The sequence below is a fragment of the Phaenicophaeus curvirostris genome, chromosome 17 (genome assembly GCF_032191515.1).
Source record: "Phaenicophaeus curvirostris isolate KB17595 chromosome 17, BPBGC_Pcur_1.0, whole genome shotgun sequence".
Taxonomy (NCBI): Eukaryota; Metazoa; Chordata; class Aves; order Cuculiformes; family Cuculidae; genus Phaenicophaeus; species Phaenicophaeus curvirostris.
Genome location: NC_091408.1, coordinates 8,480,827 through 8,751,162, shown reverse-complemented (window position 1 = coordinate 8,751,162; position 270,336 = coordinate 8,480,827). Strand labels below are relative to the sequence as shown.

At 46.1% G+C, this 270,336-nt stretch overlaps 10 protein-coding genes across 19 annotated transcripts; 7 read left to right on the top strand and 3 right to left on the bottom strand.

Moving 5' to 3' along the window:
* Window positions 1-93,646: 93,646 nt before the first annotated feature.
* PI4KA (phosphatidylinositol 4-kinase alpha) lies at window positions 93,647-152,566 on the bottom strand. 2 transcript variants are annotated; one of them, XM_069870683.1, is made up of 55 exons: window positions 152,351-152,566; window positions 149,343-149,459; window positions 147,998-148,091; window positions 147,209-147,297; window positions 146,635-146,707; window positions 146,053-146,312; window positions 145,316-145,382; window positions 143,204-143,352; window positions 142,566-142,631; window positions 141,601-141,697; window positions 141,024-141,215; window positions 140,072-140,172; window positions 139,228-139,357; window positions 138,052-138,184; window positions 137,331-137,426; window positions 136,440-136,623; window positions 135,585-135,688; window positions 134,477-134,645; window positions 132,815-132,865; window positions 120,503-120,611; window positions 119,904-120,040; window positions 119,139-119,272; window positions 117,877-117,959; window positions 117,537-117,607; window positions 117,295-117,419; window positions 116,767-116,848; window positions 116,000-116,083; window positions 115,546-115,635; window positions 114,747-114,866; window positions 113,663-113,755; window positions 113,162-113,318; window positions 112,760-112,887; window positions 111,403-111,561; window positions 110,989-111,140; window positions 110,365-110,472; window positions 109,586-109,713; window positions 109,386-109,505; window positions 108,673-108,752; window positions 108,339-108,532; window positions 107,507-107,597; window positions 106,532-106,699; window positions 106,001-106,054; window positions 104,759-104,879; window positions 104,332-104,461; window positions 102,697-102,767; window positions 101,751-101,823; window positions 101,563-101,633; window positions 100,866-100,975; window positions 99,957-100,061; window positions 99,367-99,492; window positions 98,923-99,043; window positions 98,184-98,343; window positions 96,853-96,942; window positions 95,925-96,008; window positions 93,647-94,290 (listed from the first exon to the last, which is right to left on the bottom strand). In XM_069870683.1, exons 1-55 carry the CDS (start codon window positions 152,564-152,566, stop codon window positions 94,239-94,241), a joined length of 6,369 nt encoding a protein of 2,122 aa, XP_069726784.1. In that variant the 3' UTR covers window positions 93,647-94,238. The 2 variants fall into 2 exon arrangements, with proteins under 2 accessions (XP_069726784.1, XP_069726785.1); XM_069870684.1 differs by having other exon boundaries at window positions 138,052-138,181; window positions 152,351-152,465.
* Window positions 121,953-129,746, top strand: SERPIND1 (serpin family D member 1). 2 transcript variants are annotated; one of them, XM_069870688.1, is made up of 5 exons: window positions 121,953-122,077; window positions 123,296-124,167; window positions 127,817-128,090; window positions 128,879-129,023; window positions 129,407-129,746. In XM_069870688.1, exons 2-5 carry the CDS (start codon window positions 123,312-123,314, stop codon window positions 129,596-129,598), a joined length of 1,467 nt encoding a protein of 488 aa, XP_069726789.1. In that variant the 5' UTR covers window positions 121,953-122,077; window positions 123,296-123,311; the 3' UTR covers window positions 129,599-129,746. The 2 variants fall into 2 exon arrangements, with proteins under 2 accessions (XP_069726789.1, XP_069726788.1); XM_069870687.1 differs by lacking the exon at window positions 121,953-122,077 and adding an exon at window positions 122,505-122,595.
* A 249-nt stretch (window positions 152,567-152,815) lies between the features above and the next one.
* Window positions 152,816-169,206, top strand: SNAP29 (synaptosome associated protein 29). 2 transcript variants are annotated; one of them, XM_069871330.1, is made up of 5 exons: window positions 152,816-153,066; window positions 154,456-154,652; window positions 155,403-155,488; window positions 156,544-156,648; window positions 167,979-169,206. In XM_069871330.1, exons 1-5 carry the CDS (start codon window positions 152,875-152,877, stop codon window positions 168,023-168,025), a joined length of 627 nt encoding a protein of 208 aa, XP_069727431.1. In that variant the 5' UTR covers window positions 152,816-152,874; the 3' UTR covers window positions 168,026-169,206. The 2 variants fall into 2 exon arrangements, with proteins under 2 accessions (XP_069727431.1, XP_069727430.1); XM_069871329.1 differs by lacking the exon at window positions 167,979-169,206 and adding an exon at window positions 158,058-162,207 and having other exon boundaries at window positions 152,820-153,066.
* A 4,460-nt stretch (window positions 169,207-173,666) lies between these two features.
* Window positions 173,667-209,402, top strand: CLTCL1 (clathrin heavy chain like 1). Of its 3 annotated transcripts, XM_069871201.1 has the most exons (33): window positions 173,667-173,754; window positions 181,929-182,136; window positions 186,225-186,493; window positions 186,766-186,927; window positions 187,735-187,848; window positions 189,090-189,263; window positions 189,542-189,739; window positions 190,126-190,326; window positions 190,445-190,597; window positions 191,195-191,317; window positions 191,813-191,950; window positions 192,157-192,321; window positions 192,717-192,897; window positions 193,258-193,421; window positions 193,869-193,994; window positions 194,297-194,439; window positions 195,015-195,249; window positions 197,110-197,232; window positions 197,641-197,786; window positions 198,204-198,387; window positions 198,953-199,145; window positions 199,627-199,784; window positions 199,880-200,044; window positions 200,455-200,562; window positions 200,908-201,075; window positions 201,158-201,307; window positions 202,107-202,238; window positions 202,577-202,687; window positions 203,256-203,426; window positions 204,228-204,449; window positions 204,775-204,795; window positions 207,037-207,112; window positions 208,112-209,402. In XM_069871201.1, the coding sequence occupies exons 1-33, from the start codon at window positions 173,713-173,715 to the stop codon at window positions 208,225-208,227; spliced, it is 5,040 nt and encodes a 1,679-aa protein (XP_069727302.1). In that variant the 5' UTR covers window positions 173,667-173,712; the 3' UTR covers window positions 208,228-209,402. The 3 variants fall into 3 exon arrangements, with proteins under 3 accessions (XP_069727302.1, XP_069727303.1, XP_069727304.1); XM_069871202.1 differs by lacking the exon at window positions 204,775-204,795; XM_069871203.1 differs by lacking the exon at window positions 207,037-207,112.
* A 7,334-nt stretch (window positions 209,403-216,736) lies between these two features.
* SLC25A1 (solute carrier family 25 member 1) lies at window positions 216,737-231,191 on the top strand. The gene is made up of 9 exons (XM_069870872.1): window positions 216,737-216,858; window positions 227,185-227,292; window positions 227,422-227,521; window positions 227,737-227,875; window positions 228,671-228,755; window positions 228,864-228,968; window positions 229,373-229,488; window positions 229,743-229,816; window positions 229,908-231,191. Exons 1-9 carry the CDS (start codon window positions 216,768-216,770, stop codon window positions 230,020-230,022), a joined length of 933 nt encoding a protein of 310 aa, XP_069726973.1. The 5' UTR covers window positions 216,737-216,767; the 3' UTR covers window positions 230,023-231,191.
* Window positions 231,192-232,055: 864 nt separating this feature from the next.
* LOC138727962 (somatomedin-B and thrombospondin type-1 domain-containing protein-like) lies at window positions 232,056-236,619 on the top strand. 4 transcript variants are annotated; one of them, XM_069870866.1, is made up of 6 exons: window positions 232,056-232,514; window positions 233,152-233,334; window positions 233,433-233,523; window positions 234,184-234,314; window positions 235,953-236,073; window positions 236,165-236,619. In XM_069870866.1, the coding sequence occupies exons 1-6, from the start codon at window positions 232,097-232,099 to the stop codon at window positions 236,259-236,261; spliced, it is 1,041 nt and encodes a 346-aa protein (XP_069726967.1). In that variant the 5' UTR covers window positions 232,056-232,096; the 3' UTR covers window positions 236,262-236,619. The 4 variants fall into 4 exon arrangements, with proteins under 4 accessions (XP_069726967.1, XP_069726970.1, XP_069726971.1 ...); XM_069870869.1 differs by having other exon boundaries at window positions 234,141-234,314; XM_069870870.1 differs by having other exon boundaries at window positions 234,156-234,314; window positions 235,953-236,619.
* Window positions 236,620-236,627: 8 nt separating this feature from the next.
* LOC138727961 (tRNA (32-2'-O)-methyltransferase regulator THADA-like) lies at window positions 236,628-250,721 on the bottom strand. 2 transcript variants are annotated; one of them, XM_069870864.1, is made up of 31 exons: window positions 250,615-250,721; window positions 249,881-250,058; window positions 249,589-249,672; window positions 249,269-249,296; window positions 248,815-248,987; window positions 248,516-248,638; window positions 248,160-248,280; window positions 247,740-247,891; window positions 247,193-247,277; window positions 246,747-246,883; window positions 246,139-246,336; window positions 245,067-245,763; window positions 244,829-244,981; window positions 244,627-244,736; window positions 244,321-244,481; window positions 243,947-244,113; window positions 243,540-243,725; window positions 242,819-242,964; window positions 242,332-242,475; window positions 241,946-242,050; window positions 241,536-241,736; window positions 241,105-241,255; window positions 240,729-240,963; window positions 240,357-240,596; window positions 239,998-240,223; window positions 239,675-239,881; window positions 238,830-239,068; window positions 238,436-238,618; window positions 237,682-237,948; window positions 237,391-237,596; window positions 236,628-237,273 (listed from the first exon to the last, which is right to left on the bottom strand). In XM_069870864.1, the coding sequence occupies exons 1-31, from the start codon at window positions 250,716-250,718 to the stop codon at window positions 237,002-237,004; spliced, it is 5,679 nt and encodes a 1,892-aa protein (XP_069726965.1). In that variant the 5' UTR covers window positions 250,719-250,721; the 3' UTR covers window positions 236,628-237,001. The 2 variants fall into 2 exon arrangements, with proteins under 2 accessions (XP_069726965.1, XP_069726966.1); XM_069870865.1 differs by having other exon boundaries at window positions 248,815-248,963.
* A 5,414-nt stretch (window positions 250,722-256,135) lies between these two features.
* On the top strand, window positions 256,136-258,377 carry GSC2 (goosecoid homeobox 2). The gene is made up of 3 exons (XM_069871302.1): window positions 256,136-256,559; window positions 257,410-257,657; window positions 258,199-258,377. The coding sequence occupies exons 1-3, from the start codon at window positions 256,250-256,252 to the stop codon at window positions 258,301-258,303; spliced, it is 663 nt and encodes a 220-aa protein (XP_069727403.1). The 5' UTR covers window positions 256,136-256,249; the 3' UTR covers window positions 258,304-258,377.
* Window positions 258,378-259,574: 1,197 nt separating this feature from the next.
* ESS2 (ess-2 splicing factor homolog) lies at window positions 259,575-268,274 on the top strand. The gene is made up of 10 exons (XM_069870899.1): window positions 259,575-259,742; window positions 259,903-260,071; window positions 260,911-261,006; window positions 261,476-261,642; window positions 263,521-263,638; window positions 264,348-264,481; window positions 264,627-264,729; window positions 265,763-265,872; window positions 266,777-266,892; window positions 267,429-268,274. Exons 1-10 carry the CDS (start codon window positions 259,596-259,598, stop codon window positions 267,712-267,714), a joined length of 1,446 nt encoding a protein of 481 aa, XP_069727000.1. The 5' UTR covers window positions 259,575-259,595; the 3' UTR covers window positions 267,715-268,274.
* Window positions 268,275-268,755: 481 nt separating this feature from the next.
* On the bottom strand, window positions 268,756-270,102 carry TSSK2 (testis specific serine kinase 2). Its single transcript, XM_069870879.1, has one exon. The coding sequence runs from the start codon at window positions 270,100-270,102 to the stop codon at window positions 269,143-269,145; it is 960 nt and encodes a 319-aa protein (XP_069726980.1). The 3' UTR covers window positions 268,756-269,142.
* Window positions 270,103-270,336: the final 234 nt, after the last annotated feature.

The window sequence follows — 270,336 nt, the reverse complement described above, 5'->3', positions numbered from 1 at the left end:
CCCAGCTAACAGTGGCTTTTCTTTTCCTTTTTTTTATAATTTCTTCTGGAAGTTTTTGCTTCCTGGCACCAGTTTCTCTGTGGCATAAGTGGTTTCTAGCATAGTTAATGGATTGCATATTTTGTTTTACTTTCTTTTGCCATGGCCAGCTCCTTTTCATCTCATAAGATCCTGTGACAACTATACGAAACTCTTCATATAACAACTCGCAACTGAAACGCAGCTGCCCCTGCGGTGGAACACTGAAGTACATACGACTGAAGAGCAGTGCGCAGGATGTAAAGGATACCAGATATGTCTGGAATGCCTGGGAATTTGTGCATTCTTCCCTCTGCTTTCATTGCTGCCGTTTACTGAGAGGACTTCTTTTCTCCCAAACCCACACTTGCTTTCTCTCCATTACCCTTCTCCCTCATGAAGCGCAAAAGGACATCGGGTCAAACCTCTGAACGACAGGTCTGGGCTTTGCTTTTCTGCAGGAAATATAATCACATCAAAATTGGAACTTTTCTATGGGAACATAACTTACTGGGTTTTTTTAAGTGAAATTTTCTTTCAGCTGCTGTTTGGTCCCATTTGGACTCTGCTGAGCACATGCAGAACATACGTTTGTTTCATGAGAACACTGATGACTGATATGATATTAAGAAGTTAAAAGGGAAGGACAGCTTTATTAGAAGAGTAACTTCAGGTCAGTAAAAGCCACATGCCTTGTACCTCATTTGGCAAATTATTTCTAAAACATGCCTTCATCCCATTCTGTATTGAAAATGCTCTGCGAAGCACAGGAGGTTTTATCTGCAAGTAATGCTAACTCTCCAACAGCTCTACGAATGCCAAAGCTGTTACCAACCATTAATTCTGCGTGTCTCTCTGGGTTTTGTTTGTCTGGATGCACCACAAAGTTGCCAACGTTTAAACAAATTAATTTTGTGTTCACTTGAGCAAAGCCTGCTGTGTACCAGGTTTAGAGTGACCCGACTTCAATTCGTAGTAGCTAAAACTGTTAATTTGCCTTAGCAAATCACTGTTCTTTATCTTGTTCTGTTCTTGCACAGCAGGAGCCAACTCCTGCAGCCCCCTGGAAGCTGCACCTTGAGAATCCAGCTGAAGAGGTCCCTACAGGAGACAGTGGCTGCTCTCAGCAGAGCCATTAGGTCCCTCACACCTTCCATGGGGTGCATGTATAGTCTTCAGCTTCCAATCCAGGATTATGAGATCCTTTGTTGCAGGAAGCAAACAACCTAGAACACAAATAATGCAGTAGTTGCATTCGGGTGGGAGCCTAGCCCCTAGTCTGCAAATGTAATGCTGCTTTCATCCATCTCTGCACATCTCCCTTTGCCTCGGGTCATTGCGTGCTCCTGGTAACATTGCTCTGTCTCAGTCTTCATTTCATTAAGACTGCATTCTTCCAGCATCTGAAGCCAACACCCACCCTACCCATCATCTTCAAGTACCTGGATTACAAAACCTGGCACAGAGAGACAAAAGTACTCCAAAGTTTGTTATTTGGACCAAAAATTGCTTCCCTCTGCACTCCTCTGGGCACTGCTTTTGGCTCAATTCTGTAGTTTCTTCTCTCCTGCAGGTCACCACACCACATCTTCCTTCTTTCCCTTCCTGGTCTCCATAGCAGTGATTGGTTTGGGTTTTTCCCCTCTGTGACTTTGCTGTGTCTCAGTGATGAACACCCCTGGAAACTGCTGCGGAGCAAGGGCTGAGTCCATATGTTACAGCTCAGTAGCTGAGCCAGTTGTAAGAAAGCACGATCTCCCTGCAATTACAGTGCATCCATAGCTCCAATACTACTGAGTGCAAAACATTCATCATACTGTCTTCTGCTGTTCCAGGTGCTAAGAAGAGAGGCTGGTGTAGCTGGTATGGATCAGCCTAGGATGTGATGGATGGTCCTGCCTACTTCCTTTGTTTCCTTTCACCATTTTGCCCCTTACCTTAGTTTCTTGCCTAGTTACAGAGAGCACTGGGAGAGGAGAGATGTTGCGGGGTTCTCTCAGCAGGAGAGGGTAATTTATTTCATCATTTGGCTCTGAAGCAAAGGCCTGATTTTCCTTCTCTGTTCCTGTCTATCCTCTCCTTCTTGAACACAATAACTAGATTTTTAAAAAAGGACAGAATCCTGCACTCCGTGCCTCTGAACCCAGACTCAGCCACCATGTTAAAGCCACAGGTTCATTTACTTTTAGTTAGAGACTTTACATCTGATAAAAATCAAGAACTCTTCCAGAAGCCTGATTTGAAGCAAGCAGCAATCAAGGCTGGTAGAAACATCACCTTCTCTTGACTGGCAGAGGATGGAGGGGGCAGAGCAGACGCTAGCCCTGTAGGTTTTTGGCCGGCCTCCCTGCACAGCACACGTGAGCACTGCCTGGAGGTTTGGTGTGCACCTTCTGCCCAGCACGGGCACTGCAGGCTCCAAGGCAGGAACCTGGCCAGACTGCATAACCACATTCCCCAGCAGTGGCCACACAGGGAGCACTTTATGAGCACAAGGCAGGAATCGAGCTCCATACCTGGGCAGAAGCTGCTGCTCTGCAGCCCTGCAGATCTGCCTGCCTTTACAGTAACGGGCCTAGCCATTCAAACTCCATCTGGGACAGGCCAGACAGATCGGACCACAGGACAGCGGAGGGAGCAGTATCACCAGATGTCACTTACCAGCCTCTCAGGCATTGTAAAATGTGCAGATCTAAGCTCTGGTTTTCCAGACTTGTCAACAGAGGCTCTCACTACCCCCCTCGCCAGGCAGCAGCCTCCTGCCAAGTCCAGCTGGACCTCTTGCCACAAAAGCAGCCAAAGGCCAGCCAGTGAAGATTGCACAACCAGGCCTTGATCTGTATTTTCCACTGCTCAGCCACCAAATCCCTCCTTTTTCCAGCACAGCTGTTTTCCATCTCTGCTCAGGAAACATGCCCTGCTTTTGATTCCTGGGTCTTGCTTTATGAAGCAACCATGGGCAGGCTGTCTGGGTGGAACGGGTCACAGAGTGGCTGTGGGATAAATCTGGATTCTGAACGCCAACACAGAACAAAGGGGAGCTTTGCCAAGGCTCAGGTGAGCCTGGGGTCAGCACACAGACAGGCTAGTGACGCAAGCACGAACGCAGGGTTTTCTTTCTCTGGGCCATGATGTTTGAAATCCCCCCCTCCCTTTTCCTCTCCTGCCCACTTGCCACAGCTTTTTCCTGGTTAGATCCCCATTTCAGTAAAAGCAGCGGGTGCATGGTATCACTCTTCTGCTACATTGTGCTCATGCAACACTCCTAGACCCAGGCAGCTGTCTCTTCTTAAGCTACCAGCACTGTATGGCTCAGTTAATAAGCTGCCAGCTTGTCCCTTTCTAGGAGTTTTGGTCAACAGCATCACAACACGCAGCTGCGGATGGTAACTTGTAGCCCTGCCACTAAAGACAGGTAGCCCGCGGCACAAGCAGAGGATGGTGGGGTGGCAGACAACGGGTGGAGGCAGACTGGGATGTGGTCCCCTCAGGAACACTAGAAGACAGAAACACCCTGGCACTGCACTGCTTGGCTTTCTCCCCAAAACACTGGAAATCAGCCAGCTCCCTAGTCATATCAACCTGGAAATTAGCTAGCTTCCTCTAGGGTTAAGGCATTAATGTTAACGCCATCTATATTAACTAAAAATAATATGTGCACAAGAAGGTCTGAGTTACAGCTGTTACCGGAGTCTTACTGTAGATTTTCCGAGTCCTTTATGTGTGAAGTGTGGTCCTTCACAGCTAAGGCCTATAAAGTGTCCTTGAGGCTGGAATGGGTAGAAGGGGTAGTTATGATGATCAGCCTTGGAGCTCACAGAGATGCACTCCAGAGCAGGCTTTCAGATCCCCAGGGCAGGACAAATGGTGGAGGCGGCTGACCACTTTTGGTGTGGGTTTTTTTTTTCCAGAGGGTCAGAGCTAAAAACCAGCTGGGCACCATCATCAAACTGCCCGGCTGTGCATCTAGACAGAGGCAACTGACAGAGAAAGAGAAGGGAAGCAGAGTTCCGCCTCCTTTTCTTCTACAAATTTACAGTTGATCAGTTCCTGGCCACTCTTAACTGGTTTCAGAGTGTCCACACAAAGGACTTACTGCCACAGAGGAAGGATTCAAAAATCACTTAATTGAACAACTGCTGTCAGCACACCAGCCACAGCCTGCAGCAGCAGCTGACATGTGGGCAGCAACCAGGGAAGCTTCTGCTAAAGCTACTTCTTTGCGTTTAGTGGGAGCCTTTGTTTCAGGGCTAGGGGTGCAGGTGGGAATGGGAGGAGGGGAAGGGAAGCAAGCAGGCTGGGATGTCTCTAGCAGTGCAGTCCTGCCCGACGGACATATGCAGCCTGCTCTTCCAGTCTCAGCTCTCTTTGGAACAGAGCATGCCACTCACGTCAGATTGTGCAACAGTGATTTAGGATGTGTACAAACACTGGCAGGAGGGAGAGACGTCAGTCCTTGCTGTAAACTCTAACTTAGCCTGGCCTCACGCCACTGATCGCAGCGGTGAGGTGCATATATACCAGGCCTCATCACACACACAGTGCATTCCACCTTTCCTGACAAGGTCTGTCATGCTTCTCCTGTGCTTTACTCTATGTGTGTACACACAACACAATCTATAAGCACTTCATCATACCTCTTACTGTTGAAGGTGGTAAAGGTGAGAGGGATCTCCATTGTTTTAGAGAACATTTACCTCAATATCCTAAACTCCTTACAAAATGAATCTCTTTCAAATCTCCTGATCACTGTGAATACGTTCTACAGGGGCATATTAACTTCCCTTGATATTGCTGGATCGCCTCCCCACTCTGACTACACTTGCCCTGCACAGTACTGTTCTGCAAATAGTCCTAGTACATTAAACCTCTGACCACAATGTCCACATCAGTTCCTGGTCCACATCAAAACTGCACTACAAGTAAAAACAATTTTCAGATGGGTCACCCTTGCTGGCAGTGTGAGGTAACCCGACAGTGGCTCATGCATGGTCTGTGGGGCACATCCTCCCAGAAGCATGGCCCTCTCACACCCTAGGAACCAGTGAAGCAACATTCTTGAGTAACAAAGGGAAGCACGACACAGTGACATATAAAATGAACTTGTCAAACTTCTTCCACCTCCATACTCTTCTGCTGGGCCCTGATTTAACCTTACCTCCAGTGCCAGTACCTTGCTTTTACCTTCATCCCCATTTTGTTAAGTCGTTTTTACAGTTTCATTCTCTTCTGCATAAGGCATAGTTAAAAAAGCTTAGGGAAGAGACAGACTTGGTATGTTTTGATGCCAAAGGTAAGGTTTTTTAATTTTTCTTCCCTTGCATTTTTTTTTTCAGTCTAAACAAGAGACGACATACCTTTTGAAAAGCAGCTCTCCTGGGGTTGCTATTGCCCTGAAAACACACGCATCTGGAAATTCCAGTGTTAAAAAGAGCTGGAGAAGATCAGTCAGCAAATGTTTTTGCTATACGTGGGGAGCTAGAAGGCAGACTGGATTCCATGCTCAGCATCTTCAGTCTTCCCTAGGAATGACAACACAAAAAGTATCAGCACTAAAACATAAGAAGAAACTAAAAGACAAGGCTTCTTTCCCTTTAACAAGACCTCTTGAAATGCCTTCCTTGATATCTCAGTAGATTTGACTTCACTGAGGTGTTCAGAAAGGCGATGCTTTGACAGCATGATCTCAAATTATGCAGTATATCAGTATAGGTGAGAGACCTCTCAATAGTGCAAGAACGAAAGTGCCAGAAGCACAGAGCAAAGCTTCTCCAAGCCTTGAACAAACAGACCTAGTCCTAGAAGTGCCTGTATTGGCTGGCTCTATCCACCTCATTTACACTGGAGAAAGGGTAGAATTAAAGTGCATTTCTTTTATATGAAGCAAAGCCCAGCACTGTCTGCCACTGGAGAGCAGTAAGTTCTTCAGACAGCCTTGAGGTGCTTAAAGGGAGGACCAATGAACACATAAAAAAAATGCGAGAACAAACTGTGAAGCCTGTTGCAAAAGCCCTAGAGGTTTAAGCTATGCTGGTCTTCAAAGGAGGTCTATTCTGAGTGGAATTAGGGAACATCCCACCTACATCGTGACTGCCTGTGTCACCTAAACATGTTTTTAACCATGGAGTGGGAGGGGAAATTTCAGAAAGGGTCCTTTACAGCTGCAAATCTTTGATCATTCATTTTGCCTTTTGTTCCTTGGTACCTGCCACAGCCAATGCACTCCATCAGGCAGCCAAGGGGATGACTGTTTTAGAAGTGTGCATAGCAATAAGGAGAGTTAGTGAAGCTATGTCAGGTTGCTCTGGGCCTCATCCAGTTAAGTTCTGAAAATCTCCAAAGATGGAGCTTTCACACACTTGCAGGACTACTCATACCAGTGCTTAACCCACTCTCCCTGTGAAATCTTCCTCCGTATATCCAACTGGATAGGTAATTCACTAGGCTGAGAGGTTTGTCTAAAATGCTAGCATTGTGCTTTCCTCTATGACTTGATACATGGAGGCTCCAGGCTATCAGGAAAATCACACAGTGACAGCACTACAAAGGGAGGCTGCAATGTAATTACCTATGGGCACACAGGCTGGAGGGGCCCAGGGGGCTGAGGATGACAAAAGCCATGACAACTGTCCAGGCTTTGTCTTTGTTTCTCAAGGCCTGTGCCCGCTGTGCTGCCAGCCGTGCACATTAGGAGATGATCTGGGAAAGCTTTCCCTCTTAGAGGCATGACCTGTGCCCATCTTCACTGCGATGCAGCCAGCCAGCTCTCCTTCCTCTTCCTTAGCCTCATGAGCCTGGTTCTGCAGAGGAGTCGGCCCATGTAAGAGCTGCAGGGAGCACCCGCAACCCCGCCTGTTCAACTCTCCAGCTTGTTGAGCAGTAGCAATGTGGAACACCGAAGGCCAAAGTAGGGCACAGCTCCTGAGCAGAGCAAGAGCCAGCCTGAGGACATCCACAATGCTGAAGGCAACAGCAGCTCCTCTTCACCTCCTAGGCAAGCTGAGCCTCAGTGACTTCATGTGCTCTTGCAATTTAAGTTACAGGGAAACCCATATTTAGAAAGTGGCAATAGGAGGAATTCAGACAGTGCCACCATATCTGCACTCACTTTGCTTTAAACAGTACAGACCCTTCTTTCCTCTGACAAACGGGCGAAGGGAGAGGCCAGGGACTGGACATGCTTTCACTTTACTCTTCTGGCTTTGAAAGGCTCAGTTACAGCAGGGCTGAGAGCCAAATGCTCTGTCTTGAGCTGTTTCTTCTCCTCCCCCACTAAAGAATGATCTTTAAGCTCTGGACCCTCATCTCCACCCAAAATGACTGCCCTGATTTATTTTATGCTTTTTTGTTGTTTCCTTTTAAATCACTCCTAAGCTAAGGTTTTGTTTGCCAAGTTTTCAGCCTGGAGCAAATTTCTACAGTAAAATTATAACCTCCTCCCCATCCCCTTGGACAAAGAGGTGTTTTTCTGGATATGCTGCTGTCCCACCCATTACTCACCTTGCTGCAGGGAGGCAGGGGAGATGGCAAGCTTTTTAAATATCAGCATCTCAAAGTTCTGTGTCACAGGCATGGGCACACATCTGGTTAAACCATTTCCCTCATATCTTGGCTCAAAATCTTTGGCTGAGACATCTCATGGCAGTAGACGTGTCCAGGGAACTGAGAGGGAGGGAATACAGGAGACAAAGTGGTTAGATTTCTCAGAAAGGGAACGGTTGTGGGCTGGAATAGAAAGAAATGCCAGGACCAGAGTCTGCTCTCTCAGCATGACACAGGGTTTGTCTCTTTAGGGCAGCGTGATGCCAACCCCCCAAAGCACAGGCTGCAGAAAGTAGGAGACAGATGAGGTTGGTGCCTTCCAATGAAGGGACAAACGGTCTCAGAAGGTACTATAGCCTGGAGCCTCCGAGGGACTTGGACACTTCTCTTCCTCAGGGATTTTGGTTTCCCCACTTAGAACCCAGTGAAAGTCTGAAAACCCCTGCTCAGCTGCCAGTGAATTCCCAACACTAATTCGGAAGCCAGGAAGGTTCTGGAAAAGATGTTTCAAAGCGAGCAGCTTCATCTCCCCCACCGCCTGCTTTACCAGCGGGATCCAGTCCCTCATGCTTACTCAGAGCATGCCCAATAATGTTAGCTGTGGTCTGGGACAGAGTGTGGGAGGACACAAATAGGAAGGGAATAAGGCATATTTGGTGGGGAATTCCTTGCAGACATGTCAGATCATCACTGAAAGTCTTTCACTGGATTAGACATATTTCTTGTATGGGAATTGATTCTCGAATTACTCTGTGCTATGATCTTTTATTACTTTACCAACTTATTTCCCCTCCTCCCACAAGATCAGTTCAGAAGCACAGGTTGCCTCTCTCATTCCAGACAGCCTGCCTTTCCAACACTCCCTCTCATAAGGAATTGCTCCACATTAAGAGCCACCACAGTGTATAATGACACTTCTGCAGACTGTGACACTGGCAGCAAGTTATACGATTGCAAGGCTTTAAGTGGCTCAGCGCGCAGATATCCTGTCTGCTAGAAAGGCTGCAACTGGGAAGGAGAACAACCAGCACACATCACAACAAAAAGGCCAACTCGTGTTGAGCTGCTCTGCACAGAGGGGAGCTGGGCCCAGGACTAGCTCCGAACTTCTGAAGAGCAACGTAAAATGGTCCATCTCACACTCTGAGAACGTTCAAGGGTAAGAAAACCACAGGGCAGAATCTCTGTTGCTTGCCCTTGTGAACTAGATTCTGTGTGAGGGAAAACAAGGGAAGCCTCTTCCTACAGGGGAGCTCTCAGCTGCACGTTAACTCCTACGGTCCAGGGAGTCGCAGAAACCGAGGGCAAGCCACCCGTCTGCTTGCTCCAAGGCAGGTCAGCTCAGTCTGCCATCCTTGACTGCAACTTTTATACTGCATTTTAAGTATTTCCTTCCCAAACCCCACAGCCACCTTTGCACTTCACTCAAGGGCTTCATTAGCTTTACTGCTATAAAGACTTTTTCCTAATGTCTTGCTGCAGTTTAAAACCTTGACACTTTGGACTATATGCCCTGAATATGGAAAACACATTATACCCATTCTCCTTGTATTACTCGTATTGTCCCTCCAGCCCTTTACTGCTTCATGATGTTATCATCCTACTCCTTCATTCTTCTCATTTAAGAGCCTTGGGCTCTCCCAGCTCTCCCTTTCTGGGCCTCCAAGAGCCTCTTCTCATACCTTAAGGCAAATGCCAAGCTTGCTATCTCAGTGGCGAATGGCACAGCCCCACACTTTGGGGGCAGGGACTGCAGCATAGCCACATGCCAGATATTGTCTCAAATAATTGAGCTGGCTTAAAATATGTTCTTTCCAGTGGCCTAAACGCAGTCCTATGATTCACCCTCTTCCTTAAGCGTGATTATCAATGAGTCTGCATGCTTTGTTCCAGCATAGCCTGGCAAAAACAACTTTAAAAAAAAAACATATGGAGAGCTGTTTTTACCTGGGATATCTCCAGGGAAGTACAAGAATTTCAGAAGCTTGTTTCAGCTCTCAAGTCAGTTTATCACAACCATCCTGTAAGACGTATTCTGCAAGTGTAGTTACAGAACTACAGAACCACTGAAATTGGAGGCCTCTATGGAGACCACCCAGTCCAACCCCCTTGCTCAAGGCAGAGTCAACTATCACAGGTTGCCCAGGACATGTCCAAGTGGGTTTGGAATTATCCCTGAGGATGGAGGCTCCACAACCTCTCTGGGCAACACCTTCCTGTTTTCAAAAACTTACAGCAGAGATCAGTGAAAAGAATCTGGCTTCATCCTTTTCATTCCCTCCCATCAAGTATTTATACATATCAGCTGATCATATTCACTCCAAAAACTTGGTCTTCTCTCTCCTGCACATCTCTTCTTTTCCTGTTATTAGTTGCTTTGGTCAGTGAAGCAAATGCCAGTAGTCAGGAGCTGCCAAGGTGACACACACAGCTAACAATTGCTCAGGTGTACCCAAGGGTTTGTTTACCCCTGTTCTGACCATATCCACAAAACCAAACCTCGTGGTGCTTCACAGTGATGAAGAAACAAGGATGCAGGCAGCATAGGTATCAAAGCCAGCATCAGAAGATGGGAATGAAGTACAGCTCTACTCACCTTCTGCATCACAATCTTAACATTCATTAAGAAAAGTCCTCCTCCTCCTCCTCATGTCTACAAGCCTGCTGGCTTAGAAACACTTGAAAGCCTAGTTGTGAGGAATCTCGTGATGTTGCCTGAATCTGCAGGCAGCCTGAGATGCATGAAGAGCCGTCACTTATCTTAACATAAGATAACTAAGAACCACAGCTCTGGAAAGGGTAGGGAAGGATAAGAGAACAGTAGCCCAGTATCTTTCCAAAAACACTGGATTTCTTACCCAGCCTCCAAACTACCATCCCAGCTTTTCCAGGGAAGTGGTATGGTAGGATGGAGATAGAGAAGGGAACTCTGCTCCTCCCTTTGCTCTCAGCAGCATGCCAAGATCCCAAATTGCACTGATCTGACCTTGCCAGACTTTTCGAGGAAACGATTACCTGGGTTTCTGCCCGTGGGCTTTTAAATTCAAAGTCTCCAGCCCTTCAAAGACGTACTCGCTTACTTGGCTTACAGCTGCTCCTATCAGAACGATATGAATGAGGTACAGGGAAAGAAGGAAGGCTGGAACGTACAGACTCTTCAAAGGATTGTCAGAGAGGAGATGATGATCATAAACCTTCTCCATTAGGTGAAAAACTTTGCAAACCCTGGACACTTGTGGCCTTCCCCTTCTCTAAAGGCGTTTTTTTTCCTGAAATATTTGTCTTTCCTACACTTCCCCTGAGTAATGAACTAATCAAGTAGAATTCTTCTGGTATTAATCAGATGAGCAAGGGAGCACTTTATGGTGAATATTATCAACGGGGATGTCAGGAAGGCTTTGACAGGATTACCCTTGGAATTTGCCATTTATTAACCAGGCCATTAGCTAAAATGGTGCAGCTGGGGTGGGGCCTGGTGTTGCTCTGCACATGGGAGATGCCTTGTTTGAGGGTGGGGAAGCTGAGGGTGGTGGAGTCCTGTCTCCATCTGATTCCGAGATCTGGAGCAGCTGCCCTGGCAGCCCTGAGATATCTTTCCCCATCTGCGTGTCTGTCTTCACTTTCATCATCTCTTCCCATTATTGAGAAACCATCACAAATCAAACTGCAGACTGAACTAGGAGAGCTTGCACTGCCAAGCATAGGCTTGTGGTCCTGGCCAGGGAGGATGGGAACGAAAATGTTGTCACAGGCTGTTCGGCATGGGAGGCCGGGGGTGAATGCTCCAAGCCCTCAGCCCAGGCACCAGGAAGGAGAAACTACTTTTAAAGATAAAGGCACATTAGACTGGCAGAAGCAGCTGGGACACAAAGACAGATGCAAAAGGTTCAGTGAGGCAAATAAAACGAAACAAAACCAATTGCTTGCTTTCCTTAAAATGTAGTGCTGCTGTCTTCCCAGTAGAGACAGCTGGATAACCATGGCCAGGCCTTGGGAGAATACCATCAAACAATCAAAGCTGAAACAGTGGAGATTTAGACCAGACATTAGGAAGAAATTGATTGCTGTGAGGGTGGGGAGGCCCTGGCCCAGGTTGCCCAGAGAAGTTGCCCCCTCCCTGGAGGTGTTCAAGGCCAGATTGGATGGGGCTTTGAGCAGCCTAGTCCAGTGGAAGGTGTCCCCGACTATGGCAGAGGAGTTAGAACTGGATGCACTTTAGCGTCCCTTCCAACCCAAACCATTCAATGATTCTATGATTAATAATGAAATAAATGTAAAAATACAGCTGCAACATGCTTCCCCTCCAAGCAGGTGTCTATCCCCAGTTCCAGAGGCACGAGGCATCATTTGCTGTGCTCCAAACAACTTTACATGGGCTGTCACAGAGAGAACAGGGGCAGGTGGCACACAGGGCTCAAGAGCAGGGATTGCAGGGAGAGGACAACAGGCACTCCTCAGGACAGACATGAGTCTGCATCTGGGGAGTCTGAGGTTAATGCAGCCCCAATAGTGCCCAGGCTTGAAAGCTGCCTCTGAACAGCATCTCCTCCTAGCACTGCCAGACAAAACCTTGGCTGAATGGAACCAGCCCACCGGTGTGGCCCAGCAGGGCAACCTTCACATTCTTACAAACCCCAGAATCATGAAGTCATCGACTAAGAGCTTTCAGTAGCTCTCAGAATTTGTCATTGCAGAACCTGTCACTGCATTCAGACAGCCCACAGCATTGATTTGTCATGGGTGAGTCAGTGGAGTAACTGGACTCAGCATGGAGCAGAACTGGGCCCATGCAGAGCATTCAGACAGGGGATAAAAAACGTTGGTCTTCCAGACCACTGAATGTAGAAAGGCAAAAACTGGCACTCATTTCTCAGTCCTGTCCTGTCTGGTCAGATAAAGAATTAGCATTAGAATCCAAAACGCTGCAAAAACAAAAGCACATCCAACCCAGAGCCTCCTCTGCTTCCATACAGAGAACACATTTATGTAATTCCATTCACTCTCCCTCCAAATGTGGCACTTCGGAGTAGAAAGGCCTGCAAAAGGAGGCCCTCAAAATCTCAGTGAAATCTGTAGAATGGTTTTCATAGATCATAAACGAAGCTTTTGCATCAGCCCTTTGCCATTTATTCAGCAGGAATAGAATCAACTGAAAATTCAACAGCTAGTCCATAACTTCTCACATTGCCTATGGAAAAAAACATCAACTCACAACTCAAAGCCCAGGTGTGACATTCCTATTTCTCAACTTGTTCCAGCTATTGCTCTGATGAAGGAACATCCTAGAAAATGTATTTCTTCACCAGGTACTTTGCAGAAGTCTGGCTTCTGGACCCAAATCCCCTATACCAATGTCATCATCTTCACCTTAAGCGGATCCCTTAGCCTTCACTTAGAAAGAAGGCTACAGGTTCTCCTTGAAGCAGCTTGTTCCAAACAGGTCCACCCAAAAGATAAATGAAGAGCCAAAAAAATGTCAACATAAAATAGAGACTGAACCTAGCAAAACTGCTGCTGATATTCGGGAGCAGAAACCACACGCCTCTTGCCTGAACAATTTCCAAACCACATATGATATTTAATGTGGAAAAAGTCATAAATGTACAAAAGTTACTTCTAAAACCCAAAACACAGAGTTTCTTACTTATGGCTTTGATGAATGAAGTGTTCTGTACTCTGGCGTCACGCTTGGCACTCTACAGAACCTTTCTGCTAGGTGGAAAGTAACGGTACTGCGTGTCAGCTTGCCTGCTGCCTTTGCAGCAGGACGAAGAGCGCCCTTCAAGACCCTAACGCAGGCTATTTCTGGCCACTGCCCAGCAAGGTGAAGTGTGTTCGCCTTCCACCAGTGGTCTACCACAAGAAAGAGGTAAACAATACTAAAAGGACTTCAGACACTGCTGCCCATTATGTTCTTTTGTGCTCTCTGTTTTTACCTGTCTTTCTATTGCGCATTCTCTACATCCAATTCAGCAAGAGAGAATGTGTGAGTAAATCACGCACAAACCAGAAGCGCTCACATAAAGCAAAGCAGATTAAGATATTTCAAAAGAACACAGGAGTTCAGAAAATGACGCTCTGATTTCCTCTCTGTTGCTGTTGATTTGCAGACATTTTCCAAGTTCCAAACCTATATTTAAAATTCAGCTTTTAAAGTAAACAGTTTTCACTGGACACCAAGATTGCTTTCATGCCAAAACAGAAAACTTTGTCTGGCAGAGGCTTCATTTTCCAAGCAAGAAATCCAACAAAGCTTTAATACAACAGACATAGTTTGATAGTCTCAACTAGGACACTCACTTGGCACTGGCAGTAACCTGTCTTCCATCAACTGCATCCAAAAATGATGCTTGTCTAACTCGTTATTATGCAAAACATTAATGGGAGTATCTTCCCCTTTTGAAGTTCGCCGGAACTGGAAATGTAGGCTGAAAACACCTGGTACACAACGATGCAGAACATCGGAAAACCACCCTTCTGAGATGGAAGGGGAGAGAATAACATTGGAAAGCAGAGCTTCCCAGCCTTTTCTATACTGAGTCACAGCACCTACACACAGTGCTGGAGAATCCCTGTGGGAGCTACAGCCCACAAAAGCAAAGCTAGTAACTATTTTATATATATGTTTGAGCAGCTAGAAGAGGTCAGCCAGTCTCCAGCTGCTCTGCCAGCTCTTCAAAGTGGCCAGTCAGCAGCCCACAGGTCTGAAAACTACTCTTGGAGCTGTTTTCTTGTTCCCCACACCAGCAGATACTTTTCACATCATGTAATCCCAAACATTTCTACAAGGATCTTTCTCTTCCAGCACCAATGAGAGCTGAGGGGTCTTCACCTGGTGTGTAAGAGCACTACATTAATTCCTTCCCTTATGAAGACCTGTTGCCACTTAGAAAAAACAGTGATGGGCAGTGTAAAAGCTACTACAACCACACATCTACTTCTGTATGACACCGGATCCTCAGGACAAATAGTCTTACTCCTAACACTTGAAGATCCATAGTTTACCAAGGCCAAGGTCATCTGTTGAAAAAAATTCACAGCTGAAAGTACTACACCCCTGCACAATTTGTTTAAGCAGGCTTCTCAGCCCCTGCTCATCGAACAGGCGTGCCACCTACCAATGGATCTTTTTGAGCAGGTCCTGATGGTCATTTTCATCATTTCTAACCACCAGTGACTCAGTTTTCCTTTTTCCCTCCTGCACCTCTTCAGTGAATTAAACAGGTTGTCAACGGCTCAAGGTCAAGTCTGGCCCTTGTGCTCTGACAGCACACATTCATTCTGCTGTTCAAGCACTTCTTCTGGGACAGGTGCCCAGTCAGTGCTTTAAAAACCAGTGTTTACTATTCACAAGAGGAAGAATTTAGGGAAAAATGCCGTCATAACATCCATGATGGGGTTCTTTATTACTCTTGTTACAGCTGTGCAATTCTGGCACGCCAGCTTTCTACAACGTGCCTCTTCTAGGGTCCAATCAGCTCTGGACTGAGGTTTTCTGTGCACCTGGAGTGAACGTTGCGTCAGGTCTAGTAGCATCTCAAGCTGTGGCAGTGTTCTTCCCTAGGACACTGGGAAGCAGTGATTAACAGGCTCCTTTAAGCCAAGTAGGAAGCAGTTTGTCAGAGGAAATATACTCTTTAACAGAACCACTGTAGCTTACCTGGTGTTTCCTTAGGCTGGAACTGGATCAAACCCAAAATTAATCCCAAATCCTTTATGTCTCATCAGACACCTAATTCCTGAACGGGAACAGCTGAGCATTCCCCCTAACAGCTCAGGAGTTCTCTCTCTCTCTCTCTCTTTCACCAACAGTATATTTTACTATTTGACTTCTAATAAGTTCTCCCCCCAAGAGAAGCAGCTCTAATGTCATATTAGTGCTGGTGCAGCCAGGTCAGAGTCTGAATTACCTTTCCTGCTTTTCCCATCCTTTTCCCAAAAGGCCAAGGCACTTTCCTCTGCTTTTTCTCAGCTATCATACATGTTTTCCTTGCACTCATTCAAAATTCACCACCACAACAATCCAACATGCCACCACTGTCTGTGTCACAGCCACCATCCACCTATAAGCAGTCGTTCCCAGAGCTGCAATGGAAACACAAGCACTGCTGAAGCGAGTTTTCCAGGCAACTCCTGGCTTCTCACTCACAGCCTGGGAGTACAGCACCTGAACCTGCTGTCACAATGTCCTGTTCCCACCTCATTAAGAGCAGAAGATAAATTCCAATCCCTCATTCCTCAGCATGGAGCATAGAAGTATCCTGAATCAATCAGTTTTTAAAAACATGCTCGTTCCTTTTGGAGACTATCTCCAAACTTGATTTAAAAAAGGTTAAGAATGAAGAATACAGGGGTACATTACTCAAATGGATGATGATCCTTAGCACTGTAATTCTGCATCCCTTCTCACCTAAATTTACTCAGCTTCAGCTTTTAACCACTGAATACTAACACAGTGGTTTGCCCTGGTTGGACAACTCCATTATCGAAGCTGTACTCTGTAAACAAGTACACAGAGATTACAATAAGAGCCTTCTTGTCAGTAAATTAAACACATTGTTAAATGGGGTGCTAACATGGATTCTGAGATATCAAATGCAGAACTCTCCAGCTCAAAACAGACAGACCAAGGGACAACAAGTGTTGAAACAGCTTTCAGTTAATGGAAATGCTGGAATCATTTCCAGCAGTATCGGTGACAGCATAGCCATGTTATAACGCAATACAGAGACACTTGGGAACCGCAGACTCCTCTAAAGGGAACAGTTCTTAGACCAGGCTTGAAGCTCCATAGTCAGAAGACACAAAAGTTTGTCCGGCTGCCACACAGACTTTGTTTGGGGACTAAGTACGCCTGAGTATCTTGTTAACATGCCCTAGAATCTTGAAAGCTGACCCTTTGCAGTAAGAAGTGTGACAAAGAAACAGCTCTTGAATGCGGACAAAAAAAAAAAGGCTGTATGCCCTAAGCGCGCCGCCCCATAAAGGTGCCTTCTGAAGGAACAAAGCTGCTCGTACACAGGTGCCTGCTGCAACCACTGCTCCCAGGGTCAGGGTTAGGGAACGGGCAGCACCTGACTCTGAAGCAGAGAGGCTGCTCTGCTCAGCCTCTCGATTGCACAACAGTTCCTGAAAATCCCTTAGTTCCAGGAGAGCTGCCCGGCTTCCCCTGAGCCCCTGCCTCCGAGCAGCATTCACAACACTGGCGGCCTGTGTATTTCAGGAATGTGAAAAACTGGCACAGTGAGGTCTATGATTCAGCCAAGATGATGTGTTGGGACATGACTGAAGTTAATTAAAAGAAGCTTAAGACAGACAGACAAAAAAAAAAAAACCCAACAACAAAAAAAAAGAGTTTGCAAGACTTCTTAAAGAGCCAATTAATTATTATTTGTGGCTGCACACGCCAGCTGGGCCACAACATGGAATCTCCTCAGCCCTTACCACTCACCTCAGAGCCTTTACACAAGGCAAAGAACATCCACATGCAGGTCAGCTTTTAGGAGCTCTGGGCCAAACTCCCTGCACTGAAGCCAAGTAGAACTTTACAGAAATCAGTAGAATGGCACCTTTCACACCCACAGATTTACGCTAGGTCTTAATGGTGGGCCCAGAAGCAAGAAAGTAACACTATCCTGGTTGATGTATAAAAAGGCACAGGATACTGCAGAGCAGTACGAGCCAGTGACATTCATCTTTGGGCTGGAAAAGGAAGGACTGGCTGTGCCTGGAGTCAGGGTGGAGGAAGAGAGAATAAATGTGAATATTTTCATCCTCTCTACTGCACAATAGTGACCATTTTCAGAGCTGAATGGGGCACCCACACTTCAAGAAGCAGAGTTTCCCAGAACACACTTCCAGGCTAGTTTCCTACAAGGAATTCATTGGCTCCTTAACAATTCCCTAAGACTCTAAATTCCTCTAAATTCCCAAAGACTAAATCCTGATTCCCAGGTCTACTGCCCCAAACCCTTCACCACCTCCCCGAGGACAGCAAAGCAATGTTCACGCACACGCATAACCCCCTCTCTTCCGATTCTGTCCGTTCAGAAGCAGCGTCCCAGTGGGAGAGCTGGGCACAGATGGAGCTGCATGCACGGCACAAAGACAGAGTAGCCAGAGCTGCCTGACCCACATCTACCAGAATCTGCACTTCTGCTCAAGAGGAACAGCCCCTGCTCACTCTGCCTGTAACCCACAGGGGTGGTTAAGAAAAGACTACAAATTTTAACAAAAGGGACTTTTCCCTTTGGCTCACTATCCTTTCTTTTGGTGGCCGACAGTGATGTGTGTGCAGCTGGCATGGCTGCTCCCAGCTGGGCATAGACCCACACCTGCTGCACAGCCCAACATGCAGGGAAGCCTTAGCAGCCCCTCCAGCATTTAGTGGGCAGGGGGAGACTCTGGTGTCATTTAAGCATAGGTTGAGCAAACCAGGTGCAATCAGTTTGGGTTTGGCTGAAGAATCCTCCACCCGTCCCAAGCTATTTAACCCCTGCAGCACCAAACCTTTATGAGTGCCCAGAGCAGTGAGAGTCTTAATACGCAGAGAAAAAAATCTCTAGGTCAATCTTCATTCCCAGATTCCCAAAGCACCAAAGGAGGCACAGGTCTTATTAAAGATCCATTGCCTAAAGACAGACAGACAGCACTCCAGCTACTGCATTCTGAAAATTATTTTAACCAAAGCAATAAAAACACAGAATAAATACCCTAAAACCTACTGTCAGCTGAAAATGGTTTCCTCGACCTTGTGCTACCTTGAAAAGCCAAAATGATGCTTGAAAATGCTTTGAAAAGCACAGTACAGAGACCAATGTGTTGCAGGTGTGACGTGCAAGTCTCCTCTCCAGACGCCTGAGCTCTTTGGGTGCCACCTCAGGGAGTGGGGCTGGCAATCGCCACCGCGGGGAAGCCTTGGGAAAGGTGCTCTGCTTCAGCCTGGAGCCCTAGTGCTTGGTTAGCCACCATGCATGTTATGGTCAGAAACTGACCCAAAGAGGCACATCTTCTACACAGCTTTGAAAATAAAGCACCTAGTGCACATAGCAGCATGGGTCTGGAGCAGATAAGCTGTAGCACTTCTGAGCAGCAGGTACCCTCAAAACAGTTCACATGTAGCTTCGGTAACTTACAGCAAGGCCTGTGGTGGTACAAGGACTGCTGGGATACCTGAGCCTTCAGTCCTGGGAAGCAGCGCAGCAATGCTGCTGCACTGTCCTCAGACACAGCTGCATAGCCAACCCAGCTCCATCCCGCAGCAGAAAGGCAGGACACCGAGACCACAGTCTGAAAATTGCTCCCCGGAACACCCACACCAAGCTCTCTGGTTTGTGGGGAAGACATCTTGCAGCCCTCTGTCACAGAAAGATTTTGGGATGCAGTTTGTAGGGACTGGACAATTACCCATCCCTGAGCTTGGGGGTCCATTAGGTCAAGAAAGGCTGCTTACTCCCAGTCTGTTATGCTCCTCAAAATTAATACTACCATGACAAAGCTTTAGGATGGAAAGCCCCATGGGACTGCAGACCACTCAGCCTGAGGGGGACATGTTTGCAGAAAGGTCTGGAACAGCAGGTTTTGGGTTTCTGTCTCCAGTTGTTCTTCTAATGCTTTCACACAGGGCTGAAGAAACAGGAGAGGGACCTGGGGGGAATCTCCCAACTGAAAGCAGCTTAACACCTTGGTGGATCCTCGCCAAACGCAGTTTCAAATTAACAGCTCCAAACTAGCAGGAAAAAATGCTTCGGTGACCCCCGGGGGGTCAGTGCGAGACCCCGGCACAGCGCAAGGCAGAGCTCAGCCCTGACACAAAAGGACGGGGTTGCTCACCTCTCCCGGGGGCTGAAGCCCGGAGGAAGGGGCACTGCTCCCAGGAGGGGACAAAGCCCGCAAACCCCACAACAAAGGCCACTTTTCAGCAGCACACAAAAGAAGGAGGGCCTGGCTCTGCCCCTCCAGCCAGCCCCACCCCTCGCAGCGTGGAGGCCTTCGCCCCAGCGCCAGCCAAATCTAATCAAGGCTGACACACAAGACAGGGCGGGCAGCCGCTGGCCTGAGGCACCCCCGCCTTCCTCCTCACCCACAGCCCCCCCCGACCCACATGGGCGCTGCCGTGCTGGGAGAGCTGAGCCAGCTCCGACACAGCCCCCTGCCTGCTAGGGCGGTTGCCCCTGGCCCTGCATTGTCACTGTCACTGTCCCTGTGCTGCCCCTGCCCCTACACCCGCCTCTGTTCAGCCCTCTTCCTTCCCAGCCTGGAGGTCCCTGGAACCATCGCTGTGCCAGTGGCGGGGGTAAAGGTGGCCCCTGCTGCGGTGGGGCACAAGCTCTGCCCTGCTGGCAGCCAGGACTGAGGCTCCTCTTCACTGACTCCCCCAAGCCAGCACCCACCAGTGGGTGCTATGGACCTGGGGGAACCTGCGTCTCCCAGGCCTCGCACTTGGAAGCACAGCTCGGCATTGATTAAAGTGCACTGGAACTGGGCCAGCCCCATAACAATACAATACTTCCTTCAGATAGAAAAAGAATCCCCAAAGCTTTACAAGAGTTCGTTCAAGCACTGCCGAGACAAACAAGTAAGCGCTGAATGTAGAAAGTAGCCCAAAGCAGTCAGACCTGTCTCATAATAGCAGGGAAGGCTGAGTATTTCCTAAAATTGCCCCTCCTGCATTACCTACTCCACTCCTCAGGTCAGGGCTCAGAACGCTCCAGAGCCGGCGAGAATCTAGCAAGGAAAGCTGAATAAGCATTGCTTGGAAGGGAGGAGGCAGGAATTTACCAAAGTGAGGAGGAGGAGGAGAGAGCACAGACTGTTTTTAGAAGTGCTGGCATCACCTTAGTGTGCAGCGGCCAGGAAACTGGTTGGAAGCCCCATGGCTTGAGCAAGACACCCAGACCTGGGAGCCAGAAGAGGAAGAGACTTGGCAGACATTCCCCTGCAAAGCAAGGAACCATTTCTGAAGCAGAATATTCAGCTTGGCCTCGCTGCAAACAAACCCTGCCAGACACCTACTCGTGCCACCAGTATATCAGCACTCCACTCCCCTGCTCTAATATAGCTATGAATCTTCTTCATCCACTTCTGTCTTCAATTTGATTTTTGGTTTTTTTGGACAGCTTCCCTCTAACTCAGTCCTCCTGCACTGCCCTGGGGCCACAACAGAGCTGCTGCACCAAGAGCAGCAGATGTCCCATCCCCCTGGCCTCCAGCTGCTTTGTCCCTCCCATGCTTAGCATTTGGGCACTGCTCTCACCTCCTCCTTTGAGACGCTCTTGCTCCCAGGGAGTGGAAGGGTGAGAACTATGGCTGTGGTCTTCCTAGGGTTAAAGACAAAGAGGCCAAGCATGACAGAGCCAACCCAGGGAAGTTCTAGCATCCTGCAAGGAAGCAGAGATAACCTGGCTGATGCACTGCTAAACCCACTGCTTCAGTTTATCTTCACCCTCCCTGTGCAGGACCAGCAGTCCATAGCACACTCCATGGCGCAGTGTGGTACAGAGCCCAGGGCAGCTGGAATGTCTGCAAGGAAACAGAGCAGATAGAGTAATATTACATCAGTGCGTTTATTTTCTTAGTTGCTTGCAATGCAGAAGGGAAGTGAGAGACTCAATGCCAGGCAGCTGGAGCGCCTGACACCCGCAAAATCACCATGGCATTGGGATACACCTACCCACACTGCAGAAAATTGGCTGTGGGGAGGGCTGGTGCCAGCATGAAGCTCCGGGTAAAGTCTGAGAGATTTACACCCATGCCAGCTACAACTCTGAGAAGATAACAATACTGCCTCAAACACATATGGGCACCTAAAAGCTTCACTGTGCAAAAGACAGCCATGTCCTTATTTTCTGAAATGTCTGTCCCTTCTGAAATTATAATAAATGAAGCAGAACTGTTAAAAACATTTTCTAGGGCACAACAATACACTGTATAAAGTCCCTTTGCTTTATTCCATGGAAACAAAAATAACCCTTTCAGGAACACTATAATCAGCCAGTTAGAGCACAAGTATATCTCACTAGAACAGAAAAGATAAATCTGTACTTGAATTGAGTCTTGTTTTAACATGTCATCTCATCTAGTAAGACTGTCAGTTCTAGTCCAGCTAGGAATATCTGTTGCTAGAGAAATAAAATCCCAGCTGAAAGTCTACAGCTAAAACATAACTACCCTGGAAACATCTTGTTAATGAACAAGTGACTGTGTAAAATACACACCGGTATTCACAATTGTATTTTAATTATCCTCTGTGTATAAACACAGAAGCATAAACATATCCAAATCCACTTGGGGGATGCTAAAAAATGAGGCAGAAGAAAGTGAAATTCACTGTGGACCCGATTCTTGCCAGGTTTGAAAGTTACACAGGCACAGCCCCTCCAGCAACAGTTCTGGTTCCAGACCTTTTGTCCAATGGTTCCTGCTGCAGACAGGACCCTGCAGTCTTCCCCTTCTAGAAGAAATACTTGCCCAGGGGAGACCTTGTGCCCACACAGCAAAGTAGGTGACACCAGCAGGCATGGAGGGAAGTACACAAAATGGATTTGATCACAGCTAAAGGGAATGACTGATAAGTAGAAAAGTACCAATTTTGTTCTGGTTACTTTAAATTAGAACAAGTCTGTGTCTTTGGGTCCATGCCTAGTTTTTGCAGGCTAGCTGGATTCCCATCCTGTCCTTCCTTCCACATGCTCATTCTGGCCATGAGTTTAAGGCTCCTGAAAGGCACCAGATGTTGGTGGGGGTGCTTGCTTGTTTGAACTCCCCTTGCAAAAACAACAATAAAAGAAGGGCAGGAGATTGGATGACTTAAGATTTGCTTTCCAGCAGAGTATGACTAAGGCAGGGAGGCAGCTTGGTAAATACGCTCAGGGAGGACTAGGGGAGGGACAGAAAAGGATGGAGAGAAACTCAACAAAAAAGAAGCAAGAGGGATAGAAGTTTCCAGTCATTAGCGGAGCAAAGCAAATGGAGACAAAACAGGTGATCAGGAGAAAGTTTTTGTGGACCCAGCCTGGAAGGGAAGAGCTGGACTTTAACCTCTTGACGGAGCCTAATAGAGATCCAGCAGACTGACAGCTGAAGTAATAGGTAAGAAATGGGAGGGCAGGAGACAGCTAAGAACAGGTCCCATTTGGCAGTGAGCAGTGCACACACGTCATGCTGACCCTGGTTTGATGAGTTGCTGTTGTGTTTCAAGGGATTTCACACTGTCTTTCCCGAAGTTTATAGCATTTAGAAGCCACCTTCTCCAGGAAACCTCACTATGCCTTCACTGAAGAGCACTGGAATCAAGGTGAGCCGCAGAGCAGCTACTGGAAGGCACAATGGGAAAGGTGTGAGGACAAATATGAGGAGAGGAAGTGTCTGAGAAATCCAAAGTGATCCCGGTTTGTGGGACAAGGACAATCTGAGAAGGAAAAGATAATGTAGACAAAAGGAAGGCCCCGGAAGGAGAAAACACAAGTTCTCTGAACTGAAATCCTGCTTTACTTTAAAATGCACACATTGCAACAGAGATGCACATATGCACACACACACAAACAAGTCAAGTATCCACATGAACACAGTTGGTTCTGGATATTCCTTCTTCCTTTAATTGGTCCCAGGTGAGGCATCAACAATAACATCTGGAAATTTTTATACAGATGGCAGGAAAGCCAATGACTCGGGTCACAAATATTTCACGCTCTCTCTTTGCCAGAAACACAGGACAAATGTGGTTTACATCTGCCTCCCTATAAATACTCACGCTCACACTTGCAGGGCTCTCTGCTATGGCAAATGCTGTAAAAACAGAGCTGGTCAGCATGCCTCCCTTCCCTCCCAACACAGATTCAGTCAAAGCTGAGAAACTGGGTGCTGGGTGAGTGACACCGGTGGTCCAGAACAGGCTTATCTTCGGAATATGGCTTGAGATGGCCAAGACATCCCTACTGATGGTAGAAGCAAAACACAGACTCAAAATACATATCTGAACACTTTAAAAAGCTGTTGTAGCCCCAGCCTCCCAGACCAAGCCACTCCATGAGACCACAGGAGAGGATCTGTCAGACACATCCAGCTTCTGCTTGATGTGCAAACTCAGCTTAGCTTTCAAAAGCTCATATTTCAAGAAGAAAAGCCACCAATCTTCCTTTAATTTCCTACTCTTCTTGCCTGAGCTGCTACAGAGGTTTCCAGAAGAAAGGCAATGGTGGCAGCAGCTACCACCTGAGTTTGTCCACTCTTGGTCAAAAGCAACTGTAATAGCTTCTTGTCCATGACACACCAGTTCAAGCAGAGCACTGCCTGACTTAACTGGTCCTACAAAGCATCCACTGCTACTACAAAATGCTGTACAAGTTCAACACATCTCAGTAATGAGGACCTAGTACTTGGGCATCAGAGCCTGAACTCAGACCAAACCCTAACAGTAGCCCTGTTTCCTTGCAGTAACACTGTGCTGAATGTCATTTGGGGGGTAAGCTTGGAGAACACATCATACCCTCACACTGCCACCAGATGAGCTTTACTATTGCAAAAGATGGACACAGCTTCATTACTATCCGTGCCAACAGTGCTCTCAGGAATGTAGAGCATGTACTTCTCTACAGTACTAGCTAATTCTTAGTAGAACCGCAAGATCTGTGGTTCATTGCTCTTCTGAGACCTCCAGCTAGTGTACATAATGCTGTTAGTCCTCTGCAGTAGATGCTGATTTAGAAGAGTTGGGTGCAATGTACGCAAGGAAGGCAGAGTTAGGCAGGAATAGCTTACACACTCCTCATAAGCCAACTCTGATCCTATCTATGGTAACTTTGTGCTGCTCCAGGGGTAAAGAGACTGAAGAGGTTACTTAACTAGGTGTCAGAGGGAGTCTCCTACCACCACCAAAGCAATCCATCTAGCAATTTTCCATTCTCTTAGCATAGCAGATGTGACAACAGCTATCCACAGGGCTCTGCCAGCCTCTGGGTAGCAGGCTATGACAAGGGCCATGGCACTGCACCCCCAGAGCAGCCTGGAGTCTGCAGCTATAACCTCCAGAGTGATGCAGCTGCTTAGCAGACTTAGGTAAGACTATTTTTCTGTCCCTGAGTAGACTGCCTAAAGCTAAAAACTCAGCTTTACCTACCTCTGAATGCCTGCTGTTATGATTCATACCATCAGAATTTGTACAGGACAAAGGAGTCAACAGCATCTGCATGTTGTCAACAAAGCATCCCTGCATCTCTTGGCTTTGAGTTTTTTTCTTAATCTGTGGCATTTAGCTGGGGTACCTGGCCATGTTTTCCCTCATCTAAAGCTTTAAAGCAAGTTGGAAAGTTCCATGTACGTTCAAGCTAAAGCTGATCACTTGGGCAGCACAGCACTACAACATATCCACTCCCTTAAAGTCAGTGTAATTCTAAAGGCAAAGCACTTAAAATTGACAATAGGTCATTGTTTACTTCTAGTCCCAATTCACCTGTAGTCCCACCCTTGCAAGAGAAAACCAAATAGTTTACTAGTTTTGTAGGTTTGTTAAAGGTTTAAAGAAATTTGATTAAAGGTAGCATCTTTCATTGATTTGTTCTGTTGATTGCTCCACCAGCCAGGCTAAACTGTTCGATGCTACTGGTGCCCATTCGGTCCTCTCAAGGCAAGAACAGGTTCTGCCTGAAGAGGTACCTCATTAGCCTCATTTGTTTTGGAGTTTTCCGTGGGAGCCACTACCAGGGTCACTGCTGGAAACAAAATCACTGAACTGATCAATGAGTTGTCATGGATGGTTCATCTGGCTCTCTTCTGGTCCTTTGGGAGCATTCCTGATGCCCACGCCAGGCTGGCCAGCAGCCCTGCAGGACAGAGGTGATACACAGGGCTAGGAGAAACCTAACCAAGAGGAAGCACAAATGCCTGGAGTCACCTTCTGTGTGCTGACATCCACTGCTGCACTCTGATTTACTCTCTGTAGCATTTTTAAGGGCACGCATTCAAATGACCTCCCCGCGTGCCTCCACTCATCTGGCTTGCCACAGGTGGGAGGCTGTTGCTGTTCTTAACATCTTTTACTTGTTCCACCAGATGAAGAGATGAATTCCCTTTGTTCCTCGGAGATGGAGTTTCTTTCATTTCCTGCATAAGGATGCAGTCCACACTTCTAGTAGAGGGAACAGATGATGTAGGCCTAGGGGGCAAGGGTGCCTTTGCCTGGGATAGGTTATCAGGTGTTTTTGCACAATTAATCCTTTATGCCCATTGGGATGCACACAGGGACTATTTTAGGGCATGCTCTGTTCCACAAGAGCTTCAGAGAAGAAAACCATACTTCCAAATCCCTTTGCTCTCAGCCCATGGACAGAGTCCCCTTAAAACCAAAGCTGAATGAAGGGATCCTGATTTGGCTTATTTGCATATGTGATTATGTAAATCAACCCATTGCTTCTTATCCCATGGCAGCAGACCTGCCATACTAGGCTGCAGAAGAGCCTCCAGCTCTGTGCCACAGTGGAGAAGATGATTGGATTATTGAAAAGGACATATGCGTGAAAACAGGTCCTAGCTGCATATTCAGAGTTCATAGGCACATGGGAAAAGGCGGGCTTAACCCTTCAATGTCAGAGAGACAGGGAAGAAGAGAACTGTGCAGCAGCTGCAGACAATGCTCAGATATAAAGTAGTAGCCTTTGTCTGAACGTGGCTAAGGATAAACAGCAGAAGTATTCTGTGACAGCCTGCTCTATGCAAGAGAGTTAACAATCTTAAGTCAACAGAAATCAAAATGGGGAAAGATTTCCATGCCCAGGATCATCACAAGAACTCTCTCATTCCTGTATCACCGTCACCCTGTGATGTACGCACGCTGCCTGCTTGTTGCTCTCCAGCACGTGCAGCCCCTGTTTCTGGAGGGGTATGTTCTGTGTTACTGCACAGCTACTCTGCATCCCACCACTGGCTGGGCTGTTATCTGTCTCCATACCTCCAGCCTTCCAGCTGCCATCCTACTGATTCAGCATCCAAACCAACGCTAGCTGTGCTGCCCCTTGCTCTGCTACTCCAGATCTGCCTGCCCCACACCCCACAGCCTCTCAGGGCAGCTGGGCCCTCAGCCCCTTGAGTTAAAAAAGCAGCTTCTTATCAGTGGGAGGCTCAGCAGGCCCTGCTGGGGCAGCAGCACTCTTGGGGTTAACATGACCCCAGGCCGGCATATCTCAGCATCTGTAGGAAGCTGAACATTTTTAATGCTGTGAGGAAACTGCTGCGTGGAGGACAGAAGCAAAGAAACCAGTACATCTCCATCAAGAGGAAACAGAAGCAGTGTTCAGAGATGCACGGAAAGCGCTGAATAGTCACAAGACGCATTTTGCAAGCTCTAAATAATTTTTTACTAGGGCTAAGAAGGCACCTCTCACAAAAAAAGCCTGCAAAGTAACAAAAGGAGAAAGAATTGGCACTTCTGGAGAGCATGGCCAACACAAACCAGCCATCTCTCAAGAACCAATTTTAAACTGACTACAGGTGTAAGTGACTTTTGGGTTCTAAGGAACATCCCAAAGCAAAACTAAATATGCACCTGGATTTCTGTTTATTCTGAGACTTGAATTCAGGCTGGTTTTAGCCAAGAGTCACTCAACTTTTAAAGCCAACTTTGCTCAATCTAAAGTTTCCAGACTGGGGCAAACAAAGTGGATTTGGCAGAGCTTCATCTGCAGAGACTCTGAATGTGGGACACATACTCAAAGCAAAAGGTGCTGAGGGGGAGGGTTCATTTGTTTTGTTAATCCTGCCATGATGAGGAACACAAGGGCAGGGGAGTGCTGTAGGTTCACCCAGACCAGGAACATCTCCTTAACAATGCTGGATTCACCTAGGCTGCGTCAGCCCCCCCTAACCCACCCTCTGTACACACTGACCAGCACTAGCTGATACCAGCTAACTCCATCTGACTTTCCTGCTGCAGGCAGGACCCAGGTGAGAACAAACGGTGCTGAGTCAAAACCAAACTTAGCAAAAGGGCAGTGTCAAGGCACAGCCCTGGCAGTCCCTGAAGATCTCGCTTCAAACATTTGCAGTTTGAAATGGAAACAAATAACATTCCCTCACTTACAGGACTTCTCATTTTCCAAACACCTTCCCATTCCTCAGTTTTAATGCCCCTTAAAGGCAAGATTAAATGCAGGAAACTGGGGCATCTGGATTGTATCTGTGCTCGAATCCTGCCGTTTGGATGCCAGCTTCCTCTTCTGTGGTGGCAGTCCCTCTGCAGATCATGCTTAGAACTAGGAGAACAAATAATCACGAGTTTCTTTTTGCTGTCTCCAGAGTCAAGATACTGAGGTTTAGCCACGGGGTTTCTCGCGCCCAGCTATGCTGTTTCAGCCATGGCACTGTGTTGATTCTGAGGTCAGGATGACACCATAGGAACAACATCCATCTTGCTCCAGCAAAAAACATTCTGGCAACTTTCAAGACAATTACTAAGCTTCCACTCATTTGTGTGTGTTTCCTGACAGTGGAATTCAGGGTATGCAGTGGTGGGGTCTAACCAGCCCTAGAGGCTTGCACATGACTGCCAGTCATGGCCACTCCAGAAACGAGAGATAAAGCAACAGAAAGGAAGGAATCCAGCTGAGGGCAGGAATATGGAACATGCATATGGACAAACCCATCCCACCAAGCATTGCAAGGAGGAGCTGGGTGCCGAGTTCAAAATATCGCTAGGGAAAGAGCTTGTAAACAACAGGAAAAACTCCTGGATGTGCTCAACAACAGCAGTATGAGCTAGCTGCTGGCAGGGACTCTCAATGGCACCATTTGCCTGTTAAGCTGCTTCTTTCCCTTCCCCAATGCCTGAGCAGTCATGCACCCCTCCGTACACCAAACCACTCCGCTGGTGTCTTCAAGGCTGGTCACAGACCTATGCTGTGACCTGTACCTGGGAAGGCCTGGACGCAGCTCCCTACAGTCCCACTGATCTCTCATAGTCAGGAACTGCCAAAATGGTGGGAATGCAATCGCACCCTACAGAGACAACCCTGTGCATTTAAGCTCCACCAGGTGGAAATGTGGCTGCTAAGTGCTGGAAACTGCTTTATCCATGGGTTAGTCTAAGGCAGCTCTTGTCAAACAGACCAGGAGCTTCCTGCCCTGTAGCAGGATATTCTCTACCCTCCACTGCTCTGTGTACCCTTCCTCAGGAGTCCTCTGGCACCCGATCAGAGCCCAAGATCAGACTGTGCTCCGAATGGCCGCTGCTGCAGCATCCACAGTGCCCTGTCCCTAGCCTAAGAGAGAGCATCACCCACACAAGGCATCCAGCCCCAGCCACTAGGAGAGGTTAAGACTCCAGCAATGTCTTCCCATTCCCGGCTGGCTGTCTCCCATGTGGCGACGCATAGCACTATTCACCCGACGACTGGCCAAGCCCAGAACTGTTTTTATTAGAAAACACTAAGGCAAGCCTTTCCAAGCCTCAGAAGAATCATCTTGTAAAGATCTGGGCTTGAGATGCCAAATGATTGCTGCTTTGGCGGAGTCTGCACATTCATTTTTTATTGGTCACAAACGCTTTCCAGATGCTGGCATGCTGGCTGCGGATCGCAGCTCTGGGGACTTGGCTCCCAGCCCCAGTCACTTTGTTAAACTCTTGACCTGCTGTGGGTTAAAAGAAGCAGGGAAGGGGACTGAGTCACCATGAGGGCACTGCTAAGAGAGAGTGCGCAGAGACCCATTTCAGCAGCAACCCATTTCAGCAGCTTTCTGTGCTCAGCTGGCATGGAAAACATTTAAGGTGGTCCAGGGTGATCCAACTCAGCTGCCAAGGCTGAGGAGAAACGCAGCGGAACACTGGCCCAGGGTTTAGGAGCAGGGACAGAGAGGCTGCCCTGTGGCTGGATTTTCCAAGCTGCAACCCATTCACTTTCCATCTCTTTTTCTGCTGCACAAGTGGATTTCCCATCCCTGCTCCAATACTAAAGCAATGCTTGGAACCAGAGCCATGTGCAACACCACACTGAAAGCTGAAGCCAGGAAATCTTCCTTGGGTTCAGGTTTCATGACAAGCCTGAAGCTTGTTCATCAAGGAGGTCTGTGAACCTTTGGGGAAAAAAGCCTTTCTGGACTCTGGGTTGTTAGAGGATGGCCCAAATGACAGAGAAAAGAGAAGTGAACAGGCAGAAGGAAATACAGTTTTGATAGAGCGATCTGATGCTTTTCTGACTGGAAAAATTTCCTTTTGAAAAACATAGCTGTTACAAATTATTGGGCTTTTTTCCTCCCTCAATAGCAGGGTTTTTTTTTAAACTAACAGTTTGCATTTTTTGATAGATTCTTCAACTGAAATTTTTCTGCAGTTGATGACTTCCTTTAATCTTAGTTTTCCAGAAGAAAAAGTCCTCTCAAAATCTCACTTCAAAGAGAAGTCTTTGAGCTGAAACAAAATATTTCATACTGCTTTGAAATATCTAACCCAAAGCAGTGTTTCAGAGAACAGATTTCCATTCGGAACCTCTGGACAGAAAGGAAGATGGTTCTGGATGAGCTGTACTGACCTGAGCTGCACAGCCTCCGCCTCCCCTGTGTGGGCACCCACAGGAGCTCAGGGAGCAGATTCCCTTGGCATGTTCTCTGCCAGGGATATCAGCTCAAGGCTCTCAGGCCGGCTCTCCTACCCTCTCCCTTAACTGAACACTGCCTATGCCACGGCCCTGACCAGCTCCTGGGCTCTCTGCTGGGGCAGCTGATGACACGCTGCACAGAATGCCAGGCAGGACAGCAGACAGGACACTGGTGCAAGAATACAGACAAGGTTTAGAGACCCCCAGAAATGTGTCAGCTCCTCCAGCACCCACACGATGATGTGGTGGTGACAATGGCCATCAACACCTGGTCACTCAGCTCACCCGCTACTGCTGCAGCTGCGGGAAGCTGCTTGTAGCAGTCTGCTTGCTCCTCTCCACCCTGGCAGCTGAGGATGAACTCACATAGAAGCCAGATGCTGAGGGATGGCTGGATGCCTCACTGCTCTGGTTGCCTTCTAACCTTGCTTCAGACCTTCGCAGGAGCTTAGCATCACCCATGGGCCACTCATCCGCGCAGGCAGGGTCTCAGGGGCTTCAGTGAAAAAGGTAGGAGTGAGCAAGCCAATCCTGCTCAAGCCCCCGACAGCCACCCACAGACGAGAAGCCACAAGCAAGAGTTTCAGTAGGTGAGCTGCGATCTGCTTCTCTGTTCTCACCTTGCCCAGGGCTCATCTGCCCATGTCCGCAAGCAATGTATGATCCTTTCAGCATTACTCGTGTACAGAGAAAGCTCTGCAGTCCTGAGGGAGTACTGAGGGAAGGTTTTATCCCATGGCGCTGGTCCAGTGATGCTAATTAAATCATCACATTAGAGCTGAGGGCTTTCTTGAGTAAGTGTTAGCATTTGAGCTGAATCGCACCTCCAAGCACAGCCAGGTGTGCTGCCTGGACTCCAGAGAGCCCTGCCAAACTCATTTCACTTGTGATGCGACAGCCAATTCCAGCAGTCTCCAGAGATTAATAAAATAGTGGAGCAATCCAGTGTAAACCTGAACCTTTTTAGGTTCAGCCAAGTGGAAATTCAGCCTGACTCCCCACCCAAAAACAAAGAATGGAGAAAAAGAGAGAAAGTTTTACATAATAATGTATGCAATGTTACAGCAGACAGGGGTTTCTCCAAGGACATTATGTAATGTCTCGTTAGGGCTTTTAGCTGAATTATCAGGTGACTCGCACGATTACTAAAGAGAAAAACAGAATTGCAGGTGAGCAGTGGGTGTGGGAATGCACATCTGCCTGTTATATAGCAACAGCAGCAGAAGGGATTCAGATTCCACGAGATGTCATTGGAAAGAGCTCATGCCACAGAGCTCAGATTTGGAGTTGAAGGACTGCAAACTCCATTGCTGTTTAGATCCAACATTCTGGTCCAGGCCTGGCTTCTCCATCCACTGGGGCGGACCACACTGCAATCCTTTGTAGAGGGACAGACTCCCCAGGGTGAGTTCTCCTGCCTCCTATCTTCAGGTCTTATTGCCCAGGAATTGGTTCTGGGACCGATTGTTGTGCCACAGAGACACAAAGAGAGCTCTTGGCTATTTCCTCTCCCATGGTCCAGGGTCAGGAAGGATGAACATACTCCAGATGACCTCACACTGCATAGATGCTGACAGTTACTTAGGTGCTATTCCCTCCCCACCCTGTCCGCTCACTGCGAGCTGCAGGGGCACAGGAGGAAGGACCTGTGCAAACACAGCTGGTGCATCAGATAACACAACCACTCGTGCCAGCTGACCAAGGTCAGTCTTATTCTCAGCTCACAGCAAGCCAAAAAGCAATACAGCAAAAAGCATCACTCTTTGCAGGGGGTCTGCTGCAGACCCTCTCTCCTCTAATTACCAGCTGAAAGTCACTACAGTCTAGCTGACACCCGTCAGTCCCTGTGCCAGTGTTGCCTTCAGTTTAAGCAGTTGTTCTCCCTCTCTATAGCATTTACCTCCCTTGTTCCTCCTGTCCTGGTTGTATTTATAGAATTTCTCTCAATCTTAATTTTGCCAGACTAAACTTTTTATTGAGGGAAGATTTATTTAATGGGGTTTACATTTGCTTTTGCCATACTGCACTCATCCAGCTTTGATGTTTGAGTGGAGCAGCTTCGCTTTCCAATCAGCACTGTCCTTTCAGCGCTTCACTGAAGAGGTACCTCACACATCCATTAAATGAATGAATGCGCTACTGCGATGCAGAGAGCTTTGCAGCAGAATAAATACTCACATGAAGACAAATCTACAAAGCATTATCAACGTGGTAGCAATTATTGAAGCAATGGGTAGATACTAGCACACAGAAGGCAAAAGAAGAATAAGGTGGATGGTATTGAAAGATATTTGATAAAGAAAATAAAAGGCACTTGGCAGAATGAAGAATTAACTTCCAGAGAAGTGGAGAGACCTAGTGCTGCGCCTCAGCAAGCCCTGGGCACACACCAATGATGTACTGCAGGAGAGAGAATTATTCCTAGAGAAGAGCAGATCTCAAATGTTGCCAAAATTTTTATATTAACATGTCTTTTCTGCAGACAGTTCTAGTAATAGCAGAGTAATTCTGCACACAAAATCATAAAGTTATACCACAGGAAATGTAAATCCTTACAAACCCCCCCACTTGCACCATAATCAAACTGCTAATGTCACAGCCCTGCTGTGGTAAAACCAGCCAGACCAGCAAAGAACACCTCTTGGGTGAGAACATGCGAGTCTCATATGATGTCGGGACGAGAGAGGAAGGCTTTGCCCTGTCCGCTTTTGGGTTCCATAATGCTTTTCAGTGTAGTGATACAGTTTATAAGCATACTCTCTTGTGAGTCTAATCCAGAGCTATACATGTGAACTCCAGCCAGTGTATACAGCTGGCTTAAATACCACTCTGAACTGTGTTCCCAGCAGAAATTGCCTTGGACTCCATTTTCTGGACAAATTATTGCTAACATTTTGCATCAGTTTCTCCTGCAGATATTTTTAAGGCTCGATTTTGTGCATGGGCATAAATCAAACCATTCCATTGACAGCTGACAGACTATTCCAGATTTCATCAGGGCAGCCGATATAAAATCTCAGCATTTCGTGCCCCTCTCAAACTGCTGCAAAGTCCCGTGGGTTAGCTAACTTTTGTATTTCACTCAAGGGTTTGCTGCATCAGAGCAGAATGAACAACTCTCTAAGTTACCCTGTTGCACTGTGTTGCTTCCTAGGAATCCCAGGGCTGTTCAGGAACACAGCCTGTTGTAACTGAAGGTAAGTGCCACTGACTCGATAGAACACCAGGAGATACAGCCAGTCACCCAGGGAGCTCTAAACTGCATTCACGTCTCGGCTAAATACATCTAGTTCTGCATTTTGCAGATGCCAAAGCTTTTCCTAAGCTTCCCGGCCAGTCCTGCTGGCGGATCTCCTGCTCCCCCTCGCACCCGCTCCCGTCACTGCAGATCCTTTACTGAACGGCCAACTACCGCTCATTTGACAGCCTTCTGACTGCAATGCTGGGTTTCGACCTCCTACATGAAACCTGTGGGAAGGGAGGATAGGTGAAAGGAGAGTCTTGAGAAGATTCCCCTGAATCGACTGGGAAGAGCTGGTTTCAGCCCACCTCTCCAGGTACTTTGCCTTCGCTGCTCCTGCACTCGCAAGGAGGTTCCGAGCTTGCTTCTCTCAGAGCCCACTGCAACTCAGAAAGCTCCAGTGCTAGAATCTCATCCTTGTTGCATTCCTCTTTGGAGCGGGGAAAAGGCATGGATCTAGTGTTTATGCCTGGATTTGCACTCTCAGATTTACCTGCACCTGCATATGAACACATGTAGACAATACGTACCAAGAGTAATTCATAGCAGACCTCCCTGAAATTCTTCCACTTGGAACTCTGTTAAGTATCATCATTACTATTAATATTGCTACCTTAACATGTTTGCAGGACACAGCACTGCTAACTCGCAGATCCAGTGGATCTCAGACCTCACCTCTGGTGCCTCTGGGCTCCACCAGCGCACCTCCTCAACCAGCGCAGGCCTCTGCGCACGCAGCACGCTGCCTCCAGACCAGGGCACTCAGAACGCCAACAGCAGCACCTTGCATCAGCAATCTCATTGCTCACTCGTGTCCTCCGTGACTCACCATCTGATCTCATGTTCCCATCTGGTTCTTTGTAAGCATTTCATCAGGAATAAACAAATGTCTGTACTCAAGCACTGCAAACCTGTATCTGACATTGTGATGCTGACAGACACCAAGAATGGAATAGTGGGATTTGGGTTCCTTATCAAGGGGTGAAGATTGACGCTGATACAGACAGCCTCACCCTTAACTAGAATGAGAACTGGCTCTAAAGAGGGGGAGAGAGATCGTCTCTAGGGGTAATCTTTGAAAAGACAACTCCAAAGTCTCCTACAGACTCACCATTTAGTTTCCCTGGGGTTAAGGCAGGAGAAGGCGCCCCAGAACACACCCTGGGGTTAGGGAGATAGGGGTATGACTAATTCTAGTTCATCATACCTCCCTCCCTCTGGAAGTTAACGAATAAACATTGACTGTCAGGGAGCAGCTAGCAGTTGGGGACTGAGACTCTGTCTCCAGGAATTTCTTACTCTCATCTCTTTGCTGACTGGAAACAAATCTCTCTTACACATTTTCTGCTTTCTCGCTCCATCACTCCCTTCCTCCGAGAGCGTAAAAGAGTCAATTGGATGGCAGATCAAGACCAAAAAAGAAGACAGGTTTATTAGAAGCTGGAGAGAACAAGTATCTATCATCAGCTGCAGGGACTGGCACAGATTCCTAACCATACAGATAAGCCCCTAGGAGGTTAGATCTTCCTCCAAGTGTGACAGGCCTCAGCCCAGTGAATAATACAAAGAGAAAAGGGAATTCCCCAGTATTGGTACCTACTCTGTTACAAAGTTCCACCTTCAGGCAATACATAATGGATGAATTATAAACCCTCGAAATCTAGTTTTCTAGTACCAACATTGGTAGATCCTCGAAACAGTCACATTGATATAGCAATTACACCAGATAGCATCGTTTACTAACTGCAATAACACACCGTCATAAACTATAATCTACTTTGATATTATAATATTGTACTATGCTTACTTCAGTGCTGGATCCACACTATACATGAAAGGCTCAGCTGGCCATCATGCAAACCAACAGAGGTTTGTGCAGAAGCCTTACGTGCAGCCAGAGCTACAGCTGACGTGGTTTTGGTTAACCCCAAAACCCCAACATCTCCAACTTCTCAAGAAAAGTGATGAGTCTGCCTCTACCACCCCACTTCACCTACCCAGATGCACCCCCTTCAGCACAGACACATGTGAAACACTGACAGTGCAAGCTGTAAGACCAAAAATCAGGATGCTCCTTTTGGAACTGGTGGGCACACACTTAGCCTGGAATGTCATAAATGCAGCTTGCCCTGAAACCACCTTGTAGGCATTCATGCCTGAATGACCCTGCCACTGCTTTCCAATGCCCCTCAAGGCACTGAATTACAGGTGTGGAAGTGCCATTGGATTAAGAACTCTGCATCCTTCCTCTGGAGGGAGACGAGCAGGGAGCCAATGCTGAGCTTCAAACTGCTGCAGGTAGATTTCTACCATCAAAGTGGCTCTGGTACCTCTGCATTACATCGTAGGCACTCTAATTCAGAAAGGGAGGAAGGAAAAAAAGAAGATTGAAGATCGATGTTTTCTGAAAGCTGAGATTCTCCCCCTCTGCATGATAACATCTCCCACATCAGAGAAAGCCCAATAGCCGTGGGCTTCCCATCCAGCTCTGGCTCCTAAATGGCAAAGCTGCAAACAAACTCTGAATTTGGCAATGAGTTCAGGTAGAAGCAGAATTACCACAAACTTGTCAGGCAGCCAATTCAAAGTAGCAATACCTGAGGAGGAGGCTGAAGGTTTGATGGCTTTGCTGGCTTGATTGGCTGCTGCGATGCCCAGGATGACCAATGACAGTTTCTTGGGCAGGAGCCATCTCCTGCAGGGCCCACGCCCTGAGCAGAGGCTACTCTCCTTCACAGCAGCTGCCTTCTGCAATGGGCTCACTGCCTCCATATTTGCTCCTTCCCAACTTCCGAAACAGGTCCTACTTGTATGGGGGGGCTTGCTGTGTCTCTGGTATTTATAATTACACATTTATTGAGCTTGTGCAATCCAAACTCCAGCTTCAGGCCAAAAGTTCACTGCCAGAGGGGTTCAATAAAGAATTTCCTTCTGCGAATGGAGCATCCCTTGCCAAGTGTATCAGGTGGTTTTCCAGCCTCCTCGTGGGTCACACCCACTTTGACTACTGTCAAAATGGCTGGAAACTGCACATGCCTGGCTGCCTCCTTAAGCTTCATGGGTTAAATTGTGTCTGTGTGTGCAAATCAAGCCCTACAATGCGATACTCAACTTTGCAGATAGGGAAACTGAGGCATAAAGTCAGAGGCCTTTCAGGAGATCTCACTGTGAGCAAAAACGAAAGTTAAGACGGGCTACCTGGTGCTAGTCTATAAATCCCATTTGCTGATCACCAGGCTAAATGCACTCCACCTCAGGTGGGAGCACAGGCGTGTGGGCTGCTTATGAGAAGCAAGTTACAGGAAGACATGGATTTTAGTAGAAGCAGACGGGAGTGGCGGGATTAACGTGATTTAATGGGTCACTTGGGGAGGAGAATTGGCAAACATAAATACAATTCCATTCACGACAGTTAACTGGCAGATAAACCAGGCCCTCATTGGAGACTGATACCTATACTGCTGTGGACAACAGGCCCCTCTTCTCCCACGGAAACCAACAGCTCTGTGCCCAGCAGCCTCAGACCTACTGCACTCAAAGAGGAGCAAGGAACATATAAATATGATTTACAAATAGCATAGTCTGGTGATTTCTTTCCACATCAAGGCTGTCAGAATCAGCATAATCTCTCCAGCACCAATCCTGATGCAAGAGCACTCTCATCTCCCACTGATCAGGATGGAAACCACACATGCTACGAACCTTGCAGTCTGAGGTTCTTTGTTAAGTACTATTCTAACATGGAGGCACTGAATCAATGCAAGGATCCTGCGCTGTTCCAAAGCCCCTGGAGCCAAAAGCTCAAAATAACACATTTTTTAAATCCCCCATGTTGCAGAACCTGGAGCCAGTCTAGTGTCTGGGATAATGGCCAAGGACGTTTTGGAATGTTTGTCAGGTCCTACCAGTGGGTTTGGGTTCAGCAGATCCCTGTGACAGGCACACATCTCCTTGTGACTGGGGAGGCAGTCAGCGCTACCAGTCACATCCTCCCTCTAACACAGGGCACCTGTGTTATCTGGTCTAAAGAAAATGACCTCTGAAATGTTTTGCCCTTCTTTACAACTAATCACTATGGCCCAGCTTAGCTGGAGAATCCTCCGAGATCCAAAGTAACATTTTCAGGGACAGACAGACATGCAGACTCAGGAGAAAAACAAGAGCATCCAAATAGGAATCACATCATTGCTGACCAATAACTGTGCCAGACCACCTTAAATGGACACTGTGCCCATCTGCTCTTCCCTTCTCCTCCCCCACACCTCCTCCCTCAGGGCTGTAAACCATCCTGCAATATTTAAAGTAGCATTGTTCACCTCCCTTCTGAAGCCCCTGGACCATCTGAGTGGCAATATATGCTCTCCTTGCTGTTTGTTATTCCTGAGGACATGCACATTGCTGAACATACTAATAAAAATTTCATAAAAGAGGTTGCCAAAGGGGTGTGTAGCCCAGGATTTGTAAAGCTCGCTCACACACACGCTCGCTCACTTGCTGTTCACCATTAAGAAAGGGCTGCAGCAGGCAAAAGCAAGCACCTCTGTACAACAAAAAGGAACGGCTCTGCTCCCAGACCGGATCGGGCAGTCCTGGGATACGGAGCAAAGGTCTGCCTCATCCAGTGGTTCAATATCAGCAAACACAGGACCGTGTCCCTTTGCAATCCCCAGCAAGTGAAGTGACGGGCAAGAGGAACTAGGGAGAAAATGCCTGTACGAGGCAGTGTAACTGCAGCATGCACGCTGGGGTGCTGCCCGCTGACTGATCCCTAGTAAGCCCGCTTGTGTCTTTTTTTCAGTGCAGATTTAACAGGGAGTAACGCTGACTAGGAATGCATTTGCGTAGAGCGTGCTTTCTCCCAACACCCTTTTTCTTTACAGCTCTAGTGCTGGACTGCTGGCTCTAGAGACCGAACTCTCTAGCCATCACTGCCAGCTGCAAGAACACTTGCAGCTGCGCAGCCACGTGCTGCCATCGTCATGGGATGGATCACCCAGGACTGCTGGGCTCTAGCAGAACCCTCCCAGAATGCCAGCAGCAGCCTGGTCTCTCCACATATTCGGGGATGTGCAAGCCTGAGACCATCTGAGTTTCTTCCTTTCCGGTGACTACCCACCCTGAGGTCTCAATGGTTCTTACTGCCAACCTCTTTAGCTTTGGATAGCGGATCTGTACTTCCCAACGCTCCCTGCCTGTGGCCTGGGATGCAGAGCAGCATGAGGCTGGCACTGGGCACTACGCATACATACATTTTAAAAGGAGCTAAATAATAGTTGGAAGTGCTAACAAAGCCATTCCCCTCATAGACCTCCTGCCTCAAAGCTGGTCAGAATTAGGTCTTATGCAGCTGGAGGCATCTAGAAAAGCTAAGGTGCTAAGGAATGCTTTCTAGTAATCTGATTCCTTTTTCCCTTTGCACCTTTCCCGAGGTGATCAATGCTCTGCTTAGCAAATTTAACACTTGCATTCAACAACTCTAGATTGTTAGCTCCGATTTTCTGGGCGGGACATGGAATTTTAGGCATCTCTTAAAACTCTGGATGCTGTGCTCCACCTCTGAGCTCACATGCATTTTATCCAGGCTGTATCTCTGCCTCCTGGATGGAGAGCACAGTATAAATGTATGTCATCTTCAAACACAACCAGAAAAGAAACGAAACCCCCACAAGATCTACAAGTGCATGTTTTGACTGTACTAAAAAGGTAAAGCATTTATAGAACTGTAAATAAATGGCTTGGTGAACTCAGGGTCTCTGCTAAGCCAGACATTAGGGAATTACTGCAGCGCAGGTTATAGCCCTCACAGCGAGTAACAGCCCATGTGGAATGGTTATGGCAGAGCATTCAGTTATGCATTAAGGATGTTTTTATTACAACACACATTTACAGGCTTCACGATCTGTCCTGTAAATACATATTAAGGAAGTGTAAGCAGTCAGCCTCCAGAACCAGGCATTAAATATTTGCCAGTTTGCCCTCCACCACACAGGGAAACATCCACAGGGTGGAGAGATCTGCTTGCAGTTGCCACACAAGGAAACTACCAGAAAGGACCACTTGGCATCCAAGCCACCACCAAGCTTCAAGGCTCCAACTGTCCTAACACTTAGGGAAGAGGACTTGCGCAGAAGAAGATGTATGGTCCAGTGCTTATGCCTACTCCAGTCTTTGAAATATATTATACAGAGGTAGGCATTTGGGTGGGCTGGTAGTCAGTGCCTGGACCTCCACAGATGCTTAGGTAACACCAGGATTCCAGTTCTGCTCAGCTCTCACGCACAAGCTGCTGCTGCACCACAGCAAGCAGTAACAATTACTCCTCAGGCAGACAGAAACACGCTGCGTGAGTGCCTTGGCCACAATTTGACTAATGTGCAAAAATATATTCACTGAGAAGAACAAATTCTTTTCCAGATTACAATCTGTATGTGCTGAATATTCCAATCCATTCACCAGCCCAGCAAGCCCCACGTGTGTATATTTGAACACAAAATGTAAATGTACAGATGTTTGCTGTAATTTGCCTCACTGAACATCTTGTCTATCTAATCCATTTTGAAGGTCAAATATATTTTAATATTTTGGCAAATGCCTTTGGAACCAGCTTAATTAAACACCACAGTTAAATTGGGCAGTAAGTTTTCCTCAGAGATGCATACGGTCACTAGCCTGAACAATCCGCTACAGGCTTGGACCACTGTAGCTGGAGAGTTGGAGCTGGTGCTGGGCTCTGCCAGACCCACGCTGCCTCGGAGCAGAGCCATGGCACAACCGAGACAAGGAGCAACAGTAAAAGGCCTTGAGGCATGGCATGGCAAAGGAAGTAAAAGCTGGAAGATGTAAGAAGTGAACCATCAAGGAAGCTCAGCACTGCTCTAAACCTAAGGGCAGCTCATCTGCAAAACGCTGAGAGCATCACACAAGTATTAAGGTGAATAAGTACAAGCACTCAGAGGAAGGGAGCCAAGAGCTGGGACTGGAACTCAGCTTTTCTTAGAGGATATCACTCTCTTGTGAAATACAGACATGGAAAGACAGAGACAAGGAAAAATACATATATAGAAAAATAAGTGCTCACCTCATGGAATACATATGTAACAGCACAGACACACTGCTCCCTACAGAAGTGCCCAAGCAAGACACCTTTTGCATGTCAGCAGGAGTTCATGCAGAGTTCTCATGTGAAGCGTACATCTTATTTCACACGTCAGCTCCATGGCTGCCTGCACACCAGATAGCAGGCACATGTGCACATGCATGTGTTCTTGTGAAATACTCTGGCAAGTACACAAGCTTTAGGAAAATATTCTGTCGGACATTATGTTGACAGATGTAGATGTAAAGCCTCTTCCAACTTACAGAAACCAGCCCAGACATCATCTTTCCATACACAAAGCCAAAACTGGAGTGTTAAAAATTCAGCATTGACATCACATCCAATATTTTAATTATTATCATTTGACCCTTTGGTCCATGCTTGTTCCAGGCAGCTTCTTTTTTATTAATATCTCAGCACACTGTGTGACACAACTTGAGTGTGTCCTAATTTACTTTTAATTAGTGCCGACTTTTGCTTTCCTCACTAATGAAACAGTGCTCATTATGAAGTGTAATTGAAGACCCCTAGAGGGAGGGGCGCCTGGAGACCTCATTGTGTCGGTACCCGGCATCCTGCCCAATAAAATTCCCTTCTGAACGAAAGCAGTTTTATCATTAATTCATACGGCAGGGGGGCTAACTAGCTGCCAGCCGCTGAGTTCATACTGCTCTTAGGAAGAGCCCACAGCCCGTTTGTTTTCTCCAAAGAAACAATTCCAGTTTTCTAATGACTAAAATACTTAGATCGTAAATCCTTCTCTCTTGTTGTTAAAAGTATCTTTGAATGTTGGCTGTTATGAAAGTTATGCCTCTTCATTAGAAGCAGACTATTCATGAACTTTTGTGTGGGTGCTTTTAATTGAGCCTGAATGATACAAATATTGAGTTGTGGTTAACTCCATTAAAAAAAAAGAAAGAGGAACCATGCTCTGTTTACCAGCACTCCATGATAACCAGGCAATCACAATAAGAAACACACAAACTCCGAAGAGCAGGCCAGGCACGCGGTTAAGTGATGACCTTGGATGAGCACATGGACTGCCACGAAGAAAGAGATCTGTATACCCAGAGCATCCCAGACTCTTTGTTTCTTTGCTCCATAGCTGTGTAATCATGGTCACTGCCAAGGAAAGTTGATCTTCAGATGACTGCATGTATGCTGCTTATGGGAGACTCAGGGCTGTTTGTAATTTTGGCTTCCCACGTTTCCTCACTCAGTTCCCGGATGGAACACCGACATGCCATCACACCTCTATGAGCAACATCCAAGCATGGACAGAGAGTACTTTGAAACAGTTACTGCATGTTAGGTTCACCTTCTACTTCATTCCAAGCCAAGGCTGGAACATGTCAAACCTCTACAAGAGGACAGGAGAGAGCAAAACAAGGCCTCCAAATTTATCAGCGCTATGGCAATACCAAATACTGGGAACAGCAGTTTTTCTGGCACCAGAGTAGGTCCTGAATTCGGGCAGTTGGCAGCACGTACTGCAAGAGCTGATGGTGCACATGCCAACAGACACACAGATCTGGCTGGGAGGGGGGTGAGCTGATGTACAAAACTGATGTAAATTTGCATTACGACTTCCGCTTCACCAGTAGGGGATTCAGTTTTACCTATCATGGGCGGGGATCAGAGACACTTACCTAGTGCTCACCCAAGTGATATTTGTGTGGAAAAGGAATCTCTTGCAAACAGGAGATCTGAACAACAAGCCTTTCTGCCAGCCCAGACCAACAGAAACTGCTGAAGGGGATAGTCCTTAAAAGCAGCAGCAAAAAGGCATACACCTTACCTAGAGCAGTGGGGACTCAAGAGGTCTTTTCCCCTCCCTGGCTGTAAACATCACCAAAGCCATATTCTATAAATATCTGAAACCATGCCGAAATGACCTCTTTTGGTTGCTAACTGTACAGCGCTCCTCCAGAGCAAATCTCTCCCAGTCATGCCTGGTGTGTACATGCTGCTTTGTTCCATCCCATCCCATCCCATCCCATCCCATGGCAAAAATTGCCAACAAAGGTGATCTTTTTCCAAAGTTGTACTGCTTGAGTTATATGCACAAACATTCGAGGCTGAGACACAGCTCAATATCACTGCCCAAGCGTACAGTGTGCTCAAAACACACACTGGAAAAGGGCATGTTAAATCCAGACCACCTCCCTAACCTCAAATTAATGGCTCTTCATTAACCTTCCTGACATGACCCTACATAAAGCGGCAGCAGAATGAAAGATCCAGGGACAATCGTGCATTCTACATTTCCAGTGTACTTTGGAAGCTGAACCACAATTTAATTGCATCTCATAACTGACAAACCTCTGTGTTCTTGTCTCCATTATAAGCTCGAGCTTTGGTGCTGAGGAAGTTGGGGGAGACCAGAGAAGCGATTTTGCCTACTGACTCACAGCACCCATCACTAGCAAAACACCATTAGCAAAACTCAATCCTTTCAATAATGAAGCGCCTGATAGACACCGCTGCTGTGGTTCTGCTATTAATCTTGTCCCAATGCTGTTACATTAAGGGATGTAAACTATCTTTTCTCTCTACTCATTATGGAAACTCTGCAATTCACATCCTCCCAGGAGTGCTCCAATTAGCCAAGTTGGCATTGCGCTCAGTTTTCCATCAGCTCGCTGCGTTGTGCTGCGCTGGAAGAGCTAACCTCCTGCTGCAGGCATGCACCAACACAGCCCGCGGTAGCACAGCGCTGCTGACTCTTCAGATACATTCTCTCTCTAAAGCTGCAGGTTTTGGTCTCATCAGCAATTCTGGGATCTTTACACAAGAAAACGGAATCCAACAATAAAATATTTTTAAGTAGATAAGAAACACACATGACTCTTGATTGCTGCAGAACCAGGGGGAAGGCAAAGGCTGTGTGTGACCGTAACCAAGCTGCCTTCGCCTATCAAGCAAGATTTTGTCCTGTCCAGCACTCTACTGAAAGACACGCTCTGCAGTCTGAGCGACACCTCTTCCTTTCCTGGCACAGTCAATCAGCAGTTAACTTACCATTTTGTGCCTCTGCTCCATTTTGGCAGGTTTTCAGCTCACCTCTTGGGCTTCCCTAGCTTGCACTTCAAAGCACACCTACCCCAGTACTGGTGCTCTACACAGACAAGTGGGCTTGAAGACGAGATTAGACAGGTTTTGCTTTGTTTTGCTTCTTCCAGTTTAAAAGCAAACAATTTCTGCAGTGTATCCATAGTTAACGGCATTTTGGACAGCAAGCACAAAACTACCATTGCTCTCTTAGGTGAGATCACGTAGAGGAGACAGATTTTGCTTCACAGCAGAAGTAAATCCTGATTCACCACAAGATGGTTGGCATCCATCCATGGTGGCAAGAAAAGTCTCTGTTAAGTCTCTGGTCACTCCTCTTGTTCTGGATGCAGCAGAACGTTAATTCTCTAGCCCAAGCTCTGCCGCTGTCTGTCTGATCTGCCGGCACGACTGCATGTTCGGTCCTTCCCAAATGCAACGCTGCTTGTTGAGGAGCTGGCCTGGAGAGGGCAGAGGCTTCTTGTTGCTTCCTGTGGCCCAACTACAGCTAAAAGCAGCACATGCAAACGTAACCCACAGCTGCTCCTGGTTGTCAACATTGCTTTAGGCTGTTTGGGGGCCAGCAGATGGAAGAACATATAATATTTAGGATTTCAACCTTCAGAAGCTAGTTTCAAGCTCTCCTGAAGGTAGGAAGAAACAACTACTCATGCCAAGTGACGCAGAGCTGCTGATTACAGACTCTGCACCCATGAAGCACTGAGCATCCCAGCCACTTCAACAGCTGCTGGCCGTGGAGCTGGGTCCACGCCAGCCACACGCTCCATTCCACCCGCACACACTGCAGCACTGATGGGGAGGCAGAAAGGATGCTCCGAAGGACGCTGCACAGCATGAGCAGCCCATAGGCTTTACTGAACACACATCCTCTGGCGTGGGAACTTCAGAAAGAGTGCAGGAGGGATTTTCAGTGGGTTTTTTTTTCAAACAGCTTCCCCACAACATGTTACTTTTTAAGAAAGTTCTAATCCTGGTACCACTTTACATGTCCCAGCCATGCAGCCTTCCCAAGTGGCTGCTGACAGAGCCCAACCCTGACATTTTCACAAAACGTGTAGGGAATAGCTGTCACTAGCAGTTTCTAAGCTCTCAGCTCTTCTTAGTTTGAAATGCAAAGTATGTATATGTGCATTAGCAAAATGGCACATTCCCCTTCGTGGGAGTGAACGGCTCTGGAGGTGACACTGGGCAGCGTTACATGTGTATAGAGCAGCCAGCTGATGTGTGAATCCATTACCGCTATCAGCAACGCATTTAAATGACCTACTTCTTAACACCGTCACAAGTGCCCGACAGAGGCATTCAGCAAACTGCTGGCATGCTGTTCTCCATCCCGAGTGACACAGCAATAGCCCATGCAGAAACATAGCAGGCTAATCCTAAATGTAGCAGGTATAGCTACATTTTTCTATACAAAGCTGTCAAAGAAAGGTGGAAGAGGAAAAGAAAGACCTTTTTAATCCTCTGAGAGCTTTTTTTCCTGCATGGAGTCACCAGGTCACCACACAAGATGGTGCTGTAAATGACAAGTGCCAGAGATCTGGGTTCACATCCAAGCTGAGGATGCAGAAACTCTTCAGCAGCACCTTGGTGGCACAGTTTATTACCATTCTCCTCCTTTCCTGTTCATTCTGCCTTTACATTTGTATGAATGAACCTCCTGTGTAAACAGCAACTGTCTTGTCCTCCACTCAGCGCGGGACTCTGAAAAACACACCACAGAGCTCCAACCTTAGAAGCTAAGAGACATCACTGTTTGTCCCTGTATTTCTTACATATTCCTAACTGGGACTGAAAGAATGAAGTTGCCTTTCACCTGCAGAAATGTATAAATGCAGCCACGCGCTTTTAATACATTTCTTGATATAATGACTATCACGCAAGTCGCTCTTTTTAATTAAATCCATTTAAAAATATTAAATCATAGGGAGTTTTTATCTTAAAAGTAGAACAATTGTACTGATTATAGAGGGATGATAATAAAACAGTAGCCCTATTACAAGTGTGTTGCAAATGCATCAAGAATATGCTGAAAAGAGAACTATAAATCTTCAGCATTTGCCAGAGACAAGTTTAAGTAATGAAGAAACTCAAATGGAACAACTCCACTAGCTTCAACAGGGCCAAATTTTCAGTCCAGGTCTTAACTGGGATGGGGTCCTGTACACATTACACACAGCTGAGCCAGAGCTGCTGACAATCCTGGCCACCTTCCAGGCACAGCAGAAGAAACGTGAATCCCTCCTCCTGTTCTAGAAGTACAAGAAGACAGGCAGTCAGGAGACCGTTCTCAAGAGGGGCTGCTCCAAGCCACCCTTGGGACACCAAGGAACTGAGTACCTGGCACAGAGCGAGCACCTCTGCCTGGAACGGAAAAGGGAGTGGAACTAGAAGAGGGGCTACCTTAAAAATCTGCTTTTCCTAAGTAATACCATGCTGGGAAGCATCTCCTGTCCTCTTGCTCCCAGAATTTTGAGGAACCAGGAGCTTTAGGAAATCAAACTCAGCCTGCCCACTACTCATCTGAGAGCCAGGGCAGGGACCAGACTGCTGCACCCTGGCTGCAACCATGGTAAGATAAGGATTCATCTGCCTCTGCTCTCCTGAACTCATCCGCTGTGAGTAGGAGAGATTACAGCCACCGAGCACTGATAGGCACTAACCAGAGGGGAAAAAAAAAACCCAGAACATTTCTTCTGTAAAGGAAAGCAAAAAAAAGAGAAGCGAAACAAGCATTTCATGTGTAGGATAAAGAAAGTCCAATGTTTTCATACATCCCTTGAAGGCTTTAGGCACATAAAGGTATCCATGTACTACTGACATCAACAAGCAGGCCTCATGTCATGAAGCATGCGCACAAAATGGATAGAACTGACAGTAGCAGAAGATGACAAATGTCCAGCATAATAAATACAGATATTCAAACAGACACCACGAAGACCTTCCAACGTGTTCGCGCACACACATCTTCACTGCCCACAACACACATACCGCCCTCCCATGAACAGAAACCTCTCTTCTCCATTTGTCCTTTGCTTGCTCTTGTTCTTCAAGGGACTGTAAACATCACTTAGCAAACGGCCGCTTCAGGCCAGAGCACCCGCGCCCTGAGATGTTTTACTCCTTAAAGACATTAAAAACCTGATGACCACAAGAAGGGTCTCTGCTCACATTGGAACAGGGCACCAACACTTGCAAACATCAGCGAAGGAGAGAATGGGGTTTTCCAGTCCTGCATTCTTTGCAGATACAAGCAAGAGGCAGAAAGTGTGGCAAAGCTTCTCACTCCAGTTCTGTACAGAACACGCCATGCACTTGCAGCACTATAGCACCTGCTTACTCTGAGTTCCCTGAGTGCCAGACCCTGTTGCTACGACTGCAGTAGAAAAGCAAACGGGCTGAAGTCATATTACAGACTACTCCATGCTTATAAACAGCCCTGCAGATTTCCCATCCATCAGACATAAGACCAGCTACCCTCTATAACTGAACACACAAAGCCTCGAACCCTGCAAACCGCCTGCACCACAGGAAACCTTTGTACACAGCCTGCTAAAGACCCTCCTCAACACAGTGAGCTCCGCAGACTGCAGTGTCCACAAAGGGTTGCTCTAATGGTTGAATCTCTTTGCTTGCTGGTGCTTTGGCTGGGCCAGCCCCTCAGCTACCAGCCAGAGATCAGGCACTAGCCACTCCTCGCACTTGTTTGTGCCAGACCAGGAGTTGCCACTGCAGTAAAAGGTGGCTGAGATGCTGCGGTGCTGGTGCTTTGGAAGCCTGGTGTGTCTGACCCCCTGCACATAAAGGGTCTGGTTTGCAGGCTGTTTGTTACCTGTTCCTCGAGACAGTTGTCCATGAACCAAAGTCTGGGAGTCCATCCCGACCACGCTGATCAGACCTGAATCAGCAAACTAAGCTTGCCAGGCCCCCAGGTTTTTCCACAGGGTTTCTTAAAATTAAATCACAAGCAAAAAATGCAGCTTAGTCCTTCAAAAGCTGCAATCTGCTAAGACCCTCAGGGCATTTTGGCAAGCTCTTCACATCTTTGCTCAAATATTCTCTATCTCTCCGAGCTGCCAAATTTCAGGGTAAACTTCTGTCCTGCAGATCCCTTCATGTCAATATAAGCAGGACTGCAGTCCATATGCCTAGGTGTGCAAACCAGGTCAGATACTTCTCTTCTTCCTTCTGAGGACACTAGAATTATTCAGGTCAGGGGTGGGAATGTAACAGACTTCTTGTGATTTGATGGAGGCCGCGGGGCAGGGCTAAGGAGGTGCCCAGCATTCACCATTCAAATCACAAAGCCTGCTTGTTTCTCAGAGCTCTGCCATTTCACCATACAGTTCATGTCCAGCAACGTTAGTTCTAAATAAAAGAGCAATTCTTTGGGTTTTGCGTAGAATCACAGAATGGTTTGGGTTGGAAAGGATCTTAAAGCTCATCCAGTTCCAACCTCCTGCTGTGGGCAGGGACACCTCCCACTGGACCAGGCTGCTCAAAGCCCCATCCAACCTGGCCTTGAACACCTCCAGGAATGGGGCAGCCATGACTTCTCTGGGCAATCTATGCCAATGCCTCACCACTCTCACAGTAAAAAATGCCTTCCTAACATCTAATCTAAATCTTCCCTCTTCCAACCCTTAACTCTTGTCCTATCACTACAGGGCCTGGTAAGAAGTCCCTCCCCAGGTTTCCTAGAACCCCCTTTAAGTACTTGAAGGCTACTATAAGAAGCATCACACTTTCCAGTTTCATGCCACTTCTTAAGTTCTACTGTGCAGCCTCTAATGTTTGTATGACAACCTAAGTGAATCAGGATTAGCACAAAATTCATTAGGTCTTTCACTATTATAAATAACTGTCATCCAAAGTGTTTTTCACTCTTCTCCAAAGGCAGCTCTCATTTCAAAGTGGGTCATTTGAATCCAATTTCTGTAAGTTGCATTCCTAACTCCTTGTGCTTCTAGTGTTACTATCTAATGAATCTGCTTGAGTTTTGCACTAAATCCAGACAAGAATATGTTAATAAGCTTCACATTCAAGCATTTCAGTTCTGAAATTACCTTTTGTGTTTCCTTTTGCTTTTATAGTGACTATAATTGCTCTACATGACAAGAAGACTAAAATGGCCAGCTCACACGATGGGACTTGCTGGTGTGAGCCAGCTTTAGAGATGAGGAGATGATGTGAGCACAGACCAAGAGATAGCTCTGAAGACGATGCAGAACAGTGAGGCTGCACTAGAAACAGCTGTATCTTCTTAATGGTAAATCCCACTCCTTTTTTCTTGATACATCAGAGCTGCTTCTTTCTATGCAACCATCACTGCACAACAGAACAGGGGCAGGAGAGCTGTGAAGTCTCCCCTGGGGGTGCCCCCTAACTCCTCTAAATGTCTCTTTTAAAGCGAGGAGGGAGGAGACAAATGCGTGCAGACCTTTACCCGTTCCCTAAACACGTGTGTAACATGCAACCCTACAGCATACACACACACACACCCCTAGCACAGCTACATTCAGAGACCATGTGTTTATCTTTTCCACAACCTATTTTCCAAAGGATGGAAGATTTAAAGTTTCTTATTTTTTTCCTTTCCCTTGATGAAGGATTTTCACTTTCTCCAGCCCCAGGGGAGGCAGAGCCACAGAAACAGCAGCAGGGCACTGTAAATCTTTGAAACTAATAATTATTAAACACATAAATCTATTTAATGCATAGAGCCCCCAAACATGCTGACTGGATAATACAACAGAGAGAGAGGGAGACAGACCCACACGTAGCAAAAGGGCGCTGCCGTCTTTCCAGATAGGAGGCTGGAACTGTATTTCAGTGACAAAGTTTAATTTGCTGGAACAGTTCCTGGGCAGGAGCCTTGGGAAAACCTGGGCTTTCAGCTTTTCATTCCACACTACCAGCAGCTCCTCTGGAGTCCCTAGCAGATAGCTGTAAACAGAAGCTGGGAACCAGATGACTTGACTTGTTTCAAAGACCCCAAGTAGGTGCTCCCCTCTCACAAAGAACAGCCTGGGTGCCCAGTGTGAGATGTAGGATGGGTAGGTTTGAGATACAGACCCTGCCTCCACCAAAAAAAAGGAGAGAAGCGCCACATCCTCTACCAGGAAGCAGCTTCTGTGCCCTAGTAATGCGGCCAAGGAACATGCACCCCACAGCAGTCATGGGAGAGCCAAAATCCCTTTCAACGCTGACCTGAGGCTAGAAGGAAGGGTAAGGGATCTTTACCAGTGGCATCTTCCCATTACAGTTCCCCTCTTCAGTCCCTAGGCCCACAGCTGCAGCACATTCCGCTACAAGACTCATTCACCAGGAAATGTAGCTTTAGCATTTCTAACTTCTCTGTCTTCGTTAGCATTTCCTTGGCCTCCAGCAGGCAGCAGCATATTCCAGCAACCATCTTCCCCCTGCAGTAGTCAAAATGGTGTCTGGCATGATGTAGCACCTACTTTATATGCCAGAAAACCTGGAAGCAGCACCTCTGCATATCTCCTCCTCTTTCCTACCCCTCAAAACAAAGGAAAAAGCAATTGTCTGCTTTCAAGAACAACCCACCCATTCATTGACTTTGATACGACTTAAATAGACGCACAAGACTCTAGCTGGAGATGAGGAAGAGGTAAGAAGTTTCACATGAGCTGATTTAGTATTTGAATGCTGGGGCTACGTCCAGCCTGTGACTCACAGATTTTGCCATAAAAAAACCCCAATCAGCGCATGCTCACTCTGTGCCTGTTCTCAGTTCTGAGGAAGGTACTGCCAATATCTCTTCAGGTCTGTGGCCACCACACTTATGAAACAATAAACCTCACTGCAGACTTTCCTCTCTCTTTATATATCAATCCACATCCGCCCCATTCACGTGCCAGCTACACAAGTTCAGCCAGGGTCACTGTTAAAAGGATTTTCCTATAAAGCAAACATCTTTGTTTCGTAAGAAAAAGTTCTTGTCTTCTTAGAGTAGAAACTTTGAATTCTGGCTTTACAATAGGAATTCCTTGTGAATTTACAAATAAGTTTTACTATTTGGCTCATCAGAAAAACTGAGATTGGGGTGCATTGAGAAAGATGATACCTGTTCTCTATCAGCAGCATGTTCCAAATGATCCTAGGGGAAATCAAATCCCTAGTATCTGCTTGATTTTGACCACAACCAGAGACATCTCTGTCCTAGTAACAAATCTGTACCCCTACAAGGTAGATTTAGGTATTTGTGGATGGTTTTCCATCCCTTCCTTTATTTGGATTCCTTTAAAGTTCTGTCTCAATTCTCAATTCCTTGGGCACGTCATGCACACTGCTAGGATAACGCATATAACACATCCGTGCAACATTTTACTGACGTCCCATCTCAACTTCAGCTCCGTTTTAACACAGACATTTCCTGTGATGAAGATTCTCAGTGTAGGTCCAAATTTTGCATTTGAGGCTTGTCTCTCGCTATATGCCATAAACAGCAAAGGCAAGAATATAAGATGCTCTAAGCAGAACTGTACTCAGAGGAACGCTACCCACAGGACTTTGGTAAATCTTAAAAAAAGTGTACAAATGTGGCGGTGAAGTTTAGGCTATCAAAATACATTTGACAAAGTGCCTGAGCAGAAGATTGGAGAAAATGACCTCCAGTGATCTTTTCTAACTCAAAGAATTCTATGATTTATGAGAATATCTTCTGTTTGTGACACTACAGAATGTGTTTCTATCTATTTATTTCTTTGCCTATCACTCTTCTCATCTCAGCAGATGGAAACCAATAACATGTTCCACACTGCTCTGAATCCCACCACTGAAGAAGCTCTAGATGGTCCAGACTGGGCACTCATCCCATCTGCAATGGAAACACGCTGGCTGCAACTGCCTGCACTTTGAACAGGCAGATCAAACGCTCTTAGTGACAGGTCAAGAAAATGCAACAATCATCTCCATATTGCGCTGCAGGTTTTTTTTCCAAGAAAATAAAAAAGCAAAATGTGGGGGACAGGTCCAAGGATGCTAAATTTAATCTGCTTTTGAAGTTGTTTGTGGACGGCAAGAAAATACGTGAAAAGGATTTTTGGACAGATCTCCTTCTATTTTGCAAGCTAATGGAATTTGCTGAAACAAGACCACCAGCTGCTTTGCTTATAATGCTCTCCACTGAATTTCAGGATATTTGTTTCCTTCTGATAGGTGCTGGCTCTATTCCATACTGAAGATGGGCCTCATCCAGTGCTCCAGATGCAAATATCCCTTTACCCTAATGGTACTCTAAACCAGAGGCTACACTTTTCAATATGGAAAGTCTGATGAATCAGACAAATCCCTTCACATGAGTGACCTCTACCATCAGAGTGTGTGTGGTGAGATCTGGCTCAGGATTCTCTGACTTGGAATCTTGAAAAAAAAATCATGAGTTTTCAGTGTAGGAATGGGCAAAATAAGAAAGAGATTTGATAATTTTTTTTAAAGCATTTCCAATGTCTATTTTTAAGCAAATATTTCTTGGAAGCTTAGAAATATTCCAATGCTCCTTCCCAAGCCATCCATTACTTATTCTCTCAGGAAAACAGCTGATAAGTTGAACAAAATCCCACTCTATTTATAAGTACATGTTTCTGCAAGTCTCTCCATTAATAATTGTGTGGCTTATTAATACTTATTATGATACCACACACTACACATTATTAGTTATAATTCATTGGACAATGTCAGCTAAATTGGCCAGATACACAGATCTCAAAGATACTCAAATCCAGGTATTGTAAAAACTGCCTTCGCACATAATTACTCTGCAAAAGCTTTGATTCTCTTTTGAGACCCCCTCCAGGTCCTGTAAGCATCAAAGTGGGTTGGGAAAAAGAAAGAAAGGGTAGTAAGAAAGAACGGAAACAGTAAAGGCATTTGAAGAAGGAGAAGCAGGCAGAAGACAAGAAAATGAGATATGTTAAATGAGTGAAAGCATCGTTTGTTCTCTGCTGGAGAGAAAACCAAGCAGGAATATTCCCTCATGCCCCACACAACCACAACTGCAGGCCAGCAAGCCTGGCCTATCCAGGGGGATGCAGAGCATAGACCAAGTGCAAGGCCAAAAAAAAAAACCTATCAGCAAACTATCCACTATCCTCTTTGTTACTCTCCAGTTTTATGCCAAAAGCTTCCCAGGTTGATCTGACTGTAGAACACAGGGATCCGCTGAGAGCCTATGTCATCCTTCATGTGACACGTAACTATGTTCCAGCATCACTCTTTCAAAGCTCAGAGCTGCTCTCCCAGCAAGCTGTGAGCAAAGCCCCCACAGAATGTGGGTCTCCAGCTGCAACGGGGTGAGAACGTAAGGGTGCAGCTTGGGACGGACAGAAGCCAAGCACAGGTCCCAGCCCTGCTTCGCCTGCCACAACCACGTCCTTGGGGCCCCCGGCGGTACCCGGGCACGGTACCTCTAGGCGTGAAGAGCCGATGAGGTCTGAGCGGCGGAGCTCTGGCGATGCCTTTGGGATTCCCGGCGGGCAGAAGCCCCTTTTGCACATCCACGTGCTGCCACCTGACGGCCAGAGAGGCCGCGCAGCGCCGCGCACTCCGCCGGCTGCCATGGGGCCGGGGCTCCCTTGCCTCGGCAGGCCAGCCCTGGGGGTGCCCCGCACCCCAGCCGCTGTCATCCCCCCGCAAGAGCACCCGCAGCCTCAGCCCCGTCCTCCCACCAGCCTTCCGACCCCTTCCAGCGAGGCATGGCCACTGCCAACCCTGCCCCTTCCACGCATCCAGTGTCCTCTGTCACACACGCGTTAAGTATCCATGCCCGCGATCCACGCGTGATCGATCTCCCCGTGCCACATTACAGACATGATTAACCTTCTCCCACCACGTCACATATTCAATACACCTCCTTTGCCTCCTTCATTCAAACAAAATGAATCTCCTTAGTATTGTCAATAATAATTTTCTTTATATCCAGCATAACAACATGAGGCAACCTGACAGTGCACTCGGGCAATAATTCAATCTTAGCTTCCCACCAACGTTCATTAAATTGAATATAACCTCAGCAGAGCTGCCACTGAATTATACCCTCATATCCTTGTGGGATTTGTATATTATTCCTCAGGGAACAGCAGCATTGCAGCTGAAGATGAAATAGTTCGTTTTAAAAACCCCAGGATTGTGACTGATAGCACATTATTTCTTCATCTCGTTACTCATTTTGCATATTAGTAATTAGCAGAGGTTATTTCCCCCATTCCCCCCACCCTTTTGTTTCATTTCATGTCTGATAACATTAATCCATGGGAGATAAGATGCTGTAATATTTTAGCACAGTTGAAATGACCGAGTTCTTCACTAGAGGCAGGCAAACCCTAGGAAATTGAAATTCCTTTTGGCAAACCCCCAGAACTGCTCCTCATCATCCCTGGTGTATTTGGCACTTCTCCCTTCCCCTAGAAACCCAGCCTCCCCTGGTCTAACAGTGCAGCCGGATGGTGCGAGGCTCAGGTCTGCTTGTGCTAGCTCTGTGGTGCTGCTCCTACTGCTGTCTCTCCTGCTTGTGCAGTCTTATGATTCACTCAACCCTAACAATAAGCACAAAGTTTTCCCCATTCCACAGCAGCTCCTCCTGAGGGCTGTGGAAGCTGATCTGTGATGCCGCTGTGCAGGGATGGGGAGAGTTTGCTGTGTGTCACAGAGGCTGTACCTGTATACAACAAAATAAAAACAACAAAAGATGTGTGGCTGGTGTGTCTTCCTGTCTTGTGTCACTTCCTCCAGCCCCTCTGGCCTTTGGGAGCTTCCTTCAGCCCACACGTGTGCCCCTCTTTCCTGCAGCAGAACTGTGCTGCCTTCAGTGAGATGGCCACTGGGCACACAGCAGCTGAGAAAGACTCTCTAGCACATCAGCATCAGTCCCGACACAGAGCTGTTTCCCAGTCTTCACCAAAGCAAACGAGGCTGAAGAGCCCGCTGACAGCTCAGCCAGGCTGGGCACAGCAACTGCCATGCTCTGCCTTCCGTTTCTTTTTCACTGGCTGGCTGTTCCTGTGGTGTTTGGGGACAGAACCCAAACATTCTCCCCCATGTCACTCTCCCGCTCCTGCTGTTAAACCTTATCCTGCTGAATACCATGTGTTTGATATTAATTACATGTCCGAGCCCCATGAAAGTCATTGAAATTTAATGAGATACAGGGATGGAACCACTGAGCCAATGGCATTCATTAGGGGTTGCCATGGAGATCAGTTTGCCAGGCTTGACCCACATTAAGTGCCACTGGTCACCTCCCAAACAGACAAAAACATGAAATTAAAAAAAAAAAAAGCAGCCAATTCCTGAGGGGTCTGAGCGCTATGAGCTCTGTTGCCTTCAGCCAGTGCAGCTGGGGCTCAGCAGTGCTCAGCGCACGACCGTGGCTCCATCAGGGAACTGGGCTCTGACAGAAGTCAGGAGGTGTTCCTGACTGGCATCTGCAAAAGAAGGGCAAAACCCCACCACCTCACCGACACAAAGAAGCCACCGAGTTCTTTGCACTTCCTTTCCACCCCTTGCAAGTGCTGCCGCTGAACAGGGCTGTCACTTGAAACACATTTTGTGCTCTGCTTCCAAAATTATGCTGTGCCTAGCCAATACTGATGCTGTGGCTCTGAGATCAGGAAGATGGGATGAATGTGTGAGTGACGGGGGAAAGAAAAGAGGCTGCAACTCAGCATGAAAATACTAGATGAAGAAATGTGAACAGAGAACCATCAACGAGAACCAAGGATGCCCTGCAATACAGGCCTTGCTCAGGGGCTGTGAAAGCTGACAATCCTTCCTGGGTCAGCCAGGACGCCTGTGCAGCCTTGGCCAAATCCCTTGCTTACTATCTCCCCCATTCCCTCTCTGCAAAATCAGGGTCATAACACCTCCTTCTTCCCTTCCCTTGTCTACTGAGATAGATACCAAATCAAAGTAGGAAGTGTCCTGCCCATGTGGTTCCCTGGTGCCTAGTGAAGGGGCAGCCTGACCTCAGGCAATTTGCAGTCTCTCAGTATAAACAATAATAATAAACCAGAATCAATTAACCAGCTCACCAGTCTGTCAGCTTTCCAGCCCACCAGCAGTTGGTGAGAATCAGAGCCCACTGCAGCTGTAGGAGTGGCTGGGTGGTGGTGGGGAGCAGGGGAAGGCAGCAGGAGGCTGGCTGTGCAGGGGAACATACAGCGCTGGCACCCGAGTAGCCTCTTTCTCTTGCACAGAGCTTGCTGCAGGTGATACACAGCAGCAGCAACAGAGTTGCCTCGGATTTCCAAACACCTTTTAGTATTTTATTTTTCCACCTTAGTCCAAACACTTACAGCAAATACACACGACCGTCACATCCCATGTTCTAGAGGGGAACCTTCAACAACACAATAGTTTAAGCCAGGTTGCAATTAAATGAAATATGCCCTCCCCACAGAGGCAAAACTGTAAGTTACAATTCACAAGGCAGCTAACCTCTGAGCACAGAGGGTATCCTTTGAAGCACAGCCCAAAACACAGAGAGAAATCGCAACAAACTTATCTGAGTACATCTGGTTCACCTACCCCATCTGCAGCCCTGGGAAAGAACCCCATTGCCAAAAATGGCTGAAACCTTATCCCTACAGCCTACAGGGGTTCGGATAATTATATCTGACATGAAAACTTGTAGCACATACAAAAAAATGGGAGGGGGAAGAAAAGGTCAACTGTATAAAGATGCAATCACTGTGAAAGGGGCCAAGTTACAGCATGGTGAGCTCCCGAAACAGCCAAGATAAATACAATACAATTAGGGTTACATCGGCTCATCCTTTTGAGATCCCATATGTGGGTGTATGAACCTTAAAAAAAAGGGCCAAGTTATCAGGACTCGCTGCTTATTTAACTTGGCTTGTTTCGAGGCTCACTCTGTTCTAACTTCATCCCATTTTTGCAGCAAACAACCCATTTCCAATATTTTACTTGTCAAGTGCTTTCTGATCACATCTTTCTTCTTTTCACTGTTTTCATTAGAAAGAGAAAAGTGCTGAGAAAGGGAAGCGGATATGAACTAAGGGCCTCCTACACCAAAGTCAGCATATCTTATCCCTATGTGCCAGCCAGCCCAGGGTCTTTGGTCAAAAATGAAAGCACAAGAACTGCCAGTGTGTTTAATTACCAACTGCAGGGAGCCCAGTACAGCCCCACAAATGGAATATTGAAATGGCATATTGAAACTGGCAAAGGAAAATCAACTGAACGTATTTTGGGCAAGGGCCAGAGTTGAAGCCTGAGAAGGATGCAGAATTTTAGGAAAATACGATGTCGGCTTTCAAAGCTTGGCTCCTGCAGAGCTCCTCATGCCCTGGGATCAGCTTTACCCAGCCTCTGCAGAGGTTGAGATGAATCCAGTAGTTTTACATAGTTACCACACTACCACACTGAAAGGGGCTGGTGCATAGCAGTGAAGATAACACAGAGCACTTGCTCTAGCTCTGCCCTCTTCAACTCACTTTATATTAGAAACTCCAGTTATACATTTATGCAGTCATTATCAATCACAGTATTGGAGATGCTTCCTGCATGGCAGTGCCAGTTAAGTGGCCCTGTTATACCAGTTACTGACGATTGACCTGGGAGGAGACAACCAGAGATAAAGGAGCTGAGAAGGTCTGAGCCAGAAGGCAGCACACAGTGAGCCACTGCAGGCTGCTGGAGGCCCTCAAGGGCCATCTGGCCCTCACAGCAGCACCCACCTCCCCTTGTTCCCACCCACCCCCACCCCCCCTCCTTCTCAGGCTCCTTCCAGTTGTGGGGAGGGCAACTGCCATATGGGCTTGTGGCTGGGAGACTGAAGGGTCACTGAATTCAGCAGACAGATGAAGGCAGAGCAAAAGCCAGGTTACCAGGGAAAACCATATATGGTCCCCTCCTTCTTGCCTTCTCTGCCAGTTATTTAGGAACCAACATCTCCGCACTGTTTCAGTAACAGAGAGACCTACCCTACTGTCATCTGTCCCTGATCCATGCCAGAGAGGCATCGTTCTGCTCCACTCCCCACTCCTGCCCAGCACTCCCTAGAGCCACCGGCACAGGGACACAGCCCAGGCCACAAGCATAGAGAGGAGGAACCCAGCCATGCAGCCCCTCTTCCCCTCACCATTCATCACTGTCAGGCTGCAATAACTGAACATTTGCATCCCAATTTCACACAGCCACCCCCCCAACTCCCCACAAATTAGCAGTCCACCTATATTCACAGATCAACACATCTGCTAGATATCTGCTCCAGTGAGGGCTGCAGAGGGAGGGGCCAGCAGAAGAGTGTGATGATCAGGCTTGAAACAAGTTCTGGTCCTGAGGCTGCCAGCAATACTGGCCTCCATTCTTTATCGCATCCCACAGGGTAACGCATCCAAGTAATGCTACTGCTGCTGTTGGGAGTTTGTTCTGTTGGTTTGCATCATTTACACTTCTACCTCCTTCCTCCGTGAGCCTTCATGGAGATGTCTCCATTTAGTATGCAGGCCTGGTTGGCCAGTTGCCATAGCAATCCATTGCAGTCCTCATAATATTGCAGGAAGCAAGATCAAAAAAAGCAGGATTGTAATAAAGAAAAAAAAAGAGGAGAAAGGAGAAGGAAAGGCATCCCTCCCGCTCCTCTCCCGCTCCACCACACATAGAGGCACTATGCAAGAGCACTTCATTTTAGCACTGGAGTGAAAGATGAACACCGTTTCCACAGCCATGCTGCCAAAAATCCAGATGCCCACAGGGGACAAAAGAGGTGTCACTCATTTGAAGCACAGCACCATGCTCAGCCTCTATCCCCTGGAACACTTCATACACCGCCACCTCTTCCTTTGCTAAACGATATACTGTTTGCCTAAAGACAAAGCTTTGCCCACCACCCCCTGATCCACACAGAGACAGAGCTCCTCCGCTGCAAGGACACCTAACGCCTCAGCAGTATGTTCATTCATCCTGTCTCCCTCTGCTCACGAGGGAGCAGCTCCCAAGCTAGAGCTGGCAAAGGCCAATGTTGGCCCTCCGTGACCAGACACGGAATGCAACAATCTTTTCCTTGATTTCACTACACCGATTTCGTTTGCTATTTTTCCTGGACGTGCTCTGGATGCCCAATTGAATCAAGCCTACGCTGTTATACAGATAAGAACTAACCACTCCCTTGCCCAGTGGCCTCCAAAACTGCCCACAGATACATCAGCCAAATCACCGCCCTGTACAGCTGAGTCCCAGCAAACAGGCTTTTGCTAAGAAAGGGTTCAGCAGAGGAATGCAACAAACATGCATCAAAATATCTGATTTGACAACAATTCCAAAACAAAGAGTAGTGTGCCGGGCCCTGGGGATGCTGTAGCTGATGCTTTGTCGGCACAAAAGCTGTCAGAGCTGTTCGGTGTCTGCACCAACGTGCTGCTAGCCACATGCATATTGTGGATCTGTGAGCTTACAAGGTACCCAAATGGAAGGAGAATACAGCCAGTGCTACTTGAAAAACAGACCTGGTCTCGTTGCCAAGACCAGAGCCTCACCTGAGCCATGGGCCTTCACCCACATCTGCCTTCACGTGTCTTTCCCCTCCATTTTGAACATTTCAATTTACCTGCAAAAATATTAGGAGATGTTTTTTTTTAATTGCACATTGTATGAGCAGCTTGAGGAAGTCAGTGGATGAAGAGTCCATCCCCAGTGGAGGGCACGTGGCTAACGGGTAGATTTAATTTATATGAAGCACACCGCTCTCCCGTAAGCCCTGCTTGGCATATTAAACTGGTGTCTTACATCTCCTTCCAGTGCCAGAAATATTCATTTCCCACATCATAAAGACCCAGACATGAATAATAATATTAATAATTAAGTGCCTGACTCCAGGGCTGTACTTTGAGCATCATAACACTCTAATCATTTGCTTATCCCATGATAATTACACTCCTCCAACCTATTTCTATGCTGTGCCTTACTGGTTAACCATTTATTTGCTAGAGTGTTTCCTAAGACTCCACCCAAGTTTTCAGACCCCAAGTCTCACCTTCCTAGTGAATTGATGAGGTATGTGCTGCAGATTCAAAATTCCTTCTTTTAAACATGAAAGCTGTTAGCACCACCATGAAGAGCAAGGGGAAAGAAATCTAATTGCTCCCATTACTTTTTAAATGCAGCATAGAAACAGCACTTTGCACTCCTTTCTTCGAGCCTAAGCAGCTGCATTCCCACAGACAGCAGCCCCAAGGCTCTGCTGAGGCCCATCACTGCCGGGCTCACAAAGAGGGGTGGATCAGCAGTACAAGGTGATACGGGTGTCCCAGCCACCTGCTGTAGTACAGCGAGAGCCACGCTCATCTCAGCTCCTTCCCAAACCAAGAAGTAGCCAAAGCAGTGGGAAGGGAAGAGGATGAATATCTGCCACACACAGCCAGGCAGATAATTCCAGCTACGCTTGCTCAGCACTAGTGAGGCACTGGAAGCAGTACAGTTGTGTTCACATGGCATTCTGCCTGGACTCATTAGCCTTTCCGAGAAGCATGGTCTATCTTGCACAGGCTCACCTGAAAATGCCATTTGTACAGGGGTTGCTTAGCTCAGTGTTGGGTTTTTTCAAGCCCATTCCTGTAAAAATTATAGCCACAGTTCTGTCATCTTTCCCACCCCATGTGAAAGGACACCAGCTACAGCACTGACTGCAACTAAAATACACCTACACGCAACTCTGGACAAGAAAAGGCTCGCTGACTGTTTTCACACACACTCCTTTACTGTGGTACTTTCCTTCCACATTTTCCCCACCAAAGCCTGCAACTGCAGCACAGAAATCCAAGATTCTCAACCATCTCTTTATTCATGGCATTCCACAAAGCCCAGCCACAAATCTGCCCCACGAAGAAAGAAATCTATGAACATGCAGGCTCCTCATTACACATAATCTCACAGTACACAAGGCACCATTTCTGAAGGAGATTCAGAGAGAAGGTTCATTAAAAGTGAGTGGGTAGCAGTCTGCAAGTCCATCAATAGGAAGAAAACAACAGCAGAGAAGCCAGAGCAAAACAAGCACCAACTACTGGTACTTCAAAAGCAGAATATATCAAAAAGCTTAGTGTCAGCAAAGAGAGCTTGAGAAAATAACATTAAAGCAGCAAGACCACAAAAGAAAATAGGTCTGATAAGACAAAAAGGTTGGTGTGTCAGGAAAGATCTCGAATGTTGGAAAAAACTACTTTTGTAACTGTTTCTGACTCCACACAGCAAACACAAAAAATGCAAACACTGACTCTTATGGCTGAATTAAATCAGAGATTGGTTATATGCCTTTTCTTATTGTCTGCTAAACAAAGTACCAAAAGAAACTTGCTTCTTGATGATGTTCTCCCAAAACCAGGGAGTACGAACACTCGCTCCAAAGATTATGGGATTCTACATGCTTACTTGAGTAGAACTTTAATTTATCAGAGTTACTAGTTACATATGGATGTAGACAAGTCAGGTCCTGCAAACTTCAGTGATAAAAATACCCACTTCAGCAAAGTCTGTCAAAATCAAGAACAGCCAAAAAGACTGTATGCCAATAAAGGGTGATGCATTTGAAGAGACCATGCTTGGCCAATAATGAAACAAAGGGAGAAAGGGAAGAAAAACTGACTTTCAAGAAGAGATTACAATAAGGTAAGAGAGGCCAGTTCTATAAAACTGTGACTGATCAGACTCTGGCACTGACACGAACAGACAAGTATCAGAGCAACTTCTCATTAGATTTCAGTGCCTTGAGGTACTGACATACACAGTGCTGCCTCCCAGAAATGATTAACCCTCCTCACTGGTGTCATGTAGAGCACATTAGGTTTTACAAAGGAAGCAAATGCCCACACAGCTTCTGGTTCCCCACGTCTCTAATAGCAAGTCACACAGTGTCAAACAGGAACATGACTGCTCCTGTTGGAGTTTTGCCTGGGGCTCAGTCCACACTAGAAAGCTGCACCACTTTGTTACACCAAGTTATACAAACTTCCATAGCCAGGCAGACCTTGTCTTAAAAGCATTCCACCTAGATTTTGCTATCCTGTAGGGAAAACGGGACAGTCACCTCTCACTGCACTGCCCAGAGTGCAGGGATTTGCAGAGGCATGTCACCCGCCTCTTTTCCTCCACTGCAACACCACCACACCGCCCTTCCCCATTTCTTTCCAGTCCCACAGCTGTGCATAAAATGCAGGGGAGGACCTCACAGGGAATGCTGCTTCCACAGCAGCAAACCACCACCTATCAACTGTAGGAATTCAGAGCCAGAGCAGGAGCTGAGGGCTGCCCAGTGGAAGCAGCTGATGGCCAAGTCTTGCCTCCCTGCACGGCAGCCTTTCCTGGCTCCTCCTGGGCTCAGGCAGGATCCTCACCTCCTCCTGCCTGGCTTGGAACATTGCCTACTCATAAATAACCTATCCATCGCTATACCTGCCTTTGTACTATGACTTCTTACCACTGCAACTATACCAGCAAAAAGTCATATTGCTTAATCAGGCTTAGTTAAATGATTAAAATTTCAAGTCAAGCCAAATCAAGCTATTCTTAAAAAAACAAAACCCAGAAATAGATACCTCCGATCACTGTTTTAACTGTGTAACACAGCCTTATCTGACAGTTTATGCAAACATGCTACACAGCAGAATACTATGCAATACTTCCTGGAATACCTTACTATCCGGAATATTTGCTAACTACTTGCCACAACTGTTGACTTGGAATGTTCTTTGTTGGAGTTCATTATCTGTCCAGTGTGACTAATTGTCCAGATCATGTTTCTGGATTTGCTGCTTGACTAGACACCTCCCAGAACCAAAATCGGCCTTCAGAGTAGCTACTCAGTATTTCAACGTGAATACTTATATATGTGCATGGTTAATGTAAGTACCTACAAGAGTCTTGTTTTCCCAGCACCTCTATGAACTAAATCATATTGGTCAGGGGATGCCAACAGAGGAAGTCAATGATATTATGGGGATGATATTTTGATAACTCATTCCAGAAGCTCAGTGTGAGCCAGCAACATGCACTTGCAGCCCAGAAAACCAACTGTATCTTGGGCTACATCAGAAAAGGTGTGACTGAGGTCAAGGGACGGGATTTTCCCCCTCTATTCTGCTCTTATGAGACCTCACCTCAACTCCTGCATTCAGCTCTGAAGTCCTCAGCACATGGATCTGTTAGAGTGAGTCCAGAGGAGGTCACGAAGACAATCAAAGGGTTGGAGCACCTCCCACATGAGAACAGGTGGAGGAAGCTGGGCTTGTTTAGTTTGGAGAAGAAAACGTTCCAGGGAGACCTTAGAGCAGCCTTCCAGTACCTAAAGGTGGCCCACAGGAAAGCTGGGCAGGGGAGTGCAGTGACAGGAAGAGGGGGAATGGCTTTCAGCTGAAAGAGGGGAGATTGAGATTAGATATAAAGAAGAACTTCTACAATATGAGGGTGGTGAGGCACTAGTCAAGCTGCCTGAAGTTGTGGCTGCTCCATCCCTAGAGGTATTCAATGACAGGCTGGATGGGGCTTTGAGCAACTTGATCAGGTGGAAGGTGTCTCATTCTATGATTCTGTAATGAACCTGGAATGGGGCAATGAAAACCACCAACTCTCCATCGGAAGCTTTTGTCAGCAGGTGTCCAGCTCTTTCTGGCCCAGGGCAGGCCCCAACTAGTTATCTCTGATTTCTTGTCTCATTCAAGCTGCGGGCTAAAACAATGTTTAGACACTTGCATAAATGACAGACAAGCAAGCCTGCCCCACTGCATCCAGCAGAAGGCAAACTGGGATACCATCACAAGACCAGCACCTGACAGCCGTAAGGACCTGAGGCTAAAACCCAACTGTTGCATTATGCCTCTAATAGTCTGGTAATACTTGTTAGTTGCATCAGTCTGCTGCCTGGTGTACTCAAGGCTGAAACAGCTTCAGGGCAGAGGTCATTAGTTTTTGGATCTTTATACAGTGCCTACAACATCAATACAGTAGCAACTGGAAATCAAATAATTAAGTTGTTACAGTAATAACAACAGAGCTGAAAAGCAGTGATTCTGGCTGTGTCAAAGCTGCATAAATCCATTTAAAAGTCACATAGATCTTTTAACCTCCCTGGTCTATTAGAGAGCCAAGCTCTTGAGGGCAGACAACTGGAAGATAAACTACTATAAACTACTGCACTGAGAGCTAGCAGTCCTACTTAGGTCAGTGTGCAGCTGCTAGTTGGGGTGATGCGATGGGACAGGCAAGGAAGTAAATGAGTCTGGCTGCTTCAAAATTCCTGCTCTGAATGCTATGGGTTAAATCCCTCTGACCTACAGAGGGGAGACCTGAGTACAAGAAAGATGAATGGGATTTCCTTTCCATGAATGAGGCAACCGGTAACAGAAACTTCTTGAGCTGTGAGCTATGTCAGCCTCGGCACACTTGTCACTGTGAAACACAACTTTCCTCTCAATGAAGCTGAAGCTTCAATGATTCCTTCAGAGGCTGCTTCTACTCAGACAGTTAATTGAAATCAACAGTGTGGGGCTCCATGTAGCTGACTGCCAGGAAACAGGGTAAACAAAATCCATTTTCAGACCAAAAGGATGAACAGTCAGTGAGGCAAATTCAGCCACATGTTCAACTGTGACTCTCTGCTGCTGGTGCATCAACTCCCTTAATAAAAGATCCTTCGGCCTCCTTTAGCACAAGACTGTGATCCATTGATTTCAGGGGGACACAGGGTAGAGAAGATGGATCCTCTAACCTATCTGCTGATAATTTTCAAGCAGAGCACAGTCCAGACTCAGATAATGCAGAGAGGTAATTTAGAGAGGAAAGAGTAAAATCTTATTTTTGCTGTTTCTGTTATGTAATATTGTTGATAAAAGTAGCAATATGTTGTCTGTTAGGCTAAACATTTATGTGTACTTTCATTTAAGCACCAACTGCTCTGAAATGCTCATACTCTCAGTTAATGATGGGCACTATGGGTGAGTGGAAGAGGAGAAGGAGACAAGGAAATGAATAAAATGAGAATATTTTGCATTCTAAGTAGTTCCCATGTTTCTCTGCACCCCAAGAGTGAAGGGGCCCTTTCTGTTGTGCTCATCTGTGGGCCCTGTTCTTTGTTTGTATGACAACACCTCAGAGAAACACCTGCTGCCATGCTTAGCACCACAAGAGATCTGGACTCATACCCAGACAGGCTATGGGGTTTTACAAAAATCCAGAGACGCCACCAAACACCGATCACATCTGCACCTGGCTTAAAAACTCCAGCCAAAGACTAAAGCCCCACCTGCCCCGCTGGAAGTCACACTAACAAGTTACAAACCTTGGCTCTGAAATCCTGAAACTTCACCTGCCAGATGGGGAACAGGGCACACAGCTGGGTTGCTAAAGGCAATAGAACAAACCAGAAATAGGGGTAGGAAAGAGCTCAGGGTTTCACCAAGACACCACACTGCCACTGCCTTATCCACATTCTGCTTTGCAGAGCACAAGGGTACAACCATACCATCCCTGCTTGCATGCACTGTTCCTCTATGAGTCCAGTCTGAGTTTTGTCAAAGAGTGTCTCCTGCAAATGGGAAGAGGGGGCAAATCCTCTCCTGTATGAAGCACCAGGGGAAAATAAGCATCAGTTAGCAGGTTTGTGACTCTCATTTCAATAGCTGGTCACTTATGGGAGGACCAAGTTCCTAGAAATAATCAGCAACTGATACAACCCTGAAATCCAAAGAGCAAAGATCACAAGGCTCAAAGAAAGACCCTGTCCTGAAGGGGTCAGATACATGGCCCAGCAGTCATCCAATTAAACTCTAGCACATGCATTATTTATGGCATTGTTAGTAAACCAATGGCTGCTGGCTGCCCTGGCCTGCCTGCAGTGTAAAGAGCCCCAAAGCAGGACACAACCCATGTGCAGAGGGGCTCTAGGCTGGTCACAAGCCCCTGGGCCCAGGTTTAGCAAGAGGCTTTGCTCTTCTCTCTGTGAGCACCAGCCTCCCATGCAGCCACCCACAATGCCGGGAACCATGCCCACTCCAGGGCCAAAAGAGTCACTGGTCCCTGGCTTCTTCCACTTGGAAAGGCAAGGCACAGAGCAGAGCTCCAGGGCAACAGTGGGCACAGGTTATCTCCCTTCCACAGAAGGAGAAGTCTGTCTGTTCCACACCCTTACCATAAGCCTCCCTGCAACATCTAGGAACCACAACGTCAAGCCTGAGGTGTACAAACAAAACTGATGTTCCTCCAAGGAGGAACAAGCATCCAAATCCTGCAACCTGCAAGTGTGGCTGCAGGTGAAGCTGGGTTACCCCTGCCATTCACAGCTGTGTATTCAACAACAGCACTATTAAAATAACTACGCTTATTTATAAAAGCAGGAAGGCTAAGTGACATTCCTATTATGGAGCACGCACCACCATGAGATTCCCTGCTGCTGCAGCAAAGCACTGTAATCTGTGCTAAGATGCACTGTTCTCTCTGCAGCGTGCAGAAGGCGGCTGTGCTGTACAGGTGTGGCAGCAGGGTTTGATTCTCCTCCTCCCAGAGTCAGGGAAGTTTTGTCACAGGGCTTTGTGGTAATAGGATCAAGTATTAAATCCACGGCTAAGCACTAATGTTACCTGCACTCACTTGCCTGTTCACATTGTTCAATCAACATCAGGTATCTTGCACATCACACTGTCCCTGCAGCCTCCTGCTCCACACTGCTCTGCCCCACGCCTCAGGCTGAAAGGAGGGCTTTCTCTTTGCAGGGTCTTGCATGAAACTGCATTGCAACAACATGTCCATCTTACACCCTATGGCTGAGATTTTGAGATGCTTAAACATCGGACCACTGAAGTTAACGAAAGGCTCATGTTACAGTTATTAGGACTCCTTCAAAACACCCAGCAATGCATTGGAATCTCTTCTATTGATTCCTCTCCTACCCACTACAGAGACTGCTGCTGTACAGTATTGTATGTATTAACAAACATAACAAAACAATGAGGTCGGCTGCCCTTAATCACACCAGTTTAAATCCAGAGTTACTTTGATAAAATCGATTGGATTATTGATATTTACAGTGGTATACTGGGGAGCAGAATGTGACCCCTCATCTCTGTCACACGGGTTACCGCCCTGCAGCAAACTGCAGGTCCTAGTAATCTGTTCAGATGCCATCCCTGTGATCTGCAACAACTGCACCCAGCAAATTAGCGTCACAATCAAACACTGGGCAGCGAAAACAATTAATGCTCATATCCAAGGCATGCACTGTCCTCTAGAGCAATAAACCACCATGGAACTGCCACAGAATAACACACAAACTGGTGGTACATGTCAGCCGAAGCCACGAACTCGAGATGCCCTCCCTGCAACGTGTCACCAGCTTTATTCTGCTGGCCTCCCTGTGCTCTCTCAGCCTGATTCTGCCCCTGTCATCTGAAGTATGAGCACGATGGTACACTCACTTCCCTAGCAGAACAACCTGGGTCCTTCCAGATTAAACTGGCATGGCTGCTGAATCAGATTTGCTAACATGAATGGAAGTTGCGGCGTGCATTCTTCTACCTTTTGTGCCACTTTCTAGTGATGTTATGTACTGAGCTTCTGAAATGGTGCTTCAACATACATAGGTCTCATCTGAACCAAAACACTTGGGTTTTTACCGTAACTATAGATTGTGAAAGATAATGCTTTCTTGCCTTGTTCTACAAAAAGTAACTTACCAAAAATTCTAGTGGGTTTTTTTTTCACTGTGGCTCAGAGGGACAAAACTGCAAATCAAAGCCATGAAAAAACCCTGAAGTACAATCTAGTAAAGAAACTAAGCTCTGCTCCAGATGCCTGTGGATTCTGACAGTGTCTGTACCAGTATGAAAGTGGCAGCAGCACATGTTCAATCAGAACAGACTCTAAAGCTATTCTATGCCACAGTCAAAAGGCATATGTGGTGTAAACCATAATCCCAGAGACAGACACTGACATTGCCTTACACGTCTCACAACTGGATAGAGCTCAGCTTTCACATATTAATTTGGCTGAAAAGCCCTTTTACTCTTGTATTCAAACCACAAGCAAGATGCAGGGGGATGACTTACGCAGGTAGGTGGGCACTTTTTCCATCCTGGCCCACTGGTGAGTTAAAGGTTTATAAACCACAGCAAGAGTGCCACTATTCCTAGTAGAAACTGATGCCATTTTAAAATAGCACAAAGGCAGGTCTCAAAGAAAAGAGCAGGTTTCCTTCTACATGCTCACCTGTGTGCGTGCCATTCTCATGTTACACAGGTGGACAGAGCAATACTGTTATTGCACAGCTGTTTATGTACAGATACAAATGCTGAACCTAAATGCTGACACGAGCTGGCCACGGTATCTCCACCGTAACTGTCTCCTTTTCAGTCCTTGCTCCTCATAAATTAATTACTTGCTAAATGAGAATATGTTCATTTAGCTTGGATGCGGGAGTCCTGTGCTCTGAGATGAATTCTTCTAGAAAAGATTTAGGTGCTGGGGAAGGCTGCTCTGGGCCAGGGCAGGTTTGTCACACTGAATGTTGGAGTAGAAAAGCTTCCAGATACTCAAGTATTTCTCAAAAAAACCACAACAAATGAACATTAACATTCAAACAGGTTCAGAAAAATAATTTCCCCCATCAAGCAGCTCAGCTTTCCTTCCTATTCCAAAGCCAGGGCAGGCAAGCACCAGCAGGGACTGCCACAGACCACCAGCACAGCTCAGCTCCCCAGCCTGAACAGCAGCACCTTCGCCTCACTTTGCAGTGATTGAAATGCTGCTCGGCACCTCAGGATTTCATGCACTTCGGGATTTCAGTGCTTCATAAATTGGAATATTTTTGCTTGTTTTCTTCTTTTGTTAAACAATCCCTTGCAAAGACATAAATGTGGAGAGCCTTGCAGCAGGTAAACTACAGCACAGTCTGCCCAGAGAGAAAGGCAGAGGCACAAGGCAGAGGTTTACGCCTTGACACACAGGGCTCTTGTAGTTTTACCATTTTATTTCCCTTTATCCTTTTTAACTCAGCTGCTGAGATTCTCAGCATTTAGAGACAATGACAGGATCTCAAGGTCATGAATGCAGGTTCAGCATTAAATTAATTTCCACATGGAGTTCAATGCTCAGCTTGTTTTTCCTGCCTTGGAAAATTCTCTTTAGTTCTTTGGCTCCTGCTGAACTCCTAGGCCAGTGCTACCAGTTGGCAAGATGTCCTCCAACACATGACAGAACAATCTCTTTAGCTGTTTCAAAAATTTTACCTTTCCAAGTTATCCAGCATCTCCCTTCCTCTTCCACTGTAGAATGCAGAAAGGGGAGTTCCTTACCATCATTGTACTAGTGTCACTCCACATGCTTCTAGCATAGCTCTCCGTTATCATCGATCTCTCCAACCTAAATAATATCTCTTTTTGTGTGGAAGCTGCCTCTTGTTTCTAAGGATACTCAGTTCTCCCTGACCACTTTCTATCTGTACGGTGTTTTGTGAGCACAGGTTGCCTGAGAACAGACCTGGAACCCCAGGTAAAGACTGGAGAGGAAATGTTCAGACCTTAACCGGGAGCAGCTCTGGCTGCCACAACTGCTGACAGCCTAAATCAACAGTTACCAGCCTTTTCCAGGCTGCAGATCCGAAGAATTTCCCACTGGCTGTCCTAGGTTTTGTACAGCAAATCTAAGCACGCTGACAACAGGCTCACTTTCCTTTGGTGATCTCAGTGGAGCCTACACCTCACAGATTATAAATCACTAAATCAATTGGCTTAAAAAGAGGTGCAAGTTTCTCATTCAGCTCAACAAGGTGTTAACACTACAGTGCAGCAACAGCGCGTGCATGTCAGCACTCCCAACCAGTCTGACAGATAACGGCCAGCAGACACCAAGCAATTCTGCAATTGTGCAAGGATTTGGGGAATACAGCTGGTGTCAACATCCGTTCTTTTCAGCCCACCCTCTGACACTGGAGTCCTAATTCAGAGCTCAGTGAAACTGCTTCTTTTCCTATGGCCCTGATCAGCATAAATATATGTAAATTTTTATGCAAATACCTGACATTTAAAGGTAAAAGCGTTGATCTTTATAATGATTACATATACTTTTTTTAAAAAAGGTGTTTAAAGACCTGCAATTACAAGATAAAAGGGAGAGAACATAACTGTTACAGTTAATGACCCTGCATAACTTAAAAGGGGTATTATAGCTAAGAAAAGATTTGTCTTTTAAAGTTCAGTAAGATGCTTAAGCATGCAAGTAATTTGAAATATATAAACAAACCTGGCTGAGAAATATTGGTTGCTTTTCTAAAGAAAATTCTGGGGGAGTTCTTAATTTCCAGTAAAACATTTTATTTCACTAACCATAAATCAAATCTTTTAAAAAAGCATTAAAAAAACTACAAAGTTTCTTCCCAAAAAACTAAAATTCTGTTTTCATTTTTCCCTTCAAAAGGGAAGAAACAGAGCAGAAAGTTTCAGTGAATAAAATATATTTTTCCATTTTCCCCCGAAAGCTCTTCCATGAGCGCACAGTTTAGGTTTGTTTACATGCTCTGCTGCAAAAAACGATGGAGAGGGTTTCCTCGGACAGGCATGGCAGGGCTGTCCCCGCAGCCTCTGCGCAGACGCTGCGGCCAGCTGCCCTCCGCAGTGCAGCATCCCCACAGCTCTCGGCAACGGCTGAATGCTGCAGCCCAGCCCCTGCGCTGGGTCCCAGCTGCTGTTCACCCCCGATTCATTTGTGCCTGACCTAACCCACGCTGCGGCGCGGGGGCTTGCTCTCTTCACTGGTGAGCGCCATGAGCTAATATCCCATCTTAGATGTCACACAGATGAATGGGAGGCAGAAAGGGGGAGCACACTAGGCCCCAGCCCCGCTGTGAATAACTTAGATTTGCATAGGAGAATGGGTAAATCCATGGGCAAACCACCAAGTAATATCTTAACAAGAAGAGAATGAAGATAAGATGTGCCCAAGGAAACAGTGTGACCAGCCTCACTCCCATCTGCCTGATGAGCCTCTTTCTTTACCAGGATACCTGGTATTCCCAGAGCCACCAGCCTGGAGAGGCTTCAGCCAGGCCGCTTGTCTCCCCTTCCAGGACTCACATCCATCAGGTTGCTTAGCTTTGCTTTGAACTTGCATGGAGAATTAGACAATCCCTTCCTAAAGACGCTAGGGAAGGGATATGAAAAATGTACATAAAATTAATCGAGGCCAGTGACAACCTGAGGATGGAGGGGGAGGGAGAAGGATTTATTCATTTTCATGACAATAGCCACAGAGAAAAGAAATGCTCTCCTGCCTCTCCCCAGGGACCTGAATTGAATTCCCAGGGCTGCCAATCAGATCCAGAATTTAACAGCATTTATTCTGTGGGGAGGCTGCCTGGAGCCAGCGCGCCAGCATCTGGATGATGCCCTGAGCCTGCACAAGCAGGGCAACCAGAATCATGAATCTGCCTCGCTCGCCATGCAAGGAGGGGTTTCTGCACTCACACACAGAGCAGCAGCTTCTCTCTCATTTATGGCAACAAAGCTGGAAAGTTGGGAAGGCCTGTATGATTTCACTAAAACTTAAATGGAGGGACACAAGCTCCAGACCAGAAATCCCTAGCATTTGCACACATGGTGCTGCTGCAGATCCCATGCCCAAAGCCAGGATCTCGACTTGGACTCAATGACTGGTCACAGACTGGTTTAAGTGGTTCCCATTTGGAAGTGGTTTCACACCAATGCAGGCAGGGAAAGAGACCCAGCAGGTTATGAGGCTGGATCTTCCCCTGGGATGGTTTGCAAAGAGTTAAATTGAAGCTTATGTGACTTTTAGCCCACTGCTTGCAAAATTAATTCATGTTTCAGGCTGGAGAGAACGCAAACCACTCTGAGTGCCGGGGGATGATAAGCTCTTAGGGTCAATTACTGCACAGATGTGTCCCAGTTTTGTTGCCACTGATTTTAGTGATAATTCCACCTATGTACTTCTATATATTTAGCCTACACAGTTTAGTTGCAGAGAATCTGTAACCTACAGCAGTTTTCTACAACATCTCCCTGAGTTAGTACATTTGGCTGTCTGCATGGCTGTTTCTGCAGAAACAAACAGGACCAGATGGGTATTTCTGCCACCAGCAGTTCTGTCTTTCACTTGCTGCAGTTTCATCCCTTTCACTGTTGTTAAATGCTCAACAAGAAAAAAAATCACAGTGCAAAGGATGCGAAGTCCCACTTTGTTCTCTCCTGGAGCATTTCTCACAGTGGCATTTTCAGACATTGCTTAAAGCGTAGCACAGCCAATGCAAGCCAGCACATTCTACTGAAAATCCTGGAAAGGTTTCCTGCCAGTAAGAGAGACTGTTCCCAATTTCCTCAGACAACAGAGAGCCAAAGGATCTCCCATTGCAGACATGAGAACGAGTCTCAGACTGTAAAGCATTCCAGCAGGATTTCAGGAGGCAATCGGCTATCGAGCACTGGCTACAGCACACAGTGAGCTACACAGAGGTACCTCAAAGGTACCACTGGCATTGCTCCATCTTCCAGGGCACCAGCACTGAGTACTTCACATTTCATCTAATAGAGGAACTTGTTCACCTACTACCAACAACTCCAACACACTGGTATTAGTGATTACAATGGATGCTATAACTTATTATGTTGCATATTTCCCTATATTAAGTTCAAATTATTTTGATAACATCTATAAATGAGTGCATGCCATCCATTAGAAATTTCTCATCTTTCTTTCATTTTTAAGGAAAGAATGCTTCTGTATAGAAATTAAGAGTTGGAGGGGCAAGGTTTCATTGAAAGCTCTCTTGAAAAGGTTATGCAAATAATCCCAGAAAGGCAGGCTGTATTTCAGTGCAACTTACAGACTGATCCAAACTGAGAACTCTATATTACTGTTATTCACCCATTTAAGGTCCTATTTTCACTTCAGTTTCCATAGAAACCCGTTGTCCTAAATCTGCAGCACTTATAGCCTTTTAGTGTCATGGGTTCTTTCTTTACAGCTCTAATTACACCATCATCCACGAGGGGAAATGGCTGGGATGCTTTTCCCACCACAGAAACAGTCAGGAAGTGCTGCTCTGCAGACAGAGGGAATATAAAACCTAATCATAAACCTTCAGACATCATCCTTTTTGGGCAATTCCCCTATGTTGCAGCTGTATGTTTTATTGTTTGGGTTTTGAACATGGGCCATGGCAGAAATAAGGACGGAATTTACAGAGGAAAAATGGATTTTAGGATTTGGGTTAGCTTTTGTCTTCCCTCTGTCTTTTCTGGTCTGTGGTAAAGAGCAGTTAAATATGACTGAAGAAACCGGAAAAGTACTTTTATATTAACTACTCTGGTGTCACAAAGATATTAAATACATAAGCTTGAACAAGGCTGTGAATGCATATGGTCAAGAATGACCTCCCACCGCCAAAGGAATGAAGCTCATGTGCCCTTTTATTCATTTAATTCAGCTCTCAGGTCTGCATGCAATTTTCTTCTCAGCATATGAGGGGTTAAGGTTCCCACCTATGCATTCCAGATAGACTCACTAAGACTTTTCCAGTGTGCTAATACAAAACACACAAGGACCTTTGTCTTCCTACATGCTGGTAAAATGCCTGTTGTGCTATGCAGATTATTATTGTTATTATTATTTCTGGCGCTGTCTCTTCTAGCTATGGTGCTTCAAAGCAATGATATTAAAAACATAAAGGCAGGCAGCCCTTTGGAAATGAGGAATAGCAAGAGCAACGTCAAGAACTTTTTATAGCATCCCTTATTGAAACATCTGGAGGAAGTATCATCTAATGGTCTGTCAAGATAGCTAAAAGGCCAAGAGTCCTCTGTTCTCTTTCTAGGTCTGTCACTGCCACTGACTTCGCAAAACTTTGGGCAGGCACCTGAAAAGTTCTATCAAGGTGGTACCTACCCTAATTTGCTTCTTTATGACAGGTAAAGACATTACCTAAGATTTGCTGAAACGCCTCTTTACAAGCAATAACAGAAGATGTGTCTCCCCATCTTTGCAAACCCTGCAAAGTCTTCCTGGCAAATTCAGTGTCTCCAACACGTAGGTTTCTGTGCTGATACAGAACCTCTGCCATAGTCTTTCCAAAAAGGTCTTTTGACATTACTCTCTCTGCATAAAGGGTATCTGATCAAATTCAAATGTGAAGCCCATAAAACCAGAGCCTCTCTAGCAGACACCTTGCTTAGCAGCAGTTTGGACAAATAGCACCACAGAGGCTCACACGACACCATGAGTGACAGCTGGAGCACTGGAGCTCTGATTTCCTTTTTCATATTTAGGAGGTGCTCCATGCCCCAAGTGTGTCTGCTTGAAGTGAGAAGTGTGTTTATTAGAAGAGAAAAAAGATGGCCTGTGGCTTTCCTGACAAACATCATGGATGGGGCAACAGCAGTGTGGTTAATGGCTACATCTCCACTTCTCCTTCATCTGGCATTTCAATTAAAATGAAAAAAACCCCCAATAAATAAAGTTGTTTTCCAGACAACAGTAATCCTGGGGTGGCAGGTGGAGAGGACACAGAACACAACACCATCACTTTGATATACTCACAATATGGTATGATCTGCACTTGGAGTCTCCCTATCACCACACAGCTCTCAAGTCAAAATAGCAGGAAGATAAAAAACATGACATCCCGATCATGCATACACTCCTCAGACCAAAAGCAGCAAAAGAAACATCACAAATATTTATTTGGGTATGGGAATCACTCCTTTTGTCAGTGTTGTGCTCTTGCCATAGTTTCTATGAATAATGAAGCTTCCAAAACGCTTTCCATGATTGTCTGCATCAGCACAAAGCCTAAGTCTTTACAGAAACAGAACAATAAAACTAATTCCAGCAAAATCCGCACCATAACTATTTTCAAGGTTAGGGAATGTAAACCATTCATCATTTAACCACAAACAGTGACCATGGTTACCCAGTGCAGGCATCTGTTTAAAAAACACCCTATGACAAACCAAAAAAGCCCACTCTCCATCCTGCAAAATGGCACAGAAATACAACAACTTCTGAATAACAAGCAAATTCAAGAAGGAAATTCCGTAAGGAGTTGGGGCCACATTTGTTGGGCAAATTATCTTTTCATTTGGCACCCTATATCCTGACACTCCCCAGAAGCAAGGAGCTGCCACAACTTACCAATATTTCCTGAACACAACATGCTTCCAAGCCAAACCAGAGGTCGTGCTGACCCCACCAGCTATGGCTTTTTATCCCCAAGAGCCTGTCCAGTCCAATACAACTTTGCCCTCATCAAACTGTTACCTGTTCCAAGTGTTTGCAGATGTTTTCCAGCTTCACCAGAGGCTGCTGTTATGACTTTCTTGTTAACGACACTTGAAAGGTTTCCTTTAAAAATAGTTCAGGCCCACTTAAGCTACAAGCATTGGGGCGAGGTAGGATGCATGCCCAGCGTTCACAGCCTGCTCTGCCAGCTGTTGCCATGCAAAACAAGAGCAGCTCTTGCAGAGGATGAGTGGGATGTGGAAACCAAATCCCTGCCTCAGTGCTGGCAGCCCCTGCAAAACTGTTTCCAAACCATATTTTGAGAGAAAAAGAGGTCACCAAATCCCTTGTTTCCAACTATGCTTCAACATTCAAGCAGCCTGTGCTATAGGGTGCATTACACAGGAACACAACACTGGCTGGACGCTACTCAGGAACAAAAGGAGAAAACACTCATGTTCTCAGTACTGGGAAAAGCAAGGATACAGCAATAACCATCATGTAGGAGAGGTTATGTAAACCAGCTACTGCAGATACAGACATTAGCTCATCCTACAGGGAAAGGAAAGGGGTGGGGAGGAACCCTTGTTTCTTGTTGCTGGGGTACTCATTAACAACAACTGCCCTCCTTGGGGCCAGTGAGCCCCTTCATCACCCGTACTGGGTAGGGAGATGAATTTCAGAATTAGCATGAGTGTGGAAGACTCCTCTCTGCTTCCTCAGGCAACACCTTAGATTGCGCTGGCAGGAACATTCAGCCTCACTGCTCTTCATATTGCATTCACTGCATATGTCCACAAGGATTCAGTCATCCTTTCATTTGGTCCCATTCCCCAATGTGACATATTGCAGAGAAAGCAATCAGAGAGGGGTGTTAGGGCATACATGAGGGGCTCTGCTGTGTGTTAGGAATGTGTGTGGAAACATCTGAGCTCACAAGAGAAACCTGGCATCTCCATTTGGAGGTTTTCATCCAGTGTTCTAATTAATTATGGCTCACCTCTCTCCATCAGAAATCCCCTTTGTCCTTCCCACTACTGCACTATGAGGGGTATCGTGCTCAGCACTGACAGGTGACAAACGAAGCATAAGTTGGTTCTCTACACTGACCCTTCCTGGCAGGGTTTCCCGGGCTTGGCCAGATCTTTTCTTGCAGGCTAAGCAGATTTCCCTTCTCTGATATTCTGCCCACAGGGTGCTGCTTTGTGGCAAAGTGCCAGAGTAGAAGCTTCTCACTTCCTACAATGGGGTTAGGAGGAGTCCTTTACTGGCACCTCAATCAGAATCATCAGGAAAGAGCAGATATAACAGAACATGAGGAACATTCTTCTGATAAATGAACTATACCGGTAATATTTTTTTTCTAGACACAGAAGAAAGAGGCTGAGGGGGAAACTGGGGCATTGCTACAATGCCACCCTGCCATGCCATCCTTTCTCCTCCAAGTGAAGGCACTGTGTCTCTCATAAAGTACTGAATTTTCTGTGCAGCTTTCAACAAACACATTTTCCAAAAGAACTGGTCAGCAACAGCCTTTGCTTTCATGACAGCTTGCAAAGAAGGGAGCAGGAGGGGTGAATCATGCCCAGTACAGAAACAAACCATATATACATTCCAGGTAGCAGGCACACTCAACGTTGAGCTCTACGCATCAGAATGGTCCCCAGAGAAGGAGTCAAAGAATCAAAGCAAAGGAGCAATGACACAACTAGCCTGACTTTTCAAACACATCAAAGGCTAGAAAACAAGTCCCTCTCAACCCCAGGGACAAGATAGAAAAGATCTAATAAAGAATTCAAATGCCATAATCACATAATCCAATAAGCTACAGTTAAACCAAAACACCTCTTTAGCAAACATCTGTAAGTGACAGAGGAGAGGGCTCTGAAGTGCTAAGCACGGATGGCTGCCTTCACTTCTCCTGTTAACATTATCACCTCCCACGAGTGGCACAGAGCCGAAGGTTTGTTCTTGATATCAAATTTCCACACAGGCAAACAGAAGGGAGAAGAGCATCTCAACAAAAAGAAACACCACAGGTCGACCAGTTGCTGAGAGCTGAGCAATGCAGAATGCGTGCTGGACTGACTTGCCATGCAGGAAGCTGGCTAAGATATCTATGTGGGAAAAGAGATAAGGGTAGAGGTTGGGAAGCAAAAAGGGAAGAGAAGAAAATCATCCTCTGCATACTGTTGCTAAGGTAAGTCTCTGTTTGTATCCTCCCACACTACTCAAGCCTCTACATCATTTTATTCTGGATATTTTCCTTTTTCTCTTTTAGTCCCATATGATCACTTCTCCCTTGTCATCATCAAGTCTCTTCCTGTTCTACTATCTGGGACTCCCTCAGCCATTCTGCCCAAGTACCTGCTATACAGGGAGTCTCTCTTTCATCACCTCCCCACATTGTACAGCAGTGGCAGCAGCACTGAGCACCACAAGTCTGAGGTATCTGACCCCACTGTTCATATCCAGCACTCTGCTTGGATTTACGTGCCACAGAAAGAAGACCTTCCTTCCACATCGGTATTGGTACCAGCCAGGTATGGTCTCTCCTTTGACATGCAGGCTTGGAGCCTTCCAGGCTCAGACATACTCACAGGAGCAGACCTCAACCGAGGAAGACAGATACAGACTTACAATCCCTCCTTTAACGGAAAGCCCATCCCTGGCCTAACCTGAGTAATCAGTGAGAGCAAGTTTTGCTGATGTATGCATCCCTAGGTATTTGCTTTTATACCAGCTCCCGAGTACAGTCCGCAAGCAGAGCACAGTAAATCTCTCTGAAACACAGCAGGAGATGGTAGCACCAGAAAGGGTCATTTCCTCTTGCAGTGACTGGAGCAGGCAAGTGCTGTTCAGTGTGTACAAAGGCAAAGGAAGAGGGGCCCTCAGCTCCTCTGATATGCTTGTGTATACAGACGCTTTTGCAGAATCCCAGTAATGTCCAGTGCATAAGCAGAATTAACATTCATGCATACATCAACCTTGTGCTGACAGAATTCCACTTTATGACTTTCCTTCCTGCTCAGTCTCCCTTCTCTAGCCCCTCTTTCACTGCACCATGGGCTAATCCACATTTTCTCTGAGCGTATATTATTTCCATGAGATATAAAGTGCTTTGCTGAATCTTGCTAGGCAACACATGATGATGATCCAAGACAGTCAAGTTTTGTTATTAAAGAAAAACATTAAATTACTTGTAGACATGAGGACGGTATAGAACTGGTTGACTCAAACGTTTCCGCAGAGCCACAGAACATGACAGGTACATTCATGCCAACAGTAGTTTTGGACCAGCCTTCACAGCAAGTGCAAAGTGTAGGCATCTGCACAAAATGCTGGCAAGGCACGAGGAGGAATGCTGGTGATGAGTGAAAAAGTATTTTTCTTTTCTGTAAGTAATCATTTTGGAGGGGAGCACAGCTCAATACAACCATTACAGCTCTAAGAGTGGGAATTAACTTATTGGAAAAGGTTGGGCAGGAACCCCGACACATGACCTCCACCTGGAATAGAGCCAGAAAGGGTCACTGACTCTTCTAAACTCCTTGCTTTATGCAACATGAAGTCACTTACTGTTGATGCAAAACATGGCCACACTTGCATAGATTATTCAAGAAAAAAACATTACCTCAATGTGCCATATACCTATCCCTGTGAAAGAGCACTGCACACCGACTGTACAGTGAAATTTCAGAAAGAGGGATTTAGCAAAAATGGGAAGAAAATGGTGAATTGTTGTATATGATCTTTTACGTGGCAAGTTATCAGTTGATTTATGTAGCAAGAGTCCCACAGAGTTAGTTCATGATAAATTCATGAGGTATGTGCTTTTGATCGCACAGCGCTCTTCTCATGCCCTGCCATTTCCAGCTTCTCTTTATCCACCTTCTGGAGACAGCATTCTGCCTCACATGCTAAATGGAAAGACAGTAAGGACTAGTTTGCATCAGTTGCCTCTTAGGAGATGCCACATTTGGGAAGGGAAGAGATGCCTTTCTAAGAAGTCAGCAGTCTGGAAGGTAGCAGTGCAAGCAGGCTGACTGGAAGAGTTGAGAGTCTCTCCTAACGTACTCTGTGCATCCCTGTGTGGCAGAAAGGGCTGGCAGGGACCAGCTCTCAGCCAGCTGTCCTAAGACAAAGATGTTCTGTACTGCACATGCACAATCAAAGCACTCCCAGGCTCACAAGTCACTTAGTGGATGGGCGGCTTTCCCTGCTACATCGAGTGAGATTAAAACTCTTTAAGGGAAAAGACAATACGAGAGAAATAGTCTGTAGATTTAAAAGGCACATCAATTCCTGGTTTAGGCTAGGAATTCTGCAGTCTGATCTAATCTCCAGTTTTTAACTGCACTGTGTGAACACGGCTACACCTAAGGAGTAACCAGAGACTTTGCAACCAGCACGGAACTCTGCACAGTTAACCACCAGACACCTAACCAGCCTTGGGAAAGGCTGTGCAGCCACACACTGGTATGATATTGCTTTCAATAGGTGTTTTTCAGAGCAGGTTGATTTGGAGCACACAGTGGCATTCCCCAGCTCTCAGCCTCAGTTCTGCTCACACTGAAGCCAGCAGTAATCCTGGTGAGCACTGCACGCGAGTTATCTTCTGTGCTTCATCAACCCCCATACCTGCTCAGCACCCAGAAACCACATTCCAAAGCTAGTTTTAGGGCACAAAGGCATCCTGGGTTATCTTTACTGGGAGACCTACATCGCAGGAAAAGCCAGAATGGTATTACTACAAGTGCCATGACAGTAACAATCACACGACAAAGTGATGCAACCTAGAGATCAGCCCAAACTGGGATATCTGCAAATCAGAATCTGCTTCTGCACCTTGGCAAACAGTGACCTGTGGGAAGATTACTGCTTTTCAGCACAGGCAGAACGTGACAGGAATATCTTGGAAAGATCTCTGGATCTTTGCATTAGTTGCACTGCAACTAATGTCTACAGTCTGAAGAACTGTAATAAAGGAACGTTCCAGAGTCAGAAGGCTGTGTCCACCACAGGGCAGGGAGTACTGGCTTGGAGAAAGCAACCATAATGGCACACGTGTGCTCTAGGGAGAGAGTAACCAGACCAGAGATATCAGAGAATGATCTATGCCTCATTTTCTCCATCTGTAAGACTTGATAGCTGAGAGACAGACAGGAGAGCACCTGCATGAGCTAAAGGCTATGTGCTAAGCTTGGACATTCTTGCCAGTAGGAATTTGCCAGTGAGGAGACAATTTTTTACATCAAACATCCAATGTACCACTCTTTGGTAAAGAGAGGTCCTTTGGTGTCTGGATACTCAGCTCTGATTTAGTGTGTGGTGCAAGAATCCCTGTCCTTTTAAGCATCCTCAGTAACTGTGGCACTTTGGGAGACACAATAATTAGCATAATTGCCAATTCAGCCTCTAATAATGTACAATGCACTCATTAACCCAATTAACCCCACACAGCACCACAACAATCACAAACAACGCAACTGATGTGGTGGAGAGAAGGCCGCCTGACAGCCCTGCCACATCCCAATGCACTGATGTGACAATTGCGAGGGCTGAAGGCAACTCCCAGCGGCAGAACTCCCACTCAACATCAAGATGGGGCATGCAGCCACCTGAGCTGGTGCCCTAGCCATGCGCTCAGCTTTCCTTAGCCCTGTCTCAGGGCACTGTTCCTGGGGTTTCTTGTCCCAGAAGGTAGGGCCTGGAACGGGCTGGTACATTTAATTAAGCACTAGGTATCAACACCCCCCCGCCCACACCCCTTCTCCACCCCCTCTCACTGGAAGAGTCTCATGTGGGATTCACTTGCCTGCTTTTGCTGCTGCTTAATTCAGTCAGGCTGGTAAATAATTCAGCAGGCACTCAGCCAACAAACAAACAGGCAGCATAAATGGCCAGACAGGGAGATGGAAGGATGAGAGAAAGAAAAAGCTAATGTGAGAGTAGCAACCTTTGCTGGGTCTCCTTTTCTGCAGGCAGAACTTCACACAAGAATTCGTGCCGACTTCTTCATTCCCTGCAGTTAGGCTCTCACCCCCTAAAGAAGCAGGGAGTCTATCTACCATGACCTACTGCCAACTCACTCCTGAGCCTCCTCCGAATGCCACCCTCAGCCTTCTGCTGCACATTCAGGGAGAGCTTCAGTGCCTGTGGGACTTCCACATGGGAAGCTAACTTTGCAGAAGTTTGTTGGAGAGCGGATGCAGTATGGTTTTAAAGCACCACCAAAGAAATTTTGCTATTAAATAAGAGATTAACTCCTGACTTCAGCTGGAGGATGCAGCACAAAGCCAAGCTGTCACCCACTTTGCTATCCTGTGTGTAGATGTGGGAACAACTGACCAAGCACAGGCAGTAGAACAGAAGGACAAACACATTGATTCTCACAAGTGCCTCCCCTCTTCTCCAAACTCTGATTCTCCATCAACTGCCTGGGCTGCTTCTTTATCACATCAGCCTGCAGAATGTGAGCAAGCAGCAAGCGCTGACTTGTAGAGTATCAGTTCTCAGGCAGGAGATGCCCTACCCCAGCCAAAGAGAAAGCTACAAGTATTATAGGAATCTGCACCAAGAAGGCATGCAGCAGTGACATATCATCCTGTTGAACAGTCCCTTTCAGCCTCCCAGGCATTCTGCAGGAGAGCTGGCTTTTCCAAAGGTGTTCAGGCCCCCAGGTAAAAGTCAGTCACAGAATAAATCAGAAACCCACATTTACAAGCACTGATGCTGTTTCAGGAATATCGGTATTTCCTGCAAGGATTAAGGTTCTTCATAGTCCAAGGTGTCCAGTGCACTCAGCACACAGGTCTAGAGTTCCCTCACTCTGGTGTCTGTGCTGGAGGCTGTCAAACCACCACTGGGGAAAGGACCTTGAGTACTGTAAGCCTGCAGATCAGCAACAGGGCCTTTAAGAGATACAGGAACTATTATTTTCCCCATCCACACAGTGGGAAAAGAAAGGTCAAGGGTTAGAAGGACACCTACAGAACATTTTAAACATTCACAGAAATCACAGCCCATTAATTCTGGAGCAGTGAGAGCTGCCGAGCCCTGGAGGGTGCTTGTGGCAGCTCCACTCAGGTCCCTCACACATCTGCTCCAGAGGCACTTCGCAGGCAAAGGAAAGAAGTTGTGCCTGTAGTATATTGGCCCTTTGGAACAACAGAAGTTCACATAGGACTTCAGGAAAACTTTAAGAGTAGCACAAGTTTAGACAACAGTGTTGTGTGCTGGATATAGCTGTATGTTGTGTCTTTGGACACAAGAAGAAAACTCTGCAACACAACATGGACTCAAAATGCACTCCTTTTCTTTAAGCAATAATGCTTTCAATGCAAAACAAAAATGTAATGAATTTTGGAAAGCTGACTGGGGGTGTAAGTTACCTGATACTCTGTCGGGAGAGGTGTGACAGGAGACTGAGCTCCTGCTTTCTTCTCCTTGCAACAGTTCAGTGAAGACACCTGAATACCACTCCTGCTGTTCCAGACTTGGACAGGAACAACCCGATACAGACAACAAACTCATAGTACACCTGGTATTGTAGGTTGTGAGTACCCACTTGTTTCACTTCTATTACCCACCCCTATCTGTTGCCTCCCCTAATCTGTCCTGCTGTCTACACAATCCTTATAGCAGAGAACATTGGGCTAAACTATCACAGCAGTAAAGGCAAGTTTGCCTCTTATTTTGCTTGCCTGGAGTTCTGTCACTCCCACCAAACAATGTCTCATCCTGTGAAGGGTCATGAGAACGAAGTGTCTGAACTGCCAATAAATACATGCACTCTCTCATTAAAACCAGCTACAGCGTTGTAGCCTCACAAGGTAACCAGCATACCTGTGTTTCAAAAAGGTCCTCAGGGTTTCCTGGAGAGCTGAAGACTCAAATGTTTTAAGCTGGTAAATTAATTTAAATGTTAATTAAAACTAGGAATAGTGATACTGCTGTTCCATGATGGGCTGTGACCACAGTTTTTGTAAAACCATTTCTTTAGAATTCTCTGACTGCATCAGTAAACAAGGCAAAAAATGTAGCATCACCAAGCAGCAGTAATAAAAATTCCTGCCTTACATAAAAGCTGACTTCCACAAAAACCACATTCCAACCAGAGGAAAGCTTTGGGGTGATTCAGGGTAAACACTCCATTATTCTGTCTATGAAAACAAACAATAATCCAAAACATTGTAGTGGGGTTTTCTGTAGTGCTTAACCTTACAGCAGTGATGAAGCTTTTATAAATGTTATTTTTAAAGTTTCCTATGCACATAACAACAAATTAACATAAGATAACCATATTAATTTGGCCAATTTTCTTTAGGCAGCCTCTTGAGCATCCCGTGGAAATACCAACACATGAAGTTAAGGACTCAGGAAACTCCCAGGCACTACAAGTTCGCCAAAGTAAAATTCAGATCTCCAAGCACGACTGGGAGTCACAGTGTCACCAAAAAGACCTGCCTCGCAAACCACTGGCTTCCCTTTAGGCCATGACTGCTGTGAGACACAAGGACAACAGGTGTTTGGGGGTAGTTCAAATACAAGGTGCTCATTTGGTGAATGCCCTCGTTCTGTGCAGCCTCCTTGGTACAAAATGTACCAACACCTTGCAGGTGAGGTGAGATTATCACTGAAGTGGTAGTGGAAAGACATGAATTTCAAAGGAGGTGATAAAGCATCATATAAACATCTCTTAGATTATCAAATCCCTGAACCTGTGCTTGGAGCCACATAATTATACAATGGATGCCAAATTTCAGGATGCAGAAACACCCATTGCAAGAGTAAAGACACGCAGATTGGTTTATTAACATGCTTCATGGGAACATCATCTGAATCTCATTGAAAGGGGCAAAGAAAGCAATGGAAAGGTGACTGGAGTAGGTGTATTAACACACAGTAATTACAGGAGAAAGAAGCTTTTTCAGGCTAGGGAATAACTAAGCATTTCCTCTGCCACCGAGAAAGAAGCAGCAAGTGACAATCACCATTCAAAGAAGTGGTGTACCTGCAGACTCTACGCAACTAAAAGAGCCAGAGTCCAGAAAGACACTCCAGGAGAAACAGATATCGTCTGCTGGTGGGCAAGGAATTCGGCCATTGACCAACAAGCAAGGTGCTCCTGAAGATCAGGCCGTCCCGGCAGCAGCTGAACCACCACTAGGCATGGTAAGCTGCTCAGGTTGGCATGGCAGCAGTGTGGCAAAGCACATGCTGATTCCTGGTCAAGGGTTTTGTTACCTACCACCCACAGTGGCAGTGGATTAAAAGGGAAATGGGGCTATGCTGACCAGGTCTGAAGACTGCTTTGGGTTCATGCCTGGATCCACCTCAGGTGAGCAACAAAGTCACGTGAAACCCCCTTACTGCAGTTTGCAGCAGGGTGGTGCAAACCCCTCCTGCTTTTGGCTCAGGAAGTCTCATACTCCCTGAATCTCAGCTTGAGATTTTCTTTCAAATGCACACAGGCTCTCCAAGTGTAACCAAAGCCAAGATCAGGCTGGTTACAAGTCAAACGTTCATATGGCTTCCACCCCAAATCATAAATCCCACCCTGTCACCTGGAACTGAGCCCATTCTGCTCAAACCCCGGGCTGCATTTGGGGGAAACTTGACCCCGGTTCACGGGAAGGTTCACAGATCCAGCCCGCACTCTGGGCCTGTCACAAACCCTCTCCCACGGGGAAAATGCCCGTGGCTGTAGGGTCCATCCGGACCTTGTTGCCGGAGTCATGGTGTCATCTAGTGGTGACAGCTCGTATGGGCACGGACCCTGCGCCGAACTCGGCATCCCCGAGAACCCCCAAAGCCTAATCGCTGTGCCTCTTGTAAGGGCATCACCTTCCCGAGAGGCAGCACAGCCCCACCGCTTCGGGAAAAGCACCTCGAGGACAGCTCTTTGCAAAGGCTCCCTAACAAAACGAAGGACGAGCTTTGCTTTTCCTTTCACTTCTACAAAGGTAGCAGACACAATCTCCTGGGACAAGGGCAAACCACAATAACTTTAAGGGTCAGCAATTAGCAGCAGGCTTAGATGGATAGAAGTTTTAAATTCAGGAGCTGTTCCTTACCATAAAAGCTGCATCTGCTGACGTGTCACTTCCACCTATGCTGTTACCAATAACACTCAAAAATCCTAGCACTAGATACTAGAGGAAAAAGGAAATTTCAGTTTGCACTTTAGGAGCTCCCTTACATAGGCACATGGATATGCTCAGCTCTCAAAAAATGGCAGCTGATTTTTGGATTACCAATTTATATCCTGTTGGGTTCAAGTTCCCTAAGCATTAAGCAGCCAAGGCAGCTCCCAAATTCAGAGAACATCTCTTGCAGGAGATCAGCTCCCTCTGTCTCACCAAGTGTTTCCAAGAGATCTGGGTCCCCATATTTCCCATGTGACAGGGTTATGGCAACGTGAATTCATGCCTTCAGTGAAGCTGGGAACGGGTGTACCAGCTCTTAAGCCTGATCTGGTTTCAAGGAACCTTTAGTGAGATTTAAGTCAAGGAATTTTACTTTTGAGCTGAAGGAAGCAGAAACACAAATATGACTGGTTTTCCAGGCTCAGCTGATGAGTGGCCACTAAGTTACTGCCAGTCCTGTTCCCACAGCCCCAGACGCTGCACTGAGTCGCTTGTCCCAGAGGCTGATAAGAGCTACAACTCAAAGAAAAGAAAATTCTCTTCAAGTGGGAAGAAGAATCACAATGTCAGCAGAGAAGCAGGGGAAAATGTAATTCCACCACTGTCCTGGAAACCAACTGGGTTTGCAGGTTCCTGATGTCTCTGAGGTTTCATCTCAGATCCAACTCAGGTGTTTCCTTGGCAGGTTTGTCTTCTTCCCTAGAGCTTAATCCCTCCCTCTGATACAGTCATACTGCCTGCAAGCTAATGAGCTTGAAATTACGGTCTGTTTGCTGCTCTGTTTGAGTTCTGATCTGTGACACAACCACAGCAGTAGCTGGACTTGCTTCTTTGCTGTTTGGGGTTGCAGCCTAAAGGCCAGGCTTGATGCTGCCAACACCGAAATTCAAATCCTAGCTCACATGTAGGGTAAGAGGGAGAAAGCACTTTTCAGAGTGCAGGCTTCTATTGGGATTCATCCCACAATGGCCCTTTTTTAAGCCTGGTAACAGCACAGACCAGGGCCATCTTCATGGCAGAGGATTCTAAACACCTGATCCTACCTTTGCCACAGCCTGCATGGGAAAGATATTAACTGCTACTTGCTTGGACTCAAAATGACCACAGGAAATATTCATCAACAGCAATCTCCTTAGAGCTGCACCAATTCAAAGTTTTACTCTCTTGGACCCGTTTTCTTCCCCCATCCTGGCACCAGCGTTCTGCTTATTCTGTGAGGCTAAAAGACTTCATAGTGCCATCTACCCACTACAACTACTGCAAAGGCAAAGCCCAAGAATTGCTCAGAGGTAAGACAGTGTTAAACTACTGTGATGCGGGGAGGTTTTTATTTACTAGTAAGTATTCACCAACTTTAAAATAATGGACAGCTTCCATCAGAGCCTGCATATGGAGCACCTTTCACTCCAACGCAGCTTTCCAAAAGCGTACATGCACAGAACACAGAAATGTGCCACCCCTGGAGCTGAATGCAGCTGCAGCTCATCCAACACGGTGCGATAATGACAGGGAGAGCTTCTGCCCTGCCCACGACAAACCTCTGGGTTTTGGCAAATGCACCCGAGAGTTTTGCAGGCTTGCTATTCCAGAGGAGGCCCATATAGTTAAAGGGTTCACCTGAGACAACTATGCAAAGTCAGCAAAACACGTTTCCTTTATGTCCTTTGGAAGGTCAAAACCTCCCCAGGAGAATATGCTGGAATACAAACTGCCAGGCTCCTGAGCCATTTCCTATCTGATTTTCAGGTACTCGCTAACTCTGCTACTCAATCCCTCCTGTGACAGATCTGTCACAGCTGAAGGTGAGGGCAAGGTTCTCCCTGCCCACCTGCTGCCTGACAGGCACAGCAGGTTTGCTGGGTTGGTGGGTGCCAGGCCCCACATTCTGCTGTGCCCTCTGCCACTCAGTTCCAGTGCTGCCAGGCTGCAGCTGATCCACCAGCACTTGGTGAAGGACAGGCAGCACACAGCACTGCCCAGCCTCACCTGCAGTTCCGAGGCCCCATGCCAGCATTAAGACAGGAGCTCAGCGCTTGTCTCTAACTATGTGAACTCTCAGGGCAGTAGGTTGGGAAAGCACTGCCCTTTCCAGGGCTGCTCAGACAACTGATTCTCAAAGCTGTTTCCTGGGGCTACCGTACCACAGCTCACCCCCTGCACCTCACAAAGCTCCTGCCCAGTCCTTCCCATCTGGGATCCACAGCAGAGGAGGTAGCGGAAGCCTCTGCACTGGCACTGCAAGGATCCTTCCTCTGCAACCATGGGAGGCAGCCTGACCCTTCACTTCAGCCCAAGTCACATCTGAGTGACAAGGAACTCCAGTCCCCAAAGGAAAACAGAAAAGCTGACTTTCTTCCTGCCCTAGCCCGAGCCATGAATCCCTTTGTGGGTCAGTCAGGCAGCCTCTGAAAACTGCACAAAACCAATTTCTATCTAGGTGGTAAAAGAGCAGATATTCTAGAAGGTTCTACTAACTTACAACCTCTAGGATTTGACAAAATTGTTTAGTCAGTTGGTTAGCCTCACAGCTCCGAGAATATTTACTCTACCCTTACCTGTACTCTTTCTGTTCAATCTGGTATTGGCAGCCAAGCCTGATGCTTAACACTCAAGATTCTGACTCTCAGTGACAGAACACAACGTGTTTCTGCAATCTGTTACTTACCTAGGTTAATGAAGTTCTTATTAATAAAATTATTTTAAGCACAACACCCAGAAGTAGCTTTATTAGATCAGTTACTGATGTCCAGTCAGCTTCCACACAGGCATAGCACCATCCTGCACAACAAACAGCTTTGCAATACATACAGGATTCCCCGTGCAATGAGGCCAGATGCTGTGAAGCTGCCAGGTCTGTGCTCCAGAGAGTAACGTGCAGTTCTCAGCAAAGAAAGGGTTTGCAAGCAAAGATGCACACATGCAGTCTTCACCTGCATGCTAACAGCAAACTTCTTAAAAAAATCTTAACTGGGGAAGAGAAATACATGCTAGCAACGTATGATTTTATCTCTTATCTTTTTGCATCCAGAGCATACTCCTCTGCGTGAGGTATCACTCCTATATCTCTACAAGGATGGAATTCTCTGACTCGCCCCTTCCTAGGGTCAGGATCAAAGTCACCACCCCACATGTTCACCCCTAATCAATACACGCAGCTGGGACTGTCTCCTAGACTGGCCACAATTCAGACATGTTTTTCCCTCCCACAGCAAAGCACAATTTGTTTTGCTGGGCTTGTCACTGCAAAGCTGACACAACTTGCTTAAGAACAGACCAGGACACATTCCTAGCACCAGCAAGGGTGTTTTTAATTCCTAAAGGTGTGGGGGTGCCAGGCTATGTAACACAGTCTTTCTGTGAGCATTTACACCCACAATCCCAACAACTCCCGATTCCCTTCCCCTTTTGGCTGCCACACCTCCGTTGGGAAGAGATACCTGAATGCAGTCAGGTGGGTGACTTCTCCCTCCTGCAAACTCCTGGCCACCGTTGTCTGTGTTTCTGACTACTGTATCTGAAACTTTCTACTACTATGTCTGTGTTCTCCTCCCTGTCCTGCTCTCCCCAGGCAGGCAGCAGTGCCACTCACAACCTTCATAAGTCGTGACACAAGTATGTGTGTAGTACAGTGAGCAATGAGGCTAACCACAGCAGCGCTGACCCTGGACAGGGACCTGTTGGATTAGCAAGACTCAGAGAAACACAATCCCTAGTGTTAGGTAGCTGATACTATACCAGGAATCAACACAAAAGCATCACCTAGAACCAAAAAGCTCTAGTGACAAGGCTGCTGCAGCTGCAACAGCCCATGAGAAGAACAGTCCTTTTGGGAAGCTGTGCTACTTAACAAGCCAGCTGATGCCAGAACTGCACATTATCCAAGCTCATCTGCTTTTGCCAGCTAAGCGGCTTATCTAATAAACACACTATGTCACCTTACAAATCTCGCTTCTTCAGGATTATAACTCCAGTGACGTCCCAAACACAGAATCCTTACAAAAGCAGATGAGGCATAAAACCTCTCAAGCCCACCACTGACCCACTGCAGGCACAGCCTGGGGCAGTCTTCCTTTGCTCCAGGCCTGGAAACTGCAGCTGCACCTCCACACGCGATTTCACGGTGACTGCAGGAACAAGGTTCTGCCAGGAAGTCTTTATCTAGAAACACCCCCTGCACATGCTGTCTTTGAGTGTGCTGCATGCTGCCCAGCATATCCAGTCCTTGTTACACGGGACAAGCAAAAATGTCACTCTTAACACCAAACAGCACAGGCACAATATTCTTCTTAAGTTGTACCTACACCTGGAACAAATCCTTTTGCTTACTCTTTTTTCTTGACAGCGTTCACGTGGAAGCAAGGGAAAAGAATGGGGATATTTACAGTGAAAAGGAAGAAAAAGTTGAACATAAACTGTTCCGTTGACCGGATTCCCTTCTCCCCTTTCCAGTATCTTCCATAGAGGACTCAGGTACTCTTCCCGTGTTTGCCCATTTCATTGACTCCCAACACCAAGTGCTGGTTCTCTGCACATATCAGCCCTGATGCTACACAGCATGTGTTGGTCTCTGCCAGCCCAGGCACCAGCCAGACCCCCACACAGACAGCCTGTGCTGACGGACACAGAACACACATGATGAGATCAGCATTGGAATAGCGTTGACCCAGTTACCAGCAGCACTGAGCCTTGACTCCATCAGATACAAATGAAATGCTGTAAAAGTTGCTCCTTTCTTGAGGGCTCTTTACATGCATGGCCAACACACACAGAACTGCAGTGGCATAGCCAGGGAAGTTTGTCTCTCACCACGACCTGGAATTTCTAAGAGTGTGAAAACCACAGGAGCATCTTAGATAATTTTTTTTTTGGTTTTAATGAATTTTTTTCCCCCTCTTTTTGATGCCTCTTTTCTCCCAGGGCTGTGGAGGCATCAGGATATATTCTGGCATAATGTTCAAGAACAAAAACCTTCAGTATACCTTTGTGCAGGTCTTAATTCTAGCTGTTCTTAATTACCTGAGTGACATCTGAAAGTCATGCCAGCCTCCTTGCATAATGGACGTATCCTTCGCTGGTAGGAGGATGGCAGTGAAACAAGCCTGTGCCGTCTTTGCCTGCATTCAGTACCTCCAGAGAGCTTGCAGTATTCTGGAGCATCTTGGTAGTCTCACCTCCTCAGTCTCCCTGGAGGAACATATAGAACACGTCCCATTTAGGAAGAATCATCTTCAAGATACTGCCTTGCATAATTAAATGTAAACTACCTAATCCTCTCTGTATCTCCATGGATGCTTAGTTATGGGGGAGTTCTCTCCCACCTCCATGCTGCGGGCAGGAATCCTGAGGGGAGGGAACAGGCACAGTCAATGTGTGACTATGAGCCCTGCAGCTATCAGCAGGTGAGCTTCAGCACACACTATCATCAGAAACCACAGCCAGGAACCAAGTCCCACAGCTCATCGTTCCTACTAATGCAGAGTTCTAACACATTCACAACACTTCTGCAAGCTTCATAGCAGAAAAACCAATACAAACAAGATCTCCCAAATGCCGTCATCTTCCAGTTTTGAGGAGCATACTGCAAGCCAGCTTGTTCTCATAATCACTCCAGCTGACCTTTGCATGCAACTGGCTCCAGCTGCTTCCATTTCTCTGGACAAATGGGACAGAAAAAACTAAAACCATGTCAGCCCTTCAGACAGCCTGACCTAAGTGCATAAAACAAGTGAGCATTGTGAAAAATACTCAAACTCATTCACTTCCTGATACAAAACCCTGCACGGCTTTAACTGTGCTCTAGCAAATCCTGTGCACCCTTTGTGGAAATTGCTACATACATGAGTTGAGATTTGCAACTGCGTGCAACTTCCTGAAGTCCAGCGCTAGCAGAGCTCCATTTATTTTTCCTAATATTATTATCCAGCCAATAGTCACTTATAGCCCCAGCTATTCCTAACAATACCACCAAAGTTTACACCTAATAGCGTTCATTTATCCTGTACGATAGCTCTTAATTTATCTTGCCATTATAAGGTTGCTTGAGACACTCATTTGGGTATTCATTTTACATGGTGTATTTATTTTAAGGTGCAGGAAAGGAAAATACACACATATAAGCATTAACCTGAATTGGCAAAGTATTAGAATTCCTCAGCACCTCCCCTGAGAGAAGCAGCATTCACACCTCACCACTCCGCTCATTCTGTTACAGGAGAGGAATGAGACTATAGTTGTAGCGTCAATCAGCTCCTTTTCCTATGGTGCCTACATAGGCACAATGAGCCATAGGCACACAGAACAAAAATCATTCTGTGTCCCAGTTGCTTGTATAATAAAGTTGAATTAAGTTAATAATTGAAGCAGTTCTTGCATGTTACTTTTCCTTGGTGACTCTCCAAATGTTTTTAGAAAGCCAGGGGCACCTCCCCATCTCACTAACAAAAAAAGGGGGGCTCAGAGCCCACCTTACTGGGAGCCACCCACTGCACAGGCAACAGAGAGCAGCAAAAGAGCCATTTTAACACCAGAGGTGAAAGGGAACAGGTAGGCTGTAGCCCTTCCAGATAGGGGCAAGCCAGGGCCCCCAGTGCACCCCAAGAGAAGAAGCCGCTGCCCTGCTCCTGGCCCTGCCTGCTACCCTGCGATGCCAGCGCTGCACCTCCAGACACCTCTGCCCTGGCAGAGGCTGCCTCAGCCAGCCCGGCTGAGGGCTCGCTGCCCCCAAGCAGCTCCAGTTGCCCTGAGATGCACTGAGTCCCTCAGCAAAGCAGATACCCTGAGAGGTGCTAGTGCTGGCTCAAGGCACTCAAAACGGCATGCTCCACAGGGGAGACACAGGTGCAGCCACAGCCTTGGCCCACCCATCCCTCACATTGATACCCTGCTCAGCTCACCTGCTGCCATCGCCAGGAGCCCAACCCGGGCACCTGCTGGCCACAGACATCACTCAGGGCCATGGCTGCTCTGGGAAACCAGTGCCCTCGTATGAAGAGCAACCACCCCTCAGGGCCGTACAATCCTCACCCGACAGCCACCCCCTGGGGCCACGGCTGCCTCTTAGAGACCAGGGGGCCTCATGTGCTCAGCCACCACCGCTCCCTGGGGCCAGGACCTCTCACCTCAGGGCTACTCCTTTGGGCCCAACCCTCCTCACACCATGGCTGCCCCCTAGAGACCAGGGCCTTCATATCATAGAATCACGAGGTTGGAAAGGACCCACTGGATCATCAAATCCAACCATTCCTAGCAATCACTAAACCATGTCCCTCAGCACCTCATCCACCCGTCCCTTAAACCCCTCCAGGGAAGGTGACTCAACCACCTCCCTGGGCAGCCTCTGCCAGTGCCCAATGACCCTTTCTGTGAAATACTTTTTCCTAATGTCAAGCCTGAACCTCCCCTGGCAGAGCTTGAGGCCATTCCCTCTTGTCCTGTCCCCTGTCCCTTGGGAAAAGAGCCCAGCTCCCTCCTCTCCACAACCTCCTTTCAGGTAGTTGGAGAGAGCAATGAGGTCTCCCCTCAGCCTCCTCTTCTCCAGGCTAAACACCCCCAGCTCTCCCAGCCGCTCCTCATAAGACCTGTTCTCCAGCCCCTTCACCAGCTTCGTTGCTCTTCTCTGGACTCGCTCCAGAGCCTCAACATCCTTCTTGTGGTGAGGGGCCCAGAACTGAACACAGGATTCGAGGAGCGGTCTCACCAGTGCTGAGTACAGAGGGAGAAGAACCTCCCTGGACCTGCTGATCACGCCGTTTCTGATACAAGCCAAGATGCCATGAGCCTTCCTGGCTGCCTGGGTCACTGCTGGCTCATGTTCAGTCGCTGTCAACCAACACCCCCAGGTCCTTCTCCTCCAGGCAGTTTCCAGCCAGACTTCTCCTAGTCTGTAGCTGCACAGGGTTGTTGTGCCCCAAGTGCAGGACCCAGCATTTGGCCTTGTTAAACCTCATGCCATTGCTCTCAGCCCAGCAGTCCAGCCTGTAACAGCATATGAACAGTAACTATCCGCTGTTTGCGCCACAGCCACCCCTCAGGTCCGACCCCTCCTCACCTCACGGGCACCGGGGGGGCCGTAGCTGCCGCTCTCAGACCAGGGCCCTCGTGTGACCAGGACCCCTCACCTCACGACCAGCGCTCGGCTCCGACCACTCCTCGTCTCACGGCCGCCCCTTGGCCCCCAAACCCCCTTAGAGGCTGTAGCCGCCCCTCATCCCCCGCCCTCGGCCACCGGCCCTCACCACCTCCCTCCCCTCAGGGCGGCGCCTCAGGGCCGGGCCTCCCTCACGACGCCTCAGGGCCGCCTCACGCCGCTCCTGCCTCAAGGCCGAAATCCCTCCGCCGCGGGGCCGAACCCCTCCGCGAGAAAAAAAGTCCCCTCCAGGGGGAACCAATAGCACTTTCTAGAAGGCCAAAAAGGGAAAGACAACCGCGAGGACGCAGCGCCAGGGAGTTGTGCCTGTGGTTCAGCGCAGGAGCCCAGCACAAAACATCCCTTTAATAAATAAAAAAGGCCATTAATAAGGATAAGGCAGAAGAAATCCGATTTCTCCATCAGAAAGAAAGGTCACAACAAACTGAACGCTGCACCGACGTGCCGAGCGATGTGAAGCAGACAGCAAAAGACTTGCTACAGACACCAAGTCTAAAGTCTTTTATTACATTTTATAGATTAAATATATTTTCAGTAGAGTCTCTCTTTTTAAAACACACAAAAGGAAAAAATACATTCTTCATGTACATATGAAATACTGACCAGGGACCATGTACAGTGCAAAGTATGAACACAGCTACACAGACGTCACCTCCTCGGATGATTATCAGGCTTTCTACAGTAAAAGTAGAATGAGTGGACGTTTCTGCTTCCAAAGATTTCTCCAAAGAGAAAGCCATACCCTTCACCTCCATGGCATGTTGTGGGATTGTGCAGGAAAGGGGTTTCTTTTTTACTTTTTAAAGGTATTATAAAATCCTTGCATTGCATGAAAAATTATCAAACTCCACAGCTTTATCTCTTTCACACATTCATTATCATAGTACAATTTTTATTGCGATTGCAGCCCAACTCCAAAAATCCACGGAAAACCAGAAATATATATAACCTGGTAAAGAGAAAGGAATGGATCAGATGGATTGTTGCAATGTCCAGGAAACACGCACCCACGTGTACACACACATACACAAAAGATGGAGGCTAGCGAGGTGTGACTGAGCATCTCCTATTTATTACGAGTTTGGAGCAAGGGCACAGGGTTGCATGCTTCACTTGGGTGGTGAATCTCTAGTTTCTCTCAGTAGGGGATGTCGTTCTGGTAGTACTGGATCATGTCGTATGTCCTGCTCCTAAAGAAGAAAAGAAAATCCAAAGGTAAGGACAAGTTTAAAAAAACACTGCACCCATTTTCATAGAAACAAACACCAAGATCCTGCCAAAACACAACATGGATGAAGGAAATTTAGCTGCTAATCAAAACTAGCCCTATATGCTTTGAAGGCATTGTGAAGGATCCGCTGCTGCTACAAACAATGCAAAACATCCTGCTGTTGTTTAAAAAGTATTTCCACGCTTCTCAGCATGGTAACAACAGTTGGGATCCTGTGTTTGGATAAGCCAGAAGCGCCTCACATTGCACTGGGAGTTTGTTTTAAGAGAAAAAATGCATAATGAACGAAGCAAGATCATCAGGGCTGCGTGGAGACAGGATTACGTGGAAACAAAAGTAATCTTAATTAAGGAGAACGCTAATAATGAAAATTAAAGTGCAGGGGAAATAAAAGCATTAATAGCAGTATCTCTGACGAGTCATTGCACAAACAAATCTAAGCCTCGTTAGAGAGAACTTATCCCTGGGCAGAGCTTGTTCAGGTCACAGACTGCCCATGCCACAGGTAGAGCTGCTTAAGCTTGTCAGAAGTAAACTGGCTCTGGGCATTCACACAGCACTGTGACTTTGTAACCCCAATATTAACCTGAGATACTGAGCAGATACACCAACAGGCGCTGGAAAAAACCCAATTCACTTCCAGCAGGGCCATATCTGAGCCAATAAGCCTTACTGGTCTCAAGCTGACCCCACATGCAAATACACAACAGTTTGTATTAGACTCCCTAGTGTACCCCACAAAGTTTGTATTATCTGGGATGCATCTACACACACACCACGGTCTGTTCTGGTGACAGAACTGACTCATATTTCATGACAATAAACAGATAGGATTCATGTCACTGACAAAGTAAAAGCAAAAGCTATAGATGGGGAAAAGTCAGTATCAGCTGTTATTAAAGGTGATAAAATGTGAACTAAGGATGTTTAAGTCCTAGTTTCATTGTATTTAAATATTAAATGTCATTATTTTCAGAAGTTTTGCACAAGATACTAAATTATTTGTACATTTGAAGTGAAATAAACTACAGTTGACTGGCTAGGTGGTAATGAAGTTGATTTTTAGCTTGCTAAGAACTGATTATTCCATTCAGTATACTGAATAACAGATGTCAAACACGGCCCAGCTACAAAGACATTCTCTACTTGAGGCATTCCCTAACCAATATTACAAAATAAGGAACATATGGTCTAACAAAGTGATTAATATGTTAATGTAATACCAAGTCATGAAAGAAAATTTAGTAGAAAGATCAGAACTCATTTCTAGAGAAGAGTTAAATAAGTTTTTGCACAGATTAGCAGCTTTGGATTTTGGGAGGATATTCAGGCAACTTAATGCCTACAAGCAATTATAAAAAAGATTTTGGAAAGTCACTGTAGCCCTGCTTCAGCTTCATTCTTACTCAGACCAATGGACCATACATACTGTTTTTTAAAACACCTTCTCCTTACAAAATAAAAGGAATTATCTGAATATCAACAACTAGAAAATGTTTGGTATCTGACTGATAAAAGTCTACTTTCTAGCTCTGCTCGAAGCTTGATGACCTTTCATTGGTCATATGGAGAAGACATGCATAGATGGCAAACCTGTTGCTAAGGAAGCAATTCTGGATGATCTTGATGATGAAAGTTGCTGCCTCCCGCTCAGTCATGTTGGGGCTAAACCTGTTTCTATATGCAAAAAAAAAATCACAAAAAGCAAAAGTAAAAAATTAGTGAGGTTTCCTTTAAACACGACACAAATGTCTTTGCACAAGCTCAGCCGGTGTTGATTTCACTTGCTGCAAGTACCTTCTTCTTGCGAGACCACCACATACAAATCATGTCCTGTTTTCCTAAGCACTTGCCCTTCCTCTTTTAATGGAGGCAGAGGCTGTGCACTTTTTATCAGTCTAGTGGCAACTCTAGGAACGGCAGATCCCTCTTCCTAGGCAGCTGCTGCTGCTTTTAAAATATGTTTGCACCTAGTAGTGCCCTCAAGCTCCAACCCATCATAAGTTATGAATCTGTGCTTATCTTTAGGGAATTGTAGGAAGTTTATGAAGGAAATGCCGAGATAACTCGGGAGGCATAAGCCTCAAGGGCTGTTTATAAGTGTCACATTAGAATTTGTACCTGCCTGAGGTGCTGGTTGTTACAACACAGCCCCATTCCATACTGCGTTATCTGCAGAACAAATTTTAAGATGCTGTTCAGAGTCCAACATCAAACTCTGCAACGCATCACATCTCAATTAAAGCACGTCCTTCCTTTACAGTCTTATGCTAGTCCTATGAACTTAAAGATAATCCACATATTTGTACAGCCATTGAACAGCTTGAATTTGCTTCTATGAAAAGGCCTCTGGAATTCCTGCTTTCTGAGACATTCCGTAAACATGTTACCCTTTTTACAACATTGAGACATTAAAGATATTTGAGTGGCATGACACTTATACTGACTGCACAAGTTGCAAAATGCCTGATTCTGTGAAGAACATAGGAACATTTTCCAGTTCATACGTATGCTGACTTACTTCAACAGTTTGATTGTCTGCCCTCGGAAACAGGGCAGCCCTGTATCCAACATCAACGTAACCAGTGAGACGACAGCATCCATATATGGCCTAAAGAAAAAGAGGACACAAAGGTTACAGCATTCACTCAAACTTCTGTGGCCTTAAGTAGGTAAAGCAGGCAAAGCAGGCAAGCTGAGGAGTTCAACAAGCTGGATCACACCGTTTTCTGTAATTAAATCAACACATGTAATCCTCTTAGGTTTGCTGGTGGAGCTACACCATTGCTTGCAATCTGTCACTTTAATTAAATTTCACTTCTTTGTGTTGGACTACCGGATATTCCAAAAGCTGCAACATGAACAGTCTCGGGGAAGATTACACAAAGCAATGCTCTAGTAAACAACCCTTCTTTGGCATCAGAAAGGTGAATCAGTGCATTAAAACAGTACAAAAGGCTGAAACCAGCTACACCACAGCAACAGATTATCTTCTAATTCCCAATTACACTATGTAATTCTCTGCTACATCAGCCCAGCTTCCCTCCTCCTCCTTCTCCTCCCACTCAGAACATTTATTACCTACCAGGCTTTTACTCTACTACTTGGGTGACATTTTTGCCTAGACACAAAACCTTCTAGACTGCGCCCCTTCAAGGAACCAAACTGATCTTGACTCCAAGACAGTCCCCCTGGGGCTACTAGCCAAAGAAACTTTGATTCTGTAAGGTAACTTCAGTAATACTTTATACTCATGACAGAATGAGCTTTTATCTAGCCTCTTATTGTACTGTCCCCTACTACTCACACGCAATATCATCGTCATATAAATTTATTAGCGTTCCTGTGTTAAAACAATGTTTGCTTGGTCCAGAGCCAGGTAAAGTTGCAAATCTTTATGGTGACCAGCTGACAATCACAGCTGAAAAGCTGAGCTACCAAAACCCCTGCATATTTTACAACAGAAAACTGTAGCGCTTTTTCACATCTACCTAATTACCTCTAGTTGAAATGGTGATTAATGTGATTGCGCTATTTGAAAGACAAGGAAGATTTTGAATCTCCTGTAGTTTCTTACTGCAAAGTTTTAACAGCACACTAAATTGTGTGAGGAAATGGGTGTAACATCACATTTACGAATAGAATACATAAAATTTTTGCCTATGAGAAAAACCCCACAAAGTCATCCTGTAAAACTGCAGGGTTATTGAGTTGCTTCCAAGTTTGCAAGATGTATCAGGACAGTCCAACAGGCTCAGACCCCCTACAGACAAACAGTTAGCAGTATTTATCTTCTCATCTGTTTTTAGGCATGCAAGCATTTCCACTTTAGAGCAGTTAAGAACATCTTACCTGACTGCCAGGTAGCCTCTGACACACATCTCCATAAACCATTTGAATGGAGTTGCCTCCATTTTTCCTCCCATTATCATCACCATCTCATCAGTCAGCTTGATGTCAGGCTCCCAGCCCAGGTTTCCACCAGGTGAGCTTTCAAACATGAATCCAAAATCTGTGCACAAAAGATAAACTGCCTCATAAACTTTGTTGGTTAATTGTGCGCTGTCAAAGCTGACAGAAAGAAGAGGTGGGTTTCACATATTAATATCTACTTTTTCTACCAATATTTCAACTCCAACTGGAAAAAAGCTTTGGTGAAGCATAACACCACCAACAAGAAATCGTCACCATGACATTAGATTAGACTTAAGAATGATGACATTGAATAAACTCCTTGCTGTATCATCTGTGCAGTCCCAGAAAAGCAAGCTAAAGCAGGGGTTGCAGCCCCACACAATTACATACATTTACTTGTCATATTTAATTCATACCCATACGGTGACAAAAGGAACCCAAAGATTTGTTTATATAGTCACACATACACATACATACATGCATGTATGAACGTGCGCCTGCACAAATACATGTTCAATACCAAACAGACATGACAAAACCCCTTGTATGTTTACAAACTGTGAAATCAGTGTCTAGATTGACCTCAAAAGGGAAACGGATTATTGTCTTCTATGGGCCATAGTTTGCAGCAGAAGGAAAAGGTAACAACTGAAATTTGAATGTGGATCTGACTGACCTATATGAATGATGTGTCCCTTTTTGTCCAGCATAATATTGCCATTATGCCTGTCTTTTATCTGGAGCAGGAACAGGAGAAGGCTGTATGCAGCCATACTGCGGATGAAGTTATAGCGAGCCTGTACAAACAAGAAATTAAAACAAATCAGAAGAACAAAGAATTTAACAACTCCTCATCCCAGGAGCAGATACAGCTGAACAAAGCTTTTTCTTTTTTTTCCTCCATTCATGATTAGGTTGAACCAATGTTCAATGATATTCTCCATACATCTACAGCAGCAGTAACTTCTTTAGCTAACTCACTCAGAGCTAAAAATGGATCACCAGCATCAGAAACCAGATACAGCATTATAGTAGTCATCATCCAATTATTTGTCATTATTTCTTATAGCTAAAATGTTTCTCAGTTGAGATTCTGCTGTGCTTGCCAACAGACATTTACCTTCTGGAATGCAAGGGTAGACTCATCTCCATACTGCCTTGTAAAGTAATCATACATCCCAGAGTCTGTCTGCCTGCCCAGCTGGTCACGGGATGTGCAGTCAGGAATGCATTCAATAACACCACACTGAAAGGAAGAAGAGAAACAGGTCCATAAAGCATGCTCCCAACATAGATTTTGTTCGTGGCTCTTGGCAGTCATACAGGTCCCCATGGAAATGTGGGGAAGTGTATAGATCATTGAATACAGAATTTCTAGCTTATTCGTTTAAAAAGTATATCCAGTTCTTTAGGATTGCCATGTAACACAAAAGAAGCTCTGTGAGTGTCCACTGACTTGCACAATGCACTCCCCAAAATCAAACAATAAACATGAATAACCACAAGAAGCAAAATTCCAGAGCCAAAAGTTTTAGAGAAGCAGGAAACAGGAGAGGAAAGATTCTTTTTGTCACTGGTACTCCAAATAGTTGGCATAAGAGATGTGGGTAGGATTTCCTTCCAATATGGAATTTTTGTATGTGCTGGAAGAGAAAATCTTTTTTAGTAGGGAATTGTTTTCTACAGAAGTATAGTTAATTGCTCGCTTACCCCAGGTGCTGTGGCCACCACTCTGTAAGGGAACACAAAAAGATCCAGGCCTACCAGCTGAAATATGTTCTTGAAGAGATCTATGATTTGTAAAGCTAACATATCCTGTTATAAAACAAAAAAAAATGCACAAGCATTAGTGGGGTTACGGATCATAAGTTAAATTACAAAAGTGCTCTGAAGAACTCTGAAGTGAACATTAAGCAGGTCTGCAGATGTGTGCTTGTGTATCCACTGTGGCTCTGGGGGAAATCAAACAGGGAAAATCTAAATACTGTTTAAGTGGGCAGCAAGCAACACTGAAGATTTAACTGCTGACCTATCAAGAACAAAATCTTCCATCACTCTTTGATAAGAGGGCTTCTAATAACTCCAGGGATAACAGTTAACATTCCCTCTTAATCAAAACCAATCAAGCTTCAATGTACAAGATAGCACCTTAGAAACTACTGCTGTTTTACAACAGCTCAGTTGAAAAATAAACTCTGAAAAAGAATTTCAAGTCACAATAAACTGTCTTGAAAGAATGGCCTTTGTTTCCCAACCACAGTTCTCCAGTGGCACAACATGATGCTCTCCCTCAGTCCATAACTAGTGAAGATTCTGAAAATTCCAGAAGAAACATATTTCTATAAGAGTGGAGAGGCCCTGGCACAGGTTGCCCGGGGAAGTTGTGGCTGCCCCATCCCTCGAGGTGTTCGAGGCCAAGTTGGATTGGTCTTTGGGCAGCCTGGTATGGTGGGAGGTGTCCCTGCCCATGGCAGGGGGTTGGAACTGGATGGGCTTCGAGGTCCCCTCCAACCCAAACTATTCAATGATTCCACGACTCTACACTAAAACTATTTTCTTCTTACATATTGTCACCTACAAATCTGTCTTCCATAGCTACAAAGCCTGATAGCTTTGTACCTGTCGACAGTCATCGCCCACTTTAAAGATCGCTGCCTGCCAACAGATTTTCTTACTGTCCACCCCTTCTTCTGCACTTTCATCTATGGAATCAGAACGACAACGCAGACCTGCAAGAAGAGAGCAAAGCAAAACCCAGATACCAACATTAGTAACTTTCTATCATAACAAGCCCTCTGCACTCAGAAATAAAACATTTCACTGCAGGTGCAGTAGGGATATTCCTGCCTCGCAATGTGTTAAGTTAGCTCCCTGTGTCTACTGGAGCTGGAACAGATACACCATGATTTACCTGACTAATGCCTGCATTGCGTTAAGCTAGTCAGCCAGCGTACAGCAATCCACAATCCACAAAATTCATTGTGAGATAAAACTGTCAGAACCTGGAGTTTCCTACAGTCTAAATACCGGGGAAAGACAATCCACTTATAAGTTGGTATAAATTAACTGGTAACATTTCTTCAAGATAACTGCGTGGCTTGCTTTTTGGGGCTTAAATCCTTTTTTTTTTTTGAAGTTTTCAGAATTTTCTTGTCTCTTCCTTATTCCAGTTTCATTTCTGAGTCAAACCATTGCAGATAAAATTCAACATGAAAATAATTTTACTGCAGCAGTACAGGTCACTAAAAGCAGGCAATTTTAAAGGACCTGTTGACTCTTAATTAGCAGTGTCAATGATTAAGACCCAATTACTAACCTTCTTTTTCAAGCTCACTAACTCCACATCGTTTCACTTTAAATTTGGCCAGGTAGGGTGCTTTTGCTGCACTGAATTATAATAAAAACAAAGATGATGATGAGTGCAAATTAGTCAAACAAGAATTTCTAGAAAAAATGTCTAAATATCATGAATACACCTAATCGAAGAACATAACAGCATGTTACCTCTGCATAGGAGTTCCTGATTTGTAATCAATGTCCAGAACAATAGCTTCAGGATTGCTGGGCAAGTAGCAGCCTGCAAAATGGAGCAGACAGATGAGAACAAACCTGTTGGCTAGTGCAAAAATGAAAGCTAGAGAATAAATGATGTTAGTGTCTACAAATTCAGGGCACACTTTTGAATTAAATAAATGTTAGAGACAGACTGGAGATTAGAGTCTGCAAGAAAAAAGATGCAGTATCCTCTCCATTACAGAGGGGCTGCCAGATACTAATAGAATGCAGTTTTGAATTAATACTGCAGAATCTGTACCACAGAAATGTACAGGCAGGACTTCTCTTACAACAGTCCCTAATAAGGTGCAGTGGCAAGTCCCAGGGCATAGGGAGGACCCTCAGCCACCAACATGTGGCAGAACAACTGAGACCTGATAAGACAGAAATCAGGAAAAGCTTTCATCAAACTCCATTTTAAAGAGAAGATTCAAGGGGGGAAAATATATGTTCAAGATTTGAAAGGATCTTCAGACAATGATGTTTCAAGGGAATGCTTGATGGGAGAGAAAGGAGAATGAAAGGAACTGGTCACGCTTCATTCTTGAGATAACGTAATTTCTAAAAAGCACCTCAACTTCATAAAAAAAGAAGGTGGTCTGAAGAAGAGCTTACTTATGTTCCCTCTTCAGACATACGTTTCTACTTCAATCCATGATGGGTGCTCTGCAACTTGCTATTGGGCAAGTTTTGATGCACCAAACAAATTACTAGGTGGGTAAAAATATTTAATTGTTTTATGAGAGAAACAATCCAAGTGTAACAGAAGAACAGCCACCAGCACCAAAACTGAGGGTTGCCACTTGCAAGGATTTGAAGACTTGCTTGCAGAAAATGCAGTACTCATGTTGCATGCAAAAAGCCAACTGTAGTATATAGTTACACAACTTCTTACCAGGTTGCACTTTCACCTCAGACAGAGCACTCAAACAAGCTTTTTTTCTTTCATCTCCTTTAGGGAATGGTCTAGAAAGATGAATGATATTTTATTTATCTACATGCTACATATTATTCTATGTACTAGCTTCAAATTTGTTTCAAATTTATACAAACTTCTCTAAAAATGTTTCTTTCTATAATGACAAAGATGTCTCACTGCACCACTTCTAAAGAACTTACACCGAACCAGAACATCGTCCCTCTTAATGAAGGTTTTTGTCTTTGTTTTGTAGGTTTAACTTTAATTTAACATACAGGTTGTTGACAAAGCCAAACAGCATAAGGAATCTGAATTAAAAATAAGAATGCTCTTCCTTATATAGAAATTCAATCATAATTATACCTGTGTAAGCACCACTATACTTATACCAATAGAATTTTCCTTAGTGGAACTTGTCCTAGAATAAGAACATTGCTAACTGGAAAAGGACAAGCCAGCAAAACGCCTATTTGATTACACGGCTAATTTGTTCACACACTTAACATGTTGCAGGTGTTAACTGGATAATTGGTAACACGGTTAATGATTGATACATACAATTACCCAATTTGCACAGGCACTTGTGCTGACCATCTATTGATGTTGGCCACACAATTGGACACTCACCTGGTGTAGCAGCATGCAACTGAGAGTTATTACTTATGCTCTAGTTTTAAGCAGTACAGCAGATTTCTGAAGCAGCAATATAACACTTAATGAAATAATCACAGATGATACATTTATTCATTTATGCCACCTACAAAGCAAACAGCATCTCCTTTATATTGTCTTGATATTGGAGATGTAAAAAACCCAGATTAGTTTTAAGGCTGGGGTACAAAATGCAATGTTTGCAAAGCACAATTATTATTAGTTGCTTAATTATTACTTGATACTAACAACCACTGGACTGATTTCACTCTAAATAGCAAGATATGCAGATCCCAACCCCTCCTTTTAACTCATCCTACTGGGTGAAAACATCTTAATATGCACATAGAAGGCACCTAATATTTGATGATTTCTGCAATGTAAATGTCCATTAGCCTGATGCCCTCATACTGCTGGTTTGCAAAGCTTCATTTTAAAGGAGGTATGTTCCAGGAAATACATGTTATATGACTTCCAAATACTTTCAAATACTTTCACGCACCAGAGAATGTTTTAAAAATATGCAATGAAACCACACTTAGTTAAAGCTTGTGTGCTGAGCTGCTGCCATCCACTGGCAAGCTTTATGAAAGCTAAATTAGGTATCTTACTGCAATCTTTACAGCCAACAGATTAAAAAACTAAAGTTAAAGTTTAGAATAATCTGCTTCTTAAGTAAAAAGTTACAGCTGTTTCAGATGGACTGCTAGCTCAAAGCACTGAGATCCAGGCAGATATGAATTATCCCTAAGAGTCAAACTAAAATGAGCCTTTGCATCCTACTGCAACTCTGAAGTTACAGTTAAGAAAAAGATCCTTTTCTTATCATAGAAATAATTCTATTTTCCTGAAAACATTATCCAAATACTTCTAAAAGCAACTTAGCCTCTTAATCAGGACACTGGTAATTAACAAAACAGCAAGCCCCTAAAAAGCACAATTCTTAAGTACAGCACTTACTTGATAATGGCTGAAACATTGGTGATTTTATTAAAGAAATCAAACTCCCGTTGGTAGAACTCCTTGGCTGGCCCAGATAATGAGCCAGTTATCTCCTCTACCAGCTGCTCCAGCAGTTCCCCAATGTCAGCTGCACGTGAAAAAGGAAGCATCTGTGTCAGAGGCTTATTTCAGAAAGTTAAATTACATGGCTGATAGAAATAGTCCTACAGACAGTATTCAAAAGAAGGTAATGAGGCAAACATTGGCCCATCTCTTGTGATGCATTCTGTCAGGTAGAACACTTCTACAGAATGGGTCCTACCTCTACAAATGAAAGAGTTTCCTAGCTAGAACTATTCCTCCTGCCAAGAGAGAAGCAGGAAGGAGATTGTCTGAACTGAGCTGAGAAAAGGAGTCAAGCTGGAATATCTTTTAAAGCACTCACGATCTTTTTGGTGTCCCTCTTCATCCAGGTAGATATTAGTTTTCATGTTCCAGATGAATTGGTGAGCCAAGAGCTGGGATTTGGCAGCTGCCCACAGGATGTATTCTCTAACATAACCCATCTGTAACCACATCCAGTTCAGTCAGGATCAAAGAAGATTACAACTCTAGCAAGACTCAGTATTACTATTTCAAACTCAGAAACATTTAATAGATTGAAAGAAGACCTCTGCACTCTCATTCCTGTTGCTAAAAACACCTCTGAAGAATGAATGCATTTTAACAGGCAGTGAATTGACCTCAAGTGTTTTCAGCTTTATTACTGACCTATTCCATTATTCTAATCAACCTTCTTCCCACCTCTGCAACACTGGTTTTGCTCGGCATAACTAAACACTTCTATAATGCCACAAATCTAGGCAGTGTCATATTGATTGGTGGCAAGAACTGCACATGCTGGCACAGTCCCAGAGAAATTCTAGAAAGGTAAGAACAAACTACAATGGAATCCTACTCATTCCAGAAGCTGCATTCCCTTTCCTCTACTTCCTGCTACCTTGTGGTCTGGAGATGTTTTTATGTTTGATTGATTCATAATAACAGACAAGATGTCTGATGTTCTCCCACTGCATTGCACAGCATACATATCTGTGCAAAGTTCTTAAATAATTATTCCCAGTCACCTACGCTACTGGTTGGGGTGGCTTCACCTGAAAATAGCACGCTGGCCAGCATTCACATTCCTTGTGAGTAGATAACAAGGATCTCACATTAACGATCTCTGAACTTGGTCATCAAGCTTTACTTCTGGCTTCTGCAAGATGAAGCTAAGACCTGATTTCATTTACATTGTGGAGCACAAGACACCCCTAGAGGTCTTCTCTAGTTAACTCCACAGCAAAATGATTGACAATAATGATTTAATTTCATTACTGCTTGTCTCAGACAGACCTCCAAAAGCTTTATTCAGATAGAGTCCTCATCTGGGGATTCCCATAACAGAACCTGTTTCCTGACAAATGAGCTACATAGCCTCTGGTTTCTTAAATTTATGGATTCATAGAAGAGGTGTATCCAAGGCAAGCCAGCCTCTAGCGGCAATATTTTTTCTTCTATGTGTTATATATAGGACAGTAATAAATAGCATTAGTTTAAGCTTAATTTTTGTCTGATATGCAGTTGTAAGTCTAAAAGCTGCTTTAAAAATCTGTTTTGATCATGTGCAGCTGTTTCATATCCTTACCTTGTCATACCGAAGTGCCTGCACAATCTGTGGAATGTAGAATAAAATGGCATCCTAAAAAGAAAATATGGCAGGGTCATTACCGTTTTAGTAGTCAGAAAGGAAGACAGGTCACATGCACAGAGAAAGGTTCCCTCCAGTTAGGTGATGAATAAAGTACCAGTGCCTCTTTATTTTAAACTACATATATGCCACCTCCTCAAATTGAAGTACTTTTCTGTACAGTTACTCCCTTCAAAAATATCATTAACAATCATTTATTGTACAGCCCTAATGCAAGCCTGATGAGTGTTAAGAATCCAGCTTTCTGCTGCTTTAGAATTAGTGATTTATGACAAGAAAGCTGCAAGTACACGAGCCAGGATTATGTGGGACAATCGACTTCCATGTTTCATCCTAACATGTTCACATTCTGCAATGCAGTGTGCCCACTTAACATACAAGTCTCTCCATGGTATCAAAATGAAGCCTGTGGCCACAATGACGAAGGTCATACTTGGGGTGTTGAGGCTCTCCTGGAACTCATCTTACCGGAGGAAAAGACCGCAGGACTTTAACCCCATACTGAGCTGTTAGAGGATGAGGTGGATACATGCTTGAAAAATAAGAAAGGCCCGTTGGTGGATCTGTCGGTGCCCAGCACAGAACGTGGCTGAGCTCAGGTGCATCAGCATCAATTGTATGCCAGGTAACCAGGTACTGAAAAAAGCAAGTCAGACACAGTAGTTTAGAGCACCCAACAATGTCTGGATAGTACACATCAGACAGTAAAGCTATAGCCTAGCTCCCTACAGCAGGGGAAGTGAGACATGCTACATTTTATTTTACAAAACCACAGCTATTTTAACTAAAGCTTTTTTCCATGGAAATCTAACTATTGGAATCACCTCACCTCCCAGATCACCAGATGAAGTTAGCAAATTAAAGTTACTAAAAGCACAACAAAGGAGTTGTAGCACAGGGAGAAGGAAGGAAGGATAAGCCCTTTTGTGAGAGTCAAAGAAGGTTCCATTTTCCTGTCATCTGTTTTACAGGTGATGGACAGAATGCAGCTCTGACGAGACTGTCCCTCACATAACCAGAACGCTTCATGGCAGATCAGCTTGAACAGTCTCCTCCATTTTAAGAGGCTTGGCCTCTTGACACACAGAATGGGTTAAGCTTGAAATAATTTCAGCAGCAGCATTCACCAGTGCTCTTTTTACATATTATGCAGAAGGAACAGAAATGGTGGCTGTAGTGCAAGTGCTGAGTTTTGAGACATTTTCTATATGGTGAGAATATGTCCAGGCACAAGATGTTCCATTAGCAAACCAGCCACCCACTCTTATCCCTGTGATTCTTGCCTCAGCACCCTACTCTCACAGCTGTTCTCTCATTCTTTCCTACAGAGCTATGGTCCACACTGGAACACACACTATGTTAAGTATAAGCCTGTATTTTCCAACACATCTGAATGAGTTGGCCACACTAGGGCCCTGTAAGAGTATAAATATTCACAGGTACCTTTATTGCTTCAGGAACATCACTAACAGCTCCTGGGTCCAACCGAACTAGACGCGTCACTTCTGTTCCAATAGCTTCAGTGTTCTTAAATCTAAGTATAACCAGGAATACAATCCCGTTATTAGAAGGGGCTGTCAAAGTTTTCTGCTTATGTGAAGACGAGGACAGCAAAAGGCAGAAAAGTATATGATTAATAAATAGTCCAACTATGAAATAGTGCACCCTGAGGGACCAATATGCTGCCAATAGAGGATTCAGGAACTGCTGGTCCTCATCCAATGCTTTAGTACAAACCACTAGTATTTTAGCCCACTATTAGACTCTTGGCTGAAATACACTGTCTGGGATTCAACAGACACCAGTGCACAGAGCTCTACTTGGCAAAAACTATCACTGTCGTAAGGAGGAAAGAATTTCCTTTCACTTCGAGAGCCAAGTATGCTAATTCTCCTATAATACTTGTTAAAGAGCAAGCCAATATATAGCTAGAACACTTAATTCAAAGATACTTTTAGCACTGTTTAAAAGCTATGCCTGCTAATGGGTTAAGCGCTAAGAAAACCTAAACATGATTTCTTCTGAACAAAACACCGTCTAAGTGCTAGCAAAGAATGGGTGGCAGGAAAGGAAGCTGGATTCCCCTAGAGCTTGAGCCAAATAAGTACATCGAATAATCCAGCCCTTCTCGTTTCAAAGGTCTCAATCAGCTGTGGAAGAATTCGAAGGGATTGTAAACAGGAGCAAGTGCCATCAAGCCCTTGCATTGTAAGGTATTCACTCAACTTCTAAGGAAGCAGGAATTACATTAGTGCTTTCTTCTGGAATACTTCACCTGGTAGGCAGCTGTACAGCAAGATGAGGAGAAATGCTCCAAGCCAGATTTACATTATCTTTCCATTGCTTCTCACTAAGACTGATATATTTTGACCTCCAGTTTGCTACACTGCTCTCTCCAGTTTGGTCCAATTCCAGCTCAGGGGAAGACAGTGGATTGTACCACGTGATTAAGCGTTCAATCTCAGTAGCCTGAAGGAAATAGAGAAAAAAAAAATCATTTTTTGGAAGAATTAAAACCACTCCCAATTTCATGCTTTAGTTTACGTATCCTGCAAACACAACAGCGTCTTAAAAATTCATCAAGTTTTCCCATTCTTCTGATGACCCACCAGCAACGACAGCAGCAATGTTCTTCGCTTCATGTAGTACTTGTGGAGCTGTGTACCTCTGTTAGTCTTCTTAGACATACCTGGAGTAAAGGACAACAACATTTTGAGTGGCTTTTGTTCACTAGGCTAAATGCTGCTTTTGAACAGTCTGCACTGGGCAGCATTAACATGTAAGAACTGAATAACCACGGGACACTTGTGAATTTAAATCTGAGCAACTTTAGGAAGTCAGCGATGCAGCTACTTGCTATTATCTGAATACATGGAATACAACAGGCTAAAGGGATATCAATTTAGCCAGTACTGTATCCACTTTAGAAACACAACAGCCTACTAAAGAGAAAGAGCACATGGTTTAAAGCACAGTCCAAAATCTAATGTCACCCTGCTGCGCCCAAAAAAGCACTAGGGACACATTTACACAAGCAAAGCAACTTCCTGAAAGGATTTCAGTATATCTTGACCTCCAGTCTTACTTCTGCACTACAGAACTGGACGTTCTATCAAACCCAACAGGTAAATTCAAAATTTGCTGCATGCTACTAGTGAGACTTTTTCCACCCCCTCTCCAGAGTCTGGCACTGGTAATTAAATACCCTGCCAGAAGAACAAGAACCCAGTATTAAAGGTAAATATTGACTTTAAGCAACATCTGATTATAAAATATGCAGCAACGTTGGCTGTATTGAGCTGATTACAATAAAAATACACACCTGATTTTTTAGATATGGTTGACATTCCACTAGACAAAGGGTAAGTATTTATCCATCCTTGTGTTGCCTGTTGTCGAGATCCAACATTGATATCCAGGTTGCTCCTGGTGTCTTGGTTATCTAAAAACACAGCACAGATCTCATGTAGAATCCAATCAAAGGTACAACAGGCTTTTGGAATGGCACATAAAGGAACTCACCAGGTGGCACAAGTTGGCTGGCTGTCAGATACTTCTTGTCTGAGAACATCGCTGTCCAAAACTTGATCAATATGGTGATATCCTCACGAAGCCTCTTTTCCCCTTGTGTAGGGAACTTGGAGGGACAACTTAAAGAAATCACACAAATAAGGTGAAGTTGAACGTATTGGAAAAAAACGAAAGCCACAAAAACCTAATTAAGTCATATTTCTTATTCTGACCAGAATTTACAAGGACGACACTATACATAACTATTTTATCCTCACTGCTAACTGAAGAGTACAAGCTTCCTGCTATAATTCAAAATTAAGCAGCAGTGTGTCTGCATCTTTGAAATTTAATATTATGACTGACATCCACATTCCGTCAATTATATTATTTTGTCATACTCATGTCCAATGCTGAAATCATCAGAAATTGATTGAAATCAAAACTATATTTCAGTCACGTGCTCTGTAACAGCAATTCAAGTCTTATGAACCTAGGTACAGTTTTGAGCATTGAATAAATTCCAAAATAAGGAGAGAAAGAAAACAGGAACATTCCTGAAGTTACTACTTTATAAACCACACATAAAGCTTGGAAACTTTTATCTAAGCCTGTCTGAGATGGTTTATGCACTACACAAAAGCACAAGGGAAATAGAAGTTTCCATTAAAACAGGCAAAATAGGAAAGGAAGAATTTAAATCACTAGAAGAGAAAGACAGCTGCTGCATTGAATAATCACAGAAGGTTTAAGAAATCACACACACTTTCAGAGAGTAAATAACAAAGTACCTGAAATAATCAAAGGCAGTCGAATAAATCTTTTCTCTCAAAACGTTTCGAATAGTTGCATTTGGAACCACATCAGCATGCAGCAAAGACAATCCCAGAGTCAGCAACCTAATAAGCAAAACAGAGAGTGAAAGTTTTGGCATTCTCAAAATGGTGGCCAATCCAACACCATGCAAGCCACAGCTACAGCTGTAGCTCCATTCAAATCATGGAAAAGCAGCTGGTTTTGAGGTCTAGTCAAACTATTTTCATTATCATCAGTCTGTTCCTAAAGACAATGATTCCTAAACCATAGAAAGTTGAAGCATCAAGTCAGAAAAAGTGATAACAATTGATGGAGCAAAATTACCCCCAATTGATATATTGACTGGATCCATGATGTGGGAAATTCTCTACATGAAACGATCCTGTGAAGTTTCCTGAAGCACCAAAAATTACTTTCAAGCTAAAGTGAGTTACTTCTGCTTTGAAAGCAGAACTTAGACTCTACATCATCCCAGGCTCTTAAAGGGATTTTCATTACTTGAAGCCAAGGACAAGTTATACATTTAATGTCAGGGCTTTTTTCTTCCAACCCTCTATAACCTTATTTCCTCCACCAAGGATTAAAAAATGCCTACTCACTTAAATCGGGGTCCAATTGCTGCCACGTGCCGATTCAAACTGCCTTTTGCCCCTCCAATGTTCAACGAGAGAGACCGCTGGAGCAGGCTGGAGAAGATCTCTATCTGGTCAGAACTGCAGTACTTGGCTATTTCAAATCTCTGCACCAAAAACTGAGAGAGAGACAGATACGCCATGCCTCCTTTGACCTTTTTTTATCTCAAAACTCCCCAATCTTCTTTGTTTCAAACATCTTTCTCCCCCCTAATTATTATGCTCATCTAAAACTACTGTGCCTCCTGGCTTTGAGGCAGATGGACTACCATCAAGACTCCAGTCCTTTTCTGAATCATGAGAACAAGTAGCACAGAGCAGCTTAACCACAGCATCACTGCAACTCCGTCAGAGGTGAGACATTCCAGAAGAAAAACACACCTCTATCCAGATGTAATGCGGAGTCACCTCTGGTGGACAAGGCTTTGGCTGGCTCTCTTCTGAGGCTGCTAATGGATCTGCTTCTTTCTGCTCAGCAGAAAACAGGCCAACTTTCTGCTCCACTGTCATTTGCCAGGCTCCTGCCATTTCCCGCATGAACTGCAAAAAGGAACATAGCAGAATTTCTTGTTTCAAGAGCATCTTATTATATGGAAAGCACAATCTTTCTCTGTAGCGCACATGAAAATCTAACACATCGATTAAAATTCACTGCAATATTAATGGAGAGGCAGAGATAGGTCTATACATTTTACATGAAATAATATGTTTCTTTCACATCCTAGACTATGAAGGGAAGAAAGACTCCGAGAAGTTCAGCAAGTGCCAGAAAGACTAAGGGCTACAGCAGACAAGTGCTGTATTTTGTTGAGGAGACAGGACTGTTAGGTCAGCTGGTGCCATCCATCCTCCCACTCTACTAAAGGTTACTGCCTCCAACAGCAGGACAGCAGAAACAAATGTATATCAGGTTCTCACATACTGCAGGACACTGTTTGGCCCACAGACACACACAGCTCATGAAGCACAGATCAAGACAGCCCATAATTCACTTCAGCTGAACCTGCTCTAGGAAGAAAGGAGGCCCAGCAACCAACGGTGGTTACCTGACCTCCCCAACAAGAGAGAAAGAAATTTCCCAGAAGCCTAAAAGAAAAAAAAATTAAACTGATGCTTAAGAAGTTAAACACTGAAACATGCACATAAACGGACCTAAGTGAATTTAGATTGACAATTTCCTCCAGCAAGTGAAACACTCAGTACTCACTAAGTAGAGCAATTACCGGCAGCAGCATTTTCAGCTGTGTGTGGGCTGTCACTGCCCCACGCCGAGTTGCTTTATCTCTATTGGATTCACTTCACAAAATACAACTCGTCTAACCTGCTACAGGATGAGTTGCAAGCCTGTTTTTTATGCAAGGGTGCAATGCCAGATACCAGAGGCTCTGATTTATGAGCAGTGACGATCATTTCTATTTGTTTCAAAACATAATTCTATAAAGCATAGTCGTTTAGAATCCAGTTCATGAGTAGCTTGGCAGTAAATTGTACAGCTGAGATACTAACAAATTCCCTCTGATGTATCATTCCTGCTGCTAAAAAAGATCAGTTTCCCACAGTCCACTTCGTGAGGAAGACTTCCCAAATAAATGAACAGAGATTTCCTGGCAGGTTAAAGTGATTAACAACATATTTAACATCCTTACTTGACACAGATTCTCAATAGCTGTGAATCTCTCAAAATTTTATCTCTTCCCCCTTGCAGGGCAAGAGAAAGAGTTTTTAAATAGCTTCCTACCGGCACTTCTATTCCATTCTTGGCAGCAAGCAGCCACTCCCAGCAAGCAATTGCTGTTTCCATGCCATGTTCACTGAACATTCGCAGAGGTCCCCAACACAGATGATGAAGGAGCTGGGGATCACAGTCTAAAAACAAACATTCACTCAGATTTCTCCAACAGAATAAATAAATGCTTTTCACATCAGCATGAAATTGGCATGCATGGTATGGAATAATCAATTCCTAATAAATCGTTTCTAGTTTAAGAAGGCTTTTCCCCAATATAAGCCTAATTAAAAAACTCAAAACACAGTTTTTCTTCAAGTTGATGTGTATCGGGTCTGTAGGCAGATAGTTTTTGTAGTTTATTACTCTTGGCATTCACAGCCAAAAAGCAGAACTCCAGTTGTTTTTCATTACCTTTGCTGCTTATTAGCAGTGCAGTCAACTTAAACATGGCCTGTGTGTAGAACTCGGTGTGGCCTGCTTCGAGAGCATCATTCAGCTCCTTGACCATCAGTTTATTGAGGTCAGATGTCCGTCCTGTAGCATTTGAGAACTGAATCATTCCAGAAACCTGTAAAACATAATGGATTCTTCAACAGAGGACAGTATTTTCAGGAATCTAGTTTGCTACTGATCACGTGCTGATTAAGGAACTCTACAAACAGAGATATCTTTCATTACTACTTTGCTGAATCTTTAGCTTTATCTAAGAACTTTCTGCGAGACAAACAGTAAAAGGATCCATTTAATAACCTAGGAAAATGATATCCTTAAGGTTGAAGGAATATAACTTTAGAGTCTGTGCTTAAATTAACATAGAACCATACAATAGTTCAGGTTGGAGGGACATCATCCCCTGAAAGGCCACGTCAGAGCTTGCAGACACTCCACACTCAGAAGAAACCCTGTGCTTACCTCTCCTGCATAGCGGTTGCGCAAATTAAGAGAAGCCATGAAGTTGGAGTAGTCCTTCTTCACACAAGTTGGTCTTTCAGTCAGCTGTGTTGCCTATGACCAGACCACATACAGGCGTTTACAGTGTTCATAGCCAACTATTTGTCTTTTTTCTACTTATACCTTCACATACATTTTAAGTTCAGTTTTCCTTAAGCTTGTAATCAGAACAGTATCAGGATTACCAGGTAGAACAGTACCAGGACTGATAAAAATTAAATGAGGAACATGTGAATTGATTCCATGGATACAGTTTGAAACATATATATAATTGGATATACTTCTTGAAAGACCAAAGGAAAAAAAAAAAAGCATATAAAGGGTAGAACCTCTGAGATTGCTGCTCCCTTTTCATGAAGAGGTAAGGAATAAGATAGAAGAGCAGATGTGATCTTAGTTCTGCCCTCCCCATGCAAGACCTTGCTGAGCTGACAGTAATGCAGAGGAGAAAATATTTTGTTCCTAAGAAGTGCACCAGTAACCCATGTTTGCCTTTGCAAAAGCCCTCAGGAATTTCTGACTCAGAGGTTTCTCATCAAAACAAATAAAAGAATAATTCTATATACTGTAACATGATTTTTTTATATCAAGGACTTAAAACTAAAATACAAGACCAGGAAAATCACCAAAAATTCAGCAATCCTGCAATGCTCCATTTCTAATTATTTGCTTGGCTCAGCAATGGATAGACTTTTGAGAACTTTTTTTTATTACATGTCTTGGATATAAGATTTGCATACTATCATCTTCGCATTAACAACATCCAGTCCATGGGAATAAAGCAAGAGGAAAAATAAACTGCCAGCAGCCTGAAAGCTCTCTGAAAGAGTTTTTGTCACTTGGTTGACAGGACAGGCAAGACAACTTGATTTGAGATAGAAAGAAATAAGGTATCTTTCTGAGTAACATTCAAGTTCTGTGACAAGACAAAGTCGCACCGATGATACTAAACTGTCGTATGTGATGATACTAAATGTCATAAAAATCAACCTGACAACTATACCGCTGCACAAGTGAGCAAACAAGAATTGCGCCCAATACTCACGCCCAGAGTGGTGTTCTGTCTGTTGTAGCCTGCAAAGTGCAAAACACTTTCTGTAGCCATAGCCAGTCCTGTGTGCTGGGATAACCCTGACACCCAGTTCTGATGTTTGTTCAGGTACTCCTGATAAAGAGGGGAAAAAAAGAAGAAAAAAAAAAAGTGTTTGCTGGCAAACTACAGTGATTTTCAAAACAAGGCAGCTCATAAGCAAGTGTTGCATCACTGCATATTACCAGAAAATCAATTACTTGCATACCTGACAACAAATAGACTGTATCTACCCATCCATTTTAAGCACCGCTCACCTGGCAATAAGAAACTCTGAATGCCCTCCAAATACACAAAGAGTAATGTGGGTTCCATTTTATAATATCATGAAGTAATCAAGATAGATACTTGAAGGCTCAGGTCATCTTTAAAAGAACCACTTTTCACAAAAAGAACCTTCAGAAAGGAAGTGCTTTGAACGTCATGGAAGAAGGGATATGGTTAGAATTTCTTCAGGATTTTTTTTTAGGGAAGGAAATATAAACTTCAGGCACACTTGCAGTGTCCAAGATCTTGAGCCTCCCCAGAAATTTCATTATCAGCGCTAACTTTGGCACATGTAGACAGAACACTAGCCTATCCCACACTACATATTTCTTCAACTACTCAGCAAAGGATTGATGAAGTCCTGCATTTTACTATAGGGGAACTTTCTGTTTACATGAAAGGTATAGCCTGAAAAATCAAAACATAATTTAATTCTCATTTTGAAGATATTTAAAGTCCAAATTCTTTCACAGAAGCTGCTCATTACCTGTAGATGAGATTTTGTAACTGAAGGAGCCCATTTCATTGCTTCTTGCAGAATCATCCCACAGCGTGCAGCAAAGTCCTTAACAATACTCTAGAATGAGAGAACATCAATACAATCAGTAAAATACAGGACATTTAATGAGAAGTGCTGGTTTTAACTGTGTACTAAGTAAAACAGAGTATGGCAGGTTGCAGCAACATCATACAGTTAAAATTCTCAATAACAATTAAATGTACCCTTGGGAAGTGAAGAACTATCATGCTTCAAATCAAATTAATAAGATTCAGAAAAACATACATACCAGGTATCATATTGTCTTAGGAAAGCCTAAGCTAGGGAAGTATTTTTTTTAAAAAAGACAATTCAGAGAGTAAAGAACATATTTATTTCCTTGGCATAAAAAAATATATCAGGCATTATTTTGCTGTTTGATAAACCAAGGAGTACCACCTACCTCTCTGGCTTCATGCGTGTCAGGGACAGTTATCCTATACGGAGCATCCGGAATGTCATAGTATGGTTGGTCCTTGTGAATGTCCTGAACAAAACCAATTATCAGTTCACAGTAAGAGGAACTTCCATCACCACTTAACTTGAATACTACAGACAGCTCTCCCCTCAAACAAGGGGTCTGATTGAGCAAATCTTTTGCTAATACTGGCTTTCAAAGTCCATCAACAGCTCTAAGAAACATGTTCTATTCCAGTTTGGTTTTCAGCAGAAATAAGTTTAAAAATCCAAAGCTCTTTCTTCAAAATTTAGTACAAAGATAAAACTCTATAAAGCACTTCCACCTCTAAAAAATATGAATATGTAATAAAGCCAAGGAGTAACGATGCACTTACACAAGCCGGCAGAAAAAATATAATCTGACAACCACAACTCTCAAAAAAGCCCCCATAAATCAAAAAAACACCACAAAACTTTTATTTCAAATGAGACTGTGCAACAGTTATAATGGGTAATCTTGTCTTTTATTCTCAATGCTAAATTTGACTTTCTAAACCATTTTACCACCTACTAAACATGGGTGCAAAAGCACTCACTTGACAGAACTTAAAATTAAGACTATCAATCTTAGTGATGATAACAAAACCAAATAAAGAACTTAAATAAGTATCAAAAATGCAAAACAGAAAAAAACCCAAAACAGTTCTAATAAAGAAAAATGGAAACATACATTTTATTTCCCTACAAACATTACTAGAACAAGGCACTTACTGCACTAAGAGACAGTGACAGTGTCTGCAGAATATCTAGCATAGTCTTCAGCACAGTTCCACTCCACAGCAGGTGAGGAAATCTAGAGCAAGACAGGATTCAAAACCAATAATGACAGAGTGCTGAAGAAGGACATTATTTCAACAAGAAACAGAGCTATCCATAAACATCACCAGGTATGCTCACACTCAACGGAAGTCACAAGGCTTGCTGTGCCTCATGACAGCACAACTCAATACAGAGTCAAAAGCTCTCGAAGAGCAATTTCAGTAGAGTTATTTCATAAGAACTGAGACTGCATTTATTTTGGGGGCAGTTTGCTTTGCTCCATCCATGGGATGCAGACACACATTTTAAGGAGGGGTTTCAGAGCCCAGGTTAAAAATACTCTCAAATGCTATTTTTTCAAGGAGTTGTTTCAGCAAAAGTACCAGCCAAGAAATCCATTTGACTGTAGTCATTGATTGCATAAGTACTCACTAAGCAGGCAAAATGAAAAGAGAATCAGCACATTAAATCTATACTCACTTGTCTACCAGACCAGATAAGTATTTGTCTGCAACTCTCCTGATCCTCTTGTGAATATGGTTAAAATTCACCAGCAAGAACTGAGCATGTCTCTCCAGCTCTTCTTCATTCTCTTTAGTTTTAGGCTAAAAAGCATACCAAAGAGAAGTGTGACGCTCTTAAGGAAAAAGACAAGCACACTTTCACAAACTGAAACAAGAACAGTGATACAAATTTAAAATTTTAGTTTCCACGTCACCTACTTTATCAGCCATCATCGTCAGGAAAGCTTCAAACACCTTGTCAGCAACAGCTATCACACACTGCATCATGCCTGGGGAATTGAGAGAAGTGACAGGTTTAATTATCACAATTATTTTTGCTTTATAAACCACATTTAACAGTTAAAAAGCATTCACTCAGCCAACACCGAACCCAGCTGTTTCAAAATAAAACCAGCCTTCTTGGCAAGAATAAAGCAACAGCAACCCAGCGAACATGATTGATTTTGTTATATAGTAGCTTGATTTGTTTAGTTTTGCATGCCTGGAGATAACTTCCCATTGTCTCAAGTTGCAAGATAATCTAGACAGGTAATCTTACCAGATTTGTCTTTTTGGATTGCTTTATCCTCAAAATAGCAGAACATGACTTGGAAGCGATCTTGGTCAGTTGAATGCAACACCCTAGGAACAGAAGAGTTACATGGGTTGGGCTGTTTTGGGTTTTGTTGCCGCTTCTGGATTTTTTTCCTTTTCTTCTAAACACCTTCAACACAAACCTATGCACTTTAACACTGCAGTACACCCTACACATACAATGACTGTTCATTTTGTGATAATTTTAAGACTCTAGTAAGTGCGATATTGCTATTTGTGTCTACATTCAACAGGGCTCAGATCATATAACACCTCCTTTTCACCAAAAGAATAATTTACGTGCCTCAGGAGTGGGAAACCTCATGATGATACACAATCACCACAAACATATCAACACAGTACAATCTTTGGCATTTCTGTAGGCTTTGCATATGTTGTATTTGCATGTGATGGAAATATCACTTATTAAAAAAAACATTTTGTAAATACACAGTCGTTACATTCTGGAAATGGTCATCCCTGTTGATAGCTATTGTCAAAGTAAAAACATGACGGAAAATTTTCTTAGAATCATAGAATGGTTTGGGTTGGAAGGGACCTCAAAGATCATCCAAGTTCCAATGCCCCTGCCATGGGCAAGGAACACCCACAACCTCCCTGGGCAACCTGGGCCAGGGCCTCCCCACCCTCATCATGAAGAATTTCTTCCTAATATCTAGCCTAAATCTCCCCTCCTTCAGTTTAAAGCCATTACCTGTTGTCCTATCACTAAATGCCCTAGTAAAAAGTCCCTCTCCACCTTCCCTGCAGCCCCCCTTAAGTACTGAAAGACTGCTACAAGGTCTCTCCAGAGCCTTCTCTTTCCCAGGCTGAACAATGCCAACTCTTTCAGCCAGTCCCCATAAATTACAGCAATCTCACAGAGCAGGCAAGTGCCCAAACACGGTCCACCAGAGGCACGAGCACAAGATTGTGCAGAGAAGACATTGCACTTGCAAGTCATTGCTTTGAAGAACCCTTTTGTCCATCTTCTGCTAGTTCTTACACAGAGCAGATCCCATTTCTCAGGCTCTACTATATTATTCCATCCTTTTTATCTACCCTAAAGGCATTTTTGCACAGGTGAATTCTCAGTCTTGGAAGCTTCAGCAGAACTAATGCAACACAAAATATTGATTCTGATCTATCTGACAACTCTGACTTGAACATACATGGTTCTTAGCTTTTTTTTTTTTAAATTCATCAGTGAAAAAAATATTTAAATACCTCATATACTCTAGGCGATAAACAGAAAGGAGGTAAGTAGTCATGGCAAAGTCCAACTTATTGATCAATGCTGACACTTCTGGAGGAGGATCCAAGAGATTTATTATAGTACTCCGCAATTCGTTTAATTCAGCCTAGAGATGAACACATGAAGTTATCTGAAGTGGGAGTAGTATATTAGTTTGTGTTCTGAAAACATTTCTTTTCAACTATTACTCCATTTACTTTTTAACCCTTAGCAAGAAATATGCCAGGATGCCTCTGTCTGCAGACTAAGACCAACCTGCTCTGACTCAGCAAGTCATGGTTCTTCAAATACAGAATTAAACAGAATTAAATCCTGGAGTCAAGCTCCCTACTGAAAAAAACTGCTAGTTTCCATATTGTTGTACCAATGAAGAAATAGAATTCCTAAGCTAAAAGCATGTAAGTTTGATGAACACCAATACTGTTCACTGGGGAGAGAAAAGTACAAGTTTTGTCTGATATGAAATGGATGAAAAATTAAAAGTCTCCCATCTCCACAAAGACTTTGTTTCTACACCAAATCAAAATAGCATAGCTACCACCATAAACAATTATATTAACGCTCAATAAAACTAAACCAAAGGCATTTATGTACACTGCTGTCATAAGTAGCGTAAAATAAGCTGGTTTTCACTAATAGGAGGCAGCTATTGTGCTCTTTCCACATGCTATAGTTACCATATCATTTAATACTGACAGACATTATGGAAGGAGATAATAGAAGAAACTAATTCTTACAGAAGTCACAGTATCGTTCTTCATGGCAGAGTTGTACTGGAGAACAGATCGCAGCGGCTCTTTGCTGGGAAATGTGAGTAATGGAGACTTGGTGGCAATTTCACACACACCTTCATACCATTCCTCTGGCCAGAGACCTTAAGCATAAGTATAAAAAGAAGGGTGGGGTAGGGGAGAAAAGCAATATTAAGGTTCATAAACTCAACCAGTACTACCAAGCTTTGCACAACTTCCTAGGGCCTATAATTATTCACGAAATTAAGCACAAAAACTCAACACAAGTGATCCATGTTCCAAACATAACAAACGCATTCGGGTAATTCCAAGTGAAGTTTCTCATTGGGTAACAAGTTTCTACTTGATTACCATCGTAACCCATGTGTTTGATCTTCCACTTCAGGAACTTAGCTGTCTAAACGCATACTTAACTAAGGCTATGAACTTAGGAAAAACACTTAAGTACAAGTGGTACTGCGCTGAATAGCATAGCAAACGGCAAAGCTATAAAGAAATCCTACCAGAGAATTATCATGAAAGCTGTTTGCTCTGTAGTGTCTTTTTGCCTGTAACTAATGTTGCTCTCTCAGAGCTTACACTACCTGATCCTTCCACAGCAAATCCCATCAGCACCGAATACAACCAGAAGTCACGGAACAGCTTTTGCAACCTGGGCTTGGCCTCCTTGATGGGTGGCAAACGTCTGGTGAGCTACCAAAGAAATAAAAATAAACATCAGAAAATGAGTTCTAATAATGTAATTCCATGCTAAGGGATTAATTTATCTACCTTCTTTACCATGAGTTAAAGGTAGTATTGTTTGTTATCTATGAAAGCTAGTATTAGATTGCTATTGTTGTACTGAAGAAAATCAGATCTTGTTAGAATATCTTAAATGCTAATGTTTGAAATGCTTGAAGAATTTCCTTTGTTTTACACAGGAATAATATCATGTTGATACAGTAACCTCTGAAGAGAATACATCATGTTAGTGCACCATCAACTGCAGAGAGGAAGAGACCACACAGCCCTTTTAACTGTTCTGAGGACAATACCGCAGCTTTGCTTCAGTGCAAAGGAACTCAAACCCAAATAAATATCACCCAAACACACTTCTGGTTGCTATTGTTTATCAGCTTTCTGGAAATACATTGAGGCACCAATAGGGGATCTTTCTTTGTTTGCACCCACGCACACAGTGACATCAGTTCTGGAGAATTTACTATCCAAACAAGCAAGCAGAAGCGTTATTTTCAACACATTTATTAAAATTCACTGATATTTTCTGCACAAACAGCTGCTACCACTGGAAAAGCACACTTTATAGTCCCAGCCAACACGACATACAATTTTATATGCATTTATATAACAAATCTCAGTGTGCTATCCTAAAAAGTGTTAGAAGTACAGGCAGTATTTAAAAAGTGAAAGAAATGGCCCATTAAGCCACAGACTCAATATGACTGTATATTATTACTGTAAATCTTATTAAGAAGATGTTAATATTCAAATCTAACTTGAAGACATTTTCTTTAACTGTACAATAATTCCCTTGAGGTATGAAAGCCGACAGTATGTCAGTGAAAATCTAAAGGCAATTTTGGAAATATTTACAAATAATAGGGCAGATTTTTCATTTAAAAAAATACAGGAAAAACCCCTTTACTACAGTAAAATTAATCTGAGGTTAAGTTGGTGAATGGCGCTGTGGTAAAAAGTTGCTCGTGCAACACCAACATTCACACCAATATCGCCCTGCCTGAAGAAGCCTTAAAATCACAACTACAGCAGCACCAACCAGATTTGAATAAGATGCCCCCCCATTTCAGCACAAAAGAGCAGCAACAGGACTTTGCTAGTCACAAACAGTCAAGTTTATATGCATGCTTGACTTTGAAACTTTACATACACACCGATTCTTGCTCAAAGATCTTCCTCAAAAGAGAACATGTACCTGCAAAGCCATAAAAGCAGTTCAAAAAACAACATATAACTCAGCAGAGATCACTAGGCGAGGGAGGGATTTTGGCTGATGAAGTAACCTCAGCAGTGTTTGGTTTAGAGAATGTTTACTTTGGGAGATACACAAAAAAACTAGCGTCAAAGTTCAGATTAAAACCCTGCCATTCCCCTTACTCAAGCTATTCAACACATCCCTTCCGTACAGTGGCTTAAAGGTAAGCTTCATTTCCATCTTCTAGTATTTTAATAGATCTGACCAAAGACGTATATATTGCAGAGGGGGGAGTGTTTTGCCTGTGTAAGTGCAGTTAAACAATAATTGAATCTTGGCGAAGACAAGAATGTAAAGTTGGGAACCACAGACAGAAAATTCTTCTGTGCCAAAAGCAGAAAACATTTATCAGTGATTCCTGGACAGAGTATCTCAGTCCTGTGGATCTGACTGCTGGGGTGGGGAAACAGTCATGAATTTAGGAAGAAACAGTAAGAAAAAGCCTGACTTAAGTCATTCGGTCACAGTGTAAAAACCATTTGAAAAGCAATTCTGTGGATCCTTCCTTGCTGCAAAAGAATTTTTTTTTTTTTTTTGTATGGGATAATCAACTTAAATGCTTTTAGGATTTCAGTTCAGGGAGAGAGTGTTGAAAAATCAAATTTCAGTCAGTTACTTTGGTCCTGCTACAACGTGAAAAATATTTTCCTTCAAGCACTGGTTTTATTCACAGCCGTTCAGGTACGTACATCTATATATTTTACTTCTACAGAATAGCTCCTTGGTCTATTTACTAATTCTAATCCACATGGGAGTAAGATTTCTGTTTGAACAGTGCAGTCCCACTAAAGGTACTTAGCACAAAGGCACATCTTTCTCCGTGTTTGTTGCTAAATACCTAGATCTCCCTTATTCCATGAAATTTCACTGTTGCTCTTCAAAAAATACTCCCATAAAACTCCCATTTTTTGTTGTAGCTATAGGATGTCTGTTTTGCAAACTCTTCAGTACATCTCAGCCTGCTGGTATGCTCTTGCAGTGGATCCTTGTCTCTTCTACCAAACTTATCTCAAACTTACCTTAATGCCATATTTTTAGCACACACCAGTAACAGTCGAGTATCCATTTTAAGTGTTATAGGTTTATAAATAAAGGAGTCCCATATATTTTAGGTAATGAGTTTGTTACTGCTGAAATATGCCAGTAACGTTGACCTCCATGGGAGGAGGCCAACCAATTCTTTGGCAGTCTGGAGGTATTACGTAAGCAAAACCAATTACCAGTAAAACAGATTTATCCATTTAATTAAGCTCTGTTCCACTAAAAAAGATAAATGTTGTTGAATAAGCTACTTACAGACCTTTTGCTGTGACAGAATTCAGTTTAAACTTAAAAGAAAAATTCAATTACCCTATGCTCTCTTGACTGTGTTATCTTCCAGGTTTTGAGCTTTCAGAATGAAGTTCCTATTTCATTTACTTGCCCTTGCTTTCATCATAACCCCCACGTTTTGTGGAGTCAAGGACTTCACTGAGCATTTTGAAAGCCTTACGGACGCACAGTCACATGAAAACGGGACCTACGATATGCCAAACCTACCACCAGAGTTCCACAGAGAAAACACCATCACTAATGACTTGATTCCTGAAGAGGAGGAGGAAGAGGACTATCTAGATCTCGACAAGATATTGGGTGAAGATGACTATGGTGACATTATCGATGCCGTCCCATACATGGTTTCAGAAATTCAGCAAGGAAATATTCTTGAACTGTTCCAAGGCAAAACCAGAATCCAGCGCCTCAACATCCTCAATGCAAACTTTGGCTTCAACCTTTACCGCAGTGTGGCAGACAAAGCCAACTCTTCAGACAATATTCTCATGGCTCCTGTTGGCATTTCCACTGCAATGGCTATGATCTCACTGGGTTTGAAGGGTCAAACTCAGCAGGAAGTATTATCTGTTCTTGGTTTTCAGGAGTTCATTAATGCCAGCACCAAATACGAGCTCACGACTGTTCATAACCTCTTCCGCAAACTCACTCACAGGCTCTTCAGGCGCAATTTTGGTTACACACTGAGGTCTGTCAATGACCTTTACATTCAGGAGGACTTCTCTATTCTGAATGATTTCAGAACCAACATGAAAACATACTACTTTGCCGATGCCCAATCGGCTGATTTTTCAGATCCTAACTTCATAACCAAAACCAATGAACGCATCTTGAAGCTGACCAAAGGATTAATAAAGGAAGCTCTTGTGAATGTAAACCCTACAACACTGATGATGATTCTTAACTGTCTTTACTTTAAAGGTAAGAATCTGTTATTTCAATCTTAGCAATGGATTTTCTGTTTGCATACTTCATTAGAAATCCCAGAGAGAACTTAAGGCTAGTCTACGGCTCAGACAAGTCTAGAATATCTATTATTAGCCCATTTTTGCATGTTGCTATAGCACATTGACGTTCCAGTCATGCCCTGGCATTAGTGGGCATTGTACAAATACAGCAAATGCTAATTACAACCAAAACCTTATAGTCTAAAAACGAGACTAGAAAAACAACATATGAATGCGGAATAGCCTCAGAAAGCATAAGGCTCGTAAGAGTCTCAGATGGTGAGGTATTAATTTGTGTGCAAGTTATCAGTCATATTCAGTCCTGCTTCAAGTTATTGGCTTCAATGAAATGGTACAGGTTGCATTCAGTTAAAACACTCAACAATTCTGAAATAATTAGGATTCACAGGAACGACTACTAAGAATTTCAGCTTAAAATATGTATTTTTTACATGATTACAGCATGATCCTTGTCCACAGGTCTGTATAGAGGACTGAAGAGAATAACCAAAGCACTGTTCTCCTGAAACTATAAACAAACGCATTCTGGAATATTTCCATTAACTCAGCATGAACTGTCTGCTGATATGAGCGCCCACATGTCTCACTATAGGCCAAACAGATAAAGGGGCTTGAAGTAAAGATAGTACAATACAATCTTACTATGAAACCTTATTTTTAATGTCTGTAGATTTAAAGTAAGAGTCTGGTGAGATTTTCAACATTGAGTATTTGCCTCATGTTGAAATTTTGGTAATTTTTTAACAAAGTTTTAAACTGGAAGGTGCCAATGAGGGAGGAACTAAGGGAAAAAAGGGAACTTGTTACTGCCCAAGACAAAAATTATAGAATCATAGAATCACAAGGTTGAAGAAGACCTCTTGGATCATCTAGTCCAACCATTCCTATCTGCCACTAAACCACGTCCCTGAGCACCTGCCCACCCGTCTTTTAAACACCTCCAGGGATAGTGATTCAACCACCTCCCTGAGCAGCCTCTGCCAGTGTCCAATGACCCTTTCCGTGAAATATTTTTTTCTGATGTCCAGCCTGAACCTCCCCTGGTGGAGCTTGAGGTCATTCCTCCTGTCCCCTGGGAGAAGAGGCCAGACCAATCCTCTAAATACATTGTATGTTCCTCTTCCCACTCACTTGCAAGGCATTACTTCCTTGAATAATGTCCCTTGTCTCTTTAAAAGACCTGAAGCAGTCATTAGCATAAAATCCAAACAATCCCCTATTCTGAAGTACCATCTAAAGGGGACTTATTTGCATCCTTAAGTACATCTCTGATGAGTCTTTACTTTCCATTAGACCACCCTAAGAATATAAACATGCAAAGTGCAACAGATACATTATTTTTTCACAATTTGGTCAAATTTAAAATACTTCTTTGTTTTACTCTGAAATTATTAGATATTTTGGCTGTCTCAAAAGAAAGAAAACAACACTAAAAATTAAATATCTTTAGTACTGGCACTCTCAAGTCATTAAAACCAAAAAGACTTTCGGCTTTTTCTGCTCCCCCTGGAAACCTGTTAGCCCAAACTGCCTTGGTGCTGTCTGCTGAAGGCTGTAATTCTAACCCTCTGAATGAAAAAGATCAATTCTATACTGCTGTCACCCATTCCTTTGTCTTACAGTGACAAGCCTCCCTGTAATTCTAATTTTTTAAAAGCAAGTTCTGGCTCCTGGCTTTCTTAATTTTCCCACTAGTCCTTCTAGAGATGTTCACTGTTGTCCACATCTTTCCCTTTACAACATTTACCCTCTCTGTATCACTGCACACAAACTCTGTTAAGCTCTCAGAGCTAAGAAACCTGGGAGTGTTCTCAGGTATGCAGAGGTGCTCAGCACACGTGATATTGAGTAATGAGATACTTGCCAAACACCATTAAGTCTCAAGGTCCTTCTATATTAAATATCATGAAGAAACTATTGGAAGCTATTCACACTGGTAAGAAGCAAGTTTTATCTCGTACAGATGTCCAGCATAGCTCCAACTGAGATCTGCAGAGGCCTGAACAATCATATATGAGTTTCCTGAGGAGATGGTTATTTTAGCCACACATCAGCTTTTGATAACAAAGATTTTGACAGGTCCAAAAGTACTTTTCTGAGATTCTAGGCATGAATGCAACAGCAAGGGGGGTCTAAAAGACAGCCAGGTGGGAAGATTCAACACAAGAAACCACAAAAGTTAAGGTGCCAGAAGGCCTCAGGCAACCCCAGAAGACCATGTTGCTCACCCCAGACAACCACAATCAACAAAAAAAGTTCCCAGCTCCTCTTCTTTCCTAGGTAGAGTTTATAAATGTCTCCCATTCCTCAGTGACAACAGTGCTGCTGAAGCTGCCCTGGCCACAGCAGCTTTGTGCCTTTAGCTAGCCTGAGGCCCACACCTGTGAGCTCTGCTCCCGGGGTTTGTCTGATAAGTGAGACAATTTGTCTGGGAACGGTACAATCCACTTTATATCCCATTCCCTTCAGAATAATAACCCCAGTCTGATCACTGCTCAGTCTGCTCCCTATCAGCCCAACATACAATGGAACTATTCAAGTTGCACTTACGGCTTTTTATTGTTACTTCACAGTCAATTTGACAAAGTCATATTAAGGATCTCAGAATCACTTGCTATCATTTTTTAAAAGGTTACTGACTAAAGTTAGATTTGTAATAATCTCTCCACACAGTCACAGCCACACTCCCTATGTTCTTGCTTGCCAACAGTCCAGAGTTGTAACAGAAAATACCAGGAGCCTTACTTCCACTATAAAATCCTAGTTTTGTCCACCCATTAAGAAAAATATGTTTTTTTCCAAAGCCTCGGTTCTGAGAAGGGATCAACAGGAACACTGCTTTAAGAAAAAAAAAAAAAAGAAGCAAAAAAGGCACTTTTACACAGTCAATAAATATCTCAGGTATTCAAAAAATCTTCACATAGAAAGCTTAAAACCCTGATGGCAAAGCTTTCTGGGCTGCAACATACAGTGAAGTTATTCCTTGGGCATAAACCTGACAGATGACAGGCTCACATAGGTGTGCTGAAGTCACATCAAACTGGGTCACAACTAAGCTGTCAACACCCAAGCTCTTCAGGTGCCCTATCATAGAAAGTGAACTGGCTTGAATGGACTAAGCCAAGGTAATGCCTTCAGCAGAAGGTCTTCTATGCAAAATGAAACAACCACTACTTGCTTTGATGCTCCTCACACTTGAAACAGTCTGGTTTCAACTACCAGATCTCTCAGAAAATACAGTGTCAGTTGTTTCACCAGGTGCAAATCCTGTCAAATATTTTGTACCTGCTTAAACTTGGTAATTTCTAGGTTCCTTGTAGAAAAAAAAAAACAAAACACACTGAGTCCTTTCAGATCTCCAGTTTGTGTTTACCCACTCCCATAATTCACAGTCAAATCAGACAAATGTTAGGCTCGAAAGAAAGTCAGGATTTTTAAAGTCACTTTAAAGCTTGTATTCTTATTCAGGCTTAATTGAAAACAACAATCTCCTACAGAAATTCCCAATTCACATGAATTAAAACTTGATGTAAACTGTTATTCTATTTTATTAAACAAGGAACTTAAGGGTTTTTTATCTGCCTTCTGCATTGTATTAACAGGAACCTGGGAGAATAAGTTTCCAGTGGAAATGACAACAAAAAGAAGTTTCCGACTGAATGAGAAGCAAACAATAAAGGTTCCTATGATGCAGACTAAAGGAAACTTCCTAGCTGCTGCAGACCCTGAGCTGGATTGCAGCGTGCTCCAGCTCCCGTTCGTGGGGAACATCAGCATGCTGATTGTACTTCCACACAAACTCTCCGGCCTGAAAGCCCTAGAAAAACAGATAACCCCTCAAGTGGTGGAAAAATGGCAGAAGAGCATGACAAACAGGTATCTGCTGAACGTACATATTTGTTAAAAGTCTTAATTTTCTTGATGAGATTGGTGAGAGTGAGTAAAGAGCACAGAAGGTAACATATGAAATTTTTATTAAGAATATTAGACCTAAGCAAAAACCTGAAAAAGATGGATTTACTGAATTAAAAATCAGGACCAGTGATCTCTCAAAATTTAAATGCCATCAAGAAATCAATGATGATAGAAGTGGAAACTTCTCATGAAGTTCCAAAATTCGTTCTATTTAAATACTCCATGGCGCAGACTTACAGAAAAAGTTCTTCCTGATAAAGCTAACAATGAGAAGGAAAAACAGGACTATGATAATAGCAGGTTATTTGTGCAGAATAATATCAATCCATGGAAGGCAGCCTATGTGCAGTTCAGCTGTGTAAAGGCACACATTCAGTCATCAACAAAGAACATCAATTACCAGAGAGAAATAATTCTATAGCCCCTCTCGTGCAAGATGACAGACTAGGTGGTATCTGACCACATACTGAACTGCTCAGAGCCATGTACCTTATACACATAAATCACATGTCAGATAGCAAGCTGACAAACGAACAGTTTTGGGAAGGGAATAATTGTTTAAAGCACAGCTTAAAACTAACAACACCAAAGTTTTGAAAGTAAAAGTACAACAGTCAGTCCTGTATATTTGCATGTTCTGCTTGCTGAAGACAGTAGGAACACCAAAATGCAACTGATACGTAAAACAAAGGAGTCGTGCAAAAATGAAGCCCTCAATGATTTTTCACTTCTGTTTTTATTTTTACTAGAACAAGAGAAGTGGTTCTGCCTAAATTTAAGCTGGAGAAGAGCTATAACTTGATTGGTTTTCTGAAATCCATGGGAATAGAAGAATTGTTCAATGAAAAAGGAGACTACTCTGGTATATCAGATGAGAAAGTCGCCATTGACAGGGTATTTATTCCTCTCCTCTTTTCATTTCCTTTCTGACTGAATTATATCACCTGAAAATATGGCAAAAATATTTCACAGTTAGCTAAAATACTTTCTCATCTTTCCTGGAGGATATAGAAGGGATGGGGCTAGCTCTGCATGTCTCTGTCTGTCCAATAAGGAGGAACGTGTTTAATCAGATGTCAAAGGCACTGAAAGTGGGGTGGGCAGTCAGGAACGGGCTTACCCACAAACCAACACAGAAGGATTGCTGCTGCACGGGAGTTACCAAGCAAGAGTGTCACAGGGGAGCCGCATGGTGTGGCGGGGGGAAGGCTGGGAGCACATCATCTGAGCACACTTAGGAGGTCCTCAATTTCTTCTTTGTTTGTTTGTTTAAACAGTTCAATCACCAAGGCACAATAACCGTCAACGAAGAAGGCACAGAGGCAGGAGCAATAACCAATGTCGGGTTCATGCCTCTTTCTACTCAGATTCGCTTTACTGTCGACCGCCCCTTTTTGTTTCTGATCTATGAACACCGCACTAGTTGCCTTCTGTTTATGGGTAGAGTTGTCAACCCAGCCAAGTCTTAAAAGCAGAGGAGACCTCCAACAAGCTTTTTATACATGAGCTCTATAATTAATTACACATTATTATACCTGTATCATAAAGGAAATTTTATTGTCATATCAGCTAATACAAAAGCTGCTGGTATCAAAAGAAAATACATTATCTACAGGTGGTTTCATATGAATGGACTCATGGCAGTAGATGATTTGACTGCAATTTAAAATGGTTAGTGCCATGTATCAATACAAGTGTATTAAAAAGAATAAATGACAAAACAACTTACACTGTGTTCTACTTCAGTGTATAAAATTTAATCAATAAAATATTTAGACTATCTGGATTCTTGAATCTTAGCTCTAAATTTGTGCTAGGATGCCTATTTATAATAAATAAAAGAAAACCAGAATAAGGAAATCTTGAATATCTGACCAGTCTTAGAAGCTTAAGTCTCTCCTGGGTATTTTACATAATGTAACTTGAGAAAGAGTAGGTATCTACATTCTTTCTTTTGCTTGCATCATTCAGTAGACTTGCACACCACAAACCTTTTGGACTTGTTTTTATCTCCTCTTATTTGTTACACGTCTCTGAGGAATGAAATATTAATGGATCCACTATTTCCCCCAATCAAACTTGTATGATTTTCAGTACAGCGCTCTCAGATTCATCAGTACAAGTGGGATCAGAATTAGCCCAACCGGGTAAATCATACTAAGAATATCTTTTATAATGAAAACAGATACCAAAAGGCTCTTTTCACTGGCTCAAAAACACCTAGAGATCTCTACAAAAAAAGTGTGATTTACAACAATCACAACATCTGTTAAGCATTCAGATATGCTCTCCACACTCAATTTGATGGACAAAACCTTTCAAGTCAAACAGGACTGTTAAGTTTCTGACTCATTGAGGTAAGAACAGGAATGCTGTACAAAAAGCCTATTCCATATTTGAAAGAGTGAAAATTTACCTGCACTCTGTAGCACATTACTGCCTGTCTGGTTCAAGGAACAGGGCTGCACCTTACACGCAAATTATTAAAGCCAACAAACATACTCATGCTCACCTTTGCATCATACCTTAAAAAAAAAAAAGTGCCTTATAGCCCAGAGAGGGCATTCTTATTCTTATTTGCTGCATCAAATATTGTATCCATCCAAATATACTCGTATTATAAATTTGTCTTATGTTAGGAAAAACATACAAGTTAAGCAATAAACCAACAGTTACTTTAAGGATTAGGTGTTCTCTTAAAAATGTACTTTCCAATATTATGTTTAACTTACTGATTCATTCTGCTTTTATATACTGCCATTTGAAATTTTGCATCTACTAGGATGATTTGCCCCTCACACAAAGCTTTTTTAATGTGACAACCAATAAAATATCAGTATTAGCTGTTGAACGATGATGAAGAGCCAATATTGAATCAGCTCAGATGTTTCTTCCAACTCCTGTCTCGCACTGCACTTATTTATAAGCTCACCATGGGGGACACAATTTTCAGTATTGAACTTGCACAACAGAATTAATAAATATTCATACACGCATGTATTGTTTTATCTATATTAAAGAAAAGCATGTTCAAAGTTCATGTCCTAGATATAATTAGTTCATCAATGAGCTGGAGCATCTGAAATATAGGGATTTTTGAGACCTAAGTAACATGTATTATTCAAAAGAAAGAGGTCAAGCGAAAAAGCAAACCAGCTACTGCTCAAAACTCATGATCTTCATACATTGTGCAAGAAAGTCAAATATTTGCTTCAACCACCATAATGTAACCATTAACTCTTGCTTCAGATCCTGGCACTATCTGACTCCATTTAAAGGTCACATTGGTTAAGAAAAAAGCAATTATCATCAGCTATTCAGAGCAAATGCATCATCAATCAAAATGTGAAACAGAAAAGTATTTCCATAACTTTAATATCAAGTCTCCAACAAGCACTAATCTTTTCTCAATATGCAAGGAATAATCCTGCTTTCACTCAAATCTGTGCTAGCACAACGAAAAATACTACCCACTAGAACATCTCTGCCAACATGGGATGAGCACGTTTGTGCAAAACTGAGCAGCTCTCGAGTAACAGCCAACCAAGACATTTATCACCACATTCCTGTAAAGCAAGGGTCCGGCCCTTGTGATCATTGGTGAATTCAGGAAGAGGTCAAGTCAGAAACTGCTTTGATCTTTAACTGGTGCTAATTATAGGCTCCTCTCTTTGAAAAGCTTCAGTAAAGAGGTTTGTGAGGGCAGAGTATGAAATGAATTGTATATTGTAGTAATCGGACATGTAGTGTGAGCGAGTTACAGGTACCAATGCCTATGACAAGTATGTAAACCATTTTATCCTTATGTCTCACTAGCTGTGCAGTAGAAGTTCCAGAGACGAATTCAGCTTCAGGAAGGGAGAAAGTAACATGAAAGGTTTTTGTCCTCCAGTAAGTTTGTTTGTCTAAAAGACAACTTACAAGTTACAGCAACTAATGCTACCAACTTGGGCACCCAGTTTGGACCTATCAATTTGTGTGTTGGAAATCTAGAACAGTTGCACAGCAATTTTGGCCTGAATTAGGAGTTTAGTTACACCTTGCTAAAATATGTTCCTTTCATCCCACCCTCCTCCTCCCTTCTCCCCCAAAAAAGTTGTCATCTGAGACCAAACCCAGATATACATCAAAATAAATGTGGCTGAAATAGATACCAGTGTCCTTGCACATTTCCCAAAATGCTTCTAGTATGACAGTCAATTCCAGTTCTAGAAGACAGAGGGCATTTCCTCACCTTCCTCCCTTCTTTTTCAATGAATTTTTTTTCCATTTTAAGAAGCAAAATTCACTATGCTGTCAAACTCTGACTTATTTTTAACTCTGTTTCTATTCACTTTTGGGTTTCACTTTCCCCCTCAGGCCACAGATATATGCAGCTTATTACACTGCACGCCAAACATTACTCAAAGAAACATCCCTTGTGGTATTGCTTAGCTCATGAATCTCTTGGATTCAGGATTAGCAACAATTTAACTCCCAATTACAGAAGAGCAATCATTCTGAGATGTGTCATTAAACAAACATTTCTCCTCCTATTATGGCAAGAAATGTTATTTTACAATACAGCTATGTTTCTCTTGGATGGGTACTTCTGCACTAGCTGTTAAACCATTTGACCATGAAACAGCACTGATATCTGATCTATGTGAGAAAAATAATCTTGTTTGCACTTATTGGATACTCACCACAGCAATAACAGGAATGAGCACACCCAGATTTCCTGCACTACTGGAAGCCTGGAAAAGAAAAAGGAAGTTGTCAAACCACATACAAAAGCATTTCAAAAACACTTGCTAAATAAAATATTTCAAGCAAACACTCCTAGCATCTATGCAAATAAAAACACACATTGCCAACTACAACTCTGCTGTCTTGCACACAGATGAGCACGAGGTGGCCAAGAGAGTGCTCCAAAATCTACCTGAAAAGTGTTATTGACAGACTCCTGGTGTGCCCAGTTCCTGTGGATTTTGGAGCACTCTTTTGGCCACCTCGTACTCGTCTGTGCTGCAGAGTCAGAGTAGACACACAAGCTAACTGAGATAGCTAGAACCCAGCACACGATACCAACAGACAGAACTGCAGAAAACCCACTTTTCTACTAGCATTTTTGTTACCAAAATGGAATATCGGCCCAATTGTGATAACATAAGGCATCGAAGATGAAGATGCAATGACTTCCATCCTTGGGCACACTCAGGAGATATTCACCGAATCCCAGTCTGGTTGGGGTTAGAAAGGACCTCTGGAACTCATTCAATTCAACCTCTCTGCTAAAGCAGGTTCACCTACAGCAGGTTGCACAGGACCAGGTTTTGAATATCTCCAGAGAAGGAGACTCCCCACCCTCCTGGGGCAGCCTGTTCTAGTGCTCCACCACCCTCACAGGAAAGTTTTTCCTCATAGAATGGCTTGAGTTGGAAAGGGCCTTAAAGATCATCTAAATCTATCTCCGTGCCGTGGGCAGGGACACCTCCCAGTGAACCAGGCTGCCAAAGGCCTCGTCCAACCTGACCTTGAATACTTCCAGGGATGGGGCAGTCGTGACTTCCCTGGGCAACCGGTGTCTCACCACCCTCATTGTGAAGAATTTCCCCCTCATGTCTAGTCTAAATTTGCCCCTCTCCAATTTATAGCTGTTCCCCCTAGTCCTATCACTACATGCCTTTGTAAGAAGGCCCTCTCCAGCTTTCTTGTAGGCCCCCTTCAGGTACTGAAATGTCACTATAAGGTCTCCTTGGAGCTTTTTCTTCTCCAGGCTGAACAACTGCAACTCTCCCAGCCTGTGCCCATATGGGAGGTGCTCCAGCCAGTGTTGTAGCCAAACTGTCAGTGCTTTCATAATAAAGAAACACTGCCTCCTAGCTCAGACCCACGTTCAATGAATTCCATACTTTTCCACTTGCAGCAGCTATAAGTCAGCACAGCAGTTTGTCTCCCATAGTGGTTTCAAAACTGAAACAGTGGAAAAATATCCCTGAAAAGAGGAGGGTGGAATCTAATTCATAAGTGTCATTTTAGAGCAATGTTTATAATCTGGTTTTCATCATTTCAACTTGCTCATCTGTGGTTAAAAGAATCAAAGAAACCCACAGAGAGAGATATATTTTCACCGCAGTCTTCACAAAAAGCAGATTCCGGACATGTCAAAGTTTGCTTTTAAGAGTTGGCATCCCTGGTTAAATACAGTCAGTGTTCAAAGCAAACACATTCTTAGGTTTAAGGAAGCATGTTTTTTACTGTGTGTGTTAAGGTATGGACTTGGTTCAAAAAACATATGGAAGACTGTTTAGTATGGCACATTCATACAAATGCACAGCTGCATGAAAAAACAGTGACTGTCTTACCTTGAGTGCTGGCCCTTTCTCACTTGCTCTCTCACTCGCTCTCTTTCCTTCTAGCCCAAGCTGAACAAACAGCTCCAGCAAGTTCATCAGTAGCTCATCCACAAGCTGTTCTCCTTGAATGTTAGCAGCAATGTTGGCGAGGGCATTAATGACGGCTAAAGAGCAGTGTCTGAAAAAATAGTTATGAACAAGCAATTCCTCAGAGTTTGTATGTTCAGCACTTCATTCACAATGCCAAAAGTAACTCTTGTAATAAGACTGCGGACACTTTTTCATTCAGTTGTTTTGAGGGTGGTTGGTTTTGTTTTTTATGAATAGCAGCACAACACTCTGCTGATAACAGAAATACAATCAGTATTTAAGCGAAAAACTTCCTGTAAACTTTCATTTATGATGCTGCCATAACCAAAAGGAAACTACTTTCCTGTAGCAGATGTGGCTACAGCAAGAAAGCAGCAAAGGGATTGGGAAAGCGCTAGAGAAGAAGAAACAGAACTCGTATCAGTTTAAGTTAAAGCTGAGATAGCATTGGGTCAGACAGTACGTTAAAACATTGATGGGAATAGTCCTCTTGGTTACTTCACAAGCTACACTGAAAGCCATCCAGCCTACCACAACTATCAAAGTCACTAATATCTTTAATTGTAACATGGACTAAAATGCATACCAATAATCTAATTGTTAATGGTTTGCATTTAATCCCTAAGAAGTACTGGGACCACATTTAACAAAAAAACAAAAGCCAACCACACACAAAACTCATTGGAACTTCATTAGCTTTTCTAGGCTGAGAGATTAATTACTCTAGAAACAAATAATATAAGTCATCAATGTCAATTATCATTTACAAATTATCACTCCTTACAGAGGGAAAAAAAATCAATACTACCTGTAGTGAAAAACATGTTCAGGCATCTTTACAATATGAAGTGCTAATATTTTTAAATTAATATATTGCTTATATCACTCTTCAACATCCAAGAAAAAAAGAAGTACTGTTTATAAACTCATTATAAAGCTTATACTGGGAAAAGTGAAAATCCCTGATGTAGTATAAATGATACTTGATACGGTATTCATACATTTAAGGGACACAGCTAAGTGTTACCTGTATCCACGTTCCTTGTAGTCTTTCGTGGCAGAGTAAACAACTGAGCTTGCTTTGACGCTGATTTGCTGAAACAGATTCCACACCTCCTGGTAAATGTATTGCTTAAAAAAAAAAAAAAAAAGAAAAGAAAAACACAATAAATCACCAAGCAGAGCTTACTGAACGCAATCTCTCTGTAAAATAAACTAAGTGTTAGAAAGCTCTTCAGACAGGTATCTAGTCACAGCCTGAGCAATGGTTTCAGCTTCCATAAAGTACACAGCGGAAATGTTTTCACTAGCATTTTCAATAGCTCAAATTTTGCACAATTTATTAAGTTCTTTAATTCCGCCTTCCTGATAGAAAACTTTTTTTTCAGGCTTCCGATTTCTGGCAATTAATTGCTCGCTCAGAGGCACAAAACACATTCAGAAAAGTTAAGTCCGTTAATCCCTGTATGACTGAAGAAGATAATCTATACTTTCCAATGTAGAGACCTACAAGACTTGGAAAGTTAATTACCAGTATGGAAACATACTGAAAAAGACACTGTGCACCTATTTGGGACATAGGTCAAGTTTATAAACTTATAAGTAACTTTTGAAAGGATTGAGTTTGGATTTTTTTAAAGTTTTTTTAAAAAAGATTTATTATTTTCTGGGGGGGTTAATCTTCCTTAGAGGGACGGCATCTAAAACTTGATTAATCAGCTCTGTTTTTCTGATGTCACAGAGGCATGAGGATTGTAAAACCTATAAGAGCGATGAAAGAAAAAACTCAAAACTTCTGCAAATGCAGTTTCTAAAACATATTTCCTTTAGTTAAAGGAAAGGGATCATGAACCGGCACTCTCTTGTCCAGTTCTTTCCTTACATTTCCAGTGATGACCAAGCAGCCTAGCTGATCAATGATGAGTACATCAAGGTGAGAAGGTGGCTGGCAAAACTTCTGCTGCAAGATCTGTAGGATGGGTTCCATCATTTTTGGGGTGTCCCTCAGTGCCACTGCAATATGCCCTAGAGCACGAATTGTGTGGTCAGGAATCAAATGGGCTTCCCTGTTACAAAAGAAAAAAAAAAAACACAAAGAAACCCAAAATCATACATGTAACTGTTCAACAGTTAAAGACCTCCAACTATGGTTACATTTCATGTAAGAACAGTTCATATATTAATATTTAAACATCACAAACAGCTTTAATATTGCCACTCTATATAACACTCTACTCCCAACATTAACATTAGAGATAGACTTGCACAAGTTGCCTCCACAAAAGCACTATCCAAGAAACCCAGGCTAATCCACGAACAAACTATTCCAGAAATAACAGTGAAAAGAGGTAAGTGATCTGCAAAACATTAGGACACAACAGCCAGACCAGCTACTATAGGGCCTCCCCTTGGAGCTTTCTTGGCTGGCAACCGTCTTAGAAGTGAAGCAAGGCAAATGCTGCAGGTGGCATGCTGTGTCAAGCCATAAAGACAGTTGAAGGAAACAGCAAAGAACGTAACACTCAATCTAGGACTCAACATTGGCTAATACCAAAAGATTTGCTCATTCAATCAGATAAACTGAATCCATACCTCTTAAAGTAAAAACAAGAGCTCAGCTCTGCAAAGATTTGCATGGATAGATCTTGACACTATATATAAGCTCACTAATCTCAGAGACACCGAGCTCTAAAATAATTCTGTCCAGACTTACATCTTAGACTAAGCTTCAGGTTCACCGAGCAAAAGAAAAACCAGTCTGATGACAACTTACTTATCACTCTCTTGAGAGATGTACAGACGGTTAGATAAACTGGAAAGAAAGGCCTCAACAACCACCGAGTCTATAGTCATTCCAGCTTTCAAGCACCTGGAATAACAATGAACAGAAGATTTGCTAGAACACCCAGAGGAGGAAAAAAAAAGTATGAATTAAACATTTCATTTTTTACTACTGTAAATGCACACCAGGTACAATGGAAAAAAGTTCACACCAAAATATAAGATCTGATTGCATAGGAACATTGCACATGTATTTTGAAAAATGAACAGAGCTCCTACTACTGCTTTCTCCAGCAACAATAAAGACAATGATAGGCAAAAAGGTAAGTTCAGAATCCCTTGTCTCTAGTGGTCAACCGTTTGTCTCTCCTCCAGCCCTCGGTAGCTATCTAGAAGGGAAGAACAATCATTACGCTGCCCACATTCGAGTGTGTGACAATCCTTCTGCTGTAGGTGGCTCACCCAACACGACAGCAGAAGCTGAAAATCCTGCTGAGTACCAAAGTGGTGACAAACATGAATTACATACATGGGAAGCAAAACAAACGAGACCGAAGTATTGGACAGAAACAGAACCAAAAGGTATCTGAAGGAAAAAAGAGTCACAATCAATAAAGGCAAAATGCCTGTATAGCAGCACCTTCTGAACACGAACAATATTTCTCTGCTAGGGGAAACAGAACTCATGTTCCAACACACCACAAGTCTCTTACCTGCAGATGCTGTCTATGGCAATGTCACGCAGCTGCTCATACATGGACGGTTGACTTTTCTTGCCAGGCATTACATTTAAAGTGGACTCCGAATGCTCGTTGGTTACACTAATCTTGATGTCATTACCACCTACTAAGAACACAGAGTACAGAAATCAACACCACCTGAAATACCTTTTTTCCCCACAATGACAGCAAACAGGCAGAGCAGTATCTGGTGAGCAAGTGGAAAACAGCCTATTTCACAGCTCAGGGTTGAGCTAAAGAACTTTGGAAGTGCATGTGTTGTTACTAGCTATGCAAGATATTACAGCATTTGACTATTCCTAAACACTTATCCCTAAATTTAGTCCCCTTCAGGTCTCATTCTACATGTCCTACTTTAGCACTGCAGAACTGCTTTTGCATTAGCAACTGATTGAAAGAGAACATTTTCTTTTGGGAAATCATAACTTGATAATACAATTTAAAAACAACAACAAAAAAAATGCAAGTTTGCCATCAAGACATTCACGAAACTGGAGCACAGGACCTGTACAGAGCCTGAGGAACATGGCCTTGCTCTTCTGGGAGACGATGCGGCTTTGGACAGACCTAACGGCTGCGCTCGAAGGCATAAAGAGGGCTACCAGGAAGTCAGAAGCAGGTTTCATGGGAGAATGAGATACAAGAGCCATAACTTGAAACAAGGGAGGTTCCAGCAGGGTGTGCGTTTCCCACCTGCCACCATCATTGTAAGCGTAATCATGTATTGGATCACGTTGGAAAATCTGTCTTTGAAGGTTTTTGAAGGCCTGTGCAGGCAAAGCCCTAAAAACCTGCTCCAAATTGAATGCAGGAGGTTGACACACAATACAACCTTCAATACTGCAGCATCACACCTCAGCAGCTGGTGATCTCACTTGGGACAAAAGTAAGCAAGATCAGACTGCCTTGGTTTCAGCAGAACAAGCACAGCAACGTTGCTGCCAGGATAAAATGTAGTTCTACATACACTGCTTACCCTTAGATACACTTCCACCAGAAGCTGATCTGCATTCTTCCTCTCCACCTCCAAAAAAATCACAAATGCATGTCCACTTCCCCCTACAGCCCCTATCGCCACCAAGTACCCAAAAGCATCAAAAAGCTATACAAGCTGGAAACAATCACTAGCACAGCCTTTTTTTCCTTTACCTGTGTGATACTGGGTATGATACTTATAAAGTTTCACAAGCACTGGGGAAGGTACCACAAGGAAGTCTCTCAAGGATAGATTGACAGATTGAACCACAACAGGGAACCTCTCACACAAACGACCGAGTCCCTAAAAAGAGAGAAAAAAAAAATAGCAGTGTAACTTTAGAATATCGCAGCACAAGTAATATTTCAACTGTAAGCTTTCAACTTCAGCTTAACACAAAAAATACCCCAAACTACACATAGTTCTGAGGGAGTCAATTTTTTGCAGAGAATTCAGACAGTTCAAGTCGAGTTATCCTAGAGTGCACCATGCCAGTCAAGCCTTGCTGCTCTCTTCCTGGGTGCATTCACAGGTTTTACATGAAATCACATGCAATCTCAAAAATAAAGTTATTGGACAAGTCCCAACATTTAGAAAATCCTGATAATTTACTGTTTATGCAGTGGAAAGCACTGCATTTGTAAGACTATGAATTAAGCGTCCAATAAGAAGATATAAAAACTAGAACAACCAAGTCTTAGTCTTAAAACTCACTGAGCTGCCAGTCCTAGTATTTTAAGTGCTTACGTAATGGACTAAGCAGCTACATATTCCAGAAATAAAATACCTGTTTTAAAAAAACCTCATAAACATTATTTTTTAGAATATGAGCTAAGAAAATTTTGAAAGCACTACTCTACTGCAGTTCTAGCTTCCATACCAGACTTCTAAAATCCTAAGTGTAGAACACATTGATGGAAAGCAATACAAATAATAGACAGTGTTATTCTAGCAGCCTGTAAAACCTCCCAGCTCTCACTCACAGATATAGTAATATCAAATGCTGTTAAGACAGACCTGCAAACAGCAGATAAGCAGTGGCAAATGAGCAATGATGACTTTGCTTGAGGTTTTCGACTGCAGCTTCTCTGACAACTTTATGCACAGGTTTTCTGCACCTTAAATGAAAAACCCAACAAAAAAATTCATGATTATCGGACTCATCAGGCCACACACAACCCAATGCTCACTGGAATTTCTAAAACAACACAAAGTTTATCAGCTTAACTCCACTCATACTACAATTCCTCAAAGAGATTCAGTGCTGCTTCTGTGAAAACACTTCTGGAAACTTAGTATCTGCACCAAACAGGTCTCTCAAACACTACGACTCCAAAGGTGATTTTAAGCACACTTCATATATTTGACAGAAATTAAGTATTGCAAGGTCCAAAGGAAAAAATCCTGTATGCATTTAGAGGATGTGTAAGAATTATACAAGAAAGAAAATTGAGAAAAAGTGAGTAAGAGCTTCCTGTTAGTGATGAAGAAAAGCCATTTTCTTTAGAAGAACGACTGAGAAGCAGTTAAGACACTAAAAGCAACAATTGAAAACATAAAATAAACTAGAAAATAAGCAGCTGCATGTAATGCAGCAATTACACCATCTCTTGTAGATAAGCCAGTAGGATGTTTTGTTTCCATTTCTCTGAAGAGATGCCCGACTACCCAGCCAATTAATTTGAACACTTTTTGATGGAAGTTTTATTCTTGTATTCTAATAACAAGAAGTACTAAATAGAAATTGTATATTTCTCTGAGCGTCATCTACTCTCCTAGAATAATAAAAGGGTTAGGAGGGACCTTAAAGATCATTTAGTTCTACTCTCCCTGCCGTCAGCAAGCACAACCTCCACTGGATCACATTGCTTAAAACTTCATCTCAAAAACCTTTTAAGTATTTCTACAACTTTAAAAAAGGAAAAAAAAATAGAGAGAGATATTACAGGTACCAAAGAGTGTTTTCTACCTTGCTCATCCTTCACAGCCCACACCATGAGATCCACACAGGCAGCATTAGCCTGACAGCGCAGTTTTAAAGGACTCAGCTCATTGTGCAGCCGATCCACATCATGAAGGATTTTCTGAAGTTCCGACTGACTGCTATTGAATTGCTCTAGCACAAAATCATGGATTTCCTTCACAAATGAGTTGGGAAGGTCTAAAGAAATAAAAGGAAATAGTATTAATACTACAAGGATGAGAGTTCACATGTCAGAATGACACCATATATAAAATCCATTGCTATGTTATAAATGAAATTTCATTAACTTTATCCTTACCTAAAATATAAATTTCATAGCAAGTCTACCAGCAAGCAAACAATTGAAAGGGCATCTATTAATACTTCCACTGGTGCTCAAAATATTTTTTCCTGTTTCCATAGCAACTTTTCTATACGGAAACATTTCAAAACACAAATTTTACAGCATATATGATGTTCCCAGAAAATGCAAACCTGTGTTCAAGCACTCAACACAAAGTAGACAACTCTTTGGATTCTAAAAATAATGAAGGATAAATTGAAAGAAATAGCAATACTGTACCTTTCATGTAGTATAACGTATCTCTCAGCATTTTAAACTGAGCAAGATAAAGAGGGTCACTGAATGTTTTATAATAGAGATCTGTACTAGCACCCGTCTGAAAGAGAAAAGAAGCAACCTGTTAGATTCAAAATTAAGTATTTTCCATTGTACGGATAAATAAGTCTTATTCCAGCCACACAACTGTTTTCCTCCACAACGTAAACCAGCACTGAAAAGCAGAAGCAATCTCATAGCTTTCCCGCCCCCTCTTAATTTTATCAAAAGTCCAGCCATTCAATGTATAAAATGTGATTCAGTCACTCCTTCAGTTTGAAGGGCACAAACGTGTTCTCTCCAACGGTGTTGTTAAAGAGAAAGTGTTCAAACCTATAATGAGATAGCAAAAAGAAACTGAGGCTGCTTGCACTCAGACCTACATTTCCAATACTGCAGTACTTAAAGGGAAGTTGGAGAGAACAAAGTCTTTTTCCCACACGACTGAACACACGCTTTTCCAACACAGCTCTACATCCCTGAGGAGATAATTCCACAAAAATCCCAGGGAAGCAGGAAACAAGAACTCACAGACCTACAGAAATGAGCATGTGACCTCTAAAAGTAAAGGTCCACAATGCTACTAAATTTGCAGAAATGGAACCTCAAAGAGTAGCAGTGATTTCCAAGCCAGAAAAAGAAAAAAAATAACACATTTTATTTACAGAAAAAAGGACAATACTACTGTAATATGAAATTGAGACCTCTTTCCTTTCTATGCTAGTGAAAAACATTCTTTTGTCCTCCACCCCCATATTTTCAGGCAGTCTAAAGCTAGATCCAAACCACTGAAACAACAGTTCTAACAAGAAATGATATCATTTTGCAAACAGAAGGCATATCTTGCATAGGTAAAAGACCAATTTTAGAAGTATTAAGGCCAAAACCAAAAGTATTCAAGTCATTAGAAAAGGAATTCAATAACATACTTCTGCAACTTCAGCTACAACTGCATCCAAGCTCTTCAGCAGAGAATCCCCAACAATCTGTTTTACCTACAGAGGAAAGAATAAAATAAAAAATGGATGTTTCCTGTTGATGACACTAGATAGGAGACAACATAATTTTGCATGTGCAAGGAAAACACACGTCATTTAACTGCAAAATGTCAGATGAAATTAAGGCTACAAGAATTTCTGGCTGCAGCAAGAATAAATGTATTCGAGCTGGTATGAGCTGCTCCAAAATGACTGGTGCAGACAGAGCCAGTATTTTCTGTCACTTGACTGAATTCCCAGGAAGTGAACCCTTCTAGAAAGGGTCTCATTCTCACAGCAAAAAAAACCTATCTTCTATTTTAGCAAATTGCAGTATGAAGTTACCTCAAATCAAGTGCTGTGCTAGACTCAAACAGAAAAAAGCTGACAACTGATTTTCCAAGTTCTTCACAGTTCAAATGAGAACTTTTTAGGAATACTAGTGTAGCATGACATTCAATGTCACAAAAATAACATTATACAAAGCTTGAGACAAACAGCATCTCATTATTAACAATTCCAAAAGGTTAAACTGCATCTATCTGTTGCACGCAATCTCACAGCAGCCTTCATAAGAACCCATCACATACCATGTTCAAGAGCTGACGGAGCATTTCCAGTGGGATGTTGAACTCTTTATTGTTAATACCATTGAAGAGAGGAGAAACTGAAAAGCTGGAGCTGATTGTGGAAAAGTAATAATCAGGATCCACTGCACTCCCATCAGGAAGATATGAGCCTGATCAGAAAAAAAAATAAGTTTGGGGAAAGAGAGAATATATAAAATTTCTTTAATAATAACTTTTAGTCACTACTACAAAGTTATGTCCAACACAGGTACAGTTTTTAACTTGTAGGCTACCAAAAGGTGCGTTTCAGCGAATCTACTCATAAATCAAGACAGAAAACTATGATGAAAAGAATCTATTTATTCGTTAGAAGTTTACAATCACAATAGAAGAATTGATTTCACTGACTTATGTCCATGTCAGAGACACTGCTGACAAGAAGCCTTCCCATACTACTGAAGTATGTTCACCTGAAAACATCTGCAAATGCCACTTCATTCAAAAGCACAAAGTAGCAAAGAACAAGTTAAGTCAAAACTGTCTTGGCAAGGTTTTCCCCTATATTAGATAAAACAAGCACGTGGCACAGCTTTTATCTTAAAAAATGCACCAATTCACTACTGCAATTTGAAGGCAAAGAGAAATCAAATTATTTTTCAGATTCAAGTACTCTGCTGAGCAATCAACTTGCTAAGCATACTGCTTTTGGCACTGTTTCCACATTAGAAATGACATTTCTGCCTTTCTGAAGTACTCAGCTGCCTGTGATGAAGTAATGTACTTGTGAATAATAGGCTTTCAAGCAACACTATTTATTGACAACAACAAAAAAAAATGTTTTCCGTCCTTTTTTCTAAACCATCAGCCTTGGCCAGAATAAAAACAAGGTCATTACTCATTGTCTTCAGAAAGTAATACTATCACGAATTATATTATCTAAAATAAAACAAGAGCTGCCTGTATCTGAAATCTGGTAGAAATTAGTATTGAAAATAAAATCCTGATTAGAATAATAAATCTGCTAAAGACACAATTAAAGCGATACTAAGATTTTAACAGAAGTTGTCCATTATCCAACTACAGTTTTAATCAAGATTATTATTCTTCCACTACTAGTCTCTCACTACCTTGCAGCCTTCTTTTTTTAAATTCAAAACATGAAGACCATTAAACTGAAGGATAGGTTGGTTCCACAGGATAGAAAGAAGACACACAGGTCTCTTCCTACTTGGCAATTTAAGAATGATATCTTAATTACCCTGCAACCCCAAGAGATGATTGAGTAAAACAAATGTCTCTACAAATAGTAAGATGAAGGAAAAAGGAAAGTAATATAAAAGAAATTAATTTCAGCCAGGGCTCCAGAAAGGAGAACAACCCAGAAAAAGAGAATGCCCAAACTGTTAAAAACCTCAAGGGGCCAAAAGACCTCAGGTGCAGAGCTAGTCCTCCACTTGATTCATGAAAGGCAGTTAATTTTGAAGCACTGCTTTGGCACAGAACTCACAACTAAAACTCTACCAAAACTAAACAGTTAACAGTTTGAATATTAATTCATGAAAATGTTCCCAATTTTCTGCCTTTTATGATGCAGGAATTAATACACATTACTGAGCACTTCACTTCAGCATCACCTTTATTACTTCTCACTCCAGCAAATCACCAGGTCTCACACCATGACCCACATCATGTTTACTTCAAAGGGAGCAGTTGGTTTAGATTTACACAACGTGCCACAAAGGTCTCAAAATTCCAGATCCTAGTCCAACATTTCAGTTGTCTAGGGAAGCACAATATGAATGCTTGTTTCTCAAAGTGACTCCGCCTAATCTCCAGAAACATTTCTGGCCTAGTTGAATTAAACTCTTCAGCACTAGGCACAGCCAAGCCCTAAGGAAATCATGTCTCAGAAGCCTGCCAGAAACAACTCAGCCTGGAAACTACAGGAGTTAATGATAACGTCCTGATGTTTTTATACCCCTGAATTTTTCAGAATTCTAGCAGGCATGTGCCAGAGAATCGGTATAAATATTCTAGAGGACAGAGAAAGTGGTTAAAATTTGCAGCTTCCGTTTTCTATAAATAGCAACAAAACCCCCAAATCACACACTGTTCCTGCATGATATAATTTACCTTCAAAGTAGTGAAGTGCAGATCCTCCAGGAGAGCTGGGAGGGGGAATTCCACGTTCAGGACTAACCTGAAACATCACACAAAAGCCATAATTTAAAATATGTTTCTAGAAAATTGAAACACCTTCCAGAGAATGGTTCATAACCTTTATAATGAAAGACAGCTTCAGGCAAAACTCACAGGAACTACATATTGCCACACCCAACAGCTCAATTCCAGCCAAAAATGTGAAGTTTAAAAAAAACTAGTTCAGTGCTTTTGACCAAAGGGAAGAGATCAGACTGATGACTGCTGTACTGAATGCAACTATGCTAACAACAATCCATCGTTTCAAATCTAGCATTTAAATCCATTCATATCCCCGAAGCTCCTGTGAAACCACTGAGAGCTCGAGTATCCTCAGTATTTCTGAAAACTTTAGCCATCAAGTGTCAGCTTCCCAATTTTTCAAGACGTACATTACAACACTTTTACATGAGAATAACACAAGGAAGAGGATTTACCAATTGTTTCACATGAAAACTTACCAGCAGTTGATAGTTTAACTGTCACTGATTATTCTGTAGCTCAGAAATGACAAAATTATTTTGAAACCCAGCTGCAGAACCAAAATAAAGATTGCTGTACCCAGGCAAACAATTCGTTAATAGACTGCCTGCGTATCAAGTCCCAGTGCTGTCTTAACTCCACCAAGATCATAAAATCATCTAAGTACTAACAGAGTGAGTCATACAAACCTGTGAGATGCTAGACACGCTGCTAGCCTTTCTCTTTAGTGTTCCTTCTTGGCAAACAGTGAGTAGAGAACTGGGAAGAATTGATCTGAAATCATTAAAGGATCGGCGGCGAATTCCTTCAAGCTCTTCTGGAACTCTCAGGGAATGTGGGGGAATTTTGGGGAAAAGCTTTGAAAGGAGAGCTTCCTCCGAATTGCTGTAGCGACCAAAGGCTCGAGAAATTCCTATCAGGCAGGGTACTGCATACTTGCATAAATACTCTGGAAAAGACAAAGACATATAAAAGCATATTAATAGTAACTTAGAACTTCCTCTTCACAGCTTTGCTACCACTCCATAAAACTGTTTCAGCCTCATGTGCTTCACAAAGATAGTTCTGCAAGTAGAGGAAAAACCATGAAAGTATCACAAACCAATACACTTCAGCTTCCGTATTTATCAGTCAGGAACAAGCAGAATAAAAACAGGCTAAGGGAAGTCGAAAGAAGCAGCTGTTCACTTTTCAGTGATCCTGATAAGCACAAAACCCAAGAGGTGTTCAGAGGACAGGAGTTACAAATATAGAAACAATAAAAATAGTACCTTTATCGTGCATTTGTGGGGTCTGGCACATTCCCAACAGGAACTGCATTACTTGTAGAATTGCATCCAAAATCTGAAGTAATCAAGACAGACATACAAAAATATCTTTTGGTAATGAGATATCATTATTTCATACTGGATCACTACCACAAATGAGACCTGCAAATATTAATGTAAGCATCTCTGTAAACAACATTTTTTTAATGCCGTGTGACTGAAAAAGTATATTGTCCTCACTCAGCTTACAGAACCTCTTCCGTAAAGTCTAGCCAGCTGGTAGGTACCAGCAGAACAGAACTGCAGCAGGACTGATCTCCATATCAAAACTTAAATTCTAAAATTCTGGGTTCAGCAACACCCTTTGACATCTAGAAGTGACAGCAGCTTTAAGAATATCTTCTAGGTACTTCACTATAAATTAACATAAAGAAAATATGTACAACAGTACATGGGTTAAAGCAATGAATCCTTTTGCAAGAAAGGAAGCAGCTGTGGTGTCCTCTTCTCCAGGCATTTGTCAGTACTGCAGCACTGGAGAACTGGTCACTACGTTAGCACAAACTTACAACCCTACCTGCTCTCTGAGAGACGCATCCCTGTATGCAACGTCTGATAACAACGTCACCAAGCAGAAGCTGAAGTTTTCTGCAACTGGAAGCAAGCCTGCAAAGTAAAGGACAGAAAATAAGCCCGTAGAGCATTGTTATGAGAAAATCAAAACAGAAAGAGATGGTGATGATGATGATAATATTATTAATAATAAAGCAAGCAGACAAAAGTCATTCACGTGTCAAGTTCCAAGACAGACTATAGGAAAATACAGTATTCCACATAAAATTTCAAAGTACGCTCTAACCATCAGAATTTCAGCAGGAAATGCTGAAAGAATAATATGAAAAATTAAAAACTTTTCCAGGCTTTCAAACAATTAAAAAACATATTAGTTTTATAATATCTCTTGTGAAAAAGTATTCTTACATTAATGTTAAGAGATATTAAGGGAGCAAGGAGTGAAGTGGTTTAAATGGCAACTAAGCATCAATGCTAGAAGTAGGGTATACAACTTGGGTTCCGCTCTCCTGTTCTTACTACTACATAATCTCCTCCAATTTAGTAACAAAATACATTGTGCATAGAACTATTTGCAAAGTGCAATTTATCACAAAGCAGTGAAGCAAAAAAGCTGGGAGGTATTCAACTTCCTCTTTGCCTCTAAGAAAAATCAACAGTAAAGGCTGTTGAGCCAGGAGCTAAGAACACAGCAGGACCCATCATCACCTCCCCATACACCACATCCTGACTAACTTCTATTATTTCTGTTTCCTGGCTGGCATTGAGAATGATCAAAAGACCCAAACATCACCTCTGCCTTTCCGAGCATTGCTTTCTTCTATCCACTGGACTTTGGGAAGACCCTTCAGAAGTCGGAGGAGGTAAGGAACCACATTATCTTTGTGCTAAAGAGGAAAATACTCTATTTAAAACAGAGAAGAAAAGCTGAACCATATAATCTCAAGGTATTTTAGAGATATGAAAAGACTACATTAATCACAAACAGAACTTGCTTCCAGTAATCACCCCACAGGCTTCCTGAACATTGTAAAATTGATTTCAACACAGGCAAATGAAAGTAAAACAATTGAGTGCTATAAATCCCATCCTTTCTCTCTAGGTAACAGTTCATTCTATGTAGAAGTTGGAGAAACAAGTTCCAGAACAGTAACTGATTCCAATTTATTAGTTTACAGCAAGGTCCCAAAATAGTTGCAGCACACGTGCAGGCACTTAGCAAATCTGTGTAACACTGCAGCTTCCACCCCTGCAAATCAAAGCAGAGCACTTCCCCTTCTTTTAGGGCTGGATTAACTCATGCTAACGAACATGATAGAAACTCTAGAAAACTTACATTCCGCTGCCTTAGTTAAACTCGCACAAAATTCACAAAAAGGACAAGGTTTAGTAACGTGCATGCAAGCTATATCATAGCCAAGAGAGAGCAAACAGGAGGAAATCCAGGCCTGATGAAAAACAAGCAACATTAAAGATCTTAAAGTGAGGCCTAATGACTTTGGACCTCAGACTCGGTACAGCCCTCCTTTCCTCTGCACGGAACACCACCACACCTAGAGCTAGCAAGAAGAGAAGCAGCTTGTCATCCACAGGCTGATGGCACAGAAGGGATGCTCCTATCACTGTAACCTACGTGCACCATCAGTCTTTTCATCCTGGCTAGAGCCAGGCATGGAAAGACCTATTGCAAACCCAACATTCGGGACTGTATTAGAATCATAGAATCATAGAATAACCAGGTTGGAAGAAACCCACCGGATCATCGAGTCCAACCATTCCTATCAAACACTAAACCATGCCCCTTAGCACCTCGTCCACCCAAGGAATGGAACATACCCATCATTTAGAAGCACATGGAGAAGAACAAGCAATGACACACAGGGGCTGAGCAGCCTTTTCTTTCTCTCCTTAAGCTATGATGAGCAAAAAACCACGGCAGCAGTTTGACCATGGCAGTGCTATGAGTAACGTCAGTAGTGTCCTCATTTCCTTCTGCTCTCCTGCCTGCATCCATCTGTTGTCTCTGACCTTTTTATTTAGTTTTATGAAGAGTAAACACCAACTTTTCATTTATTAACAACTAAACTTGAACTAATGCAAAATCTTTCACATTAGAGTTAGCCGAAGTGGGAAAATACCTGAAGGTCAGATTCAATTAGAAAGATTCCTAATGCGATGACAGCATCTCTGCGACGTTCATCTAACTGGAAAATCCCATGGAAATCCACTGGACACATACACAGCAGCTTTTGTACCTGAAAAGCAGTGGAGAGAAAAGACAGGGAAACAAGACCACTAAGTCAAACAGTCCATGGGAACAGTATAGGTGTTAAATCTCCCTTCCAAAAATCCACCAGCAGACCTCAGGGAAGTGATTCACACAGCTCCCAGCTTTTCTTTTATGGGGTATAGTCTCCTGCCACATCAATGCCCTAGGGCACACCAAGCAACAGGCCTGGATGGCACTGACACAACTGCAAACATTTCCACAGCAGAGGAACAAGCTTGACAGGCTATGGTTTTCCAGACTCATTCAGAACCGCTGTGCTTAGTAGCCTTCCCATCTTCTACCAGACAGACAGGTGCCATATCGCCCTCCTTTGCCATCAATCTATATGAAACCATCTAAAGCAAGGAGAGAGGAACGTAACAGGTACTAGAAAAAGACAGAAAAATCTCAAAGAGATGTCAAAACATTTTTACCACAATACGGGTCAACTTAAAGGTTCTCTTCTACATTGGACCAAGCTGTTTCATTGGTTGGTTTTTTGCCACATCTCAAGAGAATTTCTGAAAATTTTCAAAGCATCCCATTCACAGAAATCACACCTGCATCCCTGGTACAACAAGGTCTTCCTTCCACTAATTCACTGAGCATTTGGGACACGCAACAAATATGTGACAGGCACATAAATCATATTTACTCAATTCCTGTCAACAAAACCTGGGTGGATGGAGCTTTGGCGACAGCTGCACCAAAGCCACCTTCATATCCAGCACTGAACAACAAACTGTTACCTAGCTGGAGTGACTTTAACTCAAATCCTTTTAACGTAACAGATCAACTTTCCAGAATGATTACTTTCTCACTACTTGCCTACTAATTCACTCAGCAAACACACATCTAAACCTATCAAACCTCCCAAATACTCTGTTTTCCGATGGAATTGTTAGACAGGGAAAACACAGGGCATTGTCTTTCTATAAGTCTCCCTGAAATTAATAAATATTACCTAAAAAGGACAGTGACAGTGAACACCTGTGTCTGAATGACCTACATGTGCATGCCAAGTTACTTCCCATTCAAATAACTCTTTAAACACCTTCCCTTGACATTTCTAAACCAAGATGCTATTTCCCTAGAGAATTAGAAGAATTTGCTGGACGCTCAGTGGAATTTAAGATTGTGGTCCTTAAGCTGCCAGAACTCATAATTACAAAACCTTAACACAACACAAATAATCCTCTTGCTCAACACAAAATACTGTAGAGGAAATACGGACTTTGGAAAACAACACACATCGGGTTAATATCAGCGATAGCAGAAGTGACTATCTTCAGCTGGATACGAACACTTAGTATCCCCCATCCCAGGGATCCCACGCGTGGCCTCCCCCCCATCCCCATATCATAGAATCATAGAATCACCAGGTTGGAAGAGACCCACTGGATCATCAAGTCCAATCATTCCTATCAAACACTAAACCATGCCCCTTAGCACCTCGTCCACCCGAGCTTTAAACACCTCCAGCGAAGGTGAATCAACCACCTCCCTACAAAACTCCTCACCCACCTCTGGGCACACCAGCAAAGCCTGTGTGGTACTAGGGTCTGTTGGTGGGCAGTGGCGGGCGGGGGTTACTGTGGGGACAGTGACAGCTGTGGCTTTGGTTTTGGTGGACGGGGCTGCTGCGGCAGTGGGCAGCGGTGGCACCAGTGGCAGTGGGCGGTGATGGGAGTTGGCAGTGGGCAGCCGTGGCAGGAGAATCATAGAATCACTAGGCTGGAAAAGACCCACTGGATCATCGAGTCCAACCATTCCCATCAATCACTAAACCATGTCCCTCAGCACCTCATCCACCCGTCCCTTAAACACCTCCAGGGAAGGTGACTCAACCCCATCCCTGGGCAGCCTCTGCCAGTGCCCAATGACCCTTTCCATGAAAAATTTTTTCCTAATGTCCAGCCTAAACCTCCCCTGGCGAAGCTTGAGGCCATTCCCTCTTGTCCTGTCCCCTGTCACTTGGGAGAAGAGCCCAGCTCCCTCCTCTCCACAACCTCCTTTCAGGTAGTTGTAGAGAGCAATGAGGTCTCCCCTCAGCCTCCTCTTCTCCAGGTTGAACACCCCCAGCTCTCTCAGCCGTTCCTCATAAGGCCTGTTCTCCAGCCCCTTCACCAGCTTCGTTGCTCTTCTCTGGACTCGCTCCAGAGCCTCAACATCCTTCTTGTGGTGAGGGGCCCAGAACTGAACACAGGATTCGAGGAGCGGTCTCACCAGTGCCGAGTCCAGAGCGAGAAGAACCTCCCTGGACCTGCTGGTCACGCTGTTTCTGATCCAAGCCAAGATGCCATTGGCCTTCTTGGCCACCTGGGCCACTGCTGGCTCATGTTCAGTCGCTGTCAACCAACACACCCAGGTCCCTCTCCTCCAGGCAGCTTTCTAGCCACTCTTCTCCTAGTCTGTAGCACTGCACAGGGTTGTTGTGCCCCTTGCAGGACCCGGCATGTGGCCTTGTTAAACCTCACCCCATTGGTCTCAGCCCAGCGGTCCAGCCTGTTCAGATCCCTTTGGAGCCTCCCTGCCCTCCAGCAGATCGACACTTCCACCCAGCTTAGTGTCGTCCGCAAACTTGCTAAGGCTGCACTCGATTCCTTCCTACACATGAGCTCCCTCCCGTCCCCACGCCCCACGCGTGAGCCCCCTACCTTGTCCCCATGTCCCACGCACGGACCTCCCTGTCCCCACGCGTGAGCTCCCCGCTGTCCCCATGTCCTACGCGCGGCCCTCACATATTCCACGCCTTAACTCTCCCCTGTCCCCATGTCCCACGAGCAAGACACCCCCTGTCCCCGTCCCCACGTCCCACACACCCCTCTCCATCCCCACGCGTGACCCCCTTATCCCCTTCCCCGCCGCCGCCCCCACCTTCTCCAACGGCGCGGGTCTCTGCCCCGCCAGCGACCGCGCCAGCGACAGCACCGTGTTGAAATAGAACCCGCGGGCGGGCCCCGCGCCGCCTCCCCGGGCGGGCCCGGCGGGGTTGGTCCCCGCGGCCGCCGCGCTGGCGGTGCCCGTGGCCGCGGCCGCCGTGGCAGCAGTCGCGGCCGCCGCCGCCGCCGCCGCGACCGCCGCCGCCGCCATGTTGCGGGGGAAGCCGGCCGGGGCGCGTCTCGCGAGATCCCGCGGCGCCAATCACAGCGCCAAGATGGCCGCGCCCGAGGAGGCTTCACACATGGAGGGGGCCTCGCCCCGCCCTCAACCCCGCTGCACCAATGGGAGCGCGCGGCAGCCGCCCTTCCGGTCTCTGATTGGCCCCGCGCAGCCACCGCCTTCCCTCAGCCGGGCCGGGGGGCGGGGCGGGGTGGGCGCGGCGCTTCCGCCCGGCGCGCGGCGGGGCGGAAGGAGCGGCGCGGCCCTGTCCCCGGCGCGGCCCTGTCCCCGGCCCGGCGATGTCGGCGCAGCCGAGCAGCTACAACCCCTTCGCCGAGGACGAGGAGGACGATGAGGCGGCCGCGGGCGGCGGGCGCCAGCGCTCCCTGCAGCAGGAGGTGCTGCGCCGCTCCGCCGCCACCGCCGACAGCACCGCCCGCTCCCTCTCGCTGCTCTACGAGTCCGAGCGCATCGGCGTGGCGGCCTCCGAGGTGGGGTCCGAGGGGCCGGGGGCGAGTGAGGGGGGCGTTTGTCTGTGTCGTGTGTCCTCTCCGTGTCGTGTGTGTGTCCCCCCTCGTGTCCTCTGTGTGTGTCCGTGTCCCTCCCCCGTGTCCTGTGTCCGTGTCCCCCCCGTGTCCTGTGTCCGTGTCCCCCCCGTGTCGCATGTCTCTGTCCCCCCCGTGTCCTGTGTCCGTGTCCCCCCCGTGTCGCGTGTGTCCATGTCCCTCCGTGTCCCCCCCGTGTCCGTGTCCCCCCCCGTCCGTGTCCCCCCCGTGTCGCGTGTGTCCGTGTCCCCCCCGTATCCGTGTCCCCCCCCGTGCCCGTGTCCCCCCACCGTGTCCTGTGTCCGTGTCCCCCCCCCCGTGTCCTGTGTCCATGTCCCCCCCGTGTCCTGTGTGTCCGTGTCCCTCCCCCGTGTCCTGTGTGTCCGTGTCCCTCCCCCGTGTCGTGTGTCCGTGTCCCCCCGTGTCGTGTGTCCGTATCCCCCCGTGTCACGTGTGTCCGTGTCCCCTCTCGTGCCCTGTGTCTGTGTCCCCCCCATGTCACGTGTCTCTGTCCCCCCCGTGCCCTGTGTCCGTGTCCCCCACTGTGTCCTGTTTCTGTGTCCCCGTGTCGTGTCTCGTGGTGGGACCTGGATGGTGTGTCCATGCTCCTTTATTGAGCGGCTGAGTGTGTTCGACTGACCTGCCCGAAGTTTAGGGAGGATAAGGACGCTGCTCTTAGTTCTGCTTTGCTGTTACCTGCAGGCGATTTTCCTCCCACAATTAATGCTGCGATCGCTGTGGAGTAGTGTTTGTGCCCCTGTATGAGGAAATAATATTGTAGTATTTATGAGGGTTTCTCAACGTTGCACTGACTATATTAGCTAAAAGATTTTTCCTGTGGTATCAAAAAATCCTATTTCCTTTGGTTATTCTGTTTATAAATTATCAGGAACATCCCAATAATGCGAAGATAGCATCTCTTCCCAATGAGGGTGTTTGTTATTCACCACCTGGAATAGTTCTGCTTGCTCATTTCCTGGCCATGAGCCGTTACGTTTTCACGGTGTCACTCATCAGGTGCCACACTTATTCCATCAGGAACAGATGCAAATGTCAACCTGGCAACAGGCCAAGGCATTAAATTCCTGCTTGTAGTAGGTGTCAGGAACCTGGCATTGCGTAGTGATGAGGATTTTACAGCTGGTTACTGCCACAGCTGACTAGCAACTCTTGACTGAAATGCCCTGCAGGAAGAGAAGCCAGTGAAAAAGCTGTTTGACTTTAGAAACGCCAAAGAAAGAGCTCTGGTGTTTTCTTCTGTCTCTTTTAAATATCTTTTATGTTGCCGTTTATCTTGCCTTTACCACCTTCTCTTTTTCTGTTCATGTCTGTTAGGAGCTCGTCCGTCAAGGAGAGGCGCTGAAGCGCACCGAGCAGATGGTAGATAAGATGGACCAGGACCTGAAGACCAGTCAGCGGCACATAAACAGCATTAAGAGTGTTTGGGGGGGCTTGGTAAACTACTTCAAAGCTAAACCTCCAGAGAGCAAGCCAGAGCAGAATGGCACCCAGGAGTACTATGGTAGCAGTAGGTAAGTAAAATAAACGTTTTAATTGGGGTTTATGTCCCGCTGTATCTCTGAGATGTCACCAGAAATTCAGGATTTAAAAGGTCTGTTGATTCTGTGAAGTAAACTCCTGAGATGTTGTCTTGCTCTCTTTTTCATTTAACTCTGAGAAAAATATTTTTATTTTGACTTGTACTGCTAAAAATCAATTCGTATTTGTGGGAAATTAATTCAAACAATTACACAAAATGACACAAGTAATTCTTTAGGCTCTTATGAGGTATCATGCTTACTTCAGCCTTACCAGGAAATCATGATATGAAGCATTGACGTGCTTCGAGTTAAATATTACATGTGTTTCCCTAGCTGTTATTAAACTCTGTCAATAAAAATTGATTGCCCTGAAATTACTGCATCTCACAGTACTTGTCTCTCTCCAGCTGAGAAATTTATGTACAGCCTGGCAATGCCACATGGGTTGCTTCCTCCCTTCCCTCTCGCTCTATCCGCCAGTAGAGAAAAGGAATAAGTTGCCTCCAAGACAGAAGATGCACTTTTGGGTTGGATATCAAAGTTCCCACACACTATTTTCAGTACTAAAGTGACCAGTTCTGCTGTCACAAATGCTAGTAGTTCATTTTAAAGGAATATTTTGGATCTGATCTAATGAATTTGCTGCTCTTGTATGATTTTGATTCCTGTTCCTGTCTAACAGACTCCCAGTGAAGCCTGTGGTCTATAGGAATGTTTTCTTTTTATTCTCTTTACTGCCAGATTAAAAGAAGCTATGATGTCTAGTAAAGAACAAGAGTCAAAATACCAAGAAAGTCATCCCAATTTAAGGAAGCTAGATTATGCAGGTTTGTTAACTTTATTCTGCACTGACATCAACACGGGGTAAACTTTCACAGCAGTGAGGGCAAGGACACATCAGCCTGCCCAGCTGCTGATCTGCATGGCTGCCTAACAGCTGGGGATCTGTGTTTTCCCCCTTCCCTCCCGCTCTGTCCTCCAGCAGATGTCCTTCACAGCTTTGAATTCTGGGGAATGGCTTCCCCTAAATCTCCTCATCTCTATGCTGAAACTCTGCAACATTTTGCTTGGATAGTGATTTCCTTTAGCCCTTCCTGCGGTGGATTTGTGCTGTATCCACTAGGGACTCTAAAAGCATCCTGTGCTCCTCTTTGCACAGAGGAGACCATAGCTAGAAATCCACACCGTCTGCAGGCTGCCCTGCCCGTGTTTGCCAAAGCATTAACCTGTGCGTTTAGAGGTTTTCCTTTTTAATCATTGTTGGGTCTCAGTTAAGTTTCCCGTGTTATTTCAAGCATGGACTATACCCTTCACACTGAAATCATTCCTTGAGCTGTGCAAAGGGAGTGTGCAGGGTTTGATCTTGTGCCCCATGCTCTCAGCACCTTAACTTCTGTGTTGACTTTTATGTACAGAGTAACTGTTCCTTTTTAAAGTGAAGTTCAATTATTTAGATCAGTAGGGATGAGAATGCAGCAGGGGGTGTTGATAGCTGGAGTTTTGTAAGAAAAGCAATGCTTTTCAGTAAGACGAATCTCCATTCCACCCCACAAAACGTTAAGAGTCTGTCCAATTGAAGGCCAAAATAACTCTGCTGGCTCGACCTGGGGGAACTCGAGCTGCTACTGGAAGTTACCAACCTACCTGCCTTGGCAGCTAGACAGATGCCTTTTTCTTTTTTCTCTCAGCTACCCCATCGAACAAAGCCCAGAACGAAGTAACTATTGCTTAATAACTGTCCATCTTGCTCCTGCCCGCAGATGATGTTTACGTGGCTGCTGCGGTCACACTAATTTTTAGAAGCCGTTCTAAAACTCTAAAGTCTTTTCTTGCTTTTTTTTTTTTCTTTTACATAATACTCTGTATTTTATACTATTAACAGACAATGATTTCAGCAAAGCAGATTTAGTTTCTTCAGTGCAGAGAGATTCCTATCCGAAGAATCAACATCTGCGAGCTTACCACCAGAAAATTGATAACAACTTGGGTGAGTGAGAAAATTGAAGCTGTTTGATGTAATACAATTTTCAATTTCTGCTTCTTAAGCCAGAGAAAAGTACTAAGTAATATATCGCCAACAAACACTTCTTCATTTAGTTCACATCTAAACTTTGATTAAAAAAACGTTTGCTTGCATGCTGCATTTGAAAGCTGACTACATGGCAGAACCCAGTATTTGATTGAAACATATGTTATCTGAACAGTAGAATGGTATGTCTCAGGGTCAACTACCTGCAAATGTTGATAACAAATTGAGTTAGAAATGCCATTTCACTTGAAACCAGCTAGAAACAAACTGGCTAGGGTAAGTCCAGCTGTAAAAATCATCCTGTAAGTTGACTTGAACATCACTGGGACGAGCAGGCTTATCCTTCCATTCTGAAAGTCTCATTAAGCAGGTACTAATAATATTAATAAGGAAATACTACTTCCAATTGACATCCACATTACACCAGCATGGATTCCACTACCTCTTTTTCTGCTGCTCAGCACTTACACTGAAAGGTGCGTTCAGCTTCCCTAACTGACAGTTCAACTCAGATTAAACTGTACATCAGTTTGGACCCACAGAATTTACAGCTGCATGTGGTTTTAGAAATACGTGTGTTGCAGAAAACAGAAGAATCACAAGGCACTAAATATTTAATGTGTGAATTTGCTGCATTTCTCTTATTACTTCAAACCGTTCAGCTGACTTTCCCTTCCTTTCTTCTGTAGCATATATACAAAGTGCCTCTTCACTTACATGTGCCACAGTTTAACTGACCTAGAAAGAAGAGATTGAAAAGAAATCAGAAAGAAATAGATGAGAGAGAAGTAGTCCAGCATAAGAGTTAATGGAAGCATCTTTCTTCTGCTCCCAAACTGCACAAAGCTTCTGAGCCTCAAAATAATTGATACCAATCGAATATACCATAAGATAGTTTCCTTGTAGCCAAATTAGAAAATCTAGAAATGGGATTTTTCCATCTACATTAAATAACCAACTGCTTAAATCGTCCTTGTATTGACGATATCTCTGCATGAAGTTTAAAGAAGAGCTGTTGAGGTAATGAGCATATTATGTGTCCCGAGCTCAAAAAAGATGTGCCCAATTTTCTATAAAACATATTTTTTAAAAAAACTACATTATGGGGTGTGACATTTTATAAAGATCCAGCTTGGATTTAAGCATTTTTAGTTAACTTGTACTGGACGAAAGAAGGAAGTGGCTATTTCTGGTAGTGATGCGGTAGCAGTTTTAAAATATCAGTGCTTCCACTGTTGAGCAGAATGTTCAGACTTGAGTGGTTGCAACCAACATTTTCTAACTCAGGGATAAGAGGGAATTCTGCTAACGTAGGCAGTGTGCTTTATCCGGCTCTGTCTTCTTATAGTCCCTCTCTTCCTTGACAGATGAGATGTCTTCTGGGTTGAGTCGTCTGAAAAACCTAGCTCTGGGTCTGCAGACAGAAATAGAGGAGCAAGATGATATGCTGGATCGGCTAACGAAAAAAGTAGAGACACTGGATGTCAATATTAAAAGCACCGATAAAAAAATCCGACAACTTTAAAGGATTTTTAGGTATTTTTTTTTCCAGCATCAGTTCTTCTTGGACATCTTATCTCGGCCAATCTCTTAAAAACCTCTGGGACAGTATCCATTTCTCTATTTTCAGATATGTTATTGATTTTGTTGTCATTAAAATTGCATAATGTTATGTGCAGCGTAATACCTTAAGATTCCTGTTAATGTGGATGAGGAAAGCGCATGTTGAGTAAAATCTCTCAGTGCTTGGTAGGGGCTTTTGTGCTGGCTGCCCCACTCTGCTGTGGAACAGGGAGTTACCCATGTGGAGGAGTTTGCTGTCAGCAAAGCTTCAGTATCCTAGGACACTGTGATGAGAAGCTTTAGTGTCCTAGCTGTAATGAGAAGAGTAACTGCATTTTGCCTCTGTTTTGGGGAGGGGGCAGGAGGAATAGAACGTGCCACTTTTTTCAGAGCAGATGTTGCTAATTCTGTTTACCTACAGTTATTTTGAATTCAGAAAAAAATGCCGATTCCCAGCTGTAAAAATAATTCAAAGGGGCTGTTCTCCAGCATTTCTGAGGCTCGAGGAACAAACTGTTCTGTGGAAGTTATAAAATACCAAGGGTGTCATGCAGCAATGATAATGTCCTGTGTGAGCTCCCTTTCCAAAGAGGACTTTTCCCAATCTGAGGATCCACAAACTGAGGGTTTTTTGTGTTTTGGTCACTAAATGTTATCACCTTTACAGTGTTCTCAGTAACAATCTCTTAAGGATATCGTATGGTCTGCATAGAACGTTGATTGAGGTTGACCCAAAAAGTTTGGGTAACAAAATCAGGACTTAAATGTGTGTGCCCTTAAAGATTCTTTTGCAGGAATCGCCACCATCTGCTTTTTGATTTTCTTCTTTTGCTCAGCTTGTTCAATTGGGTGTTTTTTTGAAAAATATCTTCCATTTTAGAAATGGAGAGTTGATCTGCTACTGCACGAACAGGTCATAGGAGATGGTTCTTTAATAAGCACTTATTTCAAAGGTGATTAGGGGTTGAGCTCATGCTGGGCTTTCCCAGGAAGGCGACTCGATTTATGCAGCTCTGCTGTGATTCTTCTGTGTCGCCTCAGCGGGTGTAAAGAAGTTCCTCCACATGAAAAAAAAGCTCAAAAACCTTTTTGAGTCTTCCAGATACAAGTTGGGCCTTCCAGTTTGGTTTATTATTTTGTCGGTATCTCTGTAGAACAAAATCATTACAACTCTGCCTCAGCCTGAAGCCCGGACAGTGAGAACTTGCTGTCTCTCAAGGACAAATAAGCGATGAGAGGCCAAGGGAGCCATGTGGCAGTGCAGCCATCACCATCGCACACGATAGCGAGTGGCTAAGGAGACAGAAGTACTGCTTGAGCTGGTGCCGTGTTGTCTGCTGAACTGAAGGGAGACCTTGGTGTATCAAGCTTGTATCCTTCATGAGCATCACATTACGCTCTTCCTTTTCCTTTTTAATTGGACTTGTTGCCTTGAGCTCACTTGCTATGAAGTGCACCCAACTGCTAAGGACATAAAAGAAAACTTGAGCTTTTTGTGGTTTGCTGTCTTTCCTGAAAGTTCACTTGTAGAAACAAAAATCACTAGAAAAGCTCCACTTCTGGGGCACAGAGTTATGGGAAGAAAAATAGTATTGCTGGGATTATTTGCAAAGTAGAATTGTTAATTGAATTGAAGGTGTGCCTCCCTGCCCCTTACTTTACCAACGTCATTGATTTCAGTCCCTAAAAATAAGAATGTGCTTTTCAGGGACATAATACTTCAAGAGCTGTTGAGTATCTCTAAATGCTTTCTAATTTTCACTGTGTTGTTTGTGCTCATTTGGAACCTTGAATAACCTTATTAATATCAATGTATCATCTAACTTTTGGGTCTATACTGTGCTTAATTCTCTTTTTACTCAGTTGGAGTATTTATGAATTACATGACTTGATGGGTCAGGATGGTTGATCCGTTTATTTAGTGAATTATGACAATCATTAGTTTTCAAAATGCTAAGTATCTCAGTGAAAGAAGATTGAAATTTTGATTATAACTGATTTAGTTTCTTATTTGATTTTTCACCTTTTTTATTGAAAGGAGGAAGAATTGCACTTCTTCTTATCCCAGTGCTGGTTAACAGAAATATTTACATCTTAAAAAGGATTTATAGTCTGTGAGAGAATACTAAAAAACTGCATAGCACGTGATAACACTACTGTTAGGTGAAGCTGGACTTCACACGATGTGCAGCCACCTCACAGCTGTGCTTTTCCGAAGCGGAGGGAAAATGCTGCTGGGGATCTTGTTGTGTTACGTGTAGTAAGAAATGTGGGCTTGAAACCAAGCAAGGGTTTTGGTTGATCTAGTGAAGCATTGCCTCGCGGATGTGAGCATCTCTCCTGTTTTTAGTCTTGGTTATTTCATGAACTCCAATGAACTCAAGTTTTAGGTCAACTGTTTAGTTGTGGTAGCCTTACCAGACATTTGCTGCATCCTGGGTATCTTTGATGCCTTTAAAATCAGGCAGGGAAGGGAAATAAAAATCCCTCTTTTTGCTTTGAGACCCTCGTGATCCAACCAGACCAGAAAAGCAGGATCTCAGCCATGTGGAAGCTTTGCAGAGGTCTAACCACTTGCCTCTTCCAGAAGTCCCATTCCCTGTCCTGGTGCCGTGTGTCTTTGTTTGCTTAGGCTTTCCTGCTCTATTTATTCTATTTGTGTTATTTTTTTTTCTTAATGGCCTTGTTTTAAAGGATTATTTCCCCCATTGTGTGGGTATGAGTGGATTTCTGCTACAAACTGACTTCCCATTCTCAGCTTTCATGCAGACACTTTATGCTAATCAAGAACTGACGTCTGCCTGGCATAGGGAGGCAGCACTGCTGTGTGATGGGATTTTTTTGCTTGTTGGCATAACTTTCATGTAGAACAGGGAAGTTTAAAGGAAGAAAACCACATGATTTTTGCCTTTTCAGGAAATGGCATTTTGCACATGTTATGAAGGACTAATTTCAGTAACTTTTTGACTATTTCCTGAGATAAAACAGTTTTATTTCTCCTTGGATACTGTTGAAAAGCTCCCCTTGTGCAGGGCATAGGACTTGCAGAAGAAATTTAGTTTACACTCAAGTGCTAACTGGATAAGTTAAATGATTTTGCTTAAATACTCACATTGGCATAGGAAATTGGTGTCCTTGCAGGAAAATAGCTTTGTTAATTTTGTTTTAATGTTAGGGTCGGAAGAAGACAGGAAAAAAAGTAATGTTTTAAGTTTTTCTTTACAAAAGAGATTTTCTTGCTTCTCAAGAAGTTGGCTCATAAATTTTGAAGAGGTGTTAAGCAGTGGAAAGTAGCAGACCCCTCTGAACACAGATGTGAGACGTAGTCTATAACCAACGAGGAAAAAAAGAAGTGGGAGTAACCAGTGTGTGACTTCTAGATTCTGAGGTGTATTTGATTTTTAAATGTCTTGAGCATTGAATTAAATATTGTAACAAGTGATGTGTAGCTGAGTTTTGATCTGTGCTGCACAGATTTGTTGCTGAGCCTACTGAAACCACTGGGATATGGCACAATGTCAGGGGGGTTGATGCATAAAATTTGTCTGTAATGTGTTGCTGCCTAGTAGTGTCTGTGAGGTGATGTAATTTGTTGAATGGTGAGATAGAAAATACTTTCCAGCCACTCTGCCTTCTGAACAAACAGATTTTTGTAGGCATTTTTACAAGCATAACATCATAGGGAGGAGATGTGTTAATTTTGACTTTGATATCTGTAGGGCTTAGTTTTCAGAATCGTAGGTAGTGATTATTTGTGTCTATGGCTTTTTTAATATTAGTTTAAATCTGTGCCACCTAGGTATAACACTTTTTATACAAGTCAAATTGCAATCTCTCTCTCTCTCTCTCTCTTATTTAAATGCTAAACCAGACTGTAGTTCAGCAATTTATGAGATGGAATTAAATGAGTGTTGAATGTTAAGATGGTCAATAAAGGTGCTTATTGCTAATCAAGATTGTTCGTATTTATTTCCTGTAATTCTTTGGCTACAGCTTCATTGACATTTCATTCCCCCAGTAAGGCCTGTTAAAACACTGGGTGTACTCTGCTAAGTTTGTGCCTGAATGGAAATGATTTTGCAGCTCGTAAGTTTTGGGTTCTGAGAATTAAAAGAGGGCATTTAATTTCTGTGTGAGTTTGAGTAGATTCTTTTCCATTCTGAATGCAAAGAGGCATTTATTTTTGCAAAATTTGAACTTGTGATGATACTATCAGGTCTTGAGTCTTCATTTTATTGCCCTATTAGTGCTGTGGCCTTGTGTCTGGATCAGCTCAGCTGTTTGCATCTCTGCCCGCTGGTCCTCTTGGATGATGGTGACAGGATGTTCCTTCCCTCTTTGTGAGCAGTCTAGCAGAGAGGCAGAAATCCAGCAGTATGATAGAAATAGTAAGGTTACAAAGTTGTCATGTACAGCAAAGATTAAAGCCCAATTGCATCCACTTGCCTATGGAGAAAGCTTTGTGAGAGAGGGACAGCGTTAGCCTGTATTTTTCCTCCTGGAATAGTGCACATAGGGTGACCAGAGCGCATGTCTGAGGATTTGTTAATTGTAATTTTACAGAAAGCCAAGAACTCTTATAAGGCTGAGATTTGATGGAGACTCAGACAATTCCAGATTTAACGTTCTGCAACCTCCTGCCCTGAAAATATTTAGGCTGCTACAACATCACAGAGAAGACATGCGAGTTGTTTTATCTGCTGGCATTTATTTTTATTCCCAAAGCTACCCACAGGAGTATAGGGTAGATGGGAGTTAGCAGCATTTGTGGATGCTAATCTTTTGTGATTTCTCCTCCCCTCACCACGTGTGCTCAGAAGGGCATCACAAGCCCCTGCTGGCTGCCACCTCTCACCCGCATGGTCCCTGCTCAGACAAGATCAAATGAACAAAAACATTAAGCAAATAGCAGGTGGGGAAAACTTCTACCTCGTCAGGGTCCTATTGTCAATGCACCAACCTTATGAAGCTACAGAATAACTAGTGTGATGCAAACTGGCGTTTGTGGTACAGTAGAAGTGCTCTTGTGCTCAAAAGACATAAAGGTGGCCTTCTAGATAGAAAGGTGCTTTAGTGGGGCTGCTTTCTCCCTCTCCTATTTTGGTGGCAGAGTCTTCTCAGTCAAGCAAAACCAGTGCAAGGAGCCTTTGTCCTGAATTACTGCAGAAAATATTAAACAGAGGTTTCTGTACTTTTCATTCATGCGCTTTCTCTTGATGCTTACTTATAGCAATTGGAGGAATACCCTCCCATACCAGTGCTGCCTTCAGAAGTCCATATAGATTGCAGTCTAGCTCCTCTATCTGGTCTTTCTTCACTACTGACTTCGAAAAGGTTTTATTTTCCTTAGCCATACCCCTCAGCAATTTTGTGTGCCAACCAAGCAATGCATTCATTATTGAAACTTGGGTGATTTAATAATTTCCTGGCACAATGATTCCAAAATGTGGGAGGAAAAATGGAGAAGGATTTTTCCATCTTGAAGTGTTTATTTTATTGCCTGAATCCTCACTCTTGACCCTTTTGAATGGCTCTTTGTTGAGCTCTGTTTCAACTTCTTGTCCAGCTCTGCGTCTGAGAAAGACAGTGTGGCCAGGCTGTCATCCTTGCCGCCGAAGGTGGTGGAAAGGGAGCTTATTCTTAGCAATCTGAGGTCCCTGACTGCTGCAGCATTCGTAACTTTGAATTTCTGGAGCCGTTTCCTTTCTGCAGGCTCCATAAGCTAAACAAACACTTTGTTCAATTGCCTGCTCTACTAATATCGAGGCCTTATTCCTCCTCCAGCTTAAATAGACACTGTGCTGGGTTTGCAGTGGCAGCTTGCCAGGTGCCTGAGGGCTTCACCTGTGCCCGAGTGAAGTCTGAGGAACAGCACAACCAGCTTTTCACCGTGGGGTTCAGCGTCGAGTTGCCAGTTTCCGTGTCTCGCTGGGCACCAGCACCTGGTGGCAATGACAGAGCAGCAGGGTTTGGGTGCACTAGAGGGCAAGAAGCTAAAGCCTGGGTTCAAGAGTGAGCTTAGGTAAGAAATACACAAGTATTTATCTTGAGGGTCACGTTAAAACCATTAAGGTTCCCTGTATCTTTGCAGTTAGGTGTTTGTAGAGATATTGCTGAGTCAGTCTGACTGTGAGAATGCTCCACATCAGTTTCCAAGGAATGTCAGTGCTTCCCCAGGTGTCTCAAGGTTATGAAGCAAAGCTCTGAAAGAACAATACTAATTTGGTATTTGAGAGAATTATTACTTACTCCTCCTTGTAGTAGTAATAAACAATGGAATTTGACAACATTTGGAGAGAGATTGGTTCAGCCGCTACGACCATGTTATGTACCTTCCCGAAAGTGCCTAAAAGCAACAGTCTTAAGAAAAGGAAGAGAAGTTCTCATGACAGTCTCAAACACTCTCTTGTTCAATTGTTCAGTCATCTGTAGGCCATGTAGTACAGCATCAGGTAGTTTTATGTTGACTCTCATCAACCACTCTGCTGTTCTAGTACCTCTGTCTAGTGTGGATTGAGTGGAAGAGAGCCAAGTAAAGCAAAGTCTGTGTGTGAACAGCCGGGAGGGATAATATGTAAATCTGGTGGAAAGAGGCAATTAAAGGCAGTGTTGAGATATAATGGAATATAGACAATACTGTGCCTGATCAGAAATATCAATATAAACAGCAGCTATTGTACAACATCTCTGAAGTGAACTTTGTTGCTTCAAGTGATGGCGTTCTACAGAAAACAGATGGATTATGAAATCTGAGAGCAGACTAACAGAAAACAGGTCAGTCTTCAGGAACATGTCCATGTTGACATTCAGGGTCTTCTCCTGGCACAAGGGGACAAGTTGCTGCTTCTCCCTGCTGTTATATTTATGTAATGCAGAAAGGAGCTGGAAAGTTGGTTTATGTACAAGACAAACATAGCTCAAAATAATACTGCATGTCATAGTAACTATGAATGGAGGTGAATAGAGGGGAAGTGATATCTGTGATAAGCGCTGCCATAAATGATGTCTTGTTGCTCCATAGCCCAACAGCCGAGGACGTAAAGCAGCAGAGAAACTAATCAGGAAGCCTGACAAACCAGAGGGACCATGCCACTCGCTTACCAGAACCTTGGTATCATCAGCAAATGCAACCACATTGTTTTTTGAAAGGAGTGGGTGGATTGGGGAGGGGCAGACCATTCGGAAATGTTTAACTTTATGTTACAAGTGAGGATGGATTCAGGCTGTGTTTTAAGCCTATGTTTGACTATCTTTGTTTTGGAATAATTGAAAAAGCTCAACACAGTTTCTTGTACTCTACCAGACATTTATACAGCCATTTATTTGCTTGCTCTGTGGATGAGCACGATCAGTCACAGCCCAGATAGAGCAAATCAGGCTCCCAAACACAGACTTGGCAATATTCATTAACTGAACACAGTTCTTGTATCATGTGCTGCCTAAGTCACATTCTAAGCTACAAGAGAAACATGCAGATATATAAAGATCTTTGGTAGGTCTCACGGAAGAGGTTATTTCTTAATGCTAAACTTGTTCCTTTTAGTTCTTTCGTTATCTTCTTCCAGCAAAACCAAAGAAATAAAAGAAGAGTTGCTTATTATTCTGAGCAGTAATGTTTCAGTCTTCATTAAATGAAAATGGATAGAAACACACAAAGAAGACTCAGTTCTGATGTGCTCTGGCTACAGAGCCTTACTGGATCCAGAATTTTAAACGTGTCAATGCAGGCTCTGGTTGAGTCTGAGCAAAGGACTTGTGGAGAGCCAGGATGGGAAAGGGAGAACTCTGACACTAGGACTAGAAATAATTCCTTTTGCTTCCTGGATGCAGTATCGCGTGGTGCAGAAAGAAGGAGGCAACTAAAAGCTATTGCATAGCTGGGCCTCCACACATTCTTTATGAAATTAGTGCTTTATTAGATCACAGTTTTCCATGATGAGGACTAAAAATCTGCAAAGTATGACCACTAAATGCTAAATAAACAGTTTAAACAAAATGCTAAATAAATGGTTTAACTAGCACTTTGTATGCTTCCCTCTTCTGTTTTTGCATTTGTTAAACCTACTCTGTATACCTGGACCTGCAGAGTCTGCCAAAAACTTACATCACATTTTTATGTTGCAGGGCACCTCTCAGGGCTTCAGAAAAGCAGAAAGTACCAAACACTCTTAAAAGTCAGAAAGATCTTTCTAAAAAGACAGGTATTTCTAAAAAGGTTGACTATACACTGAAAAGACAGGATAGTAAATTCTCTCCAGTGCTTGTTAAGGCTGCACTTGCACAAGAGATTTTCTCCCTTTATGAAGCATCCCTCACACACGTCCTATAAGTTCCACCACTCACAGGTGGTGCTGTCTTAATCACTGCATCAGCTGAATTCCTTCTCGTGACAGCGAAGGAAAAGTGCTCATATACTGCTTCTGCTAGCACTGGTAAGAATTTTTTTAAAGGTCTAGTTAAGACTGAAGTTCCAGAAAAGCCAGTCTGTTACATTCAGGTTATACATGTAATTAAGAATGATGAAATGCAGAAAACTTCCATTAAAACCTGTTCCACAAACAATTCAATACAGAGAAAGCCACGAGTAAGTAAGAAAATCGGGGTGACTTTTATCTTCAGCTTCCTGAAATCCTACCAGCTGACAGAAAAAAACCAGGACCTTTGTGTTACATAAAATAGCTTTACATGGTTTAATAAAAACCTGGTTTTGAAGGGAAATAATGGTGTTTCCAGGAGGGGATTTCTAAACCGATCTTTAAAGCTGATGCAGACAAAGGCACAGATTCATACAAAAGCAGGAACTTGGGCATAAAGAAAGGGAAAAAATATTTCATAAACAGTATAATGTTTCAAGAAGGTGCACACCTTGGTCAAAGATTTTTTCCATTATTTCATTTCCCAATTTTATAGATTTGCCAGTAAGGGCTGAGCTCCCACCTCAACTATTCCATGTAAATAAAAGTCTCTCTCTGCTCTCTGGCTGCCTGTTTTCATGAAATGTGCAGAAATCCAGTATCTTTGAGCTTATCCTGCTCCACCACATAAGGCTGAATCTGGCCAGTGGTCTCCACACATGGTATGATGCGGAAAAGGGAACGAGCAACAAAGGGAAAGCATGGTCATAAAACACTTGTTTCCTTCTGTGTATGCAGGGAATTCATAGCTTCTGAATTCAGAGGGTGCTGCTCTCCAGAATTAAGTGGAAATATATTGTAAAGGCCCTACAGAAAATTAAAGGTCTGTTTACCAGCTGCATGGTTTACTATTATACTCTAAAATTAAACAAGTTTTCTGCTTTTGTTGGCTTGATTCTATTTCCTGGATAATGTAATAACGCTAAGAAAATGAACACTGAGGTTTCCCCGTCAAGCGTCTGTTTCAAAGGAAATAGCTAAAAGGCCCTAACAGTCAATATATTCAGCATTTCCCAAATCAACCTATTAATCTGCAGTTAGAAAACATCAGCTCGTTCCATCACACTGTAGGACGCAGGAAACAACAAGAAGACCCCTGCAGGTCCTTTCCAGCTTTTTATTCTCAAAACAAATTCATGCACACTCACTAGTTATTCTGCTAAATGGTATTTAGCCACTCAAACCATATAGCTTAAGATTTCACTCGATCTATTTATGTTACATAGCTAGGTTCCTGTCATTCCAGAACTAGGGAAATGAGCAATAGATACACACCTGATTTATATTCGCTACCTCATTTCTTTTCAATAGTTATATTTTCAAAGAACATGTTCACCCTCTGTCCACTTGATGGATGAGTTGGCAGAGGAATTCAGCTTCTAAAAAGGTTGATGTAGCAAGCAGCCCTGACCCATCTGTCACGATTTTGAAGACAGACGTTGACTCCCATGCCCTTTATTCTGCTTTGCGTCACTGCCCAGCAGACCTCTGTTTTTACAAGGCTGGGCTGGAGGAGTTGCAGTTTCAGCTAATATATTGCCATGCAAGTGATTCAGCATCTGTGCTGCAAAGCCTGGAGAAGGCAAGTGTCCCGAGAAGAACCCAATGACTACATGAACGCACAAAGAGCATGAATGTCAGCGCACTGCTCCAAGACAGACAGAAACAGCTTCTTTACATCAAAATGCTTCTGGGAGGAAAGACAGGCATTTTGTTTGAAAGTTACAAGTAAATTCTGTATCATCGCGGCATTATCTCAGTGGGGAATCGGAAGACCTCCAGCCTGCACTGCTGCTGCCCTGAGACACTTCTGTTCATTTTGACATTAAATGCCATCAGAATTTACCATCTCCAGCAGAGCTTCACATGCACAGGGAATACAGGATGGGGCTGCACATACCAAACTAAATTAATAAAATGACCTTTATAACGTGTCAGAAGTTAAATCCACTATAACAGGGGATTTCCTTTAAATGCTAAGCTTGTACAATGACATTCTGCTGGCAGAGGAAGAACTAGAGGGAATTTAAACATTAAACAGTTACACATCAACAACTCTGCATGAAAATCTTTCATTTCAAATGATTTCTTCAAAGCCATTATAATTTTTACCACTCTGCTCTCTGGAGCTTATGCAATGACTTACAAAAAAACCAGAAGAAACTCATCTAGGGCCGTAGAGTGCTTTGTATGACCCAGAGTTATGCATTCCATAAGAAGAACAGATGGGAAAAAGAGAATTGAATTCGAGGGGAAAATTATTTGAATAGTATTTTGAACTAAAATGGAGAATAATGGCAGGACATGTACAAGGAGTCAGTTCTGGATGGGAGATGCTGAGAGGAGTTGATCCTTGACTCAGCAGTGTGAGCCTCTTGGAAGGAGAGAGAAGAGGCAGAAGGGAGGAAAGGGGAGGGCTCCACTGTCTCCAGGAGACAAACTGGAAAGAAGTCCAAGGAGCGAGGGTGTGGTTTGAAAAACAAGGAATATAATTTCAGACTGAATCCTGCAGCAAACAGGGCAGTCAGTGAGGCCTTCGAGATGCCCACATCAGAACTTTGGGAGTTGTTGTGATGCTCTGTCTTTGCTGTACCACAACATCTTTGTGCTGTGACTGCTGATACAGCTTTCCCAAGGTTTGCATTTATCTGCTAGGCAAAACACTGCCACTCAGACAGCGCTGGGCAGCGTGGGACTGGGAACAGATGGGGATAAACATTCTGCATTCAGTGCTGGGCCAGGCTGGTAGTGGTCAGCTGCAAGGACGCACAGCTCCAACCCACAGACTGCAGGTCACCTGAAGCTTCACTTAATCATAGAATCATAATCATAGAATCACCAGGTTGGAAAAGACCCATCGGATCGTCGAGTCCAACCATACCTATCAAATACTAAACCACTTGTTCACACTCAGGCAGGCCCCTCACTATCAGCAAGTGGACAATCTCCCACACAGGCCAGCACATGTGCTGGTGCCGTTTTATTTTTTAATCAAAACAGTAAAGCAGCCAAACACTTGCAAACTGAACACTTCTGTAGTTAAACTGTGATTCAAACTGATCTTGTGGAGCAAGGCTCTGAGAGGAACACTTAAGAGAAATTGCTTTTCCAGTGAGACTTTCTTGGCTAATTTTCTATGAAAAAGACTAGGAACATGCACAATACATACAACATTTTTCTGTATAAATAACAGCCTCTCCAAGGCAAAAAATGCGGCTCCTCTCAGAGCTGTTCTCAAAGCCTGAAAAAGAACATCGGGCTGCCATCCATAGGAGGAGCCAGAAAACCCAACATCTTGAAGAGAGCAACCTCTGAAAAAATAAACATTTACTATTTTCCATTTGTTGAAGAACTGCTGGGGATTACACCCTTCTCAGCTGCTAAGAGCAGCAGTTAGCTAAGCAGAGGGGTATGAGCACAGCGAACAATTAGAGATTTGAGACCCTTTCCGTTTCCTTCTAATAGACTAGAGACTGTATGAGAAATACCTCACGTAAGACCAGTAGTGCCTTTCCATGGAGCAATCCCGAACTAAGTATAGAAAGCAAGCTTAAAAAAATCAGTGAAAACATCCCTCCATGCAGCTGATGGTCCAGAGCTCCGTTTCTTTACCTATGGAAGCTCAGCTGGTTGCAAAGCAGGGAAAAGACGGCAAAATACTTGTCCTCTTTATTTTATTTGTGCTAAGATTTCAAACACTATCAGCTTACCCTTCAAAGCTTAGGAGGAATCTGACCCTTGCGGTCCGCAAAGCCAGGGGTCAAAAAGAACAGAGGCTTAAGTACAGAAGAGTATAAAGAAAGAAAGATGAGAAAGACATCAGACAAAAGCGTGGCAAAGTACTTTTACATAAAGCGAGATCTTTTTTTACTATAGAAATTATGGGATGTTGTAATTAGCAGGATTTGGCCAGCTGGGAGTGGGCATGAAGCACTGTATTATTAAAATTGGACTGAGGAAATATACCAGACCTTTAACTTTAATTATACTCTAAAAGAGCCTTGATTTCCTCAACCTGTGATCTCTCTCACGCATGCCAGCAGTTTAGTGCTGGACTGGAACAGTGACCACACACAGTGCACAGTGATTGTTACGCATTTGTATTATAATTCTTGCTAATAAAAACACATCTCAGAGAGATGTTGAGACAAAGTTGTTGTTTCTTTTCTTTGTCACAATTTTCTCTAAAATACGAATGTGATATAAAAGTATACTTCCTATAACCATATACATTACTTAAGAGGTTCTACTTCATTAGTAAAATAAGTGACAAAAGTCTGTGGCTCATTTGTTTTAAACAGAGCTGGTTTGCTACAAAACTAGAAAGCAAGAGCTTGCAATTGGAGCTCTTGTTATAAAAAAAATGGTATCCATAAAGTAATTGTGAGGGAGGACAGCTGAGAGAGGCAGACACTGAACCAGTTTATTGTATACAAGAGGACTGGTGGCTGATCATGTCCTGATGTCCCACTGATGGCCTTGTCTCTGCAGCTCTGTCGATGTGCTCCTGTTCAGAAACTGATATAGCAAACCCACCATAAATAAACTGCTGCCAACAAACCTACAGAGTAGATGCTGCTCAAAGCCCTTTTGAGTCCATGGAAAGAAGAAAATCTGTCGCCACCTTAGCTCCACGTTTGCTTGCTTTTGAGAGGATAGACCATGGTGCCCAACCCAACTGGGAGTCCTCTGGGGAGGGCTACAGACCCCAGATTTCCTGAGGGATGGGGTTTTATCAGCACCTCAGCCCCCACATCTTTTGCCACCCATTCAATGGGCTGTTCAGGGTTTCCTCAGTCCAGCTGGAGACCTTCAGCTCTCCCATGCATGGCCAAGGGTTCTCCATGGCTGCAGCCTGTGATTGTGCAGACCAGCAGGAACCAAGGTGTCTCAGCAGAGTCATGCTATGATTCCTGTGGAAACCTAACCCAGTTCTGATAATTCCCAGTTCCATGTACTAAAAATGAATGAGGTTAAGTAAAAATAATGAAGTTTTCAATTGTAATATGTTTGGAATCATTTTAATCTGCCTTCTAGTTTTGAGCCTTCAGGGGTCCCTTGTTCAGTTTTCCTTTGTAACCCACAGCATGAGAAACTAATCTATAAAAAATTAAATCAGAGATTCTCCTGTAATCTTGTGTTTCCCAGGGCTGGGCTCTCTGGGAAAACGCTATCAACACCATGTTCAGGATAAAACTGCTGGAGCTAGCAACACTGGAGCAATCAGTTTCCATCTCAAAGGATTATTGTAATTTAGGAGGAACATAGCGGCAGTAACATTACCTTCCGTTCCCTCATCTGGTGCCAAGGGACAGGCTAGGAGTGAGGACGAGGGGAAGGTCTTGATACACTTCTTGCAGGTCAGACGCTCCACTCCTTGGTTATTCAGTAATTTATGTCAACTGTCTGGGGAAGGAAACCTGTTTCTCTCTACGAATTCAACAGGGCAGGCCAGCAGGATGGCTTCTCAAACGTATTGGCCATAAAACTCCTCACCCACCTCTGGGCACACCAGCAAAGCCCGTGTGGTACTAGGGTCTGTTGGTGGGCAGCGGCGGGCAGGGGGTGGGGGGTGCTGTGGGGACAGTGACAGCTGTGGCTTTGGTTTTGGTGGACGGGGCTGCTGCGGCAGTGGGCAGCGGTGGCACCAGTGGCAGTGGGCGGTGATGGGAGTCGGCAGTGGGCAGCCGTGGCAGTAGAATCATAGAATCACTAGGCTGGAAAGGACCCACTGGATCATCGAGTCAAACCATTCCCATCAATCACTAACCCATGTCCCTCAGCACCTCATCCACCCGTCCCTTAAACCCTTCCAGGGAAGGTGACTCAACCCCCTCCCTGGGCAGCCTCTGCCAGTGCCCAATGACCCTTTCTGTGAAAATTTTTCTCTGATGTCCAGCCTGAACCTCCCCTGGTGGAGCTTGAGGCCATTCCCTCTTGTCCTGTCCCCTGTCACCTGGGAGAAGAGCCCAGCTCCCTCCTCTCCACGACCTCCCTTCAGGTAGTTGTAGAGAGCAATGAGGTCTCCCCTCAGCCTCCTCTTCTCCAGGCTAAACACCCCCAGCTCTCTCAGTCGCTCCTCATCAGGCCTGTTCTCCAGCCCCTTCACCAGCTTTGTTGCTCTTCTCTGGACTCGCTCCAGAGCCTCAACATCCTTCTTGTGGTGAGGGGCCCAGAACTGAACACAGGATTCGAGGAGCGGTCTCACCAGTGCCGAGTCCAGAGGGAGGATAACCTCCCTGGACCTGCTGGTCACGCCGTTCCTGATCCAAGCCAAGATGCCATTGGCCTTCTTGGCCACCTGGGCCACTGCTGGCTCATGTTCAGTCACTGTCGACCAACACCCCCAGGTCCCTCTCCTCCAGGCAGTTTCCAGCCAGCCTTCTCCCAGTCTGTAGCACTGCTCAGGGCTGTTGTGCCCCTTGCAGGACCCGGCATGTGGCCTTGTTGAACCTCAGTAGTGGCGGTGTCGGTGCTGACACTAGTGGGGAGCTGTGGGAACCATCAGCTGAGGGCAGCGTGCAGCTCGGCAGGGGCAGCTGTGGCAGCAGTGTCAGTGTCCGCAATGTCCCCCCCGTGTCCCCCCCCGTGTCCCCCCGCCCTGAGCGCGCCCCGGGGGCTCCGCGCCGGGTCTGGGCCTGAGCCGGGGACGCTGCGCGCGCGCCTCCGCGGAAGGATACGCGCGCTCCGACCACCCCCCTCCAAACCCCGCGCCCCTCTCCGGGCGGGCCGGGGGGGGGGGCATCCCCGCGGCTTCGGAGCTCCCCTCCGCACCGCCGCCGCTCAGCGGGAGCCGGAGGGGCAGAAGAGGGGTGGGGGAGGGCTAGAGGCGGAGGGGTGGGGGGGGTGCGGAGCTGCGCGAGGGAAAGGTGTCGGGGGTAGCAGGGACTATTTGAGGAGACCCCGTCGGGGCGGTGAGGGGCGGAGTGATCGCGGCCCCGCGCGTGGGGCGCCCTCCCGCGGGCTCTGCGCCTGCGCCGCCCCCGCGCCGCCCGCCCTCCCCCCGCCCGCAGCCGAGAGGCGCCGCGGCCGCCCCTGCCCAGCCATGGCCCAGATACTGCCCATTCGCTTCCAGGAGCATTTCCAGGTGAGCGCCGAGGGGATGGGGCTCCCCATGACCCCCCCCTACTCCCCGAGGTGTGTGTGGGGGCGCGGCCTCGCGGGGCTGGGGGCGCTGGAGGGGAGTGGGGCGCCTCTCGCGGCTGCTGTGGCGGGGGCACCCCCTTTCCCTTCCCTACTCCTCCTTCCCTTCTTCCCATCCCCTTTCTCTCTTCCCTTCCTCTCCTTCCCTTCTTCCCCTTCCCTTCCCTTTTTCCTTCCCCTCCTTCCCCTTCCATTCCCTTTTTCCTTCCCCTCCTTCCCCTTCCATTCCCTTTTTCCTTCCCTTCCTTCTCCTTCCATTCCCTTTTCCCTTCCCCCTCCATTCCCTTTTCCCTTCCCCTCCTTCCCCCTCCATTCCCTTTTCCCTTCCCCTCCTTCCCCCTCCATTCCCTTTTCCCTTCCCCTCCTTCCCCCTCCATTCCCTTTTCCCTTCCCCTGCTTCCCCCTCCATTCCCTTTTCCCTTCCCCTCCTTCCCCCTCCATTCCCTTTTCCCTTCCCCTCCTTCCCCCTCCATTCCCTTTTCCCTTCCCCTCCTTCCCCCTCTTTCCCTTTTCCCTTCCCCTCCTTCCCCCTCCATTCCCTCTTCCCTTTCCCTCCTTTTCCTTTTCACTTCCACTTCTTCCTCCCCCCTTTCCTTTTCCCTTCCCCTCCTTTCCCTTTTCCCTTCCTCTTCTTCCCCCCCCTTTCCCTTTTCCTTTTTCACTTTCCTTCTTTCCTCTACCAGGCTGCTGCCTCCATGCCTTTTCCCATCCCTCCCTCTCTCAGTCCCTCTCTCCATCTTCTCTCTAGTGACCAGTGACAGGACCCGAGGGGATGGCAGGAAAATGCTATGGGAGGGCTAGGTTGGACATTAGAAGCAGGTTCTTCCCTCAGAGGCTGGTGGAGCACTGGAACAGCTCCCCAGTGAAACCGTCACGGCGCCAAGCCTAACAATATTCAAGAAGCGTTTGGACAATGCACTCAGACACACGGTATAAATTTTGGGGTTGTCTTGTGCAGGGATAGGAGTTGCATTCGATGATCCTTGTGGGTCCCTTCCAGCTCGGGTCGTTGTGTGGTTCTGCCCGTCTGTCCCTCACGCTGTGCGGAGCGGCCGCGATTTGTGCAGAGTCACTCGCTGCCTGAGGTACCTCCCGGCCGCAGCTCACATGGGCGCTTTGAGCTGGTTGAGGGGTTGAGGCTTTTCTCCTTTATCAAAAGGACTGTTGGCCACCGGGTTGTGGGGGTTCCTGGGAGCCTCTCTGCGCAGCTGGAAATCGGTGAGATGAGGTGCAAGAAGCAATTTGGACTTGGAAGCTGCCCAGCCTCCGTCCCTCCTTCCAAGCATAACAATAGTAAAAGAAAACCATCCCTAGAAATGACATAGTTCTATTCTTAATAGCCTGTGAAACCCACAGTGCCAGTGTTGGAAAAGATCCATGACTAATGGATGCAGCACAGACAAACCGGTTTATCTGTTTCCTTGTGAACTGGTGGTGAGAGAGTGTTGTAAAGGGAGTGAGACAACAGCAGTCCCTGAACGTGCAGTTTGAGGCAGGAATTAAAGGAATTTGCTAAATGAATGAGGGAACAGGAAGTGGACTTGGCAAGTCATCCTCCTGTCTCTGTGCCGCCCCTTTCTGTCAAACCGTGCATCCATTTCAAAATACAAACGGTATCATCCGTCGGTGTGGTCTGTGTGCCACTTACAAGCATTTCAGCTTGGGGAATGGTTATTGCCGCTTCTGGCTCCTTCTGGGAAGCGTTTTTCTGCTTAACTGGAAGAACTGACCTGGTTACTCCAGAAGGAGCCCTAGCCTTATGAACGGTACTAGGGCTAGTGAGCTTCAGAAATACTTAATCTTGGTGTCTGAGGGAGCAGATGTGCCTGTCTACTCGGAGTTGTCACAGGTTAAGAGAGTTTACACTGTCACTTCCCCCCGCTGCCTGCCAGTGTCCAATGTGGCAGTGATTACAGTAACCTACAGTATAGCTGTCTGGAAAGGAAACTTGGGATCAAGGTGGTTTGGATCTCAGAATATCCTTAGAAAGATGCATGTAGTTCTTATAATTTAAAACTGGCAAACATAACCAGTCCTGCTGATTGTGTGTGTGGTCTGTGCAATGATGATGAGAATGTCACACTTAATGTCACAGTTGTAACGTGCCACTTTGCGTGTTAATTGACTGTTTCTGTGATAGCTGGTGGTGTGTGGCTTGTAACATTGCCACTGTTACCATTGTGGTGCTTCTGTTTTGGGTGGGGGGCTAGCAGCTTCTCAAGGATTTGTACTGAAGTCATAGTCTATTTTTTGCTACCACCTGTTTTTGCTCTTAAATAATTTGATCTTATTGAAGAGACTAAACCTGTGCTTGAGGGGCTCTTCCACGGCATGGAGGCTGCGTAGAGGAGCAGGGGAAATGTTGGGGACCCCTGCTGTTAACATGTAGGGCCAAACTCCTCTTCAGATTCACACTTTCCTGCTTCCACCCCTGAGTCTAAGCGTGGTGGTAGTTCCAAAACAGTACTCTACTACAGAGAACTGGAGATTAGTAGTAGCTGGGAGTAGGAATGCAGTCAGCTTCCTCAGCACTGCTGCAGTTGTCTTTACATGGTGGGATAAATAGGGAAATCAGAAGGAATGTGGGAACTGGTAGTGTTTGCTCTGGCTGGATATCTGCAGTACAGTTTTATCAGCACTAACTTAATATTATATATTGTAAACATCCAAAGTCAGGAATAAATGAATGTGGTGCTTATTGTTGACTGGTAGGGAATTCATGAGAAGATTATGCCTGTACTCCTCTTCATGATGCTTCACCATCGCCCATATTTAGCTTTATCAGCTTAATCTCTCTACCCCTCCCTATTACTTCCAAGAAATTGGTTTGGCTACAGTTAAATTCTTATATTTAAAAATAATGTAGCAGATTTAGTAAGCTCCTTTATGATGTTATATCCAAAACTGCACTGAATTTTTCTGTACCTTAAGTCAGTCTGTACTGTTTATACCTGTAGCCATTTTAATTAATATGGCCATAAGTAGTTAGAGTAGCTGTTAGCACTATAATTACTCAATTCCACGTTCAGCCTGTTGCTGATGAAACATGATTTCACTTAAATTCAGAGTCTTCCCAAGATAGTTGTATGTACTTTACTAAAAGAACTGAAGCATGCAGAAAGTGCTCTTCAGGGGCACTAGACGTAAGTTGTAGTGCTAAATACTGAACTCTCCCACTCTCTCTGGTTGGAAGTGGGTAAATGATAGTGTGAAGTGAAACAGCGATCTTGGTGCATGTAAAATTGGAGGAGGGCTGGAAATCAGCAGGCTGTTCACACTCTTTGTGAAGCTCATTTTGCTGTGGGTTGAACATCCTTCTGACGGAAGCGTAGCTCCAGGCCGGGACAGAGGAGTGACTGCTGATCACCGTGTATGTTGCATTAGAGGTTGTTGCAGCTTGTACGTTCAAGTGCTGTGTGAACTGAAAGATGGAGCATAGCTGCAGAAAGAGAAAGATATCCAGGTCTTGATGTGGTAGCAGTCAAGTTGAGAATGAACTCAGTCTTTGTTAGCTCTATTTAATGTGACTGAACATTTGGTTTTAGATGTGAGCTCTGTAGCTGTGAGTCTTCACAAATTCATAAACAACTTGCATCTAGCTCGTTCTTCCCACGGAGGATATGACAGTTAAGTCCCGTAGCAAGGGAGGGATAAGGATAAGGGCTTGGTTTGTATTTGCCTGGTGGCTGCCCAGCTGCAGCAACATGAACTGTGCCAGCCCTGCTGTAGTGAAGTACTAGCAGGCATCAGTTAAGCCACTGTGATTTAATAATGTTCTTAACTCCAGAGCTTCTGTTTCAGCAGTGAATTATAAATTATTTACCAGATTGAACCCTTCCAAGGGGATTGTAATTTACAATGGAAATGTTGTAAAAGACTAAATATGCTAGTGCACAGACTGGAAGCAATACCACTGGAATTCACTGATGTACAAAGTGTTCTTGATCTAAAATTAAACTTTTCCTTTATTTAGTCATTGGTTTGCTCTTAGAAGTTTGCCTTTGTCCCCTTTTGAGTTTCTTTCAGTTTTCATTAATAAAAATTCTCCTTGCCTGCAGAAAGTGCTGTTGCTTATATGAGGTCTTGGGTTCCTAGGTTGGGGGCTTCATCCCTTCGAGATCCATGTGTCTATCCACCTAGGCAGGGTTCTGCTTTCCCTTGAGTAACTAGTACACGCTCTTCGGCACAGCCAGCTAATGTGAAAAAAAGTTGTGTGCATAACATGCTCTTGATGCGTTAAGTTTTATGCATTGTAGTGCAGTGCTGAGAAGCTGAGGTATCCTGGTTGTAAAGATAAAGGATGCAGATTTACTTCTGTCATTTTTTGGATAGAACCACATTCTATTTGGGTAGTCTGAGATGTGAAGAATTAGGATGTTGTGCAATAGGCATGACTGAGCTGAAATGTAATGGCTTTCATGAGTTATCTTTGGCTAGACATACGAACTCAAAAGCACTCAGGATATTTGCAAGCTGTAAATGACTTTTTTGACTTGTATTCAAAAGGTAGAGCTAAATACCATGACTTGATTAATCTGTTTAGTGTTGAAGAGACTGTATTTGCTCACTGGGTTGAAAAGTGCCTTACACGTGGTAAGGAAACTCGTTTTATAGACGATATAATCCTCATCAGAGATGTACAGGAGCAGATTTTTGTATGCAAATACAAATATGCAGCTCCTTATTGAGCATGATTATAACTTTGCACAGTCGCACAGTTCCAAGAAACTTGTTTTCTTGGTTTCTGTTATGCTTAGTGGTATGTGCTTACAGAGCTTTTAGCAGGCAGTTATTAATATTTGGATACCTATAGGCTCTGTCCAAGCCTTACTCTTTTCTAATGGGCTTAAAAAACAATAGTTGATCACCTCTAAAAAGCATTTCTGCTAGAGCTATGTGGCATAAAGTTGAAATGGGATATTTAATGAGCTCTTTAGGGATCCTAAATTCACACAGGAGTTCAGTCCAGCATTTACCTGATGGCAGGTTTCAGGTATTGGAGTGTCAGTACTGAGCAGACATGGAGCTAGGCTGAAGTGTTTCCCATTAGAGAAATGGAGTCAGTCAAAAGACTGGTAGTATCAGTGTCTGAGCTAGTCTGTGCTGTCTCTGTCTGCATCTCTGCACTCCACAGAGAGGGAAATGCATTAGAAAGCCCACTGGAACTCTTTTGTAAAAGAAAAAGAAATCTCAACTCCATTTCTTAGCAAATGGTACCATGCTGGTAAAGCAATGGAAGAAAAATAAATCTTGGGTTAATAGTTGTATTTCATCCTAAGTGCAGAACTTGTATCTTCACTGAGGTTGGGAATCAAGTAATACATCGTATATCTTGGGTTAATCTTTACCATGTCAGTAAGTTCTCCATGTGTCTAAGATGCTGCAGTGATACTAGATAGCTGTGAAGTCAAGATCTTTGTTATCTGGTTGATTCAGCCCGATAGTGAAGATTGTTCTACTCTGTACGTGTCGATAACAGGTATTAGAGCATGTAAGGGTAGGAGATGCATTACTTGTTGAACAGAATGTTGAACAGGCCTTTCTTCCACAGTGAGGCTTATGCGGAAGTGATTTAACTGGATTACCCGAAAGTCAGGTGTGGGGTAAAATCAGGGAAGGAGGCTGTCCCATTTTTGTCTTTGGGATGACTTTGTAATATTGAATCTTCCTTATCAGAAGAAGACAACTTTTGTTTGAGAATACTGCTTACCTAAGAAGCTTAATATATGAAAATTTAGTAGCAATTGGAAGGCCTGATGTTTGCTCCTTTATGGAAATAAACTGCAAAATCTCTAGTAAATATATACAAACCTCAGTAATGACCTATGGAACCTTCACCTGAGGCCTTTTAAGATATATAGCTAAATGCTTGCTACATTCTGTGGTTAAGTTTTCTTAATTCTGTGCTTGAGGAAGGAGGGAAAGTGCTTTGGAACAGCCAAGTCCAGATTATCTTGGCGTGTTTATCCCATCCAGGATAAAACAGTGCTGGCTAATGTCCCTTTATTTGAGGGTAAAGGGGTTTTGCTCATAGTGTAGTAATAAGGAAAATGCCTCTTACATTGCTTCCACGTTATAGGAACACACATGATCCAGTGAGGATACTTATCACTCCTCAGGTGGCAGGAACAGTCTTCAGTGTTTGCAGCCACTAAAATGTGAAGCCATGTCAGCATTGACTGAGGCTTGCTGTACTCACGTGACTGTCCTTTAGGAAGCACTCACATTTGCCTTTAAAAGATGTGGCTGACTTCCCAAATAAGGATGGCAGTGGTACTCTTGCATAATTTAGCATTTCATTTTCTGAAAGCTTTGCTAGATTTTAAAGTAGTTTCCTGTAGTTTCCTGGAAAATCTCGATACCGGAACATGAAGCAAAATCTTACATATGGAAAGTACATGAGTTGTCTTGATATGGCAACTTCTTTTGTTACTGACAGGCCTGTAGTAGCTGCGTGCTCAGTGGGCTTGTTTCAGAACTCTAGTCACAAGCAGCTTCTGATGTCTTTATGTCTAAAGTTTGATTCTGTTTAGGACTTAATGGCACCTACTGAACTTTACTAACAGGTATTGAAGTGTTTACCCAGTGAGTGAGGGTGAATGGGTTTCCATTTTTGCTGAGACACATTTTTGGGAGGGAGTAAATAGATTTTTACACATGTGTACATTTGGGTTGTATGCATCACTGAAACTTGACTTGTGTTGAGATTAGCAGTTATTGAGCTGAATAGCTTTTTGTTAGTATGCTGAACAGGAAACTAACAATTCCTGAGCTGTTCTTGGGCACAGTCCTGGCACACCACACTTGTAGGTATCTCTGTTACATATATGATTTATGATTTAGTGAGCGGCTTTACAGAACCCGTGATCAGCTGGATCAAAACACACTAAAGCAGTGTTTGTGATGCCATCGTGAGACTTCTTGCTGTAGGGGTTTAGTCTACTGTATAGAGGCCCTGGTGGCCTGTGTGAAAGGAGGCTAATGACTCTGTGCTGATGGGTGGTTTCTATCCTGTCTCCTTGAGGGTAGTCATCTTTCACTTGCAATGCACTGAAAATCAGTGTAGGTTAATCCATTAGGAAGCTTTGTTGAAGCTGATACAGCTCCTCTACTTGAAAAGCATTGCTCTGGGGCATAAAGCAGGTGCTCAGGCTTGCCACAGTTACTATTATATGAAGTGCAGCTTACATACATACCAAGCTGGGGTGTGCTGCCTAGGTAAATCTGATTTACTGCATACCAATTGAAACAGTGATGCTGGCTCACTGCCATCTCCTCCTGTTAACCTGAAAGTGGCAGTGAATAGAAACAAAGTTAATGCAGAAGAAGGAAAATGAAAAAGAACCATCTTGTCAGGCGGTCTTTTCAGTGACAAAAAAAAGACTTTGTGACACTAAGAGCAACTGCTTTGTGCCCTACTGTCATATGATTGAGCACAAGTTATTTTTCACAAGTTGGACATAAGGCTGGAGGGGGCCTGCATTGAAATCTTTGCCTTAGTTGTTAAGCCAAATGGCTTGACATCTTGGACAAGGAGAGGTAGAATCACCGATTATTGTAACAGCTTTCTTAACTTTTGCTGGTAGGAATTGGGTTCTAAAAAGCAAGGTGAACAAGTTCACATGTAAAAATAGGCCATTTGAGACCTGCTGTGTAGACTTCATTCCATGATGTTGGTAAGAGTGGGTTGCACAAGGGTAATTGACTCTTTCAATATGACGCACTGATGATGTACATTGCGGTTCTGCCACTTTATAAATTTTAAGTATCAAATTGAGCAGCATTGCTAAATCTAGGCTAAATCTAGAACAGTGCTGGTACTGATAGCGTACTGCCATGTTACTAGAACCAGCTTAAGCAATAAATGCTTAAGTTAAAGCTGCTCTTAGTTTGCACTAATAACACAACTTTTGAATGTCTTTAGGACTTGAATACTGAGAATTGTGGAGTTCTTTACCTATGGAACAAAGAGAAACAGAAGATAAATTGTAGTTCTGTAATATAAGCTGTCAGAGAAATATGCCAGTCTTGCATTTCCTATTGGGGGAGACTTAAAGAGGCTTGAGTTAGACCTTCAACATGGGAGTGGTAATAAAGCACTTTCTTCCCTCTTTTTAGCTCCAAAATTTGGGCATTAACCCAGCAAACATTGGATTCAGTACCCTAACGATGGAATCTGATAAATTCGTCTGCATCAGGGAGAAAGTGGGAGAACAGGCACAAGTAGTGATAATTGACATGAGCGATCCAACAACACCCATCAGACGTCCGATTTCTGCAGAAAGTGCCATCATGAATCCTGCCTCTAAAGTCATTGCACTAAAAGGTGAGTAACCCTTTCTTGGTGCAGTATGAAACCTGTTGTTTAGCTGTATTACTCCTTACGTACGCCCTTAAGCTTAAGGTTGGTGTAAGCTTTCGAAGAAGAATGTATATGAGGATAAGAATTCTTGCCTGAACTTGCATGTTGTGGTTTTGGCAGTGGATTTTTCAGTAATCTTTGGATGATTTGCTTCCAAGTAGATGTGAGATGCCTGGGCTTGACACTGCAGCCTTGGATTCTCACTCAGGACTGGGTGAACATATGGTATATTTTCCCTTTAAAGGGATGTTGTAAATATGATGGACACTTTTAGAGATGAATAGGGCTGTGAAGCTACTCTGACTCTGCTGGGCCTTGCTCTTTTGTTGTAGCTCTGGAGAGCTTACTAGATACCAACAAATTGTTCTAAGGATGGCCAGTAACTGTGAAAGTCTGGACGTACAAATGTTAAGATTGGCAGTAATGAGATCTTGCGATAGAACACCTTGGCTTACCTGTGCCTGTGGTGTTGATACTGGCTTGAAGTAGCACTCTGAGCTCAAAGAGTTTTTAATGCAACTCTGACTTTTTTCTTAAATGACCGACTTCTAGTATTTATTCTCAATAATTGTTACTGACTATGTACTTTTCTTCCTGCATCTTATCTAAACAGATGGTGAGTGAACTTTGTTGCAACATTCCGTGTTTGGTTGTACAGAGTGGTCTAATCTCATTAAAAAGTACTGAACTTTAAGGGAGCCATTTGACGGTTCACTTCATAGCCAGGTGGGGGATCTTAATCCTCAAACATTATTAGAGTGAAAATGTTCCTCTACTGGCTTGTTGCTAACCTTTCGGCTGCTTTGGCTATTGACTGTACCTAGTGAAGGAGAAGAGCGTCCTCTTAATGTCTGTATGTGTACGTCTAATGAAAGTACAGTTGATAGACAAAACCAAGTTGCGGTACTTTTATGAGAGACCTCTGCTAGCATGTCCTGTGTGCTATTCATTTCTGCCTAAGTGTTCTTTGTTGTGAAAAATCATGGTGAAATTACTTAGGGGTCCAAGAAATAACTGCCCTCCAAACTGGCACAGAACTTGTAACTTGATTTCAGGTGTACACTGACATTAGGGGAAAACTAATGTGTTAATGTGTGACTTCAGCTGAATCTGTGATCCAGCTAAGAATCTAATACATCTTGCAAAGAACTGCCTTAACTGGGGTGTCAGTAAAGGAAGCCATGAAAAAATTATTTCAAATCTGTTTAGAATTCATGGTCCTTAATCTTGGACCACTTTAAACCAAACTATATTGGCAAAGAAAGTGCCTTCTCTACACTAGCAGAGTTTCATCTAGCTTTTAAAAGGGAAAAGCTAACCTACTAACTAAATAGATTATTAGCTTCAAAGAATATAGCTTTATTCTTGCCAGCGTTGAGACTTGCTCAAAAGGAGTATTGTTCTGTCCATGAAAAGTGAATAAGCTCATCCTCTGAACCGATAAGGTTGAGTGAATGATGTCACATTGATGTGTCAGTTGTATTGTCAGGTATTGCAAATTTAGTAGTCTCTTTTTCTGTCCATAATCTAATGACCAAAGGAATGAGGAGAAAGGGGATGAATACAGCTACCTTACCTTACCCACAATAACCAGCGGAACTACAGTGAGCTGCACTGACAGTGGGGTTTAAGGTAGTCTGGCACTCCAGACTTTCCCTGCTGATTGACCAAGGCCTCGGTTGTCAAAACTGTTGCATATTGTGACTCAATGTGCCATGATTGGGAGTTGCTCATAATCTGAGGATTATTGAGCAATAGACGTACAAACCCACCCTCAGAAAAAGAAATGAAATGGTTCTTGATTTAATCTGAAATACAATATGCACAATTTCATTTCTGGATTGCATGTTGCATTCTCCCGGTGTACCAAGATTTATGCTTTGTCCTTGTGTTCATGATTCTCTTGCTTTGCTCTGTACTGAGAGTACTCCCCAGTCGGTGTAAATGGAGAATGCCACACTCAAGGGTGCGTCCATTCTTTGTGGAATGGAGAAGCTTCATGTTGTGGTGAACTGAAATGTAAATTCTCATGCCAGTGTTCAAAAAACAAATCTGCTTACTTGTCTACGCTTGTACAGAATCGTCTGAGTAGACTGATCAGTGTGATAGCTTGACGAGGAAAACTTGTCTGGCTCCTTGTCTTTGATCTTGGCCTAGGAATATGTTCAAGAAGACCTAAGACTCAAACTCGCACTTGCCTTCGCTATGACTTTATAGCAGGTTCTGCTGTCTTAATCAAATAACAGATTTTTTTTTTTTTTTTGTCATTTAGAGTTCTGAAGTTTGTATCAAGTTCACACTTAAGAAAATGTACTGCTATGGCTCCTGTGGCCCCAGCATCTAGAGCCAGCTGCCTGTTGAAGCTTCTAAGCTCATTTCCAGCTGTAACACAGCAGTCAAATTTATTATAGAAAATAAATGGGCCTGAACTTCTATCTCGTTTTAGTATCTTACCAGTTTCTTTGTGCTCTTAACACTAGGAAGGACACCCTGCTTCCTTTTCAGGAAGACTGACTTTGAGACCAGTTTCTGTATGCACATACTGGTATTCCTGTTCAGATGGTGACTAGAGCCCTTCTAGAACTACTTGTCTGCCTTGTGCTTGTGAGGCTGCACATTGTGGTAGGAGGTTCCAAAATCAATCCCTTGATAGCACCAGTCCACTGCTGGATAAATTGTTGTCCAGTAAAGTAAATATGCTGTTTCCAACTATCAGTTTGCATTTGATGTTAGGGCTTAGGCTTATTGCATTTGTATAATACAGTAATGGCACATGCAGAGCAAGGTGGTCAGAAACAAGCTGCTTTTGGTCCCAGGAGAGCTAGCAAGCTGTCCTAGGAAAAAGTTGATTTGGTTTACAGTTCTTTATGGAGTTAATCCAGGGAGCATAAATAATGTATGTGGCAGCTCTGAAGTCTTGCATCATTTCTTGGCCCTGCGTTAAACTAATGCACTCAATTTCCTGTGTAAATTATACTAAAATGTTATGCGGTCCGCGAGGCATAACCTATGGTTAGTATCTCTTGAAAACAATTCCTCAGTATCCAACAGCCTTCATATATCAAAATTTCTTAGTGGAAGGAACATCTACCGGTTTGACAGTCAGAAGTGTTACTAGCAGGGAAAACACTCCTGAAATGTGGATAGAAATAATGGCATTACAAGCCAATACTCTAGCAGTCTGAGTGGGTGTCCTGTGAACAGGAAGCAATATTCCTGGAGCTGAGTAGTCTCATCTGCAGTGAAGTAAAACACGACTTGGACTTCCTGAAAAGAATAGAGTCCCTTATTCTTTGTAGGTTTATTCCGTTAACATTAGTTTTAAGTCTACCCTTACAAGCTGCTTCTGATACTTTAAAAGGAATGTACATGCAATATAGTTGCCTAAATCACGAAGCTTGACTGGAATTAAAGGTCCAAATATTTCTGTACTTTTAACTGCCCTTTTCAATAGGCCCTTGCTGTATTACTGTTGTACAGGGTCCATCCAGCTTGTTGTTAAGTGCACTGGCTGTTTAACAGAAGAATAGAATGGAAGCTGTGATCTTCAGCTGTCTCAGGAGCTGCTGTGAGTCTTCTGCTGTTGGACTCGGTCCAGGTCATCTACAGCAGCTACTAAATTGTAAAACTGGAGCCATTCTTTCTAATAATTATATTGAACTACAACTATTGGACAGCTATAACTGGGTATACCAGTGCTGCTACCTAACCCAGAGTTCATACAAGCTCTGCAGCTTAGACTGCCTTTTAACTGCAGCATATAGTTAATTAAAATGTCTATGCTAGTTAGTAGTTTAAATGTCAATGTAAGCATTGGAAAGGAGTAGCCTTTTTTTTTTTGCTTCAGGGATAGCAGAGGCTTTGGGGATGGGGAAGAGATTCTGTTTGATGGGAGTCGGGTATCAAAGGAGACTGAGATGTGACAGTTTACTAACCCTGACCATAACCTCGCTGGAATAGCGGATTAAATAGGGTACGTGTAGGTAGGCAGACAATAGGATGGCTGCTATGGGTCATCTGTCTAAGGTGTTTCTTGGGTTTTGTCATACCAGCTGGGAAGACACTTCAGATCTTCAACATTGAGATGAAAAGTAAAATGAAAGCCCACACGATGGCAGAGGAAGTGATCTTCTGGAAATGGATATCTGTGAATACAGTTGCCTTGGTGACAGAGACAGCAGTCTACCACTGGAGCATGGAGGGAGAATCACAACCCCAAAAGATGTTTGACAGGCATGCTAGTCTTGCGGGCTGCCAAATCATCAATTACAGAACAGATGAACACCAAAAATGGCTGCTGCTGATAGGAATTTCAGCTCAGGTAAGTTACCTGGAAACAGCATGCTATGAAAACAATCAGGAGACTGTGGCCCCATTTCACTTAATAGCTGCTGTAGTTACTTAACTTGGTTTTGATAGATGAAAAATTAAAAAAATATCTTTTGTGTAGGAATAAACTGAACTTCAATGCAATTAAAATGTTGGAGGAAGGGATGAGAGGCACTTTCTGCTTTTTAATTTACTGTCGCAAGGGTCTTGCTATAAACATTTGAAATCTTATCTCTAAAAGCTAACTTTTCTTCTTTTTTCCAGCAAAATCGTGTGGTTGGTGCAATGCAGCTGTACTCAGTTGACAGAAAAGTCTCCCAACCTATAGAGGGCCATGCTGCAGCTTTTGCAGAATTCAAAATAGAGGGGAATGCCAAACCTTCTACTCTCTTCTGTTTTGCTGTGAGAAGTCCTGCAGGGGGCAAGGTAAAACACAACTGTTTTCCTGTTCAGCCGCAGAAGAACTCTGTACTAATAGACTTCAGCAATCACACAGTTTAGTGTATGCTGTCTGAAAAACAGCCTGGGAACCATGGGCGCAGCGTATTTGGTCAACATCGAAGTGCTTTCTTTCAGTGGGATAGAAACTGCAAACAGCTCGAGTTGCTTGGGTTAAACTTAAAAGAAGAACAAATGTAGATGCAATGAGAACTGAGCTCAGAGTATTACAGTATCGATTTATGCCCACATTATTTTTTGTGTTAAGTCATTAAGTAGCCTCATAAGGTGTGAATACACTACAGAAGAACTAGATAAGCTTAGTGCTGTAGGTAGGTTGTTTGCATCTAACTAATTGTGGAACTGCAACTTCTGAGCAGTCTGTAAAGAGCTGCAGCAACACTGAAATGTCTTGAGCTTTCTAGTCTTATCCCACAACATTGCTGATGAATTAACAAATCTCACTCAAAACATCTTGAACAAGTTGTCTTGAATAGAAATATAATCTGCTTTCATAGAAAGCATGCAGGTTTTGGGGTTTTTTTTTAAGTTTGTGTTACAGAGGGTTTTTTTTTTTTCAGTTTTTGCTGGTTTTGGCCCTTATCAAGTTCCAGAAAACTTGTCCCTTTGATAAATACCTGGAGCGCAGTTCCCAGACTGTATTAGTTCAGTATTGGGCAGACATTTGTCAGCCAAGTGTGGCAGATGACTTCAGCAGCACGTCTGTAGAGAGGAACTTGGTTCATGTGGCTGTACTTGCAGGCAACCTTGTGACACATACACTTTTCTTTCTAGCTGCACATAATTGAAGTAGGTCAGCCAGCTACTGGAAATCAGCCGTTTGTTAAGAAAGCTGTTGATGTGTTTTTCCCACCTGAGGCGCAGACAGACTTTCCTGTGGCAATGCAGGTAAATGTTTGACCCTCAAAATCAATGTTATTGCCTGACAAATAGCTGCCATCTGTGTTGTAATGAATGCTTCCTGCTAGTGCTTTGCTGTCATTCCTCCTAGTTCTAGGAGGGGTGTCAGTAGATTTGTGGGAGCTAGTCTGGACATTTAAAAAGTAACACAAAAATATATATGCTGTTACAGTGTTCAGATATGCCAAATTAGAGTTCTACTAAAGACAAACAAATCCCCAAAAGACAACTAAATGCCCAAAAAACATCAATGTCTTCTGTTAGAATGTCTCTAACATCGCTTGGGCTATTAAACTTTCTGCTGATGCTCAGAGTTCTAGGCAAGAAGTTATGGTGCTTGATGTAGCTTCGTATGAAAGTGATGTTTCATCTACAGTAGATGTCACGGAGACAAATGGAGCAGGGAGTCCTGTATCAGCCTGCTTCCTGTATTAGCAGCACAGAAAAGGCATTTTGGGATATTAATGGGAGCTTGTTTAGGTAAGACCATAGCTGGTTGCCTTGACAGACCAAACTTCGCTTAGCATGTCTGCAGGACTAGAATTGTGTAATAAAAGAAAACTATTTGGTCAGCAGTTGCATGCTCTGAATCCAATAGACCAACTTTGTTAATTAAACCAAGAGATGCCTTCAAGTAAAGTAAAACAAGCTGTCTATGTGCCAAGATTCATCTGGCTCTCTACTTCAGCATAAGGCTTAATTAACAAAACATTGGAAGACATGTTCCAAAATGGAAGTGCTTCTTTGTATGAAGCCTGTTCTGCCTTGAAAGCCTCCCCAGGTTAACTGACTTGACAGGTAAACTGGAGTACTCAGTAGCTGAACTTGGTTTAGGTCCTGCTGGTGCTTTGGATAGGCCTTGTTGGAAGAGAGTGTGATTAATTCATTAATATTTCTGAACAGAAACTTGTACTGACATATCTAGACTAGAATGCTAACTAAGCCCAACCCTTCTCCCTCAGCCTGACTCATTAGCATGAGGAGTACGTCCTTTGCTGCAGATGAATTTTAATTTCCCTTCAGCCTCTATTCAGTGAAGCTACAGTTCCAAACAGCCGGCAAAGCTGTTCATTGCTTTGAGCCTGTAAGGAAGAAGCCCGAAGCTATATTTGTTCTTGGTGTCAGTGCAAAGGCATGTAGCTGCAGTACTGTCTTGTGGCTCAGCTGAAGGCAGCTGTCTTAACTGTTACAGTCTTAGTCTTAACTAATAAAACCCCATTTCTTGGCAGATTGGAGTTAAGCACGGTGTCATCTACCTGATCACAAAGTACGGATATATTCACATGTATGACCTGGAGTCTGGAGTGTGCATCTACATGAACCGTATTAGTGCTGATACTATATTTGTCACAGCTCCTCATGAACCTACCTCGGGCATTATTGGTGTGAACAAAAAAGGACAGGTAACAAATCCAGCGTTCTATTTTTGAGCCTTCTGAAGCTCGGATGGAACGTAAGAAACCTGATGAGTGACTTGATCTGGCAAACATCACAGAAGGGACCAAGTAACTTTGATTAGTCGGGTTTTCATGTCTCCTAGTACAGAACTGCTTGGGGAGGAACTTGTTTTTTTTCGTAATCTACTCCTTCACTGATGGGCTGCATTAGCCATTTGGTAGCGATGTTTCATAGCAGCTGTGGAAAGGAGAGTATGCCTCAGTAAGCCCTTGATCTTTTCCAGGTGCTTTCTGTATGTGTTGAGGAAGACAACATAGTGAACTATGCTACAAATGTTCTCCAGAATCCTGACTTGGGACTGCGTATGGCTATACGTAGTAATCTGGCTGGGGCAGAGGAGTTGTTTGCCAGAAAGTTCAACACACTGTTTGCTCAAGGAAGCTACGCAGATGCTGCTAAAGTAGCTGCATCTGCACCAAAGGTAAATAACTCCAAAGGTAAAGCTTAGAAGTCATGGGAATTTGCCTTAGCTTAGTGGACTTGTTTAGCTCACTTGCATTTCAGTACTTGACATTCTGAAACTTAAGTGCAGCAATAGTGGCCTTAATTCTATACAGTTTGGTTGCTTGTTTTGAGTAATATATTCTCTTGTATCCTATAGAGAAGCATCTGTTACACTATTCCAGCCACAGGCTGGGCTTGCTGTGGCTGCTGACCTCTTGCTAGAATGTCGTTGGTTTGAAGGATCTCTACCCTGAAGGCTTAAGAGGAGATGCTTCAGTGTATAGCTTAACACCTGTTTTTTGTCTAATATTATTCACCCTTCAGTAATTAAACATTGCATGTCTCTGTCTTGTGCCTCTTCAGGGAATTCTACGTACCAGTGATACAATCAGGAAGTTCCAGAGTGTGCCAGCTCAGCCTGGGCAGGCCTCTCCCCTGCTCCAGTACTTCGGAATATTGCTTGACCAGGGACAACTGAACAAGTTTGAGTCTCTGGAGCTCTGTCGCCCTGTCCTACAGCAGGGCCGCAAGCAGCTTCTGGAGAAATGGCTGAAGGAAGACAAGGTAGGCTTGATCACGGCACTAGCTTAATTCTGTTGCCTTGTAACAATTGAGTGTGAATAATAATTTTGTTGATACCGCATCTCAATTCTGCTTGACAAAATACCACTTCTGATTTCAGCTGGAGTGCTCAGAGGAGCTGGGCGACTTGGTGAAGACAGCTGACCCAACCCTTGCACTCAGTGTCTATCTTCGTGCTAATGTGCCAAACAAAGTGATTCAGTGCTTTGCTGAAACCGGTCAATTCCAGAAAATAGTGTTGTATGCTAAAAAGGTAATGTGGATTATCACAAGCTGCTGGACTATCTTATGTTTAATATGTGCAATCTCAAGCTATCTTCCCCGAGATAAGTTTGTTTCCTGTCACTTAAAATTGATAAGTAGGTAAGTTGGAGAAACGGTATTTTCTTCATTGTCAAAGTGCAAATCATAGTGTATGACTAAGGGCTGATAAATCTCCAAAACGTTAAGTTAGGAACTTCCAGGATTTTATTAGCTATCAAATTAATGGACTGGCTCAAGCTTATGCTAGACACTAAAAGGAAGGTTCTTCCTAAATTTATAAGATTTCTTTTTTTGGATGGATTACAAAACAATTTACCTGATATCCACTTGTAAGTTCAGGACTTGACTTGATATATAGTGCTTTAAGAGTGTCGAAAGCTTTGTTTCCTTGTAGCTTTCTTACCTAGCAAGACAAATAGGTGAAGCTGAACTTCTGTGTCAACAGACAAACGATGCTTTTGTCTGAGAATTCCCGGGAGATGGGTGCGCTAACCTCACAGCATTTAGTGCCTGTGCTAAAGAATCTGAAGCCTTACAAGATGTGTAAGGCTTTCCAGATGTGCAGGACTGTTTCTGATATCTGTAGGTTGGCTACACCCCAGACTGGATCTTCTTACTGAGGAGTGTGATGAGAGTCAGTCCAGAGCAAGGCCTGCAGTTCTCTCAGATGCTCGTACAGGATGAGGAGCCACTGGCTAACATTAACCAGGTGATGCCTACAACAAGAATACTGGTCTCTTTCTAGAGGTAATAGCGTAGTACCATTTGGGGGTCTGGTAAGGCCAGTTCAGGTCCCTGGTTGACCTGGCGGCCACTTTTGGTTAAATGGACAGAGAAATAGGGCAACAATTTACATTATTAAATAATACAAGCCACTTGGAGGGAGTCTTAGCTTTTCTTGTAGCAACTATCCCAACGAGAGAAGGGATGGGATTTGTATGCTCTGTTAAAACTATAGAGAGTGGGTGGCAAAATGTGGTGTAAAAGCTGGAAGTAATGTGCCTCTTATGTTCTAGAGAAAAAGAAAACAAAGTGTCAACTGTGTCTCTATTTACCATGGTAGTAATGTTATGAAGACAAAGGGAGTGTAGCGTGCTAGGTGCTGCGATGAGCTGCCTTTCTAGCCAGGCCATTAGCATGTACAGATAAATGTGCATGTGTATATATTTAGACTCCTTTTTTCTAACTTGACTGATCTCAACAGATTGTGGATGTGTTCATGGAGAACAGTCTTATTCAGCAGTGCACTTCCTTTTTGTTGGATGCCCTGAAAAATAACCGCCCTGCAGAAGGCCACCTGCAGACTCGTCTCTTGGAAATGAATTTGATTCATGCCCCACAGGTAAGACCTCTTAACCTAGTTCCTCCAAAAAGTGAAGGAGAGACAGTAGTAAGCTTGCACAAGAATATGATATCTGATCCTGATACCTATAAATAGCTCAGCAACATCAAAGACTACTACTGAGTCACTGCTGTGACTTTTCAACAACTTTTAGGCTGAGCTGCTCCTATTCTGTGACAATCTGAATATGAATTGTAACCTCCTAGGTTGCAGATGCCATCCTTGGAAACCAAATGTTTACGCACTATGACCGTGCTCATATTGCCCAGTTGTGTGAAAAGGCAGGCTTGCTCCAGCGAGCTTTGGAACACTACACGGATCTCTATGATATTAAACGTGCTGTTGTTCATACTCACCTCTTGAACCCTGAGGTAAGTCTGTTGCACAGAGTAAGAAAGTGAAAGCATAAGTGAAGTGAATGCTCTTTAGCACTTCTGAAGCTGCTGAAATCCCTGCAGCTGGTCTATGATGGTTTGTAGGTACCAGAGTAGCACGTGTAGCTGTGATTCAAGAGCATTTGTCCAGTTTAACCATTAAACCATAAGCTATGTTTTTGGTAGCTTAAATCTGACCTCACTTTCCTAGGTGCGCATTTCAAGTCTTGCTTCAAAACTGAATTTTTGTTGTAGTTGTAAAGATGGTAAGTTTCTTTTTAAGTCTTAGGAGTCTTCCATGCACCAAGACCACTCTAGTAGCTGGTTGCCACATTGTAGAAGTCAATCAAATCCTCTATGAAATTTTACTTGGTGTTTTTTTCTCTTTGCAGTGGCTTGTGAACTTCTTTGGCTCTCTCTCAGTTGAAGACTCTGTGGAGTGTTTGCGTGCCATGCTGTCAGCCAACATTAGACAGAACCTACAGCTCTGTGTGCAAGTTGCTTCTAAATACCATGAGCAGCTTGGTACCCAATCTCTTGTGGAGCTTTTTGAATCTTTCAAAAGCTATGAAGGTACAGTATTAGAAGGAAGCAGCTTACTTGAAAGCACTACTTTATGGAAGCTGATAGTAAGGATTCTGGCTTTTGTGAGAGGTACTTGTCACGTGGCTAGAACTTAGGATGCATTTATCAAAGTGAGTTCATCACAGTGAGTTCTAGGGGTAGCTTTGTTCTAGAGTTTCTTAACTCTCTTGAGTAAAGGGCAGAAAGATGAAATCTGAAAGAAGGGAAAACATTCTTCTTATTTTTCCCACAGTTAAATGAAAATTATGCTCTCATCAGGGTTGAACTAATTCACGAGCTGAAGCTTGTAACAGTCTGCACTTACTTTATTTACCTTGCTAACCATGTTAAAAACACAACTCTTTCTAGGACTGTTCTATTTCTTGGGTTCCATTGTAAACTTCAGCCAGGATCCAGATGTTCACTTCAAGTACATCCAGGCAGCTTGCAAGACTGGTCAGATAAAGGAAGTGGAAAGAATCTGCCGTGAAAGTAACTGCTATAACCCAGAACGGGTGAAGAACTTTCTGAAGGTAAATATTCTGTCCAAGGAATTGAGCAATCCTTTGTATGTTCCACTTTGCTGCAGAACTACAGTCTTCTGGTGGAGGGAAATAGCACCTCAAGGTTTAGCTGACTTGACAGTGGGTAGTCTGCTCTGTACCTGGAATAGGAGTCTGGTCCAGATAGTTGACCCAGCAACTGTCTTCTGAATTGGTATGTGACTTGATAGTCACTTTGAAACTAGGTCTAATGTGACACTTTGTGAAGAGCCTGAACTTTAAACTCAACTGATGGATTGGCTGCATGATATTCATAGTGAGTAGTTTGCTTTTGAAGTCAGTTGTTTGCCTGGTAGTCTTATATTTGAATGTATTTGGACTGCTAGTGCTAAGGGAACTTGGCCAGACTTACCTGCTTTAAAAACGCTTCAACAAATGGTAGCTGCTTGCTTATGTTTTCTTTTGCACAAAATACAGGAGGCAAAACTCACAGACCAGCTCCCTCTGATCATTGTTTGTGACCGATTTGACTTTGTTCATGACTTGGTGCTCTACTTATATCGCAACAACTTGCAGAAGTATATAGAGATCTATGTACAGAAGGTAAGGAGAATCCAGTTTTAAACTCTTGCTCTTTTCTTTCCTTAAGAGGAACTTAACTCTTCAGTAAAACTAAAGCATAATCTGCTCTATCTCTCATGCTCACAGTTCTTGTGTGTACTTTTTTTATTAAAACCTGTAAGGGTAACTTTTCCTGGAATATATATACAAATGCATTAATACATGAAAACTTGCTGCTCTAAAGCATAGTTTAAATTGTTAACTAGAACTTTCCCATATGGAAGGCTGAGAGTGGGTTTTTAGTACTGCTAACAACCAATTTTACTGATCGTGGCTTATTTTAGGTGAATCCTAGCCGTATACCAGCAGTGGTTGGAGGGCTTCTTGATGTGGATTGTTCTGAAGATGTCATTAAAAACTTGATCATGGTGGTTAGAGGCCAGTTCTCAACAGATGACTTGGTGGCTGAAGTAGAAAAAAGAAACAGGTAATGAAAATGCGTCTGTAGATACTGATGTTGGGCCTTCCTGACCCTGGTATACACCCAAATTGAACTGTATCCAGTTTTGTTGAATGATACAGTACTGATATTGGTTTATATTTCTCTGTAGAAAAGCAGCTTAGATTTGATAGTTTTGATTATTTGGGCCATATAGGAGTGCCTAACAGCACTGCATAATGAAAAATATGGCTTTTGAACATATAGCCTTGGAATAAATCTGGATAAAGTTGTCTTGATAGTCTCATTGTTGGCACACAGCTTGTGTAATTAGTTTATAGTTACCTGTAAAATGAGAAAATGGCTTTATGTAAAGAGACAGCTAATAGAACAGGAGATGGAAGGGAAGGTTGCAAAATTAGTGGCATCTGCAACCTTCCCTGATGTTAAACTGCAGATCTGATCTCTAGCCATTTAAGACTCATTGAAAATAACTGGCTGATCTCCATCTACTTTTACATCTGACCAAGAGACTTGCTTGAAGGGAAGGCCAGGTGTTAATGGGTAGCTGTCAAGCAAACTTGAATTTGACTTATAAACCTAAAATGTTTGCTTCTTCAAAGGCTTAAGTTGCTGTTGCCATGGCTTGAATCAAGGATTCATGAAGGCTGTGAAGAACCTGCGACTCATAATGCCTTGGCCAAAATCTACATTGACAGTAATAATAATCCAGAGCGATTCCTTCGTGAGAATCCTTACTATGACAGCCGTGTAGTTGGCAAATACTGTGAAAAGAGGGACCCTCATCTGGCCTGCGTTGCTTATGAGAGGGGGCAATGTGATCTGGAACTCATAAAGGTTAGCAAAACTGCATTTATAAACATGGTAAAGAACTGCTTACTGCCTGCAGTGGAAGCCTTGCTGGCTATTTGTCTAACACTTGCAGTCTCACTCAGGAGTTGAGGTAGACAGGATTCTTCTATGTGGAGACAGTAATTTTTTTACTGATGAGAACTCCAATGCTGTGTGCCTGAACTAAAATTGTGTAACTTGGCTTTAAGGTACCATTCGTTTTTTTCATCCACTGATTCTGCTCAAAATCAAATTGGTTATTGGGCCCAGCTAATGAATATGCCAACTGTTAAATCTTTTTTTAATTTGGGGTTTTTTTGTTTGTTGGTTTGGGTTTTTTGGTTTTGGGTTTTGTTTTTTTTTTAAATGAGCTTTGAGCCCTTGATCAGCAGAAGGAATAGGCTGCCATCTAGTCAGTCTCTACAGCAGAATGAAAAGCTTCCCTGAAACTAGAAGGGGAGCTGTAATTTTCCCTTATTGTGGTTGACCCTTAGAGTTGCTCCAGTATGAAAATAAATGTTGACAGTCAAACTGTGAGGACTTACCCAGATAGCGTTCCCCGCCTATCTTAAGCTTGTTGATTCCTAGAACCTCCCTCAAGGAAGTTCAAGGGCAAGTGAAATTCTCAGTGTTCTCCAACCACATCCTAATCTCAAACTGAACACCAGAGCTTAATGCCAGATAGTAGTGCTTGTGCCTGCTGAAGAAGAAAATGTTTTTTCTCTACCTGCACATAGTGTATGCAAGGAATGTCAGCAGTGGCAGCTTGTTTTGCCCTGTTTGAAAGGCAGTAAATGCTGTTCTCTGGCGAAGCCTACCCTGGAAGTGTTAGAATGGTGGTATAATCTAGGCTTGCTCCCGAGAGGGGATGATTTTCCAGCCTGAAGCAGCTATTTTTGTGGTAATACCTCTTCAGTAACCATAAAAACATACCAGCTGGCTATATTTGGCTTTTTTTATTTCAGGATAAAGGTGGCTCCAAATTGTTTTGCTAGGAAGTTTTCCTAGGATAAGCTTGATTGTCTTGGTTAACCATACCAGTTTCTTACCTGGCCTGATGTTCAGAGCAGGTGTTACTGGCTACAGAGAAAATAAATCTTCATCCTTAAGAACTACTCTTGAGACAGTGTTCCCTTCTAGAAGAGAGCTCAACTCCTGCAACTAATAGATGTACAATGTAAAGTGAAATTGTCTGCTACTTATTTGCTTACAGCAAGGTACTTGAGATTGCAAGAGCTAATTTGGATACATACTAACAAAACATGACCTCTTGTTAGAAGACAGAACAGGCCTTCAAATTTTTACTCTTCTAGTTGGAATTGAAACTAGTGATACTAATAGGATTATAGCTCATAACTCTTTCTTGCTGCACTTCTATAGGAAATTTCACATTTTTCCCCTACCCGTAACATTTTAACAGGGAAATCCAAGCCACTTGCTCCTCTGAACACTTCTATTGTAAAGCTAATGACACCAAATTTGTAACCAATTTCTAGCTTTAAACACCAACTCCCTTCCTCACTTCACTACTTCACACTGCCCAGGCAAGTGGCTCCCTTTCTAGATTTAAAACTTAAGTTCTTCAGGCTTCTGCAGGTCTTCACTTCAAACAGAAGCAAATAGTTACTGTGAAGCCACTGTCACAGTATTTGTGTCGGGCAAAACCACGAGAAGCTATAGAAATTCTGCTGGAGACCTGCTCCATGAGCCTTCCAGATCAGAGGTTGGGTAAGAACTTGTCTGTGGCGTTTAGCATTGGTCAGCATTTAGTTCTAGTCAGTCTTCTAGACTGTGATTAATAGCTAGTTAAACCTGTCTTGTGGCACTAACCCTTAATGCTAATGCTGATATTTGTAACTTCTTCAGGTCTGCAATGAAAACTCTCTGTTCAAGAGCGAGGCTCGCTATCTGGTGCGCAGGAAGGACCCTGAACTCTGGGCAAATGTTCTGGAAGAAAACAACCCATTCAGACGGCAGCTTATTGACCAGGTACAGTACAAAGGCAAAACTTCCAGAATGAGTTGGCCCCAGAAATGTCTCAGACTTTATGGACCATTAAAGTAGCTGTCTTCTCCCACAAGGTCCCTTGAGGCCCCATCTCAAGCATACAGGAATTTCTAAGAGTTTGAGTGGCAGGTCTGACCTCTTGGTCAGAAAATTTAGTTACCAGTAAGATATCTGTCCTGTAGAGTGACCTACCTCTAGTGAATTTGCTCCCTGTAGAGACCCACAGTGTAACTTTAATAACTATCTAGTATAGACTTAGTACTTTCTTGCTTTTTGTGAGAAGATAATAGATATCAAAGTTCTGGGGTCTCAATTTCTAGTCCACTGGAATAGGTTGGCAAATACCTCATGGGGGAATAACACTTAAAATTTCCCTGCCTTCAAATCCAGGTTGTGCAAACAGCTTTATCGGAGACACAGGATCCAGAAGAGGTTTCTGTAACTGTGAAAGCTTTCATGACTGCTGATCTGCCTAATGAATTGATTGAGTTATTGGAAAAAATTGTCTTGGATAGTTCTGTATTCAGTGAACACAGGTAAGAGGAGAGCTTGGTCCACGGCTTTACCCTGTTGGGTGCCTTTGTTTAGGCTGTGAAGTGACCCAAGTTATTTGTAGGCCTCTTGGCTACATGACCCTAAGCACTCAAATGTGTATAATCAAGTGAAAAAGCAGAATTTAAAGTGCTCTGTGATTTAATTTAATTTAAAATTAAATTAATTTAATATTAAGCTAATTCACACTATGCAGTTTGCAGTGATGTATTGAGAAAAGAGAACACTGATATTGATATGCAATTCTGTTTTGAAGGCCAATATCAGTGCTTCTGAATCTGGGGGTGAAAGGCTGTTGCTAATGATGGCAAGCGGGTATATTTTTTTGCATGTACGATGCATGTCACTTAAGCAGGTGTTACCATGCACTGCTTATAGCTTCTGCCTTCTGTTAACTAAAGGAATCTCCAGAATCTACTGATTCTCACTGCCGTTAAGGCTGATCGCACTCGTGTGATGGAGTACATCAATCGACTGGATAACTATGATGCCCCAGATATTGCAAACATTGCTATCGGTAACGAGCTATATGAAGAAGCCTTTGCTATATTCAGAAAATTTGATGTTAATACGTCAGCAATTCAGGTAAGGCATGGTTCCTGCATGAAGGTATAAAATGCCAGTAACAGAGGATGGGAAGGGTACTGTTACATTATTCCTTGAGGAGCGATTGTCACTTAAATCACAGAAACTTAAGAGTACTGTTCCCATGCAATATCAAGTTGCAGGGAGAAGTGGGATTATTTGCAAAGAATGGCAAAACAAAGTCAAAATAATGACTTGAGAGGTTGATCTGCTCAAAGTAATATGAAAATGTTGGGGTATTGCACTGTACGCTTGGGGTGTGTAGGCTGCCTTTGATTCGGAGTGGCTGCCTTGGAGACATGTACTTGAAAAGGGCAGGAGAAGCAAATGCTACTAGACGTTATGTCTGGGCCAGTATTACTGACCTCTGTGAGGCAGAGGAGAAACAATAACAGCAAGAGTCTTATTCTCACTGCTGCTACTTTGTTGGACAGAAGAGACTTCTAAAAGCAGTGAGCTTATATATTGCTTACACGGTACAGTGTATGCTCTTGAAGGAAGAGTTCTATTGGAGGGGGCAATGTTACAGTTTGGAATTTTAACTTGCGACTTCAATTTCAAACAGGTGCTGATTGAGCACATCGGCAACTTAGATCGTGCTTATGAATTTGCAGAGAGATGTAACGAACCAGCAGTATGGAGCCAGCTAGGCAGAGCACAGCTCCAGAAGGACTTGGTGAAAGAAGCCATTGACTCCTATATAAAGGCAGATGATCCATCTGCCTACATGGAAGTTGTTCAAGCAGCAAATCGAAATGGTGAGGCAAAGTATTCTCCAGCTTAAGATTGTTTGAATATGAGCTGAGTTATTGCATCTGCGTTGAGCAGCAGGGATTCTTGAGACTTAAGAATTCTGTTTCATAGGAAATGGGAGCAGTTAATACATGGAATGGACGAAATAGTGTTTAGTAAGGTTCCTATCAACAGCGTTGTCTGTGTTGCTATACCAAAGACAGATCTTCCTATGGAGATAATTCAGAGATTATCCTCTAAAATACAGACAATTACAATGTATTTCTTTGTCTATGGCAGAACTGCCTACCCAACTGGATTGTAGAATAGTTGCAAGAAGCTTAAGCTTAGGTGGAGGTGGCGCAGTGTTTGGCAGGGAATTCCATAACTCAAATGCAAATGGCTTAGATCCTTAAGATTATGAATAGAAACTGTTGCTAAGGTGGGCAAGGTACACAGTACAGAGTGACTAAACAGGGGATCTTGAATATCTATTCTCTCTTGAAGATAACTGGGAGGACCTAGTCAAGTTCTTACAGATGGCGAGGAAGAAGGCTAGAGAGTCTTATGTAGAGACGGAACTTATTTTTGCTTTGGCAAAAACTAATCGCCTGTCAGAACTGGAGGAGTTTATTAGTGGCCCTAATAATGCCCATATACAACAGGTATGTCTTGATCCATTGTTCCTATGTATGACTTGCTTCTTAGCTGACTACTAATTCTTGCTGGTACTCTTGTTTGTCTTGGACTCCTAATGCAGGTTGGTGATCGCTGTTATGAAGAGGGAATGTATGAAGCAGCAAAACTGCTCTATAACAATGTATCTAACTTTGCTCGTCTGGCATCTACCTTGGTGCACCTTGGGGAGTATCAGGCAGCTGTGGACAGTGGCCGCAAAGCCAACAGCACAAGGACTTGGAAGGAGGTAACTTAAACTCATGTTTTTTCAGTCTGCAGAGTGTGCTCTACTGTCACTTCTAAGCATGTTGCTTTGGAGCATAGACTCCTTTGCTCTGTCAGTTTTGTAGGAATTATGGAAGTGTTAATTCGTAACTGTGTATACATATCTCCAATAGTAGCTTGTTAACTGTTTCTAGCTACAGAGTATGTCTGTAGCTTCATAAGCTGTCCTCTTGCCTAAGATAAATTTCAAAACAGTGTAACATGAATGGCAGAGATGTTAATTCCAAAACAAGCATTATGGAAAAACATATTTTTGGAACTATAAGCCTCAAATTTGGTAAAATTTTGCTAATTAACTCACCCTTTAATATAAGGAGATTAAGGAAGCGTTACAGTATTCTTCTGTTAACTGTTTGCTAACTCTCATTACAGGTATGCTTCGCCTGTGTGGACGGAAAAGAATTCCGCTTGGCACAGATCTGTGGCTTACACATAGTCATCCATGCTGATGAACTCGAAGAGCTGATCAGTTACTATCAGGTTAGATCATTGTTAATATCCTGGAAGACTTAAGACAGTGTACTTGTGTCTGCGGGTAAAGTGGTCACAGATAAAACCTGATACCCTGCAGGGCTGATGTTTGAATTCCTTCTTCCTCCATTTCCCAATAGATACATGCATATTTTTTTTTCATTCTGTAATAATTGGAAGGGTGATAGTTTTCACTGTCCGTTGTTTTAAAGTTATGTTGCCTTACAAATCGAAGTACTGTCATTTGATGAGAAAAGCAAAACAAGTTCAGTTGAAGTAAATATGTATTTTAGCAAGATTTAAGTGCCAGCTGGTCATGAATTTGCAGTTAATCCTTATTTTCCTGACATTCAGGATCGTGGCTACTTTGAAGAACTTATTGCCCTTTTAGAAGCTGCTTTGGGCTTAGAGCGTGCTCACATGGGAATGTTTACTGAACTTGCCATCTTATACTCCAAATTCAAGCCTCAGAAAATGAGAGAACATCTGGAACTCTTCTGGTCTAGAGTTAATATTCCAAAGGTAGGCAGAAAGGTATTTACACTGCAAGTGAAGGTGGGAAGCTGTCAGTGAATCAGACTGACTGATTTTTTTTGTTTATCAGGTGCTCAGAGCTGCAGAACAGGCTCATCTCTGGGCAGAACTTGTATTCCTCTATGATAAGTATGAGGAGTATGACAATGCAATAATTACTATGATGAATCATCCCACTGATGCCTGGAAAGAAGGGCAGTTTAAAGACATAATTGCCAAGGTAAGTGACTAGTGAACTGCATCTAAGTGCTGAAAGCTGCTTTCAGAAGAGAGGCAAAAATGTGCAACAGAATTGCTGTTCAGAAAATGAGTTTGCTTAGGCTGCTACTGTCTTGTTGCTGTACTTAAAAGAACTTCCAATAAGTTTAGCACACAGAATTAGTCTAATCTTACATGGCTTGTTCTCTGCTGTGCAGCATGTTCTGTCGAGTGGCAGCAGCTAGCCCAGAATGTCTTCAGAGACTGCTCAGGATCATAGGTCACAAGCAAGAAGCGTCACCTCTTTAACACCTTTGAGCTGACTCCTGTCTTAGTCTGAGGCTGTGACTGTTCTTGAAAGATCTCTGCAAATGTTTCCAGCTGTTTCAGGGGGATAATTGTGGTGCACAGTCCTGTGAATTCAGCAGTAAATAGGGAATTGATGAACAGATAAGATTCTTATTGGTATTATGAGTTTCAAGGCTTAGACTTGTTAAGTCTACAGCCTTTACTTTAGAGTTCAACAAATGGTCACGTTAACTCTAGTGTCTGTGTCAGGGTCTCTTAACTGTGGGTGGGTTGGTATTGTTTTGTGCTACCTGTGATAATTTGTGACTTCAGTATGTGGCAGCCAATGACACAAGAAGCAGTTGTATGGCTGAACTGGAATTCTGTATGCAATTGTAACGCTTCTGGCCTCTAGAAGGAAACTTAAGCTTTTAAATAAAAGTCAGATAAGCCTTGTGCCAAGTTAAGTGATCCAGACTAAGCACTTTAGACTTACTTGTGTTTGAAGTGCTAACTAGTGTCTAACCATGCAGGTGGCCAATGTGGAGCTGTACTACAAAGCCTTGCAGTTCTACTTAGACTACAAACCTCTGCTGATCAATGATCTCTTGCTTGTATTATCTCCACGACTGGATCACACCAGGACAGTAAATTTTTTCTCAAAGGTGAGTTTGGGAGATAGTCGATGAATGAGAAATCTTCTTGCTCAAGTAAAGCTGCTCCAGTCTCTGGCTGGAAAAAAAGGTTGATGTCTGTCAGGTGGCTTTGTCTACACTATGAAGGACTGAGTAGTAGCCCAGTCCTACCTTGATATGGGAAACACTGAAAGAGTTAGCATAACTGGTCTAAGAGACTGTTTTGTTTCTAGCAATACAGAATGCTTAGTCATGAGGGATCCTGACAGTAAGCACAAACTCTTGTAATAGCAAGTGGGAACCTGTTGCAGGAGTATGAAGTATCAGAATTGGTGTACTTAATCTTGTTGGAAACGTCTTAATTCCAGGTTGATCAGCTCCTTCTAGTAAAGCCTTATCTGCGTTCAGTCCAGAACCACAACAACAAAGGAGTTAATGAAGCTCTAAACAACCTTTTAACAGAAGAGGAGGATTATCAGGTGAGCCCCACAAAACAGATTGCTAGGTCTGAGGTATGCTCCTCTTTCTCCAACAAAAAGAGGCTGTAGCTTGGTTGTTTCCTAGCTGACGGAGTAATTCCCTTGAGTAGAAGACAACTTCTACAATGCGATGGTAGTGAGAGTGGAGTCAGGCCCCCTGTGGGCATGAGTCCTGAGACACCGATGGCTTGCAAACAGAGCAGATGCTGTAGTTTTTCTCAAAAGAGCCTTCATAAAGGTCAGAATTGGGTATGTACTCTACTGGGCAACACTTCTGTGAACAGATTTGCTTCTGACCACATTGGCTGATATTTGGAAGACATCCTTTGTCTTCTAAAGGTAACTAGCTCTTCCATTCTGTCAAGCGAAGTCAGTGGGACCAAACAGCAATTTACTTTTAAGAGTCATATTTTGGAGAGATGCATGAAACGCGCAGACTAAACAACCCATAGGCATGTTATCCAGCTGGCAGAAGCTAAATCCTTTTGTGCCATGCTGAGGCAAGTATTACAATAGAGAAGCATCTAATACCATCTGGAAACATGTGTCACAATTCTCTTTCCAACAGGGTTTGAGAGCTTCCATTGATGCCTATGACAACTTTGATAACATAACGTTGGCTCAGCGCCTGGAAAAGCATGAACTAATTGAATTTAGGCGTATTGCAGCATACTTGTACAAGGGTAACAACCGCTGGAAACAGAGTGTGGAGCTATGCAAGAAAGACCGTCTGTATAAGGTGAGTTAGTGCAACCTTCCTCCCTGACTGTCAAAAAATAATCTGAGGTATGAATCGTACAGCTCCTGGATAGTGAATGTGTTTTGTTAGTTTCAGATCTGGAATTCTAGTCTTAGCCCTTCACTTGAAGTTTAAGAGAAGACTCAGAACAGAATTGTTTGCAACTTCAAATGCTTATTTTAAATTTAATTTCATAATATTATCGTGTGCTTTGAGATCTGTCTATATCAGTCAATGGCATCTGCACAGTTTTGCACATCAATATGGAACATTTTCCATAGAACTGGAAACTTACACCCTTGTTAGGGTCCCGTTGAAACATAATTGCAATGGTATGGTCTTCAAACACGTAGTGAATTCACATGGGTCCATTTTTGACTACTCTGTAGGAGAGCTGGCAGATAGGCTTCTGTCTTGCCACACAGCAAGCAGTTGATGTGGTAATCTCTTTTGGGTAATCCTTAATATCTAATGATGATGTAGATGGGATACTTGAAATTTCGATTGTTTATCTTCTGTCCTACAAAACTAAGCAAAAATCTCATGAGGCCACTTCAAGTACTTACAGAAAGCTAGTTAGATACTTGTATTAATATTATCTGTGTTGCCTCAAAATAGGAGGGTTTAACTGAGTTTATGTACCATAGCTTGGCTCCTACAGAACATGCCTGGTGTTGCTGGAGACCTGCTTCCTGGTGTGCCAAATACCTGGCTTGTCTAGCTAGCAATAACATGGACATAAGGTGTAGAGCAAGATGCTGACAGGCAAGGGTCAAGCTTAACTGTTGTTCTGCTCTGTAGGATGCTATGCAGTATGCTGCAGAGTCCAAGGACGCAGAACTAGCTGAGAAGCTGCTTCAGTGGTTCCTGGAAGAAGGCAAGCAGGAGTGCTTTGCAGCCTGCCTTTTCACATGTTACGACTTGCTGCACCCAGATGTAGTCCTTGAGTTGGCATGGAGGCATAACATCATGGACTTCGCAATGCCTTATTTCATCCAAGTGATGAGAGAGTATCTTACCAAAGTGAGTATTGCGTAGCCTCAACAGTTAACACTTAGTCTGCTGGATGATTGGTATTATGCAAACCAAAGCTCTTTGCACATATTTGGAATATTATTGTTCCTCATGGACGAAGTCTTCTAATCTAAAGTTCTGTGGATTTAATCACTTCAGGCTAGCAAAATTTGTAAGTAAATGCATTGGGACTTGAAAGAGATGTAGTTAAACTTTTGTTTTTAACATTGGACATAAGCAACTGTTACTCATTAAAATGAGTAATATAGAATTGACTGTTTCAGATTGCATCTAATCAGACATGTTAAGTATTCCCCTCTGAATTTTCTTGCAGGTTGATGGGCTGTTCTATAAGGTGACGCTCTGATTTCAAACTCTTTGTGTTCATTTGTGTTCCTTAATATCCTAGGACTCTTTTACAGGAATCTAGCTGTAGCTTCTGCCAGAAGAGCAGTGTAATTTAGCTCTAACGCATTTCCTGTTCACTTTCTAATGCTAAAAGTATAACTATTCACAAGCAACTTGAAAATCCAACCAGACTTTGCTCCTCATAGTGGAAAACTGAGCTAGTGATTAAGGAGGACTTGAGTGTTTGGTTCCTCTTCAGTAGATTACAGATCCCTTCTGACAGGGAAGATGTTGTTCATAAGTCAGCAAAAGCAGTTGCAATGTGACAGAATCTATTCTAAGTGCAAATCACTTGTTATGCTCTAAATTACTGAAGTGTCCAATCTTTTAGGCATGGTGAGTTTGAATAGTAGAATAAAGCTTTTGTAAACTTCTTGACTGTTAGCGTGATGAAAGTACTTGCACAGATCTTAAACTCGTCCTCCTCCTTTTATTCACTGAGATAAAATTTGCTACACAAGTTCACCTGAACTCTTCCATATGGGGTTGAGGTCTAAGATTTTTAAACTGCTGGTTGGATTTACAAGTAATCACATGTACTAAATATGAGATAACGTGCCAGAAGGGAAATCTGCATGGTGAAAGTGGTTTACAGTGGAACTAATTTAGTCTGAATTAACTGCAAAAATGAAATTAGAGAATGGGCTTTATAAATGTGGTCTGTCTAAAATTGTCACGTAACTAACTCCAGAAGTACAGAAGAGTAGACTTACCAGCGAGGTGTGTATGTCTTCCAGAACTTACAGTTCTTTTATATGTAAAAAGATGTTAAGCACAGAATAGCTTATATCTCAGAAGGAGTCAGGCACACGAAGTATGATGGGACTCATTTGGAAGCCTTTTGAACAACTTCTCTTCTGGGCAGTATATCATGCAGACATACAGGCTTTCCTGGAGAGCTGTTGTTGTGCCTTCTTCAGGGTATCTGCTCAGCATGCCTGCCCTTTCTCCAGTAGAGGGAGTAACTGCACTTCTGTTCGAAGTTCCTAAATGCTTTAGGGGCACTGAAGAGGAAAGCCTAATCCCAGAGAGTGGAAATCCCAGTCCATAAGTAGAGCAATATAACTAGTTTGCAACTGGTAGCTCTCAATTGCTCTGATCTGTGGTAATGTGGATGCCAATATTTAGTGTTATCCTGAAGAGCTGGTAGGCTGACAGCTGAAAATGAACCGGTTAGACCTACTGCCACTCAAGTTATTAATTTGAGTTTCAAACTTCAAAAAATCCAGGCCACTTAAACACAGATCGAGGTAACATAGTTAAAATATAAGACACCTCTCTTGTAGCACTTTTCAGACCAGAAGTGATTCTTACAGTGGGTAAGGAAGATAAGTAGCTGGAAATACAACATTGGGCTGAATGTAGGTTTGCCCAGGATGTTAGTACCGTCTGTATCTGGATGTGAAGCTGTGTGGTTTTCTGCCTTGCAGTATTCAGGCTAAGTCCTGATGGTTCTCTTGTGGAAGATATAGCTTCATAACCTGAGAGAAGGAAGATACTGTTGCCTTCTCGGTTTATTCCCCCTGTCCCAACTCAAAGTTGTGTTTGGAGCTCCTGTATTACTGTAGCACTTCCACAAATGAGTTTGGCATGAACAGAGCTCTATTTGGCACAACACTGGCATCTGTGTAAAGCTGATACTTACTAGACCACTTTCCATGGAGGTTCTAGAGTTTCCTTTAAAAGAGGTCTATGTGTGAGTACTGATACCATTTAAACCAGTATTCTGCAGCCTGGGTTAGATTCTAGTCCTAGATAGATCAAACCTTATGGATCTGGAATATTTGCAAATATCTGGATGCTTTCATTGAAGGGAGGAGGGCTTGCGGGTTAATAGATAACAAAGTAGATTTGGCCCATTTGGAATGATCCTTGGAACTGCAATCTGACAGCTGGTTTTCTGGGTCATAGAGTTACCAGTAAGTAGAGCAGACCCCTGGGAAGTGCTTCCCTTGAAGGTAATGGGGATCTTTCTCAACTGCATTTGACAGCTATTGCAATAAACCTAAAGCAATGGTGAGCACAGGTTTACAACATAGCTCCCTGGAAACACACAGATTTTCATAGTCTCCAACCTGGACTAATGAAAGGAACACTTGATAGCTAAGGTACCAGGCCTGAAAAAACTCACACGATGGTGCAATTCCTAGACAAGACCTTCATACATCTCCTGTTCACTTCAATGTAGGTGGATAAACTTGATGCTTCTGAAAGCCTAAGAAAAGAAGAGGAACAAGTAACTGAACCCACTCCAATAGTATTTGGTAGGTGAAAGACTTGGTTTTAATTCATTACATCTATTGTCACTCTGGTCTCTCTCTGTGGAGGTAACTTAAATGACTACCTCCAGTCAGAGTTACCTAATTTCAAATAAACAGCAAAACAGTTGTCTCTGCAAGATGAACTGCGTGAGTTGTTGAAGTGACATCTCACTCAGTACTTCTCTCCAGCTAAAGTTGCTCCTCTTACATGTCTCAGAACTCTAGCTTAGGAACAGTCTTTCAGTATGGTAACGGGACAGGAGATACCAAGGTGTGCAGAACACCAGGAATAACTTACAGCATGCAAATTCTTCCTGTTATTCCTGTTTGAGAGGAATGTGTCTGCTTTCTGCTCTTCCAAGTAGAAACGCAGACTGGCTTTTTAGCTCACCCATTTTAAGACATGTGCAGTCAAAAACTGTGCTACTACTATAGAAGCCCTTCTGAAGAGGCATTCTGCTAACAAGTACCTAGAAGTGGCTGGTAAGGGAAGGATGTGACTGGTGCACTGTCCAATGTAAATGTTAACCCAAATTTAACATATGCATGAGGCATGTGTGTTCCTTGTGATGAAGACAAATCTGTCAAGGTATGTTCAGGCCTTTTGCAACACTCTTCAGACTGAGAGACCTAACAGACCTAACTGTTTGTTTGAATTGCTTTACTTTTCAGTTCTGACCATGCATGGGTTAAATAGGATCAGGTTGTTTGGCTTTCAGTATAGTCTCCTCAAAACAAGTTGTGTTTATCATGCTTTCAAAAACAACTGATACTCCTCTTCCCTCAGTCCTGCCTTGCTTTTGTACTTTTCCTGGTAGCAAGAGCAGATGGCTTAGGTGCCCGCTCTGTGCTGCATGTTGAGTAACAGCGTGACCTGCCAGCGTGTGCTTGCACAGTGGCTGATTTTTAGCTAAAGCCTCAGTCTTGTCTCATAGTACAGCTAGCGTTAGGGAAGTCTGGGTTCTTAAACTAACTCTCCTTTTTTTTCTCATGCTTTTCTAGGCCAGCAGTTGATGTTAACAGCAGGCCCCAGTGCAGTACCTCCCCAGGCAAACTTTCCATATGGATACACAGCACCAGGATTCACCCAGCCGCCTGTTTATGGTTTCAATATGTAACTAGCTCTCTGACAGACCTTCACTGTCTCTGTTCTCTTCCTTCCCGACCTTTCCAACTTCTCCAAGAAGTGTACAATGGTCCTAAAGGCACAGATGACCTTCTGTTGGCTGAATACGCTGCCCAGCTAAGTGAGGAGACTTCAACTGGATGCCTGTTAACTGTTATTTATTGATTATTGTCCGGTTACATTTCAACCTCTGAAAGGCAGCTTTTGTTAATGACATTGTGAGACTCTAGTCTGAAGTTAAGGCACTATTTCACTAACTCATATAGCAATAACTGCTTGAGGCTGGGGGAAGAGAGCATATTTTTCTTTCTTTTGCGAAGCCCATTGAAGGCAACTGGGAAATTGCCTGGCATCAAGCTGTTAAAGCTTTAGCTGAAGCTACTGAAGTAGCAGGGTGGTTAACAATTCAGTAAGCATCTCGTTAATAATGAATTGTTGAAAGCTTGTGTACATCTGACTACCCCATTTTATTTGCAGTCTTTCATGCAAAAGAAAATGGGCTTTCTAATAATTGTGCTCTGAATGTTTAGAGGAATATTGGAAGAGTTTCCTTTTCTGGACAATAATGCTGTTGGAGTCTGTTCTATATTTTCTGGAGTAGATCTGAGACTTGAAGAAAATAAATCCTCTCATGCCAGAGAGCAAACACTTCCCAGATCCTTGTTGTTTAACAAGAAGAGAGCATGTTACTTGTTGACGTTAAATGGTACTAAAGGAAACCTTAGCTCTGTGTGGCAAGTGAACGTAGGAGTGTGCATGGCTGCCAAAGTACTGGAGATGCAAGAGCACAGCGTCAGGGTTGGGGAGTGGGACATACTGCTAAAATAGGGAGGGCCATAATCCTGACTTTTTATTTGCACCTTTAACCGATTTTGGCATTGGCTTCCTGCCACACCATGTCCTGACCCTGCCTGGTGGGCAGAGGCAGCACCACCTCAGTTAGCAGGGTGCAGGGACTCAGTTCTGCTATGCTGCAGTAGTACCAACGGTGTGTCCATCGCCCACCTTTCTTTGAGAATGCCAACAGGGATGTATTATTACTTTGTGCCACTCACATGTATCATTAACGTTTTATGTACTTAGATAACAATGTATAATTTATGGTTATGAATCTTGTGCTAATCTTGAATATTATAAAAGTCCAACTATAAATGTAAAACTGCAGTATCCACTGTGTGGTCCTAGTCTTACTATCTTCGGGATGGGGACCGGTTAGTAGTAATACGTGACCACTAAGAGCATCAGGTTTTTCCATCTGATGGTTAAGGATGCCAGGCAGGAAAAAGGAAGCTTTTGCCGCACCACCTAGCATGGCTGGCTCAGTAATTATCGTCAAAGGGAGTTGTGATCTCTTCGCCAGACACATCTGCATGCTTTGTCACATGCAGAGGGTGTGCTGCAGGAGTCTGTCGTGTGCTTGCCTGACTTCATTCAATGGACTGAAACAGCTTCAGTCCTGTGCTGAAAGAGATGCTGAAGTGAGTGTCTTCTCCTCTATGAAACAAGGACACAGCAACAGCAGTGGTGAGCTGCGTCTTTCCATGCTGAATTCTACCTGAACAAGACAAAATGTCTTTCAATGCCAGCCAATAGAGACTGATGAGGTTGTGAAACCAGTAGCGCAGACTATGCTTCGGCGCAATTCTAACTAGTGCATTGTCCCCCTTGGTCGCTGCACTGTGCTAGCAATGGCAGAGGGATGTGGTGTCCACCTTCCTGAGAGAGGGCAGAATGCTACAGCTGCTGATGTACTCTGAACTTCAGCATTGTGCTCCTCAGCACTGAGCGGCTCACCTTGGAACACTGAGCAGCTCATGAGCTCAAGCAAATTTGCACTCTGTCCAAACTTACTCCTAGCAGATATTAGCTAGGTAGCATGCTATTTTGCAGATAAGTCCTACTTCTAGTTTCTAGCTAGTTCCTTGAGGGTCAAAAGAAATTTGGTTGAGGCAGCTTGAACTGAAGACCAGCTCTGGAATTGGTACAAATGTAGGAGCTTCTTTCCTTTCAGCTTGAAAAGTTACTATGACTTTATAGCAACAATTACAAGCAGATGGTAAAACACAGTAAACTGCTAGATTAAATACTGGTACAGCTCCTGACCTGCAGAGAATTGAACTAGCCTGGGGATCCTTAATAGCTTCAGTCTAGAAATCTAATTACAGGAATGGCCAAGTTCTCAAGGAAAGCAAAGCTGCCAGCTCTGGATAGTCTTTCTGTAGTCACTTTCCTGATATCTTAAGCTCTTGCTAAGTATAATCTTGCATTCTAATCCAGAAAAGCATATTCCCTGCTGTTACAGTGCAGCTCTACATCAAATGTGGAACCAGCTCTTGCATACCATAGTACTTTACTGTGTCTTTAACAGTGAAGTCGTTCTCGGCAGGAAAGGAGATAACCCTCTTCTAGTGCATTAAGTAGAGGACTTAATCCAGTTTATGAAGTTGTAATTTCCATCCAAGTGTTCAAAAATCTGTTTAAGATCATTTTGCAGAAAACTAAGCTTCTAATTCCCACCTTGTCAGTGAGATGAGGCTAGTGCTGTCACGCAGAATGACCTATTCATGCAGAACACGCTGCAGAGCACAGCATCTGGAGGCATCCCTGCATCTTTTAAGGTTACTCACTGGTTTCTTTTGGTACAAACACCAAGTGAAAGGCAAGAGAGGAAGAATGTCTAACAAAGCTGCCCCTAGAAGCAGGAGTCCGGTGGAGTCTGCTGCTGTCTACTCAGCAGGGCCAGGTGAGCCGGCCTTATAAACTCAGGAGGAGTTAAACTCAGGAGGACTGTGTTGCTGGGGTGAGTTCTGTTTCTTATTGGCTACGTAATGTGATATTTTACAAGACTTTTATTTCCCTTCCCCCCTTTTTAGGGCTCTGTAATTAAATGGTAGCTTAGCAGAAGATAATGCTCCTGTATAATTTTGCTCCTTAGAAAAAAATTATAGGTAGAGTAAGCCTATTCAATTTAGGACAAATCAGGGGAATGACACAAGAAAGATAATAGTACCTCTAAGGTCCAAGATTAAATTTTTATTTAATAGCTTCATTTGTTAGCAACTGTACTGTTGAGAGCAGGCACTTAACAGAGTGACATGGATCCCTTAGTAAGGCTGCGTGAAACAAGGAACAACTCTTTTTCTCTAGTAAACCCAACAATAGATTACTCAGAAGCATAAGATTTCTTCTGTATTTTTGAACTCAAACTGACAAGGAAATCCTTCGTTGTCTGATGCCCACTGAGATGAGCGTAGGTAACTTTTGTACTTGGGCACTTACACTATACCTGGGTGAAGCTGGCTGTTCAGCTGCTGTGTTGTTAATGATTATGCTTCAATGTGTGACATTTCCAGCAAGCCAATTACTATAAACTTAACCACTGAGAAACTCTTAGCCTGACTAAACCAGCATGACAGTGGATCCAATTTGTACTGAAAGAAAATTGAGGCTCTAAGTCTTGCAAATCTTGGGACAAGCAGCACTACCAGGTTCACATAACAAGCCGTTTAGGAAGTGTGCGTTACTCCCATGTGACAGTGCGTATTCCTCACCTGTGGAATTGCTGTAGTCTTCCTGGGTCCCTCTTGTCCTGCTGTAAATGGTTTGGTTTGTCACTTGGTTCAAAGCTGACTGTATTTCTCTTTCTGCTTTACAGAGTACCCCAAGACTGCTTCAATCTCATTTGTTCCTACAAAGTAAAATCAGGCAGTATTGAATTTGTGTTAAAAGTTATGGAACATAAGACTGGAAAATGCTTAACACCACCAGAGTGCTTTGTGATGCTGGCATGTCATTAGGTTGTGGTTTACAGGGTGAGTTAACGTTTGCTGTACCAACCTGCAGGTGCATGAGCCCAGCTTAATGGATCTGGAGTCTTTTTATTCTGCTACATTTTGCACTTTGGCAAGTGTCTGGCCCTTAAAGAGTTTGTTGCTAGTATAGCTTTCTTGTTTGTCAGTACTATGTATTTTCTGTGGGCATCTTTCCAGAGGTAATGACTGATCCTGAGTCATTTTTTACTGATATAATGCTGCAAAATTGTTAGCATAGGTATAGGTTTCAGCCTAGAGCCTCTGAGATCTTTCAGGAAGGTAGCAAAATTCATCTTCCAAGCTAAAACAGGCCATAAAGATGCCAGCTTTTAAGCTTAAGAAGAATTTGAAATACAGTTAGTAAAGTCCTGCCTTGCTTTTATGTGTCAGAACATAAAAATCTTGAGTCAGATTGTGAGTTTATTCAGTCACATGATCCCTGCGTGGTTCAGTGACTCAAGGAGTTTTGGGTTTTTTTCTTGTCTGCAGTGGTTTTAATCAAGATTTCAAGATTTCTTCATCTAAAAATCTGTATTTCTCCTTTTCTCTCTAGTGCTTATAAGAGGTAGGTGTTACAAAGCCATCCAGTATGTTCTTTTCCACAGCGATGAGGTCTTAAGTGTATTATGCAGAGCACAAATTCCCAGAGTGCTGGTTATCCAGCTAGGAAGCTAGGAGTGCATTTGAGTGGGAAGGGGTGACTAATAAATCCTTGAATTGCTTCCCTTTTGGAAGGTACTTTTTTATTCAGTTAGAGTGTGGAGAAATGGCATCATTTAGGGTAAACTGCTAACAGGATTTGTCAGTTGGAGTGGTTTCCTTGAGGAATACATCATGCTGTGAGGGAAATGTGACCATGGTGTGACAGTGGAATGATAACCAGATGGATGCAGAACATGGATTTCACTTGCCTTCTGAGCTGAGTCAGGCCTGCTCACACGTCAGTGTAACAGGGACTTCTGCTGGGCTCTTGAGGCTCAGCCTGGGTAATCTCAGTGAATGATCTTGAGTATCAACAGGAGCTCTTTTTGCATGGGTGCTCAAGTGGGGATCACACAAGCTGTGTCAGAATAGCCTCATCTTTCTTGTAGTTACAGTTGCTCCTGCTGCACACACTTGAAAGCTGGGGAATGTTGACTCAGACCTTCAAGACGATCGCTTCTCCTTGAAGCCTGTTAGGTGCAGGATCTGTTATGCATAAAGGAATCATTTGGCCTTGGCAGGGAACCTCAGAAAATATGAATTTTCTTGTTTTACCATAAGACCCCAAGTGATGGCGATTAATAATGCATGGAAAGGTTTGTAGTAGTTGATGTGCTGTGTGTTCAGGTAATATAGCTGTTTATCCAGTGAAATGAAGAGATGCTGTGATTCAGGGGCATATAATAGGAAGTTATCTGCCTCGTACTGACCATTCAGAGTCTCTGAAACCGTGGTGCACTGCTGGGTGCATCAAGCTGTGCCAATTAAATAAATTAAAAATAATAATTTTGGCAATGGGCAAGGGAGAGATAGTTGGAACTGATCAAGTGTGATGACTGTTTATGTGCTTCCCAAGATCCAGAAAGCTCTGCCTGCAACTGGTCTGTGTGTTTAAAAAAAAAGTCATAAAAGTGTCTTTCCTTTTCAGTAGTTCTCTCTTTCATTCTGATTCTCAGGGCCTAGAGGGATGCCATGAGGTGTAACACAGTGCTGCAGTAGCACCTGACTCTGTATTTCACAATTCTCCTATCTTTCTACAGCAGCAGAAACAAGCACCAGCCACCAGCAACGGAGATGGACTCAGATTGTCAGAAGGCTGTTCCCATGAAAACCCCTGAAGCGAGAGCAGTAAAATAGAGGCCTTGATGTCCTGTCTGTAACAGTGGCTGCTTTGACCACCCATTTCCTAGGAGATGCTTTTGTCTGTGCAAGTCTAGTCAAGTTTCTGCTCTCACATAAGTTGCTTACAGGATTTAAAGCACACTTTTGCAACCTCTGGTATTTCAGGGGGTGCTTATCTTCCTTCGATGCTCTTCAGGTTTTCTGCTGACAAGTGGTGTCAGCAGCTTCTTGGAGGTCAAGCTGAGATGGCTTGCAATCTGTGTGTGATTAAATATGAATAATCCTTTCCCTGTTCAGCAAAGTAAGTGCTGTTGTGAATCCCATCAGGGCTGATGCGAATTAAGCATGTGGTGGAGTATTTTCTCGGGTAGGGTGAGGTTGTGAAAAGGCCTCGCAGACCGTGACTGGGGAATGTGTAAGAGCCAGTGTTCATTGTGAAGGTAATCCTGGCATCACAGCAGCAGTTAATACATGCCTACAAACATGCATGAATGTTAGGATAATTTTATGGAAAGCAAGTGAGGAGCTGCAGAGATTAATCAGAAGTCCAACTGCATTTGTTTGCCACCTTTGAAAGGATTTACCTTCTGTCATTCCTGTACCACTAACCCAAACACCGAGTAGCTGCTCTGCATCCAACTGAGTGTTTGTTCCTTCCCTGTATCCTTTACCTGCTAATTTTACTCGCTTTGCTTCTCTATGCTGGAGGTGGGTGGCTTTAGCCTTGACATGGGACTGCCTCTGTGCCTCTTAACTGTTCTGAAACTGCGTATGGTTCTGGCCTTACCTGGGGACGAGTTCTGCAATGCAAGTATACGTTCGTTTGCTGTTAATCCTGGCAGCATAAAGGTGCTTCTGTTTCCCAACTGGTCCTTCTGCAGGCGGTTAGGGGAACCACAGCTGAATAGCAGTGGAGTTTGCTTGTAGATGAGGCTGGTAGCTGGAATTCAGCTGCCCAATTAGTAAGCAAAAATCCTGTCGCAAAATGCACGGATAGCAAGTCTTGACAGGAGCATGCCCTGTGTGTGGCTGGGGGAGAGTTCCTCCACAAAATGTTCCCTGTTGGAATAGGGTGGCTGCTCCAGGTGTGAGGGAGCACACGGTACTGGTGTCCAGCTCCAGTCTCCTGCTTCCTGTGAAATCCTGGGTGGAAAGAACAGCAGCGTTTTCCCTCCCTATATTCCTGTAAATACATTGCTCGGGGACCCTTCTTCCTGCATCTGCAGATAAACAGCAGTGAGCAGTGATGTGATTTGCGCAGCCTCATTCTTTAGGAGTGATAGGTAATAAATACCAGCTAAAACTCTCCCCATTCTTGGAACCAAGCCCTGTGTCTGGGCACTCTTAACTGGAGAATGTTTGGCTTCTCTCCCCATGGCAGTGCTGGGCGTTCACAGGCTCTGACTGCCCTGGCATTCCCCTTGTCTCTTTTCCTCACTACTGGAAACACAAATGAGAATCAAGCCCTCTTAACACATTGTGCTGGGAGCAGCAGAGGCTGGAACTGCCTTGGGCTGGCACACCTCGCTGATTTTTAGGGTGCTTTTATTATTTGCTCCAATTCAGTTCTGTGTTCAGTTCTGGACCCCTCTCCACAAGAAGAATGTTGAGGCTCCGGAGCGAGCTAATGATGGTCAACCTCGGAGCCTGCTGCGGCTGGTACTTGGTGCCTGTGCCGTGGGGACAGGCAGGGTGGTGGGGCTGGGAAATCCTTGTGGGTACAGGGAAAGGCCATCAGGGCAGGGATGGAAGGGATGGGGGAAGGCTCTTGTGAGGACAGAGGAGACTGTTGTGGAGGGATGGGGAGAGGCTGTCTGGTGGCGACTCTGTTGAGGCTCTGGAACGAGTCCAGAGAAGAGCAACAAAGCTGGTGAGGGTGCTGGAGAGCAGGTGTTATGAGGAGCGGCTGAGAGAGCTGGGGGTGTTTAGCCTGGAGAAGAGGAGGCTGAGGGGAGACCTCATTGCTCTCTACAACTACCTGAAAGGAGGGAGCTGGCCTCTTCTCCCAAGTGACAGGGGACAGGACAAGAGGGAATGGCCTCAAGCTCTGCCAGGGGAGGTTTAGGCTGGACATTAGGAAAAAATTCTTCACAGAAAGGGTCATTGGGCACTGGCAGAGGCTGCCCAGGGAGGTGGTTGATTCACCTTCCCTGGAGGTGTTTAAGGGATGGGTGGATGAGGTGCTAAGGGGCATGGTTTAGTGATTGATGGGAATGGTTGGACTCGATGATCCGGTGGGTCTCTTCCAACCTGGTTATTCTATGATTCTATGACTCACTACAAGAAGGATGTTGAGGCTCTGGAGTGAGTCTGGAGAAGAGCGACGAGGCTGGTGATGGGGCTGGAGAACAAGAGGAGTGGCTGAGAGAGCTGGGGGTATTCAGCCTGGAGAAGAGGAGGCTGAGGGGAGACCTCATTGCTCTCTACAACTACCTGAAAGGAGGTTGTGGAGAGGAGGGAGCTGGGCTCTTCTCCCAAGTGACAGGGGACAGGACGAGAGGGAATGGCCTCAAGCTCCACCAGGGGAGGTTCAGGGTGTACATTAGGAAAAAAAACCTTCATGGAAAGGGTCATTGGGCACTGGCACAGGCTGCCCAGGGAGGAGGGGGTTGAGTCCCCTTCCCTGGAGGCGTTTAAAGGACGGGTGGACGAGGCGCTGAGGGCGAGCGCTTGCCGGGAACGCTCGTCCCCGACGATCCCGCAGCGCTTCTGTGGCAGCGGAGCTCCGACTCCCTCCCTCGGCGCTGCTCCCGGCTCTCTCTCTCTCCCCTCTCCCGCTGCGGCTCCTCCCCCCGCCCCGAGGATGTGACGCTCGGTGCCGCCCCCCGCGGGCGCCGCCCTCAAATAGCTCTCGCTCCGGCGGCGCCGGCAGCTCAGGAGCCGCCGCCCCGCGGCCATGGCCGGCCCCGCCGAGCCCCGCAGCCTGGCTGCAGCGGCCCCCGCCGGCAAGGCCAAGCTCACCCACCCCGGCAAGGCCATCCTGGCAGGTAGGACGGGGCCGGGGGGGTCGCTAGGTGGTAACGCGGAGCTCCGGCAGGGGCTCCCCCCTGCCCGCTGTGGCCGGGGACCGGCCACAGCGGGCAGGGGGGAGCCCCTGCCGGAGCTCGCTTGCTGCTTCTAGCCTCGTTCAACTCCTTTATAACCGTTGGGTGGCTCCTCGGCGATGAGCGCCTTCTATTTCGAACGAGCCGCGGCGGTTGATGCGTTTAGAGCGTTGTGGTTTCCAGCCGGCTCCCCCTCCTCCGCTGGTGCCTTTGTTCGCGTGGCTCACTCTGGTCCCCTCCGAGGGGACCCAGGAGGAGAGATGCTCTCCCTGCTTCCAGCTCGCTGCTCCGGCTCTTCCCACCGGTCACGGTTCGCTCAGCCCCAGAGAACCCTTGGGTTGAACCCTTGGGTTGAACCCCTAGATTGAACCCCTAGATTGAACCCCTGGAGCCAGTGGCAATGGTGGGAGTGGGTACCAGTGCTTGGATGAGGATGATGGGGCCTCCCAGTGTCGCCTCGCCAGGAGGGGTCCATGCATCACCTGGGCACAACCAAAAAAAAGAAGGTGCCTTCTCATTCAAAGAGTTCTTCGGCGAGGCGAGGCTCCTCCAGAGCTCCCTCCGCAACAGGGGTCTCCAGACTTGTGCTGCCGCACCCTCTCGAAGCGGCTTGTTAGTCCTCTCCTTGTCCCCTTTCATTTAGAAATCTTTTAAATGGGTTGAGTCCAAGCTTAGGTTTGATAGGAATGGTTGGACTCGATGATGCAGTGGGTCTCCCAACCTGGTTATTCTATGATTCGATGATTAGCCTGGGAAGGACAGGTGCTTTCCTCCTTATCCAGCCTCCCCAGTCTTTCCCAGCTCTTCCCCATGTGCAGTGCAGCAGGTTGTCATTGTAACAGGAGACTTTGTAGCCCTTGCCTGCATCCACAATCGGGGATGGTCAGCTAGGGGTGGCTTATCAGCAGGCTCTGAAGGAGGCTGCGGGAGCCTTGCCCTGCTCTCCCCACCAGGAAACTTGCTGTGAGCGTGCTGGGAAGATGTTCTGGTGGGTCTTTTCCAACCTGGTGATTCTATGATTCTATGACATGGTGCCTCTGCCAGGTGTCAGGTTGAGTAACGTGAAGCAAAGCTGCACGTGCCCCGCCTCAGAGGAGCCTTCGGGGTCTTCGCGAGGCTGCAGAGGTGGTGGAAGAAGGACCCTATTGAGATGCTGGTCTTCTCCCCACACAAAGCAAATCAGAGTGATTGGTTAATGGGCAGGAGTCCAGCCAAGCTTCTGTGGCAGCTAATTGTATTAGAGAACCACAGAGATGGGAGAAAGCTGCGGTTAACTCCCTGTGTCCCAGCCTGCATGGCCCTCCAGTGCCTTGCTGGGGGTGCAGTGCCTTTTGCAGCTGTATCTACTAACTTTAAGGGGTTTGCTGATGCTCTCAGGGATTCTAATCTGATGTCTGTCTGTGCTATGGGTGGGTGATCCAGAGCTCAGCTTTTCAGAGAGCTGGAGATGTTCGAGATGGACTGCTCCTGCTGTGCTGTGCTTCCTCTGTCTTGTACTGATGGAGTTAAACAAGCAGCCACCAACCTGTCCTGGATGCATATCTGCTCCCAGCCCCTGTGTAATTGAGCTCCCTTTCACTGCCCAGACCTGAGCAGGCTGGGTTGGCTCTTATGACGAGATGCAAGTGAAGCTTTGGCTGCCAAGAACTCTTCTCCTTCAGTTGACACAGCAGACAAACTCAAAGTTAAAAATTAATTGTCTAATGGGCTCTCACTTGTCCAAGCGGTTGTTGTGTGCCGCGGCAGCGCTTTCCCTTGCTGTGGCCACCCAGCCTGCACTGATGCTGGTCCTGGCCCTGTCTGTGGCCCGAGCATTTGAAGGCAACTTAGCTGTCCTGGCTGCTGGGGTGGGTGTCACTGCCAGGGCTTGGTCTGGGCTGTGTGGGGCTTCCAGAGAAGGCAGGGATGTGAGTGGGTGTGGGTCCCTGGGACTGTGGGTCGCAGTCTTACACGGTTTTGCAAGGGGAGAACCTGCAGGCTCTGAACTGACAGGACACAGTAGATCCAGAGGAGCTGGCACTGGGTCAGAAGTGACGTAGCTGTTGGACGCAAAGGTTTGCTGTAATGCTGCTTAGCCTACCCTTGGCTAAAAGACTGGTAAATGTGCAGGCTTTCTGCTGAAATCAGTATTATCCATGTCTTTCTAACTCATCTGCTGGCTTGGTTACCTGTTGTTAAGCTGGTGTAATCCTCATGAACCCATGAGCTCATTTGAGGGCTTGCTCGTATCTCTTCTGCTGGGTAATAACCTGTCAGCAGGCAGACCTGGGAGTCCAGCTGTGCCTCCAGCCTTCCCACAGCCAGCTTTCAGTCCCTGTGTCATGGTTTATAAAATAAACCTTTGAGCCTGCTGGGCTGCTGCAGGGGTGGGTGCTGCTGGTCGGCTCTGTGGCTCCCAGCATGGGCTGTGCTGTGGTGGCCAAGCAGGGAGCTCTAAATAAAGGCAGCGTATGGTGAGACACCTCTGGCTTCTTGCTGGGTTTTTGGGCACTGCAGGGCGTTAGATCCACTTGAGCCAGCTTGTGGTGGGGATTCAGAGCCCAGCACAAACGCTTAGTGCCATTTTGCAGCCAAAGTCCCGCTCCCCTGCCCTCCTCCTGAGAACTTTGCTCTTGGTTAGCAGCGGCTGTTTGATGAAAGGCTTAGCCTGCCCTGCCCAGAGTTAAGTACAGTCTTACTCGGTTTTTAGCCACCTTTGAAGCCTGGGGTCTGCTCCCTCCCACGGAGAAGCTCCCAGCTGCCTTACCCTTTGCACGGTACCTCTGCTCTCCCTGGGACACAGTTGCTGTTCCTGCCTACACCTAATCCTGCTCGGTCAGGGACCCCTGGATGCTCTCCTACACGGTGCTTGATTTGGAAAGAGCGGTGGTGGAAGCTGTTGCTTTGATGTTTACTGCAAACATTGAGTCCTTGTGGGAAATAGCACTGAGTGGACCAAGGGCCCAGGAGGGAGAGGAGCTCTGCTGGGAGAAAGAGAACGGCCTGCAGGGTAGGGCGTGATGCACATGACTAGCAGGGAGCCCAGGATCACAAGGGGAACAAAGCAGTAATTAGAGCTTCAGTTTCCTCTTATTTGTTAATCTCTTGATATCATCTTTCTTAGGAAATGCTGTAACTACAGCGGAGAGGAGTCCAGGGCAGGGTGTGAGAGCTGTGACTTGCTTCTTGCAGAGCAGGACTCCTTTCCCAAAAGCCCAAAGTCCCCTGGGCTGTCAGGGCCAGTGCTGGGAGGGCAGCAGGGAGGTTGTGCTGCCGAGAATAGCTGTGGTCCTGCACGCTCCCTGGTTTTTAGGTCAATGCCTGGTGGCAGGGAGTGTTTCCCCCTTGATGCTCTGCTGGGGAGCCGGCTGGTGGGCTGAACGTGGCTGGCTCTTGGTGCACACGGCTGGCCATGGTTTCCCCTGGGGTTGCCTCTTCTGGCTGCTCTCTGTTTGTGGAGGGAGGCAGGAGCAAGCTGGTCATGAGCTGTGGAAACCTTGAGCAGCCCTACAGATAGTGGTGGAGGAGGCTGTCAGCCCCAGGACCAGGAACCCACATCAGGGTGCCCAGCTTTCTTGGTCTGAATGAACTCTGCATGAGACAATGGCATCTTGGCTTGGATCAGAAGCGGCGTGGCCAGCAGGTCCAGGGAGGTTCTTCTCCCTCTGTACTCGGCACTGGTGAGACCGCTCCTCGAATCCTGTGTTCAGTTCTGGGCCCCTCACCACAAGAAGGATGTTGAGGCTCTGGAGCGAGATTCTATGATTCTATGAGCTGGGGTTAACCCTGGGCTTTGAAATGCGAGTTTCTGAGATTTTCACATGCTCGATGTTCTGCTTGACATTCTGCAGGCGCCTGTTTACTTTGGGTTGATGTAAATGATCAGAAGGAGCCGTCCATCTTCCAGGAGACAACGAGTACCACGGGCTGACAGCTGAGGGATGTTGCAGCATCTCTCATCTCCGACAGCCTTGTGCAGTGCCTGCCAACGCAGCCTCCCCGCGCCTGCCCGGGCAGTGATGACCCTGTGCTTGTGCCCTGAGGGTCTTGGGTCACCTCCTGACAGGCAGAAGTTGATTTCTTGCCATCTCTTCTTTCTCACTGTGCTTCAGTGCCTGGTACAACCTTTGTTCCCCTGGCAGTGACTCCGTCTAACAGTTGTGCTGGGGCATGTGCCCAGCAGCCCTGGACTCCAGCGTTGGCTCCCTGCTTGGCTGTCTTTAGAGAGGGTTTGGGACACTTAAAATGTAGGTGCCTGAATTGCGATGGTGGGGTGGCTGGGAGCCAGCTGGAGGCAGCAGAGCCAGCGCCTCGGGGTGCTCTGGGTAGTGGGGAGAAGGTGAGTTGGGCTGGGATGGGGGATGTGACAGTCCCCAGAGGTGAACTCCACACCAAAAGCAGATGATGCTGTGGCTGAAAGCAAAGGGGAATGGCTTTCGCCATCATACTCACAGCCAAATTGCTTAAAAATAGTGATGTTTTATTGGAGTATTGGCTCATTGAGAAGTAAATGCAAAGAGGAGGTGAATGAGCGGGTTGTGAAAGGACGACCTGTTAAAACAAGACAGTTCCAGTAAGATTGAGAACAAATTACTCCATCCCATCCACAGCATTATCTGCAGCGCTGTTTGCACGGGGCTGTTTACCCACCTGATGGCACGGGGTGCAGAGAGGCACGTTTCGTGTTTGTCATTCTGTGTATTCCTAGCCGGGATCAGACTTTGCCAGCCTGTGACGAGAGCAGCCACGTGTCTATTTACCGATGGACACGCTGAACCCCTGTGCGCCCCACTGGCCTTGCCCCCAGCCTTCCCTGGCCCCAGCACAGGGGACGGATGCTCTCCGAGAAGGGCTGACCTCCCCCAGGACACGTTTTTTTCCCTGCCCCCAGCGAGGCGTGAGTCAGGCTCTGCCCTGAGCCCCTTTCCCAAGATGGTCTATGATGGGAAGGCACGAAGAGGTGGAGCCCGTTGAACCCGTTCCACCACAGCAGGCGTGGGATGATTTCTCCTCTGGCTTCAGCTGGGCAGATCCAGAGCAGCACAAGTGGCTGCCAAGAGGTGTCCATCCCTTGGCAGCAGAGAGGTCTGAGCTGCGGCTGGGGCTGCAGAGAAGGGAGAAGAGCTAAAGGTGGGCATTTCTGGCTCCCTGATTTATAGCACCCTGTTAGTCTTTGATTCTTCTTTTGTTTTTTATCTCCCCAGCTCTGAAGGCTCTTTTGGCTAATGGGAAAGGGAACCAAGTCCCCTCGTAAGGGTAGGAACTGTAAGCACAGCAGAGGAGAGACAGGCCGGATTACCTGCAGTGCCCGCAGTGGGTGGTCCCGTGTCTGAAATCTGAAGATTAAAGGAGCTGCTTAGATGGAAATCAGGTGCTTGTGTATCTGCATGTGAAATTGCCCTTAAAAGGGAGAGGCTGAAATGGCTCTCCAGGTGCCCACTTCTCATCAGAGCTGCACAAAGAACGGCTGCTCCATCCTGCTTCACCATCAGGAGTGACAGAGGGCTGGTGCCACCTCTCGTCCTTCTGCAGGTGCTTGCTGGGGTGCTGGCCTCTAGGCAGGGGTTTGCCGGGGGTGGCAGTGCCAGCCCCAGCTGCTCAGCCTTAGTTTGCATCAGGCCCTGGGGCTCTGCTTGTCTTCCCCGTCACACCCGCATCCTCCTGCCCTGAGCACTGGAGACAGGCTGCTGGTGTCCCCAGAAGCTTCTTGCTGGTGGGGTTTGAGGACATGAGCTGAACCCGCGTGCACCCCTGCTGTCACACGCTGTGTGAGTGTTGCAGGGGCAGCACCTTGCTGCCAGCTCCAGAATCCCCATCTCCTTGCTGCCAGCTCTCCCCGGCAGCGCCCATGGGCTCTGGCAGTGTCCTCAAATACCTCCTGGCCCAAACAAAGGAGAGGGACTTCTACAAAAGCCATGCCAAGTGGCTGACAAGCAGGTATTTTTCCCTTCCCTCCTTGCTGGGATTGTGGGGTCAGGATTGCTGCAGGCAGGGAGCGATTCCAGGGCTGGGAGCGGGATCCGCCGCCAGCAGCAACTTCTCTGGGTCCAGGCAGTGACCTTCCCTGAAGGACATCCTCTCTCCTCTGGCTCCGCTGCATCCAGCTAAGAGCCGAGAGTCTTGGCTTGGCATCTGGGCTGCCTCGCTTGCTCTTTCACCTCCTGAGCACTTGCTGCTGGCTGTTACTGCTGACTCCGCGGTGTTGCAAGAGCTGAAGCTGCTGGTTAAAGTCCGGGTAAACAGGTTGCAAAGCCCTCAGCAGCCCTGGCGAGGGAGGGGAGTTGGAAGGAGCTGCTGGTCGTGGGCAATGGAGTGATTTATTTGCATAGAATTAGGGTTTCAGTGGAACAAAATGTCATGGGAAGAGGACACTCAACAGCAGAGCGGGGCCTCTGATGAATCGTATTTCCAGGGAGGGAAGGGGCTGCAGACGGGTGGTTTGTGCCACCCTGTCTCTCTGCAGGCAGAGGAAAACAGGAAAAAAGTTGCTCCAAGCCGTGGAGGGCATCTGGAATCCCTGTTGGGTGCCCCTTCCCATGAGATCTGCACCAGAGCAGCCCTGGGGGCAGGGAGGGGACCTGGCTACACACCTCCAGGAGCCAGGGGGAGGGAGAAGATCCTGAACAGACCTGTTCCCCTGCCCTGTGATTTGTGTGCGCAGCTGCCCCAGGAGCGTCAGAGCTGTGCAGCGGCAGGGCGGCCTTCGGACCAGCTCCCCTCTGTCCTTGGAGCAGTGACAGACGGGATCAGGGCACCCGTGTCCAGCCGTGGGGTGTCCCGTGCGTGGGCTGCCGTGTGCCAGGGAGGCAGCCGCTCTCACAGTGGTTCTGGGATGGGGACACCTTTTGTCTCCAGCTCCCTGATCTGAGGATCTGTCATTAATCCCAGTGGCTCTGGGGCTATGGGCAGGTTGCAGAACACGCAGCATCCCTTCCCATGCTGTTTTTGCAGCTGCCACGAGCCAAGATGCTGGTTGTCCCAGGACTAGACTTGTGCTGGGTCTTGCCCTGCTCTCTCACTCCTGGAGGTGCTGGGGAAGTGAAAGGGAACCAACATCTGTGGCTTTTAAAAACATCCAGCACTCCAGGTCTGCTGTGTAGGAGGAAGGGCAGTGGCCTTGATGGCACCTCTAGTGCTTTTGTGGCTGTGGCGGCCATGAGGTGGGTGGCACCGTGGTGTGTAGCGGCACGGGGAGGTGATAGCTGGTGCTGGGCCTTTTGGGGACCGTTGCACCCAGCTGGAGGATGCTGTTCCTCACCATGGTGCTCGCCGGGGACCCACCAGCATCTCCCACAGGAGCTGTTCAGCTGTGCAGGAGAGATTACAGTACTCCACGAGGCCCCGTGCCAGGGGACTGGCACTGTCTGCCACCTCTTTAACAGGCTGCAGGGAGGCTGTGGAGTCACCTTCCCTGGAGGTGTTTAAGGGACGGTGGACGAGGCGCTGAGGGACATAGTTTAGTGATTGTTGGGAGTGGTTGAACTCAATAATCCGGTGGGTCTTTTCCAACCTGGTGATTCTATGATTCTCTGATGGACATAGAAGGATGGAAAAGGGTTGATGGAGCAGCTGCAATGCTCGGGGGACCCTGAGGGTGGTGGCTGTCCTGCGGTGCCCTGGAAGAGCTGCCAGCTGGCTGCGATGGCGTGAGCCAGCCCTGCTGCGGCCGCCATGGCTTCCTCCCACGCTGCTGAAGCCCCGGGTGCTGCGGAGGTGGAAAGCCCGGCAGTGGCCACCCCTTGCCACCTCCTGGGAGGCGCCTGCCTGGCCTGGGCTGACCAGCTCCGACCCCTCCTGCGAAGGCAGCAGGAAACAAGGGGCCTTTGTCCGCTGCAGCAGAGCTGAGCTGGCCTCACGCCCCGTCTCTTGTGCCCCGTGGGGCTGAGCTTCCCGGCTGGGCTGGTACCAGGTGCCGTTGTGTCCCTGTCCCTGTGTGCCTGGGGGAGAAGAGGGGCTGCTGGAGCCTGGGCTTGGGCTTTCCCACCATCCCTGTGCTTGGCACAGCTTCTTGGCTGCCTCCGTAGCGTGAGCGCAGCCCTTGGCCAAACCAGGACAAGGCTGTTTTGAGGTGGATGCTGCCCAACTGCGTAAGGGATAGTTTCCCTTCCCTTTCCTTCCCTTTCCCTGCAGCAGGACACGGCTGAGAGAAGGCAGCGGGGCCCTGGGGGCTGCCAGCCTGCCAGGACGTTCCCCCGCTGGGTGAGGGTCTTTGCTGGAGATGCTGCAGGGGAAGCTGGAGGCAGCGCCAGAGGAATTAAGGGTCTCTCTTTTAGATCTGGAGGCTATACAGAAGAAATAAGACTGTGAGAACTCACCTGGTGTGGGGAGCCGGGGCCACTCACTGCATGTCCCCATCCTGGGGGCTGCGGTGCCCCTGTCAGTGTCCCCTCGCGGGGTACGTTGTAGGGTGCTGATAAGCCGAGCTTGTGTGGTGCCCACAGACCTGTCCGTGACCAGGAGCCCACGGCCAACCTGACCCCGTGGCAGGCTGTGTCCTGTGGGGCTGGGACTGAGCTGCCTTCCCCTGGCAAGGAGCAGGGAGCCTTTGAGGCTGTTGTGGTGGGCACCGCAACGGCAGCATCTCTCACAGTCCACTCATAAGCGGACACGTGACAGTTCGTTTCATTTATGATTTCAGAGTGCAAAAAGGCAATAATTCTACAAGTCAGGGGAGTTAAATTTCGATATAAGCCGATGCTTTATTAATTGTGCTCATAAAGTGACTTATGAGAGAAAGAGATGGAGAACAAGGAAAGAGATGGGGAGAAAAGAAGGAAAAGGGGTTTATAGCTACCACCACAGGTCCACAGGTGTCTGGTGTCTCTGGGAGTCCCAGTCCAGAAGGCATTCTGCTGCTTTTGTCTTCGATGGAGGTGATCCCACAGTGGGGGGTATCTTCTTCTGTCTTGGTCTTCCGTTCCCCCCAATTCAGCTGCTCCGGAGCTGTCTTTTATGCTAGTGAATACACCTATGACCCGCCTTGGACTGTGGAGATGTGCCAATCTCCACCTAGCAAGCACACATGCCAAGAAAGGAGTGTCTGCAGGTCTCCCCCCTTTACGCATGCTCTCCTCGTGGTGGCGGTGGTCGGCCTGGGCTCTCCCGATGAAGGCCAGTAGTCATCGTCACCTTGTCCACGTGCTCTGTTGGGATATGGGTCTGTGGTAAGTCCCATCATTGATCTTGCTGTCTTTTCCTCCTTGCTTCATGGATCTTTCACAGTGGTAGAGAGCAGGGAAGCTTGAAGACAGGTACAAAACATTTTTGAGATAAGGAGGTAGGTACAGGTAGTTAGGTACAAAGCATTCGTTCCGTACCAGCTCTAGCTGTTTTCCTAAGGCCTCGGTGATTTATACAGTCACGTTCTGAGGCTAAAAATGAGAAAATGTTGAGGCAGAAATCGATCCTTTGACCGACTCTTACAGCACCCTGGGATTCCGTAGCCTTGCACAGTGCAGCACGAGCTCCTGCGGAGGCTGCTGCTCAGAGGCTGTGCCCGAGCAGGGTTTGGCCCCACAGGACCTAGGGGAGCTTGACCCACCCTCACGCTGGAGCTGGCCCCACACTTCCTTCTTATAACAGCACAAAGAGCTCCCACTGCGCTTTAATACAAGGAACCGAGCTGTGTAGCTGTTAGCTGGCTGGATAAGCTCCCGGGACCCTCCATCCCAGCCGGGGTTGGCTCTGCTGCCAGACCCAGGGGTCCCAACGGGAGCCCAACCACCGAGAGCTGGCTTTGCTCTCTCTTGGGGTGCTGCCACGTCCCCAGCTGTGGTGGGAGAGGCTTCAGCCGCTGTAATCAGCCCCCGGCAGCCGCCGCCGCGTGAGTCCAGTGCAGCCAGACGGGCTTGATGATAATTGCGGCTCCGTGCTGGCGTGGCCGGCTTTGCAAATGGGCTCCTGCTGGTGCTGGGGGAGCAGCGCTGGGCCCTGCTGGGTTTATAAAAACCCCATGCTGGCAGCTCATCTGCAGGCTGTGAGGCTCCAGAGGGGGAGAAGCATCTTTAGTGGGGGAAAGACTCTGAAAAGGCAGCTCTGAGTGTGGTTTTGCCCAATTTTCTTACTCCTTTGGCTGATGTCCCCACCAGCTCTTGCCGTGGCCAGGCGGTGATGCCTGCGCAGGCGGCCAGGTTGGCACGGGGCCCTGCTGCCCTGTGAATTCCGCAGGGTTTGACGAGGGCACGAACACCACATCCCAGCCCAGAGCTCTTGGGCTCAGCCGCTGTCGAGCCGGATGGGTACGATACTGCTCCCAGTCCCATCATCATCCGTTCCTCTCCTCCCACCCAGGTGGCCTGGCCGGAGGGATCGAGATCTGCATCACATTCCCCACCGAGTATGTGAAGACGCAGCTGCAGCTGGACGAGAAAGCAAACCCTCCACGCTACAAGGGCATCGGTGAGTGTGCATCTGGGACCCTGCCCCAACCCGCTAACCCGATCTGGACTCCTGGCAGCCTGGCTAGGGCTAGGGAGGGCTGGGATTTGGTGTGACGGGTGATGGTGACACCGCTCTGCTGTGCCACAGGGGACTGTGTGAAGCAGACGGTCCGTGACCATGGCATCCGGGGACTGTACCGCGGGCTCAGCTCGCTGGTGTACGGCTCCATCCCCAAAGCTGCTGTCAGGTAGGCGCCCTCGCGGCACGGAGTGAGCGGAGGGGACCGTGGGTGGGCTCAGCCTCGATATCCCAGGGGTTCCTCACTGAAGCTGGGTGCTCTCTTGGATTGGGAGGATCCTACCTTGCAGGGTGCGTGGTTGCTGCCAGGGATAAACCCAGAGCAGGAGGGGGTGCAGCCTCCTGGCCGGGCACCCACGGGTTGTTACGGCGGCTCCTCCACAGGTTCGGGATGTTCGAGTTCCTCAGCAACCAGATGAGAGATGAGAAAGGGCGGCTGGACAGCACGCGGGGCCTTCTCTGCGGGCTGGGCGCCGGCGTGGCCGAGGCCGTGGTGGTTGTCTGCCCCATGGAGACCATAAAGGTGGGAGGCAGCCGCCGGGGTGCGAGGGGGCAGGAGCCAGGGGTGCCCGGCTTTCGAGGACACAGGGCTGCGTGGGTTTGCTGGGGCTGGTTTTGTAGGGGAGGAGCTGGTGCTGGAAAGCCCCATGGAGAGGTCAGGCCAGGCGGCCGTGGCCCCTTCCCTGCTCCAGGGAGGAACCTCCTGGCCCATGAGCCATCCCATCATCCATTTTAGTCCCGTAAAAGCCATGCAGTCCTTGCAGAGGCAGTTTCCCAGGTTTTCCTCTGCAAAAGAGGAAAAAAAGAGGAGGCTGAGGGGAGACCTCATTGCTCTCTACAACTACCTGAAAGGAGGTTGTGGAGAGGAGGGAGCTGGGCTCTTCTCCCAAGTGACAGGGGACAGGACGAGAGGGAATGGCCTCAAGCTCCGCCAGGGGAGGTTCAGGCTTGACATCAGGGAAAAAAGTTTCCTGGAAAGGGTCATTGGGCACTGGAACAGGCTGCCCAGGGATGTGGTTGAGTCACCTTCCCTGGAGGGGTTTAAGGAACGGGTGGACGAGGCGCTGAGGGACATGGTTTAGTGATTGATGGGAATGGTTGGACTCGATGATCCAGTGGATCTTTTCCAACCTGGTGATTCTATGAAAATGCAGAGTGGGCTGTAGGCTCAGGCTTCACCCAGCCTTACCTGGCCACGTGAGTCTGCTCTGGTCTTGGAACCGTCCCTGGAGCAAGGCAAGAGGTGGCCAGCAGCCAGCGGGGGCTTTTCACATCCCCTCTTGCCTCAGCCAGGACGAGCGTGTCGTCTCCCTTGCAGGTGAAGTTTATCCATGACCAGTGCTCCCCCCAGCCCAAGTACCGTGGCTTCTTCCATGGTGTCCGGGAGATCGTTCGGGAGCAGGGTGAGTCCCAAGGAAGCCGTGGCTTGTTGTCTGCCCTCGCTGCTGGCTGGAGGAGGCGTACAGGCCTGAGCGGGGGTTGCTTTTCTCCAACACCTTGTCTTGCTGCAGGACTGAAGGGGACCTACCAAGGCTTAACGGCAACTGTCCTCAAGCAAGGATCGAACCAGGCCATCCGCTTCTTTGTCATGACCTCCCTCAAGAACTGGTACAAAGGTACAGTGTGGTGTCCCTGTCCCCAAGGTCACCCCAGCTGTCCCACTGGCTCCTCAGCCCACCCGTGCGAGCTGGGCTTGGGCTTTCCATCAGCACACCCCGTGCTTCTTATGGCTGAGGCTGTCATGATGGAGGAGGATGAAAGCTGGAGGGCTGGGGGCTGAAGGGTCTTGGTGCTGGAGCAACATCTTCACCCCTACTTTCATCCCCTCAGAGCTGTGTGGGTTCCATGGTGCTGGTGCTGCTGGATGGTCCCCTCCAAATGCCCCAGTCCCCAGCTCAGCACTGTGTGAGCCCTGACCACAAGCAGCCAGACCTCTGGGATCTTCCCTGTGGGTTCCTCCAGGGGTGCTGTGCTTCATCCCCACGCCACCACTCTGTCCTCAACCTCTTCTCCTTCTCAGGGGACGATCCCAACAAGGTCATCAACCCCTTTGTCACGGGGGTGTTTGGAGCCCTTGCTGGAGCTGCCAGCGTCTTCGGCAACACCCCTTTGGACGTGGTGAAGACGAGGATGCAGGTACGGCCCTGGGGCACGGTGCAGGACCACTGCCCGCAGCGGGCTGGGGTCTGGGAGATGCCTGGGGATGCAGCCCCTCACGACCAGCCCCTCGCAAGCAGCCCATGCTGGGAGGAGTTTGAGGACACCCCTGGTGCGTTCGGTGTCCCGCAGCAGCAAAAGGGGAATGATTTCTCCTGGGGCACCCCCAGCTCTCCTCCTTCTTCCCAAAGTCCCCCAGTTCTGGCCTCTCACCCTGCTTTTCCCATCCACAGGGGCTGGAAGCACACAAGTACAAGAGCACCTGGGACTGCGCCTACCAAATCATGAAATACGAAGGGCCCCTGGCGTAAGCCCAGTGGTGGGGGCGGGCGGGAGGGTGGGCAGGGAGGAGGTCGCGACACCACCGAGCCTCACGGCCTCCTCTCTATCCTCGGCAGGTTTTACAAGGGGACAGTCCCTCGCCTGGGCCGCGTCTGCCTCGACGTCGCCATCGTCTTCGTCATCTACGACGAGGTGGTGAAGTTCCTCAACAAGGTGTGGAAAACAGACTGAGGGGAGCGGGCCGGGGTGGCTTCCACCTCCCTTGCCCCATGGGGCTGCATCTGGAGAGCCGTGACCAAGCCTGCAGCTGCCCGACGGCGCTGCCCGGAGCCAAGTCTGCCCCATGTGCACGCCCTCCTCCCAAACCCGGCCGCCTTCACGTCTAGGAACAAGCTCTGGAGCAGGTTACATTTCCAGTTGTGTGCTGAAAGGAGCTGGGAGCGAGCAGCCTCCCAGGATCCAGACCCCCAGCATCCCGGTTATGCCCACCCCAACCCCCTGGTGACGCCTCCCCGTGCTCCTGCGTCACCTGTAAAGTTATCCAGGGCGAGGTGTCCCCTGGGGACCCTGGCAGACAGGGACCAGCACTTTTTGAGGGTGTCGAGAGCCCCCTGGAGCTGTGTGGGTGGTGACCAAGCTCTGTATCAGATACCACAGCTGGCAGAGGCTCTTTGTGCTGACACTGCCTGCACCAGCTCTCACGGTGGCTCCAGGGGGACCCTCAGCCTTGCACCCACCTGGGCTGGGAGGGCAGCCACCCGCTGGCTCTCTCCTCCCTGCTCCCACTGAGGCCCCTTGGGGTGAAGCATCCCAGCTCCTCTGCTGCTCAAAACTGCACATATAGCCAGGCCTTTCATTTTTACCATGGGGCCAGGACTGTTGTGAGCCGAGTGCCCCTGTGATTGCTTCCCGTTTACAATCAAGACGCGTGTGCCAGCCGGGGTGGGGAGACGCAGCCCCATGCCGCAGACTTGGCCCCTCGACCAGGGGTGCAAACCCCTTCTTCTGCCACATTCCCCCTCTTTGCCCTCCAGCCGCTTCGCTGCGGCACTGTAGGTGATCCCATCGCTTTCAGAGCTTCACGCTGACCCACTAACACCCGTGACCGCGGGGCTGGGGCTCTGCCCTCCCCCGCACCGGCCTCAGCCCCACCGATTTGTGCCAAACTTCCCACAAAGAAGCTGGGGAGGTACGGGAGCCAGGGCTCACCCCGTCCCTCCTCCTCCCATCGCCAGTGACAAACGCAGCCTTAACGTGGGAGGTTGAAGGAGGAGAAGGGAAGCCCAGGCTTAGTTTACTTGCAGCTTTCTGCTCTGAAGCCAGTGAGGGCTTGGTTATTTTTTTTGGTTGTTATTATTCTGTTTTACATTCGCAATTTGAATAAAATCAGTTCGGCTTTAGCAGCTGCGTTGGTGTCCAGGCTGTGCTGAGCAGCTCCTGCGGCGCGGGTGGGGATTGAGAAGGGGGTTCCTCATTGTGCTCCAGTCGTGCTGCTCTCCACAGCTGAGCTGGTGCTCCTGGGGCAGCATCGGCATCAATCCCGGCAGCTCTAGGCTTGCATTATTCCATGCACGGCATTTTATTAACTGTCCTGGTTAACTTTACAGACTAGGAGAAGTCTGGCTGGAAAGCTGCCTGGAGGAGAAAGACCTGGGGGTGTTGGTCGACAGCGACTGAACATGAGCCAGCAGTGGCCCAGGTGGCCAAGAAAGGCCAATGGCATCTTGGCTTGGGTCAGAAACGGCGTGACCAGCAGGTCCAGGGAGGTTCTTCTCCCTCTGGACTCAGCACTGGTGAGACCGCTTCTCGAATCCTGTGTTCAGTTCTGGGCCCCTCACCACAAGAAGGATGTTGAGGCTCTGGAGCGAGTCCAGAGAAGAGCAACGAACCTGGTGAGGGGGCTGGAGAACAGGCCTTATGAGGAGTGGCTGAGAGAGCTGGGGGTGTTTAGCCTGGAGAAGAGGAGGCTGAGGGGTGACCTCATTGCTCTCTACAACTACCTGAAAGGAGGTTGTGGAGAGGAGGGAGCTGGGCTCTTCTCCCAAGTGACAGGGGACAGGATGAGAGGGAATGGCCTCAAGCTCCGCCAGGGGAGGTTTAGGCTGGACATCAAGAAAAAATGTTTCCTGGAAAGGGTCATTGGGCACTCGCAGAGGCTGCCCAGGGAGGGGGCTGAGTCACCTTCCCTGGAGGGGTTTAAGGGATGGGTGGATGAGGCACTGAGGGACATGGTTAAGTATTTGATAGCAATCGTTGGACTTGATGATCCGATGGGTCTTTTCTGACCTGGCCATTCTATGATTCTATGAACTCCTCGCTCCGGCTGTGGAGCAAAGAGCCAGGCCGGCGAGGGGCGGTGGAGCAGAAGCAAACAAGCTTTGTCCCCCAGCCCAGCCCAGGGGCGGTGTGGCCAGGGCTCCCGGTACCGCTGCAGGCGCAGCCCTCGCTGCTCGCCCAGCTGGCGTGGGGGGAAAGCGTCTCTCGGGGTCGGGGCAGCATGCGCGCCCTGCTGCTCTGTGCGGGGTGGCTGCTGTGTGCGGGGTGCCTGCTGGCCGCTGGCTACCTGGCCGGAGTCACGGGCAGCTGCCAGCGCCGCTGCTGCCCGGGCAGGAACAACGCCTGCTGGGCTGGGGGCAGCCGCCGGGCTCGCTGCTACTGCGACTCGTACTGCGAGAGGACGGGGGACTGCTGCGAGGACTACCACGCCGCGTGCCGCCGCGCCGGTGAGTGCTGGGTGGTGGGTTTTTGCTGTTGGCTGTTGGCTCCGTGCTTTGAGTGGGAATCGGATGCATCTGAGGTTACCGGCTGGGCTGGATGTGGGGCAATATCCTGATTTTTTCTGCTTTTTTCCATGCTGAATGTCCCACAGGGGTGGCCTCTGTTCTGAATTGAGAATAGCAAGACAACAGCAGCTCTGTAAGGCTCAGCTGTCAGTGTGGGACCCGAGTGGGATGTCCCCCAGCATCACTGTTGCCACGGTCACTGCCTGGCAGGGTGACAACGGGGAGAAGAGGCTTGGAGGGGCAGAACCAGCCTTCCCGGGGGACTTAAACCCACACGGGCGCCAGCCAGGCTCCCGGACAACTGCCGCAGTCAGCTCTCCCTAATCGGGAGATTAGCGGGGTCCCAGCTCAGCGCGATGCGGGGCTGTGGCAGCGGGTGGGATAAAGGGCTGCGGAAGCAGCGCACAATGCGAGGCCTCTGTGCCCGGGGGTCCTGAGAGAGGGGCTGCCAGAGTCACCCTGGCTCTTTTCCTCCATCGCCATGCCCTCTGCTGCCTCCCCTCTACTCTCCTTCCATCTCTCACACCACTGAAGCTCTCTTTTCTCCCTGCCCTCCCTCTGTGGGGCCCGCTGGCAGCAGTGGGATGCGTGGTGGGGTCCTGGGGCCCGTGGAGCGGGTGCAGCTCGCCGTGCGGGGTTGGCAGCAAGGCCCGCAGCCGCCAGGTCACCGTCCCACCCCGGCACGGAGGGGAGCCCTGTCCCGACCTCAAGCAGCGCCGGGGCTGCCTGGGGGAGCACCCGACCTGCGGGACGGCCAAAGGTAACGGCAGCCCCATGGGGATCCCCCTCCCTCCCTGCTGCCCGTCCCAAGGGGCCCGTAACCATCCCCGTCCCCCACCTTGGCTGCTCTCCTGCCAGAGGTTGCCAAGATATTGCCCAGCTCCTTCGGCCGAGACTTCGGGGATCCCAGGTGGAGAGCCAGGCTGCTGCCTCCGGAGGAGCCAACCGGGTATGTGAGCCCCATCCCCAGAGCTGGGACCCCTCTGCACACCCCCCTGCACCCACAGCCTCTTTTTTTCAGCTCCCAGGCCTCTTTGCAGGCCTCGGTTATCCCCTCCCTCTCCCAGACCACAGCTCTTTTTCCGCCCTCTTACAAAGCCACGGCCCTTTTGCCCCCTTTTGTAGACCCACAGTCCCTTTGCCACCCCCCCAGAGCCAAGACCCTTGTCCCCCAGCCCAGCCCCGTGGTCCCTTTACACCCCGTTCGAGCCATCACACTTCCCAGCCCCAAAACCACCATCCCTTGGCACCCCCGCTTAAGTCACGGCCCCTTTGCACACACCCCCTCAAGAGCTGTTATTATCCTTCCACCCCCACACCATGGCCTCTTTGGACCCCCTAAACCCGCGACCCGCTTTGCACTCCTGTATATAGTCACTCCAGAGCCGTTACCCTTCAACCTCTTCCCCCAAAAGCACATCCCCTCCCCTCCCCCCACCCACTTTGCACTCCCAAAACCATTGGTCCCTGCATACCCCCATCCACCAAGAAACAGCCCCAACCTCTGTCTGACCCCCCAGCCACTGCTTTTCCCCCCTTCACCACTTTCCGCTCCCCCCTCCCCAGCTCCCCCCTCCCCAGCTCCTGCGCCTTTTTCCGCCTGACGCAGGTCGGAGCCCCCTGCCGCGGGCAGGATTGGAGCCGCCAGCTGCACCGCGACAAGCGGGTGTGTGTCCAGTGCTGGGGAGACGCATCCCACCACCACTCCCCCTGCACTGGGCACGGGCTGCAGGGAGCCAGGTAGGTGGTAAATTGGGGGGGAGCATCTCTCTATGCCCCTAAGGCATCTTCCTTTTATATTCTTAATTATAAATAGAATCATAGAATCACTAGGTTGGAAAGGACCCATCGAGTCCAACCATTCCCATCAATCACTAATCCATGTCCCTCAGCACCTCATCCACTCCTCTTTTAAACATCTCCAGGGATGGTGACCCAACCACCTCCCTGGGCAGCCTCTGCCAGTGCCCAATGACCCTTTCCATGAAAAATTTTTTACTGATGTCAAGCCTGAACCTCCCCTGGTGGAGCTTGAAGCCATTCCCTCTCATCCTGTCCCCTGTCACTTGGGCAAAGAGCCCAGCTCCCTCCTCTCCATAACCGTAATATATTTACGTATAAAGCTAAGATTATATTATAATATGCCACAATATTATGAGATAATGTTACAATATCCCATCATATTATAAATCAATAATATACACTTTAAATCACTGTCCTGGTTTTGGTTGGGATAGAGTTTGGACTGTCACGATTCATCCTCCTCGCTGCCCCTGGCCCCAGCGGGATGGGGAGGAGAACTGGGAGGCAAAATAAAACTTGTGGATTGAGATAAAGACAGTTTTAATAGGACAACAAAAGAAGCAATAATAATAATAATAATACAAAACAAATGATGCACAGTTCAGTGCGATTGCTGATGACCCTTTGTGCAGCCTGTCCCGAGCAGCAATTGTGGATCAGTGAGCTCTGGCCCAGCCTCCCGTTTCTGAGCTGACTGTGACGCTGTGTGGGTTGGGATCTCTCTTTGGCCGGCTTGGGTGGGCTGCCTCGCGCTGCTCCTCCCAGCTTCTTTTGCACCCGTGCACATGCAAATCATGGGAAACTGAAAAAGTCCTTGATATCTTAGCAAAAGTTAAAACCATCAGTGTATTATCAACATTATTCTCACACTAAATCTAAAAAACAGCAGCTGATGGGGGAAAAAAAATCACCTCTCTTCCAGCTGAGCATAAGCATTACTTGGCAACAACTCAACCAATATGTATTATCAACATTCTTCTCATCCTAAATGCAAAACACAGCACCTGCTGGGAAGAAAATTAACTCTATCCTAGCCAAAGTCACAACAATAACTAATATATAATATAAAAATAAGTATATTTAAATAGAATAGAAAATTTTAGCTGGAAGAGACCTACAATGATCATCTTATCTAACTGCTAATATGTATAAATATATATGTATTATAAATAACTATATATCAAAGAATCATAGAATCACCAGGTTGGAAAAGACCCATCGGATCATCGAGTCCAACCATTCCTATTAAACACTAACCCATGTCCCTCAGCTCCTCGTCCACCCGTCCCTTAAAGCCCTCCAGGGAAGGTGACTCAACCACCTCCCTGGGCAGCCTCTGCCAGTGCCCGATGACCTTTTCCATGAAAATTTTTTTCCTGATGTCCAGCCTGAACCTCCCCTGGTGGAGCTTGAGGCCATTCCCTCTCGTCCTGTCCCCTGTCACTTGGGAGAAGAGCCCAGCTCCCTCCTCTCCACAACTTCCTTTTAGGTAGTTGTAGAGAGCAATGAGGTCTCATTATTAAAAATGATAATTATTCCGGATGTGCCGCAACTCTCACCATCTTTCCCTTCCAGGACGTTTTGGGTGGCCGCCTCTGTGCCGGGGTGCCAGGGCTCGTGGGTGCAGGAGGGGCTGCAGGAGGGTTGTATCTGCCCGTCGCCAGCTCTCATCTTCGTGTAGCAACCCCCTGGGAAGGTGAGCTGAGCCTCCCCATGCCACTGCTCCTTCTTAGGAAGGCAGGGAATGAAATAAAAACATGGTCTTTTATAATGTCACCTCTCCGCAGGCTTCCTGCTCGCCGTTGGAGCTGCCTGCCCGCTTTTTCCATTGAGCATTTTGTTGAAGAATGGGAGGCAAACCCTGTTTATAAAGATTTAAAGTAAGGGGATTGCTGAAGCATGGCAATTAATGGTGGAAGAACATCACACCGAGTTAAATCTGGGTGAGAAGATGTAGCAGTGACATGGGCAGACAACACAATGATGTCATGTTCAGGCGTGACATCACGCTGTGCAAGGAGCTGTCGTTGGTGAGCAACGCGAGGATGGAGATGGAGGAGACAGCATCCATCCTCTGTGTTTTCGGGCTGGCCCGACTGTTGGGTGAGAGGTGAAGGGCAGCTTGGCTGCGTGCTGTGGTTTGCAGAGAGAAATTAAATGTAGGCACTCAAAGTCTGCACGATTGATGATGCCAGTGGGTGTCCAAGTCCAGCTGCAGGGCTGGGTAATTAAAAGGTTTCAACACCGGGGTTCTTTTTGTACTCTTTATTTGGGACAAAAGCCCAGGTCAGCCACGAAAGAAGAGCTAAACCATTGGTTAAAAAAAAAGTAAAAATATGGAGCAGGCCTGGGAGTTATGAAAGCACCAGGGTGTCTGCTCCTTCCAACCCCACCTCAAGGCAGCGCTGCCGTGGGCAGCAATGCATGCACAGCCCCAGGCCATAATGCACTGGCATCCTGGGGATGGAGAGTAAAAAAACGTTGGGAACAAAGCGAGTGCGTTCCGCACGGTGAGAGGGTTTCCCCTGAGTTACACCACTGAACCTGCAGTCCTGCCTGGTGGCATGAGCCAGGAGCCTCACGGCTGCAGGGCTTGTCACGATGCTGGTCCCTATCCAGAGCTGTCAGGCAGCTCCAGATGGTGATGTTGGCTCCCTCAGCGCGTCGACCTGACTTGGTGCAGGGGCCAGCCCGTGCTGCGCCAGCAGCCCCTGCACCAGCGCCAGCTCTTGCTCCAGCTCCTGGGTGCCGCAGCTCAGCCCTGGCACGGCGGTGGCACCTTCTCCCAGCACCTGCAGTGCCCGCGCTGCTAGCCGGGCCCTCACCAGCAGCACGGCCAGGGCCACGTGCAGCTTGGCACAACCCAGCACCTTCATCCCCCAGCGGGCGGCAGCCTCTGCGGAGAGAGCAGGAGAAGGAGCTGCAAGCACTGCATGGTCCCCACAGGCACAGCTGGCCCTGGAGGATCAGGACACCGGGTCGCCTGTCCCGGAGGCTTGGTGTTGCACCGTACCTTGGCTCCAGCAGCGCTTGCAGTACTGCAGATCACTCAGGATGCCTGGGCCAGCAGCCTCCAGCCAGCGCAGAGTCGAGGTGTGGAGCGGGTCGCTGGTGGAAGCCTTCTCCAAGAGCTGCAGCAGGACAGGGAGCAGCTGCTGTGCTAGGACAGCTGGCTCCACAAAAACATTGCGTTCATCCTCCTTGTACAGGCTGGCTGGTCTGTGAGGGTGGCCAAGGTGTGGGTGAAGCCCTGGGCTGACCCCCCAGCACCGACGCTCCCCCATACCTAGCCCAGGCAACTCACTTGTTGGCTTCCAGCTCCTCCACGATGCCCCTGAGAGCAAGGACGGGCAGGTGCTGCAGCAGCAAGTCAAAGGTTTGAGGATGTTCCCCGAATTCTCCTAGAAGGAGCTGCAGGAGGCTCAGCAGCCCCACATTGTCCTGCACAAAGATGCAGCCCTCTTGGAGTGGCTCCCCAGGGTCCTGCTGCAGGAGGCTGGCAAAACCTGAGGCCTCATGCCGGACATCTCGCTCCTCGTCTTGCAGAAGGTGAATGCCCACATTTATCAGCCTGAGGAAAGGGAAAAGAAGGGAAGGAAAGGCCACTGCACCCCCCAGAGCATCACCAGCCTGCCTGAAGAAGGGAAGGATGAGGCTTCCCCATAACAATACTTCCCCAAGGTACTTTTCTGGAGGCTCTTGGGATGTGAAAGGCACAACTGCTGTCCAAGACCTTGCTGCTTGGGAGGGCAGAGACCACAACAGGGACTGGGGGACCCAGCAATGCAGTTTGCTGCTCCTAAGGGGATGGCTGCTTCTACTAAAATGCCACCCACGAATGTTTTGTTGGCTGCAAGTTCTTGGGTACCAGTGATTTTTGAATGAGTGAAGTTTTCTTTAATGCCCTTGATTTTTTTTTTTGGCAGGGGACGTGTCCTTTTGGAGTGTTAGATAACCTGCAGCACGCTGGGGCTCCCAGGGGCTCCAGTGCTGCTGGAATGAGTCATGGGCAGCACCGCTCCTGCGAGCGTGGGCATCCCAGGGGATGGGCTACCTACCGCAGAGCCACGGGGACAAGTGGAGGACAGGCAGCACGCAGGGATCGCCGCACCACGCTGGCACCTGCTGTCTGCAGGGAGCGGGCGGCCGCCAGCCGCAGCACCTCGGATGAAGCAGAGCGGCTGCACTCCTCCAGCACCGCGCACCATCGCTCGACCAGGGTGCCATCCTCATCCCCAAACCTGCCAGAGGGTGAGGAGAGAGAGAAGGAATTCAGGCACACCTCCCAGCTCCATCCAGGGGACTGAGGACCTCTGGCTGCCCTTAGACCATAAGACCCCGGTGCAAAGCTGTGGTTTCTAGATGAGACGTCAAGGCTGTGTTTCCAGCAAGGACTAAGGAAAAATCTCCTGCAAGGGCCAGGTACAGCCCACAGCAGCGGGAGGGACCTACCGGTGGGCGAGCAGGAGGCTGGCAGCACACAGTGCCTGGAAGAGGAGGTCAGGGCCAGGACACTCGGCCTCCACCACACGCAGCAGCATCTCCAGGCATACTGCCGAGGAGCCCCGGAGCTTCTGGGAAGCTTCCTGGGACCATGATGTGGGGTCTCTGTAAAGATGCAGCAAAGCTTCAAGGTACAATCTCAGGAACTCTTTGTCCTTTCTTTCTCGCAGCACTGATTGCAAACTCTCCTAGTTGACAAGGAAAGAAGGTACATAGTTAGTGTCCCCAGCATTGCAGGGCGGTACGAAGCTGGTGAAGGGGCTGGAGAACAGGCCTTATGAGGAGCGGCTGAGAGAGCTGGGGGTGTTTAGCCTGGAGAAGAGGAGGCTGAGGGGAGACCTCATTGCTCTCTACAACTACCTGAAAGGAGGTTGTGGAGAGGAGGGAGCTGGGCTCTTCTCCCAAGTGACAGGGGACAGAACGAGAGGGAATGGCCTCAAGCTCCGCCAGGGGAGGTTCAGGCTGGACATCAGGAAAAAATTTTTCACAGAAAGGGTCATTGCGCACTGAAACAGGCTGCCCAGGGAGGGGGTTGAGTCACCTTCCCTGGAGGTGTTTAAAGGATGGGGGGGATGAGGTGCTGAGGGGCATGGTTTAGTATTTGATAGGTATGGTTGGACTCGATGATCCAGTGGGTCTTTTCCAGCCTTGTGATTCTATGATTCTAAGAGTCCCACACCCATGCACTCTCAGCTCAGGGAGCACCGTGCTTCTCAGTGAGGACCCAGGATCCCATTTGCACAGTGCATTGGGGACCCTCTGCTTTATGTACTGACTTCTGAGCCTTGTCATACCAGCAGTGTCAGCCCGAGAGCCTTCTCCAGCTCCTTGCACGTTCCTCCCTCCCTAGCGATCACCCAGCTCAGGACGGCAAGCTGGACGTCAGGATTTGGCTGCTGGAGAAGCGAGCACACGGCGCTGATCTGCTCACAATCTGCCAGCCGGGCTGCCTCGCTGCACATGAAGCAGGCCATGGTTTGGTGAAGGACAGACAAGCCCACCTGGAAGAAAATCAGGATCCCCTTTCCAACACTTGGCCTCAAGTTGGAGGGGTCCCCACCCTGGGGTCCACCATCAGAAAGGCCACGGCTGCGAGTTTCCTAGCAGGCAGCAGTACCTGTGACTCAGCACATCCAGGCTTTTCCCCTGGCGAGAGGCTGCCCAGCTCGGTGCTGATGGTGTCACGGATGCTCTGGGCAAAGCCGGGGCTAAGGCATGTGGGCAGGAGGGCAAGGACCTGGAGGAAGGTGGCACGGATGAGCGGGCAGCGCTGAGCAGGGGTGAGGAGCCAACCCCGTGCCTCCAGCTGCAGAGCCACGGGGTGCAGTGCCTCGGTCGACAGCCTGCGGAGAGACACGCAAAATCAGCCCAGGTCCCCAGCACAGGGACGGGCACTGCTCTGCAGGCAAAAAGCTGCATCTTGGCACAGAGTGATGGCAGGGTCCATGGGCAGGGGGATTCTGTGGGTCCACTCACATGGTGGTGCTCGGGGCCAGGGCCAGCAGTACCCGCATCTGCAGCAGGCACCCGTGGATGGCGTTGTGCGAGTGGACCTCTCCAGGCGTGGCAGGGAGCTGCTGGGCCAGCTGCAGGAGCAGCTCCTGGCGCTGAGGCGGCGGGACAACCGGCACCAGTGCCTTGGCAGCCATCGCTCGTACAGCGTAGATGGGACTCCTCGCCAGCACCAGCAGCGGCTCCAGGAAGCGAGCAGAGGGGCTGTGGAGCAAGAAGGGCACCACGTGGTGATGCTCTGGCTGGAGTGAACCCCCTCCCCGCGAGGCAGGGACAGCCCCAGCACTGCAGGACCACCCCGTGGTGCAGGGCTGAGCATTCGCGCTGCTCCCTCACCTGCTGGGACCGTCGGCGCTGGGCTGCATCTGGGCCAGGAGGGTGAGGACGGCATGGAGCGCGGGGCGCAGGCAGGATCGCCCCGCCGCGGGCCCCGCCGCTGTCCCCAGCTCACCCAGCAGCACGGTGCCCAGCTCGGGGTTCTGCCCGAGGAAGGCTTGCAGGCTCAGCGCCTCCGCCGAGCAGCCTTCCCCACGGCTCCGCTGCTGGCCTAGCAGCCGGGACGCAAGGGCACCTGCAGGGACAGGACAGAAAGCAGCGTCAGGTTCCCTATGACCCCTGCCTGCCCCACCACGGTTTGACCCAGCCAGGCTCTGAACTCTGGGGGCTGCATTGGTCCTGCGGGGATCTCCCGCCTCTCCCCCTCGGTACTCACTGAAGAGCTGGATGGCCGCGTTCCTCATGGCCCAGCACGGTGAGCTCAGGCCCCGCAGCGCCAGAGCCACCATCGGAGTGGCGTGTCGCAGCAGTGCAGCCCCCAGCCCCGCGCCACGGACCAGCGTCTGCAGCACATGGATGGCGCACACCTGGGGAGAACACACAGGGCTCAAAGTGCTGCATGGGGAAGGAGCTCACGCTCCCATGAAAAGTGAAGATGGTGGGAAGAGGCAGGGGAGCCAAAGGGCCACCAGACCCCAGGCTGCCGAGACAGGCAGGACGGCCAGGGCTGCATTTTTTCGCTCGCCCTGAGGTCTGTGCATTAGCACAGCCTCGTGCTGGGATACAGCTTCCCTGAGGGGAGCTTGTGCAGATCACCCCAAATGAGCTACAGCAGCCAGGAGGGAGCTCAGCACCCACCACGCTCACCTGTGGGAGGTCAAGGGTCTGATCCCAGTCCTGCGGCAGGGCCATAGTGGCCAAGGCCAGCAGCATCTGGACACAGCGGGTCAGCAGTGGCCGTGCCTGCACTGGGGCCTCCCCACTGACAATGCAGAGGAAGAGCATGGGGAAGCCAGCGGCACGGCGCGTGATTGAGCTGCTCCGGGGTCCGCTCAGTGCTTCTAAGCCCTGAGGAACAAAACCCATCTGAGATACGGCTGGAAACCTGCTGGCTGGAGTCGCGGTGGCTCAGCAGGGAGGGCACTGGCTGCACCAACTCCACACTGCAGCAACACGAATGCCAGGTGGGTGCTCACTGTAGGGTGAGGGGACACAGGGACACAGCCCTGGGGGTCCCTGGAGTACAAGGGGAAGGTGGGGCAGAACAAGCACAGTACCTGCTCCAGCATGGTCTGCGGGATCGCCTGCAGCTCCACATCAGGGTGGTTCAACAAAGCAGTACAGAACTTGGTAAAACCCACGCTGCAGCCCTCCACTGCTCCCTAGGGCAGAGCAGCGTTAGCCCCATCGCACCCCCCAGCCCCTAGAAACCTCTTTGCAGATAGGAAAAGGAAAGCAAGAAGGTATGATGGCATGGGGACATGACAGGGTTCGGCATCAGAATCCCAGCCATGTCCAGCGTCCTGCCCCAGAGCAGACCCTGCCCGGCTGTGCTCGCCTTCCCTGCGTGCCGGCGAGTGCCCCCAGCTATTGGTGCAGGCCAGAGAGGGGGCCAGAGGGGTGGGAGAGGAGCCAAGGCACCCCAGACAGGACACACTCTTACCCAGTGCCGACAGCGCAGTAGGATTTCCTTGAACACCCTTGCAGCTGTCTGCAGGGTGGGGAGCGGCAGGAGGGACCCCGATCCAGCAGGCAGCGTTGGGGCCAGCAGCAGCTCGGTCAGGCCTCCCAGGAGCAACCCTATCTCCTGGGACAAAGCAGAAGGACATGGGGACTAGCAGCAGGACTGCCCCGTCCCTGTCCTACCCCATTCCTGTCTCGCCCCACCACTGCTGCCACAGGGAAGCACAGTGGGTGCTACTTTTGGTCCCATCCCAGCAGAAATGGCCTTTTTCCTAGCAGCTGCTAGAGCGGCTGCAGAGAAGCAGCTGGGATGGGTGGTTGTTGGAAAGTAGCTGTAATGGGTGGCCGCAGGGCTGCAAGCAGAGGAGCCTGGATCTGCTGCACCTGAGCTCTGTCTGCACCTGGGAACCAGCTGGGCTACATAAGGGCAGGCAGGGAGGTGGCTGCTTTGCAGGAGGGGTGTTTACCTTCACTGAGACCCAGCAGCAGGTCAGGATCAGGCTGTGCTCCTCCGACAGGAGGACTGAGTCCTCTTCCTCCTGTCCCTGTCCCTTCCCCAGCATGATGAGAGAGCCGATGGCGTTCCCCATGTCTGCAAATGATGGGGCAGCAGCTGTGGAAAGGAGAAGCCTGGTCTGAGTGGGGTGATGTCAGGCAGATGGAGGAGGATGCTGATGGGGGTCGGGGGCACCCACCGTCCCCTGGTCATAGAGCACACAAAGAGCAGCAGCTCCCGTCCTGCTGTGTGCCCCACTGAGGACTGGGGTTGCACTGTGCCCTGATGCTCTTCCTAAGCCATCGCCATAAGGGCTCTCAGCTGCTCCAATTGGGCAAATGCCTCGCTGCTTCTAGAAGGCTTTTGTCTCTACTTCTGCTGCAGTTCAAGTGCAGTTGAGAAAGGGACCCAAACCCTGGCACTAGCCACTCTGCTCCTGTGGTTTCCAGGTCCTCCATCCAACACCTAGAGCATCCTTGCCCAGGTGTCTTGCTTTTGACCTTATCAACGATCCAAAGCAAGTGACCCAGCCCAGCCTCCCTTGCCCAGCCTCACTGCTGGCTCCTGCTAGAGGCAGTTAGCTCAAAGCGAGTGCCTTCCCTGCTCCTGGAGGGCTGCTGGGTCAAGAGCAGCTATAACGGACGCCTCAGTGGCTCCCAGGGCTGGATCCCCCGAACTGGGAACATGCTCACCTTGCTCATTTGCACCGGGGCCTCGCTGGCTCTGCAGAGCACCCAGGAGGAAGGAGGTTATGTCTCTTGCTGTGGACACGAGGTGGGTGAAGAGCTCCTGCCAGTTCTGTGCTAACTCTGCTGCCTGCATGGAGGTGGCCACCTCTGGCACCTGGAGCAGGCACCTCCGCAGGGCTGTGATGGCTCCTGCACAAACACCAGCCTCTGGTTACAGCAGTGGCTGCCACAAGCCCAGCTCTCCTGCCTGAGCCTGCAGCTGATGGCTTACAGACAGGGCAGGAGGCAGGGCTTATGGTGCTGTGCAGGTGGAGCTGTAATACTGAGGAACGGTTCCAGCCTGCTCTTAATTCCCAGGGAGGAGACCTGCAGCAGGAGCTGCTCGCTGCCCTGCTAGACTAGGGACGTACCATGTATGGGTGCGGTGGCTGCTGCTTGCAGTAGGTCCTGGCACGCTGCAGTGTATTGGGCTTGCAGCACCCGGAGAAGGTGCTGGGCAAAGCACAGACCTCGGCTGGACAGCATTGGGGCTGCTTCAGCCTTCAAGGCCAGGCTTTTCATGGTGCTGGTGTCTGTCCTGAGGGAAAACGCAGAGACTGCTGTGAGGATGAGGGATTTTTCTGCCCAACTCATGCCATGCAGCTCCTTCCTCCCCTAGCTTGAGGCCCTGCACTCAACCCTATCCAGGTCCTCACTGCAAGGCTATTTCAAACCGAAGCCATCGCTGCCCTGAGTTGTTAATGCAGCCTCCAGCAAGACCGTGGTGCTGCCGATGTGCTCATACTTCTGCAGGATTGTCTTCAACAGCACGGCTCCAGCTTCAGCCTCCTGCACACGTGGGCTGCCCAGGGCCTCCTGGGCCAGCTGGAAGAGAGCCAGGGCGATGGGCTCAGGGAACGTTGCAGGGAAGTAGCAGACGAGCAGCTCCGAGGCCAAGTCTCTGATCTGCCAAGACAGGATAGGGAGCAGAATTGGGACACAAGATGGAAGGGAAAGCAGCTGGGGTAAGGCAGGAGGGGAAGCCCACCACCCTTCGCCTCTAGGCTCACCTGGGGCCAAGGTAGGTGGGTTCAGCACCATTAAGGCTCACCTCATTAGTGCTGTCCTGCAAGCAGCCCAGCAGTGCCAACAAGTTGGGCTGGGAGAAGAAGTCCCAGCAGCCCCTCTGCCTGGCGTAGCTCAGCAGCGTTGCCATGTTCCCTGTGAAAGGAATGTGGGGCAGTGGGACAGGAACACGGAGAAGCACCCCTGCAGCTGAGGGGTGATGCTGCAGGTGGGCTGCCCTTACTCACGTGGAGGCTGCCCCTTCTTTCTCTCAGGGCTCCAGGTGTCTGTGCAGGTCTCCAAAATTGCGGCCACGAGGAGCAGAGCCGTCTTCTTCCTCTGGTAGTTGGAGCCTGGGCTGAGCGAGGTGATGCTGAGCTGCAGCAGCCACTCTACAAAGCCTGTGGGCAGAAAATGATGCTGGGCTGGGTACCCGTGTGCAAATCCCCTGGGTCTGTGGTGGAGGTGCTGGAGTGGTGGCCTCACCTACTGCCTGGGTGAGCTGCTGCTCAACCTCGCTCGCCTCAGCACCTTGGGGAACCTTCCTTCGCAGCTGGGCCAGTGAGCTGTCCCGCAGCCGGACCAGCGCCTTCTTCACTGCCGCCTGCAGCAGCTGCCGGAACGAGGAGGAGTCACAGTTGAGGTTGAGGGGCAGGAACTCCTTCAGCAGCCCCAACTCGGTGCTCGAGAGGGGCTGGTTGGTGCTGGGGTTGCAGCAGAGGAGACCCAGTGCCGCCAGCCGAATGCCCTCCTCGCGGGCACGCAGGCAGCAGGAGAGCCGCCCCAGTGCCTCGCCCTGCAGCGACAGGGTCCCTGCCACGCTCTGCTGCGCCTTCAGCAGCGAGACCCAAGCCCGCAGTGACGCTGTGTCCCTGCCACTGAACTGGGCAGCAAGTGGTGCCTCGGCAGCCGGGAGCCGCCGCAGGGTCCAGACGAGGAGGTGGTTGGAGGCGTTGTTCTGCACGATAGGCAGCGGGGAGCAGAGAGCTTGGGAGAGCAGGGGCAGCCAGCACAGAGCCCACCGCTCTGCCAGAGCTGTCTCCGTGCCTGGCTGCCCGGTTTGCCGCTCGGCACACTGCTGCTGCACCAAGGCCTTGTAGACTTCGGCGGCCGCGGGACACAGGTGGTTGGTGGAAAGGCAGCTCAGGAGGTGCTCTGGCAGGTCCGGGTAGGTGTCCAGCACCTGGGAGAAAGGCAGATGACCATCATCTCCCTGCCAGGCTGAAGGCTGCATACAGTGGGGGACAGATCTGGAGCACACTCCATACTCTGCAAGCACCCATGGTACCATCTCTAGTACCCCAGGCTGCTTCAGGCCAGATTTTCACGGAAATCGATTGGCAAAATGGGCAGCTCCCAGGGATGCATCGTTGCTCCTGTAGCTCCCTCCCCTACCAGGGATATTCTCCCTTGGGTCCCAGCCCCCCTGGTGGGGAAGGCTGCCTGCCCACACGGCTGAGCTGCGCAGGGGAAGGTGACAGGCAGCAGACAGGGGCTGTGCCACCTCAGCAGCACAGCCAGCTGGGTCTGAGCCTCCCCGTCCCCCTGCCTTCCCTACCTGCTGGCTGCCCACGTAGGGGACAATGGCACACAGCGGCACGTATCTGCCTTTGATTTGCCACGGCATTGAGATCACTCTCCGCAGCATCTCTTGGTAGAGGGGTCTCTCCTGGTCCTGGAAGTGCTGGCACTCAAGCTGGTAGATCTTCAGGAGCAGTCGGAAGGAGCTGTGGGTGAACTCGGACACCCCTTCCACCTAAGAGAAGGACGGCAAGCAGGAGCGGTTAGGGTGGGTTCCCCCTCCTGTCTCGCTGGATCAGGGCAGACCCTTTGCTCTTCCCATGGCTGGGGACTTCCAGTACTGGCTGGTAACCACAGGATTATGAGCTGGGGATGTGGGGACAGCAGGTGGTGAGCTAGCACATCTGGACAGGCTGGGACTGCACCAGTAGGTGCTGAATGGGAAGGGAGAAGCACCGGAACACTGTGTGACAAGTGTCCTGGCTCTGCCAGAGGGCAGCTGTAGGCAAGGCGGTTGGTTGTACGCAGCTGATGAAGCTGAAACAGGCAGGGGTGTGTTACAGGTAAGGGAAGAGCAGCTGAGCCAGGTGAAGGAAGGGCTGTTTCTGGCTGTTGTGGCACTGGCCTTCGCCACCCTGGCCTTACCGGAGTCTCAGCATTGTCCCACAGCAGCTGGTTCAGCTGCCGGAGCAGCTTGGAGTCCTGGGCCAGGATTCGGGTCCCCATCAGGCGCCAGATGGCAGGCAGGCTCTCTTGCAGGCGCTGCAGCCACAGGGCGCAGGCTGCAAAAGCAAAGAGCATCGCTGCATCCCGCACCCTGGGACTTGCTTGCCACAGAGCCAGCGTGGGCTGCTGCACTCTAGGGCCCAGTGCACAGGGGGAGAAGTTTCCCTGTTAGGTACACAAGAGCCCGAGAGGGTTAGTGTCCATCACGGTGGAGCAGAAATTAGTTTCCAAACCAGCTACCAAGATCCAGGGAAGCATCTTCCCTGGGCAAAGATGAAGCACCATGGGGTCTCTGTGCATCATGAGCACAGTGAAACTGCAAACCTTTCCAAGCTCCCTGCCATGGCGGGCTCATCGTCTCCTACCTTGGAAGCAGTAGTAGTGGCAGTCCTTCTGCTCCTTGGTCAGGACACACACAGTAGGAAAGATGACGTCCAGCAGCAGGCAGGCCTGTGGCAGCACAGAGAAAACTCTGCCATGAGACAGACTGCTGCCTCATTTTTCTGCTTTCACAGCAACTTATTGCTACATCTTGCTCCTGTCTAGAAGCCCTCAGCTCCTGAGGACTTGGGAGATGCTGGAGATGGGCGGAGCTGGAGGCTGCATTTGGCGCAGGGCAGCCCTGGGTTCATGCTGCAGGAGCACAGGGTGAACGCTGTTGCTGCTTTGCTTTTGCAGGGTCTACCTTTGGCACCCCCTGGCTTCTCAGCTCCCCAGGAGAGGAAAATGTCCGCTCAGATGTCTTTGGAAAAAGCAGGCTCCTGGCTAATACACTGTGCTCAGCAGGATGTGTGCAACTGCTAGCGTGGAGTGGTGCAGCCTGGCTATGTCCCTCAAGGGTCTACAGCTCCTGCCTGCAGCTGCCAGCCCTGTGCAAGAGGCTCTCCAAATCCCTGGTCTCATTTCTCCTACCTGGTGGGTGAAGCTCTCCAGCTGGCAGCTGAGGATGTCCGTCTTGCAGCACGTTAGCAAACCTCGGGTGAGCACCAGCTTCTCCAGCCCATCTGGCTCCAGGAGATGGGGGGGCTCCACCACCAGCTCTCCAAATTTCAGCTTCCCAGCACCTGGTTGGGAATGGCTGCATTAGAGGGCAGAAAGATGGCAAACAGAAATGCTGCTCTGTGAGCAAACTGCCCTGGCTCATCCCAGGTGCCCATGGGAGGTGGCCAGTGGCAGCTGGGGTTCCCAGACCCCAAAGGCAGGACACGGCAGCAGCACCTGGCTTGCACTGCTGGTGAGCAGCACCGGCCTCTGTGCCCTCACACCCAAACATGCCTGTCCCCACTGCCCCCTTCACCAGAGACCGACCCAAGCTCAGGATGGAGCACTCACCTCGATCAGGGAGCCTGAAGAGGGCCAGCACGGCACTGGCCCCAAGCTCAGGCTGTGGGGCTGTGTTCACCAGCATGCTCAGGGCCGTGCCTGCCAGCAGGCGTGTGTCCTTGTTTGGGGCCTGAACTCACAAGGGAGGCAAAGGTACAGCTTAAAACCTTTGGAAAACCAGATCCCATTTACCCTCCCTCCATGCCCATGCATGCAACTACATAGGCTCCCTCGGGCACCCCAGACATTGGGGCTGCTTCTGCAGGCTCCCCTTGGGGAGGAGAATGAGGAAAGCACCCAGGACAGACAGCAGCATTCTGCTCCCTGAGACAAGCAGCACTATCCCTCCCCAGGGCCATACACACCTTCCCCCAGACCACTTCCAGCAGCAGCCCCAGCAGGTTCTGCAGGGCATTGCTCTTCCCAGCTGTGCTCCACACCAGGGGGGCCACGTCCCTCGGCAGCGCCTGGAAGAGCTGGAGGCAGGCCTGGAAGAGAAGGAGGGACAGAGGCCGTGGGGATGGCTGTCAGCATCCCTCACTTCCCAAAAAGCAGCAGTTCCCTGGGGACAGCCATTCAAAGTGGCGTTGTGTGCCACATCCCTCCTGGAAATCACTGCCAGTGCTTCGCCAGTTCTTGCAGGGAACTGAAATTTGGCTCTTACCTTGACAGCCAGGTAGCCCCACATGCTGCTGGGCGCAGGCTGGCTCTGCAGCACCCAGTGCAAGGTGGTGGCCAGGTGCTCCAGCAGTGGGGACAGGTTCTGCCGCCAGTGCTGTCGGCCCAGGCTGCTCTCCTCCAGGAACATGCACACTGTGGGCAAGGGCACAGCATCAGCTGCCAGCCAGCTCTGCTCCTGGCTAAACCAAGGGCTGCGCTGCTGGTAAGTGGGGCAAGAATGGGTCTGGGATGCAGGGGATGCTTTGGCGTGGCCGATTTCCAGCCACCCCAGAGCCGGTGGGTGCTGCTGGGACCTCTGCTGATCTGCAGGTCTGGCTGATCTGTAAACCCTGCTCCCCATTCCACAAGGGCAAAGGACCCGTTCTGAGTGAGCGGGAGATGTCCTGTGTGTTGGTGGGGTGGGAGAAGCCCCTGGAGAGGAAGGAGCAGAGACTGACCTGACTGAAGGTCCTCAGGAGACAGCACCTGCAGGGACAGAAGGAGAGTTTGTCCCACGTGACGACACACAGGGCCTTGGTGCCTTGGGCAGGAGAGTGCTGCCTGCACCAGAAGCTGTCCCAGCAATGAGCAACGGGCAGGTATGATGGGTAGCCCTGTGTCACCAGCTGCAAGCAAGGACAAGCCCTCAGCACACTGGGAAGAGAAGCAAAGGATCCTGTGCAGCCCAAACCAGGAGGGTCCTGTTGCAAATGGACTCCAGTCAAGCCCAGCCCTCCCCGCAAATGCCAGTGCCATTGCAATGCTGGGGTGCTCTTACCTCTCCCTGTGCCAGCGTAGCCAGCAGTGTGCCCACCTCCCGGGCCAGCAGGGCCTCCTTCCCCACCGCCAGCAGGGCCACAATCTGCCAAGAAACACCTCGAGTCAGCCAGTCCACCCGGACCCCCGAGAGGTACCCGCTGCAATGTGCTTTCAGGGGAGCTCTGCGGTGTCACCGCGGCCTCTTTGCCGGTAAGGACGCACCACAGCAGGGCAGAGCCAGGCAGAACCATCGCTTACACTTGTGTCTTACAGGGCTCTGAAACCACAGCGCAGCCAGTTGTGTTACAGACCTGTTCCAGTTTCTGGAAGGAGCTGGAGCTGCCAGTTGCCTCCATTTGGAAAGCCAGGACGCAGCGGAGCAGGGGCTGCGCCTCCGCCTCACCCAGCGCCTGCAGAACCCCGCTCAGCGCCTGTGCCAGCACCACGGCCTCCTCCAGGTACTTGTCTTTGCATCTTTTGGCAGAGCTCCTGAAACGAGACAGGGTTGGCGGCGAGGACACCCCGGCTTGGTTTGGGGTTGGAGCATCCCCGGGTCGGCAGGGGTGAGGGTTGGAGAACCCCAGCTCGCTTTGGGTCGGGGTTACATCAGGAAAAAATTTTTCATGGAAAGGGTCATTGGGCACTGGCAGAGGCTGCAGGGAGGGGGTTGAGTCACCTTCCCTGGAGGGGGTTAAGGGACAGGTGGATGAGGTGCTGAGGGACATGGGTTAGTGATTGATGGGAATGGTTGGACTCGATGATCCAGTGGGTCTCTTCCAACCTGGTGATTCTGTGATTCTCTTCCAGCTACACGGTGGGATGGGGAGGGAACTGCTCGGGAAAACCCTGCAGAGAGGGGGAGGAACTGTGGGGCAGGAGGCCCCAAAAACTTCTAAAACTCGCTGCCCCGCTGCTGCGGGACGGGCTGGGGAGCGGTGAGGGCAGTGGGGGGGGCTCCGTCCCTCCCGCCCCGCCCCGGGGGATGCGGAGACACTCGCAGGGGGACGCTCGGGGGCTCCGTGCCGGCGGGTTCCCCTCCCCTTACCCCGTGAAGAGCCGCAGGCAGCGCAGACAGGCGAGCACGGGCTCCGCGGCGCCCAGCGCCTCGTAGAAGGCGGCGCAGGCCAGCGCCTCCCGCTCCGCCACCATGGCGGCCGCGCGGACCGGGCCCGCAGCGCCCCCTAGCGCCCAGACCGGCCCCTAGCGCCCGGCCCGGCCCCGCAGCGCCCCCTAGCGCCCAGCCCGGCCCCACAGCGACCCCTAGCGCCCAGCCCAGCCCCTAGCGCCCGGCCCAGCCCCGCAGCGCCGCCTAGCGCCCAGCCCGAGGACGGCAGCGGCCCCTAGCGCCCAGCCCGGCCCGTCCGTCTAGCCTTGTGGCATCAGAGGGAAGGTTGGTCACCCAGAAGCCTCCTCCTATGCCACGGGCAACACTCTCATTTGCCAGCGTCCCCGTGAGCCGGCATCCCCATAATCCCCGTCCCTGTTAGCCAACATCCCCATAAGTCACCATTCCGGTCAGCCAGCATCCCTGTGAGCCCGCATCCCCATAAATCCCCATCCCAGTTAGCCAACATCCCCATCAGCCAGCATCCCTGTGAGCCGGCATCCCTATAAATCCCCATCCCTGTTAGCCAACATCTCCATAAGACACTGTCCTGGTCAGACAGCATTCCTGTGAGCCTGCATCCCCATCAGCCAGCATCCCTGTGAGCTGGCATCCGCATAAATCCCCATCCCTATTAACAAACATCACCATAAGTCACCAACCCAGTCAGCCAGCATCCCTGTGAGCCGGCATCCGCATAAATCCCCATCCCTGTTAGCCAACATCCACCTAAGTCACCATCACTGTGAGCTGGCATCTCTATAAATCCCCATCCCTGTAAGCCAGCATCCCCATAAGCCAACACCCCAGTCAGCCAGCATCCTTATGAGCCTGCATCCCCATCAGCCAGCATCCCTGTGAGCCAGCATCCCCATAAATCCCCATCCCAGTTAGCCAGCATCCCCATAAGCCAACACCCCAGTCAGCCAGCATCCTTATGAGCCTGCATCCCCATCAGCCAGCACCCCTGTGAGCTGGCATCTGTGTAAATCCCCATCCCTATTAACAAACATCACCATAAGTCAACATTCCGGTCAGCCAGCATCCCTGTGAGCCCGCATCCCCATAAATCCCCATCCCAGTTAGCCAACATCCCCATCAGCCAGCATCCCTGTGAGCTGGCATCCCCATAAATCCCCATCTCTATTAGCCAACACCCCCATAAGTCACCATCCCGGTCAACCAGCATTCCCATCAGCCACCACTATTATCACAATTATTGCTGACAGCCAGTGAAGGGACTCTACTTCTTCCTGTGGGATAGAATGACCTTTGGAGAGAGTTACAGATATATTACAACACTTGATGTTAGTTATCATTAAATCCAAATGGTTTTATTTGGTTTGGTTTTGCTGTTTGGCGCAGACTTGACCTACTTTAACAGGCACAATTTGGGGGTTGGGCTAGATGACCTTTAAAGATCTCTTCCACCTAAACTATGATTTCTATGTCTTTATTAAATGCAGTTATAACTCCTGAGTAACGCATGCCACTGCACTGCACCCAGCAGCTATCAAGAAAGTGCTCCTGGCTGGTTTTGACCTTTAAGGATTGTATTTCCGCATGTTGTTTCTCAGAGTGGCCCTGGGGCGAGCGATGGGCATTGGCTCCTTGGGTGAATCAGGGCATGGGCAGCCTGGGAGAGTGCAGCGGGGACAGGCCAGTGCCTGTGGGACCAGAAGGACACTGAGATATGGCTCCTTGGGTGAGAACTGTGCTTGGGGACAAATAAGCCCCAGCCTGGAGGTTTTGGCAACATTTGCCAGCAATGTCCATCTCTGTCTGGAGGCCAGTTCCAAGTGGTGTCCCCAAGGCTCAGTGCTGGGTCTAGCCCTGTTCAGTGTCTTTATCAATGACCTGGATGAAGGCAACGAGTGCACCCTTAGCAAGTTTGCGGATGATACTAAGCTGGGTGGAAGCGTGGATCTGCTGGAGGGCAGGGAGGCTCCAAAGGGATCTGAACGGGCTGGGCCACTGGGCTGAGACCAACAGGATGAGGTTTAACAAGGCCAAATGTCAGGTGCTGCACTTGGGGCACAACAACCCTGTGCAGTGCTAAAGACTAGGAGAAGTCTGGCTGGAGAGCTGCCTGGAGGAGAGGGACCTGGGGGTGTTGGTTGACAGCGACTGAACATGAGCCAGCAGTGGCCCAGGTGGCCAAGAAGGCCAACGGCATCTTGGCTTGTGTCAGAAACGGCGTGACCAGCAGGTCCAGGGAGGTTATCCTCCCTCTGGACTCGGCACTGGTGAGACCGCTCCTCGAATCCTGTGTTCAGTTCTGGGCCCCTCACCACAAGAAGGATGTTGAGGCTTGGAAACGAGTCCAGAGAAGAGCAACAAAGCTGGTGAGGGGGCTGGAGAATAAGAGGAACGGCTGAGAGAGCTGGGGGTGTTTAGCCTGGAGAAGAGGAGGCTGAGGGGAGACCTCATTGCTCTCTCCAACTACCTGAAGGGAGGTTGTGGAGAGGAGGGAGCTGGGCTCTTCTCCCAAGTGACAGGGGACAGGACAAGAGGGAATGGCCTCAAGCTCCACCAGGGGAGGTTCAGGCTGGACATCAGAGAAAAATTTTCACAGAAAGGGTCATTGGGCACTGGGAGAGGCTGCCCAGGGAGGTGGTTGAGTCACCTTCCCTGGAGGTGTTTAAGGCACGGGTGGACGAGGTGCTAAGGGGCATGGGTTAGTGCTTGATGGGAATGGTTGGACTCGATGATCCGGTGGGTCTTTTCCAACCCGGTGATTCTGTGATTCTATTCCGCTTTTGAAATCAACTGAGATGACCAAATCCAGTTACAGGTCCAGGTTTGCCCTGACCGCTGCCAATTTCCACTGCTGAAACAGCCCGGCATGTGTGCCAAGCAAGGCAGAGCAGTGTGGGAGGACAGTCCCATCCCTCAGACCGGCTGCTCTGCTCCCCTTGCACCACGGCCACCCCACACGGCTGAGGGACAGGGAGAAGCGCTGCCAAGTCGGAGCTCCCACCGGTGATAGCACCGGGGCAGAGAAGAGGTAAGGGGGAATGCTCCTGTGTTTCGGGATCTCCAAGGCTCCCATTTCCATCCCCTTGCACCGTCTGCAGAAGGGAGAGGCTGGGGAGGGAGAAGGGCTTTTTTTTTTTTTTTTTTCAGGTTTCACCATAGGAAGGATTTTCAAACCCTATATATTCACTTTTGACAAGTGAATGGCTAAAGCAGATTAACCTTTTTGCTAATCCTATATAATGGCTTTGGAATCTCCTTAACCAATAAGAAAATGATAAGAGCCTGTTTCTTTTCTTTTTATCTATATCTATATTGTACTGCCTTGTCTGTATTTTTTTTCCTTCTTGTTTTATTTTCCTTCTCTTTTCTAACATGAAATAGCCCAGCGATCTTATCTCCTGGAGGCTCAGTAAACAGAACATCAATAATCCCTTTCCTTTATTCCTCTCCGGTAACAGGGTGCAGAGAAGTGTCTGCCGATTGGGATTTGATTACCAGCAGCTATCAAAAGTCTCTTTGTACGATCTGGGTCCTAAATCCCATAATTCTTTGATAAAAGAAGTATTACCAGTCCATTTTCTGAAGTGAAAGGTACGGGAGGAATGAAAGAAAGCAATCAGCAGAGATCCTAATAGGTGAAGTGCGCGTGTGGTGGGAAGGCAGGGACGGGCAGGGGAGGGCAGGGATAGGCGTCTTTTGTTAAGGATGGGGAATGAGAATTAATCCGCCTCAGGCCTGTGATTGTTACAGAGAGCAGAAAAGGTCGGATCCTGCACCAGCCTGCAGTACATCCCAGCTCACCTGCCCTGCCGTTGCTCCCAACCAGCACTTTGTGGGGAGCAGAACCCAGCCCCGCATCCATCTCCTGTATCAGTGTTTGGGTCACGCATAAAGCTGGGAGTGGTTTGTGATGGTCCCTGGAATTAACACAGCCCCAGTGACTCTCTGGAGTCACTAACACCTCGCCAGGGCAGCAGTGAACACGTCCAGACTGAGCATCTTCCTCTGAAACCTACAGCAAACACGTAAAGATTCACAGAGCATGGTTATAATTTCTGTTATGCCATCAGAATGATGGAAGGAGAGGCCAATAAAGGGATGGAAGCAAAACCAGTGGTTTGGTTTCAAGTGAGTTTTTACAGCGATATGGAGGTCACAGGTAGAGTGGCCATGGGACATCTCTTCCCAGCACCGGGAGAACGATGGGGTGAGGAAGGGCAGGCAGAAAGCAGGGCCAGGGAGAAAAGAGTGGGGCTGAGCAGGGGCTGGCTCGCCCTTCTGTGTGATGCTGGAGGGGCTTCTGGGCTGTTCAGAGTGAAGACATGGGGACCTTTGAGGTGTAGTGGTTTCCCAGCACTCACCTGCCGGTCTCCTCAGGGTACAACACACTACTATTTTTCTTATTACGCTATTTTCTCTTCTCTGCAAATAAACACCTAGTAGGAGTGTGCTTCCCAGTTAGCTCCTGGAGCCTTGCTACTCACTGGGGCTTAAACTGCACTGAGGGGAAGGGAACTTGGCTTTAAACTTTCTTGAGCAACCTGAGTTCAACCACACCCTCTCAATTTTAAGCCCAGCTAACCATTTCCGTTTGAAACCCAGTTCTCTCTCTCCTCCTGGAGATTGCATCTGCCAAGACTTGCTGTTTGCTCTTGGAAGGGTCAGTGCCCGGTGTCCCCTCCTGCCCTGAGTCACTGAGGCCTCATCTCCATCTCTCTTGCTGGACAGAAGAAGTTGGGAGTTGAACAGTCACCTAATTTATTAAGGGCTTTGAATCCTTACAGAGAGCCTGTTGGATTCATGCAAAACCTCTGCATTACCAACGTGATCAAGGCTGTGGAGGTCGGGGAAAGGGAAAGGAGGGAAAATACAATTTCTCAGTTTTCAGCAGAAAATAAATCAACTTTTACAGAGAGTTCTGGCACAGCCAAAGGCTGTGCTATCATTTAAAAATCATTTTTTATTAAGCTGAACTCTCTCCTCTCTCATATTGTATGATATGACAGCTCTCTTTTGATGGGAAAGCTTTTATTTGGCCAGAGAAAGGGATAATTTGCTTCTTTTAAGGAGTTAATCCTCTGGTCCATTTCCGGGCTGGGAACAGCTATCCTCCCCCTTCCCTGGATCGGAGCCTGCAGGACAATGGAGATCATAACCACCTCAAATCTACACCCGAGATGGAGAAATCAGATTTCCTTCTCCAGTCATTTTTGTGGGATTAGCTAAATCTTAGATCCACACTAACCCTTCACAAAGCTGCCAAGATTAGTTAGAATTTATTTTATTCACAGGGGGGTTTATGGTTTTCTTTCCAAAGGGATTATATCTCTCTCTCTCTATATATTTGGGGTGGCTTCAGCCATAAAGCAGCTAGGTTAGAAGGAGAAAAAGCACACGTGTGCATAAAATAAAAACTTGGCTGCAAGAATGAAATGCCAAGACAAAGCAGCAACCCTGGACAGCTTTGCCAGTCCATTTTAAAAGCTACGTAAGCTGCCTTTTCCCTTGTGAGACTCTACTCTGGAGTTAGCACAGGGAAAACAAACCCCACTCAGCGTGGACTGCCCGTTCCTGCAGCCGCTGCTGCCAGCAGACGATGTCTTCAGAGCCAGCGTCGGACACCAACGCCGGCAGCAGTGGCCTCAAGAAGCTGTCTTCATTCAGCATCGAGGACATCCTCTCCAGCCCCACAGAGAAGAACCCTCGCGTCCTGGTCCCACTGTGCCTCCGGAGCGTCTTGGACTACGCACCCAAGGGGCCGTGTGAGCTGGGGGCTAACCCAGCCAGCTCCCTGCAGGAGGAAGAGGAGGAGGAGGAGGAGGAAGAGCTGGAAGGAGCAGGCTGCCACTGCTGCTGCTGTTCTCACATGGGCACCTGTTCCCTGCAGGACTCGCGGAGCTGGATGGGTGAGTGTCTGGGTTTGACTCACAGCGCAGGGCTTGAGGAGAGGCTTGTGCCAGCAGGGGGGGGAGGGGAAATCTTGGGCACCAAGTGACAATACCTGCTGAGACCAACACAGTCTCAGCTCCACTCTCACCATGGCTCCAGAGAGCCAGCATTTTACCTTGCAATACCACCAGGGTTTTAAAAGCAGGCGGTGTTCTTTGTTACTGGGTATTACTGGTTTTGTGTGAAACACTTGAGAGGATGGTGCCTCGGGGGGGTGCGAGTTCTCTGAGGAGTGTGGGGGGCCCTGTGGTCACGTGTCCCACACGCAGAGCTGTGCCCATGCTTCCTGCCGGCACTGGCACTGGGGAGGTGTCCATAGAATCATAGAATAACCAGGTTGGAAGAGACCCACCGGATCATCGAGTCCAACCATTCCTATCAAATCCATGAAGGGAAAGAGTTTTGGGCTACATCTAGCAAAATTCTTGCATCCTGAAAGAAAAAATACAAGAAAAAAAAAGTAGCAAACCCTTAACGATGCAGCTCAAAAGCATCCTGAAAATTCAGAAATACCTTGTGTCAGGACTGAAACACAGCTTCTTGCCAGGCTGTGGGTTTACAGCTATTTTCTGGACCTGGCCATAGTGCAGGTGGTAAGTAAACAAGAAAAACCCAGCCAGTGCTCCAGTCTGCACACTTCTACCAAAGTTATGCCTGAAGCACAGTGATCACGCAGCTCATCACCCACGCAGCTGAGCAGCTCCCACCTTCCACGTTCCAGATTCAACTCGTGCCCGAGCTGCCTCGAGCACAGTGGGTGTTTCAGCCCCCACCCCTAACGGAGCTGCTCTACCTCTCCCCTTGCAGGTGCCCAGTTGCCCTGGCCCATGCGGCTTTTCCACTCGGCACTCAGGGTCTGTAAGGGTCCCCAGGGGAACCCCAGCGAGCTGCAGACTTTCCACCAGATCCAGCGGAGGACACGCCGGCATCGCACCATATTCACTGAGGACCAGCTGCAGGCTCTGGAGACGCTTTTCCATCAGAACCAGTACCCGGACATCATCACTCGCGAGCACCTGGCAAATCGCATTCACTTGAAGGAGGAGAGGGTAGAGGTGAGATCCTGCTGCTCAGTGAGGTGCTGTTTGCTGCAGCCCCTGAGAACACAGACCAAGGCATTGCACCATCTTCTCGAGGAGGTGCAGACCTGGGGCTTAATTTTAAAACCTACTTTTGGGTATTTGACAAAATGCAGTTTAGGTTTGGCAAGGGATGGAAGAATACACAACAGTTCTCCCAGGCTGATTTTTTTTCTGGTGCCTGGTCCCATAACCTCACACGCTTCTCCTGACCCAGAATCACCTACATAAACACACAGACAAGCCCAGTTCACTCACCCCCAGCACCTAAGTGTACGCTCCTTATTATGTGATCTGCGTGACTTCTGAATTTGCCAGGGGGCAGCTCCCTTGTGCCCCGTCCATACATCTGAGCAGGTTTGCAGGGGAGGGATCAATTAAATTTTGTATCAAACTTTTATATTGGGAACATACTGCAGTATCCTAAAGCTGTGCAGCCCAGGAGGGTAACCGCCCGCCCCCTCCCAGAAATATGTGAAATGCAGAAGTTGTTCTTTTCTTGTTTCGTCCTTTCTAGGTTTGGTTTAAGAACCGGCGGGCCAAGTGGCGGCATCAGAAGAGGGCGTCTGCTTCAGCGCTGGTCCTTCAGGGCACCACAAAGCCCTCCGAGGAGAGCTGTTAGCAGTCACAGGCTGCACCGCAGCAGATGAACGCCGAGAGCACCAATGTATATAGCCAAAAAGTTCTGTACGGGCTGCCCGGGGGGGACTAGTGCAGCAAGGAGGGGGATCCATCACTCCCAGGGGAGAGGACAGGCATTTTCACCTCCCAGTCTCTCTTCCAAACCCAGATCACACGGCCAATAACCCACAGGGCACAACCCTCAGGCACTTCAGCAGGAATCGCTGCCCAAAGCCAGAGCAGGGACCAAGGTGCCACTGCGTTACCTGTGCGGCCTCGGAGCGGAGGCCTCTGCTGTCTTTGTCCTGCGTGGGCAGTGTTTGTGTGCGCTTCCCTACTGTACAGCTGCAAAACACCCTGTGAATGAATGTTTCCTGCTTTTTATTTGGAACTAGGGGCTGAACACCCTGAGCAGGGACCCTGCTCCCTGCAGAGAGGCTGAGAGGGGAGCCCCGGCCATGGGTGAGGATTGAGAGGAGACCCCCAGCCATGGGGCCGGGCTGCAGAGGGGTGGCCTGGGAATCACTGGGTTGGTAACACCGCCCTGTCCGTGGGGCTGGAAATCAGTGGGACGGTAACACTGTCCCATCCATGGGGCTGGAAATCAGCGGGTCGGTAACACTGCCCTGTCCGTGGGGCGGGAAATCATAGAATCATAGAATAACCAGGTCGGAAGAGACCCACGGGATCATCGAGTCCAACCATTCCCATCAAACACTAAACCATGTCCCTCAGCACCTCGTCCACCCGTCCCTTAAACACCTCCAGGGAAGGTGACTCAACCACCTCCCTGGGCAGCCTCTGCCAGTGCCCAATGACCCTTTCTGTGAAAAATTTTTTCCTAATGTCCAGCCTGAACCTCCCCTGGCGGAGCTTGAGGCCATTCCCTCTCGTCCTGTCCCCTGTCACTTGGGAGAAGAGCCCAGCTCCCTCCTCTCCACAACCTCCTTTCAGGTAGTTGTAGAGAGCAATGAGGTCTCCCCTCAGCCTCCTCTTCTCCAGGCTAAACACCCCCAGCTCTCTCAGCCACTCCTCATAAGGCCCGTTCTCCAGCCCGGGCTGGAGAAATCAGGGGGTCGGTAACACCGCCCTGTCCCTGGGGCTGGAAACCAGCGGTCGTTCCCGGTGCCGCCGCAGCTCGGCCCCCGGTGGGTCCTCCCGGGCGCCAGGGGGCGCTGCGGCCGCGCGTGCCTGTGCTGGGCGGGGTGCTGCGGCTCCGCGCGGCTCAGTGACGTCACGGCGACGGCGGCTGAGGAGGTTCAGGGCCGGGGGCGGCCTCCGGGACCCCGCGCTATGGAGGCGGCGGCGGCTCCGGCGGCCTCCGCCAGCACCGCCCTGGTGCCCGCCGCCGCTAGCACAGCCCTGGTGGCGGGGAGGGAGGCGGCCCCAGCGGCCCCCAAGCGCGCGAAGAAGATCCTGGATGAGGAGGCCTACATCGAGGTAGGCCTGAGCCTGGAGCCGGCGCAGGGACCGGGGCCGAGACCGAGGCCTGGGCCGAGACCGGGACCGGGGCACGGGAGGACGCGCAGAGCATCTGGCCTGAGCTGAGCATGTGCTCTGAGCTGTCCCAGCGTGACCGTGCTGTTTCTCTCTGTAACAGAGTTTGGAGAAGATCATTCAGCGAGACTTCTTCCCGGATGTGGAGAAGTTGCGAGCGCAGAAGGAGTACCTGGAGGCTGAAGAAAATGGTGACTTGGAGAAAATGAGGCAAATCGCTATCAAATTTGGTTCCTCCCTGGGCAAATCGTCAAGGGATACACCAGCACCCTGTAAGAACTGGTTCTCTGGGTCTTTATATCTGATATCCTTACTCTGGTTTATCTAACTTTGTGCAGGCAGTGTTTATCCTAAAGATTCAAGATGGATGTTGCGTGGGAATTAGTGTACCAGACTGGGCAGTATCCGATGGCTGCTGCTGAATTCCTCTTTGGTGATGTCTGATAATGCCTTCTGGAGGGCATGGATTTGAAAAAACAACTAGCATTCCTTATAGGCATCTTTTGCCAAGTTCTAGCTCCTTAGAGAATGTTATGTGCTGTATCATATTATACTGTCAGAGACTCTGTGCTGTGTTTTGCAGCCTTTTTGTAACGTAGGAGGTTCTTATTGTATCTGCAGACCTCTGAGATTTCCATGTCCTAGGCATAGATGCTGTTGGAAGCTGGTGGTGATCAGAGGTTCTCGCAACAGGCATCCAGTGCCCCCTGTTTTGTTTGCTGTCTCCATGCTCAGGTGTTTCTTGTGCTGGTGCCCAGTTCTTAGTGAGCTCTTATTGTGGGGTTTAAGTCACCTGTGTGCTTGTGGCAAAGGGCATGTGTTACTAAGTGGTTTCCCTGCCTCCCCTCCCGTAGGGGCTGGCCTTGGCCTTGCTTAAGGTCATTAATGCTACTGCTTGCTTCTGTTGGTAAAAGCTGTGGACAAGGTGGCGAATATGCTGGCCTGTGGCTCTCCTGTGAGTTTTTACCAGTAGGAGAAAATAGCCTGTTAGATGAGAGCAAAATTTTATTCTGTGGTTGGGGCAGTGCTGAATACAGTATTTGGGTTTTTTTGGTGTATTTTTAATTAAATAATTGTTCTGTAATACATCTTTTGTGACTTTCTATCACAGATGTTACTCCAGCCACATTTGAAACCCCAGAAGTGCATCCAGGTGGCCTTCCATTGGGAAATAAATCCAAAGCTGGCATGAAGGCTGCAGAGGAAGGTAGGAGAATGATGTTTCTCTAGCTGAATTCTTCATCAGCATGAAAATACTGCTGTGAGCTCTGTCTTCTGTAAGGGTTTTGGATATTTAGCACTTGTTCAGCAACTTCCTTTTAGTGGGTAAAAATGATTGCTCTGAAGTTGAACCTGGTGTAATGTTTTAAATTGTGTGTGAATGCTTAATTATGGGCATGTCTGTGGCTGAGTAAATTCTTGATCTCTTTGAAGGCAGTAATTTTTCTTGGGCTACCTGAAATTAGTTCTGTAAGTAAGCAACAATTGCAGGGGTGGAGTAATTAATATATTACATTAAAAATGTCTGCTGGCAGCTGACCACCTGTGTGTTTCCCCTTTAGCACAAATAGCTAGAAATGCCCTAAGCGATTTTATGTGAAAGTTGGCTATGTGTCTTGCAAAAATGGAATCTATCATTGTGCCGCTCTGTGTGTATATGATTTTTTTCTTGTTAGGAGAAGCAGAAAAAGATGATAAAGATACACTTCCTAGTCTGGACAGCTTCTTAGCAAAACATACAAGTGAAGATAATGCTTCATTTGAGCAGATCATGGAAGTGGCAAAAGAGAAGGAGAAAGTCAAGCATGCTTGGCTATATAGTGCAGAAGAAGAGTATGCCCAGGTAAGGAAGTGGCTTGGCTGTACCTCTGTTCTCTGAAAGTGAAGCAGCAAGGACATACCATTTTACTGTATTTCTCTCTTGTTGGATTAAATAGAATATTATCTTTTCTTCTGTTTTCGATTTCTGCTATAAATACTGGTGAGAATTCCTTGGCTCTGAGAGTGGAGCTGTTGCGTTACGCTGTTGAATTACTCCTGATATTAAACAAAAATAGAAAGATGTTTTATTTTCAATAGAAAGTGTGTGGGGTGGTTGTATCTAAATCTCAGCTAATCCTGGGTTTTCTGGGTACTGTGGCAGCTCACTGCTTCCTTTTGCAGTGCTGGTTTTCTCCCAACCTGTAACGCCAGAATGGTGTTGACATAGTTGCTGGGAATCTGTCTTTTCCAAAAGCTTTGTGATTGGGAAGTGCTAGTAGTGCCCTTCTTGGCAGTCTTTTACTTAAGCAGCACTAACAAGGTGAGCAGCTGAGAACAGTTCCTGTGGTTTGTCCATCAGCCCTTTATTAACTGGAGTGAGGTTGTGTTCCCTGATTTCAGTTTTCTATCCTATTACCAGTATGGCTCCGTGCAGCCACTGGTGTACAGTGCTGTGCAGAGTAGGGCTGCCACGCTGTCTCCCTCTGTGGGCTTTGTGGGAGGCTCAGAGCTGTCCTGGGCTGCCCTGTCTGTCTCCACTGGCACTGTTGCCAATTGTGTCAGTGCTGGATAGGAGCTGCAGCAGCTTTTAATGAAGTTTGGCAACGGCATGTGAGTGTTTGCTGCTGCCGTTGTAAATGTTGTGGGTTTTATCCCAACTAATGTAAAACCTCAGGGTCCATTACAATAAAAATGCCCTCTGTGACTCCGTATGCATCTTATTTGCTTGAGAGCTTTTGTCAAGGATTAAAAGGCCGGCAGCAGAAGAACATTCCCCAAGTACAGGGATTGGTTCAGGTCAAGGTGGAATTGCCAGAGCTGGTCTTGTGCTGATGTTTTCCTGCCAGCTGTCACTCTCTTCAGACCTTGCATTTCCTTGTGCAGCGTGCCTGGCCGTGTAGCACAGCTTTATCTTGCCTCATTCAACACATTCGGTGGCAATACTACCGTTTAAATGGATGAGGATGATGCCTATTAAAGACAACACCAGCTGATGTCTTTATAGCTTCTGGCAGTAATTTTCACATTTAATTGGTGTGAGAATTTTAAAATGGATTAACAGTGGGGGCTGATTGCATTCTGTTGGTTTCTTGTTGGTGTCAGTGATGCTCGTGTGCTTGTAACAGCACACAGGTCATTGTGTGAATACATCATATGCTTCCGTACTCCTACTGCCTATGGAAATGTTAGACAGCTGTCAGATCATTGAAGAAGTGTCCGCTCTTTGTTACTGCTCACCTCAGCTAGGACAGTTTTCACTAGACCAGGGTGGTACAGACTTTCTCCCAAGAAGACCTGGGAGAATGCCTTTCTGTTGGATAAAAGTGTCGTATGTTTTTCTTCCATTAGTTGGCAGTGAATGCCTCATTTCCATTTTGATTACTGTATAGAAAATAAACAGAAAAAGTTTGAACCACCAGAGTGTTGTCACAAGATGTAATGAAGTCATAAACGTAATATGTCTGAGAAGTTTATTCTGTAGTTCTCACTTCATTCTGTAGCAGAGCCATCCATGTCCAGACTTGTTTCAAGCTCACCTGGGAGCAGGGTGGTTCCTCAAACTCCCCTTGCCAGCAGGAGGGTGCTTGTGCCATGCCAAATGCAAAGTGTGCTAGGGCAGCAGGTAGCTGCGTGCGTGACTGAGCTCTCAGAGTTGTGTGTGCCTGATGAAAAGATTGCAGGACTCTGTTTCACACCTGATTTTTTTCTTTTTACCCCCTTTTTAATTATTTTTAACCAGCGACGAAGTGAGAACCTGGCACTTCCTTCAGCAGAGCAGCAAGCTCTGGAGAATGTGAAAGCTGGACTGGAGACCTGGGAGTACACAGCTCGGAACACCCTGATGTATTATCCAACAGGTGAGATGTGCGGGTTTCTTGGGAGAGGCATTGGTTCTAGGTGGGTTGACCCCAAACAATGCTTACAGCACTTCCATGGATGATTGAGCAGCTCTTACTGATAATGCTGCACTGTTTCATTTGTGAACCGCAGATATGTAAAGTTGTTTTTAAAACTCTGTTTTTTTCTTTTCTTTCTTTGGACCTTGCTCCTTTGCCTCTGGTTGCAAAGTTTTTCATTATGTTGTATTTGTCATTGAGGAACTCGTTATCTGTATTACGGAAGCACTTGCTTACATGAGTCAGAGCTCTTCCTGCTCTGGTCTTTCTTATTTATAAGCACTTTCTTGTTATCTTTATTCATTCTTTTTTTCTGCTCTGAGTGCTTCTTGGTTCCTTGATTGCTATAGAAAACTATCATTTCGTAAATGCAGTTCTTGTTTTTGCTGTAAAATTACAAGTAGTAATTTTGCAAACTAGTGAAGTAGAGGAAAGAAATTCTTGTTGACTCTTCTTAAAGAAGAAAAATCTGATCTTAATTTATAGATTTCAGGTGTTACAATGTATATGTTTAGATTTTGTCTTAGAAGGCCAGAGATACACTCTGCAGTCGCTGATGGATTCAGTGTGGTGTAGGAATGTGTGGCAAGTGTTGTGGTGGTTGGGAGCTTTAGAGCACACTGCCTTGTGTTACCTGAGCCCTTTCTTAAAATACGTTTTGCTTTTCAAGGTGTTCCTGATGAGGATGAGGTATTCAAGAAGCCCAGGGAAGTTGTCCATCGAAACACACGTTTTGTGAAGGACCCTTTTAGCCAAGCCGTGAGCAAATCACAGCTCCAACAAGCTGCAGCCCTCAATGCTCAGGTTGGATAATTTTACTTCTTCTGACTAGAACCTTGTTAGACTCTGTCTTCTGGTGTTGTTCATCAGCTAGGAGAACTGTGTGTGTGCCAGGTACAGCTGACGCATGCCTTTCTCCACATGAGTGGTGTTGTCTTTTTTATTTCAGTACAAATTGGGCAAAGTGGGGCCAGATGGGAAAGAACTGATACCCCAAGAGTCTCCAAAAGTGAATGGGTATGGATTTGTGGCTACACCCTCTCCTGCTCCTGGTAAGAGGGATTTCTTATTTTTTTCTAATGTAGGAGGACTGCTGCTGCTCTTATTTTGATGCTTTATTTGTTCAATGCTGAGGTATTGTTAGTTTACACAAGGAGGTAAGCCTTCTATCAGTTGGCTGAGTGATGGTTCAGCCTGGCTTGCAGGGATGTGGCACATCTCACTCCATTCACGGTCTAACCTACTGCTTTCCTACAGGTCTGTTGCTTTCTAGGTTCTTTCTTTGTCTGAACACACTTGTGTATTAGAGATCCCTGTTGTTTAGATCTATTAGCCACAGGATACTTTTCAGTTAGAACAAACTGATTTTTTTTCTTCAGCTGAAATGTGGTATCAGAATTTTTAGCTCTTCTTCACCAGCCATTATGTTTTCCTGTCTTTTGTTACTGTGCTGAAAGGTGAACATCCTGAGGCTTTTCCTCTGGAAAGCCTGTAGGTGGCATTTGGAGCGCGCCTCTTTTCGCCATTGTAAATGCCTTTTCCAGACCCTGGACAGCAGGATTTTCTAGCCAATGACTTAATCAGCCTCATGGAATCTGGTTTACAGTTGCAGCTGCTACACAAGGTGTAGTCGCTGTTTGGTACAGGCTAGCCTCAAGATGAATTGGGGGTACATTTGGCCTCTGCCCATTTCCGTGCTTTAAATTAGTTCCTTGTGTTGAAGGAGTTTTTGTATGGTAGCAGAAGGGAAGACTGGTGCCATAGAGGGGGAAAAAAGAAAGTGTTAAAAAGGAAAAGCTCACTAAAATAAAAAATAAAAACTTAAATAAAAATAAACTTATGGAAAGGACAGTGCTTATGTGTTGTGACACAGCCACAGGAAATCCTGCGAGTTTGAGGTCGTGCCCTTTTAATGGGAACCACATATTAACTGTTCAATGTTGGTGGTGATTTCCTCTGCAGTGAAGGGGCTTATCTATGTGTGGATCAATTTGGTGCACTTCATAATTTGCTTCTCTGGATTTCTTTTGATGAACAAACAGTCAGGCATCTTGCATGAGCATGACTTTTTAAATTTGTTTTTAGGTGTGAATGAGTCTCCTTTTATGACATGGGGTGAAATCGAAAGCACCCCTTTGCGCCTAGAAGGGTCAGAAACACCATATGTGGACAGAACACCTGGACCAGCCTTCAAGGTATTCCATGTCAGGAGTCACCTTGTCATTCTTTTCTGGGGGAGGGAGGAGGAGGGAAAGATTAAGAAGAGAAAGGCAAGTGAGTAAGTGATAGATTAACATTGTTGTGGGAGTGTGACACATCTCTGGGCTGTGTTCCCAGTCCTTGACACCGATAATCCAGGTTCTGCTTGGAGGGTGGAGGTGGACATGGCTCCACGTGAGAGCTGCTTGGTGAAGATACCTGAAGTGAGTTGACAGGAGAGGGAGGCTTATCATTTGATCATGAGCCCAGATAGAGGGGCTTTCAGAAGAAGCTAACAAGATGCCTAATTTCTCTGATTTTAATGAATGAAGGGGTAGAAATTGTAGGATTTTCTTCTGCCTTGATCTTCTGGCCGTCACAGCATGAGGCAGGTGTATCTCCTGAGAGTAGAAGATGCACTCTAGCTTTGCTAATGGCACCTGACCTTGTGTGCTACCCATCTCCTGGTGTTGTTGAATACGGGCTTTCTGAGACCCTTAGTTTAGGAAAGGTGTTGTTGGCTGTATGTGCCTCTGGTCAGACTCTGAGGCCCTTGGCAGGTTCTCCTGCTGTTTAGCAATGTCTGTGTTTGCCTGGGAGCTGACTGGCTGTAGGCCAGGCAAGGCACAGATGAAATTGTTTGTCTAGGAGACACAGCAGGGGGAAATGCCAGAGGTAAGGGCTGCTTCCTTGACTGAACTGTTTTTATCATTTTTGTTACTTGCTAAGGATGGTTGAAGGTCTCTGTGTCTTCTCTGGCAGCAGAGAGGTGTGGGTTGGCTCTACTGCTCCCTGCTTTAGATCCCTGTAGGCTGGAATCCCACTGTGGAGGTGCTTTGACCCATTTATGCGGCTCTCATCCAAGTGCCTTGGTGAATTAACTGTGCAATACATTTATAGATCTTGGAGCCTGGGCGCCGTGAGAGGTTGGGACTCAAGATGGCCAATGAAGTGGCAGCTAAAAACCGAGCAAAGAAGCAGGAGGCACTTCGCAAAGTGACAGAAAACTTGGCCAGGTGAGACTTCTGTGCTGATGGCACAGCTTGGGATGTGTGTTTTCCGATGAGATTTAAATCGACCTACATAGAAAAGAAGAAATGATAACAGCTTAAGCAGGAGGAAGTGCAGTCAAACTGGAAGTTTTTAGAAATTAAAAAGCTTAATTCTTAAGGGAAGGTGGCTGGTGGCCGTCCCTGATACTCCTTGTTGTCAGCATTACTGTTCTGCTCTACAGCCTCTCAGCAGTAGCTCTGGATCCGTGTCTTGCCTCATTGCAAAGAGGAAATGTGATAAGGCTGGCTTGGCTGGGTCATGGGAAGAACGGAAGGGGGAGGCAGCACCTCTCAGGATGGGAGGGGTGTAGGTTTCTCTATCACTTTTCTCTAGAGAGACAGGCTGCCTTTGCGTACAGGCAGAACGATTTCTGCAGCCAGTGGGTCTAGTCTGTGAGGGGGAGTGGGTAGTGAGCTCGTCTGTGGAGGCATCGATGCTCTTCCTGATAAATGGCAAATATTTACTGTAAAATCTTCTAAAAGTGTTTATTCTGTTGCAGCCTCACTCCGAAAGGACTAAGCCCAGCAATGTCACCAGCTTTGCAGAGACTAGTAAACAGGACTGCAAGTAAATACACCGACAAGGCCCTGCGAGCCAGCTATACTCCTTCCCCAGCCCACACAGGAACTCCTGGTTACAAGACCCCAGCAAATGGGCCTCATACTCCCACAAGCACCCCACAGTCTAGGACAATATCTCAGACACCGGTTTCTCAGGATACTACATCTATCACAGACAATTTACTGCAGCTTCCGAAAAGAAGGAAGGCATCTGATTTCTTCTGAATATTCCAGCCACCAGCAAGATGACGGTGAATTGACTGTGCTCAGCTGTTTGCAAATGGGATGGTGTGAGCCATACCTAGTGAGGGCTGTCTAGATACAGCTGCCAGAAGGGAAGCCAGCGATTACAAAGTCTGGGACCAGCACTACTCTAGCCTGTGTAGGTAAAATACAGTGTGTGTGTGTATATATATATAGATTTTGGAAACAGTGTCTCCTGCTGTGATATAATTTCCCTTGGAACTGCATGGGTGGGATGTGTGCGGCTGCTGTAGAAAAAGGATGCATCCTGCAATGGCGGAGAAGATTTTATAATTTTTTTAAAGATCTATTTTTCTTTTTAAGATGGCCGTGCATTTAAATACGTTTCTGTACAGATATATCTATCTATTTATAAAATGTGGTAAACCTTCCTAAAATGTTGAACTGGACTTTCTTCCAGCTTGTCAAACTTCTTTGGTTTTGGGCTTTAAGGAAGAGGAGTTACAACCATGCATATAGTGAGACATGAGCCAGAATTTTAGAGGGCTTCTCTTTAATTTAAGTGGAGTTTAAACTGATGCTCTTGAACATACAGTGTACCTGTCAGGAGAATTGGTACATAGAATCACATCATAATTTGTATTGCGAGGGACCTTAAACCCTATCCAGTTGCAAACCGCCTGCTATGGATCACCCTCAACATGTCCCACTGGATCAGGTTCTTCCAAGCCTCATCCAACCTGGCCTCGAACACGTCCGGGGATGGGGCAGCCACGACTTCTCTGGGCAACCTATGCCAGTGCCTCATCACTCTCACAAGAAAACATTTCTGCATAATATCTAATCTAGATCTCCCCTCTTTTCTCTTAAATCCATCCTCCCTCATCCTACCCCTGCCCTCCTTGATCAAGAGCCACTCCCCAGCTTTCCTGTAACCCCCACGTTTCAGTACTGAAAGGCTACTCTAAGGTCTCCCTGAAGCCTTCTCTTCTCTAGGCTGAGAACTCTCCGCCTGTCCTGCTATGGGAGGACATTATGGAAACTGTGCGTACAGTTTCAGACATCCGTTCACACTTCCTAACAACCTGCTTTATTACTGAATCCAAAATGGGACTGATGCACGTGTGAATTCTGCAGCCTGTGTAGTCAGTAGCTTGAGAAACGTGAGCATAAGAGCTGTTAAATGTCAGCAGTACTGAAAAAAGCTACCCAGTGTGTTTTGACAGTGACTTCTCATCCCCACAAACCATACCAGAGCCAGGTCTTTTGAGAACAAGACTTTTAAGCTGTTGATTCACCTCAGCAAGGGGTACTGTCTTCTGGTTTTGTGCTCCATAAAGCAAAAGGTGAGGACGGTGGCTGAAAGGGTCCAGAGAAGCTCAAGTTGAGAACCAGCAGTTTGCAAGTTAAATCACTCTGTCGTTAAAACCAGCCATTCTTGAGGGAGGATCATGTTTTCTTCTTTCCTTCCCCTTTTGCAGAATGAGATTTGGCCTGCTGCTTGTCCATAGGCCTTATTTCATGCAAGTTTTGGGAACACTCTCCCTCTTCTGCAGCTGGCAGATGGGAAGGGGCTGTGGATTTTGGAGTCTGCAACCATGGGTGTTTCAAAACTTCATCTATATGCATCCTCTGAGTCGCATCGGGCTGGAGCAAGTGGTAAATGAGGTCTTTGCATTCTGCAGTCAGGTACTTTGACTCGGGGAAGGGAATCTCATGCTGTCTCTGACAATGTATCATTTTCCTGACATTGGAATCATCAAAGGGCATTAAAGCATAGACCATTATGTACAGGATGACACCCAGGCTCCATATGTCAGAAATCCTGGGGTCACAAGGCACACCCTCTAGCACTTCAGGGGCTGCATATGCAGCAGAGCCGCAGAAGGTGTTGCTGAGAATAGTTTTTCCATTTTTATCCTGAGACAAACGTTTGGAAAAGCCAAAGTCAGCCAGCTTCATGTTGAGGTCTTCATCAAGAATGATGTTTTCACATTTCAGATCCCTGTGAGCAAAGTCCAAGTCGTGGCAATGCTTGACAGCAGAAACCAACTGCAGAAACTTGACACGAGCCACGTCCTCGTCCATAGCTCCCATGGTCCTGATGTAGTCCAGGAGGTCTCCCTTTTTCCCCAGCTCCATCACAATGTACACTTTCCCACGTGATGTCTCAAAAATCTCATAGATTTTGATGATTGAGGGGTGCTGTAAACATGTCAAAGCCTCAAGCTCCCTGGGAATAAACTTTTTCAGGGAGTCCTGAGGAGCTTTGGTCTTGTCAATTATCTTGATGGCAACTTGGTGTTTCAGCTGGCTGCAGTAGGCAGATTTCACCTTGCCAAAAGAGCCTTTTCCCAATGTTGCCTTCAGTCTGTAGCCTTTCTTTCTAAGGAGCATGGTGTCATCCATGGTGGGAGTGCTGGAGTGAGCTGCATGGGGCAGCGCTGGCGTGCATCATGTGTGGGGGTTGGGGACGTGCCCATGCACCATGGTGGCTGCCCAGCACTCTACTGCAGCAGGTGGGCCAGCACCCGGCACTGGCCACCGGGTGATGTCACAGATGGAGCTCTTGGAAGGACCTTCTAGTCCTTCTCTAGTGCTACTGGGTGACGTTACCAAGGCAAAACTGAACATCAGGTCACT

Excerpts from the sequence above, each read along its gene's own strand:
- SERPIND1 (XM_069870688.1), top strand. The coding sequence starts at position 123,312 with ATGAAGTTCCTATTTCATTTACTTGCCCTTGCTTTCATCATAACCCCC. Across the intron at positions 124,168-127,816 it reads TAACTGTCTTTACTTTAAAG|GAACCTGGGAGAATAAGTTT; the intron begins GTAAGAATCTGT and ends TTGTATTAACAG. Across the intron at positions 128,091-128,878 it reads CAGAAGAGCATGACAAACAG|AACAAGAGAAGTGGTTCTGC; the intron begins GTATCTGCTGAA and ends TATTTTTACTAG.
- PI4KA (XM_069870683.1), bottom strand. The coding sequence starts at position 152,566 with ATGGCGGCGGCGGCGGTCGCGGCGGCGGCGGCGGCGGCCGCGACTGCT. Across the intron at positions 149,460-152,350 it reads GACCCGCGCCGTTGGAGAAG|GTACAAAAGCTGCTGTGTAT; the intron begins GTGGGGGCGGCG and ends ACTGCTTTTCAG. Across the intron at positions 137,427-138,051 it reads GCCATAGACAGCATCTGCAG|GTGCTTGAAAGCTGGAATGA; the intron begins GTAAGAGACTTG and ends TTGTTATTCCAG.
- SNAP29 (XM_069871329.1), top strand. The coding sequence starts at position 152,875 with ATGTCGGCGCAGCCGAGCAGCTACAACCCCTTCGCCGAGGACGAGGAG. Across the intron at positions 153,067-154,455 it reads TCGGCGTGGCGGCCTCCGAG|GAGCTCGTCCGTCAAGGAGA; the intron begins GTGGGGTCCGAG and ends CATGTCTGTTAG. Across the intron at positions 154,653-155,402 it reads GAGTACTATGGTAGCAGTAG|ATTAAAAGAAGCTATGATGT; the intron begins GTAAGTAAAATA and ends CTTTACTGCCAG.
- CLTCL1 (XM_069871201.1), top strand. The coding sequence starts at position 173,713 with ATGGCCCAGATACTGCCCATTCGCTTCCAGGAGCATTTCCAG. Across the intron at positions 192,898-193,257 it reads ATCTTTCAAAAGCTATGAAG|GACTGTTCTATTTCTTGGGT; the intron begins GTACAGTATTAG and ends AACTCTTTCTAG. Across the intron at positions 194,440-195,014 it reads GAAGTAGAAAAAAGAAACAG|GCTTAAGTTGCTGTTGCCAT; the intron begins GTAATGAAAATG and ends GCTTCTTCAAAG.
- SLC25A1 (XM_069870872.1), top strand. The coding sequence starts at position 216,768 with ATGGCCGGCCCCGCCGAGCCCCGCAGCCTGGCTGCAGCGGCCCCCGCC. Across the intron at positions 216,859-227,184 it reads CGGCAAGGCCATCCTGGCAG|GTGGCCTGGCCGGAGGGATC; the intron begins GTAGGACGGGGC and ends CCTCCCACCCAG. Across the intron at positions 229,817-229,907 it reads AAATACGAAGGGCCCCTGGC|GTTTTACAAGGGGACAGTCC; the intron begins GTAAGCCCAGTG and ends TATCCTCGGCAG.
- LOC138727962 (XM_069870866.1), top strand. The coding sequence starts at position 232,097 with ATGAACTCCTCGCTCCGGCTGTGGAGCAAAGAGCCAGGCCGGCGAGGG. Across the intron at positions 233,524-234,183 it reads CCTCCGGAGGAGCCAACCGG|GTCGGAGCCCCCTGCCGCGG; the intron begins GTATGTGAGCCC and ends CGCCTGACGCAG. Across the intron at positions 234,315-235,952 it reads CACGGGCTGCAGGGAGCCAG|GACGTTTTGGGTGGCCGCCT; the intron begins GTAGGTGGTAAA and ends TTTCCCTTCCAG.
- LOC138727961 (XM_069870864.1), bottom strand. The coding sequence starts at position 250,718 with ATGGTGGCGGAGCGGGAGGCGCTGGCCTGCGCCGCCTTCTACGAGGCG. Across the intron at positions 239,069-239,674 it reads CTCTCGGGCTGACACTGCTG|GAGAGTTTGCAATCAGTGCT; the intron begins GTATGACAAGGC and ends CTTGTCAACTAG. Across the intron at positions 237,949-238,435 it reads CTTGTCCCCGTGGCTCTGCG|GCTGATAAATGTGGGCATTC; the intron begins GTAGGTAGCCCA and ends CCCTTTCCTCAG.
- GSC2 (XM_069871302.1), top strand. The coding sequence starts at position 256,250 with ATGTCTTCAGAGCCAGCGTCGGACACCAACGCCGGCAGCAGTGGCCTC. Across the intron at positions 256,560-257,409 it reads GGACTCGCGGAGCTGGATGG|GTGCCCAGTTGCCCTGGCCC; the intron begins GTGAGTGTCTGG and ends CTCCCCTTGCAG. Across the intron at positions 257,658-258,198 it reads TGAAGGAGGAGAGGGTAGAG|GTTTGGTTTAAGAACCGGCG; the intron begins GTGAGATCCTGC and ends CGTCCTTTCTAG.
- ESS2 (XM_069870899.1), top strand. The coding sequence starts at position 259,596 with ATGGAGGCGGCGGCGGCTCCGGCGGCCTCCGCCAGCACCGCCCTGGTG. Across the intron at positions 259,743-259,902 it reads ATGAGGAGGCCTACATCGAG|AGTTTGGAGAAGATCATTCA; the intron begins GTAGGCCTGAGC and ends TCTCTGTAACAG. Across the intron at positions 261,007-261,475 it reads CATGAAGGCTGCAGAGGAAG|GAGAAGCAGAAAAAGATGAT; the intron begins GTAGGAGAATGA and ends TTTTCTTGTTAG.
- TSSK2 (XM_069870879.1), bottom strand. The coding sequence starts at position 270,102 with ATGGATGACACCATGCTCCTTAGAAAGAAAGGCTACAGACTGAAGGCA.